Source organism: Aptenodytes patagonicus, chromosome 1, assembly GCF_965638725.1.
Source record: "Aptenodytes patagonicus chromosome 1, bAptPat1.pri.cur, whole genome shotgun sequence".
Classification (NCBI taxonomy): Eukaryota; Metazoa; Chordata; class Aves; order Sphenisciformes; family Spheniscidae; genus Aptenodytes; species Aptenodytes patagonicus.
The window spans coordinates 57204322-57448114 of record NC_134949.1 but is presented as its reverse complement, the minus strand read 5'-3'; the positions used below and the strand labels follow the sequence as shown (position 1 = coordinate 57448114).

The 243793-nt window shown below is 43.3% G+C and overlaps 5 protein-coding genes and 1 long non-coding RNA gene across 11 annotated transcripts; 2 read left to right on the top strand and 4 right to left on the bottom strand.

Annotated features, from left to right (window-relative positions):
* Positions 1-497: 497 nt before the first annotated feature.
* On the top strand, positions 498-32280 carry SGSM3 (small G protein signaling modulator 3). 3 transcript variants are annotated; one of them, XR_012995235.1, is made up of 23 exons: positions 498-561; positions 10738-10821; positions 12135-12220; positions 13463-13529; positions 14961-15169; positions 15314-15421; positions 16408-16551; positions 16938-17133; positions 17363-17508; positions 18450-18677; positions 19629-19683; positions 23327-23454; positions 23766-23921; positions 24475-24529; positions 24956-25005; positions 26306-26458; positions 26558-26628; positions 26982-27030; positions 27354-27439; positions 27813-27935; positions 29558-29618; positions 30038-32008; positions 32092-32280. XR_012995235.1 is itself a non-coding variant. In XM_076337301.1 (22 exons), the coding sequence occupies exons 2-22, from the start codon at positions 10815-10817 to the stop codon at positions 30119-30121; spliced, it is 2262 nt and encodes a 753-aa protein (XP_076193416.1). In that variant the 5' UTR covers positions 498-561; positions 10738-10814; the 3' UTR covers positions 30122-32280. The 3 variants fall into 3 exon arrangements, 2 of the variants coding, with proteins under 2 accessions (XP_076193416.1, XP_076193425.1); XM_076337301.1 differs by having other exon boundaries at positions 30038-32280; XM_076337310.1 differs by lacking the exon at positions 498-561 and adding an exon at positions 7840-7860 and having other exon boundaries at positions 30038-32280.
* Positions 32281-33616: 1336 nt separating this feature from the next.
* On the bottom strand, positions 33617-114550 carry MRTFA (myocardin related transcription factor A). Of its 2 annotated transcripts, none has more exons than XM_076337289.1 (14): positions 114538-114550; positions 63668-63733; positions 48286-48341; positions 46640-46715; positions 45803-45964; positions 44193-44368; positions 43569-43724; positions 42827-43080; positions 42302-42473; positions 40905-42020; positions 39570-39737; positions 37215-37388; positions 36733-36793; positions 33617-36288 (listed from the first exon to the last, which is right to left on the bottom strand). In XM_076337289.1, the coding sequence occupies exons 2-14, from the start codon at positions 63672-63674 to the stop codon at positions 35789-35791; spliced, it is 3078 nt and encodes a 1025-aa protein (XP_076193404.1). In that variant the 5' UTR covers positions 63675-63733; positions 114538-114550; the 3' UTR covers positions 33617-35788. The 2 variants fall into 2 exon arrangements, with proteins under 2 accessions (XP_076193404.1, XP_076193395.1); XM_076337280.1 differs by lacking the exon at positions 114538-114550 and adding an exon at positions 82803-83319.
* A 217-nt stretch (positions 114551-114767) lies between these two features.
* On the bottom strand, positions 114768-131386 carry LOC143159856 (uncharacterized). Of its 2 annotated transcripts, XR_012995239.1 has the most exons (4): positions 131103-131386; positions 125178-125241; positions 115967-115998; positions 114768-114799 (listed from the first exon to the last, which is right to left on the bottom strand). It is a non-coding gene; the product is annotated as an uncharacterized LOC143159856 (long non-coding RNA). The 2 variants fall into 2 exon arrangements; XR_012995240.1 differs by lacking the exon at positions 115967-115998 and having other exon boundaries at positions 114786-114799.
* A 35313-nt stretch (positions 131387-166699) lies between these two features.
* SLC25A17 (solute carrier family 25 member 17) lies at positions 166700-187913 on the bottom strand. Of its 2 annotated transcripts, XM_076337266.1 has the most exons (10): positions 187765-187829; positions 185223-185433; positions 182602-182662; positions 181463-181529; positions 178314-178465; positions 175762-175878; positions 174923-175068; positions 172871-172966; positions 168560-168642; positions 166700-168115 (listed from the first exon to the last, which is right to left on the bottom strand). In XM_076337266.1, the coding sequence occupies exons 3-10, from the start codon at positions 182654-182656 to the stop codon at positions 167968-167970; spliced, it is 864 nt and encodes a 287-aa protein (XP_076193381.1). In that variant the 5' UTR covers positions 182657-182662; positions 185223-185433; positions 187765-187829; the 3' UTR covers positions 166700-167967. The 2 variants fall into 2 exon arrangements, with proteins under 2 accessions (XP_076193381.1, XP_076193373.1); XM_076337258.1 differs by lacking the exon at positions 185223-185433 and having other exon boundaries at positions 187765-187913.
* Positions 187914-194122: 6209 nt separating this feature from the next.
* ST13 (ST13 Hsp70 interacting protein) lies at positions 194123-220181 on the bottom strand. Its single transcript, XM_076337245.1, has 12 exons — positions 220013-220181; positions 215603-215660; positions 214276-214345; positions 214095-214165; positions 213503-213569; positions 212849-212933; positions 210623-210733; positions 209128-209230; positions 205643-205759; positions 204197-204260; positions 202883-202983; positions 194123-198639 (listed from the first exon to the last, which is right to left on the bottom strand). Exons 1-12 carry the CDS (start codon positions 220120-220122, stop codon positions 198511-198513), a joined length of 1086 nt encoding a protein of 361 aa, XP_076193360.1. The 5' UTR covers positions 220123-220181; the 3' UTR covers positions 194123-198510.
* Positions 220182-220643: 462 nt separating this feature from the next.
* Positions 220644-238672, top strand: XPNPEP3 (X-prolyl aminopeptidase 3). Its single transcript, XM_076337231.1, has 10 exons — positions 220644-220740; positions 222468-222584; positions 225126-225533; positions 227399-227601; positions 228480-228542; positions 229895-230008; positions 232439-232524; positions 233208-233391; positions 234903-235023; positions 235817-238672. Exons 1-10 carry the CDS (start codon positions 220680-220682, stop codon positions 235981-235983), a joined length of 1524 nt encoding a protein of 507 aa, XP_076193346.1. The 5' UTR covers positions 220644-220679; the 3' UTR covers positions 235984-238672.
* The last annotated feature ends 5121 nt before the right edge of the window (positions 238673-243793 follow it).

Below are 243793 nucleotides of genomic sequence, written 5' to 3'. Positions count from 1 at the left end.
GCCTGCGATGGACGCCACCAGTAAAGCCAGTGGGTCTGTGCCCTGCTTGGAGGAGAAATTAATCTAGACCTGAATGATGGAAAAGAACCGAGTAGCTTCTCAGCGTCTTACCAAGCGTGAACAGGTTTGTTTCCTAGTCGCTGGTGGCTTACCTGCTGTAACTGTGAGCACGGTGGACAGGACCGCCGCTGCCTCCTTCGAGGCTGCTACAGAGGCTAGCACCGCCTTCCCCAGCGCTTCCTCCCACCGCCCCAGCTGCACTTCTCACAGCTTCGTGCCACCTCTTCTGCGTTAGGGGGCTCAACGCGTCTCACCGTCGCCGAGAGACCCCTTTCTTTACGCGGTCCCCGTGCTATCTGGGTACCGTGTGGCAGCGGCGGCCCCGGCCCCGCCGCGGCCTACAGCCCCCACAGCGCCCCGCGCCGCCGCCCGGATGCCGCGCATGCGCGCCGCGCCGCCCTCCAGAGCGCCGTGTGGGGCCGCCGGGTCGGGGTCGGGCGCCCGCCCTGTGGGGACAGCGCGGCGGGCGGGCGGGGGTGAGGACGCCGCTGACGGCAGTAGGTGAGTGCCGGCGGGGGCGGCGGGCAGCGCTGGGCCGGGGGGGGTCCTGTCCTCGGGCGGGAGGGCTCGGCGGGCCGCCCCTCGCCCTCCGGGGCTCTCAGCGGACCCGCGACGGTCGGGCTCCCCAGTAATGGTCGCGCCACCTGTGAGGCGCCCCACACACACCCCACCCCTCCCCTACTCCCCTGCGGTGCCCCTCGGGCGGGGGGGGACGGGACGACTACAGTCGCTGGGGCCGCCCTGCTGCTGGGACTGCGTGTGTGGGGGTGCGCGGCCGCGTCTCGGCTCCCCGGCCCCTTCCCGGGCAGGGGCGAGGGGGAGAAACTCCCTCCCCCGCCCCTGGGCAGGCTCCCGCTCACCTGCTGCGCTGACGCAGGGTCTGGGCTCCGGCGGGTGACTCATGCTGTGCACGGCTTCATCGTCAGGCTTTGTTGGGTTGGTTGGGGCACGTTCTCCCCGTGAGGGTGCTCTGCCTGCTCCCCGCTTCCCCAGGCTTTGCTCTCTCCTCCCCCCCCCCGGCTCCCCGGGATATGCCTCTCCCGTAACCTGCCTTGTCTCCTCTCCGCGGCTGTGACTTTCGGGTGGTCTCCTCCGTCCAGCTCTGCCATCCTCATTTGCCCTCCGCGCCTGCGTCTTTTCGGAGGTGCCCCAGAGGAGAGACAGTCTGTCTCCTGTCTGGCTGGGGGGAAGGAACAGTCACGAAACAGAGATGGAAATATGGCAGTATCCTCTAGGCAGCGGGCATAAATAGACGTACTGGAGGCCCTGTAGTTGTCAGCTGTAATAAATCTTAGAAGGAAGTCGAGAGACAAATGTAATTCCTCATACCTGGTGATGTAAATTCAAGGGAATGAAGAACCGCCGTGAGAAGAATTTAAATCTCTTTATAGGCAGTGGCTGTGGGCTCCGGGACAGCTGCTGTCTCTTCGCAGAGCTGGTAAGGGTGGGACAGGAAAATTTGCTTCCCTGTGTCTGCTTTTCTTCCTTCCTAAGTTTTTGAGGGATGTCTGAATTTAGGCAGGTACTTTCCTTCTAAACAAGTAGATTTCACTGTTGGTGTGTGGGGTTTTTATGTGATGTCATAGCTTCCTACTTCATGATTTCTCAGCCTTACTCTGCATGGCTTGCTGTGATGTTTGGGGGGGGAGTGATGGGAATAAAGTAGTAAAAGTGCCTTGAGGAAATGGAGGATCCTTTAATGCTAATAGATGGGAGAGAGAAGTAGTCTTGCTGGAATTAACAGTAGGTGTCCAGTAGTGAGAGGCTGGATCTTAAAATCACTCAAGAAGGAACTACCAGCCTAGCAGGAGCGGGGCACTGCTGTGCTTTTGCCGAGATGTTGATCAGAATACAGGTGCTTGCTGGATAATCTGAATTCTAGAGTAGTTTTTCAGCTGCTACAGAGTCTGTAGTGGTGTCCTGGAAAGAAACAGTCACTGGAACGAAGATCTATTTCATTATGTATTTCTGGATCTGCATGCTGTGTGTGTGGCTTTCCCTGTGCAGAAACAAAGGTTGGATTCCAACCCTGGAGAATTCACAAAGTAAAAGGGAAGGAAGGGTGTGAGAAGAGGCATGATATGTAATTAAAGAGGTCAGAGTGGGGACTGGTTGTATCATGTTAATATAAAGTTACGCTAATTTTGTATTTAACAGATTAAAATGACAGGTGCTATCTTTCTTAATTTCTGTTTAGGATAATGTTTTGATAATGTGTCTTGATAATCTCAGGGAGATGTCGTTAATAGTGACGCTTCCTCAGAAGGACAAAGGGAATCCATGAGGGGCAGCAGAGAGGAGGGGCATATTTCTGGAGGAAGTGCACTGGTCAGGGGATGATAGAGTTAACATCAGCTAATGAGGTGAGGAAAGTACTGCACACCTGCTCAGGACTGAAATGATTCTCCAATTTTGGGGGTCTCTGCTAATGTCATTTAGGTTTTCCTTCTTTGCTGTGCTTTTAACCTGTTGCTTGCTTTCCTGCAAGATGGTATCTTTTGCAAATATCAGTGTTCTAAAGGACCTTGATGATCTTAAAAGATAGGCAATAATCAGAACATTTAGCTTTGAAAAATCAACGTTTCTTACCTGAGGTGGCATGGTAACAGTAGAGATTATTGGTTAAGGGTTCTGTATGAAATGAGCTGCCAGTCTCAGTCCCATTCTTAGTGAATTGGTCTGTGTGTTGCAAAATTGCTTACCATGTTTGGTATTCGGGATGCTTTAACAAAGGAATCGGTGAGTTCGCCCCTTCCAAGTGATACTGCATTTGAGGTTGTAACTGTTTTGGAAATGATTGGGATGATGTCTGTCTTCCTGGCTGTTAATTGCAAACTTTTCACCAAAACACAAGAAGGAAAGAAAACTTTAAAAAAATATATCCTAAGGAGTATTGCAACTTCACCTTCAGTGATAACGGTAAGGCACCTTATATTTTGGTGTATGTGGTCCAGCTCTTCTAGCTAAATCAGTGGTGATCCTAGTTGGTGATCTGTATTGCGCTGGTTATCCTAGATCCTATCCTAGCTCAAATGGATAGGATATAGAGATTTTGCAATTGTCAAGTAGGATGAGGCAGACAAATAGCTTCATTGTATGTCGTGAGTGCAGTGTCCCAAATGTCCCTCAAGAGATGGAGAGGTGTTGGCACTTCAGGTTTGTATCCACAACAACACAAAGTTCATCACACGGTCAAGATTTTAGATACATAAAGCTTACACAGGATAAGTATCTGGGAGTGTTGGGGAAAATCTTATTTGTCAGCTGTGTTACTGTTGACACCAGGTAGGGAAGAGGAGGATGTTGTCCTGCTACATTTGTTTTGTCTCTGGGGAAGTCTCAGCTTTTTTTAAACTAGAGTGCAACAAGTTATATTGGTAACAGAGCAGTTCTGTTTCTGGCTTAAGAAAAAAAAAAAACCAGCAGAAATGAAAACACACTTGTTTTATGAGATAGGATAAAAGAAAATAGCATATTGGTATTAGTATGACTACGAGAACTGTTGTCACTGCCCAGTCAGTGCAGTATTTCTTGGCTGGGAAGTACCTGATGATTCAGAGATGAAAGAAAATGTCCATAACCCGACAGCCCTTTTGTTCTGGAGAAGAAATCTTCCAGACCTCCAGAAACAGGCAATATCAGGGGTTTTGTCTTGTTTTGTTACAAATGTTAATGATCATTGTATATTTTGCTTTTTTTCCTCTGAGTTATCTGTGCTTATAAATTTCTGCAGGAGCTAGATCTAAGTAGTCTAACATGATATGCTAGATAAGAGCTTTGCAAACAGTCCTGAGAGGTGTTTTGGGTATTACTAGCCTCTTCAGAAAGTTGAGTTCTGCAAAGACAGAGCCCTGAAGGAGAAAAATCTTGAGTGCTGTGGGATATACTTAAAAAGCCATTTTCTGGAGCCAAAGGAAGTGAGACCTGCTTAGAGTCCTGCTAGGTGAATCTGACAGTTTTTTGCTAATACTAGAGCAAATAGTAATACAACAGAGCTACAGGAGCGTGACCTGAATCTAGCCTTTCTCGTGCCTCACCAAGAGAATGGCAAACCCTGACAGCTAAAACTTTGCAGATCTGTCAGAGGCTGTATCAAGGAAGAGCCATTCTTCGGGCTGTTGTTCCTTTGTCACTGGGAACAGTAGGATGAGACCAGCTTGAGAATCAAACTTTCACCTGGAGGGTGCCTGCAGGGCTGGCTCTGAAGGTGATGGAGAGAGCCTCGGATGGCACTGCTTGTCACTGCTCAGGGTAGGAGTGTCATATAAAAGATGTCATAATATCTGTCTTTAAATAACTGTCACTAGTGTCTTTGAACCTTTCTTTGATTGGTATAACCCTGCATCTCTAACAGAAATATTTTCTTTCAAACTTCTGTATAGCAAATGAAACCGGACAGTTGCTGTTACCTTCCACAGTCATCTTATAAATAGTTTGCAGACTTGCAGAAGTCCGTGGGCCAGAAGGTAAAAATCACTTCTGGAGAGTTTTGGGGGAAATGAGTTTCTGCAGAGTTCTGCAGAAGTGCCCTGGTCCTGCACCATGCTTATTTGGGTGAAAGTGTCCATTTATTGTGCAGAAATTGACTCTCACAGAAGAGATGTTTGGGGCCCCCTTAGACACTAATCAGAAACCTCTGGATTATATTTGCATAGCGGTGTTTAATGTGGACTCACCTTTATCCTAAGCCTAGAAGACTAGGGTGATTGCAGACCTGCCTTTTGGCACGCGTGGGTTTTCTTCCCTCTGTGTTACAAGCAAGGAGGATTTTGCTGTGCAGTGAGAGTGAACATCTTGCTAGTTTGTATCCTGGCCTTTTTTTCCATCATCATTCAATGCAGATTAAAAAAAAAACAACTGTTGTTCCAGTGCTCAACCTATTATAATCCTCCTGTGTGAGATGGGAGGAGCACTCTATATTCCCATCACATATCCTCTCACCACTCAAATAATGGGACCACCGGGAAAGGGGAAACTCCTCCTCCTCTGATCCCAAGGGTCTTGGCAAACAAGAAGTTCTCCACAGCAGTGCAGTTCATGCTTAGCAGGCACCGAGTGTCTGCTGTGTAAGGATAGACATCCTCTGCTTTCCAGGGCTAAAAGTGTGGTAGCTTGTGTTAGCAACACAGAGAATCGGCAGAGCCATAAGTAAGTTTGGTTCTGGTTTGTTGTTTTTTTTTTTTCATGAGCCTTTGTTATCTCCAGATTTTAGAAGCAAGAGCTTCAGCTTTTTCCTGTATAAAGGATCAGCTGTCTGCTTTGGAGCCAGATAAATAAAAGGCAGTTCTGCTCTGAAAAGAAAATACATGTTGGTATGTAGGATATCTGTGTTCTACGTAAGTAGGTGTTGTGTAGGGGTTTTTTTAGAGGCAAGCTTGACACGTTGGAACTACGATCAGGAAGTCCAGCTGTGGGTCTGTCTGTCCAATGTGTAAGCGGTAGGAACCAGGATTCCGCTTTTTCACATCCTTATTTTCAAAATGGACATGAAATGGATATGAAACTGGAAGTTACTTGTTCTGTTCCTTTTGTATAAACTGGAAATGGCTCAGCACCTTCAGCTCCAGTGGGGCACTCTCTGTCATTACAGCCCACAGACTTGCTGGACACCAGTCAGTGCAGGGAGCAGATCTGTTGCATGGAAGTACCTTTTAGTTACATTTCTGCATGGCATTACATTTCCAATGTGTCCAGGAGTCTACAAGGTGCTTTATGGCAGGAGACACAGAGTTCCAGTTTACTTTTTGTTGTCTCTGTTTTGTGTTGCTCTGATAGTGTCCTGGGGCAACTGGGAGGAGGCACTTTGCCCCTCCACACTCCTGCAGTCAGTGTGTGATCCCAGTTGGTGACTGGGCACCGCTGGAGTCCTGGGTGCTGCCTCTGCAGTCAGTGACATAATGCTGTCAGCAGCTTGCCATCCTTCCTGCCTGCCCACCTGGCTCTGCAAGGCCCTCACCTTTGCTGCTTTCCAGATCTCGTGTCCCCCTTTCTAGGCCTGCCGTAGGCCTTTATCTGTGATGTGCTTCCTCTGCTACGAGAAAGTGGGCGAAGGGCAATTAAAGTCCCCCAACTTTTCATTCCAAGTCACATGGTAGAAAGCAGGCATGAAGGCTGCCACCTCAGCACCTCCCTCCTACATTTGTAGTGTGTTTGTTTAACACCCAAAGCAGTGTGAGGCTGGTCGTGGTCTCTAAGCCTTAAACAGATAGTTCCTGGAATGGCCCAGGTTCACCGATACTGTATTGACTCCTTAACCAGGACCTGGTGTGTGTCGGTGGCTATGTGGGATTCTGTGTCACTTAAAAAGCCACGGTGTCAGGGTGCGAGGGACAGAAATTACTTGCATCTTGTCCACCCCTTGGTCAGGTGTGTGGCTGTGTTTTGTTCACTTACGTACTTGTTTGTGAGGCTGGAGTTTTCTTCTGGCTGTATACGTTCAAATTAAATATTGACTCGTGGGACTAATGGCATTTGCAGCTCCGGGATATGCCTTTGCCTGACCTGAAGGAGAAACCGATGGGGGAAGGGAAGGCGAAGGGCTTCCTGCTGAGAGCTCCCCTTGTGCATTTCATTGGGCAAGTCAGGATTTTAATTAGGAAAACAAAGCTTTCCAGGTGTGAGAGGACAGAAATGAACTGCCTGATTCAGTGCAGGGTCTGACTTTTGTCTGATTTCTGAGAGAGGAAGAGTCAGTCTAAATGTTAAATTGGATGCAATCTACATGGGATTTTAAAAGCTGAGCTGGAAGAGGCTTCTAGAACTACACCTAAGTGCGTGACCTCCGGATGAGTAACTGTGGCTTAGCAATCGCTTTTCTTTCTTCCAAAACATTTTTTTTTTTAATGAAGGAAGAGAATAGAGAGCAGTGGAAACCAGCTGACAGGCCAGAGGTGGCAGTGGGATTTACTGCATGCACTGTTGCTTCATGTTCAAGTTAAGCATAATGGAAAGCAGAGTTTTTCCCCATGCTAGCTTACTGCCAGAGGAAGTGTTGTATACGCTGTTCCTATGACAGTGGATGAAAATCATTCTAGAAAGAATTGTTATGCTTGTTCTGGTCCTTCTGATCATGTTCACTGATGGCTCCTGCATAGTTACTAGTTGTAATGTTTTCAGCATACAAAAACATTGCTTTGTAAAACGTTCGTCTTCTGCAGAGTCTGTCTGCTAGAGGTGTGTTGCTGCTTTGATGGTGCTTTGGTGGATTCTTTTTTTTTTTCTTGTTGCTAAAATCAGCAGGGGAAGAACACTCCTGGGAAGGAGTTTCTGTCCCAAAATAAAGATCCTGCTGAAAGGCTCCTGACAGCGTTATTTCATGCCTAGCACATCCAGGCGCTACCACAGCAGGCTTAAGTGGAGATCACATGGCAAAAGAGGCCAAGCAAGTAAAACATAGGCAGCAGGAGATTGTTATCTGGTGTTTGCAAGAAGCCAGGTAATTGAAATCTCTTATATCACAGCTGTGTGGAAGAGCAAGTGTGTCCAGAGGAGGCTTGATATTGCCAAGTGGAAGTAAATTTGCAAGTCTCCTTTGCAAACATCAATTTCTAAAGGACACCTACACTGGAAAAGAAACTAATTGGATATAATCCTGTGCAGCGTGTATTTGCAACTCCAGCAAAGATGTTGCAGCTGGAGTGCTTCAAAAAGCTGTACCTGATGCTGACTGTGTGCTTCCCTTGCAGCCTTCTTTTTCAGGTACACACACAGTCATTATAGCTGTCTTCTAGCAGGCTGGAATCAATGGTGGTGTGATTTGTTTTAGAGTCTGAACTCAAAAAGTAAAGCTGCAAATAACAGGTACCATTTGCATTTTAGCAAAAAATGCGTTTCTTTCAAAGTGTGAAGACTGCTTTTGTGTGACCAAAATTGCTTTGTATGGGAAACTTAAATTGCCTTTAAACATGGGAGATGCTTCTTAATGCATGGGTGAAAACTGGTTTTAATTTTAGAGTTCTGAGAATTTGGGAGTTGCCATTAATATTTGTTGGATCTGATGTGTGTTTTCCTTTGTTTCCCTTACTGTTGCTCGTTTTCAAAAGTGTGTACTATGCAAATAACAGCCGTTAGCTGTAGCAATTTCATGCGTGCAACTTCACAGGCTTCATGGAAGCCCCTTTTGTTACTTGCTGTCTCCGTGGCTAGGAGAGTTTGAGAGTTGCTTTAGGTTTATATCCCTCAGTCAAAGGAAAGAACTTACTATATCAATCCCATATGCCAGGTATCCTACTCCTCCTGGCTTGCACTGGGTGGTGCCTGGCTGTGCCAGGGAACCTTCCTCCCAGTTCCTGTGATGTGTTACTGGAGGCAGAGTGGGAGTGGGGAGAAAGCAGGGTGATGAAGACCTACAGGGCTGATGTAGTGGCCTCGGCACCTTCTCTTGGAGACACCTGGCTCCATGGGGAGTCCCCAGCGCACTGCCTCCTTGTGCCACAGCAGGAGCCTTCTCTTGGTGTGATTCACGCTCCCCACCCTGCCCTTCGCACACCCTGGTGCCAGCAGCAAGGTGAGCCTCTCGTGCTCTCTCTGGGCCCCGTCCCAGATGGGTGCTTGCAGGAAGGTTTCTATAGGAACCAGGGGCAGGAAAAACCTGCCCACCAAGTTCGGTGCTCTAATGTCAGGGATGGGAGGGCAGGCAGCAGGCAGGGGAGTGATCTCCAGCAAGGCGGAGGCCAGCATGCGATGACGTGGACAAGGAAAGGTGTTCCCCTCTGCTACACCTGTCCTGGGATGAGGAGGGACTTTCGGCTTCAGCACTCTCCTGCCCTGCTTCCCAAGCACCATGGTTAATTCCCTTGTTATGGGGTGTTTTCTCATCTACGTGCCTAACACACTGGCCCGGCTCCTCCGTAGCAGGTTGGTTCAGCAGTGATTGTGCATGCGATGAAGGTTAATAATGACTGAGGGGGATCCCTGCTCAAAAGCTTGAGGCACTGAGCACAGATTCAGAGCACAGGTAACGAGAGGCATGGCAGACATACCATGTGGCTGAAACAGTGACTGCGTTCCTAATAAAAGTCACTGGAAACAGGGTTAACTGGGCTGAGAGAAGGCAGGGGAGAAGGACATACTGCAGGCTCGGGAACAGAGCAGCTGTGGTCGCAGGGCAGTGATAAGCTTGAAAAAAAAGCACCAAAATACATTCACAGTGATGTTGAAAGGGCAGTAAGTATTGTCAGCAGATTTACCTGCTTGGTGTGCATTCTGTGTGCGTTCCCATGTAAAATGAGTGTGCAGGTGCTCATTTTGTAATTCTTGTTATGTCTTCAGCTACTGAGGGAAAAGTTGGTGCTAAGAGAACAAGTGGGGCTAGAGTGATGGGAAGGATAGAAGAGCGTTTACAGAACTCATGAGTAAGTGACTGGCCATTGTGTGGACAATGTTACTTCTCAGAAACAAAAGCTGAACTTTTTCTTGTTTGTTTGTTTGTTTTCTTTTTGCCCTGAGAGTTGGTGTCAGAAGATCAGTGTCTTGTTCATCCATGCCAGCCTTTCTCATGCAGAGAACTGTTTAAATCTGTGAGGAAGAAGCCTTATCATTTGTGTTCTCAGACACAGATGCTTTTTATGCTTTTGCAGTGTTTTACAGCTGCTTATCTTGGAGTGCTATAGCAAGCCACTTCCAGGCTGCAAGTGCTCACTGGAAAGCTCGCGGAGATGCAAAGGCAATATAACCTTGTACTATTGAACACTATAAACAACTTGGACAGGGTCTGCTGGATGGATCCCTGGGGTTCCTTCTTTTAGTGGTTTGCAGTCATAAGTAGCTTTACTGAAAAGAGGAAGCTGGGAAACCCATCCCAGACATGCAAATGTTACTTTCTCCCAGGTTCTTTCCCAAGTAAGTGTGAGTGACTGATATATCCCAGCACTGGCTTTATCTGCTTGGTAGAGGTGGCTCTTGCTGTCTCCCACACACAGTTATAAGATTGATCTTAAAGTCCAAAATATCTCTCTCTGATTACTGAACTATTCCATTGTTGTCCTGGAAAACCCCTATAAAAATCTACTGTGAACTGGTATCAGGAAAGTAAGGAGGGGAGCTATGTGGGCCGTTTCCTCATCTGAGCTCTATCACCAGATTTAATTTAGAGGAGACTGGCTGCTGGCTCATTGCAGAGGTACTTGATTGCATGTTGTCCATATCCTAGTGCAGTTCATCACAGAAAATGCTTGTCAGAAGCTTTCCCAGCTCCCTTCAGAGAGCTGTATTCCACAGCCTAATACACTTGACTCTTGTGATGCTACCTTTAAAATCTCTTTCAGGCTTATTGCATCTAATGATATCCCCTTATACCCTTTTCACCATTCCAGTCCCTTGTCCATGGGCAGTGTATTCAGAGAATGGTGATGTATGGTGTGGTTTTTTAGTATGCATAATTAATATGGGATTCACAACATGTGATGGAAAAGGTGGTGAAAGTTGACTTGATTTTTGACATTTTTTCCATCAGCAGTGCTGTTACTGTCACAAGGAATTTGGTAAATGACAGTGTGCTCTTTTTAGCTGATGGGTAGGTATGAAACCAAGAGTAAATTCCAGTCTCTGGAATTTAATTTTCCTGTGGGGATGTTGTGTGTGAGGGGTCTGTCTGTCTGTCCCCCACCATGTTCTTAGATGCTAATTGAATTCTCTCATCACCTTTTTTTTTTTTCTTCTCTTTTTTTTTAACAACAGGATAGTGACCTCTTACCTCTGAGAACAGCATTTCTGGACCTGCTGACAGCCTCTGCTACTCAGCCTTACCTAGCACAATGTCAGGTGAGCAGACAAAAATGGACAAAGTACCTTCTTGTTTGGTTGCTTGCTCTTTCTTCAGCTGCAACTTAGTAAAATAAAGTTACTGGGTCCAAGAGCCATTCTTTACATTAATGTGCTGTCTGGTCAAATTCGGGGAGAAGAGACCTCCCTGCTCTTTGTGACACAGCTGCCTTTTCACTCAGGGTGAACTCAGTTCCTTCTTTTACCCTGTGCTGAAGCCTGCAGAAGCTGCTTCAGCCATTGAACACAGAGGAAGAAGGAGGTTGAAATGTAGTCTGCCTTCCCCATTTTTCGTAAGATTTGCTCGGTTCTGTTCTCCTCCCAAGACTTGCCCCAAAGTAGGTGGCTTGCTTATGATCTGAGACATTTTTGCTGTAAAATAGTAGCCCTAGGGAAGGCAGAAGGCTGAAGAATTACTTGAGTTCAACTGTGAGCTACTGAGATATAAGCTTTGCTAAAACTAGGTCTCCTCCAGCACATCCATCTTACAGTGGCCCACTCTTCCACCCCATATTTTTGTGTACACCTTCCTTCCCAGTCCAGGTGGTTATTTCAGGGCATGTAACCCTGAGGGAGACTATACTTCGAAGCCAAGTAAACTTTTTTGTCGCTGATGTGCGCAGCAAGGCCTGAGACATACTTACCTGCTTCAATTGCAAAACTTGACATCTGCTATTATTACAAAGGAAGCTGTTCAGTGGGACACTACCCGAGACTGCAAAGGTGTTTACCTTGAACACAAAAGACCATGATGATAGGCATATTTTCATTGCTGCAGCTCTTTATGCATGGTCTGACAACCTTGCAGGGAGGGGCAGAAGTGTCCCAGCCCTTCTGCAGCAAAGGGAGCATCTTGCTGAGCACTCTGATTTCCCATTTTGGTGCGTGGGTGACAAAGTTTCAGGGAACTCTGGAGTGCTGCTGGTGCTGGGGTCAGTGACTCTGTAGGAGGGGTTTACTTCTCCATAATAATTTTTTTTGTAATGGTACCCCTGGCTTGGCACTGACCACACAGCTTTTCCAAGGAGAAGAAAGATCACATGATGCCACGGAACTATTTCCTTTCCCTAAAAGTCTCTTTCTTAGAGGGAACTCCTTTTGGCCTTCCTGCTTCTTTTGCTTGATGATAAGGGACAAAACCATCTGAAATTACTTGCTTCCTTGGTGAAGTGGGAGCTGTCTTAATGTCTAGAGTGGCAGTAGTGACTGCTGAGAGAGTCCTTCTCTTGCTGGAACAGTCTGTATCAAGTGTGCATCTTCCAAGGGAGTCGCTCCAGGTTTTCACTGCTGTATGTTGATCTCTTTCTGTTTAGGCCATCACGCTCCCTCTGCTGGGGGTCCCTTCTCAGCACTCACTCCCAGCATTTGGCCTCAGGAGATCCTGGCAAAATACACAGAGGTATGGTGTGGGGCAGGGAGCGGGTGTTTTCTGGCTCTGCACAGAAGTAAAGGGACCCTGGCAATTTCTGGTGATCTCTGAAAAGCCACAGGGAAAAGGAGGGAGAGGTGCACTCTTCCTCCGGTGGTTTGGTTGTGGATGCTTGTTTGCTACTTAAACTTCATGTTTAACTTGATGGCTGCATCCTGGCTCTTGCAAGAGGATCTTGCAGAGCACAAAGAAACTTGTGTGAATTATTGCCCTGCTGTTTTGCAACTATTGCTCCACTGTAAAAATGTTGACACCCTCAGGGAGTCTGTCACCATCAAGCTACTCTGGATGGCTTGTGCATGGCAGGAAATGCTAGCCTCAAGACTTGTCACCAGGTGGGCAGAGCAGGAAGGAAGGAAGCAGCCATGGAATTTTGTAACTTAGCCGCAGTGTTTGCTGAAGGCAGCTGAGCCCAGTGAAGCAGGTTGAAACTTATTGTGGAGCTATGTTAGAAGCATGCTTCTTGGGCGCTGCCTCAGTGCAATGCTTGTGAGACCCACAGGAAGGGCAGGTGGGCTTGCAGGAAAGGGGAGGTATCTGTAGGCTTGCACTCCTTAAAAAAGCCTGATTGTAACCTCCAGTGCATACTCCCCAATGCCAACCATGAGCACAGATGAGGAAAGTTTGAGATTTGGGTCATGGACCTTAATTTCCTTTGGCCTATAATTTGGGTTTGCTTCACAGGTGCAAATCCCAGTTTTGTGTGCTGTCTTTCAGAGAAATCTGAAAGCAACAGGCAGGAGATGGAGCAATGCAGGGAGCTGAATTTGCAGTGTGTGTGCAGAGGTAACAGACGACTGCTGTGTATTGGAGATGCAGACAGTAGAGACCACTTTTAGCATGCCACACACTTAAGTGTGTGGATTCCTCAGTCCATGAGGAGGGCTGCATGCCCCTCCAGGTGGGAAGTTCTGATCTTGATAAGATGCTGTGCTCAAGCCATGCTGGAAAAAGGATTGCTGGGAAAATCTGCGCAGGTGTGAAGGCAGGGCTTCACAACTTCCATGGAGAAGTCAAAATGGGAATGGCATGCAACACCTCCCCAGCTGGGACTTGTGGTGGGAGGCATTGAAAATAAAAGGGCAAGGAGTCTAGTTGCTCACAGGGCACAGTGCAGACAGTGGTGGGATGGGGCAATATCCACATGTCTCTGTTCAGTTGTTCAGTGCTAAACTGGTGAAAGTGTCTGTTCTCCTTCCTCACATCTCCCAGAAAGAAGAATCCGTCGAGCAGCCAGAGTTCCACTACGATGAATTCGGTTTCCGAGTTGATAAGGAAGGTAAAGCCAGTCCCATCCCTCCCCCTTCCATTGTGTCCTGTGCCCAGCCCTTCCCATGCTTCTGAGTATGGCAAGGTGATTTTGCAACCATTCTGTGCTAGGTCTTGTCTACCCACCTGTTGTCATCTTTCTGTATCTTACCATTGTAATCAAGTGCATTAGACGTGCTGGCCTTATGGGAGTTTGGAGCATAGACTATGCAGCAGAGTCATTTCCATCCCCTTATGCCTGTGCCATGGGTAAGAGAGAGAAAAGTTACGAGGAAGTTACCATTTCCATTAGCAGCTGCATGCTGGGGAAGGGCAACTTTCCCAGTTCACAGTGGGGTCTCTGTCGTGTTCAGTAGCACTGTAAGCACTGATAGCAGGCACAGTGACACGTGCTGTCCGTTGAAAGACTCACGGCCAAGGTGAGTGGCAGCAGTATGTGTTCTGCCCATCCCAGCAGCTTGGCAAAGTGTAAGGCAAATTGTAGGGGCAGAACCCACATCCTAGTTTTTTCTGCAAGATATAGAGGCAGGCAACCAAATAGGAGGAGGTGTGGAGACCTATTGCAGCTGGGCATTGAACTACAACAGCTGGCTGCCTTTGCGAAGAGGAAGAGAGAGGAGTGGAGGACATAGGAATTGCTTTATGTGCTCTGAGAGGACGTTTCCAGGCTCAGGCCATACAGTGCAAGGGCAGAAGTTGTTTGCATGTGTGCCCTGAGGCACGTTGAGTCATAGAGGATCCTCTTTGAAGTAATGACTGGGAGATGAGGACAGGACACAGGGATTTTCTTCAGCTAGAACATTTGATAGACTCGTGCATTATAAAATCAGCAGAAAGATTTGGACTGCACTGTTGGGATGTGTTATAAGATGAAGGACAGAGTGCCTTGCATCAAACCTGTACTTGTGCTAAAGCATCTATTTTAGAAAGCCAGCCTCAAGTTAAGGTGCTCTCTCATTGTGAATTTGGAAGTGTCCTTATTAAAGCTTTTTTGGTGATTAAATATCCCCAAAGTTAACATTTTGCACCTCATTACTTGCATGAGCATATAGCTTCTGCTTGCCACCTCTGAGGCTTGCTATGCTTTTGTCAGCCTGATTTACAGATCCTTACAAAACCCAGCAGGATGACTGCTGCCAGGGTTTTGTTTAATTCCAGCCACACTCTGCTCTAAATCAAGAGTAAGTAGAGACTAGAAGCCTGCAGACAGCTTCTTAGTTCTCAAAGCCCCAGTGCCTTTTGCTTATGACCATAAAATTTGCTGCATGGAGAAGACAGAAACCAAGCTTTGCCTTTCCATGTTCTGGCTGGAAGACGTGAATGTTTTTAATGTGCTTTCTTCAGATGGCCTTCCTACTCCCCACCCTGCCCTATGTTTGTTCCCTCTCCTGTTCCCTCTCTCACTTGTCTCCATTTCATTCTCTGCCCTTTGCTGAGGCAGATGGTGCTGAGCCAAACTCCAGCAAGCTTCTGGGGGTCCCACTGACGGAGGAGCCACAGCAGAGGCTCAAGTGGCAGGCTCATCTGGAATTCACACACAACCATGATGTGGGCGACCTCACTTGGGACAAAATTGAGGTCACCCTACCGCATTCAGACAAGCTGCGCTCCCTGGTGCTAGCCGGCATCCCACACAGCATGAGGCCACAGGTGAGAGTGCTGCCTGTTCTGGGCAGGCCTGGAGTAAGAGACAGTGGAGCAAGTGCACCCTCTTAGCTGAGAGGGTGCCAGATGATGGCTTTCTGTGGCTGTCTTAGTTACTCGTCCTATCTCTGTTCACCCTGCCTCCCGCAGCTGTGGATGCGCCTGTCGGGGGCCTTGCAGAAGAAGAGGAATTCAGAGATGTCATATCGGGATATCGTGAAAAACAGCTCTAACGATGAAACCATTGCTGCCAAACAGGTAGGAGATACTGCCTAATGCTGACTGGGCACAAGGGAGTGGGGAGAAGGGCAAGATTTGCTGCGTGAGGAGGAAGGGGTATCTGCCTAACACCTGCAGCAGGGACAGTTGAGAGGACATATGTGGTTGAATCCTGCTAAAGCTCAATCCTACTGCGCATATTTCTCCTTCGTTTGTTGGAATACCAACTGTGCAGCTCCCCTGCTTCCTAGGACAGCAGGGAAGGGGTTGGACCCATGCTACCTGCAGGCTAGAAAACAGTGCTGCAGTTGCATCCCAGCAAACATCCTGATAGTCACTGAGGGAAGTGAAGGGTGAAAGGCTGACAGATGCACCTCTGTTGAGGTAGTGGCAGCTGCTTCCAGGGACTCTCTTTGTTCCCTCAAATACAAAGTCTCTGAACACCAAGACTGTTACAGGGTGTTTTCCCTCTTCCTCTGACCTCTCCTTTTATGGGAGGAGGCAAAGGCCATGGCAAAAGAAACTGAGCTCTGCACATGTTCACCTCTCACTAAGAAGCTAGGTTCAAAATGGTTGGAAGGAGGAACAGCAGTGCCCAAAGGAGATCTGTGGGCTGTTCACCTGCAAGTCCCCTGTCACAGTTGTGGCCAGGTTGTTGGTTTCTTTCTGGGATAGGTTCGTTGGGAAGCCTTGCTTGAAATCCAAGCAGATGAAATTCCCAATCAGTATGCCTACTATTCTCAGTGGTGAAGCTAGGGGCTGAGTTTAGGCAAGTATTTCTTAGGAGACACCAAGTCACTGTCTGCACTGGCATTTTCCCACGTGTCAGTGAAGGCTGTTAAACTGACCCCAGCTCAGGGTGTCTTCTTGGACAGGGCCATCTTCTTTGGTGCCTAAGGACTTATGCATGAGTGCGGGGAAGCAGCGTTCCTTGTTCCTTGAGGCAAGAGGCCATGGGGAAGTGCAAAAGGCAATTGTTCAGATGCTACTAGCTGACCCTGTCCTTGCTTATGGCTGTCTCGCAGATTGAAAAGGACTTGCTCCGCACGATGCCCAGCAACGCCTGCTTCTCCAACATGAACAGTATCGGGGTGCCACGGCTACGCAGGATACTACGGGGACTTGCCTGGCTCTACCCAGAGATTGGATATTGCCAAGGCACTGGCATGGTAACCTGTTTTCAGAGTGTCTTTATGATAGGGATCGTTTTGTCTGTGGTGTCTATGCTGGGGCAAGTGATTTGAGGCAGTGCTGCCAGACACTATGGCCTCCAGATGAGCTGAAGGGAAATCCCTTCTACATGAAACATTTTTCCTAAGGAAGGGAGAGCAGAGTAGCACCACGTGTACAAAGATGTGGAAGAATTCAGTCCATCTGTTGGGGAGGGACAGGCATTACACTGAGGAGAAATCACTTCAGTGGGAGACTGCAGGAGAGCTGCTGCGGAGGAAGGAAGATGTTGGTCACCTACATACTGGTCCATCTCTCCATGTGAGGAAGTGGGGAAAGAGTTCTACTCCTCTTAGGACATACAGTTCTTCCTTCAAAATCCTAGGTGGCTGCCTCTCTGCTGCTCTTCTTGGAGGAGGAAGATGCCTTCTGGATGATGTGTGCTATCATCGAGGAACTGGTTCCTGCCTCCTACTTCAGCACCACCCTGATGGGCGTGCAGACTGACCAGCGTGTCCTGCGACAGCTCATTGTGCAGTACTTGCCCCGCCTGGACAAGCTGCTCCAGGAGCACGACATCGGTAAAAGCGTACCCTAGAAACCATAGCTTTTCTTGCCAGCGTGACACACAGACAAAAATTATTGTTCTTGTTTCACAAAGGGAGAGCAGCAGGGCTAGGAGCAAACCTCCTGGCCCTGGAGGCAGTGCATGGTCATCTTTGAGCTGGGAGGAGAGCACTTAGAAGAGTCCATCTTCACTGGTTGGCTGACTTCCCTTGTCATATTTCTTTTCTGTGTCTTTATTCACAGAGCTCTCCTTGATCACCTTGCACTGGTTCCTCACCTCTTTCGCTAGTGTTGTCCACATCAAGCTGCTGCTACGTATTTGGGACCTCTTCTTCTACCAGGGCTCTCTGGTGCTGTTCCAGCTCACTTTGGGCATGCTCAGTATGAAGGTAATTCCCACCTCCTCTTCCTCCTTTATAGTACATCGGTGTTTAATTCTGAGTTTTAGGGGCGAGAAGGTTTTGTATCCACTTCCTGTGTGTGGTTTGGGAATGTGCTCAGGAAGACGACTTCCTGCCTTCCTCAGAACTGGGGGCTGTGAATAACTTCCAAGGTACTTCACAGGATTCAGGGATTGCTGTTTCCACTGCCTACCTCATTTGTTCCCTCATAATTAAACCCCATCAGCTGCTCCCCTCTATTCAGTCTAGATCCCAACCTGAGGGTCCATCTTACCTAAACCAAGATACTTCTTGATTTTGCACCATCTCTGAGCAGAGATATAAAGCCGAGGTTGTGGTCATCTGGGAAGCACTGTTGAATGCTCCAAGAGATTAGCATTGTCCTGGCTACATTTGATTTGGCTGACTTACGTTTAACCGCCTGATCTTTTCCTTTTTATGCAAAAAATAACTTGTGGTTCAGCTTGCTGTGTTGAAGGGCAAGGGTGAGCCTGCTGGGAGTAAGGGGAAGGTGGAGCAGAGTTTGACATGGTAGGCGCTCTATAGTGTATGAGACTGAGCAGCTTCCATTCCCTTGTCCCCAGGAAGATCCCTGCTGTGCCCAGTCTTGGCGGTGGATGCAGAATAGCTTCTGTTTTGTCTTTTCCTTGCTGATTTGACTTCATTTCAGTGATGGGTGCTATGATTCAAAAACATGCCAGCTAGAATTTTGGGGGCAGATCTCAGTGCAGTAGAGTAGCAAAAGATGCTGTTCCCGTCCCATAGGTGGCTTGGACTCTTCCTGCTGAAGTTTTTGTGGAATTATCTAGTTGTACCTGCATTGTTTCTGGCCCAGGCTGTACACTGAATGTAAAATTGCATCTAGCAGCCCCAAGAGCATAGCTGTCGTGCTCACTGTTCTGTGTGGCAAAATGACTGCATCGTTGCAGGAGGATGAGCTAATCCAGTCCGAGAACTCTGCCTCAATCTTCAACACACTCTCAGACATCCCAAGTCAGATTGAAGACGCAGATGTGTTGCTGCGGGAGGCCATGCGCGTGGCTGGCTCGCTGACAGATGTGGCAGTGGAGACCCAGCGTCGCAAACACTTGGCCTACCTCATTGCTGACCAAGGGCAGCTGCTCAACTCCAGCACCACTGTCAACAATTTATCCAAAGTGAGTGCACAGAGTCCCATCTGCCTCTGCTGCTCCGTTTTTACCAGTCCCTTACGTGTTCCCTCCCAATTGCTGTTTGTGAGCAAGAGGTCCTCCTGTCTGAGAGGATTTTGACTCCAGGATGACTCTGTCGTCCAGTGGAGGAAAAGGTATTGGGAAGTGAGGGGGAGGTCTGTGCTAATGAAATGCTGGCAGATCTGTCCTGGTTGATAAATCTCCAGGTGAAAGGGATATTGACATTGATTGTAATTATCATTAATGAGAGTTATGATGGAAGGTGATGCATTTTGTTAATGGAAACCAAAAGAAACAGCATATGCTTTTGGCAGAATTTGCTTGGAGCATGCAGAGTAGGAACTGGAGTTAATCCATTAGTAAGAAACTGATACACTAAGCTCTGGAAGGCAGAGTCAGAAAACAGCAGCAGCCTTTGAGAAGCTGAATAAAAAATGCACCTGTGTTTATTCTTGGACTACAGTCTGCAGTTGCGGATGTAGTAGCTCCTACTTGTCAAGCCTGCATGGAAGATATATTCTTGATGCTCGTCTGTGTGCTAATCGCAAGACACTACTGCAATTCTAAAATGTAATAGGCATCCACTTAGAAATTTATATGTAATTACGTGTAGAACTGCTTTTGGCAACAAGTAGAATTGGAACTGAAATTATTCACTCGAATCATGGTTGATTCTTGAACTTCAACTATGATTTCATAATAATTGAGCTATAAACAACCCATTGCACATGGACCAGATCAAGCAGTAGAGCTGATTCATTGCGTTAGAGCTAGAACAACTCCTGTCTAAAATTGCCAGTTCATTTGCCTGCCCCTTCCAGTGGTAGCTGTCAGGAACCCTTGCCCAGAGCTGACCTGTGTGGAAGATTGCTTTATTTTATTTCTGAAATCTGTCCTACTGTGTGCACTTTGTTCTCTCGCTTCCCTCTCCCGCAGATTGTGCGGCGCAGGACTCAGCGCAGGAAATCTGGCATCACCTCTCTGCTTTTCGGTAAGGACAATCCTGTGCCTTTCACGTGGTGTTGATGGATATAGCAGCCTAGGAGGGAGGGGAGTGAGCAAAGCAGGAAAACACTGGGACAGAGGAAGAGGAGAGGAGGAAGCCAGAACTGAAGGATGAGAGGGAAGAAGTGCAGTTTTCTACTTGCTTGCTTTGGTCTGAGCTCAGAAAGTGAATTTTAAGTTAGATGGTTAGTCCTTAAATGGTAACTAACAGTAGGCTGCAGCTCAGCCCAGCTGTAATGTCCTTCTTGCACTGACCAACAGGTCAAACACGTTTTCTGGCAGACCACATGCAGTCCACAGGCTGGATGTTGTACTCTCCTGATGTTACTCTGCTCAGTTCAGGAACATCTCTGAAGATCTGAGACAGGGCAGGATGGTCCAGCACGTCACCCATCAAAATTTATAAATGCAAACATCACTGATGTTCCCCCTTACTTAATCTGAGAGTTCGATGTTGCGAACACTTCTGAATCTTCATTTTCTTTGCTTATGAGCTAAGCCAGCGTATGTCCAGAAATCAGACGACCAGAATAGGTTTTGCATTGGTTTAAAAGTAACTTGCTTCTGTGACTCCATAATAGCCCTTGCTATTGTAAGCTTCACTGTCATCACCTTCCTTGCAACTGGTTAGCTTTCTTGAAATTGCCACATGTCACCACAGAAATTGTTTTTCCGGAGGAAGACAACATACTGAATTTACAGGGTTCAAACAATGTTCCTGTTGTGGTTGAAATGGCCTGAATAAATCTAAAACTGGGTTTTACTGGTCTTTTCAGAGAAGAGCTTTTCTGATGTTCTCCAGGAAGCTGATATATTGTTGCAGGCTTGCTACAAGCACATACAGCATCACATATAAAAGTTATGGTAGAAGACCAATGCAGCTGTAAAGTCAAGCATGCAGAAGTGAAGAAATGCAGGAAAGTTTCTTGTGCAACCTAAACTCAGTCCTCTTGTATGTAATGTTATCATACAGTCAGTACAGACTGAACTGGCAGGGAACTTGGCTGCGAAATGCATCTTTCTTGTGTTTCAGATAGTCTCCTTGACCAAGTTTCAGTAGCTTTATGAAGGTGATAGTGAGTTATACCCACGCACAAAGATAAATTTTAAGTTCAAGCTTCAAAATGTATCAGTGGCAGAACTGAGATGATTGATAGTGTTTTTTCATTTTAGTGGGGTTTCTGTACAGTGACTGTCATATTTTTTACCTTAAATTATTCTTAGTAATTAAAACGTCGGTTAAAATAGAGAAGTTGACATCCTGCAGCAGAAGACCAGGATGGAAAACTTCAGCCCAAGTGAGGGGAAGGAAAGCTTGGATGTGATAAATTCACCTTATACTGGGAACTGTCAATCAACCTTAAGTGTAAAGTCTGCTGCCTGTGATAGTCACTGTGTAGAGCTGGTACATAGCCCTTGTCTGGGTGGGAGCAAGAACTTACCCAGAACTTAATTCTTCTTCCTTAGAGTGAATGCAGATTTAGTAGTCACTTGGCAAGGAGTCATAGAATCACAGGAGCACTGTTTGGAAGGGACCTCTAGATGTCTGTAGGCCAACCTCTCCTGCTCAAAGCCAGACTCTTGCTCATGCTAGGTCAGGGCTTTCTCTAGCTGAGATTCAAGGAGTTGGACCATATTTCTAACGAAGGAATAGAAAGAAGAAACAGTGAAAGGTAGTTTGGCGAAGAACAAGATGTGCGTGTTGCCCTTTTCCTGTTGGATGGGCGTTGTGACAAGGAAATGCAGGAGAGCTAGTCCTCCTCTGCACAACTGTGCAGCTAGTCAGCCTTTGCAGACTCAAAATAGAGCCTCCTCGCATGTGGCCGATCCTGCACTGGTTTCCTGTTTTGGAAATGTACACGCAGGCGTGTCGGGTGCAGTGAGGTGAATCTGGTGGAAACCCCAGTTGCCTTCCTCTGTATCGTGTATATTCTAAGGTGGGAGGGTGTGGAACTTGCTTCCCATATCTCCTGCTTGTGTTTGGGTGGGATTGATCTGAGTGCAGAGGGAGGAGGACGGTATTTCAGCCAGAAGGGACTGAATGATGATAGAAAGAATCGGTGATCTATGTAAATGAGGGCAGCCCACTGAGCTAGTGTGGCTGTGGTTTAGTCGTTTCTTCTTTAGTCACATTCTGTTTTAGCAACATGAATTTTCTGGGAATCCCCGCCGTCTGCGTGATCACCTATCTATTTACAATCTTTGTATCTCTGAATCTGTAGTGAGACTTCTTACATGCTCTATTTCCTACCCCTGGCCACTGAGGAGGAGGTTTTGTTAATTTTCATTGCTTGGACTGGGAGTAAGTATGCCCTACAATTTTTCTAGTCCGGAAGCAAAGTTCAGTTTTCTCTTAAGCTCTGTGTGTCTGATTCTCTAATAATTTTAATTTAGCAAATAGAAAACAATTATAAAAATAATTTTAAATCTAATTTTGTGCTTCTATTTATGTTCTTAAAGTTTTAGTCTTTTTAATTAGGATCACTTGTGATTAAAAGATACTGTTAATCACTTTCCAATAAGCAGAAGCTTCGTGTGTACATAGCTGTTGCAGCAGCTCTATAGCTTGGCCCACACTTTTATTCATATTGGTTTGTATAATGCTGTTAGAAGATAAGCAGAGCACTAATTTGCTAGCCAATTATTTACTTGGGTCTTGCATAAAAGTTGTGTCTGTATAAAAATTGGAGTTCAGTGAAAAATACATTGGTTTAAATGTTGATTTTTGTTAATCAAGCTACCACATCTTCAGTATACTGTAGAGAGAGCAAAAACAGATGTATGAAAATACACTTTGAATTTAAAACAAACTGAATTTTTTTAGAAAAAGAAGCAAATGGTTCATTATTCCCAAACATCATATACCCAATTTTTAAGGCATTCAGATACATTAACTGCCTAAAGAATTCATCCCATTAGGTATCTTTCTGCATAAATTAATAGAGTTAGGCTGTCAGAACTCCTGGGGGAATTAGTGATTAGAAAGATGCTTTGGTAACTTTTACTTTGTACTTATGACCATTTCTATACACCCAAAACCTTTGAAATCTGGCTCTTAGGGAGGTCGAGGTCTTAAGTAGATGGCAGCTTTTCTCTCGTGGCTCTGACTTCTAGGCTGACACAGGAAAGTGGGCTGTCTTGGTTTTTCAAATTTTTTTCAAGACTCAATGAAGAATATGCTCTCAGCCTGTAAGGTATGCAAAAATCAGAAGTAGTTCAACCAAAAGCTGTTTCAGTTTCAACAGAATTTCAGTTGAAGAGAATTTTTGAAAGTTCCCTAGTTTTGTGTCCCACCATTCAGCTGTCTATATACTGCATAGACACTTCTCTAAAGTAGTACGCAGTACCTTGGTATACTGAGTTGTCCAGAGAGATCAAAGATGACATCTTCCAGTTCCATATGTGGTTTGAAATACTAGCTCCTTAAAATTTGAGACAGTCAAATTGGTATTGGTTATTTACATTAATGAATAGATTGGCAGTAAGTACCTGCCTTAGCGTAGGCATTTCTAATGTCAGGCTTTTTTGATTTCTGTAGAATCAATGATTTCTAATATTAACAAAAAAATAAATACCCTATACTTGTTTTCCTTTCCTCGCCTTCCCGCTGGCTGTGTGGGCTCCCCCAGGGGACGACGATCTGGAGGCACTGAAAGCCAAGAACATCAAGCAGACGGAGCTGGTGGCTGACCTGCGTGAGGCCATTCTCCAGGTTGCACGGCACTTCCAGTGTGTGGATCCCAAGAACTGCAGCATTGTGAGTGGGAACAGCTGGATCTTCACTGTTGTCTGCTCCAGGCACGAGTGTTGAGTGTTCAGCACAGGACAGGGCTGTTCAAATGCTCCTGGAGTGTTTGGGCTTGAGGAACAACATGCCAGGTGCAATGAGTGGAGGGTGAGGGTTGCTCCACCCATCCTTGGTGGAGGACGGCTGTGCTGAGAGGTTGTCTGCCTGCTAGGAGAAGAAGGAAAAGGTTTGGGAACAGGGGCATGCAAGCTTTGGCAGATCAGCTAGGAGTCATCTGTTGCTTTTCATTCCTCTTTCTTCTTCGTCCACATGCATGCTAGGATCTGACTCCAGACTACAGCATGGAGAGCCACCAGCGGGATCACGAGAACTATGTGGCCTGTTCCCGCAACCGACGACGACGAGCCAAGGCACTACTGGACTTTGAGCGCCATGATGACGATGAGCTGGGCTTCCGCAAGAATGACATCATTACGGTGTGTCAGCCTATGAGACAGGGACCAGGGCAAGACCATGCAGACCCAACTTGTTGGGAACGCTGCACTGCCTCTTCTGCAGGGAAAGAAGGGAGGAGATCAGCTCAGAGCCCAGTTAGGAGTTCAAGGGAAGCACCTGGTGTTTCTGGGGGCTGCCTGGGGATGAGGCAGTATGTTCCTGTGAGTGTCGTCTTGTGGGTCATTCTCAATGCAATCACAAAGTCCCTTTCCTGGCTGCCATACAGCTGAGAAAAAGATTGATTTGGTCCACCCTGGGTCCTGGTTTAACACTGCGCACTAAGCTGTGGTAAGACTGTAAAAGCATCCATTTGCGTTTTAGCTGTGGGCATCCCATCTGAAATTGGGGAAAACAGGCATAGCATTGTGTTTGCAGTAGCTTTTTGCCCTTGAAGGCCCTGAGCCGCATGAGAAGAGAACATTGGCAAAACAGTTGAAGAAAGCAGTTCCTCATTGTGCACACACAGCCAGGCAGCTGTAGCCCTCCTGGCACTGAACTCTCTTCAACCAGTGTTTTCCACTCCCTGTTTTTCAGATCATTTCCCAGAAGGATGAGCACTGTTGGGTGGGAGAGCTGAATGGACTGAGAGGTGAGAGCAGGATGGGTTGCACTGGGGAGAGTGGGGCTGGATGCGAAGCATCCATTCATCCACAGCATTTGCAGCAAAGGCTGTGCCAGTTACCCAGAGCATCTGCCAGGGACGAGGGAAAGGTTAAAGCAGGGTATGAGCGCGGTGGTGCAGCTACCTGGTTACTTCTTGCAAACAGCAAGTTTAGGCTCCATCCTCCTGGCGCAGGGTGGTTGGGTGCATGCAATGCACTGCTTGTGGGCAGTGTCCTGTAATTGGCTTCCTCTTGCAGTTGCCTTAATTCTTGTGATTTTGAGGCTGCTCGCTTCCTTCTTTGGGGTTGGACACTATGAACTCTGATTTATTCTCAGCTTCCACTGGGCTCTGGTCTTGTCTGTGTTAGAGGTTTCTCAGTGTCAGACTCAATTCTTTGTCCATTCTTTATAGGTTGGTTTCCTGCAAAATTTGTGGAGATTTTGGATGAGCGGAGCAAAGAGGTAATTAAAAAAACAAAATGCAACAAAAACAAAAAAAACCCAACATAAAAAAAAAGTCATGTCATAGCTGAAAAAACATAGTTGAAAAGAGCCATATATTTCCCTTCTTGAGTTTGTTTGCTGTCTCTGGCTATTGAGCACTTAGTGATGTGATCAGGCAGCTTATCTTCCTAAGCCTGTTTGCTCAACTTCCTGATGCTGACCAAGTGGAGAATGAGGGCCCCAGAGGGCAGCTGAGTGTGATGCCTGGGCTTGCAAGGCCCCTGGAGATGAGCTTTGGGAAAGCTGAGAAAGCAGCAGGCAGGTACGCAGGAGGATCTTGTGGAGAGTGTTTCTGCCTGCTCCCTGCTGCCTGTGCTCTCTTCCTCCTTTGAGGCTGTGCCTGTGGATCCTGCTCATGCTTTGCAGTCACCACAGTGGATTCTCCCTGAGCAGCTGTGCCCGAGGGGGCACTCTGTCTCAGTTCCTCTCGCAACCGGCAGTGGTGAGATGCCACCTATTTAGAGCAGATAGCTCAATATGGCCCCAAGGCTGGGGTAAGAGATAGGAGACAAATGTCATCAGCTGTTGGCCTAGGAAATTTGCAGGGGAAGTGGAGAAGGCACTGTTCTCCCTCTCTTCCTCAGCATTTGGAGTGTGAGGAAGTGCTCAAAGGCTGACCTGAGACCCCAAGAGAAGCCCTTAGAGAGATGTCACTATTGACATCTCACTTGCTTCCTCACCCCCTTGTCGGGGCTGGTTCCTTAGATGCAGGTCACCTCTCTGTGTATAAACACACCCTGTACTGCTGAGCAGTTCTCCCAACTGTGGAAATAGAGAGGATCCCACTCATCCTAATTTTGGAATACCCTTCATGCTAACAGTGTGTCAGGGTGATACCTCAGAGTGGTGTACCAGCTGACCTGGGAATTCCCATCTACCCCCATTTGCCTTGACTTTTAGCAGCTTACAGAGTCCCAGAGACCCTCAGTGCAAGTCCTTCTCCTTACCTTAGCTCAGACAGCATCACACCAAACTGCAGCAGTTCCTACATGCTGAACACTGCCAGGATGGTGCTGGGGTCACCTGTGTGGTCTCCTGGGCAGCACCTAGGCACAAAGGTCCTGGTGTCCCAGCAAATCCCAGGGGAGTAGCACTGAACATGGTGCCTTATGCAAGAGCATAAGGGGTTAAGGGAGGCGGGGCTGGTGGGCACCTGGGAGCGGAAGAGGTGTGTGCAGAGAAGCTGTAGGTGAGTGGACCACCACCGTGCTCTGTCCCCTTGCCAGTATGCTGAGAGCTGGCTCTTCGTGTTCCTCAGTACTCCATCGCTGGAGATGACTCAGTCACAGAAGGCGTGACAGACTTGGTGCGAGGGACGCTGTGTCCAGCCTTGAAGTCTATATTTGAACATGGATTGAAGAAGCCATCTCTGCTGGGGGGGCCCTGCCATCCCTGGCTGTTCATTGAAGAGGTGAGATGTCTCAGTTCCCTTCGTGGGGCAGTGTTGCCAGAGGGCTGGGGTGAGGGAGCTGTAGGGCAGAGTGTACTGACTGTCCCTCTGCCTTACTAGGCTGCAAGCCGGGAAGTGGAACGGGACTTTGACTCTGTGTATTCTCGCCTTGTGCTCTGCAAGACTTACAGGTAAGGCCACTTTATTGACATGAAGCGGCTGGGTCTGTGCCCTGCTCCTGCATGCTCATCAAACTGCTGCTGCTCTCCACCTTGGGAAGGGTCGTGGTCTGCCCCATCCTCCTGTCAGTGTGGTGTCAGCAGGCCGCTGTGCCCATGCTGACTTGGGGCTGGCAGTGGCTTTTGCCCCCTTCCTCGCGCTCCTGTGTTTGCTTCTGGGGCTGTATCTTGCTCTCTCATGGCTGCAGAATCACCTGTGGGCTCAGCAGTAGCAAGGGAGCTGTTTGGGGTATGGAGGGGGAAAGGCCTGCTTGTGCCCGGGGTGGCTCCGGAGCTAGCTAGCTCTCTGCTGTGGTCTTTTGCAGGCTTGATGAAGATGGCAAAGTCCTCACTCCAGAGGAGCTGCTTTACCGGGTGAGTGCTGCCCCCAGCCCAGCCAGAGCCCAGCTCCTAATGTGGGGAAGTTTCCCATGGAGGCTGCTGAAGGGTGATACCCTTCTCTAGGGAGATGCTCCCAGACCTTCCCTGATGGGAAGCAGTAGAGACACCATGTGCCTGGGCAAAAGCAGAAAGTGAAGCCATCAGGAAGGCTCGGCCCCTCTGGTGCTAGCAGGTGGTGCTGGGTAAGGGTGGGGAGCTCTGGGGAGGGGAGCATATGGCTGTGTTGCTGAAATGGCTGCCCAGCCCAGCCTAAGGCTAAGGTGAGAAGGCAGTAACCACATCTTCCCCCCCCGCAGGCAGTTCAGGCTGTGAACATGACGCACGATGCTGCACATGCACAGATGGACGTGAAGCTTCGTTCTCTCATCTGTGTTGGACTCAAGTGAGTCATCTGGTCCTGATACCCCTGGGTGGAGAGGGGGGGTGCAAGGAGCTTGGGAGGGGGCAGAGCAGGCTCAAGGGCAGCAGTTGTTTCAATCTACCTTAGGCCACAGGGTCTTTTTCTCCCTCTCACTGCAGCCACTGAGTGGGACCTGCTTCTTTCTTGTTCATAATGCTGGCCTGGCTCCTGGCTGGAAGAAGTAGGTCTCATTGCATGGAGTGGCTCACACAAGTTTACTGGGTTATCCTGTTCCCACTGGGGACAGGACTGTGGGCTGGGGTCAAGGCTTGGGCTGAAAATAGACTATCCCAAAGGGATGGGGCTTCTTTCCCTGGCTTCAGCCAAGTAACATGCCTCCACCCCATCGCTGCAGTGAGCAGGTGCTACATTTGTGGCTAGAGGTGCTGTGCTCAAGCCTGCAGACTGTGGAGAAGTGGTTCCATCCCTGGTCGTTCCTGCGCAGTCCCGGCTGGGTGCAGATCAAATGTGAGCTGAGGTGAGTCTGTCCCCATTGGCCTTGCCCAGGTCTGGAATGGATTTTCTCCTCCCCTGCAGGAGGGTAGCCCTCACTATGGCTGGTTTTGGACCCTCTCCAGTGAGTAGCAGCGTGGGCTGCCCAAACATCCCCGCTGCAGAGATTTCCTTCTGTGTGCTGAGGCAGCAGCAACTGTCTAGACAGTTTAAAGCGATGCACTGTGCCCGCCTGATCAAGAGCAGAGCTTGGCTCCTGGGGAGCTGTCATGACAAGCAGGCAGCCTCTGCCTGCCAGCAACCTCCTGCTGTGCCCTGCATGTACTCTGATGGTGCCTTTTCCAAACCCTGCTCTCCAGGTCCTCTGCCAGCCACCATGAGTCCAAGCAGGGAACAGGGAATGTGCCAGGGAGACAGTCTGGCTGTCACTGGCTGGGAAGGAGTCACTCACCGGCTGACTCCTGGTTAAGCAAGGGAGCGTTGTCAGGGGCTGAACGCAGCTAAGTTTGCACAAAGCACATCGCTTGGAGCCCAGGGCACACATCCACACTGCTTGCTCCTGGCCCTCCTGCACTCTGCAAAGCCACATCCAGTCCCAGGGAGCCGCAGAGCAAACCCCCCTGCTACCACCACCACTCCAGCCCTGCTGCTGCTGCTGCCACCGTCCTGCGGGAACTGGCTTTTGTCTGCACCACCCGGTTGCCTCTGGCCCCGGTGGGAGTATCTGTAGCCAGAAACAGGCCTGTGTGTACACACCTCAGGGTGCCCTGTTCTCCTTGTGCTGCTGCTGAATGGGAGGAAGGGAGTCCCCTCCACCTCTGTGCTGCGATGTCCCGTGGCTGCTTTCTCGCAGCATGGGGGCAGCGCTAGTTCAGCACAGCTGAAGGACCAAGTGGGACTGGTTCATGGCTGGGCCCAGGTTTGTGTGGAGCAGGAGCGGAGGCTTATGCCATATTTCTCCCAGCCAGCTTCCTGTGGAGGGCCTCAGCTCCCTCACTGCTGCAGGAATTGGAGGACACCCCCACACAAGGAGTTTCCCCTGAGCCTGAAGGACTGATGAGCTTGTTGCCAGGAGGGTCTGAGCTGTGCAATCCTGTCCTAGGGACAGGGTTGAGGCTATGCCTGCAGCCTCTGCTTAGAGCCGGGTCCAGTGAGGGAGCTCCACGTGCCATCCCCATGCAGCACTTGTGCATGGGGGTCAGGACACTTCTCTTACTCCAGGGAGGGGGGGGTGCAGAGGTGCTACTGGCAGGAGCCTGCCTTCTGGAGAGGAACCTGCAACCCTGCTGACTGCCAGCTGCGTTCAGTCAGCCACATGTGTCTGCCGCCTAGCAGAGGCTGGGGCTGTCTGTGCTTCCCTGTGCTGCTGTGTCAGGCTCTGTAGGGGTTGCACTTGAGTCACATCTTCAAGCTTCTCTTTCCAGCCTGCGCCTGGCAGGATGTGAAGCCCAAAGAGGAGGGGGAAACAGGGGATGAATGGCTGGTGCCGCCCTTTCAACACCAACAAACAAGAAATTTCATCCTTGTAAGCTTAGTGGCGTGCCAGGGCAATTGTGTGCCTGGGGGCAGCAGCTGCGGGCACAGGCTGGGAGTGTGATCTGGGTGGGGGGGTGTTGTGTGTGTTACCATCGCTCTCTTCCATTGCAGAGTCCTCTGCAAATTTGCCTTCAGCCTCTCTCAGGACTGGGAGCTGCCGATAAAGAGGGAGGTGAGTAGGTGGCATCTCTCATTCTCTCTCTCAGCCGCGGGCTTCGCTTACCGACTCCCTCTCCCAGCTTTGTGCTCCAGCCCATCCTCTGCCTCCTCTTGAGCCGGTGCCAGAGGCTGTGGGTGGGGCCGCTTTCCCTGCCAGGGCAGGCTGTGGACAGGAGCTGTGTGGCAATGCTGGCAGGGGGTGCTGCCTGCCCCTGCCCAGCTGGGGCAGGGGGAAATGGCAGGCCCCTCCCTTCCCCGGTGCTCTCCAAACCGCAGGGCCTCTCCCTGTTTCAGCTGCGCGGAGGTGGGAAGTGCAGAAGGCTGCTCTGTCTGGGTGCTGGAGACCTCGGCGTGCTTGGGCTCTGCCTGCAGACACAACCTCCCCTTTTCCGAGTGCGGTGCACTGACCCGGGTCTCTGTGTCGTCCTGCAGGAGAAGGAGAAGAAGCCACTGAAGGAAGGGGTGCAGGACATGCTTGTGAAGCACCATCTCTTCAGCTGGGACATAGATGGGTGACCCCCACCCCACCCCATCCTGGGGAACCTTGTCAATGGCGCACACTCCTCTCCCCCACCCCCATCATGTCTCACCCCCTGCCCTCCCCCACCCCACCCACTTGTATCTGTGACAAAATCCCCCTCGGGGGGGCTGCCAGGCCACCTGGGACAGATGGCAGCAGCGCTGAGAGGCCGAGCTGCAGACCCGAGGGAGGTGATGGTCGAGGGTGATGCTGCAAAGGGACAAGTGTGTTCTGGCCACAAAAACAAGTGCCCCCTCCCAGCCTTACCCATCTCTGCCACCCCATCTTCTGCTTGCCTCAGCCCTGCCTCCCCCCCAGTGCCTGGGGGAGCAGCCTGGCCCAGAGCCCCTTGTGCACTGCCCAGTGGGCCAGCAGCTGCATGAGTGTGTGAGCATGGCTGCTGCTGTAGCTGGGGGGAAGAGGCAGTCCTTGCAGGGGGGTGGCTTTGATCCGTGAGAGCTGGTGCCGTTGGCAGGTGGCACCTGCAAGTGGAATTGGGCTGGTGAGAGACTCATCGCTGTATGGGAACAGGGATAGCACATCCCCCCCCACCAGCCAAGGGCTTGCCTCCGTCGGGGAGAGGGATGGCAAACCCTGAAGCACTTGGACAAGTTCCTCTGACCTGGAGCTGGGGCTGAAAAGGGGGAACCGGCATCAGCCTCATCCCACCTCCCTGGCACTGGTGTGTGGGGTGTTGACAAGAGGTGCCTGACTGCATCGGCCTGTCACGACTGTAACAGCCTTAGGGGATGGGCCTTGTCTCCTCTGGGAGCAGACAAAACACACCTCTCTCCTAAATAAGAGTGTTTCATGCTGTCATTTTAGTCTGTAGATGATTTTTACTGTTAACCAAAAAGCTGTAAATTAACTCCAGGAACGTGTATATTTTGGCACCGTTGTAGCTCAGGATGAGGTTCAGGTTGGAGCTGGCTCAGGGAGACTAACTGGTCCTCCTCGCCCTGCGGTGGCAGCGGGGACGCAGGTCAGGAGTGGAGAATTGCTGCTTTGTGGTGGTGGCTCCAGATACGGAGTCTGTGACTTTCTACTGAAAGCGCTTGTCTGTGAGCACAAACTACTCATGAAATGACACTAGATTCTTACTTTCCTTTATTCGGTGGGTTTGTAAATAAACTGCATCTTGGGAGAGTGCTGGGCTTTGGCTTTGTTTTTTGACAGGGCCAGGACTATATTTAATTCTTAATTTCTGCCAATTGATAATTATGACCCCATTTCTGCGCTGGCTCCTGCTAGCGTCAAGCTGAGGTCTCTGCTCAACCTGCGCCAGCACCGTGGGGGGTCCTCACACTGACCTTGCCTCAGACCAGCCCACAGGCCCAGGTTGCGGCCGGGGCAGGAGCAGTTGTGCTGCCAGCAGTGGCAGCCCTGCCTTGCCTCTCTGCCGCCAGCCCTCCCTGAGGCACAGCTCCGCAGCAGAGCCCCAGCAGGCCCTGACAAGCAAGAAATACTTGAAATGAAGGGATGTAGGGACCCTGCAAGGGGAAGGCCCTTAGCAAAGGGAGAGGGGCTGGCAGAAAACAGGGCTGGGTGGTGCTGGACAACAGTGTTGTCTGCACATTAACAAGCTTCTCCAGAAAAAAACAGGTGGAGTCCCTTCTGCAAAGGGGGACAGTAACAGGGCACGGACTCCGGGAGAACTGTGTTCAGAAGCCACGCTCATGGGAGGGTGAAGGTTGTGGCGTATTTACTGATGTGAAAATTGGTGTTTTCAGTCAAAGTAATTCCAGTTTGGCATCTGGCTGAGGAAGGCTGCAGTATCGCCTCACCACCCTAACAGCTGGGGTCCAGACCAGCCTACTGGGCTGTGGGAGGCTGTAAAAGCTGCCCGTGCCTCTCCTACCATAAGACCTACTTCTGGTTGCAGGGTAGGTAATTTCCATATCACAGAGGGAATCTCCCTTCAGCTGAGAAGGCACGAGGCACCACTACGCAGGCTTTTTTTTTTCAGGTTTGAGAAAGACCCAGAGGGATCACCCACCCTTAGCTGGAAAAGGCAGAGTGGCCCCAAGCCCTCCCACCAGCATAGCAGAGACGTTTTTGAGCACGTGGCTGTTTGGAATTTTTTTAATAAAATGGATTTTTTCAAATATTTGTAACTGAAAAAATAATTCAATTTAAAGATCCATTCTCTCCCCTGTTAACTTGTCACTTTTTTATCCTTTTCCAGTTGAATACTTGCTCTGGATCCGATGCCCCAACACCATCCGTCTCAGATGGTGCTGATCACCCCTCGCCGTTTGCTGCATAGTGGAAGGGAGAGTGCGTGCTAGTCAAATACACATTACAAACAAGTAGTGGTTACAGCAGAAAGATTCAGTATTACATTCAAGGTAGAGGCAGAACATCAGACTTTGTTTTTCCCAAGGGTGCAAAAATGTATGTCCAGGGGAATACCTCTTCTGACAAAGAACTATTGAACTATTATTCAAACAAATAATAGTGAGAAAGCAGAGAACTGGGCTGGCCTGCTCTGGGCACTGCTTGGGGAAAAGATGTTCTAGTATTTCCTGGGATGAGGCACCATCTTCCCCTCTGCCCCCAGGCACAGGGTTATCGCTCGCTCTCCTGGCAGAAGCCCCTTGTGCAGAGGGGCTCTGGCACGTTAGCTGGGTTCCTCAGGAGGTAAGGTTCATGGTTCTGTATCGTCTGGGGGCTCTTAAGCCCATCAGCCAATTTCAAGTATGTTGGGCAAAGTTGGGTAATTAAATTCCTACAAAGTATCACAAATGATGGTGGACGGGTAAAGGTGAAAGGGGGCAGCTGTGAGCTCGGCCTTTTACCAGCAACCCTGGGGAAGGCCTAAATCAGTAATGGGCATTGGCATCTCTCTGCCAACAAAGTGCCTGGCCCAGCGTGAGGAACCATGGCTGGGTCAGGCCAGGACTGCACGTGGAGTGCTCCCACCTTCTTCTAGGAGCTCACTGCACTTTGATAATTTCATTCTTTATTTACTGGTTGCAGCTTTGTAATTATTTGTACAAAAGAAATCACACAGCTGGTTTTTGTGGGGGCTACTGCTCATTGTGGGCTAAAAGAAGCTGATTTTGCTTAAGTAAGTTTATCAAATAGGCAGCCTCACGTTTTCCCCTTAGCATTTGAAAGGTCATCCCACCCCCCGCATACTTTCCTCCTAAGAAACCACTTGCCTCCTGTGCCCACCTGGTCCCACAGCTGGGCAGCTGCCCTGGGTGGAGCTGGTGGGAGCTCTGTAAGGCGATTGCTAATGCACTCACTGCTCCCAGCAAGCACCAGGGATGCACCAGGAGAGAAACGAGGGAGGGCTCAGCAGCGTTACGGGGGGTGTCCACCAGTCCCAGTTACTCTGATTTTTAGGACATGACACCGTAGCTTGGGCAACAGAAAGCAGGCAGGGCGGGGGGGAAGGGGGTATCCTCTCACTCCAACCCGGACACTGAGGGAGGCAGATAAGAGGCTCTGACTTGCTTACAATGGGGGGGGGGGGGGGGGGGGGGGGGGGGGGGGGAAGAGGGGAGAGAAGAGGGCAGAAAGGAAGGAAGCTGCCAGCAGGCTCCCCCTGCAAATGATTAAGAGTGGCTCCCCATGCAGTTAACAAGCAAATAGGGCTCAGGAAAGCAGGAGTTTCTCCCAGCTGTAAAACAGGCATGACTCCGCCTGGCTGCCAGTTTAGTGGCTGACAGAGAGCATGTCATGCAGGGCTGGCATTCACCTGCCCCGCCATGGAGCAGAGGTACCCACACCCCTGCAGCAAGGCCTCCCCCTGAGAGAGAAGAGCGTCAGGTACCAAAGGGGCAGGGGAGCAGCATGTGCCCATCCGCACCTACCCCTCCCCAGCAGGCAGCCCTGCAGCCACGCGCGGGGGGGAAAAGGTGGGGAGAGCATCCTCAAGGAGATACTGAAAGGATGACAGTTTATCCTTCCACTGCCTGAGCAGGGTCAGCACCTTAGTCCGTACGATTTCAAAAGCCACTGCCTCCCGCGCCTCCCTCAGCCCTAGCAGCCCAGACCCAGCTCAGGGCCAAAGCAGGGACAGCTGTGCGGCAAGGCCACCGCATGGGGCACAGCTAGGCTACGTCTCACCTGGTAAATACAGCCATGAGTTACTACTAACAAACACAGAAACTTAAAAGTGACAGGAGTAACAGCACGAGCGCGCCACAGGCCTGGGTTTCCAATGCAAAAGCCTGCACGAGGAATAGCATCGTCATGGCTCAGGGGGCTTGGGGTACTCATCTGCCCACTCATCAGTCAGCAGCTACCCCAAGGCACCAGCCCGGGCCCCTACCTGGCAGAAGCTGGCTGGACACAGGGCGGCAGCTAACAGCAAGCACCCATTTGCTATTGCCCCGTGGGCCTGGAGGGAAGGAAGAGCAGAGGTCAGCTGCCCATTGCTTGCTTTCAGGCTCCCACTTCTCCCCAGAAAGGGGCCCTCACAGTTGCACTACTGAGCTAGGGCCTGTGTTGTGCCATGCAACACCTGGTTTGCAGTGCCACTTCCCCTTCCTTGCCCGTTGGGTCCAACATCCTCAGCTGCTTCTTTCCACTGGGGCACCTGGCTACAGGGAGGCAACAGCACAGCTGAAGGCAGGAAACAGATTGCACATGGCCCCTAATGATATGTTGCTCATTGCTAGCTGTGCCCCTCACACACTCCCCAGGATACATGGCCGCTTTCTTGTCCCTAACTCCCCCCCACAGGCTGACTGCCTTGCTCACCTGGGGATGTCACAAGTGCTGTGGAAGGCGGGGTGTGCCTGAAGGCTAGACTCCAGGCACAGCCAGAGGTCTGGGGCAGCGAAGAACAGATTTAACATGTAAGGACCTGGATTTTAGCACCTTAAAAAAATCTGTTTTGCAGCCCAAAGCAAGTGAAGCAAGCAGGCAGGCCTCTGCCAAGCTCAGCAATATTTGGGAAAACAGCTTGGACATTACCAGGTTGGTGGGGAACCCTCGTTCCCTTTGGCTACACTTGGAAAAGGTGCCTGTTCTGCCCAGCTCCTCACAGCCCTGCAGCAGACCAGACCCTCCCCTGACAGATGGCAGGTGGTGCAGAGGGCAGCCCTTCCGGGCTCCCAGCCAGCACTCCCGCCTTTGCATCCTGCTCCAGAGGTAGAATCCCCTTCTGCAACCGTTAAACCGACCGTGCCAGGGCGGCACAACTCCCTTTATTTGCCAGCCCCAGCAAGGCACAGGGTGCTGCTTCTGGAAACAGCCTCGGGCCCAGTCATGCTATGTCCTGCTGCAAGGCGTGAGGGAACTTGTGCCTGGCAGCACTGTGCCCCATGCACTGCCATCGCTGCTCGCTCCTGCCTGGAGGAAGAGGGGCTGCCGGCTCTGTTCTCACCCGAGCTGGGTCAGGCTGCGCTGAGGGGGCAGGAGGCCACCAGCCCCAGAGCTCCTGCAAGCCTCTTCTTCCCCCCAGCAGCCATTCTCCCTGCCCCGGCCTGGCCCGCTGCCCAGGCAGCAGCGACTCGAGCAGTGGGTCTGCCTTTGCCACCACTGCTGGCTTTGTGCAGGAAGGACACTGTTGGGGGAGGACTACAAATACTAGGAGCTTGTTTCTTTTTTTTTTTTTTTTTTTTTTTTTTTTTTTTGGTTGACTGGCCTCTTCCCCCTGCATGCCTGTGCCCTCCCACTCCCATTCCCTTCAGTCTCTGCTCACAGAGTTACAAGCAAGAATCCCAGTGCAGCTGCAGATCGTGTCCATCAAGGAAGTCTGTGGAAAAGAGGCTGGGAGCCGCAGTGCTAAGGGGAGCCAGGCTCATGACAGACCCCCCCGGCAGCTCCAGCCAGTCCATGCTGTCCAAGTTAGCCTCAGCCAGATCCAGGGCTATGCCCCCGGACGGCTCGTGAGCAAAGTGCAATTCCGAGGTGTCCATAGGTGAAGGCGGGTGGTCCAGGATGGCCGAGCTGCTCAGCATCTCACTGTGGAGGTCATCAATCAGGGACAGGGGCTCCGGCCCATCGTGGCCTGCCGTCAGCAGCGGGAGGCCAGTGCTGCTCTCCAGGAAGTCCTCCAGCCGGCCCACGGGCACCGGCTGCCCCAAGGACACTGGCACCGCCAGCTCTGAGGAATGGTGGCTGCTGGGCGGTGAGGAGCAGGCTGGGGCCACGGGTGGTTCTTTCCCAGCTGGGGACGACTGATCCTTGAAGTCAGCAGAAATCTCTGTACAGGAAACAAATGGGAAGACCAGGGTGAGGAAAAGCTTGGCTCAACACCAGAAGGATCCCTCCCACCCACCAGGGCAACAGGGACTCCCCAGACTGAGCCATCACTGACCACCAACTGGGATAAGGAAGCTCATCCTGTGCCCGCACTTGGCTTGCTATGGGGAGTTTTCAGCCCACCTCCGGGGAATTCAAGCTCTGTCCAGTATCACAGAAGAGGTGTGCCCAGATCTGATGCAGCAGAGCCACCAAGAAGCTTTGTATCATACTAATGCCTGACTGACATCTCCCTTAGTGCCTTTAATGACTACTGCCTACGCTAAAGGTGCTGGCAGGGAGCAGGAGCAAAGACCTGGGCCATGACAGACTCTCCCCTCCGTGCTCTTACTATCCCCAGGCTCAAACCTAAAGACTATGGGAAACGCTGGCTTTGTCTCCTTACCACCACTTTCGATGAGAATGTCAAACAGGTCATCCATCTGCTGGCTGGAACAGCCGTTCTCCTGGGGAGAGCAAGCACAGGATTAGCTTCCTACTCACCAGGGGAGCTTCCACCTCCAACACCACCCTTGGCTGCTGGCTCTCCTCCCTCGCCCCAGGGATGGGGCTGTTATCTAGCAAGAATGAGCACACAGAGGCATGGCACCAGCATCCTCCGTAACCCCAGGCTGTTACTGGATGGGAAGGTACAGTCAGCAACTGCTGTACTAACACTCACCAAGCGGTGAGTGGCTTGGGATTTCTACCCGTGGTTTAGGGTCTGCCCCAAACCCTCCAGAAGGAATTCAGCTAGAAAGGCGCAGTTATAAAGGGACATTGTGTCTCCATTCTCTGTTACTGGCCCAGATCAGGAATCTAAGCAGATTTACAGTGGCAACTTTTCACCTGCTCTCCAAGGAAACCAGGGAGAAGAATTGCTCTCACCTGGGCCTTTGGCTGTTGCTTCATGGCCTCTTCATAGCCTGGTGGCTCTTTCATTGGGACTGAGGGAACAGGGAGAGGAGGTGGAGGAGTTCCAAAAAGCGACGTGTGCTGTTGCTGCTCCAGGTCCATCTGGGATGGGGAAGGGGCAGCAGGAGAGCCGGGCTGTGATGAGGACTGTTTAGAACAAAGGCAGGAGGAGTGATCAGGGGAAAGCCCGCATCAACTCCTGTCTCACAGCCGCTTTGAGAGACCATCATCCCCTCTCTTGGCGAGTGCTGCACAGAGGTCTGCACTGCTCTGCTCCCAGCAGCCTGGCTTCTTCCGTGTACTCTGTGCACTATGCCCTGGCTGCAGGGGAGGAAGACAGATTTCCCCTCCAACTCACAGCTGGAAATCTTTTGCTGATTTTTCTAACGCTAAAGCAACCACGCCACAAACCGCCACCAGGCTGCTCCTGGATGGGGAGAGCCTCATCTGTCCAAGTGGGGGCTTCCTCTAACACTTTGGAGAGAGAGCGAGGGCGCTTCCTTTGCTGTGTTCAGCCTACCCTGTGCAATATATCCAGGACCTATCTTTTACCCATCTCCCTCTGGAGTGCCTGCTTTGGGGACACAATCAAGCTTCACTAGCAGCAAGTTTCACAGCCTGATGGTGGGCGGAGAGCACCAGAGCACTCAGCAGCACCAGAGACCTCCAAAGGAAACCCCAAGTGTTGCAGGAAGTGGTGCTCATGACTCAGCTTTACCAGATGAATCAGCACACAACTGCCCATAAGAAAGGCTAAAACATGGATCAGGTCTTTGCCTCTACAGCAGTTATGCGTGATTCACGCTAAAGCTTGCTCCCCTGGAGCAGTGATCCCCGGGCAGTAGCTGAATGCCAGTTCCAACACTTGTACGTGTTGATGTTCTTCCCCATCCTGTTCTCCCTGGAAAGCTGTTCGTCTGTTCTGTGACCTGCAGGTAGAGGAGTGACCCCAGGTCCCCGCCAGCAGAGCTGCTCTGGGGTCCACTTTCTTCCTTAGAGGGGCTGGAAGCTGGCATTGTGGCACAGGCCACTGGGATGTGCTGGGAGGGTACACGTTGGGTGGGCTGGCTTTGCCAGGACCACCAATTTTCAGGGACCATTTCTGGAAACCGTTGGGGAAGAAGGGCTGCAGGTTTGGAGGTGCTGAGAAAGACAATATGGTGTGAGGCAGCTGCCCCGTGACCACCTGCAGACCTGGGTTCTGACCCTACAGGGAGGCAAAAGGATTAGGAAAGTCACTACAGCTGCCTCCACAGCACACGAGCTACAGGAGTCTGAGGGAAAAGGTGCCTTCATTTACCTTCTGCATTTTCTCAAAGGTCTCAAAGCAAATGAAGGCACCGACCCTTTGCAAAGTGGATATCCCACTCTGAAAACACTAGAAATGACTCCTGTCTTCATATCCTTTCCAGCATCTGACTCAGCAGTGATCCTCCAAGCTCTAAAAACTCTTCATAACCTTTCTGTATCTTATCTTAATTACATGTTAGAGAGAGAGCTAAGTCATCCCTGATGTGGGCTAGAAAGGGAGGAGATGCACAGCAGAGCCTCTTTACAGCCATCACCTGGAGAAGGGGTAAAGCCAGAGGTGCTTTCTTTCCTGAATCTGCATTGCACTTCACAAAGAGATGATTAACAGGTATGCTTAAGGCACAGGAACGGAAATCACAGCATGTTCATCAGTACCAGAGAGTAAAAGGTCAGATCCTTTTGCCCCTCTCAGAGCTCGTACGCCACCTTCAGTTGCAGACATACTGCCCACACCATCCTCTCTCCATGCAGTAGCCACCTTTTCAGTTCAGCAGCACTCCTTCAAGAATCAGGGACACCACTGTGAACCAAGGCTGCCCACTCTGGCCTCTCATCGTTTTTAATTGATAGGCAATGCTTGTTTAAAACACCAGCTGGCATTCTGCTCAGATGCGGAACCAAAGGGCAGAAGCTAGTAAACTGTCAGGGTTTAGCCCAGAGCTCTTTGCTCTAAAGCCTCCACATCACTTCCAAGTGTGCCCATAGGGGAAGACCTCATGGACACTTAGTGCTCCTGAAACTTCATGCCCGATGGGCTCTCCATCACAGCTAGTTCAGCAGGAGGCAGGGGAATGGAGAGGCTATGCCAGGCACCCCTTCTGCTGCCACATTCAAGCTGAAAACCAAACACTCCGTGCAGCTGCAAGCTGTGGCAGAAGCTGCTATGAGATCTCACTTGCTGTGATGATGGTCTCTGACCAGGATTGTGCATGCGTGTGTCCCCTTCCCACCGCTGCCACAAACCCCAGCAGCAGGCAAAGAAAAACAAGGAAGAAAAGTGACCAGGCAGCAAGCTACCTTTCTGACAGATTGGTTTAGTCCTCTGGACTGCTGCTGCTGCTGCTTCTGCTGCTTCTGTTGCTGCGTGGGCTGCTGCTTCTGCTGCTGCGTGGGCTGCTGAGGGGTGCTTGTAGGTAGCTGACACTGCGGTTGGCTGGAAGTTTTAGCGGGTGATGATTGTACTCTCTGAAAAGAAAAGGGTATCCATGAGAAGCTATTCCCGACACAACATGGAGCAAGGCTTGTGTTTTTTAAAGGATTTATGAAGTTTGTTTTTCCCCACTCTTCATTCTTTAGGAAATTCAGTCAATTGTTCTGTTTCACCAAGCAGAGAAATCAGATTGGGGTGGGATTCAGAGTCCTAAAAGAGGAGGTAGTACCACTCTAAATCCCTGGGCTACCCATGACATCCTTCAAGGGCTGGCAGACCTGACACAGGACCTGTGCCCTTCTGGAGCAGCGGCTGGAGTTTAGGTGAGATACCCTGGGGTATCAAGGGTGACGCCGGACAGTGATATTTAGACAGCTGATTCGCATCTCACCGGCTACACAGCAAATGCAGCCTGCTCAGTGCCTGCCCCTGATGGTAGACACTGACACTTGCTCTGCAGAAGGTGCAAGAAATGTGGCAGCAGAGAATGAAAATCTTCTCTGACGCCACAGAAGATGCTGGGCTTTGACTTATGCCATAAAACCTGGGCATATTTATACCTTCCCGGAAGAAACACTCGGAACGCTTCTGTTAAGTGCTGATCTCATACCAACAGGGGAATGGTAGATCATCTCTGATGAAAGACTCTGTTAACGCTGAAATACTGACACGCATTAAAACAAAGAGCAGTCAAAAAGCAAGAAGTCTGCTCCCAGGGTCTGATTTCAGCTCTTGGTAGGCAAGGTGACCTATCTATCAGTCCAACTACAATCTCTCTAATAAAGGACAAGAGGTGAAATACACCCTGCTTTTTTTAATGTCACAGGCATGGTTGTTCTTTCAAAAAGAAGTGAAATGTGGCAGCAAACCCTTGTCCTCCAAGCCCGAGATCCTGCCTGACAAAAGGCAGAACCATGTGTTTGGAAGAATGCTGAACAGCCTATGATGCACATAGTTAATCGTGCATTGCTGTACACAGTTCATCATTGTCAAATTCCAGTCTTTTTGCTGAAGATCTGCTTACACTGCTCTGTTTTACAAAGCCATGAACTACCAGCCATCGTAGCAAGCAACTCAGCCATTTTAGTATTTACTGCATTGAATTTCCACATCATCCTATGGTAACCTGAACCATAGGAGCGGGAAGAGGGAGAGAGGAACCCAACTGCCTGCAGCCAGGATGTGTTCTAACCCTTGCCTACCTGCAAGGCCGGGCAGCTACTCCCTGCCTTTCCGTGGGGCGAGAGGCCCTGCCTCTCGACGCTCTGCTTGGTCACGGTGAGGACGATGTGGGTCCCTGTGGAGTCGGTGATGAGGGTAGGGGGAGGGGTGCCCTTGATGAGGTCGCTCAGGGCGCTCCCTTGCTGGCCAAGGAAAAGCCGCGGGCTGTGGGACTGGCATGGTGGCTCTGCTTCCGCGGCTGGCACCTCCTGCTTCACCATCACGGCTTTCTTTGGCACTGGACTTGGATTCGAAGTGTCCATTTGGCTAGCGGTTGGTGCAGGGCTGAATTGGTCTGTTTGGCCACTGGACTGCTTTGCAGACTGGCAACTCAGGAAACCATTTTCACTCTTGACCTGTGTGCCAAATGCTACTGGGTTGGAGGCAAGGGCTGTCCCTTCTCCCGCAGCCGCTGGGGCCGGTAGTGACTGCTGAGAGCGCTTCTCCTGCTCTAGCTGTAGTCTAAGCATCTCAACCAGCTGCTGCTTCTGCTTCAGCATGCGGGTGAGTTCCTCGATCTGCTTGTCCTTCTCCTGCAGCATCTGGTCTTTGTCCCTAACTTCTGCATCTCTGCTGTTACCAGTGCTGCACCGCTCCGACCTGGCTGCCGCGTTTACGCTGCAGGAGGCAGACTTGGAGCTTTCTTCCTTCACCAGGAACTGCACTGGAGATGCCTGCAAGGTGAGCTGGGTCAGGGGTGAAGTCACCATCTCTCCAAAGGTGTCTCCAGTGGCCGAGTTCTCGTCCCCTGTGCTCATTTGCGAGCGCTCAGAAGGAGTTGGAGAAACAGGAGGAGTCGAGCCTGTGCTGCCAAACTTCATCATGCCGCCACCAGTGACTGTGGCCACAACTACTTCTGCTGGTGCAATGCCAGTAGTGACCAGGGCTGGCCCTGTGCTCAGCCTGGCAGCTGGGAAGGCTACCACCACTTCGGCAGCTTTTGGGAGGATGGCTGCTGTGCTGGGCTTGGGAGTGGGGGTTGTTTGGCCGGCTGCACCGTTCTGCTCTTGGTAAGCTCTGAGGCGCTCAATCAGGTCTGTCTTTGTGCCCGAGACAGGCAAGGCCCTCAACTTCAGCTCTTGCTTCAGCTCTGCTACCTGATATGGTGAAAAAAAGAAGGCAACGTTAAGAGAACATACATACACTCTAACCAGAACAACTATTAACAGCTACCAGAGCCATGGGGCAAAGGACTAAACTGACCCTCCTGCAGGCCAACAAACCTGCACCTCAGGTACAGACTGCAGGGTAGCAATACCAGCTGACTAACTCCTGTCAGTCCACCTCAGCCCTGCTCTGGGGCAGCAACATTGTTCAGTACTGCCCTCTCCACTGACAATGGCAAAAAAAGGGCTGTGCAGCTTCACAGCACATTTACCTTCATCTCATCTAGGTTGGCAGGGAGAGGGCCAGGCTTGCCCACTGCAGCATTACTGTTTTGTCGCATCAGCCCACTGGAACCAGAGGATACTGAAGATGCGCTGCTGACTGTGGCAGAGAGATTGCGTACAGCAGGGGCACTGGCACCACTCTGCTGCTCTCCTGGAGGCCTGCAGGGAAAGAAAAAACACAGGCATCAAAACCAAGGTGGAAAGGCACCAGAGGCCCTTAGTGTCAACAATCATATGTTCAGAAACATCTGGGTCACTAGTGCCACCCTAGACATTAAAGCACACCAGTGCCTTTGACTATATCCATGCCCCTTACCCGACCAACCAACTCACTTCAGCTGCTTTTGTCTGATTCATCTGACACCAGCCCTTTTTGCAGCCCGCTGTTACTTAACGAGATTGAGTGCATTACACCCAACCGCCACACATCACACCCAGAACACAATGTCTCCGATAACAGTACTGGGGAAACAAGTGCTTCCTAAGAGAGAGCTGCCATTTAGGACCCATACTTTGGTGGAGCTGGCAGGATGGTCTGATAGTTGTAGTGCTGCTGCTGCTGCTGGTTGAGGATCTGAAGCTGGAGAAAGAGCTGCTGCTGCTGCAGTATTTTGGCATAGGATGAATCCATGGGAGGAGCTCCCTTGTCCTGCTTTTGGTCCGGGGGAATATACTGATGATATTTAAGCTTCTTGACTTTCGGCTTCAACTCCTTGGCTTTTTTACTGCGCTGAGACTTCTCACTAGCAGACTTGGGCTGGCTTTGCTATTTAGAAGAAAAGGAGGAAGCAAATAAGAATGGAAACACTGAAATAACATAACACCCCATGTAAACCAGAATGCACACTGGGATTTTCATTTCAAAATTCTCCAGATTTGACCTCAGGGTCTTTCCATGCTTCTCTAATAATTACAGCACCCACAGCAGCTTACACTGCACCATAACGCAGGTCATCTTTCCCAGCACACCAGATCACTTGCTCATCCAGTGCAGACTCACTGACTCTAATTGTGGATAATGCTGATTGTTTCAAAACATTTTGCATTCAGGACCCATTTTACAGAAGGTGAATAATGGAACAGAAAAACCTATTAAATATGTTACAACTAGTGTCAGAGGAAGACGCTAGTGAGAAATAAGCTTTCCTTCCTTTGCGTCTGTTAACACAGTACTTCCAACTCAAAATCTTCTTCAGAGTAACCATCTTATCTTCCTTCAGACTACAACAATGAAGAAATCAGCCAAAATAGTACCTTAATGAGTGTTGGTGGGGGCTTGGCAGCAGTAAGAGCCACTCCATTGGTAAGACTAGGAGGCAGAAGAGGTGGAGGTGGCAGAGGCGGGGGTGGCTGTTCAGGTAGGAAAAGTGTTTCACTGGAGTCTGCGCTAATCTGCAATTGGGATGTACCCTGCAGGGACAGAAAAAGGCATAATGAATACACATATGAGGAGGGAAACAGTTTAAGAGAGTGCAGGAAGTGTCCGCTTACAGGGAAGCAGCACAGATTTCAAGTCATTAATTAGACTCCTTTAACCCACTGCTTCAGTTGTCCCTGAGAAGCAGCACAACTTCTTAGGGCATCAAAGGAATCAAAATCCCACACCTGTATCTCCTAGCTTTGCCTGCCAGAATCAGTTGCCCACCAACACAGGCTATATCAAGTAATGATTGCTCTGCTTCCCCACACGGCACCACTACAGGGTCTTCTGAATAACCAGAGGACTTCACCAACACCACACAGAGCTAAGACCCCTTGTGAAATCTCACAGACTATACCTTTTAAGGATCCCTCGGTCTCACTTTTTAGGATCCTCTGCCACAAATCAGCAGCATCTGTGACGCTCCAGGGCACTGTAGTAGGCCACTGCATTCTCACCTGAGCTAGTGATGTGCCAGTGGTGCTAGGGAGAGGCTCACAAATCCGGGAGTCCATCGGCGATGGGACAGACCCCTGGGACTCATGGCTGGCTGGCTGTTCTGGTGAGAGGGCATCACTGCTGTCCTCATCAAAGGAGGAATTGTCTGCAACCTTTGGGTAGTTCACCTGTCCAACTACAAACACAAACATCAACTGTGGTCTTTAAAGTGGAGTAAGAAATTATTTCACTTGACACTAGATGTTTCACTAAGATAATGAAGGCATGGAGAGAGTTGTGTCTGAGTTGTGCTTAAAGCACCAACCAAAAATGAGAGAACAGAGCCCAAACTGGATCAGTTTTAAGTGTCTACATTCATCTCTGCTATCAGTAAAATGATGCAGATTGGGGTGAACCATTTCCCTTGCTTCTTAGCCAGAAAAGATCAGGAAGTATAACAAGAGGTACTTAACTCTGCACAAACCCAGATCTGTGCAATGGCTTATTTGATTATCATTTGGCACCAAGAAAGAAGAAGGTTAGACAGTGTAAGGTTGAGTCATAGTTTCTTTGGTGTTCATCCTATGTGGTGGAAGGTAGAATCCCTCTTCAAAAGAGAATCCAAAATTGTCCTCTAGTCTTATAAGCAGCAAGGGCTATGGATTAAGTGGTGGCCCTGACTGCTATTAGCATTTCTGTCTATCTACATGTCCAGTAGATAAATTCACTTGAGTGTACATTTGTAATGCACTAATGTTTTTTAGATTACATTATCTCAAATTAATCCTGGTAAGCAGGAAAATACTATCATTTGCACCTAACGTAAAAGCAACAGAAATCCAGAGAGATGTCAAAGTCGGAAGGAAGCCACATCCAGTTCACCAGTTCACTTTTTCTCTTCCTCAACCACTTATTGTGCAACAGTGAAGGCAGGCTCTCCCACAACACTGTCCTTTTCCTTTTTCATTAAAAGTATTCCATCTTGCTCACAGTTGTGTCCCATTTGTCTTTAAAGTAGCTGTGCGTGTTTGAAGGGATGAATAACCACAGACGCACACAGACTGCTCAGTCTGGGGAGATGGGAAAGAGCACTGCTGAGACAGTGGGAAGGCTATTCCTCAGCATTCCTTTCAGCCCTTGGAATGGCACTGGCATGATTTACATCTGTTCTGGTTTATTTTTAAAGGGGTTGAATCCTCTGAAGTTTTTAAGTTCACAGACAGCTTTTGTTTCATCACACCTGTTTATATTCTGTCTCCTCTCCCTGATCCAAGTCAGTGGGTTCTCCCTGACCAAGGTTGCTGACATGTTATACCGAGAGAGGGATTTTTAAGGAGAGAATCTAGAGAATGCAATCTTCAACAGTCTTTCAAGTCTCCAGGGTATGCAATTGCTTTCACGTTATTCTGGGATGTCCATACTCCCTATAATTTAATGTATCTGTAGCACTATCTGGGTCAGGGGGAGTTCTGCTTTTCAGAATCCGTGGGGCTGAAAGGCTGTGATTCTGAGACAGGAAAACAAGACCAACCATGGGATTGCACTCCCTTAGACACAGGCAGGTGAACTGACAGGAAATCACAGCCACCTATGGGAAATGCCCTCAACACAGATCCTCCTCTGGCCTTACCTATAATGGCTTCCTTCAGGCTTGATTCCACAGGTAAGATGTTCTTCTCCACCAGCTCCATGGGACCTGGCCTCTGCGCTATCTTCTCATTGAGGTCGTCTGCCAGCCTGGCTCTCTTTAGCTTCAGCTGCTTAGCCTGCAAGGAGGGTTCAGCTGAGGTCTCTGTTCAGGGGAAAGTAAATAAAATGGCATCAATCCAGCAATGGCCCACCTATGCAGTTCAGCAGTATTTTACTTCTATTCAGAAAGGTAACTGTAGATAACAGTAGATAACTGTACAGAAAAATAATTGCACATAACAATAGATAGCTACGCACTATAAAGATATTATCAGTATTATATATATTTAAGTTATAAAGATAACTACTACCCTTGTGATTCCAGAATAGGACAAATTCACTGTTCTCAAACTGATGTCACCCAATTCTCGTTCATCTTTTCCCTTTCAGTTGTGTCCAAAGATGTGGTACTCAGCAGTAGCATAGTACTCCCTCTCTGAAAGTGAGGTGCTTACTAATTAGATCAAATCTGCCTCACTTCCTCTTGGATATTTTACAGTGTATTCCCTTAGTAGAAGAGCAATCCACAGTCATCCCATTTCATTGTTGCCTAGCTACACAAAACTGCACAATCTTGAGTTCACATAACACATTCTTCTGAGAATCTCCATGCAAGCAGAGTTGAATCCCTCCCAAGGAATCATGCAACAGGCATGATTTTCTGCCCGCTCCCAACTGAAAGAAAGATTTGGGGGTCAGAGGCAAAATAGAAAGCTGTTAAATAAGTAATTATGATGCAGTTTATTGTTGATGTTTTCCTGTTTAGCACATGCCATACCTTCCAGAATGTGCATCCTAACCAGCTCTGATCTCTCTGGCCGGGACCTGATTTTCCGTTTCAGATAGTCCTCTGTCTGCAGCAAAAATAGACAAGCAAGAACCAATTTCAGTTGATCAGATACAGGAGTGAGGTAACCTTGGACAGCACAAACAAAAGAAACAACCATCTTTAGTTGTTACTGAGGTCTAAATAAACACAGAACAGAGAAGGGGCATATCTTCTGTCTCAGAGCACCCAGAGAATGAGTTTATTCTAAAGATGACCTTCTACTGTACATCGCCTCAGTATAAGAGTGCACTGCTGCCCCACAGAACAGAAACTGGAAAGGACTTCCTCAAGAGCTGAAGCCCTCTTTTCTCCTTTTATGCAACACCACTAACTTGTGTCAGAGTGAAATTCAAGACATTTCTTTTTACATTAAAGATAGATGCACTAGTTCCATTGTTCACAGCAAATACTTTCATATACTGCTGGCATTCAGGGCTGACTTGTGGTTTGGGCATACTCTTTTATTTGTTTAAAGATATGTTATTTGTTAAGCTAAAGACCCCATGCACTCCCTTGGCAGGCAGAATCTAAATGCTATGACAAGACTAATTTAATTTCCAGAACTGCTTTTAGCTCTGTCTTTGGAGAATGCACTACAGAGCAATGTACAGAGATGACCTTGTCCGGGCTGAGCACGTTACCCTTTACACAGCCAGATGGGAACCCGGGAGCAGTGGGTAACAGACTGGTAAGTACTGGCCATCAGAACGGGCCTTCAGAACAAAAAACTATTGAAGTCAATCAGAAAACTGCACCATACTTGCTCAATTGCCCACACCAAAATATTAACTTAATAAGAAGGTTTTAGAAAAAAAAGAGGAGGAAGAAGCAAAAGCCTTTGGGACACTGGTCTTAATGCAAAGCCCACTGTTCCAATCCTTCCACAGAGCTTAAAGTGCTAACACCCCCTTACAGGTTTTAATCACAGCTGTTATTTTTTTACTTATGTTGCTTTCACTTTTAAAACAAAACTTAGCCCAGCAGTCATAACAGGTTTTATTCCCCTGTAGGCTAATCAGAAAAAAAATATCCCCAGAGGCCTTTGGAGGAACAGAAATCATCAAGAAACCCCCCAGTTAGCAAAGGTGCCACATGAAGTGTGATGCCTGGCTTCCTCTTTCTATAGAGCCAGAAGTCTGTGTGATTTCAGTGTTACAAGATTTTGGAGGGGATCCTCTCCATTAAATTTTCAGTTTCTAATATCCTAGATAAACAAGTGCACGTGCAGGTAACAGAAACCATACACTTTCCTCAAAGGTGGAACTGAGCTCCACACGATAGGAGCATTTAAGGGCAAAACAGACACCATAAAAATAAAAACGTAAAGTATATGGACAGTGAGGAAGAAGAATATCAGTCACTTCCAAAAGAAGACTCCAGGGGAAATCCAGGCACCATATAGTTCACTGAGGGTTAACCACCACCACATACAAGGTAAAGAACACCCCATCCAATACATCTTTGCATAGTGCTGTATTACATCCAGAATATGAACAATTTCCTTCTGCATCTCATTAACAGCTACAGGATGTCCAAAACATAAGACATACTACTCCTGACTTCCCCAAAACTTTAAAAAGCATATTGCATCTTACCCTGGCCCGCTCCAAACTCCTTCTTTGTTCATGAAATGCAGCTGGACTTTTCAGAGCTGTTGAGAGAAAAACATTTAGAGAATGAATTAGAATGATGGAAGTTCTCTCACTGCACGTCCCTTCAGGCCAACTAAGTTAACAAATACACCGCAGCAACTGCCTCCTGCATCTTTCAACACACTGGACCAGATCTCCAGCTGGTATAAAGTGATGTGAATTGACATACTCCATTTGACAGCACAAGAGCTACAGGAGCTGACCTGGACTTTTTGTGGGCTACTAAAGAAGGTAACATGTGCTACACTTCTAGTTGAACTAACTAGTTGTGAACAGTTGGACACTGTTCACAAAGTTGGGTCCAAGAACATGAGTCAAAAACAGCCCCCCAACAAATGCCTTTTACAACATGGAGTAAAACACCCAGGACCCTTAAGTAAGGGAATGGCACTGAGACATTGAAGAGGTACATGAAATGGTTGGGAGGATGGGGGAGGATCCTAATGAACTGTAAATCCTCTTTACTACCTTTTAATGTCAAAGGAAACTGCAAGTTTTTCCTTAATCTGCACCTGTGTTTAGTGTACATACAAGGGCTGGTTACAAATTCTGCAGGTCCACAGGACATATATGTATGAGAAACTATCATGAAAACAGGAACACTTGGACAGGAAAGTACATCTGTCTGTTGACAGAAAACCAAGACTTGAGGAATTAACAGCAGCTCTCCATATAACAGACCTCCTCGCCCCCTCGGGCCCAGTATAAAACCAGAGCCAAAATGGATCATGTTTTAGGAAATTGATCCTCTGCTGTCCAGGACCGTACTAACCCTGGAGGAATCTCTCACTCCGCCTGGCTCCTCTGGAGCACACAAAGCTCACGTCCCACAGTAAAACCAGAGAAAGAGGGTGACATTAGTTCTAACTCAGCAACGGTAAGTGTCACTAGCTCCTCACGGTTTTCCCAAATCTTCAAGCAGCTTGTTTTTTAAAACAATCACATTGTGGCTTGTATTCAGAATGAGCTGAAGGGAACATAGTAATTTCTTTTCATATTTCTGAAATACTCATATTTAAAACTGCCCGGTGAAGTTTCTAAATCACCATCAAGCTAAACAGCAAAGTTTAAAAACTTCAGCTTTAAAGGTAAGTTGCAAGTCTTTTGAAGACAGAAATCTAAACTTGTACAGTTAACTCCAAAGTATTACTTCTAGGTCTTATGAAATATAGTTTACTCTTTCACTTAAGACCAATGATTAAATATTTCTCAAATGTAATTTCATAATGAAATCTCAAAAGGCTATTAAAAAATAAAAGTCCCTGAGTAAATGCAATGCAAGAAACTACTTCTAATGCATGTGTAGACTTCTCAACTCTTTCCTACAGAATAAAATGGAGTAGCCAAAGACGCAGTATTAAGACAGACACATGTTCTGCAAAATATAGACAGAGCCCCTCTAGGTTCACACCAATGGGGTAAAAAGTAGAATTTAGTCCATATGCCAGGAATCCTGGGCATCATAGATGGGATTCAGACTACAGAACTGAATGAAGACTAATTTGTAGAATAAATTAACAGTAACTGAGAACTAACCATAGCAAATGAGTATACAGACCCTTACAATGAATGGGCAAACAGTTCCCGTTCAGATTAAAGATAGTTTCATACAATCTGGTTATGGAGAGAAATCACCAGAGAAAGTTATGCAAGCTGTGAAATGGGAGTGCACTGATTGCACTTTGGGATAAACCAAAGTAAGGGTAGAGATATGGTTTTGCAATAACTGCAAAAATAATACAAAAAACTTCACTGGCTAGCTGACACATCAACTCCTGGGCAGTCTGACCACCACACTTCAATGAAGAGCAAGCAACAAATAATATTGGGAAATACTCTTTTCAAGCCGCATGAACTGTTTGTGAATATGCACGTGCTTGAACTTAAACATGCATTTCTTTCATTGTATGCATATCACAGAAAAGTGAAATAAAAGTTCAGGTACACTTGGGCAAAGATACCATGCAATATATAAATCGGTATAAAAATCTACCCTGGAGACAAGCGAAGCAGGCCTCATCTTGAGTCTTCAAAAGCTCTCTCCACTGGAATGTGCAGGCATGGCAGTAATTCTTTACTCTCCCCTTCCTGCCTACCTCTGCCATCAGTAAGAGGCAGCACATGAACTTTAAGTGACATTTCCCTGACCATAGCAAATGGTCAGGAAAGTCAACCGCAGGATTTCAGCTGATTTCACAGGTAGTCCAAGAAAACTCTTGCATACAGAAGAACAAAGCGAGAAGAAAAAAATCCCCAAGTAAAAAAAAAGAAAAACCCTCCCCCAAATCACATACACATTAAATAGTAAGTAATGCAAAACTGCTACGGGAAGAATCTTGTAAAGAACAATTTCAGTCTCTCATGACTAGTCCTCTGGAAACGAGCACTGGGTTGTAACTCTCTGGGCTGGCAACATGACAGAGGATTTCATATTCGACCTCTGAAAATGTCAAGAGGGCACCAATCCTTCACTGCTTCCCTCAGCAATCTAGGATGGGGCTGACATGTCAGAAGAGGGTGTCTATTGTAAAATCATATTCTATTTGAAGTTAACTAAGCCTTGCACATTTTTCTGGCTTTGAAATGACTACATAGCCCAGAGCTGTGGAGCAACTCTGTTAACTTTACTATAGCAAATGGAAAAAAAGAAAAATCCTGTGAAGAACTCTGAAGCAGTAAGGCGCTGGATAAGCTCTACAGGAGACCCATAATGCAGACATGCCCCTCTTCCAGTTCCCACCACTGCCCTTCCTGGCCACTTGGCACTGATCCCTGCGAAACTATTCCTGCCCTCTGTACCCTGCTGGCTTGCTCACCCGAGTGCTGCTTTATCCATTCCACTCAAAATTACCCATATTGACAAAGCTCTACTGTTCTCAGCCATATCAGCTATTCAGGCTTATTCTGACGGTGTACACAAATGAGCGGCTTAGCTGGCGGAGTAGAAGCAGTGGTAACCACGTAGGCATGGGCCAGCACTTCTATCACTGACATAGGATTCATGTCGACAGCCCTTGGTACCTGAAGCAGCAGATATAACCGCAGAAAATAAGTATGAAGAAACTCCAACCACCTAATCCTTTCTGACTGCTCAGGCTGGATAAAATACACTAAACTATTCCTTACTGTAGTTTGTCTAACCTGTTCTTGAAGATCTCTCATGAAAAAATGCAATATGATTGCAGAGAAATTATCCCAGTGCATAGATGTCCTTGCTATTTAAAAACCTTTCTGAATGTCTAACTTACATTTCCCTTCCTACAATTTATACTCATTATTCCTTGCCTTACCTGCAATCATTACAGAGAACAATTTATTATCTTCCTCTTTGCATCTATCCCTATGTATTTGAAAACTTTGGTCTTCCTACAGTCTTCTGCTATATAAAATGACCAAAGCCAGTTGTTTCAACCTTCCCTTATAGATAACATTTCCCAGACCTTTGCTTGTTTACTCTCTTTTTGGACTCCTTCCATTTGATCTGCATTGTTCTTGAAGTATAGTGTCCAAAATTGGATACATATTCCAGCCTAGGCTTTATCAGCTTTTATAGAGCTAAATTATTATTAAATAACACTTCTTAGTTATATGTCCCAGCTGGTTTGCCTTTTTTGTGTACATAAAATGCATAACATGTTCACTTGTGCTTGGCTCACAAACCATGAAAGGTCTCCAACCCTCTTCTGCAGAACTGCTATCTAGCCGCCATCCTCAATTCATGCCACTGACTAGACGTACCAAAATGTAGAAACTCTGCATTTTTCTTTGGTTTTGTCCCGTATTTCTCAGCTTCTCCAAACGTTCTGAGTCCCAGTCCTGTCCTCCTCCCAGCCAACTAACCTGCAAGCTTATAAATATGCACACTATTCCCTTGTTTACATCAAATTACTGAAAATACCAAATAGTATCAGACATGGACCTCCTCCCTCCCCACTCAAAAACCCTGCTCAGCACATCCTCCCAGTCTGACACCAAGCCTTTATCCCAATATTGTTCTCTCACCAGTTGCACATGCAGCTTCGAGTTGTCCCAGCTTGCCTACAAAAATGTCAGGCAAGCCTGTGTCAAGCACCTTACTAAACCCAAGAACTGCAAAAAGACATTTAAAATCCTGACTTCCTAGGGAGGCAGTTCAACAAATGTTTAGTCTGATGGTAGGTCCAGCTTAAGTAATGACCTCTTCTTCCCCCTCCCCCATGTCCCGCTTGTTTCTTCCTCACCATTGATGGTCCAATTGTACTCATGCCACACAGGGAGCTCTACTAGGGAACTGTCACCATAAAGTTACTCCAGCACCTCCCCATGGCACTCGTCCCTCCGCCAAAAGAGATATTAGTTAACTCAGTTCAAATCCTTGATCTGTCTAACTGCGTGACCAGCTTCACTAGCTTTGCTAGCAAAACTTTGGGTGAGCCCCTGATGAGAATAGAGTGCTGCCAGAGAAAAAAAAAAAATTTTTTTCAAGCTGTTGAGAGTTTTTGTTTTCCACTGTATGCAGAAAAAAATTCCTTGATACTTCTTGCTACTGGGATATTTGAAAATGCAGAAGTAACTTCTGCAGTGCCCAATTTCAGTTAGGTATACCTTTTGCCTGCCTTTCTGATTTTGTTTCTACATATGTGCGTGGTATTTTCATCCTCAATAAACTGCAGTTACACTTTCTGCCCTCGTTCTTGTGCCTAGGCCTGGGACAAAGCATGCTAGCCCTCAGTTATGCTGACAAAACTGTTTGTGGACTCAGATCACAGTTGTTTTGAAAGAGTTATTTTAACCTGGACTGGTATGCTGGTTTACAGCACGGCTCCACAAATAACAGTGTCAGCAAAACTGAGCAAAAACTGCCCTGCCAGACAAAGTCAGAAACAAGAGGTTGGGTTTAAAGCCAGTGCTGCAGCAGGAGCCCCCCACGCTGCTGAACCACAGCCCCCATGTCTGCAGACTACCCCATCCACCTTAGGAAAACAGCCCAATGTTACAAATGGCCGAACAAGCACTAAAAATGGTTTAGTGAAAGACTAGAAAGGATAATAGTATCACCAACAGGGTTTGGGACAGCACAGTCCAGCAGGTGCCCCTCACTGAGTTGTAAATACTTTTGTCCCACTCAGACAACCACCTGGCAATTTGCAACATCTACTGTTATAAGGATGAGCTCAATACTGCTCACCTTTAGATGACTGACAGCAGGACATGATTTTCCTACCACAGATGGGTTGGCTAGCAAGGATCTCATTAAATTCCTACCACATACTTTTTAGTCTCTCTGCTACTTATTGCGGGGCATTTTGATGCTTCATCACTAGAATTCCTGAAGCTTTAGTATCTTTGTGGTCACACCCTTAGCTACCATGAGATATCTCCCTGGAGATCAATGATGCAACTGCTTTGTGCCTCCACCCTGCTTCAGAAATGTGTGCAGCTATACATTGCAACTGCTGTCCTTCCATCTGACCTCCCGGAGTTAAGCAGCAGCACAGAGGACCATCTATGATGACACACACCTTTCCATACAAAGCACAGAGATGGAAGTTGCTAATCTTTGTTTCAAAACAATGTACTAATTCCTATGAAACAGCGTCCAAAACTGCAATGCATGAATTCAGTGTTCCCTCAGTCCAAGACACATTTTGAAGATAGCAATGCATGAATTCAGGGAGATATTGCTGCAAAGCATCAAACTCGTGCTGCTATGAACAGACTGAATCAAGGCCCAGGAATCAACCCCAAATCTCCAATATAACAGGAGAGACAAAAAGCTGGGCAAAATGCTTCAAACATTTTCTGTTCAGGGTTTACCCCGCAGTGTACAAAAGCAAATTTTAGCCTTGCAAAGCTTTCAAAGATAGTCATATGCAGATCTTCAAGTTCCTGTTATCTAGTGTGAGAAGTAAGTGGAATCAGAACCAAATTCAGTCACTCTAAGAACAAAACATAGCAGGGGAAGGGGACTGACCCAACTGCTGAGAAAAAGGTCAAAATATTTGTACACCCTGCGCTTGCTTATGCAGCCAACAGAAGACACCAAGGTTTGCAAGGAATTAAATAAAGGGAAGACAGAAAGAAAGACAGGCAGAGGAAAAGACAGAAAAGACAGGAAGACAGACAGAAAGAAAGAAAAAGAAAGACAGAAAGACAGAAAGAAAGAAAAAGAAAAAAAGAAACAAACAAAAGAAAGAAAAAAGCAAGAAAAAAGAAAGAAAAGAAAGAAAAGAAAGAAAAGAAAGAAAGAAAGAAAAGAAAGAAATAAAAGAAAGAAAAGAAAGAAAGGAAAGAAAGAAAAGAAAGAAAAGAAAGAAAGAAAAGAAAGGAAGGCAGGCAAAAGGGTCTTCACAGGCCCTCATAGCTCAACTGTCTAGAGGGGAGAGAGGCTGCAAAACCTTCTGCAATTGGTAAGATCACTACTGGAGGCTATCAGATGTGTAAGCTGACAGAGGAGAGACAGCACACGAGCTTTCCTTGGCCACAGTATCTAGCTCATCATAGACAACAAGGTGATATTTAAACTGCAAACCAGTTGGTCAGACATTATGCAATGTTTGTAGAAAGGCTACTGACTCAAGTATTCTGCTCTTCAGTTAGATAGGTTCCTGAGGGAAAGGTAAAATCTTCCTTTACTATGACAAAGAGAAGCTCGTGTCATGTCCAAACCCAACCTCAGACATGGTGACTTAATTCAGAACGGCAGAAGGCCTTCTGCTGCAGCTATTCACCTCTGCTCTCAACCAAATTCTAGTTTCTCTCTCTTGTTTACAAGTGCTGCAAACAGGCTCGATGACTTCCTCTGTCAGTTCAGGGTGGGGCTCCCACCCCACAGCATTCGGTGTGTAGCATTTGGCAAGAGACACAAAACTTGTACCATAGATCAAGGCAGTTGGCACTTTCTTCCCCCCTTCATCTTCACCCCACTTCCAAAAAGCATTTCTCATAGCATGGAAGAAAAAAGTATTCAAAAACTGGGTCACATGCACAGAAGGAGCTGTCATCTTGCTAGTGGGGCAGTATCAAAGAGCAGCACGCTGTAGAAATATGAAAAGGGGGTGGGGAATACACAGGTGATAGAAAAGAGATCTCCATCAGCACCCTCTTCTCCTTATGCAGCTCCAGGGAGTTTCACATCCAGTACACAAACCTGATCACACTTGAGAATTCTTGCTGATTTCATACCCTTGGCATTGGTAAGAGCCCTTGGATTAAGGCTAAGATCTGCGTATCAAGTTAAGGATAAGAAAAGAAGCCACAACTGGTAAATTGTGATTACTCAAACCCCCAAATAGGTAAACTCAGAAAATTCAAAATTAAGATTGACCTAAAAAACCCAATCCAAATATTTTTATGAAGGTGAGAAACACATCTCTGGCACCCAAACAAATGCAGCTTTGCCCTTCAGTGACACCCTTCAAGCACAATGTCATTGTTATTAAAGAATTAAGAGTGTTTCTAGTCTCGAACTGAAGAAAGGCTGGAGAAAGGTTCTTTCCCACATTGTTAGTGTTGCCAGCACTGCCAAAGCATGACATTACCATTATAGTGCTACGGCTTTACAGAGCCTTCCCTATTATCAAGCTATTCCAATCAATAGAGATATGGCACAGAAGACAACAGCCAAATAAAGGCCATGTTAGCTAGATTGTTTGGTGAGGCTCAGGCTGTTGTGGAAGCCAGAGCTGAAGAAGTCCTACCTCCCTGACACCCTACCTCATAGAGCCACCCCTTCTCCTGCATCGACACTCATGAGCCTGCACAGCATACCGGCTCATGGAGCTGTTGCTCCCCAAAAAAGCCACATTCCAGCTCCCTGAACTGGGCTTGCCCTGGTCGCACGAGCATCCGTACAGGTGGGACTATGGTACCCTGCTTCAGATCAGCTCAGCTCACCACGGAGCCACGCGCCAGCTAAGCTGCTTCCAACGCCTGAACCAAGCACCTTTCCAGAGCCCATGTCCACAACTCGGCAAAATTGTCAGTAACTTTATTACAGCGGTATCTCCTCTACGATACAGCTGAAGTTTAAGACTTTCATTAGTTTTAACTGTGTGAAAAGCCTGAAGTGTAGGTTTGTCACAGCAAACATGCGAAATTATTGACAGAAAGGGCTAAGATTTTTCAAGGCCCAACACTGAGTTATTTTAAACTCTTAACAGATAATGTGTAATTTCTCAGGAAGTTCACCCTCTTTAGGAGCAAAATGGAAATTATCACCCATGGTAACAGTTATCAGATCTATGGGTGACTATGGCTACAGCTTTGTGTCAAAGAACATTTACAGCAAATACAGATAGTATAACCCGCTCCGTGCATCCCCATTAACTCTTGGCATTCAAAAGACATTACCTAAATCTTGAACTGAAAAATAAAAAAGATAAAAGAAAGCTTCATTACAATTAGGATTATGCCACCTCCAAACTGAAGAGGAAACAGGAGATAAGGAACTTCTAGTGAGAACCCTTTGATCCATGCATTCCTAGACCAGACTTCATGCCTTCTTTTTGGATGGATAATCGCCCTTTGCAAACTCTTCTGACACCTTTACAGTATGCCCAGACTAGGGGAGGTGTGGGGCCATGAGAAGAAAAAGGAAAGACCATTCCCAGCCAACTAGTAAGAATGAACCCAAGACAACTGTGGGAACATGAAGGGGAAAAAGCTGTTATTACATACCAGATTTTACTCCCCTGAATTATTATGTTTCTCTTGCAGCCGGCAGAGTTAAATCTTTTATCATTGCAAGGATCAAGGACTAAATGCAGCCTATCAAACCCCTGAGAACGGCCTTTTCTTTCTACTTCAGAAAGGGCAAACAGCACATTTCCATTACTAACAAAATGAACTTTCCTACTCCAACCATGTCTCATTAATCACAGATGATATAAACACATGGAAAACAAACACAGAAAGCTATCTAAAAATATAAACAAACCAGGTGCAGTTATTAGGCCCCTGACAATGAGGCTCCCATCTTAAATGCACGGACTCCTTCTCCACACAAAGCCTCAAGGCTTTGAAATTGTGCTTCAAGAGAAGAGATCAAAGTCAAAGAACAAGCAAATAATTCCTGGGAGACAAGTTACAGGTAGGTGAGCAAATTAAAATAAAACCAGTTACAGATCTCTGTGCTACATGCCACAGAAACACAGCTGCAAGTGCCCTCTACAGCTTCTGTTTTACGATAACTGCTTAGTGTTCCAGCCTTACTCTCAGAGCATGACATCGAGTATATCAAAAGTCTCACTGCAGCCTCTATTTTTGAGGTCCCATTCTGTACACAATGAACCAGGAAACAGCAAGGTTTCAGAGGTTAAATGGAGTATTAAAAAAAAGTTATTATTTTTAGATCTTAAAGACTTGACAGGTTTGGACATTTTATTAAACAAGTCTGGGACTAATGATAATTACAGTCCATATGTTTGTTTTTAACTTCTTATCCTAAATGAAAGTACAGTTTCAGCTTGTTTTGTGGAAAAAAGGTATGAAAGTGAAGCAGTCACCAATGGGCAGAATAGCAGACACTATATGGCAGGGAAGTAAAAATTTGTATTTTTGCTTTGTTACTATAAATATATTCCAAAAACTATAGGGAACGTCACTACAAAGACCTGATATGTAAAGCAGCAAGAGAATGACAGGAACACGTTACGCAGCAGAGATAGGTAAAGCAGGAGGAGCTCTTTCGGGGTCTTAAAGCAGTTGGTTTATCTGCAGTTCAAATATAACACACAACAATCTCGAAATGTCAACTGCGTAGCCACACTGCAACACTTCCCAATCAGTAAAACTCCACATATGCATAGCAGTTCATCTTCTATCCTAGCCTTTTTGTAGAAGATAAAATATTGTTGAGGCATTAGGAATTGCACCTGAAGTCATCAGCATGACTGCAGAACAATTCCTGCCATGAAAAATACTGCACGTGTAGATAACTCTGTATGTTCCAACAGCTTACTGCCTCTCCTTTCTTTGACATACATCAAAAGATGCTATTTCACAATTAACAGTTAAACAATTAAAAAAGCTAGGGTTTTTGTTTTCTTTTGTTTCTGACAATGTTTAATATGCTCTGCTGTAGGTATTGTTTGTGACAGGAACCAGAAGGTGACTATATCGTCAAAGGACAGGTGTCTCCTTCAACTACCGCCCCATATACTGTATTGACAAGTTTCAGGTTTAAAACTGGCAGCTTAATAAGAAAACATGAACGTGAATAAAATATTAAATATAGAGCTATGCAATAAAGTTGGAAGTGCATTATTTTCATCAACCAAATTACTTTTTTAAAATTGAGAAGTGGATAGACTACCAGGTAAAGGCTAAAGCAGCAATATCATTTTTAGTGACCCTACACAAACACAAGTGTGGATGTATGGCCAAATTTGGGGGTTGAGGTGTTAAAGTCTAGAGATGTGGTTTAACTTTAGAAACTCACAGGTGGCAAGCATTTTGCTTCCTGAAATCACTACCTCAGAGACCCTTAATTTCTTGTGATGGTAGCTGTGCTGGATGCAGACCAGTCACAAGCTTTGCCTAGATGATGATCACACTGATATGCCAAAGCATAACCTGTGTTCTGTATCCTCAAATCACTAAGTGTCCCCAGTAAACAGCAATTCCTTTAGAATTAATTCTAAGCAATGTCTCACAGCCCCCCCCCCCCCAGCAAATACTGTATTTTCGCTTTATAACAAATATTAAATTTTCTCCATTAACCTTATGGCTAAAAAAAAAATGCAGTTAGTGATATGAAAGGCCTAATGAGATTATAATCATTAGACTGCCTGCTGTATTACAATCATTCCTAATCGTGTGACATGTTGCAATTGAACTATGGCACACTCCCCCTGTGTAGTCCAGAGATAAAATACACTCTCTTCAGGAGAGTCTGAAACCCAGCAGCACAAGATTCACAAATCTTGTATTCCAAAATACACTCTAGCAACTAAAAGGCTGCATGTCCAAACAGAAAACTGCATCAGACTGTTGGTAACGCAGACCTATAGCATGGAAACACCTCAGCACCCGTAAAAACAGTCACATCAGAAAACCAGCACAAACTCCATCCTGTTTGGATTCTACATACATTTATGCATTCTGCATATATCGCATCGTGGAAAGCAAATATACAGTCAGAGTAGTTGGATGTGGGCACAAAAACTGGCAAACATCCAATAAATGAAGCTCCTGGAAATTCTCTGCCTGTACTGCAGCCACCCTCCTTCTAGTTTTCAGTCCAGACGATGCCCTTTTCAAAGGCTGCCTGTGTCATCTTTCGGATATTCACAAAGCAGTGCTATAGAGCAACACAAGGCACATTCCCAGAAATGATCTTCTACTTCTGTTTCGCCTGCTTAGGTGAATCTGATGGTCACAACAACAGCTTTCCTGCAGGATTCTGCCACATGACAACCTTGCATGCTTGCCTGTATTTTGTGTTTGCAGCCAGAAGCCAAAGATCCCATTGGATAAAACAATGGACATGTGAAGCTTTAAACCTTGCAGAACAGAAAAAGCACAACATATTTTGCAAAGCAGAGTATTGCTACATTTGCCAAATGTCTTTCCCCTAAAAATTTTTGCTGTTTTAGTTGAAGATACTTTCCACATGTCTTTCTACTCAGATGCAGGTTAGCTACTGTTTTAAACATTGTTTTCAAGGGTGGAAAACTGTGTGTTTAATACTCCCCCGAAGAACCTTACAATAGCTGTAACCTTTAAATTCAATGCTGTAAAAACTGACAGCATCTGACTGTTCTTCTACAGCATGACAGAGTTCAAAGAGTTGAGCACAGACAGCAGTTTTTGTTTTTGAGGACAAGAAGATGAAAATCACCTCTGCATAGTTACAAAAAAATACAAATAGCAAAAAAGCTTGTCTATTTGCACTATCAGAAAATAGGCCAAAACCTGAAAAAATATGAAAACTCAGCTCTCCTTGTTTCTAGATACAGTCCTTCTAGCTCAAATCACACGTATGTCAGATGCAGATGAAGACTTGCTTCCCACCTCTTTTCTATGGGCAATTGAGAATTTTAGTCTTCAACTAATGAATCCTGCTACTAGTAAAAGGTTACACAAAGTGACAACAGAAAAGCAAGAAGAATTAATGAAGCATAAAACCCAATTATTTTGAATCCTTTGTCACTGCTTATAAATGCTTTATTTCTTACTACAATACACTAATCTTTTAGTGAAGCATAGCCCTACTGTAGGTGGCTGGTGGGTTGGAAAGGTTATTCAAGCGAGATTAAGTGTACTTGGTAAAAAAATGTTGAAACATTTGCCTTTCCTCTCTACCATATAAACAAAATTCCACATGGGAACAAAGAAAGCAATTCCCAGCTCTGTTCTGAGCAAGCAAAGGAGGAGTGGTGTGACTCTCCCTCTCACTTTAACGGGACACCAAAGCATCTTCTCCCACTCCTCAGGTTTACAGAGTCCAAAAACCTTGTGTTGATGGAAGCCTGAAATACAATTTCTCATTTAGGGCACCAAGCTGAATCTAAACACCACGTAAGACTTACTTTGGTACCTTTGGTTTTTCTGACTGCAATGTGAGTTTGCACACTAGATAGCCTTTAATGTAAAACAAAAACTTTTACTTCTCCCATACTTGTTTCACTGGTTTTTGCATGCCTGTTTGGCTACAAGATCCACAAACTGATCTGTATTAAAGGCAAATATAAATGAACATGTTGGATAGCATAGTAAGACCAAATCTACACAGAATAACAGTTGATGCTGAGGAACTGACATCCACACTCTGTAAGTGAAGATGAAACAGAAGGTGGTGTGCCAGACAAGCTGTAGTGGACTGAATGCATATTAGCTGTAGGTAGAATATTTTCCAGTTTACTTTCATCCCAATTTAATCCAACTCTCAAACTTCATTTCATGGTGCAAAGCAAGGTACAGTAGGCAGACGCAATCAGAAGCTTCACTTCAAAAGCACCTTCCTTACACAAGCTATAATGCTAATGTAGATTCAACCACAACTACCACAATTCTTTCAAGAGTGTTAAGGCTCTCCAGATGGAAAATAAAGGCTAGAAACCAACCAGCATTTCACATGGAAAGAGCGCTCCAGCTCATTTCATTCAGCACCAAACCATTCTCTGGATTCCCACTTTTCTATTTTTGTTAAATCATCATAAAGGGCTGTGTGAGGCTTGGTTCCTGACTAACAAACTCAGGAGGGAGGCATGGGGCCCAGTGTAGCCATGTTTAGTAGCAGATGATAGAGGAACAAGATTAAGCACCTAAATGTTTTCCCAGACAGGGGGTACAGGGCAGAGAGATTAAAGAATACAGGATACCTGGCAGAGAGATGAGAGAATACAGGATACCTAACACATTCCCAGTAGTAAGTAAAAATGTCTATTCTGAACTGCTGAAAGTAGAAGCAAAGCTGTCATGGCTCTGAGATGCCTTCAGGAGGAACATGGCCCCTAGTCATACTCTACTTCTCAGGTTAAAAATGGGACTTTTGCGTTAAGTATCACAATTTATCTCACATCTGATCTTCTCATTAAAAATGGCCCAGGCAAATAATGTTTTAAACATTTCCCTATGTGTGGTTATTTCCAGTTGGCAGGTATGGGTAAATGATACCATGACTTGGAACTAATTTCAAATCATGTTTAGAATAGATCTGCTAAAGTGGTTTTTCTCCATTGCAGAAAGGACCTTTTCATGTGTCACCAGTATTTTCACAATGATATTTCACTGAGCATTCTTCTTTGGTCTGTCACAGAACTCACATGTAAGAGACATAAATGAAGCAACGAAGGGCACAAGTCTGCAAAGACTAGTTATTTAGGTTGTATTTTAAGCAAATTTAAGACTGACTAATTACTCTGGGTGCCTTACTTGAATTACTTGCAAGGGCCTCATTTTCAAAGGGCCCATAAAACAGACCCCTCTTAGGAATCACAAGTTTGGCCAGCCACACTTCGAAGAAAGCCAGTACTGAACGTAACTTAATACAGTATTTGCATACATATCCACTTAAAGCAGGAGACCACAAAGAAGTCAGGAACATTTTCTTCTGGGAAGCATTAGTAAAAGGACACAGCCACTGGGACACTAGTCTTTCATCCAAAAGCAAGTAAGTGTATTCTGTAAAAGCACGTATATGAGTTTCCTAGGTAAAAATAAGACAGGCATGATGTACTATATCCAGACAGGACAGTCTTTCCTTTTTGGTTTGGTAATAGAATTTTAAGTAGGGGTCCCAGAAACATCTTGCACATGTCACTACCTTCCAGACAGCCACTTCAGCTGACAGGTTCTCTTCATTCAGAGAGAGAGCTGACAGCCTAACCTTACACCTTTAGCAAAGTCTAAGTCACATCACTGTGTCATATTACAATGTGCACCCCAGAAATAGAAGGAATGAGAAACTCCTCATTACTACACTGTCTTCAAATAAGGTTTGTGAAATGGGGGAGGGGGAAAGTTTTTGAAAGAAGAAAACATAGCTGATCTATTGCCTTTTACTAAAACTGTTAAGTGAAACTGAGACAACCTCAAAAATAAAACACTTGCTCTTTGGTCTTGCTTCAAGTTGTTACCTGTAAGTCATCTAGTTCAGAGGTACTGAAGCATGACAAAACTATTTGTCAGATATCTTTTTGCATGTTGGGGGGAAGAAGGGGGATAAAACAAAAAAATACCTTCTCCAACACTAACCTGACAGTCAATTTATTAAAGCTTGGCATTAGGGTATATCCTATGTGTCCACCCAGACAAGTAAAAGTTCCCTGGCTCTGCAGATTTTGTCTTCCCCTGCAGGAAGGAGACTGGCTGATGCCCGTAGGGCTCCTTCTAGCTATGTTTTCTAGCTACAAACATAAAACACGGCCCCTTGGTGGTTAAGATCTTGTAAGCGCTGCCTGTTTTCACTTGGTTTATGGAATATGTACATACAAAGTTACAACTGCCTCAGAGGTCTGGGGAGCTGACAAACAAGAACAGAAACTGCAGAGGCAGGAAGCCTGTTAAAAGAGTGATTACCAGCATGTGTGAAGTATATAGGGGACTTCTAACATAGCATGTTCTCCAGAAGACTCTTCTCTACTGTGATCAAATATAAACATTGTTTTGGAGTACAGTTACACTTGGAGCCATTACTCTCTTCCTCAGTATCAGAGGTGGCCCATACCTAGAGTACCAATACTTCAGAAGGACCAAGTTGGGTGGGACAGGGTGGGGCCCTTATGTATGATGTTTTTCATCTAGAAACAGAGAATCTGATCTTTCAAATCATATGTGAAACCATTCTCCACTCAAAAACATGCATAAAAACACCAAGACAAAGAGTTTAAGTGATACTTACGCGGCATGATCCCTTGGCTCACCAGCTCCTCCCGTGTGCGTCGCTGCTGGAGCTTCAACTGCAGCACTGCACGACAGCAGAGAGAGGGAAGAGAAGGAAACCCATCAGTGTGAGAAACAACTGAAGAGACATTTTCAAGTGCATCTTGTTTTCTTCTTCGGATGCCAAGGCGCTAGCGAGCAGCAGAACAAAAAGACCCCCTCCCACCCTGCTCCCCTGCACCACTGCAATTGCAGAAGTGGCCTTCAGCAGTCAGGTTTCCGTATTCTGCTGCGGGCAACAGGGAGAGGAAGTTGCGCAGGGTCTTGGCAGGGTGATAAAAATCCGCAAAACCAAGCTTGTTTCTCAATTCTTTCTAGAGCACCAACTTCTTTCTAAACCATTAATATTAAAAAAAAAAAGAAAGAGAAACACCAGCTGACAGTCCTCCAATAAACACAGAGTGACACCCCAGCTGCTAATGACTCCTGAAAACTCTAATTACCATGTGTAGATTAAATTGATATGACAAAATTATTGGTCATTACTCTAAATTACAAGGCTGATTTCCTTCCTCAACTCAGAAATTCACCTTCAGAAACATCTCATGAAAGTGAAATATCATGGATATATCTAGAAGTGTCCTTGTTCCACAGCAAAAGGAATCCCTTATCACTAGAATTTTTCCTATTTATTTTAAAGTAATAGAACACATGCACTGCCTGTATGAAATGCAATTATGACTCTGGAATAGTCATAATTTCAACATTTAGATTATAACAGCAGTTTCCCTTTAAACTACACAATCAAAGCAATATTCTAGAGATTGTTCTTACAACCAGTAAAAGACAGCTTTCATACGAAAGGGACCTTACAAAACTGAATAAAAAAATCACATGCACATGTGCACGCACATGTGTGTGCACACATCAATTTAGGACAACCTGAGTGAACATCAATAGATACCGAATCCTGTCTGCAATCAAGCCCAAGCTCCTAAGTATACTCAACAGAAAATATTATAGAATGAACGGCATGGCATCTTCCCTGTTTTCATTTCAATTTCTCTGTCAAGCTTATGTCCGTTGTATAGTCCACATAAAAGAAGTCCACACAAACATAGTGGAACCACCAGACAGCAAAAGTGTGCAATCTCATTAGAACCCTTATGCTTCCTTTCTCAAGGACTTTTCTTGTCCAATACGTTCATTTCATACATTATATCCAAATTATACTGTACAGTCCCTAAAGTAGGGATCAAAAAATTCAAGGAGAAGATACCACTTCATCTACTTACACACATTATCACATTTTACCTGTTTCTTTCAACCTCTTGTCTGCAGTTTGCATTTGACTAAGATACATCTTCCAATAAGGGTTCTGGTCTTCCTATGAAGTTAACAAGAGATCCATCTCTTCCTTGGTTGTTTGCACAGCAGCTAATCACCCTCACTTAAATGCACACTTAAATTTTCGGTTGGATTTGTCTAGCTTCCAATTCCCTTGGCTCTTGATGTACCTTTCTTTGAAAGGTTTATGACAGTGAGAATGTATTTCCTACCTGTGGAGGTACTTCTGTACACAGTGTGCAACCAAGTTACCTCTCTTCTCTTTCTTAAGCCAAACTAGGATTTCTTAATATATGCACCCTGGGCAGGAAACTACTTCCTTTAGTACGGGAAAGGGAGAGAGGGAGGAAGGGTGTACAGAGCACCATGCGAATTCTGTGTGGGATCAGCCAAGAGCCAGAGCAAGGAGGAGGGAAGACAGAGGGGAAGGAACAGACCCTTCGTTTGGCCGTGAAACAGAAGTGGTAGTCCCAGACTCTTCCTCCCACCCAGCATGCGATTGCACTCCTACTTCTGTACTAGCATGAGGGCTAATACAGTCTCACAGCTGGCCTCTTCACAGAGCTTTTCATTTGCTGGATTCGTTTTGAGGTGATCAAAACCCAAATCAGGTGATGACACATCTACACGAGCACTTGATCTAACAGCTTGCTGTGATGGAGTCAAATCTCTCTCTCCCCGCATCATCTCTCGTGTTCCCCTGATTGGTGGCTGGACTCACTGACAGGACAGAGACCACAGCCCAACCAAAACAGGGAATAGTTTTTTGTCTCATTAGTGAGTTGAAGAGGACAACTGTATAGCCAGGTATTTGCTAACACTAACATAAGGTGGGAGTGAGACTTCATCCTTCCAGCAGCAGTATGCCACTAAGTGATTTCAGCCCTATTAGGTAACGGCACATTAAATCTCTTGCTGTGTGGCATTATTTCCACTAGTGAGCCATTTCAGGGACTCATTTCCATACCCTAAATTAGCACATGTCACTAAATGTATACAGGCAAGGCACAGACCTATAGCATCAGGTCTATCTCCACAGCTTTAAGTGCAGATAATCTCATTATTACTCATGTCTTCCCACTTACACAGCTAGCAATATATGTTAGCTCTTTTTGCCACTTTGCTATTTACTTGCTAGGACCATCTACTTTCCCTCCCATTTCCGACTATACCTACTATTTACCTTTCACCTCCCAGACTCAGGGATTTTCAGCGAAAAACTTCCCCACACAGGTGTGGCTGGCATTTTTTGCTCCTTGGTGCATAACTCTGCCCTCACCTCTATTTATGCACATTTTGCCCAACTGTCTCAGTTTGCCTAAATGATCTAAACCATTTTTTTAATGTCATTATTTATGCCTCCACTAATCGTTGTTCCGTCCACAGCGTTACCATCTTGCGTTTGTTTCCAGACCGCACCGGGCTGATCCCAACTCGAAATGCTTTTCTGCTTTCTTTGATTACAGTCAGTTCTTAAGCCACTTAAGCAGTACTTCATTAAATTCAAAGATACTTTTTAAAACCAAAATATAACACACTACTAGTTAAAGACCTTATGAAAGTCTATTACACCGAGAAAAAAACACTAGCAACCAAATTTCACATATCCAAACAACAAAATCACATTTGAACAGACCTGTTTTCACAAATTGAAAAGCTCACTAGCGTGATTATACTACTATTATTATACCATCTAAATTCTTTATCAAATTTTCCACAGTTTTTTCCTGGAACTGTTACCAGATTGGCCACTCTTTACTCACTCACCCTTTTTCAGTAGTGATGCAAAATGTTACTGGTCTTTCACTCTACTGAAGTCTCCCTGCTGTTCCCAGGTTTATTAGAAATCAGTCTCAGCCAGACAGATAGAGACTTCATCAAATGATGTAAAATTCCCTTCCTGACTTCAGCTTCCCTTATGAATTTTCTAAATATATCTTATTTCTATACGTTACCATCTACTACCCTTTTTCTCTACCCATTATATGCACCTTTTATTTTTAAACACTATGTCCCTTCACAGCAAGAAACTAGCAACTGTCAAGAGGACTAAACTGGAGAATAGGAAAAAGGTCATTTTCAGGATACTTTTAATAGGCACTAAGTAATTCCTGGGATTTATGAATGTATATACATACATATTAAGCACAAATTATAATCAGCACATAATGCACTTTTTTTCCAATACAGCTTATTTTTGCAGCAGGGAGGAGGGCAAAAAGGATTACTTCAGTTCACTCCTGAATTCATTTTGGCTTCAATAAGTACTTGGAGTTCCCAACACCATTTCATATATTTAGGAGATCACCTGTTTACGTGTGCAAGTGTGTGAATCCTATATATAGATTAACAGATGTCCCAAGAGCCAATCCAAGGCTGTTGTACATGGAGCACAGCCAAAGATCTAGAATGACCAGAGAAATTAAAAGTTACTCAAAGACAGACCGGAGTGTAAGTCTTTCAGTCACAAACCAACAATCTTCTGTTTCCTTTATTCCTCTACTTAACCTTTAAATTAATTTTCAAATTAGGAATAAATCAGGTCATATAAAGGAGAGAGATCTCTGCTGGCTAGAAAATAAGTTCCAAACTGGTACCCTTCTACCCACCTCGTTCATTCAACTTGTGTCATAGTCTGTGCAACATTTTGTGGGCTTTGTATGCTTGCCTGATTTTCCCACCCGAAAATGGGCATAATTTATTTATTTCACAAGTATGAAAAATTCTGAAATATAGTTAAAGTTTGAACGAGTATCTCTAATGAACTGTTCCAAGAATTAGTAAAACATTCCAGAGAAGTCTGGGAGCTGGTAAAGAGGACTGCTGTCAGCAGTTTAAGAGGAGGGATAGAGAAGAAATGGGTGTGTGTGGGGGTGTGTGTGTGTACACTAAGAGACAAATAACATTGCGATACAGCTACCATCAACAGAGTTAGACTGTTAGTGAAATACAGCAAGTCATGATTATTTTTTGTTCGTCTTACCACAGAACTGCCTTAACAGGGAACCCACAGGCATATTCCAAGACCAGAGCTTACTCCTGCCTACTCGTGGCTGGTGGCAGCTCAGAGCAGTACATGCTTAATATACAGAGGCTGCACCCATATGGACACTTTCAGAACACTTACAACTCTAGTCATAGTACAGGGGTGCATTAGTAGTAAGCAGTAGCAAGAACAAATATTTATGATGAGCTAAAGTGTTTTTTGCAGCTCATCATCTAAGTCTGCAACAGCACGCCTGCCCTTACACATATGTACCTGAAAGCCCTTCTATTTCTAAACCACACTTCGTGTTTAACAGTTTGACTAGAACTACAACAGAAACTAGACTGCAGACTCTGCATCTCAGCATCTCAATAGAAAAAAAAATAATCTCATCTTCGAGACTATGTCACATACCAGGACAGGTTTATGACAACAAATTAAAAAAATATTCTGCATTTCCTGTTTTTTGAGAACTAGTGAAGAGAAGCACACAGCTCTGAACTGCAGCTTGTGGTAAGGCCCTGTGCATGTTATGTTGAATACCAACTTACTGCCAAAGGGACTCTATGTTCACATTTCTACAAAACCTTTTCTTCTAAAAAATCCCAAGTGATACTCAAGGTCACCCAACCAAGGCAATGATTAAGCACAGCCATATGGTGGATTACAAGAGACAGCACGAACAGTAGCACTGAACAGGAAGGGAGGAAGGCTGCTATAGCTAAATGAAACCCTATAGAGGGGCTGAGGGAGGCAGAACTCCCTGGAATTCGGGCTAGGATACCTGTGCAAAAAGGGAGCATGCAAGACATAAACCACCTATTAAGTAGATAGGCTGTATACTCACAGACGTGATTTATTGATTCTGTAAATTCAGTTTGCCTGATAGAAAAATTCATCCTTGCAACCTAATCAATAAGCCATGTGATTAGAAAGAGAAACTACTGAAGAACAAGTGAAATTAGTTTAACTTCATTATCTAAGCTGAGGAAAATGCAAGCGTAAGTAAAAGCAGTAAAAAGCAAACTATGCACTTTAATGCTTATAAGGGTTCACGGTCATTTATTCGTACACTGTTCAGCACCTCTGCACACCCCATTTGAAATCCCTGTGCTACAGCATCCACTTAACTCGCAAGAAAGCATTAATACAGCACGAGCTGGGATAGAGACCTGCCACTTATTTCATCAACACCTCTACCTTTCACTAGCGACGAATATTTTTTAGGAGAACTTTCACTGGCCTAGCACTGAGTAGGTCTGACTGGGTTTACTTTGTGAGGGTCAGAGACCACAGCCTAAGGAAACATGGCACTAGGCCACCATTTGCAGCCCACACTATTTTTCAATTTTTCAGTACAATGTGTACACCACCGTTAGATTAAACCAACAGCTTATATGCAACCAACCTAATTATAATATGCAACCATAAAAGACGACTTTGACAACATGGGATATTTGCTGAACAAAATCATCACAGCTGTTTGATGCAGAACTAGGGCCTCTGACTTAAATATCACAGTGCCACGTAACTACTGCTTTGAAGGGTGAAGCCACCTTTCCACTTACTACTCAGCCAGCAGCAGCTGTTCTAATTACATTGAGAATTTTTTTCCTAGTTTCTGATTAGTCACATTTGACCAGTAGCCAATACCAAATTCAGCTTTGGAATATGCAGCACATCAGCTATTGTTTTCAGTGGAGGTTATATCCTACATTTATGACTGAATTCAGTCCCTTGGAGATGTGGTGAGAAAACCTTTCCCTCACACCGAAAATGGTCTCTGAGCATTTTTCAGTTGTGCCTGCTTACAAAACAAATGTTTACTCGCATTAGCCCTTTCATGCTTCGACGGGAAGCCAGATTAGATTCTGGTTCGTACACCAGCAAGAGCAGCATCTGCTAAGCTCCAGTTGCAACACCTTTCTCTACAGAAGCAGCAAAGGGCAGTTAGTATTACCAAAATTTTTGTAGCGTCCACAAGAAGCTATAAGAAAAATTCAGCTATGATAGTTTGTGATCAATGAGTGAGTATACAGTGGTCAAAATTAATTTTGAAAATAACTCAAATTGCTGAGGTGGACGACTAATTTTTTTTTTTTCCCCCAGAGCTGTATTTTTCTGGCGCTGTCAACAACACCCCCCACATTGCACAGAATGTGCTAGAATGGGGGTTACCAACAAAGATAAGCCAACTTTTCGGGCCTTTTTTAAAGGCAATTTTCTGAGCCTAACAGCATTTTAATCCACTAACTGCTGATGGGGAATACACGCTGGCTTTGCATTTAAGCAGACTGTGCAGTTAACAGAGAAGCATTTAAGTGAAGCAGACTGTAAATGACACCCAAACTGCAGGGATTATATGACAGTTTGCCACCCTGGGAAGGGGATGCCAAAAATTCATGCCCCTCTGTGGGGTGAAGGAGGAGCAGCAGGTATACTGTTGATCCTCACAATTTGCAAGCATTCACTGTTGTTGGGAATAGCAGCCATACGGTTCTATCCATCTCAGTGCATTTTAAAGAATAGCTTGGAGCAAGCCTGGGCAAAGGGACAGTTAAGCAGAAGTTTATTTCTTTACTATTTGAGACTATCTCACATTCCACTACCTCTTTTCTCTACTGTAGCAACAACGGCTGCTATTAAAATGCAGGCAGTTTCCTCATCTCTTCCTTAGCAACCATACTACAGAGAAAATGGAGTTTGGGAGGGTTAAAGAATAGAAAAAGAATTTGTTTTGGTCTCTTAAACTGTTACAAGAACCTTTCACACTAGCAGCAAAAGCCACTTATTTATATTCATGCTGTGGTCTTCTCTTTGTGAGGAGTAGGATTGGGATCACTCTCCCTACACCCAAAGAGGAGGTATGTGAAGCAGATCCTGAACAGGAAACAAAACCAGGATCAGGAGCGGTTCCCTATTGTAGGCGATATGAATGATGAAAGTGGATTTCTTAGCAGCACTGCAGAAATCAGCATGTTCTGCCGCAATATGCTCAGATGGGCAGGTGTCTCATATCAGTTTGGGGAACACTGATAAACTCCTTACCAAGCTGTGCTTGTCCAACAGAGACGATTGTAGGACAAAGCCAAACAGGAGGTTCAACCAAGAAAGCCATACAGCTGCATCAAAGGCAGATCTAGCATAGAGGACTTGAAACCTTTTTCATGACCACCTTTTCTTTCTCATCCTCATAGTAAGCTTTTGAGAGCATTAAAAATTTGTACAGGTGAGAACAGGAGTACAATTCTGCCTGATGCAGACCTAAAACCTCTATCAAAAGATTCTTAAAAACCAGAACAGATCCTTCACCTCCAAAGCAAGAACTTTCAAAATATTTCACAGTAGATGTGCTAGTAATAATCCAAGGATGTAATGTGAGTCACATAACGCCAGGGTGGTTGTTTTCCATCCGGCACTTCCAAAAGCCTTCAGGCTCTCAAATGCCCAGAAGCTTTTAAAAGCAGCTGGAAAGTACAGAAAAAGGAGCGACTGGTCATTTAAGAACACAAAAAGAGGAGGAAGTGAGAAAATTAACTGACTCTCACCCTCAGGACAAGAAGGGCTTGTTTCTTGATAAAATCACACTCTTCAAAGCTTCTACAGCTCAAAATGTTCTTGGGTCATATAAAATCAATCATTGACATGACATGCAGCTTACACATGCCTGCTGAGATATTAGATGCATTGTCTATATGACCATGTTCCAGAAGACTAGTTTTGGCTACTAGAAACAAAAAACCAGGTACAGGGTAATAGCCCCTTTTTGTTGGAAGGATGCTGTTGGAAGAGAAATATGAAATAGGAATAATTTTTAAAAATGTTTTCAAAGGATGATGAAATACTTGCATGTATGATCTTTTAATGAGTCAATGTTATGAGGGATTAAATAGCTCTCTTAGTGGAGACAGACAAATATGGATTCTTTGATATGGTTAATTTAGCAGAATCAAAGATCCCAACCTACAGAAGAAACTGGTCCCCGAAGAATATGGAATCAGAATCAAATACACAATCAAAAGCAAAAGGATCTATTTCCACCCTCACATACTACCACAAGGTAGCTGGCTCACACTGTGAGCACAGAACAACAAGCTACCTCAGCAGGTCATTTTTGAGGCTTCATATCAAATTTGATACAATGTGGAAATCAAAGTACTGTTAATTAAAAACTGTATTTAGAAGATAAAGCCACCGTTTACAGCAATTTTAGTTTTGTTAGGACATAGCATTACAAAACAAACAAAAGCAGTAGCATGGTCCAAGTATCACGATATAATATGATCTAACCTCCAGACAGGACAGAATAGTTACTCCTGTCGGTGGTTCTCAAAGGCTCAAGTCAGCATTGGTGTTCTGGGGTGGTAAAATGTGCAGATACAAAAGGAAGAACCAGTTCATAGTCTAGAAGTTTACAATCTCGGTCCTCAATATTGCACACAATTGAATGTGTTTATTTTGTGGGTGCTACTCATGTATATGACACTAAATATATGCCAACTTGATTATTGCTATGAAAGTTATGCTGAATTTTATAGGGTTCTTTTTATGTTTATTTAAAATAAAGACTAGCAGTTGCTGTGCATTTTACAGCATTTGCCTTTACATTCTTCCTTCATTATTTAAGTCCTGCCATTTCCATTAAACATGTAAAATTTTGGGGGGGGTTAATGCCATTTTAATCATTGCTACTTTTTAATGCAATGCCAGCTTTGTCTTCTTTAATCCTAAAATTTTAAAATCAGATAAATGTATTGCTATTAGTACATAAGTCTTTATATTGAATGCATAGAAGCCCACTCTTAGAATAAAATCTTGGTACTCGAATAGTCCATTTCAGCACTCACTGAAACTGTTAAAATAGAATAGGACTTTCAGAAATTAACCTGAAATACATGTAACCTCCTATATTTAGTAAGATATGCAACATGTAAAACTGTGCAACAAGCTTGTCAACAGGAAAAGTTGGTTTGCTTTCTGTGCAGGGTACGGATTCTTATAAAATCATTTCGTCCCAGTAATACTGGTTAGGTGAAAACTAAGCATGTGAATAACTAGGCACATATCTATAGCTATGGAATCTGGCTACCATGCATGATTCAACAAGATGACCTGTAACAAAATACTTAGGTGGAAAGGTCTACCTAAAATTGACACACCAGTATCGTAAGACGGTAAATATCATCTGTAATCAGTGCTTGTTGATGCCATCTATATATCCATTGTTACTATCTATAGCTGGAAGAGAAGCCTTAAGGGGGGAAAAACAGAGAGAATTTCCCAACTCCCCATGTAAACTTGAGTCACAGTCTATACTGATTTATGTTTCCATGAAACAATGAACAAGGAGGAACTAACATTGCCCTTAACCACCTTGCAAAGAAGACCCTAGAAAGAAATTCTCCCAGATAATTTAATATGACATGGCAGATGGGGACAAATGAAGGAAAAAGAAGGAATGAGTAGATATATCCTAACAATCAGATCTATAGCTGTCTACTAATGTGACAGTACAAAAGGCAAGCTACACAAGGGAAAAACAAGTTTGAACCTTTTTCATTTTTTTTCTTATAAAGATAGGGGTATTTCTGCCTATAAAAAGAGCGAGCTCCAACCTTTTTATTTTCCTTAAAGATGAGACATGAGAGTTGTTTATATTTTTTTCTGAAAAATTATACAGAAGAAGAAACATGTTTGGAGATATATCAGAATCTGAACAATTTTTCATTTTATTTAAAACTCTGGGTTCAAGGGATAATATGGTTTTTTGTGTTTCTATTAAGCAGGAAAAAATCAAGTCTTGAGACAGTGCCAAGACACATCCATAAAACACAATTGATTAGACACATTTATAACACTAAAATTTATGAGGAAATCCTTCCATGCCTCTTTCAGCAACAAGAGACAAGGTCTAATATTTTTCCTTCATAGCTCACCTCCCATACTGCAATTTCTGCTACAGCACAGTGCTCCAGTGTACTAACAGCCTCTCGGATCAAGGCCAAAAACTTCCTCAAACATTTCTCAGAGACTGTGGTGTTGGCCCAATGATTCAGCCTTCCTTCTGCCACAGGGCACCCTCTACAGATAGAAGTTAAAAGCTCCCTTCACAGAAATCATCTAATGGTCAAGATACCACAGAACTTCTGTGGCAACAGCTGGCATACAGCTCATATGTTGAGGTGTTTTTGGGTTTTCCACTTAAACGTGGAATAATTCTGTATTTCCAAGACCATTTCAGATTCTTAACCACCTAAAGATGTTTGGTTTACTGAAACCAAATGAAAATGAGAGCAAATGTGTTTTTCCGCAAGTGGTAGAAAAAAGGACGTAGAAGTAGAACCATAGAATCATAGTTTGGGTTGGAAGGGACCTCTAAAGGTCACCTAGTCCCTGTCCATAGGCAGGGACATCTTCAACTAGATCAGGCTGCTCAGAGCCCCATCCAACCTGACCTTGAATGTTTCCAGGGATGGGGCATCCACCACCTCTCTGGGCAACCTGTTCCAGTGCTTCACCACCCTCAGCATAAAAAATGTCTTCCTTATATCTAGTCTAAATCTACCCCCCCTTTAGTTTAAAGCCATTCCCCCTTGTCCTGTCGCAACAGGCCCTGCTAAAAAGTCTGCCGCCATCTTTCTTATAAGCCCCCTTTAAGTACTGATAGGCTGCAATAAGGTCTCCCAGAAGCCACCTCTTCTCTAGGCTGAACAACCCCAACTCTCTCAGCCTTTCTCCATAGGAGAGGTGTTCCATCCCCCTGATCATTTTTGTGACCCTCCTCTGGACCTGCTCCAACAGGCCCATGTCTGTCTTATGCTGAGGGCTCCAGAGCTGGAGGCAGTACTCCAGGTGGGGTCTCACCAGAGCAGAGTAGAGGGGCAGAATCACCTCCCTCAACCTGCTGGCCACACTGCTTTTGATGCAGCCCAGGATATGATTGGCCTTCTGGGCTGCGAGCGCACATTGCTGGCTCATGTCCAGCTTTTCGTCCACCAGTACCCCCAAGTCCTTTCCCCAAGTATGCAAATTTAAATACAAAACCAGCAGTTCTTTAGAAGAAGTAACTAACCAGTTATATAGGAAACTCAGAAAGCTGGCCCTTATAATTTTAAATTAGCTGGCTTGAGCATCTCCCAGCTTCAGTTGGTTGATTGTGCTGACAGTTATTTCATGGGACATGGAACAAAAGTGGTTTTGCCCAACATGCATATTACATGCAAAATAAAGACTCAGAGCATTCCCTATCTGGTTAGCATTCCTGCCACCAGCTTTTGTCCATGCCCCAGCATCCTCTCTTAGCAAGAATTTCAGGTGGATGCTACAAGGAATTACCATATTTCTTCAATTCATGGTAGTGAGAAACATCTTTGCTGTTTTCTCAAAGACTGCAAAGAACACATGCCACAAGTATGGCATTTGATGTTCAAATAAAGATCCCAGCCTTTGTACTGCAACAGTCTGACACCTTCTGTACAGTTAAGTACAAGTTCTATTACAATTCTGTTTCTACTTGTAAAAAAGTTACAAGATTCAGCTATGCCCATCATATCCCTCTGTATTACAAGTCAGTTCCTTCACAGCAGCCCAGTATGGAAGTTGATCCCCAGAATTTGAATTACACATAAAAAGCACACCAAATTCCCTCACACTCTTTAAACTGTGATCATACAATGTCTATCTACTATGTTTTACTTCCTTTCTCTTTCAATATTTACTTTCTTTCAAAACTCTGGACTACAGATCTCCAGGACCAACTTTCTCGGGTTTTTCCATAAGGGAAGATCCACAGCATTGAAAACAAATCCAGCTATGAGGCTTAATGTGGTTCTTAAGAGCTATAAATATCTAAATAATATAATTCTGTGTAACAGGTCAATCAGCAAACTAAAAAAACCCAGCAGTCCAGAATGGCCTGCATGACCACTGACTTCAGACTGGTAGACAAATTCTGCAGATGTTTAAAACGTTACTGTTGGCTCAGTCCTCTAATGAAGGGCACAGAGGAGACTGCTGGCAGCAGCAGGTACTCCAACACTCATTACACACTGTGGAAGATTCTCTCCAACTGCTAATAGAGGTGGGCTTTCGCTAATACACTAAACAAAAGCAAGTGAAGGGCAGACACATTTCCTTTCTGTTGCTCCCTCCAGCAAAGAGGCAGGGGAGATAGCTACGTGGTGACAGTGTTTGCAACCTCTAGTTGTTAGTTAGATTCACGGTCACGTGTCAGTCCTGAAGACACAATCCTCATTCTAAACTGCCTGCAGTCAATGTGACAGCTATTATTAGCAGCAGTAAAACAGTCTCTCAGTGAGGCACAAAGGTACTACTAGTTTAGCATCTACTTCTAAAACATTGTCTTCCACTTCTGAAAAGAGAGAATTTGACATCGGAGCATGGAAAAGGGTGTGAGCTGCAAGCAGGCTTAGAAGGACTTTCACACCTAAGTATAACACAGAAAGAGGCATGAAAGCTTAGGAAAGTGAAAGTGAAGAAAAAGAGCATCAAAAGAGCATCACAAAGAGCATTCACCAAAATAAGAAAGAATACCCCACAACTATTGGCAGGGACAGGTTACATGCTGCTTGTAATACTGACCAAATTATGCAAAGGGAGCTTGTACATTCTGGCTTCCAGCACTGCTGTGAAATTTGCAGAGATGAGTAACCAAAGAACATAGCTACTGCCACATTGAATTCCTACAAAAAACACAGCTATAGTCTTCCATGCATTTAATACTAGAGAAACAAGTAGCAGCATGAAGTTGGGGAAACTCCACGCAGAGAAAGTCAAAAGTGGATCTCTTCCTTCTGTCGCCCAGAGGGCATCACTCAGTCTCCCCCCCACAATCCAGCTGGGCAGCGTAATGTTTGTGCCCTGACAAGTGTTTCAGTGAGGAAGGTTACCAAAAAGATGTTAAATGTGTCAGCTGGTAGGGTGCAGCAGAGACGTTACGGGAAATACCCTCAGAATGGTGACAGGCCCTCAGACTCCAGTCTGTGCTTCGGCTCCATGAGCTGCCTTTGGGGATGGAGACCACAAAATGAGGTCTTTATAAGCATGGCTGCAACAGATGATCCCTGTCCCTACCATGGAGAAAAATCCATTATGGACACTTCTATTGAAAACTTTCAAATAACTGGTTTTTTACAAAAGATTTTCCTTACAGCTGCTTACTTCTGAAAGGCTGTATTAAAATGAGATTGTCTAGAAAGCCTGGATTTCACCAATTTTCACTGTTAATTTTGGAAAGAATACATGTCCCAAAGCAATATATCCTATTCCTTATTATTGACCTTCTTACACATTTCTTGTTAGCTTCATCAGGCATAGTCTAACTTTAGATGGCAGAACTGCAGACTAGAAAGTTCAAATCTTTGTTTTCTTGGAAGAATGCTTACTATATTATATACACAATAAACTTTGACAGTAGGTCACCTGCACAGCTTTTCTACCCATCTCATTGAACGCCAGGAAAAATCCTGAAAACACTGATGAGCAAAAAACATTTTGTAGTTCTTATTAGTAATCACCATATTGCAATGTACTTCAGCTACTGCAGGTCTGCTCTTAGTTTGGAGAGGTATCAGGTTAGTAAATTTTACATACCACCAGGGAAAAACATTGTATCTACTTCTACTAGGCCAAGTAAAAGAACGAAAACCATGAGTTCTGCTCCATGTTAATGCCATTCAGCAGATCATGCATCCACTTACAGGCCTCCTGCAAGAAAAACGAACACAATTTGCCCCATAGGCTCACTGCGTGTTTTTGTTTGATAAACCTAAGCTATGTCAGGAGCCATAGCCCATTTTCTACCATAGGCTGCAGAGGTTCTTGCCAAGAAATGTGCTGCTTTAACATTTTGGATCGAAATTTATTGATGCAGCAGGTGACAAGATCAGTAATTCAATGCTCAGAAAAGACTGGATAGATGGGAGTTGGGGCACAGAAGGAAAGATCTAAGCAGGCACTTATTTTTGGTATAGATATTCGTTAAGTTGTTGATCAATGACTTGCAGGTGTGACAGAATGCTGGAAAATCTGAGGTGACTAGTGACAGATCTTCTAGGTGATAAAAATACTGAGGTAAGATTTACACAGGCAGCCTGATGTGGATCCAAAAACGCGAGCAGAAACCACAACTGTCACTGACCCTTATCTTCTTTAGGCAGGAGAGTCACAGTGACATCTGTCTGGCAAGGACTCTAAACAAGCATGTTAACTGCAGAAGTTGTTTCTGGATGCAAAACAGGCAATCTGAGCTTAAGTATCATAGTTCTGTTTTCAAAAAAGCATCTGCTTTTCAACAGCTCCCGGGAAGTCTAAGTATCAGTCATTTGCTGTTTAAAAGTATAAATACAGATATTTTCTTCAAAAAATAAACAGCAGATAATTATGAAATAATGAATAATTCGAAAGCCACACAAGTTTTTTCAAGCTTTATTAACATGTTTCCCAGTTGCTGGGATTATCAATACCCCAGCACCACTGCCGTTGAACATGAAGCTCAGTTTAACTGTGAAGAAAATTCAGTTGATCGGGCAGGAAAGTACTTACTGCAAATTTTACTTGGTATCATTACTAGTTCAAAGCATTGCCTGCATAAATGCTACTGACAGCTGCACTCATTGCACCACACCCAGTTTCTATTCTTTTTGTTTTCTACATGTGTTGAGTCCTTACATCTCCTTGCTCTTGCAGGTTTAAGTCTACAACTCTTTCCTTTTAGTATTACTTTGTGCTAAAGAAAGTATTATAGTAGCTGTTTTTTGACAAATGAAGTAGATCACAGTGTGGTAAACAATCTAGCCTCTGTTCCTCTCCTCCTCCTATTCCCAGCATGAAAATAGCTAGGGCTAAAGCAACAGCTGGGGATCATTACACTGACAGGAATAGTTCAGCAAACTCCAAGAGGGGAAAACATGTCATATCCAAAAAAACCAAAAACACATTAGGGCAGCAGGACTGAAAAAATACATGAATTCAACTCCAGGGATAATGCTAGGACTCTCCATCCACTGACTTACAAAAACCCTGGTCATTCAGTGTTAATCCTTTCCCTAAGCTTCCCACTAGTGTTATAAAGTTAACAAATACTCTGAAACACCTCTAAGTCTTCACAGTCAAATGGAGGCACACTGGGAATTAAGCAAAAATAAATTTAAATTGCCATCTTACTGCCAACTTTGAGCCACCTCACATTAATGTATCATTATCTTACCTTCACTGCACCTCTTACCTTTTAAGCATAATCACAGTCACCGTGCTACACATTTGCAAAGAGTGGTTGCAGCACGAGGCTACAAGGAGTCTAACTACATAGGTTTGGTGTGCCTCTGGATTTGCCGTAAGAAATGACAGCAGGTTAGCTCCCCATAGGTTCAACACATTTTCTATGTTCTTCTGTGTCAGAGCACTATTTGCATAAACAACTCTGAATTGTGGGACATATCTGGCCATAATTCAGAGATGCGCCTGTTGCATTTTGTGACTGGTTTCTGATGTTCCTTACCCATGCATTTGCATGAGGCATCACTTTGACATCTCCCACAGCATCTTCAGGTCCACTCTGAACTAGGAAGACGCAGATCAACCTTTACAGAAAAAGGTCACCCTGCATTCCTGTGAGATGCCTCAGACGCAGGGGCTTCCCTCTTGCTGGGGATCTCCTTGGTGTCAGAGCTTCCAAGTCTACACGTGCAGGTTCTTCTGCCCTCTACTGGATGAGGTATGGCCACCGACCAGCTTTACCTTCAGGTGCCTGGGAGGCGTTACGACAATAAGGTCTAGATCACTCGTGAAGAAAGCCATATGTTAACAAGCACTTGCATGACTCCTGATCTCTTCAAAGTACTGAACAGATATTAATAGTTTAATCAAAGGCTAAGCTAACTCAAATTACCTCACATTTGCTGTGGACCAAGAATGTGCACAGAGTTACCGCAGATCAGATGGCATGCAGGAACTTGTTCATGTGTCTGGGCCCTGAGACACAAATCTTGGAAAAAGACAGGTGAGTTTCACTGTCAGCCCCCAAGTCACACTGAACATTTTTGAAGGGAAGACTCGCCAAAAAAAGTACTTTGTTTAAGAACAACGAATGAAAGACGTCATACAGAGGTGGAAAAGTTGGAATTTACTTTTGGAAGTACTTAATTCTAAGCTAGACTCACATGAATGCTAATCGTTTTTTGAGTAGCTTTCTACTACTTTTCTTTTAGAAATTTTCTAAAGCTTGCAATTCCCTCTTCATCTCTTTCATGAGGGACTACCATACTGTTGTGTTAACTGGTCTAGGAACAGCAAACTGGGCTCTGGTATTTGAAAACTAAATCATTCCAAGGCATTCTTGAATAGAAAACATGTTTATGGATTCCTCAATTCTAGGAATTTTACAAATAACTGCCCCAACACATACTTTGAAAAATATAAGCATATGTTCTTTGACTTCCCCATGTCAAATCCATTTCTGTGTGGAAAGGATCAGCAGTTCCCAATCTTCAATGTCAAGTCCCAATTCAAAAAAATAAATAAATTAGATTTAGGAGACCATCTGTTTTCCAGAGGCAAGGAAACAAGATGAAGTCTATTCCAGATAGCCACTTCTTATGACATTCATTAAGAGAATAGGTATGAGCATTGTCAGCATAACAGACACCCCTTATTTGCCTGTCTTTATAAAGACGAGAAAGCAGACTGGCACCCATTCACCCGTGTGTGGTAAAGAGTGAGGAAGAGAAGTGCGTGAATAATCTGTCCTGGGCGATAACAGAACTAAGCTGTCCCATCTTTAGGGGGATGAAAACTACAGTGCAACAGTCGTTATACTTTCAGCTCAATGCTAATTCTGGACTTCCAGAGCTTCCATAAGGGTTTACACGTGAGTGCATCTGCTTCTCCACTGCCTGTAAGATTTGGCTCTGCAAAATACAGTGCATGCTACAGCATAAATACAACAGGCATCCCGAGACTGCAGGAGACGTGAATGGAGCAGCAGCAAAGCTAAAGGGTTATTCTTTTCTCTTCTGACATCAAAGAAGCTGGCAGCATCTATTTCTCTTCCCTACCCTTCCTGTTTGGTAGCTGGTAGAAAGTAGCTTTCCTCATCACATATGATATTAGAGCATCATGAATTAGACATGGGTAGGCTGATGATATTGCTAGACTTTGCAGAGTCAACACAGCTTTTTCAATAATCAGATTTATACAAGAATTCAGTGACCTTAATTCACTTCAACTTGAGACAGCAGCAAACATTTTTATATTGATTAAAGTACTACAGAATTGCATTTTCCTCATTCTACATGTTATCCCACTGTAGAGCTTGTGGTATTTAGTGACTGGATGAAAGATGTATCCTGGCACATCCAAATGCAGAGTGCTCACCTTCTGTGAAAATCAATGCCTTGCAAATACAAGACAGCTGCAAGTTCTGGCTTTTTTTAATTTGGTTTGGTTTTTTTTCTCCGAAGATTGATGTGCTGCAGTTCTTTGCCTCCAGAGCAGAAAAAGTAATCTGGGAATACTGCCTATACTAATGACTCCCAAACTTCAATTTGAGGACTGTGACTTCAGTTTTCTTTTCCATATTTGTTTGACAAAGAGTATTCCAATGAAAACAAGCAACAAAAATAGTAATATTTTAAAAATCTAATAACAAGCTAACTCTTGATATCTGTTAAAGAGGCTTGGTAAGGGCAGTGACAATAGGGGGTAGAAACTTAACAGTTTTGTTTGGCAGACTCAGCAGGCCTAGAGCTGCATATGAGAGAAAAATCCTCTAAATGCAACTGCTAAAGTCGTCTTCCACACACTGGCCATCTTTCCGCAACAAACATGGCCTTATTCTATCTGGCTTTTTGTCCTCAACTCCTTACCACCCAATCCAAAATGTCACTGAAAGTCATTTTCCGCTCCTCTCAGATCACATTACTCGCTCTCAAAATCAGTCATCACCTTATTTCTGAGGCCACTGTGCTCAAGATCTTTGTTCACTCCTGCGAGTGCCTATTAAAATTTCACCTGTAGCTAGATGGATTGAGTATTTCTGATAAAACATAAATCTTGTTATGTCTGGCATTGGCATTTTGTTATGTTCTGCCATTCTTCCCTGTAATCTTTTCCAGGTTTCTGTTTGTTGCTATTTATTATGCTGCGCACTATGAAACACTGCTTGTTTTCACCTTCTCAATCTTTTCTCAATCCCTCCAGATCTTCTTCTTTCCTCGTAGATATCACTCCCTGAAATTTGACTTCTATCTGTCTACATAATCTTTCAGAATTGTCAAACCCCCATAAAAAATCAGATCTATTTGCAGGAGAATACCACTATCTAAAACAGAATCACATTTAGATATAGACACCCCACTCCTTCCACACTCTCCAAACAGCAACACACTGAAACTTAAAACATGATACTCTATCTCCTTCAAAGCAGAGTTGCCACTCCAGAACAAGCCTTTACACCTTTAATAAAACAGCCTTAAAACATTGCTCACAAGAGCCCTATAGACATAGAGGAGAGGAAGAAATTTAAACTCTGAAATTAAAACTTCCAAACACAATTGAAATTGTCCCAAGGTCCAGGCACTGCAAGTCACTACATAGAGAGCTCTAACCTCGTCCTGTGACATGCTTATGAGTGCCCTCAGGGGCAACAGGTCACAGGAGTCAGTGGGAAACCCAAAATCTGGACTACTGCCCAGAAAAGAAAACGCAGGCAGATTCAATATGCAAGAGGAAAAAAAAGGAAAAAAAACCCAACCCACAAACCAATTACACAGTGCCTACAACAAAGAAAGCAGAGCCTGCTAACCTTCTCGTAAGCTGTGGTATGAATCCTGATATGTGCTTGAACAGCTCTTCCCTTGCTTTGACACAGTCTCTGCAAGCGGCACAATCCCGACATAGGCAGGCTGGAGTGTCTTGGCTTTATCCAACATATTAGAGGAAATCCCTGGACCTGAAGGCAGATTCTTTAACACAGGAGGCGTCCCAGGCTAGTGGAAGGGGTGCTTAATCCTCACAAGAGACCCAACCACAATCCCTGTCTACCAGGTTTCGGTCGCTGCACCAAGCGGGAGAGTGGAAAAAAAAAAATTAGTTTACTGCTAGATTCCAAGGCTGTGCTTGCATAGGAACAGATAGGTACTCCAGGCACAGCCAAATCCTGACAGCCAACATCTAAAGATTAAAATCAGCAAGGCTCTTGGCAAAACTTTTCTTCCTACTACCTCAAAGCTCAGACAGAAACTTCACTGTTTCAGCAAGCAGCTATAAGCATTCAGGATCCCAGTATGCAGAGCGGTGCTTATCAACAGATGCGTGGACTTCTTCGTGGGGCCACTTGCAGTAACAGCCAACCTCATTCACCCAAAATAGTGAACAGTTGGTTTCTCTACTCACACTACAGACACCTGCCAGACAGGCAATGTCATGCGATTGAGCACTACCCTCTCTCCCCCTGCACCTCCCGACTGTAAGCACGCCATGCACACAGCTAGGAGAACACCACCACTCTGAGTGCAGAAGCCATGCTGCCTTTTGTCCCTTCATGTTTAAACTATTAGAAATGGAATTTTAGTTGTGGAGAAAGCTAAACTGATAATCCGGGAAAGAGTTCTTATATGCATTTGCTCTGAGACCACATATAAGTAACAGCAGGCTACTTCCATACAAGCACACATCCTCGCCTCTTCTTCCCTTAAATCCTTTCTCCCAACCTAGCAGAAACACCTACCTGAAGATAATCAGCAGCCCCCAATCAATAACCCTCTACTGCAAGCACTAAAACTTGAGAATCTGTGCTTTTATGGAGGCAGTCATCTCACCTGGAGCTTATTTAATGTGCATCATGAACAGATGCCATATGATTGACAAACTTTGGTTATACGTACCACCCAGTATGGTACTGGAATTGGAAGTGGCCAGGGAAAAGCACACTCCATCCGAGCAACATCCAGGAGGTACTCTCACCAGGACAGCTGGTGGCTTTTGTTGGTTTTTAATCTCGCTAAGCATGCATCATAAAAGGTGTAACAAAGTCGGGGGGGGGGAGGAAAAAAAAAAAAGAAAAGAAAAAAAAAGAAAAAAAAGAAAAAAGAAAAAAAAGAAAAAAAAAGAGAAAAAAAAAGAGTTGTCCAATGAATACACATACCTGAAAAAAGTATTCTGGTATCTTTCCAGAAAAAAAAAGACTAATAGTAATCGGTGTCATCCTACAAGCCTGAAGCAAAGATAGCCACACGGACATTACAAAAATAAGAAGGTAAATACTCTAAACACTATTGGAACAGTCTCCATTTCATATTCTGCACCCCCCACTCCCCCGGCCCCCAATCAAGACAAAAATTTCTCATCTCCAAATAGTTTGAGAGGCATCCAAGCCATTTTATAAAGCAAGGCTGGAATAACAACCACAGGGGAAAAAAGTCTCTAATAATGAAGCTAATATCTAAGAAAAGTGGTGTTCAACCAAATTTAAAAAGCATGACTAACTCTGCCATAAGCTGCACTAGAGGAAGAAAACAATCTAACATATTTTTAAGTTAAAAACTAAAAACTAATATACAGAATTTTACATGTTTACTAAATAATGATGCTAGATGGCAACAGTGACATTTCTGAGTACCTTCAACAGTACTCTTCTTACTTTGAAATGTTCAACCTTTACTCAGAAAAGAATCCAAACTCCAAAGTTCCTGTGGATAAAAAAATAGCTTTGGTGATAACATACAGCTCCGTAACCACGTTATTCCTAAATTACCAATGTATACTCAACACAAACTCTCATCTTAAATTTAGGATTTGTAAAAGTCAGGTAAAGGTTCAGTTTCACAATGAACTTTGGCCAATAATAGTTGAGCCTGCTTTTGTGTGAGCATTAGCAGTCATGACGCTGCAGAGGGCTGCCTCGGGAAGCTGACCTGGCAGACCACAAGAGTGCTAAAGCCAGGACGAAGGAGGGGAGAAAGAAACACACTGTCCAGATCTCCCCTTTCAGCAGCAACACACAACTGCACATTGAATCAGGCCTGACACTCTGTGCAGACAGGTCCCATAACTACTGTAATAATTAAAGAACAACTATCCTGTGCCAGACTGAGTCCTACTTCTTCTGGCAAGCAATACACCATCTGGATGGTGGAAATTACAAGATTCAGCTACAGAGGTCAAAGACTGCTATTACTTTGCCAACCAGGGCCTCTGAGCTCACAGCTCACTACAGTGTACAAGGCCTGGGAAATGTGAGCCGGTTGCTCTATCCAGCTGACTCACCAATACCCTGGTATTGCCAAAACAGCCCTAAGATGTCACCTGAGTTCTGATGAAGAAAACTTTAAGAACTGAAAGAAGAGAGGCACCAAACAGATAATAATACATGAAATACAATGCCAGTTTTGGCAATCTGATGATATAACCAATCCTCTGCTGTTGTAATTGACAACTCCAATTTGATGAAGATTTGATCCTCTCAATGAATTATTGCAGAGCTGCAGATATGTATACAGACATACCTTTCTTCCTATGTAGAAAACAGCTTGGAAAGAAAAACACCTGATTGGCTCAATGGTAGGTAGATAAATCTTCCCTTCGCTGAGCAAGATATTCTAAAATTTTGTCCTACAGCATCAAATTTCTCCTATGGAGTTATTTAATGTTCTGAAAGAAGGAGAAATTATCCAAAACAGAAAAAGATGGGCCATAACACTCCAAAAAGGACTTGGATAATGCCCTACATGCTGTAAGAAGACAAACTCTGAGGAGCCCAGGTTGGAGGATATCTTCAACACACAAGCAAGCACTTGTGGGGTACCTCCTTGCAAAATATGGATTCTGATAGATGAATAAAGACCAAGAGCAACCTGTCTTGTATGAAACACTGACACTACTGCCAAATGTTGATGAGCATCAAAAAGTTGAACGAAAGTTTAATTTGTTTTATTGGATCCTGATATACTGGTAAGAGATCTGAAAGTCTGATCAATGATCACATGGACAGAAATGTCAATGCACTGCAAGAACAAGTAAGGCCTGATGAGTAACTTTGACAGTTACTTTGGAAATCAGCAAGATAGAAGGGAAGGTCCGTTTCACGGCAGAGGTAGGATTTCCAACAACAGTTTCAGTTGCTTAACCACTCCAGAAAAGTACGATCAACCCACACCAATGCATGTCCAACATTGCGTCTTGCACAACCTTTACCCTGGAATTGGCAGGAGTGCTGTTGGCAGAAAGATCACCTTTATCAACAGGACCTAGGTATTTGCCACAGATTTCTGATTTGGAAAACATCAGGCCCAATTTTCATGATCTGTCCATGAGACATCTATTGAGCCTTACATCCTTTGACTTTCAAGTATGAAATGAGATACAAACTGTGGGCATATATTCTTCCTCAAGATGCTGCATTACTATTTATACCCTCACACAGAAATAAAAAGTAACATCAGGTGCACATATGGCTTGCACAGATACTGCTGCTAGTTCTGAGGCCTGGTGGGCACAGAATGCAATACTTGTATTTGAATGCCAGTTATCATTACTTACTCACTATTTTGAACAAATTCATTAACTTTCTTTTATTTTTATATCCTCAAAAGCCAAAACAGCATATAAGCAGTAGCTTTTTCAAATTCCCTTTCTGTGCTAGAAGAGCAATATGGAAGAGTGAACCACCCTCAAGTTAAATGCTAACCCTGCCGTAGATATTTGACCTTTAAATTCCAGGAGTACACAAAATTTTGCCTGTGCAAAGTTAGCATCAGATCTGCAAGGTGCTACAGCTTAAAGCTTGCTACCACCAAAAGGATCTCTCCCAGTTCACCTTCTCCTGTCCTTCTCCCAGCCACACATGCTCTTAGCTTCCTTAAAACCAGTTCCAACATTCATCTGGTATCTTAATAACCCTATTCAACCTACTAAACAGCATTACCAACAGGTGGGATGAGCACCAGAGCTTGTGGCTGGTGAACACAGCTGGGAAGAGAGAGAGAGAGACTAGGTCAGTCTTGACATAGGCTAAACTTTGGATCAGCTTAACTGTAACACAAAACTGCATCATTAGTTTTATCCCCAAAAATGAATGTATTCTTTAAATTAAAATTAATGAGCAGATAGAAAATTTGCTGACAACCTACTCATACCAACTTAAAATGTGCTTTTTTTCCTCCTTTCACCTCCAGTCCTCCCTGCAGCAGGTTCTCCGTCTTCCTTCCCCCATTAATAATGTTCTCAGATGACACAATGCCTGCAAGGATCTGCATGCACACAATTTAGTGATGAAATCCAAACAATATACTGCTAAAAACTGGCAAATAGCTGCAATATATGAACACTCAGGCAACGTGAGAAAGACCTTAGTCAAGGTCTAAGCCAGAAGAACCCTTAGAAAGAAGCAATAGCCCACTATATTTGAAGATCTGTCTCTGATATTTCTAGCAAGCAGACAAAAGCTGGAAAAATAATAGAATGCTGCACCTACATCACTGTAAAGCTTTGGTGTTTATGACTCTATTAATTTTATACTTCAAAATAAATACAGACTTCACACTGACACGTGCGTTGCTTACTTTTTCTCAGCTAAGGATCACATTTATGTAATGTGAGTTTGCTTTGGATGTTCCCAGGATCCTGCCTCCCACCAACAGTGACCTTCAGGAAGAAGTAGAAACATCAAGCTGCGAGCACTGTACATTTTTGCTTCTCCAGCTCTCAGGAACAGCCTGAAGTTTACATACTCCGATCTTTTCAACTAGCTGGTGACAGCTAGTGCTGCCAGTCAGCATTCAGAAAACTCCTACACATGACAGGTAGCCAAAGGTAAACCACCGTGCAGATGTAAAAAAAGGCAACAGCAGCAGGCATGCCTGGGAACCTGGACCTTTGCCGTAGCTTTTGAGCGGCTTTTCAGTCCCCCAACCCACTCTGGGATATACCACCACCCCCACTTTTGGCAAGTTGGCTGTCATTGAGCTGTAAATACTGTGAGTTGAAAGCTTAAAAATAGCTGCTGCACAGGCTGGAAAACCTATCAGATGATGTCAAGGCGCGTTTTGAGCCCTCCCCTCCCCCCCACCACTTCCTTTCCTATGTCACTTTCTCATTACCTCACTGTCTCTAATTCTGAAAGTGCTTCTATCTGCATCTTTCAGCTGCCAAAGTGAACTTTACACAGCAGCTAGAGCCAAATCAGCCCCCAGCACATATATAAACTCTGCCACCCACCCCATTCCCTGGGATTCAGCCAAGATGTCAGTTTGCCTTTCCCTGAAAACACACACATGAAATCCGCGATCCCTATCTGCAAAACACAGGAGCGAGAAGAATCAGTTCAGCCCAAGGAATGCAACGCTGATCTGCATTTGATTAACTCAGTAGATAAGCAGTTTCCAACCAGCAAGGCAAGTCAACATTGTAAGTGAGGTGTGGAGAGACAGCAGCAGCGATGCCCCATCCCCCTCTCCCTAACACCGAGTCACTCAGCCCTGCCTCTCTCCCAGGCTCTGCAGACCTGAGGAGGAAGGAGAGGCAGAAGAAGGAAGCCGAAACCTTTGCTTCTCCCACCTCTGCCCTCCCCAAACCAAGAACTCACTTGGTCAGTGTTGCTGACCAAAGGTCATCTGCAAAGAGACTGTGGCAATATTACTACAAGGGCAGAAAACAGGGGAAGGAGAGAAAGGATGGGATCCAGAGATGTTGGTTCACTTAGGGTCCATGCTCTCCTCTTTCCTCCCTCGCTCCCTCCAGGATCTGTTGTACTGAGGATGCCAGGGGTGACGAAGAGAAGAAAACGGTTCAGAAGTCTACCCTACTCTAAATCATATCAAAACAAAAGCATTAGGCAGCACATGCTGCTAATATTACTAAATGGAAGTGTTGCACACGCTCAGAATGTATCATCCACACACCCAAAGAAAGCAGTGCAACTTTAAAGACAAGTCAGTTAAAGCATCTTTTTGTTTTTGAGTTTGATTTTCTTTTGAAAACAACTGGCAACAGCTCTGTTAATGCTGTCCTCCAGAAAGGTGCACATACACTCCTTGACTACAAAATGGTGTTGCCTACGTAGAGATTTCTATCCAAGAGAAGAAATGCACTAGTAGGTGGATTTCTCTGGCTAATGTAGTGGAAGGACTCTGTCCACAACAGAAAACTTCAGAGTAGAGGGAAGGAGGAAAGCAGAGGGATTGAGAGAAAGAAGTTTTACAGCTAGTTCCCAAAGAACTGCAGTCCACTGTGCATATGAGCCTAACAAAAACAAGCAAGTAAATTAAAAACACATATCCAAACACATTTTATTTGTTATTTATAGCATTTTGGTTGATAAATTCTGCTTAGATGCAAACACTGTCACATACCTCTTTATAGTTCAAAGTTACTAGTCCTTCTTCAAGTTACCACCCCCTGCTGAGCCCCCAGAACTGGTTGTATGAATGCTCTCACTCTGTTCCAGTGCAAAGTTAGAAAGATTAACTCAAATTACCTTTGCTAAGCCAACGAGCTTCACAGTGAGAGCTCACACATCAAGTACGGCATCTCAAACGTGGGGCAGGTATCTCCAGCGGAGGAGCTTAACTGAGAGCTGCTCCAGCTGGAATTGCAACAGAACTCCCATATATTCCTTTAGATCAGCTATTATCCATCTTGCTCTAAAATAATTGCTTAAGACCAAAGGAAGTAAGAGTAATAGTTCCCTGCTCTTACCTAAGAGCAATAGTTTACCTCTTATAAGAGAGTCAAAGGTTTCAAGCCAGAGACAGTCACCCAAGATTCAACAAAGTTAAAATTGTTATCAGCCTTCCCACCTACAGTTATGTCTGCTTTTTCACTCACATGCACCCCAAATAACTTAACCTCTCCAGGGGTAGGCAGATATGCTCACACACATGCAGATGTGCATTTCCCCACTACCACCACTGCACACAGGCGGGAACATTCAGAAGTTGCAGGAAGACTGACATGTGAGTAAGTATATACTGTGCCCCATGAAGAACACGGAGCACAAGAGACCAGACTTTTCAAAACATTTCCTCTTGCAGACATTCCAGGCTTTAATTTAAACCACTATGAACAAGTGAAAACAGAAAAACCCAAAACATTTGGGTTTGCTCTCAAGAGCAGGGAAAAAAGAGGAAGTTCTGGCTGCCAGACAGGAGAGGTAGTGAGCAGGACAGAGCAGAAAAGGAGGCAATTTGAATTTGTCTTAAAACAGCAATTTCTTTTTAGGAGGGAATAACTGGGAAAGGACAGGAGAAAGATACCCTTCCCCTCATGTTAAGGCATGTCTAAGCGTTTGAGAAGTTATATCACTAATTCCCGTGGTTGTTGAGCAGAAGATATCCCGCACTTCTCCTTCCCACATCCTTTCAGCTTCTGGCAACAAAAGGTTTCTTCTCTATCAAACCCTCCTGCTGCACAAAGGGGCTACCTGCAAACACTCAGAAAATGCAGTCTCTTTTTAAACTACCTAAGCGAGAGAGGAAACAGCCAGGCTGCACTCAATGTTCATGCACTACTTGTGAAAGGATTAGCAAACCCTTCATTTGTTTTGCAGTTTATACTAGCAGAATAGCTACTAGGTAAACTCTTGCTACAGGATTGTGACTTTTGCCCAGAAAGCTACTGTTCCTTCTCCAAACACATCAGTTACATGGGGAAGAACAACATTGTTGAGGCTCAATATGACAATTATTTTTTGTTAATCTGATACAGAATTGCAATCCCAGAATCTAGATTTTTATTAAAATGTCTATTTACCTTTTATGGTTGCAGAAGACTGCTTCCCAACTTGAAACAACTATGCACTAATGGAGGCAAAATTCTAAAAAGACCATAAACCATCCCATTCATTTAATATGTTACTAGCCAATGTTAATAGTTTTAGATGTGGGTTTTTTCCAACTGTTAACTTTTTCTCCAAAAATGGTTCAAGTGCTTTGTCACAGACATGTAGTAGTGGAGGCTCAGATGATGTAAAGTAGGAGAGGAGGTTTTATGATACTGCTAAGCCAATTCAGTGGTTAGCTGCCACTGAAAGTGGTGGTCCCCTTTTCCATTGTCACGGATGCTAATCTCACCCCACAGTAAAAAATAGCTATTGTCAGGATTTTTTGAGACAGGAAATAATTTTGTCCTTAGAATGTAAAATTCAGTTCTTGCATTGCCAAAGATCTATAAATCACCTCCAATGTCAAATGCTCAAACTCCTCCTTTAGTGCTGAAACTCTCAGCTATCCCCTGGATAGATGCCAATCTCAAGCTTTCATGGTGGCTTCGACAACTGAATTTATGTTTCCAATATAAAAATGTATAGCACATTCGAGTTTTAATCTTTAGCTACAACATAAAATAAGCCTGAGACAATGTCAAGGTGTGCAACCATTTAATTTCATGGAATGGACTGCACTGATACAGAAGGAAAGGGCTTCCAGGATCTAGTAAGGACTTATCCCCCCTCCACATGTGCAGACATTTCAGACTTTAACTGCAACATAAAGCATGAATCTCAAGAGAGAGACAAAGTGAGACTGGATCTGGGATAGTTTTTACCTGCATGACACTAAATTATTCAGCTTTTGATTAGCAGGAAAAATATCCTGGTTATGCTACAGTGGAAGGAGTTATTTAATGCCTGCATGGCATTCACTTGCCTATCACTTCAGGAAGATGCAGTTTTGACGGTGCTACCATTCCTTCTCCACAGACTACATTTTTAAGTAAATCGTATTCTGCACTAACCAAAATTTTTTTTTCCTTGAAGCTGTTCAAGGCTGTAACAGAAGACGGACTCTTGGTATGAAATGTACCACTTCTCCCAGTTCATACATCATTTGTACCTCTCCCCAATGATTTGGTCACAATACTCAACAGGTACCAGACCAAAACATAGTATTTTCCTCAAACAACCTGAATTGACCTAAAATATTCATGCGGTTCACGATAAATCCCATTTTCCAAGTATTTGAAAAGAACCATTTCTGGATGGAAAATAAACTCACCAAAAACCAGGCTCAAGCAAGAAACAGTAATTTTGCACAGACAGAGCCATAAAGACAAGAGCTCCCTTCAGTGAAAACCAGGGTGAGCTACCTTGCTTTTACTGCTTGGTACCTCAGTGTAAGTTCACATGTACAGGGAGTTGCCACAAAACATAACACTGCCACTTTACATCCTAAAGTTAGCCTGCATGTATCCATGTTCCAAACCTTGGCCCCAAAGACCTTTCGACATATGCGAGACTGCAATTTTTTAAGTGCTCATGATACTACCATCACTGACAAAAGTTCAAGGCAGAAAAGATTTTAGAGAGGTAGGGAAAGTACAATAAAATACTGCACATGGTTTGATCTGACCTATGTGGTTACCCAAAAGAAGGGGGGGGGGGGAGCAAAGACACAGGCCTCCTTTGCAAGGAGCATGATTACTTTTAAAACAAGTTTTATCGCATAACCAAGAGTTCTGGTAATCCCGGCCATGAAAGCAAAGAGAAAAGGCAAGTAACCGGGAGGGTGTATCATCTTCTGTTGCCCCAGAAAAACCTGCCAAATCTTATGAGTTTTAATCCCCAACTGGCTTAAAAGCATTGAAAGACACGTAGCCTAAGTGCTTATAACTGTAAAGATAACTGTGCTTGGAACATTACATTCTGATTCAGGCCTCAGCTTTCTGTTCCGCTTCCATCCTCCTAAATCTGTGAGCTCACCTGAAACAATATGCAGAGAAGCCTCTTCGGTCACTATCTTTCATCAGCTGTCTGGCATCCCTTTAAGATCTTCTTTTGTTGCTTTGGTATGAGTTACCAGAACTCATCAGTCAGAACCTCACATTTATGGATTCTAAACAATTCAATTCTATTAAAAACCCTTTGGTTTGATAAACTGGGTTAAAACAAGTAGAGAGATTTACATGTAACACAGCATCTGTGTGTCAGAACTGGAATTAGAAATCCTAGCATCCTTCCTTGGCTACCAAATCTATTTTATGAATCCAGACACAAGAGAGGGACAATTAAAGTGGGACTGCATAAAAGCAAACAGGTTGATGATGTAATTGAATAGACAAATATGCAACTGAAAGAGATATGGTTTTTATATGCCTGCCAGTTCTTATGATCTGACAGGACTTGGCTGCTCACTCCCAATACATTTAACAGCTGGCTTAACAGAAGTCACTTACAAACAAACGCTTTAGAACAAAAACAATTTTAACAGTATAGACATTGCCATATGCTTACTTTTGGCAACTCTGCTATAATAAGTCCAGAATTTACTGTAAACTCACAATTCTCTCCTATCAGAAAATATTTTTGCCTGAGCAAGACAGCTATTGGGCAAAACTGTCTTTAGGTTTGAGCTACAATGTGGAGAGACAGACATGGTAGAAGAGGGGAGAGCAGTGGATATTGTCTACCCTGACTTAGTGAGGCTTTTGACACTGTCTCCCATAAGATCCTCATAGAGAAGCTGATGGAAGTATGGGCTGGGTGAGGAGACAGTGAGATGGATTGAAAACTGGCTGAATGGGTGGGCCCAGAAGATGTACCAGCACATGCTGGGGGCCAAGTGGCTGGAAAGCACCTTGGCGGAAAAGGGCCTGCGGCCTTGGTGGACACCAAGTTGAACATGAGCCAGCAGTGTGCCCTTGGGACAAAGAAGGCTAATGGTATCCCCGGCTGCATTAGGAGGAATGTTCCCAGCAGATCGGGGAAGTGATCCTTCCCCTCTACTCAGCACTGGTGAGGCCACACATTTGGCCTCAAATGTGTATAAATACCTGAAGGGAGGGTACAAAGAAGACAGAGCCAGGCTCTTCTCAGTGGTGCCTAGGGACAGGACTGGAGGCAATGGGCACAAACTGAAACACCGGAGGTTCCTTCTGAACATCAGGAAACACTTGTTTTACTGTGAGGGTGACTGATCACTGGCACAATTTGCCCAAGGAGGTTGTGGAATCTCCATCCTTGGAGATATTCAAAAGCTGTCTGGACATGGTCCTAGGCAACTGGCTCTAGGTGGCCCTGAGTGAGCAGGAGTGTTGGACAAGATGACCTCCAGAGGTCCCTTCCAACCTCAAACATTCTGTGATAGATGTGTAACCACCCTTTTTCCAGCAGCTTGCTTGTCCATTCATAGATATGTAACAACCTCAGAGTAAAAACAAAAAAAAAATTTCTAACATGACAAACCTCATACTGGGGAAATGCACATATTTTTAATATTCTCCAGTGATATGTACTCTGGACCCTAAAAATTATCCACTTCTTATTTCATACATTTCTTAATTATTTGAGTCTATCACACACTGTATATTCTTCCTTGCTGTCTGATCTTTTCTCTCTCCTGGACTTACTGCCCAACCACTGCCACTCTTTACCAGTTCCATGATCTAGTGTTCAGCAGTTTTCTCATCCTACTGATGACTTCAGAGTTGAAATTGGTTCTCTTCTAGCTTATTCAGTTTCACTATTCAGTACAGACAGTTTAACTGGTGTTACCCAAGCCAGATGAAATAATCTATTATCTTGCTCCACTTCTCATCAGTCCTTCTTTTTGATGGCTGTAGATTTCATAAGAAAGTTCAGTGAGTTAATGCAGTTCACTGATCCAGCAGAAAACTTTTTTTTTTAATGACTTTGTTTTCAGAAGTGAATTAGACTGCTCACAAAAAAGTCCAATCATCAAATTTACATCCAAGCTAGCTGGGGCTAAGCAGCAGGTGCACTGAGCTGCTAATGATGAAAAACAGAGGAGCAAAACAAAGTACAGCCCCTTCCCCTCCCTTCCATTGGTCATGACAAATCATTGGGACAGTTCAAACCATTTCCTGTTATTTCACCCTTGAGTCAAGCTTCTTCATTTTAGTTTCAATCTCTTTACCATAAAGAGGTTGGGCCCCGAGAGACAGAGCTGCCACGCTTCTGTTTGGAATATCCTGAAGATAAACATACAAGCACATGCTGTGTAGATTGCCAGAGCATGTACAACAAATCCAACACTCTGTGGACACTCCAGGATTACTCTCTGTACTACAAGCATACTATATACTTAATTTGCAAAAGCACAACATTTTCAAGATATGTCAGATTTATGATGATTATGCTGCAGAAATGTCTGGGATTTCTGAATGTCTTCTGCCCTCTCAGTTAATGGGTTGTAGTTCCAGCAGGGCAGCCAGACATCTGGAAATTCTGCACAAGTCTTAGAAGAACCCCCATGGTCCAGATGGGGGGGGTGGGGGAAGTGGACAGTCTGGGAAAATCAGACATATAGTAGTCATACCAAAGTTTACAGGGAGAGGCAGTATCTATTCCAGCTCAAACCTCTGGAAATAAGAGCTCCCACCAAAATTTAGGCCCCTAGCCCTCCACAACCAACTCCTGCTTCAAGGTTAAGTCTGAAAACTCCCGTTCCACAATGCTTTTTCAGGATATGCTTCTGCTATCAGCATCTTGAAACCATCGTGTTATATGAATAAAATTATGCACAGCCAGCCTCCTTACACAAATTAGAGAGAACTACTTAAGCATTTGACAATGCCAGAATTATGATCTTAGGACAGCCTTTCCCCACACAGTCCTCCCACACTTTTCCGTCTTCTGCCCCCAACTCTTCTCTCCTCCCCTAAACCAGTCACTCACCATTCCTCACTAAAGAACTAATTTTTCCCTCTTGCTCACTGTCCAAATTATTAGCTACTCAAAACTCTAAATCAAGCTCTGCAATCTCCTGTCCTAATTAAATCAAAGGAAAGAGTAGTTTGCATAAATAACATTTTCAAGATCTAGTTTTAGCTTCTAGATTTTGCAGCAAAGTTTCCAGTCCCGCTTCAGGGCCAGAAGGTTAAACATTTCTCAGTGACGCAGGCTCCCTTAGCGAGAGAGTGACGAGGAAGTGGTCCAAAAAACCTCATTCTTCCCAGGCACTAAATCAACAACCACAGCAAACAGTGAGTGCCTCTCTCCGAGGAAAACTGGGAGGAGTGGAGCAGTCTCTTATTATAAGCAGTCACTTAGTTTGCCACCATAATGCAAAAGCCCAGAACAAGGAGGAGAAGAAAACAAAGCATAACAAAAGAAAAACCAGAAATGAGATTGTGTGTAGTACATTTAAAGTTATATGGAAATAAAAATAAAATAAATTTTAAAAAAAACCTAAACTTAAATTTCTGTAGAATACTGCATTTCTGTTTAAAATCGCTACTCTTTTCTGGTCCACTTAGGTTGCCGGTAATTTTCTAGCTTAAATTTAAAGATGCTTTCACCTTTAAATGGGCTGAAATTTTCCTGCCCGAGAGACCACTTTTCATACACTACACTGTTCCAGACACTCACATGTTAGTGTCTAGATTTTCAAGATAAGATTAGCAATAGAGGTTTCTCCATAAGAAGCCTACTAATCTGGATCTTGTTCTTGCTTAGTTTGAGGTAACATGATGTCAGAAAAGGCACACTGCAAAGTTTTTTCGGTCTATTTCAGCTTTTAGTGAAAGAACATTGAAGGCTCTAAGCCTTGGGAGTGTTTTGCAATAAGTCAAGCTCAAGGTACTTTCTGAAGAGCTTAACCAAAAGTTTTGGGAGTTGTAATTTTTAACTGGAGGTACTTCAGTGTCAGATAGCAACTTTAATAAAATCAAAACTACTCAATTTATTTTTAAAAGGCATATATTTAGTTTGAGTTGACATCAGTGAACGCAAAATCCAAATCTCAAATATTGAAAGACATAGACAAGGAAAACCAGCTTCAATCAGAGTATCTCCAGCAGGAAAAAAAAAAAAAAAAAAAAGGGAAAAAAACCCCTCTTATCAAGGTCACTTATTACGGGCTGATCAAGCCAGCTTGTGCTTCACTGGAAGCTGCAACTTCTTTATTTGGGATACACTCGTTTCCGAGAAAAAACAATCAGGGCAAAGAAAATGGAAAAGACTACAAAGAACCATAAATACATTTCTCAACCTACTTCTCACACTGGATAATTAAATAGGTTCGTAACCTGTTGGGATTCCAATGCTGTGCATAATGCCTATAATGCCTATCATTAACTTACTTAGAGGATCTGATTTAAAATAAGCATCACGATAGAAAGATACAAAAAAAAGTATTCAGCAGGTCACATTAGCAGACACTACTTTAGCACTTGGCTACTTAAGGATATTGTAAGTGGATGCAGCTTCTTCTAGTGAAAATATTTCACCTGCATTAAGGTTTGCATCAGTTTAACTACAAAAAGCTATTTGGACTAAAAGACACTGACACACATGTTCATTTAATATTGAAAACTAGAAGATTTTTAACCAAAGAGAAATTCTAGGACAGCTTTCCAGTATGAGTTGCTGGCAAGTGAGAAATCTAACACTTTTTAAAATGGTGCTCAATAAAATTATGAAGGGGAGTATATGACCTGATTACTTGCAACAGCAGGGGAGTGGGCTCTGTAACCCTGAAGGGTAATTCCAGTTCTGTTTCTTCATGACTCCTTACCTATTTAAACTACTGCTAAGTTATACAACATTCTTAAACCACACTAAGGTTAATCACAAAAGGGAGCTGTGCCAATGTAATTGAAGTACTTTCCTATATTGATTCTGTTAGGAAAATTCTCTTGACAAAGAAATTGAGGGGAGAGGGGGGCAGTATTTCTTCCATTAAGATAAAGATTCTAGTTTCACCTCCATAAAGCAGGGCTCATGTTTCTGTAGTCACAAATGAAAAAAAAGTTCAGACCGCCTCAAGATAACCAGCTGAGGTTTCTCCATTTGAAGAAACAATTTGAAACAAGTGTCAGTCTCTTCCTGGAAGAGCCCTAAGGTCAGAACAGCAGAGGGTGCTGTAAGTCTGAACTGAGGTGCATCAGCTCAGCAACAAGGAGCATCCAGATATGACAGGAAGCTATAGGTTACCTCAGGTTTTGGGGTTTGTTTTTCTGTGGGTTTTTTTGTTTGGATTTTATTTGGGTTTGGGTTTCTTTTTTTTTGTGCAGGAGTCATTTGAAACTGGTAAAAGCAGATGGCAAACAGTTAAATATTAAAATTTATCTATGTCAGTTTCCACATAACATCAAACAACAATATCAGAGACATTCCCAAAACCTCAACAGTTACCTATAAGCCCCACCACTGATCTATACAGCACTGGGCATACATTAGAGACTGATTCATATTGCAGCTTAGATATAAAAAAAATTCATATTTTAATGCCGATAATCAAGATGTAGACTGGACATGAATCCCATTATTACAAAAAAAATAATCCTGATTCTAAACCCTAATATAAATTTCTGCTGTCACACATGAATGGAAACTTGAGCACTTTGTTAAACATTAGTCATCTCTTAATCTGGCAAACACTGGATAGCAAAGCATAACCAGGTAACTGGAAGACAGAACGGATGTGTGTCTGCACTGTATCCCTTTAGGCAAAGCATGCGTGGTGTAATCATCATACCAGTTTAGAGAGACTCAGCATAACACACGTTCAGATATTAACCCAGAACCTAAATTAGTGGCAGGCCACAAAGATGACTATGATCAGTCTGAGCCACAAAGATAAGAATGATCAGTCTGAGCCTATTTAAATAATCATTAAGTAATTTTTATAGAATCATGCCTAAAGACCCCAAATAAGAAGCTGATTTAAACAACTCTTTTTTTACTTCATTTTGCTCATGCACTTGAACTATGTTCCTAAACAAAGATTGATTCATATTCATCATGTAAATGAACAGGTAACTTACAGAATATGATGACAGCAATTAAATAGGGCCCATTATACATAATGCATTAATTTCACAGCAAGGAAGACTCTGCTTTGATTAAAGTTACAGCATATAAAACCTGACATAAGTTTACATGCATTTTAAACTTTCATTTAGTTTTTAATAGCAATTGGTGAATGATACAAAAAAATGCAGTATGATGATGACAATCTTAGTATGCAGACTGGAAACTGGTTAAAATGCGCGCGCACCCCCCACCCCCCCCTTAAAGTTATTTCTCAATAGTTACATTTTAAAGTAAGCTGGAGCCATAAGAAAGGTTAGGAAACAAAGCAGTCGGTGAATAATTGCTTTGTGTCTACCACGTCTTTGCTGTTTTAGAACAAATGCAGCCCATGTATGCCCTTGCAAGTTCATCTTAGTTCACAGAATGGATAAAGACAAAAAGCTACCTGGACGGTTTTTCCCTACTCCCTCTTTCTCAGCCTGTAGTGTAACACTCGCTGCATAAAATGAACGAAGACAGTATTTTCAAAGCAGATAGAGAAAAAATTGCTATCTTTTAAAAGGTAACTTAACACTTCAACAAATACTTACTCCAGGTTTTAATAGATTTCCAGCAGTTTCTTGTTTAAATTTAAAGTTGTCAGTACAAATAGGTACTGCTCAACTAAGTGATTCTAATGAGTAGTCTTTATTGTAGGCTGTAATTCTTGACAAAAAAAAGAATAAAGCATCCTTTACATATTTAGTTTCCGTACAATCCTTTAACTCGTTTGGCTAACACAACAACACAGTGATTTGATTACTCAATAGTTAATCACAGGGATAAAAGGCAGCAAAAGGTTATGTTCAAATCTTTCATGAATGGAATAACTCAGTAATGTGCAGCTTACAGTTGTGTACTCTTCACTCCATGTCTTATAACAGCCAACTCAACTTCATGAAGTTAGTAGCCCTGGCATAAAAATTTCCATATTTAAAGCTGACTTCAGGAACATCCCATTTGCTGCTTCGGAAAGAATTCCCACTGCATGATGATGATGATGAAGCTCACATAACTTTGTTCAGTCTTCGGATCACATGCAGGATTCTGGTTAAAAGCCAGCGAAGAGTCATTTTATCACTACTCAGAATATACACATCTCAGGGAACTGTACCAGCAACCAGGGAAATCTTTACACTCCCCAGGAACTTGCTACCTAGATACAAAAGGTTACATCTCCAAATGCCATAGATTCCAACCTGAAATCAAAAGTTCTATTTTTAAAGTGGTGATGATGCAAACTATAAAGCTAGGAATGTTTTCCCCTCACCTCCACTCTTCATCCAAAACCAAAATCCTGACTGTCTTGATTCAAGAACTCATTGCAATCTCGAAATTCCAAGTTGGGGTGTGTGTGTGTAAGAAAAAAGAAGAAGAAAAAAATTGGTATTTTAAGTTCTACTATTCAAACAAAATGAAATGCCAAAAACCAGAGGGAAAAACCCTCACAACTAGAAAAACTTCTTACTAGGAAATTAAAACAACAGTAAAGGAAAAAATCCTACTGACAGGTGCTTGAAAAAGACAAGATGACGTTAGAAGGTGTTTTAGTGCATGAATGAAAGGTTATTCTTATGAGTACCAAAAGCCAGCACCAAATTTAAACTTTATTTAAAACAAGAAAAAGAGAAAACCAACCACAAAAACTGCAGCTCTGATATCTGTCACTCCTGAAAGAGCTGAAGAGGGGGACACCTCCCTTCTATGAACACAGACATGCTGTCCCCTTTCTTCCCATTAAAAGTAGTTTAGCAGCTGACATCCCTAAAGCACTTCAAATTAAATCCTTTAAAAGGGCAAGAGAAAGAGCCTAGGAGCTGTGTTTTGAAAGAAAGAATGAATAGGATCAGCATCTGTTTGTCCTAAATTGAGTTTAATATATCCCTAATCTGCTAAAGTAGCTCAAAAATGCAACTTTTCCCCTGAAAATGAGTGAAGCTTTACATTTGATTCAAGATGGCACTAATTTTCAGCTGAAACGATTGTTCCTTTTCAGAACCAGTTGGATACAAAGCAAATCAGACCAGAGAAGTCAAGTTTTATCCACTATAGAGAACTGAATTATTTCTATGCTCATTTACAGTGCTGACTTCGAAACAACACTTCTTTTGTTCTCTAAATTTGCATGGAAAAAACCCTCTTGTTCATCTAAACTGCACTTGTAACAGTTTAGAACAACCTGCTTCTGGTTTGCATACCTGGCTTGATCTCTAATAGATTCTAAGATTTTTTTCAGCAGGTCAATGGAACAACATATCAAAACCCAAAGATGCTATCCAATAGATCACTCTGTGTTGAAAGGATCTTCATTTTTTTCAGTTTACTCACAGAAAGAAATTAAGATTACACAGAGACAATTACTAATGTGCAACATGTACCAAGACAGTGCAAACCACAGTGTAGTGTACAGAAACAAACCAATGCTACCCAGAACAGTAAATGAAGAAGGTTTTAAGTAGAGCAAAATTTAGGGGAAATGGAATTTGTTAAAACCGCCATTTGGCCAAGTGCTAATGTCCATTAATTCTGGCAATGCACTGTTAGACTCTAAGTGACCCTAAGTGGCCATAACTCTTATCCATCCATGCAAAACGTCTGCAAAAAATGATCTGAAATTTAGGGTTTATCTATCTGGCTGATTGCACTTCTGTATGTGTACTGCATACACATTTCTGCCCAGCCACCTGCTAGAAGTCATAAAAAGAAACTTGTGAACAATAATAACTAAAATAAAAAAGAAAGTGAAATTATCTTTGAAAGTTTGTATTTGCCATTTAAGCACAAAATTTGCATATAGAGGCCAGCAGCACACCCAAGGCTCCTGAGATTTCCCTACATTGCATGAGTGCCTCATATGGCTGTTCAAAAACAGTTTTAAGTGTTACTGGATCGTAGACTGTGTCAAAAAAAGTATTATTCTAGCACTCTTCCCTGTTCATAAAAAGAAAAAAATAATATTAATGACTCATTCTTTCAGTGGGTCAAACAGTCTGTTATAGAACAAAGCCAGGTCATATCAAACTATTCAGTCCATATCTTGACCGAACAGTGATCAACAGCAAAAGAATTTGCAAGATCTCCGTATGGGATAATTAGGTAGTGACATGAATAACACAAAGGCTTCGGGGAACAAAAAAAGAGGCTACATAGGGAGATTAGGTTGAAGTAGATAACGGGAAGGAAACAGCAAGCTTTTGGAATCAGCAAATAAATATAAAGAAAACAAATGAGTCAGATGCCGAGAGAGTCAAGGCAGCAAAAAGGACCAACTGACTCTTGAAGAAAAACGCTAATGAGGGAGGTCCCACTGCTAAGAGCTTGGTATAGACCGACCTGCGCATCAGCTTCATTTTCAACAGAATGAAAACATGCAAACTGGCACAGGGCTGTTTCCAAAACTGTATTCTTGAATATGAATGTAGAATTTTGCCTCACTATGTATTACCGCTTTTTGAATGACTGGGTCAGTAATACCATAGTTCTTCAAACAAGTTCAGTAGTCCAATGAGATGTCAAATACAGCAGTTAAGTTTCCGCTCTTATTTTCACAATTTTTTCTGGGTCTACTGCCTTTCTGAAATGTCTTTTCAGCCTGATTTTCACTTTTACTTTTTCTTCCTCAGCTGTCATCACTTGTATTGATTTTTTACTCTTCCCTTTTTCAGTTTGACAGGTGTGTATAATTTTTTCTGGTTAATACAACGTGCACCTCACTACTCATATTATTCCTGCTTCAATTATATTTTGTTCTGAAGAAACAGTCCCTCCCTGCTTAAGCTATTCTGCTCCTAGAATAGTAAAGTTGTATTCTCCCCCTCAGTTCTTTCTCTAAGATATTAAGAATGTTTTCTCATCTTTAGTATCAAAGGTGTTGCTTTTTATGTGCCCAACAACATGGAATACAAACAACATTTCCTATGTCAACTACAGCTTCAGATACTGTTAATACTTCTTGAATGGACTCCAATTAGTACCCAAGCATTAAATAAGCACAGTCTTATGACCTGCATGCTTTAAGCACGTTTGGTCTATTGAGTGCAAGCTGTGTAAGGTCTATCAGGATAATTTATTTACCCAGCTTAGGCCATGATTCTCCTACTTCTTCAATGGCTGTTCAGAAACCTTGATGAGTTGACTGGGACAACTGTTTCCAGCTTCCATCTTTCCAGTAGGGCTTCTGGAGATGAACATCAGGACAAAGAATCATAGAATAGTTTGGGTTCGAAGGGACCTCTAAAGGTCACCTAGTCCAACCCCCCCCGCTGTGGGCAGGGACATCTTCAACTCGATCAGGTTGCTCAGAGCCCTGTCCAACCTGACCTTGAATGTTTCCGGGGATGGGGCATCCACCACCTCTCTGGGCAACCTGTTCCAGTGCTTCACCACCCTCAGCATAAAAAATGTCTTCCTTATATCTAGTCTAAATCTACCCCCCCTTTAGTTTAAAGCATTCCCCCTTGTCCTGTCGCAACAGGCCCTGCTAAAAAGTCTGCCACCATCTTTCTTATAAGCCCCCTTTAAGTACTGATAGGCTGCAATAAGGTCTCCCAGAAGCCACCTCTTCTCTAGGCTGAACAACCCCAACTCTCTCAGCCTTTCTCCATAGGAGAGGTGTTCCATCCCCCTCATCATTTTTGTGACCCTCCTCTGGACCTGCTCCAACAGGCCCGTGTCTTTCTTATGCTGAGGGCTCCAGAGCTGGACGCAGTACTCCAGGTGGAGTACTCAGCAGAGCAGAGTAGAGGGGCAGAATCACCTCCCTCGACCTGCTGGCCACACTTCTTTTGATGCAGCCCGATTGGCCTTCTGGGCTGCGAGCACACATTGCTGGCTCATGTCCAGCTTTTCGTCCACCAGTACCCCCACGTCCTTCTCAGCAGGGCTGCTCTCAATCCCTTGGTCCCCCAGCCTGTATTGATACCGGGGGTTGCCCCGACCCAGCTGCAGGACCTTGCACTTGGCCTTGTTAAACCTCATGAGGTTCACACAGACCCACTTCTCGAGCTTGTCCAGGTCCCTCTGGATGGCATCCCGTCCCTCAGGCATGTCGACCGCACCACTCAGCTCGGTGTCATCTGCAAACTTGCTGAGGGTGCACTTGATCCCACTGTCTATGTCACTGATGAAGATATTAAACAGTACCGGTCCCAATACAGACCCCTGCAGGACGCCACTCGTCACCAATCTCCATCTGGACATTGAGCCGTTGACCACTACACTCTGGATGTGACCATCTAATCAATTCCTCACCCACTGGACAGTCCACCCATCAAATCCATACCTCTCCAGTTTAGAGAGAAGGATGTTGTGGGGGACCATGTCAAAGGCCTTACAGAGGTCCAGACAGACAACATCTGTAGCCCTTCCTGTGTCCACTGACGTAGTCACTCCATCAAGAAGCCTTGAGAAGTTAAGCCTTTCCTCGTCAGATGATTCCTAGCTCTCAACAGAAAGGAGATCCAATTTCAGCCTCTAAAAAGTCTCAAGTAGTTTGCCCAATAGACAACTTAATTACCTCACTAAGCCAAATAACAGTAGCAATCAACAGCAGCTGAAGTCACTAAATATTAATTTTTTTTGAGAAAAAAAATGTTGAACAATTTGGTCTCAGCATCGAGTAGCCATTTTCCTTATCTAGAAGCTTGTAATACACTTCCATTATTCAAGACTGATCTTTAAAACTTACTATGCACATGGTTCCATCCTGTTGTCATACCTAGTTTCCCCACCAATCTTGTGAATCCATTTACGTAAATATCTGCCTGCTTCTTGCTTCATATTTTTCCAGCAGTGGTTGATCCAGGAGAAAAGAGAGCTGCCACTGATGGAAGAGGCGCAATAAATCTGTATCCCTCATTAGGTATGCTAAGCTTGCCAGGAAATCGCCTCAACATTGCAGAATGCCACTGCATAATCTAGGACTAGGGTTAGCTGACTTAAGCAAAAGCTACATACAAGTACTCTTTAGTGGGAGAATCTCTCACACTAAGAATTAAATGCAAGCCTCAGGAGTTTTCGTAATTCGGAAGAAACGAGAAACGCAGCCACAAATAAAGTTTTGAAAAAAGTAATACTAATACGAAGGCTGTTTCCCTAATTTTAACAAGTCTTACTTTATTCTGTGAGTTTCCCCAGAATATCATGCACAAATTCAGTTACAAGAACCCTGAAATGTAAATTCCATGGCTCTTCCTTGTCTGCAAAAAAAATTAACATAATTAGAAAACCTATTACAAACAAAGCACATTGAGGTAAACATCTTTTTCAGGCCTTTACATAACAACTGTCATATCAAGGAAAAAAAATAATTTCTTTACAGCAAAGACAGATTAGATACTGTCTTGCCATACATATCCTGTTCAATACTAAACACCTTGCTGATGTCTAAATCCTACCTGCAAAATTCACAGACTGCAAGACTATGACTAGAGGAATGATGTATTGTGTCCAGACAACCTTCTGAATTGAGACAAAAACTATGTATTCCATATAAGAGGTAGCCCTGCCATAACACCTCTCTTGCCTTTCCTGTCTACCACAGGAGGTAGAAAAAACATACTTTGGTTCTCTAAACAACAAAGAATACAACCATATGTCAGAACTATAAAATAAAGGTCATACGGGATCTTTATAGACATACACAATCTTCGCAGACATTTTACAAAACACAAGACTAAGTTAGGGAAATCGGCACCACAAATTCAGAAAAAAACAGCAATTTCTAAAAAAAAAAAAAACAACACAAAAAACCACACCAAAACAACACTATATTATTGTTTTACTTCTCTCTTTCCAAGTCACTACTTGAGGAAAAGAAAAAGCATTTAACTTTGAGAAACAAGTCTGTCTTGACACTTTTGGCATTACGTATGTGCTGCTTTTCAGGCAACGCTCTACAAGAGATTAAGAGTACACAAATGCAAACCCAAACTCCTAGGCTACTCCTCGTTTGTGGTCAGATCTTACCAAGGTTACAGTCAGTCTCTGTTCCCATCCATAGAACAAAGGACATTCATATCTATACATATTTGTTAAGTTTCATGACTACAGAATGTTCTAAAGCCTCAGATAAAAATGCTCTACAGAAGTACACCATACTGTCATTAACAGATAATTCTCACTCTAGCGTGTATTACACGTCAGAAATGCAACTCTGTACATATCTAAAAGGTAAGCACAGTATGACAAAAAGACCATAGTATTTAGGACAAAATTGTATAAACACAATTCCATTTTCATTCTCAAGGAAACAGTCTTTCAAGATACAAAACAAGTATTAGGAAGTTTCAAAGCAGAAGTGTTTTTCCCAAAATACGCCATTTAAAATCTCTCCAAAGTATCAAGAATATGCTTCATCGAAAAATAATTAACAATAAAACCGCATAAATCAGCCAAAAGCTAAACAGAGGAAATTTATTTCGAACAAGTCCTAGATTTGACTGGGATTTTCTAATCTTCATGAGGCACTTAAATTTAACACTGGGGACCAACAAATGAAGAACAGAAAGATAAAATTATCTCTGATGAAGCTCTAAAGTGATCAGTATTTAACATCCAACTAGTAACCATCTGCAACCCGCACATGAAGTTACCACAGTGCTCTAATTTGTCTTTACTCGAAGTCACATAGCCTCCTGGCACTCCCTATATAGTTCAGCGACCATGATTCACTAGCAAAATTTACCCATGACATATGTTTGGGGTGATACCTGATTGGAGTGTTGTCATCTGCATTTCTGGTTCCAGCAGTGTCATGTTGATCCTTTTCTCAACAGTTACAATCCCTTAAAGACCTCTCTTTATATATAGATAGATATAGATAGAAATATGTTAAAAAAAAATCCAAGAGGACCTCTCAACTTTAATCTCGTTCAAAATTTGAAAAAAATTCTCATCTTTATATGATGAAAACTGTGCCTACTGAGAAAACTCAGTCTTTCAACATGCAGTTCTCTGCTTATTCACTACAGGCAAGTTGGAACAGCCCAGCATCAAATTACTGCTAGGAGAAAAATGAATACTCAAGGGGGAACGCAAGATGTATAGTTTGCAGAAGTAAGGTCCGCCCCTTGATGCTCTGTAAGTAAAAGGGAGGGAGGAGGAAGGGGTCAGAGACACTAGAACTGGCAGTTTTTTCCCCTTTTAAGAGAGAAGGATGACGTCTTGGGTAGACTTTCAATCCCCTAAGGGGCTCTGCTGATGAGGCAGTTTCATTCCAAGGACAAGGAGACCCAGTGTTAACATAAACATGCAGACATCCTCAGCTTTGAAACAACATGGCCAAAACCATATACATCCTGCTGATAGATCAGTCACTTTTCTTCAATCTTTACCACTCCTTTTTCTTAATAATTGCACTATTCCCCTATCCCTATCAACTCCCCTTGCTGACCACTAAACCTGAGCTACTGTAACAAAGGACTGGAACTTCTTCCAAATACATGGTAGCATCTGTTTCTTAAAAACAAGCAAACAAAACGCCCTTTCTCCTTCAGACTTTTCCCATTGTGGATCACACCCGCCATCCAACCTGTCTAGAAGCTAAAAAAAAAAATTAAGCCATGTTTCCCAAATCCAGATGATTAGTTTCAAATTATTTGGGATAGTGGACAAAACTTTTATAGTCAAATATTTCTTGAGTAAAAGATAAAAATAAAATTAAGTCTTTCCTCACTAGATGATTCTAGCTCCCAACAGAAAGGAAATTCAATTTCAGTCTCTAAAGAGTCTCAAGTAATTTGCCCAACAGATAATCTAATTATCTTAACAAACTAATTCCAATGCTGCTGTCCCCAGAGCAGCTTTCCCTTATTCCCCATCTTTCCCCAAGGCTCATTGTCATTTCTCATTAGGTCATCTAAGTAAGTAACTGCATATATTTGCACCAACCCCCAAAATATATTGAGCTCTGCATCAAAGATACACACCAATTTTTAGATTTAATATCCCTCTGCAGCAAGTCAGAATCCCTCTCCTGCCACAACAGTATTCATGAAGATGAGTAACTGGGTGTGCAAAACTGCTTTTGCACTGTTTTCTGACCCCTCCAATCTTAAATAACTTCAGGGCTTCTCTAGCACTCAGATGCAAGAACTCCCCAACAGCTGCTCAACAGCTGCGAGAAGAGCATTGCAGGTTTTAGCAACATATCTTCCTTCCCCCACACAAACACATCTGGGGCTTCAAAGGAGGCAGCAGAAACTCATTTGGCAGCTTTAAACAATACAGGAAAATCCCTTACAGTGATGATATTTTAGTATTTATCTGCTTTCCGTACTCCCTACATCAGTAGTGTGTTATAAAAGGACAAGAATTGGCTCATTTGGGCTTCTCTCACATTCACATGCCACCTATGCAGTCCTAGATTTGCAGTCAGACTAGGCAGAAATTGCAGGCCTAAATGTTCATTCTTGCTGTGCAATCCTTATGGAAAGGAACTGCAGTAGTGCACTGTATCCCGAGAATTTAGAGACACCAGTGACAGAAATAAGTCACTTTAACATCTACCCTGAATATCCATATTCATCATAAATAAAGGAAACCATCAATTTTCAGCAGAATGTATGCTTATTTTTGTGGTGTAAGGGGAAGCAGTATGAGCAAAGTGGAAAGGAAATCTTTCCTACAGTGTCCAGGAACATCACTTAACTGAAGTACGTACATGTGCACTGTCAGTGACCTTGAACAGACAGATGAAATTTAAAGCATTAACCCAGATGTTGCTTATTTGACCAGCAAGGAAGATGAAGATTGCACTACCGAATGTCTTCCAACAGAAATTCCGTCATTATACTTTGTGGTAATGTATTGATTGTGGCAGAGGGAGAGTTACAGCCTGCAGAAGTGGCTGATAGTATCCCAATATAAATGAATTACAGAAAACTTGAAATTTTCATGAGGAAAGCCACACATTACAGAAGCAGGCTATCACCCAAAGCTAGGATTCAGTTTGCTAAGTACTAGCAGCAATTGACTATTGTGAAATGGTGCAATCTTTCTTGCATGAAGCAGCCACTCACTGTTTAAGTAGAACAGACTGAGAATCCTGCTGAATGGCATCCTCCCTTTAAAGAACCAGACTTCCTTTCCCCGTTACTACCCTTAATATTTAAAACAGCAAAACCAGCCACAGAAGTCCTTACTCACATAGACAAAACAGCTGCCCAGATCTGGGCCTGACTTGTTTAGCAAGCAGTTTAAAATAATGAAAAGGAATGTTTTTTAAATAGCTATCAAATTATATGTCTAATGTTCATCCACCAGCCCTGAACCTTGAAACCTCAAAGACAAACTGAAATAAGAGAGAAACTGGAAAGGAGAAGCAGGAGGGAGAGGAATATTACAAACCAGGGATTGGAGAAGGGCATTATAATCTTGTTAACTTGATCAGGAACAAACAAAAACTGTGTTGAGAGCTAACTTGTTAAAGCCACCACATTAAAAGCTGCCTTTGGCATCACTCCTTGCAGCTCAACTATTCCCCCATCACTATTTAAAAGTTTGTTTTAAATATTTCAAGAGATTACCACTTATCAGCTGTTTAGTAGCTCCCCATCAGTAACAGGCCAGTCATTTCTATCATGCTCTGAATCTCATAGCTCTATCAGAAACTTTCAGACAGCATGCTAAATTTATAGTCTCCTGGGACATAAAGTCTCTTAACACAAATCTATCCAAGATAGATTGGTTGTTTTTATTCTAACAACCATTCCCCTTACTCACACAGAAGAGAAAACAGCAAGCCTCACTGGAATGTGTATGAAGGACAGATCAGAGAAAGCTATATATTTCCTGTCTTGATCCTTTTGTTACAATACAGACAATCTTCTTCACATGTAAGTTCTGGATGAGGCAGTAACGCCCACTTGGTAATTAAATGTAAGTTTGAGTCACACTATTCCAGAAGTTGGATATACACTAGAACAAAAACAGCCCCAAAAAACTGAGGAAATAATTTCAGAATAATCCTGTCTCTTTAAAACCTTTTCTCGGGAATAAAATCCCACCCTTGTTGATAAGCAACTTCTTAAATGAGTTCACAAGTCACAATATTCACTTTTTTAAAGAACAGTTTATGACATGATTTTAAGAAAACACTAACAATGTTTTTAAAGTCACGGTAGCAAGAAGACAGCTATAAAATCTGCAAAATCACCGTAATAAGTTATAATTGAAATAAATCCTGAATCTGACTGCATTCTATGCACAATCTAATGACAACCCAGGATGGGAAAGAAGGGGAGGGAGACAGGAACATATAACCTAATAAAAGAATTATAGGAGCAATCACCTACACAATTTTTTAAAATAAAACCAGGTGCCTTAATAAACATTTAAAATGTTAGTCCTGTCTTTTAACTGTAAATGGCATATAGGCACTAAATTAGCTCCTTAGAACCATTTAAAAAGTTCAGCTCTGTAATTTGTAAGTGAGCATAATCACCAACAGCTTATGTGGCAACAATTAATCCCATGCTTTGTACAGCACTCAGTCTTTACAGTAACAGGAGTACCTTCTGATACCTAAAGCACATGCCTGTTGTGAGTCATACCGAAATTCCACACATTCCAACTAGTCTCTTTCCCTCCAGCACATATGGTACTTTGTAGAAGGCAAGCATCCCAGATCAAGCAAACCCCAAAAATTGACAAGCTGGTACAAGCTTTGTCCAAACCTGCAATCATAAAATGCAACAGTTCATTCGAAAGAATGTTACCTCATCTTAAACAAGCCTACAGTGAGGAGAAACCAGAACTGTCATAGGCTTCTAACACAATGTTTTTCATGACCTCTGGACAAAGATAACTACAAATTCACCTGGGAAAATGGGTCAAGAGAGAGGGTCAATAAGCTAGTGGAGCAATTATCATAATTTCAAATTAAAATTAAATAGAAGGACAATTTTGATCGGAAATGATCAAATTGCATAAGATTTGTATATTCATCATCTGTTTTTTCTCTTTTTTGTAACCACGTTCATCAGGGCCTTGCTCTAACCCTGCCCTAAGGCTTGGGAAAAGTTATCTTGGCATCTTAGTACAGGCGACTGAGAAAAATCAAGATACACTTAAGAGTTTCAGATGACTCTGTAATTACCTTTTTTTTTTGGCTTGTGTGGCAATGAATGAGTCAGTCACAGGTAATCTCTCATAGTTAAAGAAAGTTGAGGCCTTGATGAACATGGGTAAAAAAGGAGAAGGAATGTGAATTTTGGCTAGAAAATTCACTGTGAAGCACAAAGACAAATTAAATAACTACACTTTAAATGTTCCATTAAGCTTGATGTCTGAATAGAACCTAATAATTGTGTCAAAACATTTTACTAACACCTTACCACATAAGGTTTCCTTCCACTGAAGTGACAAGAAATTGTTTCCTATCTATCTGTTATGTTCCAATACTTCAGACATATCCTTAATTGCTTTTATTGCATTTTAATTTAGTGTAACTTAATAACAACTATTCAGTCCAGATGTTTTAAGGTCTTTACACCCATTTATCTAGGTGTACCTATCCTTGTAGGTACACACACCTACAAGGATAATGTGTAGCTGTGATAAGAGAGAAGAATATGAAGACGAGTCTGGGTCTGAAACAAAACAAAACCAACAAGAAAACCCCCAGAAACTGTCTCTTGCTGATCTTCAGTTCTCTAAGAGCAGAGAAAAAAAAAAAGAATCCGCTGTCCTAGCACATATGACAGCATGTGCATACAGGACTGCACACCCAGTTCTCCCATGGCTTACATAATTCCATGATGCTTCACATGCCAAAGAAATTTCTATTTTAACTCAGCTATAGTTTATGTTCCAGAACCACAGCCTGAAGTAACAAATTCAGTACAAATCCATGTAATATTTTTCTACAAACATCTACAGATAAGCAAAGTCTTCTGTAAGCAAATGTTACACAAAGGGTTAACCTGTTAGAAGCGCTCAGCATAAGTAGTTAGTTCAGCTGTGAGTCAGCAATGCCTGTCTAGAACTGCAAACAGGAGACCCTTTGACACAGATAGGCAGCTTCCAGCAAGTCTCTTATTTACCATCTCCTCCCCTCCCACTGCAACTCAGCTTGAATCTTCCTCATACCTTGAATTTGGCAAGTTGTCACAGAAGCAGTTTCACTGCACAAGATATGCTTCTACAACCACTTTGGATTGCTCAAATGTTTAAGCAGATTGACATCTCAACTGACATATCATCATCTCTAAAGGATTTTTTTTAACATGTTTGAAGCGAAAGGCACAACACCACAGATACAACATATTTAAAAAAAGGAGCTTTAACAAGCTCAACAGCTTTCAACAGCTGTGCAACCTCTACCCCAAGATAACTGAAAAGTTCCCATTTGAGGGAACAAGTTTATTAATTCAAAATGCATCAGCTATGTTTCTCAACAGCTCACTAAGCCAAGTCTCCTTTTATGCTATGACAGTTTGCAGATAAGCATATTTCAACAGCGCTTTTCTGTCCCACAATACTTTAATGAATGTACACACAAACAACACATAACAACATACTGCAGTCTAGGAGAAAAGAGCATTGTATACCTCTGAAGATAAGAAACATTCAGGTAGTTTAGATCAGGGACTTTGGACTTTATGCCTTGTCTGAAAAGCTGCACCTCCAGCAGTAAAATTTCCACTATTGTGCTGAGTCCTGATAAAGAATCAGATCTGAAGAGACCCACCTAATGAGTCATTTCCGGGAATATCCTAATTTTCTTTGGCAAAAGGTGTGGGCAGAGGTGTTCCTTTTCAAATACTTTTTAAACCCAACTCTATTTTACCTGTTCCAGTCAAGCAGATTTGAAGCCCACAATGATACAGCTTCAAGGTCGAGTCCATAAAAATAACATTATTCTGATAGAGGACAACCATCTATTTCTGTAAAATATTCCCAAGATACAGATTTTTAAACCTATCCAACAACTGAGTCATATAAAGACTCTCATTTCTTTAACAGAATAGCCTTTCCTCTGACCATAACAAATGCTGTGGTGTCCTGCTTGTATCCATTCAAAGCGTTGCTACAAGTTTCATTTTCCTAAAAAGGTACTCTTATCCTTTCCCAACATTAGCATCCCTTTCCCTGTGGCATCAAGAATAAACTGCTTCTTCCCAATTCAGGACCCTTAATCATGCCTTATTCACTAAGAAAAGACAAAACCTGTGTCCAGTAAATTCACAATGTCACCTTCAGGTGGCCAGCTGTCAGGTTTTGGGAACAAAGGCTCATATGCTTTTCCCATGCTGCCTTCAAGCCCTCTACCACCTTCAAAACTACCTCAGTTAAATTTCATTTGAAATTTCTCCTTGCCTTCATAACTGTAAAATGCCCAAGTCTGCCACTAGTTGAGATGTGTTGAGATCACAGTCTATCATGCTGACTAATATTCCAATTTCTTCTCTTTTATTTACCACCACCACCTTTATCTCATACTCGGGAGGACTGCAAACATTAAGGATTAGAAGCTTTTTGTTCTGTTTTTGCAGTTTCTAACTTCTCCATTTTTAAGGCCTGTAAACATGACTGTAATCACATGATGGTATAATGTATATGAATGAGGAAACTTTTTATTCTCTTAAAAAACAATATTTTGGGTTGAAGTTAATTAATTCTTCCAACAAGCAAAACATTGATACACTGTTCAGAGAGGGGCATGCTCAGTTTCTGGAAGTAAAGAATCAGGCATGTCACGTGAGGTATCCCTCCAATCCAAATTACTGTCCTATAGTTCACATATTCTAAATCACTTTACCATAAGCATTACGTTCTGGCTATAAAACCATTCCAAAGCTCCCCAGCATTTCCAATATGCTGTGCCATGCAACTTTATGTGATGCATATAATGCAACATATAATGCCAAACACTATAAGGCACCCAGGACTCAGCTGTGCTCATATCTGTAGTATCTTGCAGATAAAGTTGATAGCAAGAATTTAGACTCTAGCAAGACCTTCATAATGCCAAGAGCCACCAACATATGCCCCAGAGAGTGGAGTAAAGGGAGATCACCAAGAGGAATTCACAAACAAAAGCCACCAGTGATCAAATGGTTTCATCAGTCAGTCACAGGATGGGGCTGAACGTGCAACGGCTTTCATGGCAGCCTGGTGATCCTGAGCTTCAGACGGTTCACATTCTTCCAAACCCAGGAATTTTGGTCACCAAGTGATCCTGTATTTTGCCACTTCACTGCCACTCACCAAACAGTCAGAGGGATTCATACCATAGTTGCCCATAAGCTACCCCACAGCTCAAGAAACATAGGCAGGTCATTCTCACTCTAGGATTAGAGGGCCTACTGAGATATTTCATTTTTAACTCTAGGTCTTGTTCCTCCTTCTAACAAGTCTGAGAGAACTTTTCAGACATTTGCAGTGAGAAAGTTACTCACCCTTGGTAAGTGCAGACCAAGGTGGCAAAGAAAAATCTACAGATGGCTATAGTCTGAAGATGAGCTAATACTTCCTTTGACTGACTGTCTCAGCTTTGCACAACTTTTAGTCACCACAAAGCACATGGAAGTTGTTTCTGGTATTCACCTAAAACAATAATCATTTAACACTGGAGCTATCTGGAACTTCCATAGCCAGTAACATCAATCCTTCCCATCAAACAATGTAAATCAGTTTTGTCAACTCTAGATTATTAGTTCCTCATGCAAATAAAACATTGTAAGAAGTAATAAGCAGCAGCCCTGTCATCAGAACACACACCATGACAACACCACAGTACTTCCTTGGTGAGGACATACTGCATGAGACATGAGTGCACTGTATCACTTACCATTCTTCCTTTCACTGAGTGGAGGAAGGTTGGGGTTTCGGCCATGATGGAGGTTGATGGTCAGCTCGGGCTGCAAGGAGAGCTCCTGCAGCTCATTGGCAACAGCTTCGCTCTGAGGGCTGGGGGCCGCCGAAAGTGACACCAGCACCGGCTCATCATCATTTTCGCCAGCCCCTCCTCCGTCCAGCCCATTTCCAGCAATGACGGAAGGGGGCAGGCACACCACACCGGAGAAATCCACTTTGGCTTTCGTGATGGCAACCTGCAAGACAAACCAAAAAAAAAAAAAGTAAATCTCACATGAGAGTCTTAACCCACGTGTCCAGTTCATCGTGGCGTCTCCATATTCTAGAAAAACATGTTCTTTAGCACAGTGTTTCATAGAATCATAGAATAGTTTGGGTTGGAAGGGACCTCTAAAGGTTGTCATCTAGTCCAACCCCCCTGCCGTGGGCAGGGACATCTTCAACTAAATCAGGTTGCTCAGAGCCCCGTCCAACCTGACCTTGAATGTTTCCAGGGATGGAGCATCCACCACCTCTCTGGGCAACCTATTCCAGCTGGTGTTATCATCATCAATTCAAATCCAACTAGTGATCGAAACTTACTAGACTCGGCAGTTTATAAACTTGCATAAACCTCCAACAGCATCACCGCAGAAACTACTGATGAAACTACAGATTATTATCATTTTCTTAAAAAGTATGAGAATATTCTCAACTTTTGGTACTTCAGGAACCCAATCCTGAGAAGACACAGATTGAGTTGTTCCACTGAATTCAGTTCTAGATAGGCTGACCTCTTGACTACTCTCCTTTTATACCAACAATGATGTTTTAACAGGACAACTGTCAATTTGAAATCCAGTCAGGTGAAGTAATCCTTCATAATAAACCTGGAAGGACAGCTGAGTACAACAAATGAGGATTTTCAAATAAAATCATTTGCATTTCAAAAAAGAATTCTCTTGCCCCATTCACTATCAGTGAAAATGAATGCAAGAAAAATATTCCACATAAAGTTAACAAAAAAGCTTTCCTGTGTAAAACCTCAGCTGCAGTAACTGAAATGTGCAATATATAAAGGGCTTTAATGAAATGAGCAATTTTTTATATGTTTCATTATATTTCCATAATTCTTTAAATAAGTATTTAAAAGCCACCACTCTGTTAAAATTCTTTTATGTTCAGTAATTTAGACAGAAACAAACCAGCTGGAAGTCTCCAGTGAAATGGTTACTGTGTCAACATTTAAGCAGTAACGGACATAAAACAAGGGCAAACATATTTGGTTTTGATTAATGAAGATGGAAGTCTCCTGCTTCTTAGTATTCTGCTGTTTCAACCAGTCTAAACTCACAAGACTACCACTACATAACTCTGCTGCACTGTAGTCATTTACCAAACAAAAGGTATTTCCAGAGGCTAACCTTCAGCTTCAAAAAGATGCAGGTAAAGCAAGCTGCAAAGAAGCAAAGTAAAAACCATCAGGATAATCCTCTAGAAATCAATCAGAAAGCATAAACTTGGAACAACATTTTTAACAATACAGTTTTTTATTAAGTATTCCCCACTTAATACTCATAATTAACCTGAACAAGTGTGACAACATTCAACACATTAATAGCTGATAAAGTAGCTCAAATAGTCATCTTCCCCACTTCCATTTCAGTTTCGTACTTCAGTTGATTAGTAATGTTTGCTCTGTAATACCCAGAACAAAGTTATAAGTGATAGTACATTTGTTTCAAAAATTTGTTCAATGTATATTCAAGGCAACAATAAGAATTACTGGCAATGAATACATGCTGTTTCATCCATGCTGTCATACTTTCATTCCCAGGACCCTATGTCATGATCTGAAAAGAAGCAAGGAAAAGAAGGGTGGAGGAAAAAAAGAAAACAACAAAAACCACCAACCAAAGCTGGTGCTTGTTATAACAAAACAAATGAGACTGAGCCAAACCTTACTGCCATATGAGTATTTGCTTTTACTTCAGTTACAATTTGGCTAGAAAGTGCCTACCCCCTCCTTGACATATTTCCTGTACAAAGTGAACATCGCTCATATCCACTTGAGAGCAAATTGTAACGGTAATCTGCAAAGAGAAAACATTGGGATTGTGCCCTTCTTCTCTTTACAATGTGTACAGAAAGCTTGGAAACACAGACCCTTAAACCACAGACTTAGAAGAATGCTATAACAATCCTTGCAAAGGCTGGAAAGAGTTAAATCATGACCAATATAACTGGCCTCAGGCCCTGTCCCTGTAGCATGGGAGGCCTGTGAAAAGGGGCTAAAAGGAAGAGTAATTGCTCAGTTAGGAGGCTGGCTGGTTAGGACTGCTGTCACCCTTAGAGGAGCCAAAGCCAATGTGCTTTATCAAAGGAGATGTACTGGAGACATTACACTTTGCCTAGTACCACATGATGGTTAGGTCAGACCATGTGGGAGGACAAGTGCAGACAGGCCTGAATCCACAAACAGGTGAGACACATATCTAACACCCACCCAGCAAGGATCTGGAATGGCAGAAGACTCAACCTTCCCCCCTCAATCCATCCTAGTAAAGAAAAAGAGTTCCTTCCTCTTCCCACAAGGGGAAAAAAAACTTGACGTGTCTCAGAAAGTCAGATCTGCTTCAACTAGGAAAACGGCAAACATACTTAGGAAATTATGACATGCTGAATTTTCTTTTAAACAGGAGTTTGTAACCTGAAATCACATTTCAAACACCATTTTAACAACAGTGTTGTAAAACAGAATCTGTTTTCCTAATCTAGGTATGTTCACATTAGCCAGTCCACTGAAACTATATCCTTTATGTAAAAGCACAGTACCAAGCTACAGTAAAAGCAGTCTAGCCTAGACAGCCACAACGTAGAGCAGAGCAGGAGATCAGTGCTCGCACACCAGTTTGCTACGTAACCCTGAGCAACACCATGTCAAGTGGTGTTGGGATTATAAACCAGAGTTTCTCCAGTAAATTGTCCAATGGAACTTCAGCACAGGGGCTGGATTATCACTAAAGTTGTACCTGGATCTGCAGGTTTCCTAACTCATGCAGAAGACGACACAGATGGAAGGTATCTTCTTAATCCTAGTTGGCATGTCATTCAATGTTTGTCCCACATCAAAAGTAACACAGCTTAAGCAAACCTTGCCTTGCCTGCCACCATGTCCTGCATTGTGCCAGCAGTGCTGCTTGTATAGCCACACTGCGAACCATATCAGAAAGCTGATTCAGCAGAAATGCAATTTTTCCTAGGCCATTTTCAGCTGGATCGATTCCTCCATACAAGCCACAGTTGAACCAGCACAGTACAGGGGAACACTGCCACAAAATGCAAAAAATCACAGTCTGACTCTGTGCATCTCAAACAGCCTGGACAACAATTCTATTACTCAAATAGGGTTGCAGCTCAAATGAAAATAAACTGGGAGAACCATTAAATGCATTAGGGAATCCTGCCTTCTCCTTCCTCCACATCCCCTCCCATTTCAGGCCAGCACAAGAATCTGCAGTGACACAAGATAAACCAATGAGAAAACTGACCCAGGTGTAAAAGCTAGTCTTCTGGTTCGCACTCCAGCTAAATCAGGACTCTGGTGCAGTTTGCCGTGCAGCCACACCAACGCTTGTGCCAGCACAGCACAGGGGGGAGAACCTGCTTACACCATTAGTACACCCAAACATCTAGCCACTACCTAAGGGAAAGAGAACTTTTTTTAGAGCAATGCCAGGTCTTAGTAAGCAACATATCCCCACTTCAAAAAAAAAAAAAAAAAAATGCATCCAGTTCACAAGACTACAGTAAAAGCTGTAATTGGGTGAGTTTGAATTTATTGGTTTCAATTAAAAGTCTGATGAGGACATAGAGGGATTTGGAAGATGCTTTGAGGATTTATAATCATCCATGCTGCGTTATTTAGAAGTCCTGTGAAAGGCAAGGAATCCTTTTCTATAACCAACCGTAAGGCTGTTTTTAGACTTCCCAGACAGTTATACCACTCTATAACTGTCATTGTAGAATGATCAATCAGTTAGTTACACACATTAATATTTAGAAGCTAATTAAAATTTTAAAATGTTTGTTTTCCTGTCATTTCTGAACAGACTAGAAACTTTCCCATAAAGAAATGTGCCATACCATGATCTTTAAGTGAGTCATCCAGAAGCTGATGGGCAGTCTTAAGAGCAAGTATTTCTTATCCTCAACAAGGGTTTCAGGGTGAGTGCCCTCAAGGATTTGTATCTGTTGCCTAACCAGACAAAAGCTTTCTATCATGGCATTTTTCTACTTTTGGGCCAGCTGCTTCCGGGACAAGACTGGCTGTGATCCCACAGATGTTCTACAGCAGCAACACCAGCTTAAGCCATCCTCAAGTTCTCCACTGTCCAGCTGCTCATTTCTGTCCTTACATTGCCCCTTCTTCAACTGGGGAATCAATTTAGCTGAAAACCAGCCATCTTTTCTGGGTATTGAGCAAAATCAGTTCCCCAATCTAGTCCATTGCCAACTACACACACAGCTGTGTCACCATAATGCAGGGACAACAGCGAGCTCTCAGGAGCCAGGAGTGCTCAAATTACGTTGCTATAAAGCTCAAAACTCCTTTATCAACAATACAAGCATGGACCACAGCACTCAGGAGAAGATGCAGCTGCTCAAAAGAAACATTACACGCTACTCCAAAATATATAAATAATCTTTCTCCCTTTCTGACTTCTGGAGGCATCTAACAAACTTCAATTTCAAATAGACAAACATGGCAGAATCAATTCTGTGCAAGTGATAAGATTAAGAACCATAGCCAGTAAGAATTTTTGGAAAAAGATGATCTTTATCAAACCTGCAAACTACAAAGACTAAATTGCTCTGCAACTTCTACATGGTAGCTTTTTAAGTGCATCCTCTTGCCATCCCAACACCATATCACAGTAAACACACAGTAAACCTGATTAGCTTACTCCTTGGTGAAAAAAGTATTCTACTTTGCATTTACCATATGAAAAAATTACTTATAGAAACTTCTTGTAAAGCTGCTCGTCCAGAATCACTGAAGGATAGCTCAAAGCCCAAAAGGTGAAAGGGAAACAAAACAGGCAGACACATGCAGTACTGAAACCTGTCTGACCCACAGTAAGCTAGTTCACAGCGCTAAGTGAAAAGAAAACTGGGAGCGGGAGAAGGGATTAGGATTAGTTTCCTGCCATTTTAGCTCCATTAATCATCCCATCATAAGGCCAGACAAGCACCAATGTTGGCACAAGGAAGCAACAAAGGCATGCATCCAAGACCGCCCCTTTTGGCAACAGCTAGCTTAGATCAACTTAGCTGTATCATAAGACCACATCCTCTGCTTAGACACTAAACTGGCATTGCCAACAAAAGGAACAGTCCAGCCTGCTCATTCCTCACCTCCTGTGGGCCAGCACAGGCTGAACCAGATCAAGGAACTGATCTGTGTCAAATTTGACCTGGCCACACACACACGAACTACTAGTTTTACTCTGCATCACTTCCTGATCTGGCTTGCCACCCAGCCACACAAACACTTGGGCTAGCATGAGGGAGAATGAGGCAGCTGGAAATAAAAAAGAAATCAGGATGGCTACTTTTGGTAGCAGTATCATCTTAAGGTGTTGTTATACAGTTTAATCTACCCAACATTCATGTTGGACATGAACACATGCACTAGGTCTTCATGCATAAGACTCTCGATTTTGGCAATATTCACATACTTATGGCATAATCAAGATCTTGACAGTCAGTATTTAAATGAACCAAAGAACAGTACCACCTTCCCTAACGTGAAACCTCAATAACCAGAGTAAAACATATGAAACAAAAGGAATTTAAAAATAAGTAAGTAAAAATCAGAGAGACATTAAAAAAAAAGAGCACAATTCCCAAATCCAGCAAGGACACCTCTATAAACAGCTTTCCCTTGTTTGCGTTTTGGGGCTGAGTTGCCAGGGTAATAGCAATTTCCTACCAATTTAAGAATTGCTAAGCAACCTCCAGCACCTAACAGCAACAGCATGTGTGTGCAGCTGGGCTATTTTGAGAAGACAGTTTTGTTTTTTTTTTATTTCAAACTTAAGAGCAGCCTTCTGTTAAATGATTATGCCAGCTGAGATCATCCAGCCAAAGAAGCAATCTCGGGGCAAAGTGGCTTTAAGTGGACAAACCTTTGAAATGAGTGAGAAGAGAGGAAGAGAATGTGATTGATATGCCCAAAGGCAACTATACCCCCCAGGTCATCACAAATCAAAAGAATAACCCAGGAGAAATGAAGTTTGCAGCAGACGGAAGCCAAAGCATCGCATTAGCTTGAGAAGCTATAACAATCAGAGTGAGAAATATTCCTTTTAGCTTTAGATATCAAAGAAAAGTCACCAACAGGAAGACCTCCAAGGTTGTATTAAAAAAAATTATTTAGTTTCCTGTCAGTCAGCTTAACCCAGGCACACACCTGTTGACAGAATTACTTCTCCAGTTAATGGAGAGTTAAACTGATGACACTGTCCATAAAGTACATACAATACAGTAAGCAGCAACGCAAGCATCACAAAGACAATGTAATAGCTTGTTCTTGAGGAACCACCTTAAGTTAAGAAATCAAACTATGCAGACAACTAGAGACACCTTCTTAGGTTATGGAATTTTATTTTAACACACATATTACACATATTTGTCTTCTGCAAAATGAACCAGTCATCAACTTCCTTCACTTTCACAGTAAGGGGGGGGGGGGGGGGGGGGGGGGGGAAGGCAAAAGCAGTCAAAAAGTAACCAAATTCGTTCTGGATTAGAACCAGTGATTTGAAGGTGTAAACTGTCCATCTTACCACGATCACAAGCCTCACAAGCCACTACCCTACGAAGGCCCTATTAAAAATGCAAAGATTGCAACACATGTGAACAAAGATGCTGGCAAAACATGGATGAGCACAACTTTCTATCTAAGCTAAAGAATCTGAATCTGTATGTATACTGTGCCAGCAGCATTACAGTAAGAGAGGACATCTTTGAATCACCACCAGAAGTCTCTCCACTACCGCCTCCAGCAAATCTGTCAGTACAAGAGTCAAAAAACATGCTTGGGCCAGCAAGAAAATGGCAAGAAATGTTATCAGACAAAAGGCATGAACAGCTGTATAGAGATGTTAGGACTTAAGGGGGAAAAGATGCAAAGAACACATCTAGTGCAAAGCAATTAACTGCATAATTTCTGCTATAGACAAACAAAGCCTCGCACGTGATTTTAACGACCACTCATCAAGAACCATATTTCTCAAGCTCTAAGTATTTCCTTCATAAGACACCAGCATTTGTTTTGCTCAGTCCAGCAGTGACAGAAAGTCTTTAAGAGGTCTTGAAAAATCATCATCAAACATCCATTTCTTAAAACCACAAATGGCAGGCTAAGAAATGTAGTCTGGCATTCCAGATGTTTTTTAAGAAATACTTTTCATGATTCAATATGTATTTGGAGGAACTTTGTGGCTTTCAAGCTCATGGAACGCTGGGTACACAGAAGAACTGATAATACCAGAGCTAGTTTTGAGAATCACAATGATATTTATAATAAATAATCCTTGCTCAAAAAGAATTAACTCCCCACCAATTTCTGAAGATCTTATTTAAGCTCAAAGCGTGAATGAGGAAGACATCCTTCTAATTTCAGAGGACATTGAGCCTTAAACTGGTGAAGCAGTTTATAGACACAATTCTATCATACCTCTCAGTGTGTTGAATTAACCTTCTAGTTTGTGAGAGTAAAAATGATAGCTACTGAAGAAATAACAATTTCTGCTGAAGTTCAAAGAACAAAAGAGAGCAAAAAAGATGTGATGTTCAGGTCTCGTGTCAATGGGTACTTGTATATTTTAGGCCTTGGTCATGATATAGCTCAATGTCATAATTAAAAGAGGAATCCAGCCTTCTGCTATCGAGCTATTGGTTCCTGCTGCTTCCTTTTTGTCTGATCTAACGAGTGTGCACCCACGGGGTGACTCAGGTCAGCTGAACCAGCAGACGATTAACTCTGCAAAAGATTAGAAACCATTTTCTACAGGGTCAGTCAGCTAGCTGGACGTGCCCTGTGGCTGCACAATCACTAGCTCTGATGCAAAGGAAGAAGCAGGATTGCACAGCTGCATAGAGGTTTGACCAGCCTTTGCAACAGCAGCTCACTGAAAGATCAACTTAACTGTAATGTCAAAGAGCACACTTAAACATCTAGCAGCTGTGCCAACTTAAGCAGTCTGCTACACATTCCCACTCTCATGCCTTCCTCATTGTGAAACTAGCATAAATCTTAAGGAGACAACATGTACTGGACCAGAGGAAAAAATAATCTAGAAAAAACCACTTCTTTCCAGGAGGATCTGTTCCCCAGAGTGGCTCACCGTGGCCACAAAAACAGCTATGCCAGCAAAACAGAGGGAGCTGTGAAAGGGAGCAAGCTGTTTAAGCCTGCACTGGTGCCAAAGAAATGCATGATGAACTACAGTGTGTTTAGAACAGGATTGCCTGTTTTCCACCACCTTCTGACTGACTTCCTTGCAATTGCTCTCTGATGCATTTTTTAAAATTTCCTTCATGTCGGAGGCAAAGCATTCCTCCCCGCCCCATAGGGCCAAGCAGATGAAGCAATGGATTCAGCCGGCAGCAAAGGCATGTGGCAACGGACACCAACAACCAATGGAAGCAGGGAGGCTGCAGCAAACTAGAAAAGGGAATGCTGACGATTTGCAGCCAGATGTGAGCTTTGACTTGGAAATTCATGGCAGGAAAACTGAGGGGCTGAGAAAGTATGAAGGAACTCATGTTGAATGTGGATTTAGGGCAGATTGGGACAAGAAAGTCATTGGACAAGAGGAGAGAGGAAATAAGACCTCAAAGAAACAATATGCTTTCAAACACAGAAGATTTGAACTTTGGGACAAGAACTGGATGACCTAGGTCATAACAAAGTAGTGACTTGGGCAAGGAAAGAAAGGAAGGAAAGATAGCTCAGGGAACCAATCTAGACTAAAATAAAAGAAAATAAATTTTAAAAAGGAAAAAAAGGAAATAAAGCAAAGGTAAAATAGTTAGATTTCAGTCAGTTCAGCTCCTGGCATAAGCATTCATGTCAGCACAAAGCAGCAGGCAAAACTGCAGAACTTAAGAGTCTTAAGGAGTTTATGGCAAGGTTTTTTGGCAACTTACTTTTGTGTGTCTGAGGAAGTAGTTTTACATTTTATCTAATTCAGTCTGATCATGGGCTGTGACTAAGAGTATAGGTCCATATTGTATCGCCTCACCTCAGTTTGAAATTCTCACCTTCTCTCCTTCAAATCCAGTGGCTTTGCAGCCACAAGAGCAAGTCAATTTAGCTTGCTGTTCTGATGGAAAGCTACACCTTGAAACAAGCTTGTTTTTCCATTGTGCTAGCAATCTGAGCCCTGCAACCACAGGTTCATTAGATCCCATCAAAAAAAACAAACAAAAAAACAGAGGAGCAGTGCCCACTGAAAAGTGACAGCTTTCAGTTACCTCATGTTAGGTACAGTGTGAAACCAAAGCCTGAAACAGTCTGCAAGAAGTTTTCTGACCCCAGTCACATTCTTTAGTCATGACAGTATGAAACCGTCTACAGAAATTAAATCAATCTGAATTGACTTTGCCTCTCCTCCCTGTCAATGGACAGTGGGTGTGGAATCCAAATTTCTTTGAATTTATTAGCATCTCCTAATGCAGCTACCCAGCATGACATTCATTTAAGTGGAAAGTCCAGCAATTGAGACTGAGTTACCAGATCTTCTGTTCCCTTTTTCCCCTACGAGAGCTGACTTTCCACCCTTGGATTTCCCCACTACTGAAAAATAGGTAAGAATTTTCTTCAGTGATTCATAGAGAAGCATATATCAGTATTACTGTCTTGTCTAAGCTAACCAGTTTATTGAAAAGAAGTAGTAAGTACTCAAGAGGTGCTCCCTAACATGTAAATCTAATGAATGTGGGTAAAGAACATGAGGGAGGGGTGGGGGAATTGGTACTGCCGCTGTTCTTCACCAATTCAAAGGATACCAAATTCAACCTTCACTACTTCTTTCTTTGAAGCAACAATATTAAGAGCCAGCACATGAAGGACATCTAAACCGAGACTTTTGTTCTGGTGCTAGAATAGATTAAAACATTTTCTATTCTTTACTACAAGACTCAGCCTGAGACCACAGATAATGTCTGAATGTATCATCCTCTCTTCTGAGTGCTACTGTATCATGCTAAGCACAGTTACAGTTTTGCAGACATTACAATTTTACTGTATAGATACAATTGTTTGCCTTTATATACTTGAATAAATCAGCAAAGCAAGCCAAGTATCAGTAACACTGAAAAAACTTGTGACAAGCCTGACTAATTGCTAGGCAGCAGTGAAAAAGGGACAAGTGTGCCATTAATACTCTTAGACTATAAAATCCTTGCTGGACAGCTGTCACACCTGGTGCTAGTACAAATTCAAAATATTCCACCTCTAACACACCACTGTCCCTCATGTTTAGTGACCACAAGCAATTTTCAATTCAGCACATAAGAATAAAAGGTGCAGACCAAAGACAGCAAAGAGAACACAATACATACCTTACTCACAGTTCCCACGGACAAATCCAGCTCACTTCCATGCCAGCAGCTCTCTCCCCAGTCACTGAAAGGGAAAACAGGACACAAATATTCAGAGATCTTAAAAAAAAAAAAAACCAAACACAGCCCATTTTCTCCTTTAAGAGTAAGGAGCGAAGTTCTTCATCTAGGATTCTTTTTTCCTATAATCTTTAATTCATTTGGCATACACAACAGAAGTTGGATTGAAATACCATAAAGACTGCCACACTTGTATACGCATACCCATGCTACTTGCAGAGCAGAACTTTTACTTTAAGACTATTGGTTTGTCAGTTCTGAAGAATGCATTGTTTGAGATTTACTAAGCCAGAATATTCACCAAATCATACACTCAATCTTCCCGTCCTTGTACCGAAATCATTCTTAAACATTGGATAGTAGAAGTTGGAGACTGTTATGACTAGTTTATTACACCATGTTATCCATCCAAACAAAAACAGGGAAAGGTAAAAAAAAAAGTACATTTCAGAGATTTGTCATGACTGCAATGGGAAACCCATTTTGGAGGAGGGGGAAAGAGGGAACCATCCTGCACACCTTAAAAACTCACAAATGTACTGAAGTAACACACCACTTTGGTCATACAGTTTTAACAGGCACGCACAGCAGTATTTGGCTAGAAAATAATTACTGTGGAGGCTCTGGAAGACTATTGTCTCAAACAGCAATAAAAAGGGTCGGAAGTTGATTTGTAGTTGCCATACTTTCACTCCTACTTCCTTAGCCACCTTAAAAAAAATACAAATCATCATACGAAGTTTTTAACACAAAGTTTCAATTCCATTTCCTCCTCTGAGCTTTTCAGACTTTAGGGCTTCCCAGACACCAGAAGCACAGAACTGCAGCTGAGATGCCATGATATTCTGTCAAGAAGAGAAAATAAAAGAAACCCAGGCACCTCCCCAAATAAAAACTTCAGACTGGATGGACCTCAGACACAAGCATTAACATAGCTGGAGTGAAAAAGAAAAAAAAAAAAAAAAGAAAAAATAAAATGAGCTCTCTACTGCTTTAACATCAGAAGGAATAAGACCAACTAGGCTGATTAGTCTCTTCTGAAGAAAGAATGACCACAGCTAGAAGCTTGGATAATCAGCATATTGCAAAATTTGAGAGAGTTCCCTGATCTCCAACAAATAAAAGAAAGAAGCTGTTTAGAAGCAGCTACAGGTAATGAATTGCACATCTACTTGGTCAACTCTCCTCCAATTAACAATTTGCAAGAGAAGGGATTTACAATACTGATACAAATAAAAAAAGTAAGGACACTACTACTTTAGAAGCTTCCCTTACAATCCCTTTCAGAGAATGTTTCAATTTTTCTTTGAATGAAATGTGTCAGCACACATTAATCATGGCTCTACCACAGAATCAAAAAGTCATTCTGCCACCTCTTACAGTATTTGTCATCAAGTCAATGTTTAGAATTACTTACAACCACTTAAACAATTTAATGTGAGAACCCATAACAAGTAATTATTTTTTCTTTAAAGCAGCAGCGAAACTGATACAGCTGTAATTAAAATATGATAATGATGCAAGACTACAAAACCAAGTATATACTTACAATGTACTTTTTACAGAATTGCGGATCCTAGATTTCCTAAAAGGCAAGGCAAAAAGGCCTCAAGAAGTCAAGGAAAGTCTTCCACAAAGACAGTAAACAATTAATCACTGTTAAGAGTTCGATATTCCAACCTGATGAACAAAGTGCCTTATTATATAATCTGGTAAAATAATTTTTCTGACAGCATTAAGCACATAACATCAAAATTTAGGTATGGAATGTTTGCTTGTGATGATGTTTTGTTTTTTTTTAAATCACAAATTATAAGTGAGTGAAATTTATCCATATATTAAATCTTTACTCCAGTGCAAGTTTTTGGCATTGTTTGGTTTTGAGTGGGATTTTTTTTTTATTTGGGGTTTGGGATGTTTTGGGGTTTTTTTTTGAGACATAGGTACGCCTGAAACCGCTTTTCACACATGAAATGCATCTCTAACTTCTCCACGCTTTCATTTGAAGATTTCTGCTGGCCAATCCCTAATTTCCAGTAATCTTGGTTCACTGGATATTCTCTTCCAATCTGGGATTGCAACAGCACTGATAAAGTTGGACAATCATCATGCTGCTGCATTTCATTTCCAGCACTTAAGATCCATGTTCTCCTGAATCTCATTTGAGTCAAGACAGCTCCAACAGTGAGCCTTTTCTTGGTCTGCCTGTCCCACCACCTGGTACAGGGCATCTACTAGTCTTTTACAGAAGTGGAACCCCATATCCAGTCAAAAAATCTTTGTATTTTCTTCAGCATGTTTTTCTCTGGAAAACTTCAGATTGCTGAATATTCCAGGTCTGAAGAATATACCGGGCTATCCCTAATCAGCTGGCAGGGTGATGCAGAAGGGAGAAGAATTTCTCTGTACACCCCCAGTTCTACATGCCTTCCAAGGCACTCATTACCAGCAACTGGCCAACACAAGACACCAGGCTGGATAGACATCTCACCTGGCACAATACGGAAGACCTTGAAGTCTTACCTCTTAAGGTATGCATGAAGATTAAAAAAAAAAAAAAAAATATATATATATAAAAAAAATACACACATACACTCAGTGATTTTTGGCATCTTTGCAAAAACTTAGCACTATCCTTCAGAAAAAAACGTGTGTGTTTGTGGACATGCAAACACACACTCAGAAAACAGGACAACTTATTTCAAGAACTTCCTTGCCTCAGTTTGTTTACCTCTTCTGAGTTTCCAGCACTTCCATTTGCCTTCTCAGGTATCCAGAGATCCTTGTTCTCCCACAAATAACTCATCCTGCAGGACAGCATATATTTATCTTTCTCCGTCTACTAAGAACTAAAGTTTTATTCCAGATACTCTGGCCAATAAAAGGCCAACTTTAAACTTTCAGTCCTATTTGTCAAGGAAGTTCCTGCTCAGTCTTAGCAGATGGTTAAAGTATTGCATCCTGTGATTTACTGCTTAGTCATCTGAACCTCAAGTAGGAGATAAACTGGCTTGCAATGGGCACGGACAGTCATCAACTTTTTTTCTAATATGTGTGCCATTAAGCTAAGAGATGCTGCAGGTATAAGGTCTTTATCATTATTCTTATACAGTCACCCCACGGAATTTCAATCCAGCTTTAAGACGGAACAACAGAAAACACAGACACACCCCGCCTTCAAAATAACAAGTCAGACTTCACAAAAATTTAGCAGAACAGCCTTACAACTGTAATGAAAGACAAGCTCTTTACTTCTCCTTCTATACTGCAGCAAACAAGCAAAGATTAATCTGATAACTGAAACATTTTCTGGCAAAATTCCACAGTTAAACTGCTTTTGTTATTCTTTGCTTATAGCACAATCAAAACATTCCTCCAACCCTCCTTTTTCCTCTCACTATACAGTCAATGCAGGCAAAACTCCACTGTCCCAGATTTTCTGAAGAAAAAATAGTGTCATCTCTAAGAAATGCAGAAGTCTCATCTTGCTGATAAACTTCTCCATCCAATGGAAATGTTTATATGTCAGTGTTTACATGTTCAAGCCAAATGGCTGCTATTCCAGTGATTACAATGGCTTATTGCCTTCACTGGTGACTAGGAGTTTGAGCACGTCTGAACAACACAGAAACTCACTGACATGATTCGCAAGTCTGATCTGAACATGGCAACGCAGAATTCACATCCTATCTTTCTAACAGCCATACTACCTCTCAGATGGAAGCTCTGAAAAGATTCAGTCTCCAGGTGATCTGTTGCTGTAAAGCATGCCTGACAGGACACATGAAAGCGAATTTAGAGACATAGTTATATTAGGCCTAACATTAACTTGGCCCTACCAATTACTTGGAGAAACCTCTCACCCAGGTTTGGGTCCATCTTACACAATGGAATAGAAGTTACAATGCAGACTGTAATCGCATTCTGTTGGGAAACTTCTTATATTGCTATAAAAATCAGAAGAGAGGGCAAAAATAATAATTTAAAAATAAATAAATAAATCATCCAAGAAGAGTCTTTCAATGCTTTTCCAAAAGTTTCTTCCTGAAGGAGGAAAAGTTTCCCTGTAAGTGAATCCTGTCTCATCTTTGCTCAGAGCTGTACCTTCACACATATAAACAGTTGCAGAAAGAATGAGTTCATCATAACATGGGTATGGCTGTGTGTAAAGGATGATCTCATTAGAGTAAGTGTAAATAGGGTGTCAACTGTATGGATCAATCGTGCAGTGGAGACATATCCTCAGTGTCTCTACTAAACCACAGAAAGGGTAGAACTCAAGGAACGACAGTATACACACACACCCTCCCTAGTGTGGCTAGAACTTGTCATAATTGCCATATATTACAGGAAGCATTAATTTGAGGTTGAAACAATCTGTGATGTAGACTCCCGTCCCAAAATAAAATTAATTTCACAAAACTACACGTTATCATTTCAGTCTCCTGTTCCCCTAACATGAAGGTACTCTGAAGATGATGCGTAGTCAGCGCATTTATTTGCCTCACTGGAAGATGGCAAAATAGGGAATTTTCTGCATTGCTTTATGCCAGAGGCTCTTGCACTGTGGTATATACACACTTCAATATGCACCCATGGCAAGCAGAGACGACAGCAGCAGCAGCTCCTGACCACGTCCAGGGGAAAATTTTTATTTCAGTGAATTAGGAACTTCCACAGAGGCAGCCCCCAATTGATCAGCTGTTAACAAATAACATCCTGGCACATGCAGCAGCAGCTACCACGCTGCTTCTGCTCTGCTCCGCAAAAAACCCTGCTTTTCTGGATCAGCAGGGCCAAAACAAGCTGAAAGAGGGAGCACAAGTTAATTAAGAAGGATAAGTAGAAGTAGTCAACATGCTAGTTTGTGGTAGGAGAGCAAAAGCAGATGGATGGCATGAGGTTAAGGTGCAAAAGAAAATCCCCAATTAAAAGCTCAGCCTTTAGCTTTCAAGATTTAAAAAGACTTGTGACTGTGTGTTAAATCTCACCTTCTTACAGAGATGTTATCAATATGGCTGTGTGCCTAAATCCAAAATATTTCTTCACACAAGAATAATGATGCTGCACACACACAAGAAAATGGGGGAGGGAAGGGGAAAGGAATGCTGCACAAACCAAATTCATTACTTCAATTTCTGAAATATAAACCAATCTAATTTAAACAATCACAGTACCTTGCTCAGTGACAAACTCTCAAATTTATCTGTGTGGAAAATAAGTGTCTCATATCAGAAATAGAAAAAGGATCAAAGAAAGTGAGCTACCGTTACTGGCATTGTTTCTTAACGTCTGAAAACATAGTAGCAGACTGATGGCAGACTCCTGTGTAAACTGCATGCACCATTTGCCCTCCACAAGGACAACCTGCATTTAAAAATCTCAAGGCATTGACTGACCACTATGGCATACCTAAGCCTGGTAATGTAAACTGTCCTCACCCCAATGCCATTCATTTCCCTTGAAGAAGCCACTTAACAGTGTTTGCACTCCATAAAGCACTCAAAGGAGGGAAGGTAAAATATACACATTAACCACCCACATTATGTCCCCGAAGGACTGAACAGAGTATTTGACAAAGGAATGAGTTTCTGAATTCACAGAAACTCATCCATTTCATCTATTTGACACAAACGCATAAAAAAAGAATCATAGGAACAGTTTTAAACTCTGGTTCCAAAAAGTTCCCTTTAGCTGTAGCTCTTACTAACCCACTTCTGTGCTCCCTCCCCTCTACTCTAGCTATTCATTCCTTCGGCCCTCCCCCACCTTTTATTTTGGGGGCTGAGGGGGAGAGGAATAGAACATGCACAGATTAAAAATCAGGTCTCTAACCTGGCTCAGCATGCAGCCCCCCAGACATACCATCACTACTGAGGTGACAGCACATGGTGGGTAGGGAAAAAAAGAAAAAAAAAAAAAGAAAAAAAAGAGGCAGATGGGAATATGAGCTGTTTAGGACAGCCCCACCACTAAAAGAAATGTCTGTGTAACCACATCCTCTGTTTTCAGTCTCAGTTCAGCAATGTGTCCAGCAGGAAATAATTAGATTTGGCTTTCCCAGAGTAGGTGTTTGACGGTTTCAGACCACTGAACAGTTGCTTTTTCTGCTTCCTCTTCAACAGTTTCTCAGGAAAAGACATCGACCTTCAGGACACAGCTGATTAAAAAAAAAAAAATCTTTAAAGGAAGAGCATTGTGTAACTACAGTAAGTTTTAATAATTGTTACCTCTTTTTACACAGAGGAAATCAACTGTACTCTTCAAAAGGGATCTTAATCATAATACTGAGTTATCAGTAAGTAAACAGACATTGAGACAGTCCGATTATATCATCTACAACACAGGAAGGACAGCTGAGTATAGACAGTAAAGACAGAAGACTCTTGGAATTGCTATAAATTATGCTTTCGAGGTAAAAAGCATATATGGAGACACCTCGCACATTCCAAATGAGTGTAACAATTAATCTTGTGATAATGTTTTGGCAGATCCTAAGAATCTGCTTTCTGCTCTAACATCCAAACCCTTTTTGCTCTGATCCTCCCCTGTATATAGTACAGCTGCCCTTTCCCCCCACCAAATACCACACAGTAATGTAATCACGGCTCAACAGTGAAGGAAATCCATTAGGGCTTTTTATTATTATTATTAAATTAAGGGGTATTTTGATTGCTTGAATGTACATTTCACCTGGAGGTTCAAGGATGAAGGGTCTGTGAAAAACGTTGCTGCTTTACCATGCCAGCAGAAGCCAAAGTTACAAAAAACAGTCACAAGCAAGCACTCCTCCCCAAACCCAGGAGTTTCCTATTATTTCATATTCAAGGGGAGGAAAATTTAAAGACTGCTTTTGCAAAACCCCCATATTCTCTTAGCCCTATGTCAAAATGTCTTCTGTACTCTCTTTGCATTTTATTTCATGATCTGCTTGTTGCCTGAAGATTTGGGGGTCCTCTCCCACGATGTTAGAGTGGATGGCCTTAATTAAATAGAAATTAAAGCTGCTTCTGCAACTGTTGGAACCAGCAAACATAGCACTACTTACATTTTGTACAGAACAATATGATGCCCAAGAAGCTATAACTAGCAATATTTCACTCTTTTCCTGAAATCACATTTGGTATCTAAATTATAAGTGAGGAAGGACTGAAAAGGGCTCAGTAAGTTAATATCTGGTAATTAAGAAGGGCAAATTCGCCTACTTGTGAAAAGCTTATAGCATTTGCTTTCAGCCCTGAGTCTCTTTCTCCTTTCAGCAGAAAGCACGAATCTCAAGAACAGAAAAGGAGTTCACAGTCAGCTTCAGAACATACACTTATTTTAAAATCTATTATTAGATTCTATTTAATCACAACTATTAGATCACTTATTTAATCACTGCAGCAAACTGGAACAAATGGGTGTCCCTCTCATTTCATGTTCAGAAATGATTGACGTATTTTTGGCAATACTTACGAAGACCTAAAGGCATTACACTTCTAGCACTTCTACAGTATGGATTTTAACAGTGTCTTTACAAAAGCCTACTGATGGGTTTTGTGCAAGCAGCAAGATATACTTTGAAATCGGTGCTGAAAGTTTGTTTGTATATTTACCTGAAAGTAAAACCAACACACAATTAGAAAACACACTTTCAATAAGTCAGCTATGCCATGGCTAACTAGCCCTGATATCGAACACAAATTTAAAATAAAGACAGAATTGCATACTGAATTGTCTCAATGCTCATGCTGGAAGTGTTGGGACAGACACATTCAGCCCAGAATAGCTACATTTTATATTTTCCAAATATTCAGAGCTGTGTCTTCAAATTCTACCAAGAAATAAAAAGCACTTTTTTGTTTCCACGATCCAGCAAAGAAGCTACAGACTTAAACAGAAACGTTTTTAATGCCTTCAAAATGTATTTTCTATTGATGGTAGACTAAGATGCAGTTTCACAGCAGAGACCCTGATATTGTCTGGACAAACACGATACAAGAAAGGAAGTGATATAAGCAGCAGCAAACCTGAAACCCCTTATTCAGCCCACTCAAGGTTCATCTTGTAAAACAGAACCGCACAGAACCATGTTAGCACACGGTTTACATGATGCAGTATAAGGGTACACAGATGCAGATCATAAAGGTCTCAGGAGGGTATTTCCACTTACACACAAGGCAAATGGTCGGAGTTTTCATCCTGGATCGGGAAATATGTGACATTACAGTCCTCTCTGATACAAGATTTTACAGTCACAGAGAGGGAGATCTAGTCCCCACTGGACAGACGTCTGGGACACACGTGTGTTACCTTAAATGTACGGTAACATCTAGCCATAGCATGGAGAGGCGTCTTTTCAGTAGGGAAAATTAACCCCGCTGAATACAATCCGGTGTGTGCACGGAGCGGTGGGGACGGCAGGAGGTTGCTGCTGCACAAACCCTTGTAAACTACTGTCACCACTACCAGGCCTGTAAAATCGGTAAGAGAGTACCGAAAAGAAACACCGCCGACCTACTAAACGCGAGGCGCTCGGGACAAGAGAGGGGAAACGGTGAGCCGAGCCCCTCTCAGGGGGAGAAGGCGGGGAGAGGCCGGAGGGGGGCAAAAGCGAGCCAGGGGCCGAGGGGAAACAGGCGCGGGGGCTGCGGAGGGGGGGGGAAGCCGGCCCACGGCTGGAGGGAGCGGCCGTGCCCCGGCGAGGGAAGGCCCCTCGGGGCGGGCTGGGGCCCCGCGGAGCGGAGCTGTCCAGCCGCGCCGGGCACCCTCCTCGCCCCCACGACCGTCGGTGGAGGGAACGGGGGGGGGACGGGGGGGGCCGGCATCAGGGGGCAGGCGCTGACCCCTCCCCGCCGTACCAACGGCCGCCGCTGAGGAGAGGTCTGGGCGGCGGCGCGGGACCCGCGCCGGGGCGGGTCCCCGCGGGCGGGCCCGCGCCCACCCCACCCCCCTTTCTTTGCCCCCAACGGCAGAGGTCGCCTCGCAGCTCCCGGCCGAGCTGGAGCTCCGTACTCACCTGGTCACGGCTCCATCTCGCTCCGACCCCGCCCGTCCCTGGCGGAGCCGCCGCCGCCCGCCGAGAACGCGCCGCCCCCGACCGTGCGACCCGGCCTCGCCACCGCCGACCGGCGCCTCGCAACCGCGGAAGCGCCCACCCCGCGCCTCCCTGCCTCGGCGACACGCGCCGGGTCCCGCCAATCAGAGCGGAGAGGCGCGGGTGAGGGCCACCGGGGCTCGCCAATGGGCCGCGAGCACCTGGGGAAGCTAACGGGCCCGAGGCAGGGCGAGGGGGCGGGGGCGGGGCGGGCACCGCGTGCCTGACGGGGCGGACAGCCAATCGGAAGGTAGGGATGATGTCATCGGTGGAGGGGGGGGCGGGGCGGGACGTCCCCTGGGAAGGCGGGGGCGGGGAGGGGCGGGTCTTCGCCCGTAAAGGGACAGCGATGCCCTCGTGGCCTTCGTGGGGCGGGGGGCGGGTCGGGTCTGTCGCGGGGCAGGCAGACGTTTAACTTTTACTGGGTTTATGGGTTTTTTTGTTTTAAAGGGGGATATTTTCCAAAAGGCGCTGTGGGAACAGCGCAGTGAAGGCCTGGCTGGTGCCGGCGGGTGAGCGGGGCCCCCCAGGCCCTGAGATGGCACCATGGGGCCAGGCGAGGCCCACCAGGTCGGCCCTGAGGCGAGGGCAGCGCCGTGCAAGCCTGGCCCCCCGGCTTCACCCTGCCTCCCCCAGCCCCGGGACGTGCCTTCCCAACGCCATCCATCCCCAATCCTTGGGGTGGGCCCGGGTGGGCGGCCGGCCGTGGGGGAGCGGGAGGTCCCTGCCAGAGGTGGCGGGGAGAGGTCAGGCGCCATGTTGCCATCGCTGCCTGACCTGTGGCTGAATTGGAGGTTTCAGCTGATTTGGAGGTTTCAGCTGCCCCTCCGGTGGCTGAAACCTCCAAATGTCCGGCTGGGGGGTGCGCTTCTCTTGGAGAAGCGTGTTGTTTCTTGATGTAATATGAAGTCGGGAAAAGAAATTGCAAATGGATGAAATGTCCACAATGAAAACTTTGGTTAACTGAGGTGGGATTGTTGAGAAAATAAAGGAATGATGCCATACCTAAAGGGCAGAACAGAGGATTGTAGTTAGACTATTATAATACCATTATAAATGGTTGGTGAATGTCTACCTGCAACGTTGTTCTTGCCCCTGCTTATTGTATCTTAAGAGGCTGTTACGGACATGAATCACGACAGAGGCTGTAACAATGCTCAGTGAAGGATTGGCTCACACTGCAAAGATGAAAAAATTAGGATCACCTTTCAAAACAAGAGGGTACGTGAGGAAGTTATAAAATAATAAATGGTATAAAGAAGGCAAGATTGGCCTTTCCTTACCCTCTCGTGTAGTCAAAGAACTAGAGGACATGATATAACTGCAAAGCAATGTATGTGAAGTAGTTAGGAAAAAATGTTTGTGCCGTGTACAATTAACCTATGAAATTCATTATAAGAAGCTTGATGATACAAGAAGAACCAAACAGTTAGCCAGTTACTGCCAGCCAGCCACTATCTCGCCCTAGTTTCTAATCCCGACATTTACAACTCTTTGCTTTTCATTCCCAGGGATCCAGTTCAGCTTTGGCTATGCACATAAATCTTGATGTAACGTAATTCTTCTCCATGCTTTTTGACAGGTTTAGCCCTCCAGAGGTAGTTTAGGGAAAGAGTAAAGTCAAAAACATGAAACGTTCCCATGGATGATGGTAATTCTGGGAGTTTTAGGTTTAATGACAAGTCAGGAATATTTACCTTCATTTTCTCCCATGTTTTCTAAGAATAGCTCTTCAGGGATCTGAGAGAAATGCTCCAAGTGGATGAGAAAGCATGGATGTCTTTCTGTTTTACATTGCTGGTTTTAGCAAGAATGGTGCATGGCTTGTTCTTGAAATCATTCGCTTAGGAGACTTGTTAATAGATTTGTTTACAGTGTGGGGGGGAAGATGATGTGTCCAAGGGCATACCACGAAATGATGGCAAAGCTCACAGCTGTGTCCATATTTTCAATTCATAAACCAGAGTCCTACTCACCAGGCTATATCTTCCTTCAAACAGATGAACATTTAAGAGATGGAAGCCTTTCCCTTCATTTCTGTGCTTAGGTTTTGTTGGTTTGGTAACATCTCTACTGATTTACATACTCTACATATTACTGATTGTTTTCAGTACCTACTACTACATTTTTCTAAAGTTCCAAAGATATTTACAGACCTTGATAAAGATACAGTAGGGAAAAATAGAAAGCAAGAAATCTGCTTGCCCATAAAAGCTCTCTGTCTTCACCAGGAATAATGAAAAGTGAAGAATATGTATTACATGCAAGCTATATTTTTTGTTTTAGTTTTGAAGGCCTCCTTGTTATTTTCCGTAGGTTTCAGTTTCCTTAAGATTTATAATGAATGAACTAAATTCACATTTTTATTATTTAAAGATAAAGTTCTTAAAATGGCTCAATGCTAAGCTTAACCTTAAAGGCTGGATGGCCTTCAGCCATCTAAGGATGACTCTGCTTAAAACCATAAGCTATTAAAGAAACCTTAATGACCCAACAACTCAGAACATGCTTAATAATGTTTATTGTCTTGGCATTAGGCTGATGGACAAATCGTCTCCTGATGGAGAAAGAACATGGTTGGCACAGCTAACTACTCCAGCTTAATTTTTTTGAAAGTAATGAATTCTGCTAACTTGGCTTCTGACTAGTTATATGCACCTTAGCAGCTCAGCAAGATCCCAAGTTTTCCCCTGGTCTGCATGGGCCACAGCAGCAGATGCTCACGTGTGTGTGTGCACACAAGAGAGAACGTGCAGGGGCTTTCCAGGGCCCTGGGGAAACTCCTCCGAGAGGCACTTGGCCAAGCAGGGGTGATTGCCAGCTCTGGGCTCAGCCAGGGCCCATATGCTGGCTGCCATGGCCAGGCTCCTGCAAGACACTGACCTGGGCTGCAAGGGAGGCCACCTCTGTGGCGCCACTCCCCCAGCAGCTCTGGCGAGCACTTGCACGTAGATGGTTTCTGCTGGGCCATAATTGCCTGCATTGAGGCTGGATGAGCTCTTCCACCAGACCAAGCACTGTCAGTCACTTGATCGGCTTGGCTTCTGCGTATGGCCTCAAGCCAGAGCCTACACTTCCCTCTCAGGCTGCAGGCCAGAAGTTGATGAGGAAGGTGTGCCTGACAGGGATGGGCAGGGAAAGGAATAGGAGGGTGCAGAAGCGGGTACTGGAGTTCAGGCATGTGTATTTGAATACACAGGAGGAGTAGTGGGCTGTAGATGCTAAAGACTGGGCTCCTAATGGAGCATGGTGTGCAGACATCCTTCTGCAAATGGTCCAGCTCTGAGCAGGTAGCTGCTGTAACCACCCAGGGTGGTACCACAGTCATGCTATGTTAGGAGCCCCTGTGGGAGCTTTAAAGGCAGTGGTTGAGTTTGGGGTTGTGTTGTAAAACTAGGAGGAGATGGTATGTTCACAGCCTTGTTTAATCAAGTCCTGACAAGCAAGAATAAGAGACGACCGGAGGAAGAGCCTGACCTGATTCCCTGCCTTCAGAGAGGCCAGTCACTTGCACTTTTTTAATTGAATCGTGTTCTTTACATGGTTTCATTCTTCTTTTCCATGTCCTGCACATCAGTGGCTGGTTGCTGTCCTATAATCCCCATAGTACAAGTGCCTCTTGAGAAAGGAGTTGGGAGAGGACGTAAACATCTTACAGAGGTAGGTCAATGGCTGTGCTCAAAGCATTAGAGACAACCGGTTTTCCTATCTTACTAAGGATTTTCTGTTTTGAAGTGGGTCGACAGTTTCAGTTTGGTAAACACCAACATATTTCTATTAATGTAAGCTTTGCTGGGCAAGCAATCTACCTTCGCACCTGTCCTTTTCAAGAAAAGAGGATTTTGCGTGCTCAGCTGCTCAAAGAAAGAGTAACATACAGGAAAAGGAAAGCAAAAGCAACTGAGATCTTTTAAAACGTATGTCCTTTTGGCAAACACCAAGCACAAGAATTTCCGATAAATTGTTTGGGGAAGTGGTAAGTGCATGTAAAAAGAGTGTGGATTAGTATCAGAGTTCAGGCTTAATAATTACAGTGTCATCTGTCAAAGAATACATAAATTATTAACTTAAGGCTGTGGCTTCCAAGTTGCGATCCACATGGGTAGAAAAGTGTTTATCATAGTAAACAACACAGTTTAGAAACTCATTGGTTTCTAAAGTGCAGTGATAAAGATACGTTGTGGCTTACGAGAAAAGTTGAAGGTTGGCCATCTTTTGGTCTGAAAGGACTGGAACAGACACCAGCTCATTTCTGGAGTTATTGTAGTATTTTACTGCTTCCCATAGATGGAGCCAAGCTCACATCGTCCAGCTGCATGTGACTCACCAGCAAGGAATGCAGCTTCCCCAAAATCACAGAGGAGAACTACAGTAGGAGAGTTTGTCATGTGTCCCCAAGCCCCATTTCCTGCCCGTTCCCCTAGGCTGACTCCCTAATACTGTTTCACTGGCTCCCAGGTCTGTTCCCACAGTGCAGCGGCAACAGGCAATGACACGCGAAAGCGCTAATCCGACACTGACCTTCCCATACATCTTGAGGGGAAATGCTTTTCAGATGTTACAAATATTACCTTTCTAACCACACATTATATCACAGCTTTGGCTATTGGTCTATTCTTCTGCATATTGAATGGATAAGGCATTAGAAAGGGTCTTAGGAAACATGTTTTGGATGCTTCTCCCTTCCACTGCTGCACTGTGATCCTGGGCAAAATTCTGATCTGTCCAGGTCTTGTGACTCTGGACTTCCACTACAAAATGTTTGGGATCTACAGATGCAGTGCAATGACTTGTAATAGAAAGTAGGAGCCTTGGAGAACAGAGAGGAGAACTCTACAGTCTCTGCCACCTCTGAAGTGATAGCTAAATTACAGCGATTGGATCAAAAAACTGTGTAAGAAGACAGACACAACTATCAGCCAAACAAGGATAAGAGCATTACAGGGTAAGGAGCAAGCTTTTCCAGCCTTCGGGAGTAAGAAATCATAGCTACCCTCCTGACAGCAACTCAAAGTTCTTTGCTCACTTCAAGAGCCAAGGAAGCCATCTCTGTATCTGTGTTCAGAACAGTGCAAAGCCGTTCATGTTCCAGTAAGGGGCAAGAGTAAATATTTCCACACTGATTTTACTTACCTGGCAACAGGTTTCATTACGTTGGACTTGAAAGTGTTGTGGAAACATCTGAGGCAACTTACTGTATAGACAGAGTACCCTTTTGCTAGGCTTTTATTTTTAAGCAAGACAGCAAAGCCGATAATTTTCTCAAAAGGCCGTTATGTTTAGCGGGCCAGTCTTGTTATCCTGCTATTTAGTGTTCAGGCTGAATCACAAAAGACGAATTGAAACACGGAGACTATGTGTCAGTAATATCCCAGTGATACAAACGTGTGACTACCTAGAGAAGAGGTCTGCGTCCGTTTTTATGTCCCTGTGATTTTATAGTTTTTACAGTTGCATTTGCAGCAGTCGCTATAGTTTATCCCTTTCGCAGAGGCATGTGGCGTGCAGCAAGAGCTTGTGACAATCAAACAGTTGAGGAAGCTGGGAAGGGTTTTCTGGTGCCAGACCAGTCTTTTGGATGGAGCCTCCTCTTCCAGCGGCTTGCTGTGAAGAAGAAAGAGGTGCTGGAGCCCACTCTGGTTTAGCACATCCTCATCAGGACTGTGTTGTTTCTCAGCTGCCGTTCTGACTCTGAAGTCTGCTCTTGAAGGAGTTATGTTCTCCAGCTTTCTTTCATTGCTAGAGAAGGTGCAGCTGGAGGATTTGGAAAGAGGCGATTTGATCCCCACACAACCCCTGGGCTCCCCAGAGAGGTGAGTAATCAGCATGGGGAGAGGAAGTGTGTGACACTCACATCTTTACTTTGTTTAGATGTTTCCTGTGAAGCAAGTGAGTACAAGAGGATCTTTGGACTTCTCTTTGCAAAGCCTGGGTCTGATTTCAGCTGCGATGTCATCCCGAAAGAGCTGACTCATCCAGCAGGGCTGCAGCTCCAAGGAACACATGCAGAAGCTGGAAAAGTTCAAAGCTATTTTCAGAGCTCGGGGGAGTTGCACCGTGGGGTCCCACTCTCTGGAAGAGGTGCTAGACAGAGAGCGTGCTGTCCAAGAGCGTCGGAGAGGCTCAGTAAAAACTGGACACTGCCATGACCCTGCAGGCTTCAAAGCAAGCAGACCACAAAGGCAGAAATTAGTAGAGGAAAATAATCGCCATCCAACACTGGGAAAGTGTTTCTTTGGTGTTTTGATCTTGCCAGTCACCTTCACATAGCTTAGCTGCATTAAATAGTTCCTGGAGCAGGAATTTGGCAGTGCCCTGACGAAGATGGTCCACAGGGAAATTGAGTGGCACAACGGCAGAGCGCACTGATATTCACCAACCTGACTGCAGGCTCCTCTTTTGCCTCAGTTTACCTTTATCTGTTTACCTCAAACCAACTACCATGCCTGGCATTTCCAAACCTCTCCCTAGTCTGGGTAGGGCTTGTTAACATAACATTCAGCCTTCCAGCCTTAATAACAAGATTTACAATTGTGGTAATAAACATTTTAAAATGTGATTTAAAATATATATTAAAAGCAGTGGAGGGGAAAGCTCTGGAGGGAAATTAGATTATTCTGATTTATGTCTAAGAAAAGAGGGGTCAAATGAAAGGAAAAAAAGAACAAGTGCTTAATGGTCTCTGGGGAACACAGCAGCAGCCTCTCTCAGAAAGGCCTGATGTTCCTACAAAATAACCAATCCAGGAATGAGCGTCCCAGAAAAAAAAAGAGGCACAAACAAAGGAAGTAGGAATGAAATTCAAGTGGAGCTGCTTTCCACTAGGGGAAAGTGCCCGTGCTGCAGCACAACATTGAAACTGAGCAGATTAATTTGCTCCCAAAGAAAGATATCCTTGTGTGGCAGAGTTGCCCGGCAGTCACCAAAGACTCTTCAGCTGCTGGCAACGTAGCAAGAGTGATGGGCTCCTGGCCAAGGCTCTCCTGATGGAGCCCACGTAAAACAGAGAAGCGCCTGTGGGTGGTTTGTTAGCACTGGGGACTGCTCAGCATCTTGGATGCTGACACTCTGCAACTCCTTCTGCTCGCAGGGAGCCATTTGTCAGAGCCAGAGTTAAACCTCTGGTTAAAGGGCCCGATGATAATGCGCGCTCTGCAGAGCTGCTTTCTCCAGAAATGTGCGTGGTGCCAGTATGTAATGTCAGGAGGCAGCTTTGCCTGAAATATCTGGGGGATCTCGTTTCAAAAACTGCATACTGGAGAAATGGGGTAGGTTGGGAACTGAAGGACAGATATGATTAAAGGGAGGGAGGGAGGGAGGGAGGAAGGGAGGGAGAGACTGCTATGCTGAAGCCTCCTGTGATTATTTAGTTTACAGGGAGACATTCAGAAAAGGGAGCATAATAGAAAAGCAGAAAATACTGAAGACTATAAAGGTGCTCTGTTGGGTGCTGCTTGCTCCTATACTGAATGAGGACTCAGTGAACCTGAAAGGTGATGCATGTTAAAATGGGTAACAGGAGATGTGTTTGTTACAGAATAATGTTATGTGTGTACAGGAAATGTATTTACTACAGAATAATGTTATTTGTGAAAGTTTCACAGACCATCATTGAGAACAAGAGTCAACTTAAGTCTTAAATAGGATTAGAGGGGAGAAAAAAAAGGATAATTAGACGTTGTTACTTTTATTCTCTCTTTCATGTTTGAGGGATAAAATCCCACTAGCTTCAGGGCATAGAGCAACCTCAGAAAGCCCATGACTAGAAATAACTTCTTTTGTGGGCAAATTACCCTATTATTCTCTTGAACTTTTCTGGGAGTAATCTTCTGCTGGTTTCTGTCATAGATAGGATAGTAGCCTGCGGGGGTTTTTATTTCAGTATGTTTGTTACTGCTGGGGTGTGTTAGTAAAGGTACAAGCTGGAATTTCAAAGACTGCTTCCAGGCCACTTTCATTGGCAGAAAAACAGTGTGACAGACGTAGATAGAGGTATACTGACTGACACGTTTTTTCCACCACTTGATTCTACCCAAACATAAGGAAAAAAAATTAAATCTGTATTTTGTGACTGTGTTTCTTTTTTCACAGCAACCCAGTCTTCAGAGCATCTTTTAGGTTAATATTGTCCAACCTTGTCTCTTGGGCATCATCTATCTCCTGGATGTTGTCTGCATCTCTATTGCCGTTTCTGCTGTAGTGAAGAAATCCAACATCGTCTGGTGCCACCATGTTCCAGACGTCTTCAATCTTTCCATAGTGGTTCATCTTTGGGATCTGTCAACGTATGGGCAGTGGGGTCTGGCATATTGGGAGACCCCATGTTCACTCCCCCTGCTATGGATGTCAGCGGTTCCTCAGCACCCCTATTCTCACTGCTGTGTCCATAGACTGATACTTAGCCACTGTTCACCAATCTTCTCCCTAAGATGTTGGAAGTCTCCTCTCGCTGACTTGATCATTTGCCTCCTGTGAGCACGTCCTCATCAGCATTACCCTGGTTTGGCTCCGTGGCAGGTTTATCCTGGCCCTCATGGTGCCAGAGGTTCTGGCATTCACTGTCCCTACTCTGGCTGTGTCCTGTAGTGACCTTCACTCCTCACGTGGTGCTGCCTGCATGCAGATACTCTGAAAGATTAAGTCTCTTCTGCCCCAGCTGTCCAGCAATGTGCCCAGCTGAGGGTGAAGTGAGCCACACAAATTGCGATTGCTGTATGTCTGGTCTTCTCTATCTGCTGGGCACAGTATCACTTGCTGCCGTGGATACATACAACCTCTGATCCTCATCTGCGCTTGCACCTGAAACGTGCCCATCATCCTGGGCTGTGCACTGAGCTGGCTTGTCCCCCCATGTACTTGGTGGGTTGCAAAAGCTGTCACTGGATCTCTCTGTCTGGTCAGTGGCCCAGGAGTGGCAGGGACTGACCGCACTTTTGCCAGGAGGCAGATAGCAAGCCAAAGATTGGAAGTATTCGACTAAAGGGGATGTTGAGTATTGCATACAGGTGCCTCGAGTCCAGAAAGACTTTAGAAGGGTGTTTAATTTTCCCTGGTGAATCCATGCTTTAAAATGTTCAAACAAATCAGATGTATAATTTGGTCGAATGACAACTCTAGAAGAGAATGTGATCATAATTCACAAAACATTCAAAGATATAAATGTCAGGGAAGGAGGAGTGGTTATGGTGGTACTAGTGTGATAGCCAGGAGAACTCAAGTAAATTTGAGAAAAGGAAAATTTTGGCTCAGTAGAAGGAACAAAAATATAAACTAAATAAAGTAACCTAAAATAAGTAACTGTACAAAGCCTAAGAAACCAAACAAAACTTTTCCTCCAAGTAGTTATTTTGAAAGAGGAAAAGTACCAGATACTACCTTGAGTTCTCTGCGAGCTTCAATCTTGTTATGAGTTTTAATATGGGAGCCACTCAAAAAATTATGGTGATGGTGGCTGCCTAAAATGGAAAGAGCCAACAATAATCTCTGCTTGATTTGAATAATCCCCAAAAGGGAGAGGCTGAAACCCCTCAGAAGCAGTAAATTAAAATTGAACAGAAACCTGGCACGTACAGTAAATGACGCATATAGTGAATGGCACAATCTTCTGTTGAGCATTGCGCATAGAGGACAGATACATCATGATTTTCCGTGTCTAAAATAAAAAGCCTATAAAAAGTACTTCTTCCAGTTATGGAGACAAATAAATTTGACAAGAGTGATTTGTCTTCTTATACAGAATTTATCCATTTTTTTCTCTTTTTTTTTGTTTCCTCCTTTCCCTGGTGAGCTTTAAGTGCAGAGAAAAAAAAGTGTCTGATCCGGGTAAGAGTTCGGTGCAGGCAAGGGGTCTGAAACTGAGAAAATATTGCTACTTTTCACATCGGCACTGCTCTCTCTTTACTGGAGTGTCCCTGGGGTTTAGAGGATGTGATAAAGTATTTTCAGTCCAAGTGGAGGAAATGTTAAAACTTCAGACAAGAACAGAAATAGTCTTTAAATTTATGGACTGTATTAGAAAATTGTAGCAGTTGCTAAACCAAATGTTTAAAGACAGAAATTTAAAGTCAGGTTAATGGTCAAAAACAGAGATCAAAGTTGAGCTTCCCAGGCAGACTTTCTCTATTTTCCGATGAAAGTTGTTTAAAATGAAGGCCAGAAATATCTGTATACTGATGGCTGCGCTTTGGTGGATGAGTGTGTAAAACAAGGCTGGTCACTGGATCAGCGGGACAGATGCTGCAAAGGAGAGCATCCTCTTCAGCGTTATGAAGCATTGACTCCTGCGTGAGCGGGGAGGCAAAGAGCTGCTGCGCCATGTTCGCAGTACATTAACTGCTGGTATTTTCAGTACATACCAAACCCCAGATCAAATAACTCCGCTGTTAGATCATGCTAAAGTGCTCTGCTGCTTATTTCTCCCTGTCACATACAAGTTACCGGGCTGCAGAGGCACCGGTGAAAGTGGTACATGGAAGTTTTAAACTATATAAACTTTGGGTCTTAAAACAAACAAATGTGCAACCAATGAGCACTCCTTGCTCCGTTGTTTATGCTTTGATGAAGGAGGCCTGAGGTTCCTGCCGGAAAGCGGGATGACAATTTTAAAAGGGCACAGCACAGTGCCAGGCGGCAGGGCCAGGCCGTGCAGAGCCATCGCTCTGCTCCTTCCCACTCCCCCGGTTTCTGTGTTGACGGCATCTGGCTCAGCGCTCGCCTCTCTGCGGGACTTCGGGGCTGGGGCAGGACAGTGGTTGCAGGCAGGGAGGAGGCGGGCGATAGGAACACACTGCCATCATGGCACTCTCCGTTCCCTTCTGTTCGTGTTTTTGAGCTTTTGGGCATTTTGCTTCAAGGGCAGCGCTCTCAGGATGTTTGCATTCACGTGTATTTGCAGATGTAACCGTCTGCCAAGTGATGTGCCTTTTTTTTATCTGGGAAAATCCTCGGTGCATTTTACAAGATGGACGTATGGGGCCCAGGAGCTACCAGCACACACTAGCATCTGCAATCTTTCTTCAGACAAAGCCCGCAGGCCCGGCGCTCGCCATCCCATCCGAGAGAGCAAAATCGGCGCTCAAAGCGGTGCCTGGGCGTTGTTTGCAGGAGAGGCTCCCCGGCTGGCCCCAGGCCGGAGCCCGCAGCCCTGTCCCAGCCCTCGGCAGCAGCGGAGATGTGCCGTGCCGGCAGTGCACTGCTCTTTCTCTGCTCCGCACAGCAGCCCCGGGGTGACAGCGCTGCTGATACGCTGGAGGAGGCTCTGGACTGCTTCAGCCGACACAGGGTGGGGAGATGAACTGCAGTGCCTCGTCAATTGGCAAAGCACACGGAGGCGGGTTTAAATCATCTCTCTTGTTTTGCCACCAAGTCCTGCACAGTCCTCTCCCTCCCAAGCCCCATCCTTCCCTCTGTTCGGATCCTGTTTATTATCCTCTGCTCCTCAAATTTCTGCCACTGATTTTTTTCTACACCTCCTGATTTTTGTTTTAACCCCTCTATCCCCTCTACTAGCACACACCCAGCTCCTACACTTGAACACAAATACTGGGAGCCCTGAACATGCCAGGGACAGTCTCTCTCAATATTATTAATATAACACCATGTCATAATTATAATAATGTATAAAACAGGTAAAAAAATGCCAGTAACGTAACAGTATCCTACACCTGGGAGGAGCAATCCCCAGGAAAGTTTTGCTCCATCCAAGGATGGAGCACATGCTCTGGGGACATCGCCTGCCCGTGCTGAGGGAGATGTAGGAACCAAGACAGCAGTGCTCTGTGTTTTTATTTAAAGGCTTATAATCTCAACAGGCATGGAGCAGAGGGTAGTAGGTGGACCAGCCTCACATCTGAAGTCCCTGCTTCAGGGCGGGGCTGTGTTAGAAGATCTTTATGGAAGAGGATGTGGTTTTCTTTTTACACTAACAAAGCTTGTTTCCCTGAGTCAGGTCCGAAGGAATGGCTGAGTTGTTTTAGCTGAGATTTTCCTGAGACAACACAGGCCACGAACAGATATCCAACATAGAAACTTTCTGCCCATACCACTGGTCAATGTTATCAGCAACTTTAAACAAGACTCGATAAGAGAAAGGGTCAGGTAAACTCATCTATTAGTATTCCTCCCTGTGCCTCTCATAATGAGATCTAGTTCATTTTGCTGGGTCAGCAGTTTTATAGCTAGGTGAGACACTGGAGGAGCCACATGTACCTTCAGAAAGCTGTAATGTTTAGCTATCTTTTTTGTTTTGTGGCAGAGGCAGCAATGTAAAAGGACAGAGGATATCCAGCAGGATGGCTTGTGGAGTGGAGGAAGAACACCTACATCCTCTCTGAGCACCCACCTCTCTTATTGCTGCTCGTGATGGGTCTGTAACACTGCTGAATCAACAATGGGATTTATGCTTGCCACTGAAAATGTGACCATGGAAGTAGCTGGACAAAGCCTAGGTCAGAATCGACAGGAACAAACATGGCTGCGTGTCTTTTCTTGCAGTTCGGACATTCATATCCTGAGAAAATCGGGCACTGTCCAAAACAGGCAAAGTGTTCTTGTATTTGCCAGCTCAAGAGCTGTTTCATTAGTGATATCAAGAGGGAAAACACAGATGTCAGCGAGGTCAGGCTGTCTCGGTCCATGCTTATTTGTGTTTTGGATTTGCTGTGAGCGGGGCTCCATGACCTGCTGGACTCATGCTGGAGCATGAGCTCCAGCACCTTGCTCTGCAGGGGGATGTCCCCAGCAGCAGAGCCGCCTGAAGGGGTGTGGGGGAAGGACTTGGCAACGGGGGTCCTCAGGGGAAAAAGATCCAGGTCTGTGGCTTTATTTCTATAGCCTGAGCAGTAGATCTCTGGACAGAAGTCTGAGACCATCATCTCCTGATTCAAGGTCCTCACTAGCAATGCCGATGCTCATGGAGTCATTGCTTCCCCCTTACATCTCCAACCGTTCCTTCCTTCAGCTGCATCTCAGCACACCGCCACCTCTGCAGCACCAGCATGATGAGTTATAGAGCCAAGTGTTGAAGCCCATGAGGGAACTGATCCGGGCTAAAAAACCGATATGGTAGGGGGAGAAGAGGGCTAGATCTCTTTAAACGGGTGTTGCCACAAAAAGCTCTTCAGGAAAATGCAGCCCCTGGGGTTCAGATGGCCAGCCATGAGCGTGACCAGTCCTGCCTGGATGCGTGAGCACGGGGCTCCCCTGGTCCTGCCTGCCTTTCCCCAACAGAGCAGGTGGGCACCAGGCACCATACACTCTGTGGCCGTACTGGCACTTCCAGACATCCTGAAGCCTGCTCAGGGTTGGAAACCCCAAATGCCCACAGGCTGTCAGGATGACTGTTTGAGGTGGGAAAAGCAAATGTGCCAAAGGAAACCTGTCTGCGTGGTTGCCCTGCTTTGTTCCACTGACTGGGTCTGTTCCTGTGTTCAGAGATAATCTTCACATGGAAAAAAAGAAGGGGGGTGCCTTTCTGCCCCCACTTTTTTCACTACCCAATGATAAACAAAAGTGGTTGGGAAAGTGCCCTTCCTCACCTTCAAATTTTTTGTCTGTGTCAGAAATTCAGGTCTTAGCAAGCTGGTTCCCTTGAAAGCTTCTGGTGATAAAGAAGGAGCAGTTGTGTGAGCCGCCATCTGCAGCAACGTTCAGCGGAAATCTGAGGGAGGGGAAATGAGTTCATCGAGACCACCTGAAGCTCTGTGTGCCACTGTGGGGACTGATGAGCAGCGGGCAGAAAGAAGCGGTGAAAGGTAAAGTTTCCAAGAGCAATAGGGAAACAGTCATTGCACAGGATTTCACTGGTAAATTCGCTTTGCAAATACAAAAACTCCCAGAAGTGGACGGCACAGGCAGTGTTACGCCCTAATAAAACCTCTCCCTCAAATCACAGCCACGGACCCCAATTCTACTTGCAGTTCAGCTTCCTCTTACATGGCTTTTGGGCTTCCCACCGCTGCCATAGCTGACGGCTACCCCCGCTTCAGAGCCTCCTGCAGCCCGAGCTCTGCTTACTCAGTTGGTGAAATAGGTTGTTGCATGTGGTTGTCATTTTGAAGTTCACCACTCGCTTCAACTACAGCTCTGAAAGAGCTGCCCACACGTGGATGTGGGCTGAACCCCAGGCAGATATTGCTGCTAAATAGCCAGTGATAGAGCTCAGTTAAAAAGCAGGGGGTGTAGTAAAAGCATGAGTGCAAGCTTTCATGGTGAAAAGGAACAGTAAATTGAGCCTTAAGCACAACATGACTCTCTTACACTTAATTTAACACTCATTCTGACAGCTCCTGGTGATGCAGACCTTTTATCTGCTGGCTGCAGCCTCTCCCGCAGCTGTGGCTCAGCCGGCCCTTGCCTACATGCCTTGTTTGAGCGGGAACCTCTCCAAGAGGCCCTAATAATGTTCAGTCCCCATGGCCCCAGCCGTTTCTGACTTCTCTAGGCATGATTGCATCAAGCAAAGCCAGGAAGAGCTGGTCCCAGTCACTTGTTGTTCGGGAAGGGAAGAAGCACTGCTTCAGGACTAAGCTCACTTGTGGTCAGGAAAACACCTCCAGGCTGTTGTTGTCTGTCCTCCCTGTCCCATGTCCCCTGTCCTTGCATTTGAGGACCTGCATATTTTATTACATTAGCGCCACTCGAGGAATTGCATTTGCTAGTCCATTTCTATTGGATGGGGGCAGGGGAAAACAAAGCTGCGAAGGCTTGACAGTGCTGCCGTCCATCGGTCTGCAGGTAGGAAGTTTGGTCGGTGATGAAAATACTAGCGTTTCCTTCGTAAACTGCCTTTCCACTTGGTGTTATGGTCCCCTGGCCTCTCCCTCTTGGCAGGAGAGCTCTGCCACTGAAAGCAGCCACCCTGCTGATCACCCTTGTGCCACCCATGGCAACGTTGCCGTCTGATCCCATGGAGAACCAGTCTGAGTACGTAGAATTTAGAAAAATATAAAATAAAATTAAGCAGAGCTTTTTGTCACATCTTCTCCCTGCACTGGCTTGTTAAAGACTTCAGTGAGGATTATACCAGGGTGAGGGTGGCCCCACTTGCTCCCATCCTTGCATCGCCCCTGCCCTGGCCCTGCCCAGCTGCCGGCCGGGTGACACAAAGCACTCTAGCAGGGGACGCCGGATGCAAAATAAACCAGGTGAAATCTGGGAGGCAGGATGTCATGAGCTGTGACTACGCAAATGCTTGGGACAGCTCGAAGTGGGGAATGAACAACCGGGGAAAGGGGGGTGACTCTGAGCTCACCTCCCCAAGACCTGCCAAAGAAGTTCCCTGGGATGCCTGTGGGATTTCTCGTGTGCTGCAGGACAAATGTTGCTGCCTGCAGCCCCAGGTCGGAGATATGAGATCTTGTGTGCCCTTTTTTCCCCGAAACACTGTGAGTTAGTGTTATAAAAAATACAACTTCTCTCCAACCCCTTGCCTGCATCCCTCTGCAGGCTGAAGCCATTCATCTCAGCCTGAAGTTTCTCCAGGGGGGAAACGAATGCGATTGCAATGGTTTGGCCACCGTGCCCTGCTTCCTCCAGCCATCAATGTCCCCTCGTACAGCTAAATGACTGCCAGTGAGGAGAGCTCCTGCAGATGGTGCAGCTCCCTCATGGCATCGCCCACACCAGCACTTGGTGTGCACTGTGATGCACACAGCTGGGATGTGTAAGAGCTGGCGGGGCTAAGGCCCCTCCAAAAGGAGCAGGCCAAAATTTGGTTGCCTGCAAAGCCAGCAAACACCCCCACTGGCCGAGGCTCTGGCTGCAGCAGCCAGTGCCTTCCCTGGAGCCAGCAAGAGGCCAGAGGGTCCCCAAGGTGCCAGCCCTACATCACGCTGCGGACCGGGCAAAGCTCATGGTCTGTCAGGGAGACAAAGGGGCTTTACTGGAAAAATTGAGATGCACAAGGACTCAGAGGGAGAAGAGGACTCCAGAGGGCTGGTTGGAAGTGGCATTCATGGGGCTGGCTGGCTGATGGCAGTGGCTGCAGATACACAGAGCTTTCCAGGTTTAAGAGGTCAAGGAAAAACTGCCGAAAGACGGGGAGTGTTAAGAGGAAGGATGGCCACTGACTGTGCAAAGTCCTGTCTGAAGAGCATAGAAAGGTGAATTTATGAGTAGAGGGAACTGAGGCAATGGTCTGCAGCCACCCTGTGCCGCCCGACTCCCACCTTCACCCCGAGCAGGTGCCCAGAGGTGGTTTTGGTCCTGACTCGGCCACTTTGCTCCAAGCAGGAAACTAAGAAATGTGTTGATTTCTTTCTCAAGAGGAAAATAAAACAAAAACAGAGCAAAAGCCTCCACTTGGGATTACAGGAATGAAAGATGGGCAACGGGAAATACTATTTCCAGTGCTGGGAAATGCAGTTGTCATGTCAACCAGCTGCTGTCGGCGGTCCTGCATGGCGTGATAAATAGGATCGGGCTTGGCGGGGAAGCCTGCTGGCCTGCGCCAGCCAAATCCTTATGGGAAGAGAAGAGAGCTTGAGGACAAGCTTGTCCACACCCAGATGTGGGTGGCTTTGGAGAGCACCAGCTACCGGTGTCTCCAGCGGTACCTGGTGACACCGGCCCCAGTGGAGCACCGCAGCTAGCAGCGTGCTGCAGGGTGGATGCTGTGAGTGCCAGGTGCCACCAGCACCCCAAACCTGCCCTCACAGTTTGCCCTTGAGGGCAGCAAGAGATTTCAAGGGAAAAGCCTTCATTGTGACCTTCTCCTTTCACACATCGCAAAGCCGACATCCTGTTCAGCTCAGTCTGAGATACCATCAGGGAGCAAAAAAAGGAAGCAAAAGAGCTGAAATAGGTGAGTGTCCCAAAAACCCTGGGTGTGCGCTTGTAGGGTCTGCGCCAGGAGTTTCACTTCACCTGACGCAGATGAAGAAAAGCCACCGAGAAACCACACAGGCCCCTTCAACAGCATCTGCACCGGCTATGTGCCCACTGGAGCCACTACCTCATTGACCTCTGCCAGTGACTGAGGGCTGAAACCCCAGTGGGCAGCTTTGCTCAAAAATAAACATCGTAAACACATTGGCTGTGACATATTTGTAGCCCAGAGAATATACAGATGGGGGCTCCCCTGCTACAGTGCCAGCAGCTGTGCTGGGTAACGTGCTGATTTCTGTATCCCAGCGAAGCTGGGGTGCTGATTCCCCTCCTTTGAAGAAGCCAAAACTGCACTTTCTGTTGCAAAACTAACCTTAAATAGTAACACCCTTGCAGCAGCCTCACATGCTGTCCTAGGGGAGACCTTACATGCTTGTTTTGAAAAAGCAGTGTTTTCAGACAGGTGAACAACCACCTTTCCCTTCAGTTTTAAATAGATTTCCATAATAAAATAATGAGTTTCTCCCTATTTTGGGGGCTAGTTGGATCTGCTCATGCATTGGACATGAAGGACTATTCGATGCATTGAAAGCAAATACACCAAGCAGAGTGGCTTGAGAGCAGAAACGGCAACTTAGCCCCTTTCTAATGGCTGGTGACAGTATCTAATGCTGTGGTGACAGTGTGCTTTTAAAATACAGAGGACAATTATTGTGTCCTTCTGCCCATATAAAATACAGAGGACTATTGCTGTGCCCTTTTGCCCACACCTATGTTTGCGAGCCTTGCAACCCAGCCCTTCCCAGGAGGCAGGGGAAGGGCAAAGCCTGCAGCAGTTATTTACTTTGCTTCACTGGCCTGTATTTTTATCCTCTGCTGTACAGCTTGCATTTTGTTTTCATACTGCTGTAAGAATCAATGCAAATTAATTATGTTTAAAAGGGACAGGAATATTGCTCTCAGATGTACTAGATCTTGGCCCTCCCCGCAAACTCTAATTTCCACAGATTAAGTTGTTTAGAAAACTGTGGATGTAATTAATAAAAGCCAAAGGGCGTTTTAAGCAGGAGTATTTAAGCAAAGAACAAAAGGGAAATTCTGTGGGAAATAAGCTTCACTTTTATTGTTAAAAAGATGATTTAAACTATTCAACTTCATCGGTGATGTCACGGCTAAAATTACCAATAAATAAAATTAAAAAGCCTGACAAACTCACTCTGCTATTGTCTAGCTGCTCCAAGGAGCTTTTTGCTGTGCCGTGGCTGCTGCCCCGGTACAGCAGAAGAGAAGAGAAACTGCTTTTGGCCAGCAGCTCCCCTCCGGTGACCTGGCCCATAGCTGCTGCCAGAGGAGCGGGGGCCTGGCCGAGGGGGCAGGTGGGGATGCTGAGGAGCAGCAGCTTGGCTCCCAGAGCTCCTTGGCCACCCCAGCCCCACATTTGAGCAGGCAGGATTTCATCCCCACATCTCCAGGTTTTGCACCGGCCGCCTCTGTGATGGTTGCACCAGCAGCTCCCGAGCTGTTTGGGTCGACATCCCTTTTCTGTGGTCTCAGGAATGGAGGTGAGAAACCTCATCCCACTCTCATGGATGTCCCCACGCATCCCCTGTCCCCTCCCAGTGTCTGGGGAATGACAAATGGGGCAATATGCACAGCTCTCTCATAAGCTGCGGACAGGAGAGAGAAGGGAAGGAGCTTGTGGGACGCGGCTTCAGCGCCCACCATGGTGCCCCCAGGATGCACCTGGTACAGGATTGTCAGAAGGAGAGAAAAACCCAGGGTTTTTGGGAAACTCTCAACCACCCACGGAGAAATCAAGGTGACGGTACTCCCTTCCCGTAGGGTCCCCCCAAGCGGGAATGGATCCCAACAGGGGGGCAGGCACAACCAGCACTGCAAGGCACGGGGCAAGGTCAGCAGCCCCTTCAGCCACAGCATAACCCCTGCATCCAAGCCATGGCTTGGTCCCAACCTCCACATTGTCGCCAGCATGGGGCTGGGACTGCAGTCAGAGCCTGCGCGCGGCTCCCCGTTCCCAAATCCCCCAGCACTGCTGAAGGCCTCTCCTGAACATCTCTTGCTGATTGAATTTGCCTTTGCTGAAGTACCGACAGCTCCCAGCAGCTGCTGTGGGGCCGGGAGATGACAGGAGCTGTGAGCTGCCACCAAAAAGATGGGCTTTCTGTTGCCGATAAGTGTGTATCGTTGGGCAAGTTAATCCAAGAAGAGGGAAAAGGGGAAAACCAGCAGGAGAAAAGATCAGCGTGTTTCCTTGCCAGCACTAGCAGGTCCTGCTAAACCTGCAGCCTGAGCTCCTGTCAGGAAGAGCTGAACTGGCACAAAATTAACTGAGGGAGAGAAAACGAGAGAGGGAGTGAGAAAACAGAGGCGAGATGAACGGGAAAAGCAGGACAGCAGCAATCCCTGCCACCGGTCCCCACAGCACCTCCTCCAAAGGGCTTCGTAGGCTCTCACCCACCCGCCCTCACACATGTACTCACAATGAAAAGTGATATGTTGTACAAAAACGTGACAGTTTCCTTCTTTCCCATCACTACCTCTTGGCACGGTGCCTCCCTCACCAGCAGCTTTTGTGCACACAGGGTGTCTGACACCTGCTAAAACAGAGCCGGCCATTTCTCTAAGCGCATCCCTCTCACTGGTTGCAGGGCTGCTGGCATGCTGAGGGGATGAAGCTGCCGGTTGCCCAAGAGATGAACATTTCAGCACAAAGCAGAATTAGTGGGAGGGTGGGTTGGGATGGAGGCAGGAGGAAGCAAAGCCGTATGGGCGTGAAATGCCATGAGCACCAAATGATGGCTAGGATGGGTGAAGAAGGGCTTTCGTTATTAAGAACAGCTAAAAGAGAGGGGGGCACCTGTCCCTTAACTTCAGAGCCCAGAAGAAGGAGCCCATCTGTTTGCACCCGTAACCCATCTGCGCTTGCTGAGGCCGCTGGTGGACGTGCACGTCCACGGTGTCAGATTCCAAACTTGAAAATAACTGGTGCCCCTCGGGTCAGCTGTCACCTCCGGAAGGGCCAGCAAACTCACCCAGGGCACTGAGGGAGCAGCCAGCCAGCGAGAAATGCCACGGGCGAGGGGCAGGAGGCTGTCGAGCACAGAGGAGCAGGGAATTGGTGGCAATCGAGCAGGCATGAGGTGGGCGGAAAGTCCACCGGGAGCAAGGGCAGGAAGGGAAGGATGCTCACACAGGATCCTTCCCCATCACAGCTTCCTAACAGCTCCCGGGATCCACCTACACCTGCTCCTCCACAAACATCACCGGAGTTGTGTAGGCACGGCATGGGCCGTGGCCTGGCATGGGGTCCCGGCCACCCTGCACCATACGGTCAGGATGTCGTGGACAGTGGCGGGGGGAACCTTGGGCAGACCGTGCCCCCATACCCATACAGCAGGTTTTCTGTTTCAGCCAAGTTTGCCTCGGCACGAGTGCACAGGGACATTGCATTCCCAGACGTGTGAAGGATCAGACAAGCTGGTTTTGGCCTGTGAAGTGTCACGTGGCTTCGGGCCTGTTCTCTTTAGGTTTTGCCACGTTACGTTGCTGCAGTTTTCAAGCACAGCAGAGCCAGCAATGCTGGGGGTCCCTCCAAGCGTGAAGGGACAGCTGCCTTAATGGTCTTCATGAGAAACGGCCTTTGGTGGAAACCTCGGAGCCCCTCTTGGTCCCAAATGACTCAAATATACCGCTTTTCAGGGTGGATCGCAAAGCTGCTGTAGGAGGAAGGGATGCTAACGGACCAGGTGCAGGGGAAGGAAAAGCACAGAGGGCTTTTGCCAAAGGGTTTATATTGTTTTGCCAGTTGCATTTTACCAGCAGATACTTTGCAATACCTTTATGTGGGCGTCCGGGCGTGTGAAAGTCCCTCGAGCCACACATTGTGCAAAGGGAGCAAGTGATGATGATGATGCCAAGGTCAGCCTCCACAGGGCCTCCGGCGTGAGAGGCAGGAGCCGGCAGCAGCGCGCGTGGGGGTACGAGCAGGGGGCAGAAATGGCAGCAGGTTTTCACACGGATTAGCTGCCCGCTCACATTACAGGCAACCGGTAGCACCACTTACCTCTTCTACCCAGCCCTTCTCTGCCGGGATGTTCCCACCTGCAGCACAGCTGGGATGAAACGCAAGGCTGCGGGTTCAGCCTGGCACCATCCTTACCTGTGCGGGAAGGGGTGTTGCTGCCGATTTTTTGTTGGTGGCGTTAGAAATCAGTCTCCAGAAAGGCTGCTTTGGTTGCCTTTCACTTATTTTATTTTTCCCACATATTTGCATGTTTCCAGGGAGAAGATTTGGGGTTATTTTTTCATTTTGGGGCTGTTTGGTCTTTCTTTTTTTACACTTGGACAAAGAAAGTATGGGTTGTGAAAAGAAAGGGCCTAGAAAAGGCAGAGGTATCACCTCCTTCTGGCAGTGGGAGACTCCCTGGCTCACCCTGCCACGAGGCCATCAGCTCCTCGTGGACATGTCCGCCTGTGAAAGCTGACAGGAATTAAAGAATAATGTGGCTTTACCAGAACGGCACACGTGGGCTCGCCTGTTCCTGCAATTACATGGTCAGGAAATTAATTTTGATCAACTGCTCCTGAATACCTTCCCGTGCAAACAAAACCTGGCAGGATTTCTTTCCTTCTAAAGGCCCTGAAGTACTTTACGAAACCACCACGAAGCACAGGGACTTTCACATAAGGGAGAACTGGATTCCTCGCCCTTCCCGGCCGGGAACACCTGGGACTGCTCCATCCGGACGTGCTTCGGCTTGCGGGGATGTAGCGACAGCACCTCCCACCCCGCCTGTGCCAGCTCCATCCACCCCACACTGCTGGGCCAGCGTGCTGGCACCTGCCTCAGGCTTCAATCTGCTTTAACGAACAACCGATCTACACAAGGATTAATCTTGTAAATGTTTGGAGAAGCGGTCTAGATTGTGAAGGGGGGTGGAAATCATATGTATGTGACCGGCCAGGGAAACTATAAGAATAATCTTGTATTTAAAGATATTTAAACTACCCAGCATGAATTTTGTATCAGTGATCTACACATACTGTTTAATATGAGGCAGGTGGCTGCTGTCTGATTTCAACCCAGAGACCTGCCTGAGAATTGATCCAGAACAAGAGGTACTTGCTTTGAAAAAATCAACCCCGATCCCACAACTTTTCTCAATCCACATCACAAATTGGAGCCATCCAGTATTTTTCACCGAACAGCCCAAATTTCACAAGACCAGCTCTGACTCCAGACGAGAGTCCCAAGCTCTTTTGTGTGTTCCAGAAGAAGCCAGATTTATTTTCCATTTGTTTTCTGATGCACGTATGAAGTTTTAGAAGTCGACCACTGACCCCGTGCTAAGAGTTTTTGAGACATTTCTGGCTGTAGCCCACCTTTGGGGTAAGGCTTGCCTGACGGCGGTGGAAAGAGGCAGGAGAGGCGATGGTCCCTCACCCTTCAGGACAGGGAGCTGCTCAACGCCCGTCTGCAGGCAAACCGCCCCACTCTACGACAGACTCCCCAAGTCGCCTGCCCCAGCTCAGTAGCAAGCCTGGGAGGAAGGGAAAATGGATTCAGTAAGTCGGACATGAAACATCAGTAGCGAGTGCAGGGAGGGGGCATATGAAAACTGTTCATCAGCTGCTCATGCGACTGCGCAGAAACCAGCCTGAACGCATTCGCTGGCTGCGCTCGGCAGGGTCTTTCGTTTCCTATCCTGGATCGCGTGCTCTCGCCTTGGGCAAAGCAGCAGGGGACACTCCGCTGCTGGGCACTCCTGGCCAAAGTCACCCGCTTGGCTTATGAAAGATCCATCTGCAATGCTGCGACTCCCTTGAGTGCTGTGATAGTCCAGATAAGGACAACCACAAGAAAAATGCGTAAGTATTTTTAGTTCCTATCCTATTTTTTTTGCTGGGTCCACTATGAAAAACGATGAGGGGAAAGATTACTCATTCTCTGTAAAATTACTAATTCTCTCCTGAGGAGAATTAGTTCAGCCAGTTGACTCCCCCTCACCCCAACCTCGCATCCTAAGACTGAAAAGCAGAGAGAAGAATTACACCCCTATTTTGCACAAATAACTCCAACCATTGAGAAGGAAACTATTTTTCCACTATGTGTATCTCGTCTCCTTTTCTGCCTAGTGCCAATCCTAGCAAAGTGACACACGAAACTAAACCGGGAGCTTCACATTTGCTTTCCATTGGAAAGCATTTAAAGCTTAAGGTTTCCACCTATGACAAAAAGGGGTTTGTATGGTGAGGGTAGAAAGAGGAAGGGGGCCCCTTCTTCCTTTTGTGTTTGCATCTTTTAAAATGAACAACACTAGAGAGCAGAACTGTAAAATAATGGCTCGATAGAGACTGTGCTCATTCCTGCCAGATCTTTTCTCAATAAAAGAGCTAGTAAGAAGATCCCTGATGTCTTCTGCATAACCAGCAAGCCAAACTCACCTTTCCCGGTGAGTTCAAACTGTACTTGCTTTTCTTGCATTTTTTACCTATATTCCATAGTAGTGATGACTGCAACGATGGATGGAAAATAGAAACTCACCATAGGAGGCAGCATCACACAAGGGACAATCAGTAGGAGACCAGGAGGAAGGCAGCTTTCATAGCCCCTGTAATTTTTAGCTTCTCTTACCAGACTCCTTGCAAGACAGGGCAGGAATAAATCATTACCAGTTGTAATGGTGCTGGTACAGTGTAGACTCCTGTCCAGAAAGAGCTGATTGCATCGAACAACTCAGCCTGGCTCATCAAAGCAGCCATCACAGGGGGAATTCCTGGGCTTATGACATCTCTAGGCAGAGCTGTGAGGTTCAGGAGATCTCCTAAAGGTCCCCCACCGGCTGAGAGGGCTCAGCACACTCCCCCAGCCACAAGTTGTATCGTGGCCAAGAGAAGAAAGATGTTAAACTGCCATCCCAGGTTATTCAAAGCCTCTCCTGGTGGTAAAGCCAAGCTTTTCTAAGCACCTCCACCTGTGGTTAGAAAAAACAGGAACCGCGTTGGGTTCACATCTCTGACTACGTGCTCGGTGGACAAGGTGACTTTCTGCAGCTGCATCTAGATTAGAGCAAAGCATTGTAAGTGAGCATCAAGCTGTAATTCCTGCTCTGTCTTACCAATAGTACCACCAGGGTAGACAGGGTTATGAAAGCATACCTGCTTTGTAAGCTGTCAGAGACGGACTTCGTTTGCTGTAACCTGCCCTGAACTTGATTTGGCCATGTCTCTGCAAGTTGACGGTATTCTGTCAGCAGTGATTGTTCCAAAAGTCTGTGTTGAACCAGCTTACTTTTCAAGCTTAAAAGCAGGTCACCTTCACATGGCATTTGCATTGACCCCAAAGCAATGAACAAGGAGATTATTTTTATAAAGCCCTCTCCTGCTAGGGAGCATGGTCAGATGTCATCCCCATTTTACCAATCATGAGACAGACAAAAGAACCACATTTTGCTGTAAAATCAAGCGCGCGTTCCCTCTTCTACATAGCATGAGACACCTGGGAAAGGTTTATGACATGGTCTGAACCGAACTAAGATGGCTGGAGGATCACAGAGCCCATGCTGTTGAGCTTAGTAGCCCCCATACCATCTTGAGGAGCTACTCAAGGTCTCTTCACATGGACCAAACTGCCCTGTGCTCAGTTTTGTATCATACGGTAGAGCCAGTTGAATGTTGGGCAATGCATGCACCACTTACCACATGGCCCAGCTTGCACGCAGACGCTGGTCATTTAATGGGACCCATCATCCTCACACCACGGGCCACAGCTTCACTTCTGGTTATATACTGGCCAAGGAGCTTGGGAGTTCCTCAGCAGAGAGGGCTGCGGGGAGGAAACAGCAGAGACCAATTCCTCCAGCCTATGCCTGAGAGATGTCTGGGAAAGAGAGGGGCAGGGAGGAAGCCCCAGGCAGGAGAAGTTGCTCTGGTGGGCCACAGCCAGCCCTTTGGACACGGCAGGTGCCTCTGCTCTTGAGGGCAGCTGGCTGAGCCCTGTCTGGGGAGGCTCTGCCGTGCACCCCTGCCAAGGGCGGTCAGATGTCTTTCTGTGTGGCATCAGAAAGCTGAGCTTCATGCTCAGACATCATATCATACATCACATTAGCCGCTCAAGCAGCTAGGAAGGGACAGTCAAGATTCATTAATGTGGTTTTAACGTTAATTACGTTTGTAGAGCAGTGCTGCAAAGAAACCTTTTGACAAGCATGTCTGTCCTTGGCTGATGTGCCGCGGCAGGATGACGCTACTTCATTTTTCCCTTCCTTTGCTTACCAGAACCGCACACCTCTTTCCACCAACAGAAAACGACAGAGCATTAAGAGCTGTCAGGACAGAATAAAGGAGCTCACGGTCATTGTGCTGTCTGCTTAACTGATGATTTTGACTTTTCCTCCCCATTTCTTCCAGCACATAGAATACTAAATAACTGCCCTGTGGCAACTAACCTAAATCCCTCTAGCTTCTGGAAAGCAACTGGGCTGAACTGGAGAGGTGGCTGCCTGGGACAGCTGTTGCAAAGAGTCAGTTTTCTTAACACAAAGCTTCGAAGTCTTCATTTGTTGCCTCAAACGAAGGAAGTCCACGACTACAACCACCCTACAAACCGCATAGGCTTTTACAACTGAAAAAGCATATTTCCAGAGCTATCAGGCCATGTTCTTTCATTCACCTCTGACTTTATAATGCAACTACAAAGAAAACTCCTCAGAAAAAAAAAAAAAGAGTACATTTAGGCAGGATGAGAGCTGTGATGAAGTCATAGATGGGCAGAGGAAAGATGGCTCAGGCTCAGTTCATCAGAAGGGACTCAAATGTACAAACCAGAAAGCAGAGACTGAAACCATGACTGTTGGTGGCACTGTGAAATTATATGGTGATATCTTTAAGTCAAGTGCTAGTAAGAAACCTGCCCAAAATGCAAACAATCATACATAACAACAACATCTACTTTTGCCAGCCCAAGTAATTCACTCTGCCTCACAAAATCATACCAAATCTGCAAAATAAAGATTATGGTCTTTATTATATAGGCTATATATAATGGCCTAGCAGGTTTTGGTGGTGGTGGCAGCAATATAAAAATATCATCCCACCACATCCCTTGGGTGTCCTGAATTCAGACATAACCTTTTGCCACAATCACTTTACAAATGCTTCCCTCTTGCAACTTAATTTTTCCATTCCATGTAACTCCATGGATTTCACTCTCACCTCTGAAATGTCTTGCACTGAAACACACCACTTGGCTACTTCTTTTTCTTCCCACCACAGTGTCCCTTGCTTGATTCAACATATATTTACCCAACTAGGGCATTTTTTCCCAGCAGCATTCAATGCAATAGGCAGCACATTCAATTCATTAATGTTCTGACATGGCATCAAACAAAACTTTTGCCATATTAAAACAAAGGCCTTAAGTTCATCTAGGATTTTAATTCACTATAATGCTATAATGACACCAAGGAAGAAATTTAACCCCACCAGTTTGTACGAGCAGCATATGATGCAGACAGCATAGTCCGAAAGCGAGCATCCCCCCCAGCAAGGGGATGCAGCTTTCCTATGCAGAACGGCATTGACCCTACCCTCATTTCCAGCTCCTGGTGTGCCCCTCCTCCAGGCTAAGGTTTAAAATTTTCAGACTGTAATTTGATTTCTTTTGGATCACGTAAAAGTCCCTCTGCTTCGGTTCCTGCCCTGCCTGGTCCCTGGCAGCGAGAGCAGAGCGGGGAAGCGGGGCTTGCCTGCCACCTGCCGGTGTCCGGCCTCCTTCCTCCGCCGGGCACACACCAAAAAACACCAAAAATACAGAAAAAAAAACAGAAAACACCCAAAATACAAATAATACAGGCACTGCACTCCGGCTCCCCAGATCGAGCCCCCTCTAACTCAACAAGAATAAAACAGACTCCTCAAGGAGAAGAGGTGCGTGATCAGGTTGCTGAGCTTAAGGGTGCTGAGCTTCACAAACTAATATCATTTTAGACTCGGCTATGAAAGCTCGTGGGATGCTACGGGAGCAGTTAACATCTTGCAGACGGGAGCTACAAGATCTCTAGAGTCAGTTTTCATTTTTAAAAGGTCAGTCAAACATACACCTTCTCAAAGGTGAGGCCAACATGCCACTCCGTTACAAAGAGACTTCCATGAATGTTTCTCTTTCAGTTTTAGATAAAGATTATATGTATTTTCTCCAGAGGAAAGCAATGAGGAAATAAGAATTATTACTTCTTTCTCCACTTCTTTGTCCTCTTCCCTGCTTATGAGGAAAGGAGAAAATTTTCCCACTTTATCCTCTAACACTAAATACAATATTTCAGTTTTCTTGGAACATTCTGTTTTATTCTTGATAAATACTTTAAGAGTTTTGAAAGCAGCACATGAAGTCTCCAACTTAAATCTTTTGAAATGTTATAGAAAGAGTAAAAATGCAACAGGGAGATAAAAGGCTGTCTTCTCTTGTGAAAAAATTATAAAAACCTCATACATTGCCTGCAGTAATCTGGGGAATCTCAAAACTATAAAACTGTGGTGTCGAAGTATTTTTTCATTCATGGCCACGAGTCAAGCCTAGGAGAAATAATTCAGAAGCATTTATTTTGTATGCAATGGGAGACTCCAAGGCTTAGGACTGCATGGACACGTGCACAAGGAAAGATGATGAGAAAAATCCATCAAATTAGTTTTCTCACATCAGCATTCACGAAAGGCAGCGCGCTTCATAAAACCTTCACATCAGCAAGTCACCACGGCTCTTCAAGGACATTAAAAGAACGACAAACTTCCTAGGAACAACAGGACAGGGGAGATATTTTTGTTCAAAACAGCAACTCTAGGCCTCTCCATGTGCCATCACTCAGCTAAGATAAGGGGACATTTAGCGGGGCCCCATCACGTCTCTAATCCACCCAGACATGCTGAAATCTTCTGTCCATCATGGATTAAGATCAGAAAAACCAAGCCAAGAAACGTAAAGTGACAATTTTCATTAAGAAAGCCACAGCAAAGCCTGCCAAAGCCTGGTCAGCATTTGTCTCTAATTCCAAATAAATCCTATTGGAAAAAAAAACAACCCATGTCCTCCATATCTGGATGTAAGCGTGCAGAAGAGATTAGCCGTTACTAAGAATAAGACCAACGTGCGGTGTGACGACAGCTGGATAACAAGCCCTAACGATCGCAATTCTCCCAGTGTGAACTGAGCACTGGGTGAAGTCAGAAAAATGTGTTTTCCTATGGATAAACCGGGGCTGATCCCACCACGCCAAGGCTGGCAGGGTTTGATCCCAGGCCCCTTCTGCATAGATGCCCCCGAGCCCAGCGTACGTGTGTCCAGCTGGCGTTCGGCATTACAGATAAAGCTACAAATACAACATTGTGAAGAGGATTTCCCTGTTGTTAAAATCTGCTCCTCTGAGGTGGTTCCCAATGTGACCAGTGACCGTGTGCCTTTTAAGTCGTTTCCAACTCAGTTACAACCTAGTGTATCAGCGTGGTTGTGGGACCTCCTAAATGCCTTAATGCAATTTGGGCAGCAAAAATCCAAGTGAAAATCCCAGCGATCTGGATACACCTATCACTTCCTTCAGCTGATTTGAAAAAAATCACAGCAAACACCACTGCAAATTAAAAGCACTAAGTAGCAGGGTATTCTGCAAGAAAAAACCCTATCCAGTCCATTCCAGCTCCAAATTAATTTACATCCAATTTTTCAGCCAGCGATTGCAAAAATGAAGACTCTCGCCACTGATACGGCTAAGGGTATGATGTGAACTGCCTAGTTCATGACTGCTGAGATAGCACCCCCGTGAGCCAGGCCCACTGCGCAAGTGCTACGTCAGGATCTGTTAACATGCTGGAGATACACATCTGGGAACCTCTCACAGATAGTTTTTGCCCTTGTTACCACTTGCACATCTCCATCACCGCTAGCTATGGGGGTAGACTCTTGTCTTGCTGAGCTTTCTGATCTGAACCACCACCAAATTCAGCTCTTCCCTCTCCTCCAGCTGCAATGACTGCACTGGTACCTCCCCGACTGCAGAGGACGCAGAAATAAACCTATCTTTGCACAAGCTTCTGCCCCTTACCTTAAAGTGGCTGCACTGTCCTCCCAGCTGTCTTGACAGATTCACTACGTTGCTACGAACAGCAGAGAAAACTCGTTAGCCAAATAGAAAGGTGGATATATCTCTTTTAAATTACTATTTTCCAGAAGGTTCTGGACTCTGTTTCTTTCAAACACAAACCAAAGGAAGAATAGAGAAGTGAAACTAATTCTGTACCAGGGAACTTCTTGCACAGTGCAGCGCCAGTTCAAAACGAGCTCTTTTGCTGCTGTTTATCAAATCCTGAAACTAACCTTACTCTTTTATCTAGTGCTATCAAAACCTGTAAGCTATAAATATTAAGTAAATTACATCCTGATGTTACACACTGGTGAAGTTATACACTGGGTCTACAGTGGGTCTGCATGAGCAGCCCTGTGCAGACCATGCTGTCGTGCGCAGCTTTATTTGTGCAAGAGATAGACCTGACCATAGTACAGAGAGTACCATGAAAACTTGCTTTGATGAGGTCTCTGTAGGCTACGCCATGGGAGCATGCCCTAAAAGCGAGAGGTTTCTGCTGCAAGAGACAGCAACTGCAAGAAGCAGAGAGACATCTGTTATGCAAAGAGCATCTTCTCCCCCCGGTGTGAAGCAGCCTTTGCAGACGCAGAATTCAGCCTTTTAGATTAGGTGATTAAACAACTGTAAGAAAACAACTGGTTTAGATATCCTGCCTCCCTATCTAACACTGTGCTTTAAATCATATTGATAAAAAAAAAAAAAAAGACATAAAACCCAACCACAGGTGTAAGCACTGCTGGCCTCCTAAAAAGCTCCTGCTCTCCCATGGCTCTGTACTCTCCTGCCCCATGTGCATCAGTTGAGAAATGTTTTTCATAAGTGATGGAAAAATAATTCCATCGCTGGCAGTAATTGCGTTTTTCAACAGACCCCTGTGCTGGAATATGTCTGTCTTGAAGGTGTAAACCTGTTTTTATCTGAATGGACTGCGTTTGCCTGCCTTTACTACAAAAGGCCAGCAAGGAGCAGGGTCAGCACTCCTTTTCCTTCCTAAGCAGATAAGATGCGTAATGGAAGGATTAATCTGTACGAGAAGCTTTGCAGTGCAGCACACTCTATTCCTCTTGGACAGACTAGAGGTAAATCTTGTTTTTCCCTCCCACGCAGGGTATGTGCCAGCTTTCAGGTTTTAAGAATTTTCTTTGGTGCAGCCAGCAAAGGCAAACCGTAGGATGGAGTGACTCTCTTCAGCAAAGTACAACCAGCTCTGCAACAGATATTGCTATTTAGTAACATTCAGCAATTCAACATTATTTAAGACAAAGAGTGTATTTTATACCCTATCAGCTCTCAACCTCTAACCTGAGGCTTAGTAAATAACATTAAAAGAAGCTAAAATGTTAAATACTGTCCTACTGTTATTTACACAGGCAAACAATCTATGTAACGATGAGAGGCATGGTCTAGAATACAAATAGGAGCAGAATTCATCCCAAACATCACAGATACCTGAGGAGCCACTTGCTTCACAATCTCTAAGGTGCCTTAGGGGTCTCCTAGCTTCAGTCAAAGTGTGGGACAGGCAAGAGAAAGAACAGGACAGGATTAAATTTAAATCTCCTAAACTGAGCCAAGGACAGAATTATCCATGATGAAACTTGGCTAAGACAGACGATCCTCTCTGCTGCTGTCCTTCATAATCATCTCTTCTTTCTTCCCTCAAAAATAGTATTTAAAAAAAAAAAAAAAGGGAGGAGGCCTGTTTTTCACTTCAAGATGAAAATATTTTGTCAGATTCTCTAGAAGTGAATTGACACAATTTTTTGGCTGGAACATGCAGTTACACAGTGGCCACACAGCAGAAGTGCACCACACCAGCAACAGCAATCCCAGAACTGAGGCTTTCATTGCAAATACTTGTGCGTAGAGCTTCTTGTGCCACACCACCTCATACTCTGTCTCCATGTCCATCTCCAGCTCCAAATGCCAAAACCATGTCCATTAGGAGTCACTTTTGTCTAAAAGAACACTTGTATGTTTGGTGGTGTTTGTCATGGAAACGTGTAATTAGTTCTCCTACAACTATTTTTTTTCCAGTGAAGCAACTCAACTACAGAGCCAGATTAGCTGAATTTTGTCTTTGTAACACCACCTGAAGCTATACACTTCCTTGTGAGGGGGACACCAGAAAATGTATTTTAAAATATAGTAAAATTAGTATATTTTGCTTCTGGACAGTATTTATCTACCATGGGTGACTTACAACTTTAGTACCAAGATTAGAAATATTGTCTTTCATAGTTTGCTTGGATAAATTATGCTTTTTTAATCTCAAAGATACTCACAGATGCCTTTGAGGACTGAAATAATTTTAGCAATTCTAACAGAAATGTCATCATCAGTTCAAACTACACCTGCGAAAACTTAGGCAGAGGTACCACCTGTAACATGAACATTTGCCTGCTGATTGAACAAATGACTGAACAATTCCTCAACCATCTCGAATTTGGCTCAGTCACATGAGATTAAGTAGCCTTTCAGTGAATTCAGTCTAATGTCTAAATCAACACTGCAGAACGCAGGAGCAAAAAAAAAAAAAAAAAAGTTTTAAATACCATGGGTCTATCACTAAAAGGAGGCTGGAGATGCTCCCAGCTTCAATCCCTTTTGTCTTCATCCCTTTATGAAACCGTTTCATTGTAACAACTGGTCAGCAGAGCCAAGTAGAGAGTTTAGCGCAAAATGTCTATTCCAGATTTAACAGTAACACAGACACAGCAGAGACCAGCACTCCTCTCTCTACACAGTTGTTCTGTATTCGGCTTTTTTTGCAGAAAGGAGATACTTTTTTATTCCTTTGAAACCACTGGCTGGTAGGAAAGTATTTTTCAGCTAGATAGAAAGCAAACGTCTACTTTCTTCTTGCGGGTACGGCAACCAGAAAAATCTTTCTGTATTTGCAGGAATTGCTCCTTCATGCTGCAGACCAGAAAAATCTGAGAGACGCTGAACTAAAGCTTCTAGCAGCCACACAGATTGCAGCCAAAGTGGCATCAGAACCACTCTGCGTTTGCGTAAAGCCAACAGCCTCTCAGCTTCCCGCAATGATTCTGACAGCTGGAATTTCAAAGTGAGGTAGCTCATTAAGAGCCATACTACTGATTCTGAATTTCTTATTAAAAACACCAAAAAGACAGCACACTATCTTTCCACAGGACAACTCAATTCAGTCTGCAGAGTATTTTCACTGAAATTCTCAGAATTGTGATTGTTTCTTTTCCACTGGTGAGGACTACAGAGTCTTTCATAAGTTTCATGTCATCTATCAAAGTATAATTACAGCTCATTGTGCTTTCGTTCTTACTTGTCATATATAAACCCCATGTGGACTGAAAAGCATCCAGCATCGAATGAAGAGCATTTTTCTTGTATACAGATACTCCCAATACTCTTAAAAGAAGCAGTCAGTGTAAAGGTTTTTATTCTTGTTCAAAAGACATCATTATCTGCAGAACGGCATTCCAATTTCATACTTTCGTACTTTCTATGTACTTTCATACATAGAATTGACTCAATTGAGACCCAAAAAAAGAGTGCCATTTAGCAATTCAGTAACATATTTCCTGCAGCACTTAATTCTTCTAGACATTCTTGCTGTTAAACTACCATGGAATTTCTCAATACTTCAAATATAAAACTGTTCTTCAGAACAATCCTACTGCAAACTTAATGATGGACACAGCACGATTTATTTGGATTTTATGCCCTAGGGCTATTCAACAAAACTATGCAAAAAACCATACACACTTACATTAAGTGGGACAACAGTTATGACCCTTTATGCTTTACAGGCAGGAAAGTGTCTGGGAAGATCAGTGGAAAAATAATTAAAGCACATTTTTGAGAGGGCATACCACTTCAGAAGCACAGGGTAGTGCTCCCTGTCTGTATGAGGACATGGCATGAATTCACATATTCTCACAAGGAACTGGATTACAGAACGTCGTCATGTACTTCTGTGTAGCAAGCCCATTTTCTTGAAGCAGCTTGAGCTGCTCAGCTTGAAAAAGCAAAAGGTTATGTTCCTCCTACCTAGCCAGTATCCGCATTCAAAATTTTCAAAATTCAAAATAGGTGGATTCAAGAAGGCAGCGTGCCTACTCACTGGTAACGTACATTCTAGCAAGTTCAGAAATCTCACCACCAGATATTTGGGACAATATCCTATCATTCTGTGTCACAAACATGCCTGAAGTTAAAAGAAAACTATGTCAAAGATCTTGTTCTTTATGAATTATTTTAATGAACCAAATATGAAGTGACATAAACCCAGGTCAAGGACAGTAACTTGAAGCCAGCCCCACCAGCTGGTGACAGAAGGTAAAGATAGAAGAAGAGCTGAGGACGATTTGAGGGAACACAAGAAAGCATAGTGAGAAATACTCATTCTTGCCAAGAATGTCAATCAAATCATATAGTAGTTAAAATTTCACGTCAAGTGCTTAAATAAGGTCTCTGCTGTGTTTAACACTGAGTCCACAGGAGAGTAGGGAATGGGCTATCCCTGAATTCATGGCAACAGGTCCTACAGAGTGTATTCTGAATTTCTCCAAACAATGGAGATGGCTAAAAAGAAAGAGGAAGAGAGAGTGAGGACCCTTTGTTACCCAGCCTGGTCTCAGACATGGAACGTGTTTTCTAGACCCCATAATCTTTGGCATAGGTTCCTTGTTCAACGTCTGCGCGAATGCTTTAATCCCATGACTGTGAAGGTTGCAGCAGTCAGTTTCTCATACACTAGAAACATAAGAGCAGCAGTAAGGACTGTCTGCAGGAGCTTTGCTTCAAGGCCTTTGTAAAGTCCCATCAATCCAAAACGCCTAAGGAGGAAAAACAAAAAAGAAAATAAGTGTGAATAGCCTTCTATAAGTAAATCAAAGAAGAATTAGTATCACAAGTAAAGTTAATGACACTGTAAGAATCTTAAATTCATTCTTGATCTTTTGAGTGCCAGCTATGTTTAATAATATTTTAAAGAGAAAATTCTGCAGAAAGTCAAGTCTTTTGGGCAAGAAGCTTGCTTCTTTTCAAGATGAGAGGTGAACGAATTGGTATCCATAGATATCCCTGATACCACTTACTGTACAGATATTTAGGAGAATTTGGTTTTGTATACTTATTCCGCAGCATACTACAAAAACCAGGTTGACTCAAATGGCAAGTTTAAGGGGGGCAAAAAGAAACAAAAGTCAGATCCAGCAATGTTTTCAACATATTAGTAATACTCAAGTCTTCTATATGTTAGAAAAAACCAGAAAGCTCACCTCACTCTCTGTTGAAGAAGGTAAAGAACATTTCTAAGGCTGCCTAGCGTTCGGTTCTCTGGGTTCAACCTGTGGCGTCCAAACTGAAAAAAAGGAAGAGCATTTTGTTGTACTATTTCCCCATGGTGCTAGGCAGAGAACCCAACACATGCTTAAGATCTGGAGAGTCTATCTTAAACCTCTTTTAACATTTTCCAGGTTATACTAGCCATCAGTGAAGAACTGAGGCCAAAGCTCACACTATTGAACTTCATACAGCAAGCATTAAAGTGGTATGTGCTACAATAATTTGTTTTGGTTTTAAGATGAATTCTAAGAAAGTGTTACACATGGCCACATTTGTTCTCTTTCAGTTGCTCTGGAGGAAACAGTTTTCAAGATCTCAAAAGCATAATCTGCAGAGTCTTAGTAGGGATATGACATTCAAAGCAAGTTCTTTCTGGCTTTCTCAGCTTTCATTTAACGAAGATTCAAAGCCTCATACATCTGCAAACCATTATTACATTGAGATTGCATAGCTGAACCCAAAATTTATCTGCCCAGCAATGGTCTTTGAGCAAAACATTTACATGTGAACTGCTGTGGAAGAATCCAAAATTGTTTGATCCACCTACCTGGCCTAAATAATAGTTCTCTTACTCACTGCATTTGCTTATTCACAAACTGTTTTTCAGTAGACATGATTGCTGCTGCTGTAATTTTATGCCTAAGAGTTAAACTAGCAATTTCAGCAACTCCTTTTCTAGCATTCATCGATACTCTTATCTGATACAGGTCGATAGTACTGTCAGCAAGCTGCAACTATGAATTATTAATATACAAGGGTCGTCACACTTGTATTTATAACATAGCCAAATAGCTTTTGAAGCCTGTATCATGCTTCTGTGCTAAGAAAAGTGAACTTGAGCAGCTGCCTGTGGGTGAGTTCTCACAGAAATCACTCAGGCAACTGCTACTTCTTAGGCATAAGAAATTACCATTGACAGTAGGTAGAGTATGCAAGCAGATTTAAGCAGTTCGGAAATTATAAGAAAATGCCAGGATGACACAGGTCCCTTTGGTGTATGTCTTAAGAACTCGGATGGAAACAGCAGAAATAGAACCGCTATTGGAAACGTCCCTTTATTAGCCAAATACGTGCTCACAATCCATGATCTTCTCATCAGCAACTAACTCATTTGATATTCATAAAACAATGTTAAGGGTTATTGTCAAAGACTCAGACACACCCCAAAAAAAATGCTAACTAGGTTCCAAGTTACAATGCCAGTCACTGCCCAGATTACTCATAGGCTTCCAAACTACCTCAGGATTAGGTGCTTCCTTCTCCTTTCTTCTCCACCACCAGACTATTTTTGTACCACAAACAAAGGTTCATCAAGGGGGAAAAAAGTTCATTTCTCCCTAAGATGTCAATACTTCACTGATCACTACAGAAGATTTCCCAAAGGGACTAGCATTCCCTACACTAGAGAAAATAGGCTTGAATTTTAAAGAGAACTTTTTCACCAACAATCACTAAGAACGTTAACAGTATTGCTATTTCTCCAGAAGCAAATTTAATTTATCTACTGTTTACCAACACATAGGCCAAAGAACAGTTTTACTGCATAATGAGTAACACCAGTGCCATGTATTTTTAATGACTGAAAAGGAGATAGACATACCAAATGGCAAGGCTGGAAGCTGCTTACCACCATCAATTACACAGGGTCGGACTAGATGACCTTTAGATGTCCCTTCCAACCCAATCTATTCTATGATTCTATGATTATATGGAAGCAAGAAGAGCACTTTGCCAAAAAGTTGAAAGCAAAGGTGTACAGACTTCATTACAAAGAACCCTAATAACTTTCAAACAATAGTAAGTTTCTAAAGGGTTAAGGCTGAAAAGAAAGGAGTCCTGTACTTCTAATTTGATGATAGAACTTAACTATGATGTGTAAGTTTTTATGAATTCTATTGAGCTTGTATTAGCTTGTGTGTAAATCTGCTAAAGTTGTTTCCAAAAACCCCACAACTACACAAAGTTTACTTCATGCAGAATGCTATTTCTGAAAATACCAAACCTTTATTCATAACTTTTTTTTTAACATCATTAGTGTGAGTGACAAAAAACTTCAAATATAACAATGCTAGCTTTAGATTAGAAAACACATCACGAAGTATTACAAGTTTGAACTGGACAGCACAGGTATCACAGATCCATGTTTCTGCTGTTCTCGCCAGAAGTGTTCAGGGTTTCTGGCTATTACTTCTTTCATAGAGCAAGAAGAAAGAAGTCACCCCTAGTGACTGCAGAACTAGACAGGGTCCTTGTATTCCCCATCATCACAGGGAAAGGATGGACTAGCATGGAGAAGTAGCATATAGGCCGCTTTATTTCACAGTGGGCCGCTGTGAGAAGAATCCTACCACCACCAGGACACCGATGGTTAGCTGTGCTCTAGCAGAAAGGCAACTTATCACTGCTCAGGCAAGCCAGCAGTGAACTAGCTGACTTCAGCTGAGGTGAGCAGTAAGCAGCAGCTGGTTAGTACATCAAGCTGGCAGCACAACTTACCAGAGCTGCCCTTTTTTTTTTTTTAAAAAAGAACAACACTGTCACCAAGAGACAGAAGAATTTTGTTCAAAAAGCCAAAAAGGAGACAGACGAAACATGAAGTAATAGTCACAAGATTGTAACCATTTCTATAGCAGCCACGGAAAGGAACAAGGGTTGAAGCTCTTACATTGATGTGGCCCCATGAAAACTGCACTGCTGTGCGATGCTAAAGCTAAAATAGAGCACTCCAACTTTCCTTCCAGGTCTCCTTCACACCGGCAGAAAACGCAATACAAATTAAAAACAGACTGATGTTGCAACTTATCCAAACAAAGCTAGATTTGCTTAAATGTTTTTCTGTATCTGTCACTTCAGTAACAGAAGTCTGTGTTACTAGTTTAACTCCTGAGACATGTCCAGGCTGTTAAAACAGGATAAGACACAATGAAGGCACTAGCTCAGCTGATCATCAGAATTTAGAAAAACTTCAGAAAAAATGACTGCTGACAAAACTACAATGTGACTGACACATCTACAATGTGGATGCCATTTTGTGCATTATCAGGGTGAAGTAGAAAGCTGTGCAGGCACACAAGTTCTACCTAGCATCTTTTCAGCGTAGCAGCAACCACACAGTAAATATATTCAAGTCCTGTTAGTTTGAAATAGACCATCCAAACTATCTTTTTACAGGCTATCAAAAATCAAAATACATTTAGTCCACTCTAGAGAGAAGAAAAACTAAAATAATTACAAAATTTGCATGAAAATAACTTTTTCCAATTAACAAGAAAAATCCCCTGTTAGACAAGTCTGAAAAGTGATACCCTTAGCATGGAAGGCTCACATTCAATAATTCAACTAATTCTGCAAATTTAGACAAGTTTTAGAACATATATAATGGCTTTACCATACACGCAAGTTAGGGCTTCTCCTTACTTTGGAAAATAGCATTATATTTCATGTGGAAACATTTATTAATATTTCACTGTTAGAAAAATCATCAAGAAACAACTTACAAAAATAGATTAAAAAGCATAGAAATTAAACTACAATATGCTTGCTTATGTACGGTCAGGTCTCTTCCCCCCCCCAGCTTTGCCTCGTTTCAATATTACAACAATATTGGTACATACTGAAGGTAGCAGCATTATCCAGCATACATACAAATTGCAAGTGAGAATAAATATAAGTGTTTCTATTACCACCACAATTAGCGTACAAGGCCAGGGAAGTGATTAAAGATATTATTTATGAGGGAGCTCATCCTTTCCTGATGAATTACGTTCTGGCTACTGACAAGGTCAGGTCATCATCCGAAAAAAACCCAAAAAACCCAAACCTATGAATAGAACTTTTTTTGGATTACCCGAGGTCATCTGGAAATAAACTGGGTTTAGAGGATTTAATTTTAACTTCCCACTTGACACATTTTCTATTTACATTCAAAGAAGTAAATGTACGTTTTTGTAGTGCCTAAAAGCAGTATGGTGCATCAGCTTCTGTGAGACACTGTACTGATGCATTATGTTGTCAATCCTACCAGCTACTTGAAACAAATGTGCACCAGTAATACCAAGTTCTATCAGAATCTGTCAGTACAGGATCAAAGAAAAGAGGCATCCCTACCAGTGACCTGCATTGTGCAAAAGGAGCTCCCAAAATGATGGGTTTATTAACACAAAGAAAAACAAGCCATATGAACAGGGCTTGCATTATACAGAACAAGTCAGAGGCAGTTACCCTGAAATGAAATTATTACTTACCCGCAGAATTGACTGTACTGTCTGCAGAGGATAAGTGAGCGTGGTGGCAACTGCTTTGGCTATTGCACCAATGACAAAAGCATCCAAAGATGTGAGCTGTTCAATAGATAAAGAACATATTACTCCCACATAGCACGAAAACAGCCAGTTACTCGTATGTGTTTGGGGATTCTGTACTGGTACCTGCTACCGGGTTATCTAAGTATCTTTGGCATAAAGACTTCATGAAGCCTCTGGGTCTTCTCATTTTAAAGAGTTAGTTGTAGTTCAACCAACTTACTTTCCCACAACTAACGTTTATTTTTAACTTCTACCTGCTCACAAGCTTTCGTGTTTCTCACTATAACTAGGTTACTAAAACGTAACGGAGATAAAGCCATACAGCTAGATCAATTTAAAGCACTGAGAGTAAACAAAACATAGGGAAGTAGCATTTAAACATACCATCAATCAATAAGCATTTCAGTTTTTGCAACATTTAAACTAACAAGTCACATGGCACTTGTGAAAAGGTGACAGTGAAAGACTCCTTGAACATCACTCTATAATCCTGAGACATAATCACTACGCTATCAGGCAGAATTTTAGTTTTGATGACATAGGCTAAAAATCTCATCCCCTATTAGTGAGGAACACCTGCTGGAAGCCCATCCTCACCTCCAAAGCCCACAATGTTCCACGATGCACCAAATACACTGTTATAGCCTAAGCTGATTACAGTGCATCTCAGTCTAGCAGTGTGAATTAATCACTGAAAATAAATAGGTGCTCATATCAAAACATGCTCCAAATTTGCAAAATATGTTGATTGCAATCAGAAATATGCACACACATGCACATCTTAAAAAAGTCAATCTGATATACTTAAGACAATCAGGAAAAGATCAAATAGGAAGAAAAGTGTTGTCCAAAATAAAAGTGACCATTGCTAGGGGAAAAAAGTATTTTCCCTCTCTACTGATCATGGACAAAACATGCCCTAATTTAAGGTAGAACTAAGTAATTTAAAAGAAACACGAGATATAAATATAGCAATTAGCCAACAGGCAAATAACAATGCAGAGGGAAGCTCAACTCATCACTCAAAAAAAATGTATTATCCATAGTGTAACTGCATAGATCCATCAGGCACAAACAGAGTCCTACAGCTGCAGTATTGACTAAAGATGGTAAAAAACCCAAGCCTCATTTATGATGCAATATCTCATGTAAAAATAATCTCACTATGTCTTGAGGAAAAACAAGATGGCTTTGCAACATATCAATATGATCTAACATTGTAATACAGCCAAATGCATTCTAAAGTCACAAATTAACAGCAAAGCACTGCAGCTTAAACATATAGTATATTATGACATGATCCTAAAATGTAACACAAATGATTTTCAATTTGCTAGAACATAAAAGGAACATGAGTTCAGGCGAGATGCTATATCTGATATAGAGAAAAAAGAAAGAAGGAGGAAAAAGAAGGGGATTATAAAGCAGGCACAGAAAAATGATTCTACCTCTATTTAGAGAATCGGGGAGGTATGGTTGCAATGCTATGTTCAGTTCTAGTGTCCATCCTTGGAAAAAGGATATTGAAAAATTGAGGCCTTCAGGAAAAAAGTGTTATTAAAATGACAGGGTCCAGAACAAACCTGTGATACTTCAAAGGATCAATATACTTGATTTACTGGAGAAAAGGTCAAGAGGTAACTTCAAAACAGTCTGTACGTACATACTTATAAAACAGATATATTAGAATTGAAATCTCTACTTTAAATCAAGACCTGTGAACAAATCCAAACAAGTGTGAACAAGAGATGCAGTTTTATTTTTACAGGAAGAGGAATTCATCACAGGAATATCTTCCCTAGGGACACGAAAAGACTCACATCTCACTTCACGACGATGGATCTTTTTTAGAAGATATACTAACTAAAAAAACCCCTCAAAAATACAAGAACCAAACCAAACCTACATTTCTGAATTTGCTCAAGTAACACATGTCAAAGAACCTGTTTTATAACAGAGCATGTCCATCACCTGGCCTCAAAACATACTCACTTGCAGCTGCTTTTTCAAAAGCTTCCGTTTAAAGCCTTCATAAAACATGAACTGTATGGCAGGATTGAAGACCAGCAGCAAGGAGGGAAAAGTACCATTCCATAAAGCTAAGACTCCTTCATCCCGTATTATCTGATGAAAGGCATCTGAGAAGAAAGGTGGAAAAAAAAATCATTAAAATTTTGAATACAAAATTCTGACTGTAGAAGATAAGAAAAGTTACACTTCAAGCCTAATATTTAAAGTGTGTAAAAATCCACTGCAGTCTTTCATGCGACTTTTTAAATCTTCCATTCTAATCTGGAAGTTAACAGAAAAATAGTGACAAAAGAGGTTCTTGCTCACATCACCATTGACATAAACAAAGCTTATCATCTGCCCAGACACTCCACTTTTTAGTACAAGCTCAGCATCAAGGTCTTCTAAGCCTTCTTCAAAACGATATTTATTTACTTATTTATTTTTAAAAGGAAGACAGCCTGAACATGTGGGTGATTAAGAGATTAAGGTGAGTGAAATTTAATTTGCAGATTATCTGTCCAAACTCAGACTCTCAGCTACCACCTCACTGGGCTCACTACTACTCCAGGATTTGTATAAGATACCTGCCTTTGCAAAAGGTATTTTAGTTACAGGTGTGCATACTACAAGCTCTTAATTACCATCAGAAATGGCCAAGTCCAGTTTCCCCGTAAAACTAGTAACTGCAAAGTGATAGGGAAGCATAGAGATTCCAGGGTGAAACTGGTTACCTGAATAAAAGGCTTCAAACTTCAGAGTCCTTGATACATTTCATTTAATGAACTTCTCTTTCGTTGAAGACAACAATAGGTGCTTACCTATTATGCCTTTATAATTGGTTGGTACAATGTCTTCATTTCTAAATTTTGCTCCCTGCAGCTTCAGACGTGTATTCACTACCCAAAGAGGAGTGGTCAATAGGACATTCACTACACCTAATGCAAAACAGCACAAAGAAAATCAGCCAGAACCAGAAGATTTCAATGTTTTCTTATCCCCTTTTACCCCAATTCACACATTACTGAAATTACTAGGGGGGATAATTAACACAGCATAACAGCAAAAGTAAACTGGTAATTTGCAATAAGCTACTTCAGCTATCCCCCCCCAGCTCCACCATGAATTAGCTGTCAGCAGGTTGCATGCAGCAGGAGGACATTTCTGCTACTCCTCCCCAAAACTAAAAACAAAAAAAACCCCAAATAAACAAAAACAACCCCCACCACCAAACAACAAAACACACCAAATATGAACATGTTGAAGGAATCTTAACTGAACTTGTTACTTTGCTGCATACTAAACCACACTGGAGCACAAGATACTCTACTTTTTCATGCCCTACTTCACTCCATGATGACTTACTGCCTGCCTACTTTCAGAAAGAAACGCAGAGTGATAAGGTTAGAAGGATTATTTTATGAGGAGACATTAAAACAGATAAATGCATGCAGCTTGATTACCAGAACAGAGCTCCTACACTGCCAAAAGAATGAGAATATCTAGTTTCTAGAGTCACTAAGTACACTTAAGGTGGAAAACACAGGACTCTGCAAACATTTTAAGTGAGACTTAGAAATGGCAAGAGATTACACGCAGTAACAAACCCCAACAGTAAAGTTTGAAAGTTGAGTATCAGAAGGTAGGATGGGGGAGGAGAAATGGGCAAACACACACAAGGCTGCAACAAAGAGGTATGGCAAAGTACAGTTCTAAACTACCAGGGAGAAGGATTAAGTGACATTACTTCTGCAATCACCTGGTATAGGTCTTTCCTGTTCAGTAATGACCAAGGCAGTTACTTTGAAGTAACTATGTAAAAACAAGCTTCTGATCTTTCTTATTAATACTTCTGCATCACAGAATTTAGCAATTAGCAATTGCTTCTACACTAGTTGCTTTGGTAGGAGTCTGAGTGACAGACTGAATTATTCCATTATATCGAGATGGACACAGTATATCACTATCAAGAACAGTAAATCTGAAAAAGATGAAACTTTACTACCTACACTGTGCCTGTTTGTTCTTTTTCTTTAAGAGGGTTCAGAAAAGCAGAATATAAACGTAACTATCTTTCAGTATCCTTCATAAGGACTACAATCGGCTCTCAAAAAAGTTTTGAGCAAAATCAAGCACTAGAAAAGGCAAGCCACATTAATCTCACTTAACCAAAGTCAATGTGATTACATTATGGAGTAACATGTTAGAGTACAATATACTTGTAATTTTTTACCCAGACTCAGTTAAAGGAGAAGTCATAAAACTTTATTTTCCAGACTGGAAAGGTAATTTTTTTTAGTATATTTTTCCAATCTGTATTTGCTACCAGTAGGAGGAATGAGAGATGGGTAGGGACAATTAGTAAACACCTCAAGTGGAATTTTTCAATTTACACCAGGTATTATTCCATTATAAGGATAAAAACTATGAACACTGAAGAAGTCATTTAACTGACAAGCTGTTACTCTAATTCCTGTAGCCTTTGCTCCAGAATGTAATTATAAGAAAGTTTCCCCCAGCGATAAAGCCAACTTAAAAACCTTTCCTTTCTTTCCCCCAACTATTCAGCCATTCATTGTGCCTACACGCTGAAAGCACAAGAAACTAGCAAAAAAGTAAAAAAACACCACTAGCCCCCACTACCCCCCAGATAATCACAGGCCTTTTTTTTTTTTTTTGCACGTTTTTTGAAATCAGCTTGTTTCAGTGTGGTTGCATGAGCAATTGTTCCTGCAGAATCGTACAGGCAAACACAGGCACACAGTGGTAATTTTTCACATTGGATTTGCTAGAAAAGCCATTAGTGTCATCCATCCCTTCAAAGAAGCCACCGTAGCATCCACATGAGAGGAAGGGATAAAAAAAAGAACATAAAGTTCCCACTGTACTTGCATGTATCTAGGAACTTACTGTCACTTTCAGATGACGACCCAAAAAGAAGTCTGAAAACTGGCACCCAAATCCTTACGTTAAAAGCTTTTTCTTATCCTAATCAAAAATATTCCAGAATTGGCATGTATCTTTCCCTCTGGAAAAAACCTATCACCTCTCCCTGCCACTTGTCTTCAACATCTAAAAGATAATGCTTAGATACCATGGTAAACAACACACCAGACACAAATAAAATACTAGACTGCAACAGCATTGTGCTGTGTGCCAGAATTCACAACAGGAACAGTTTATGCACCAACTTATGTATGAGGTGGGGAGGACACAGCAGAGCAATCAAACAGGGCTGTACAACAAAGCAGGTCTGCATACAGTGGGAGGCATAAGCACTCGGTGTGACCTCCAGCAGACTTCATAAAGAAAAACATTAGATAGACTATACTAAAACCACATTTTTGATGAAATTGAGATTTTTAAGTATTACCTGCAACAACCCCAAGAACCAAGTCTTTTCCAGTGGTTGAATGCTGACCTTTGACCCAGAGAGCTTTAAGACTATTAAATGTATAAAAATAAACAAAATTGGAGCAGCAAAGGCTGGAGATAACAGGGAACCATCCTCGATATGGTGCCAACCTAATGGAGAGGAAAAAGTCATGGTAAGGATCAGCGAAGTATTTATGTGATCTGGTTAATTTTACATGCTGACCGAGGGTCCCAGAGGTACAATACTGTATACTACATACAATACTAACTAGATATGTCTTTATCATTAATGGTAACAAATCATACCATACTAAACTCCTGACTGTACCATAAAAAAATTAAGCACTTATATTTATAAATTATAGTAATCAGGAATAATTCCATTGAAAAGGAGCTGTAAAGGTACAATATATTTACAGTAAGAAGCTTGAGGCTCACTCACTCCAAAAGTGAGTATTACCATCGTATTCGCTCTCTACCAACAGCCAGCAATGAACTACAAACATCCAGGGGATGAATATGTTTGAAGTATACATGTTAACATACAGACTGATAGAGTCAGTTCAAACCATTTACTAAAACGTACCAAGGCACGAGGAGAATTCTCATCTTTGTTGAAAAATGGAGTTGTCAGTCCAATAGAAAAGATAACACCCCAGTAGAGAGATGCTCACATCTCCAAGGAAACAAAGCAATGCTTAACATAGCTGGGAAAAAAATTAAGACAACTACTGCTTCAATAAAAAATAAAAAAAAACTAGAGTAAGGAAGAAAAAGTGTATGTCTGGATTCTTACATAAAATTTAAAGACGGAAGACTAGCTACTGAAATTAATATACTCCACCAAGGAGAGTTTTCCAAAGGATGCAACCTGGGGCATGAGATATGCAGGCGGGAGGAATTTCTAATAAATGCCTTGCAGTAAAGTCTACAGCAAATCAGTCAGGTAAGTGAGAAAAAGATTAATCTAGTTAAATTTAAATAGGTAATATCACAGACGAAAAACTGAATATTCCCTTATAATTCACAGCTATCTTATTTTTCAGATGTGAATAATTGTCATTGGTTTTGTATCATCTAAATCTATCTTGATTTAAGAATGATTTCGTAACAACTGACTAACAAGGCTTCCTTCTCTGACAGGCCTGATGAGCCTGTAAAACAGGGACACCTCAACAACTGCCCTACATCCCCAGCATATTCTACAATACATGCAAAAAAAGCTAATGATATGCACCTTCACTGAAGCTGCACAGGACAGGTAGAGAACTGGTATCATGTTAAGAGCATAAGAAATCTCCTCAATGACCAGCAGTAATCACAGAGGCTCTTTAGTATTCATTAAAATATTGGGAATACACAGAATATAAGGATCCTCAAGAAGGAGACCATAAAAGATGCAAGGCTGGTAAATGCAGCATCTGACTGTTCTTACGATGTAAATGCTAGTTTTTCATCTCTGATGCATCAAGTGCTTCTCCCTCCCATGTAGCTGGGAATACACCACATTATTAGCACTGTTTCTGAAGTTACAGGCTTAGCTAACCATACAGTGACAATTACAAATTAACTGACTATACTGTTATTCACAAGCAGACTTAAAACAATTTTTGCATCGTGCTGCCCAATAAAAAAAGGGAGAAACACGCTCTGGGGACCGTGTTGTCTAACTGGGAGCATTAAATTGGTTTTGCTTGATTTATTAAGAATTTCTGATGATGATTTTCAAAGGAAACAGCTTACAGTACAAAACATGAAACTATGACAAAAAACATGAGTTTATTTTAATGACTTAAGTTGTCAGTGCTAGCATCCGTAATTCACATACAAATCCTTTTGCACACAAATAAAACCTAAGTTTGTGTTCCAAACTGCAACCTTGAGAAGAACTCAGTGTACACCAGTTAACACCTTTCATATCATCTAGAAAAGGATGAAAGTGCAGGGAAGAAAGCAAATGTGTTTGATAAACTTCTACAGAAAGTCCATTAGCTAAACCTATTTGCTTTATGTTACATCTAGATGAGAAAAGCAGTCTCACAAAAGCATAATATGAGACAAGACTCTAAAAACTAATATGAACAAGATATTTATGGTCTCACATCACAGATTTTGGATTTGTTGTGGGGTTTTGGTTTTTCTTTATTCCAGACACATCTCTACAACTAGAATCATTGCTTAGCCAGGCCTTGCCAATACCTTTGGAAGAAACAATGTTTACCTCTTGCCAGAATTACTGATTTTTTCTGTTTCACAGGAAAAGTAGGATGACCACTTTTGCAGTCTCTCCATTTCAGTTAACCTCGATTTTTTTTTTTTAACTTTTTCTTTCTTTTTTGTTTTAATTCACATTTACTTGACACCCTCATGGTAATGTGGGAACATGAACAAAAGAGATCACCAACTGACTGAGAAGTATGCGTGCATACAGCTGCCAACTGCTCAAGTTCAAAGGTGACAAAATATTATTGGCCAAGCTAAACTTTTGTTAGCTTTAATGTCCTGGAAGCTTTGGTCTACATAAGAGTTCCAGGGATTCATTTAGGAAAATACTTGTAACAAGGACACGCATACAACTGTTTTTCCCAGCCAGCTCAGCTCAGACTATGTGGCAAATGAAGTACAGCATCGCTGAAAGTTAACTGCTTTTAGATAGATCTTCAATCTCATCAGCATAAAAAGTCACTTGTTGTTTACTTCCACATGCTTAGGAGGAGGAAAAAACTTCCAATTGGGAAACATGTCTCAATTCTCCTCTTGAAAGTGGCTCAGCTGCGCAAGAGTTTTGTTTGGGTTATGAGAAATGGACACACCCAAGAATCCAGGCAGACAAAGCTTGTTTATCAGGTACATGAAGGTATGTTTCCATACAAACCTGCACTTCTGAGGAGGCACAGCTACCTCCCTAATGGAGGCACAGTTACATCACTAAACAGCTCGATTGCATAAGGTGCTCAAGAAAGTTAATTCGAATTAGCTAAAGGTGAACACATAGATTATGTAAGGCATATCACACTTATATGAAGACATTTTAATCCAAAGTAAAAACCTGTCCACACGGGCTAACTATTCCACTTTAACAGCAAATTCAAATCAGTTTTAGAGCTTGCCTACATGAAGACAAGAGGAAAATTAGTATCTACTCACAGGCCTTCTTCTTTGATTATTTCCAATAGGACTGCTGGTGTTGTCTTAGACTTCCGCTTCTCATCAACTGGAAAACAGAAGAATCAAACTTTTAGATTATTCTGATTTTTAGCACTCATTTTCAACTCTTCACCCTTCCTATTCTGAACATACCCTAGAAGAGCATGTTTCTTCCTCCTCGTAAAGGATAGACATTCCCTATTTCTGCAGCAATTCCAGAAAGCATCTCCTTATTTGCATTTGCTAGGTAAGGCTACTTCCTTTTTTTATTCTTCCCCAGACTAGCAGGTTCTGTTGGGCTCCAGAATAACTGCAGTTACCAATTCCTAACCTGACAGTTGTGACATGAACTGAAGGTAGGTTCACCTTAGGTTAGAGACTAGAACTGGGCCTGCCTAACAGCTCTCAAAATTGTACCTTGGACTCCAGACTAGCACCCCTAGCAGAGCAATATCTTACAGTTAATCTGCAAACAGCTAAGCCTCAGCAAAACAGTCTTTTCCTGCACTGAAAGCTCCTCAACAGCAATATGGTGCTAATTTCTCAACCACATATTTCTGACGACCTAGCTGATGATCTCCCTCTAGTTTTTAATAACACTTTAGCCACAGTGCTAAAATGCTTGGTGATTCTGTGAATTTTGATTGGGAGATAGAGCATTAGAACAACAAACTTTACATCCAGATTGCATTATTGTAAATATCGGACATTCCTACTCCCAGTTCTAACCCTGACTTTTCCCTTTAAACCTTTCTCAGGAATAACTCTAGACTAATTTTTCATGATACTGCCCCTGCGTTCTGAAGTGTTCTCAGCAGCCAAAAGCAACAACACACAAATGTAATCCTGTGTAATCTCACATCTTTATTTTTCTTTTTGGTCTTAAATAACCATTTAAAAGCCATGTCTGGCCACACATTACACAGCCTTTTCAGCTAATTAAAAGGTTGCCCAATACTTTCAAAAGGGAGAATTACCTTCAGCTGGAAAAACGGTGTTAGCAATTAAATTGTGTTAGTGTTACACAAGTAAGATTCCTGTTCATGCAAGATAGTTCCCCCTACAACCACCCTCACAAATGCCCAAGCCAAGATGAACAGAAACACCATTGTACAAAGAAACTAGAGTTTGACACTTACCCTGAAGTCTAAGCCTAGCTGTATCCAAAGGAAAAAATACAGTCATTGCAGTCATACTGCCCTGAAAAACAAAATAAACTGGCTATATAGTATATCAGTTGCTTGTACAGATGCCTGCCAGACTCTGTAGCCCTTCACTTCTCACCCAGAAACCAGTGTACGGAATAAGTTTAAAAAGGGGATAAACTCCATACGTAACAATGTCTTTTTGAAGTGTTTTTTGGTCCCATACTTACAAAATAAGATTTTTCTCTTGTATTAGATCAAGCTAAAATTAAAGCCATTAGAAGCTTTTTGCCCAAAGAGAAAGTTTTTGAAGTCTGAGAACTGATAAAGTAGGTATCAAGAGACAGACATACTGCACTTTCTCTACCTCCCATTAGCCTCAGTACCCAATTTCTGGTTTAAAAAAAAAAAGGAAGAATACGACACAAGCAACCATTGTGTTACAATAACCTTGTTTTGACTTAAGAAAAAAAACCCAAAAAACTTTTGTTCATTAAAAACTGATAGTACAAGTTTTTCAGGACTTAATCTTGCATTGTACTAAATTCCAATTTAGGCAATAAAGATCTGCCTACCAAGACACCCCCTGTGGCATGAATTACATATGATGAATTAAATCTTGACCTAGATGTCACCAGATTAACTTCTTGTGAATCAATCCCTCTCCACTTCCTGTGTGATCCAACCATTAAAGCCTCTAAATGGAAAAGCCAGCAGCCACTCTACAACAAACAGGCTTAAATACTGTATTTGCAAATGCCCTTATCAAGCAGCTGTTCCCTCTCTCTCCACCACCATTCAGCTTCTTCATTCTTTAGTACTCTAGCATTAATATTGCACAGCTTTTGGAAGAGATATCTGACTCAAAAAGACCCTGGCTTGGTGTAAACCTGTTAACACTCTATGGTAGTATTAATCATATCAAGTGGCTGCTAAAGCTGTGGCACTCTTGCATTAGTAGCCATGCAAACCATTTAAATGGTGGGAAGGTCTGGGATTCCACAAGTCACACAAGCACTGTGTTTAAAGCACGCTACCAGTCTGACTCGAACTTTTCTAGAGCTATGTTATGCCACACATTTAAGTGAGCTTTGCCTCTGGAAACACTCCAGCTCCTGATCAGGCTGCTTGGACCTCTCTCTACAACCAGCAACAGAGGATTATTTTTCAGGTGGTGTTTCCTCACTAAGACAACTCTTGGTTGAAGTCTTAACAAGACTTAAGTTTCTCCAGTTTTCATTACACCAGGTAGCAGGTGAAAGGAAACACTTGGCCATAATTACCTGGTTATTTTAACCCATTTAGTTTGGGCTCTAGCCAAAAGGGTTGGTTCTGCTCTCCCACCTACTTGTCCGGTGTCTGCTCATTCTCAGTACCTACTGTGTACGCAGCTGGACAGCAAGTAGGATTAATGAGCCCATCTGACTGAAAATTTACAAAAAATGAATTTCAGTTAGAAGGCTAGTACCAGCACAAAAAGAAGTGCCAGAAAGAGCCAAAATATACCTCCTAATGACAGCTGCATTACAGCAACTCTGAAGCCAACCTCAAAACACAGTTACACATACTTATGCACAAAACAGCCACAAGACTGCACAATCACTACAAGTTCCAGCCTTCCCCTGCTCAATTTATCCTGCTTCCATCCTCCTGAAGTGAGATTTATCCTGAATCCTCCTCTCAATGCAATCCACCATACAGCAACACAAACACTTGCACTCAAAATCAGAAAACAGAAATGGGGAAATAGTTGGGGTAGTGGCACACAGGACAAAGGGGTGGACTCAAGGTACAGAATAGAATAGAGTATTTCAGTTGGAAGGGACCTACAACTATCATCTAGTCTAACTGCCTGACCACAAGTTAAAGCACCACCTCTCTAAGGAAGCCTGTTCCAGTATTGGACCACCCTCTCAGTAAAGAAATGCTTCCTAATGTGAAGTCTGAACCTCCTCTGATGCAGCTTTGAACCATTCCCACACGATGAGCCTTACAGGCTTCTTAAAACTGGCTTAAAACATATATGAAGCTATAGCTCAACAAAATGTCATGAGATAACTCGGCTGATCTAACAGATTACTGCCAATAAAAGATAATTTGTACCCTCCTCCCTTCTTTTGCTAAACTGAGGGAAATAAACTCAGAAAAACAGTTACTTTTCTCCCAGGTTTATAAATGGAACAACTCAACTACATGGCGAGAAGACTGCCAGAAGAATCATATGGAGGAGACAGGATCTCATGGCTAGAAGTAAGGGAAAGAAAAGGGATGAGCAGGACCAGCCCTTTCCCCAGCAACAAAAACTCTTGAGACGGGCTCAGGTCGTCTGAATTGCACTTGAGATCAGTAGGGAAAGTAACTCATATTTTACTGATTGCAGGTACACACGATAAAGCGTATGACCTTGTACTGTTGAAAGGGTGAGGCTTCACTGTCTGCCTTCCCACCACCTCCCTGTCGGTGCTGGATCTCGGCAGTTTGCCAAGTCAAGTTATGGTATCGCTGAATGATCACTAGGACAGGTACAAACAGGCTTAAGCAATCCCAGCTCTTGGTCAACTGTATTTGCATCCCTGCTTCCTCCGTTCTGGTGGCATAACTTTTTGGGTACCTACACGATGATGCAGACGAAGGAACTAATCTGGCTGAAAAATAACTCTTTCCGCTGGGCTACTTCTTCAGTCAGATCAGTTCCCTGATCAGCCGCAGCACCACATGACCAACTGTGCAGTACCCAAGAGGTGACGGTAAGTGGCCAGAACAAATGGCCTGAGGTGACTGCTGCCAAGAAGAGGAGTGCAGAACCACAGCCTCAAGTTTGGTTTTCTAAAAGATAATAATAATAAAAAATTTAAAATATAAAAAAAATTAAAAGTTACATTGTCAGCCAACATTCAGAGTCAAACAAAGCAGCTTGACTAGTGCCATAATATTCCTATAAAATTCTCATTCCTACAGCATTTGTAACAGGAAGGTTACTTTGTGCAGAGCTAAAGAATACTTAAGTAATTCAATTAAAGTTCACAGGAAATCAAGCACTGATTTTTTTTGCTGCTCACAAAACTATTAATTTGTCTCAGGTTTGACTAGGTAGCCTAGAAGATATATGAACTTTCACCATATTAGAACAGAAACAAAAATTATCATGTTGTGATCTGTCGTGTTCTTCTGACTCATTACCTCAGCACAGTCCTGTGGGTTGCTTTTTCTCTTTTTTTTTTCTAAGTTCTTGCATCACAACCGCACATCAGCGTGCTTTATAATAATTTAAACAAATGGTGAGACAATATCAGAACAGTTAGTACCCATGTCAAAGATCTTGCCAAAATTTACAAATTACAGCAGCAAACAGAAATCTCTAAATTGATAAGTACATCTTTACTATAACAAAAAAATATCAAGGTTTCCAGCATAAGGCAATTAAAAAAAAGCCACCTCATTTTAGGACAAAATTTTTGCTCCAGAGCTTTAAATTGTATACGAATATTAGTGACAGCAAGTGGAAGTCACAAGGGTACAGAAGTCCAATAGCTCCAAAAAGTTCTGTCTTCCTTCACAGCAACATCACTGCAGCGGAGATATAAGCATCTTTAAATACAACAGGGAATTTCTATTAACTTAATTAACACCACCAAGGGACTTAAGATACCATTTTATCATGCGTTTTAAGTTTATGGCTGGATTTGTAAGTTTGGTTCATACCACAAACTTTGTTCAGGAGCACAGCCCGATTATAGTGATCTGTATACGAGACTGAGAAGCTAACAGTGAGGGCTAGAAAGTATTACAAACTTCTGTACACCAGCAAAAGGAGAGCAAGCAGTATTTCAATAATGAGATCATTTGAGAGAGTTCCATTTCTTGAAAGAGGAAACAAAATCCCCATTGCCTGTAATGTGTAAATAAGCAGACTTAAAACACTTTTAGAGGTGACATAATCCCACATTTATTTATGATAAAGACAAAACAACCTTTAGAGTCTTCTTTTTTGCTTTCTCTGGCAGGCCAATTTAGCATCAGCCTTTATTGTTCAATAACATTTAGTGACTTTCATCCTATGTAAGACACTGTGAGTTATTTTAAGGACTCAAATTAGAACAGGAAGTTTTGCCAGAAGAGTAGATCAGCAATTGCTAAAATATGTATTTAGGTGTTCTTGCCAGTCTGGAATAACCCAAGAGTAGAGCTGCATCAGCTTGCTTGAAATCCATCAATACGTCTGGTCCAACATGCTACATTGTGCTAAAATTCTTGATCTGCTAGAAGTACAAGGCTGATTTGCTATTTGCAGAGCTAGCACTCATTCATTCAAGGGCTGGGCATACTAGGAAATCTACAGAAACTAAACACTACTTTTGTGAAAAATTTAGTTCAACAACCTATACAAACCTCCTCTAGCTGCACTGCACTTGTTTCATATTTTGATTAACACCTCACCCTTCACAACTTGTAAGTATTTATACAACAAATGCAGAACGCAGATGCTTAGTACAACTCTTATTTTATGCAGCTGAAGTGTTGTCCTCTACCTTAACTTCTGGGGCAGCTCACATTTTCATAGTTAATTTGATGCCCGACTTCAGATGCTTACATGCTCACTTTCTAAGGGAGAACACCTGCAGCCCCATTCGGGTTCACAGGAGGCTCCAGCTGCTCAGGAGAGCCAGCCTCAAGGTTTATCAAATCCCCCATCCAAACTAGCGAAGAGCAAAACTTTGCAAGCATGCTCGCACGGGACGGGTGGCGGAGCTGAGACTTGGCGTCAGGCTGTCCCTCACCCCACATCCTCTTCTTGTGACCGAGAAGGGTTTGGGCACGGCCACGCACGGGTCACGCCTCAGCACCCCAGCCAGGTTACCCCAGCCCTGCTGGGCCTGCCCGCCCGCACCGCCCTGGGCTCCCCATCTCCGCACCCCACCGCGGCCACCCCCTCAGGCGCGGCCACCCCCTCAGGCGCGGCCTCTCAGTCAAACAAAGGCTTAAAGCGGCCCGCGACCTCCTCAGCGCCCTCCACCAGGCCGGCACGGCCGCTCCGCCCGCCCGACCCCTCCGCCCCGTCACCAACGGCCGCGGGCACCGCCGAGGAGACGCCCCCTCCCCCCACCCGGCGCCGCCCAGCAACGGCTCCGCGGCGCTAGCCCCGACCCGCTCGCTCACCACAGCCCCGGACACGGCGTGCACCAGGCTCTCGTAAGAGGCGATGGAAGACATCGCCGCGGCTCTCGCGGGCTCCGCCGCCGGCCGGCCCAGCTGCACCGCAGCACCGGCGAGACCCAAGCTACCGACGGCCGCCCCCACTCCGGCCATGGCGCCCGCCCTCCCGTCACATGGCGCCTCGCCCCGCCCCCCCGCCGCTCAGCGGCCCCTCCCTGCGGCGGGCCCGGCGCATGCGCGCTGACGCGCCTCGACCGCCAGGTAGGGTCTGGGGCTCGCGGCCGCGCTGAGGGGAGGCCCGGCGGCGGCTGCAGGGCCGGAGCCCTGTGTGGGAGTGGGGCCAGGGTGGTCACGCAGGCCGCCTGTGAACAGCCACGAGAATGGGCGCAGGGACAGCTCGGGAAAGCGTCGCGCGGCGAATTTTAGCACCTAGTTGTAAAAGAGCAAGCCGGGGGGGGGGGGGGGAACGCGTTAAAGGAAAGCCGGGGCACTAAAAAGCAGTTAGGCTGGAAGAACAGATCTGAAGTGCTTTTTATATATCTAGTTTTGTACGTCAGGTTTTTTCTCTACACCAGGTAAGCCTTGCCTCACAGAAACTTAGAATAATTGCTGTGGCTTTAATAGGGTAGATACTGGGAAACGCTGAAGAAATCCATTGTTCCTTCCTGTGAAAGTACAATCACCTTTTCTTTCCACCACCAGCTTGCCCTTCCCAAACATTTAACATAAGTATTTAATTACGAAGAGATGATAATATTTAACATAACATTCTGTTTCTACTTTTTCTAACTTCAGCCCCTTTCCTTGTACCTAAAGTCTAGTATCTTTTAAAATAACACTTTTTCAAGCCGATCATTTCTTATGCTGTGGGGACCGATGAAGCTTGTTACTTTTCCCAACTATTTTGTTTGCTCCTTTTCCTGGTCCATAAGCCCTTTCTTACTCCTCCTCTGCCTTCGCGGCCAAGAGGCTGCCCAGCGCCTGCAGCCGTACGTAGCACACCATTACAAACAGAGCATCTCCAGGCTTGTCGCTCACTTTGCTGGCTGGGGATGGAATAAGAAGTGCTACAAAGACGGGACTAGACACGGGTAGCTGGCCAAAGGACAGGGTAGCCATGGTTCGCAGCAGTTAATTAGGGCACACAGTGACAAGACTATCAAATAGGCAATTTGGAAAATGTCAAGAATCCTATAGCCTCCTCTTAACCTTTTATGTAGAAGAGGTTCTGCAGGGTAGGAAGGAGCTGAGGAAATGAAATGTTGGGCATGCCACAATTTGTAAAATCACTTGGGATGGTATGTGTGTCTGTTCCTGTCCTGGGTTTTTTCCCCATTCTCATGTCATATACTGGTTTCCAGAGAGCTTCAAGGTTTTGTCTGTTAACAGTCCTTCCCCTCTTCTTAGCTTCACCTATACTTAAAAAAAACCATAATTAAAAATAAGAATGAAAATTCTCCTTAGCTTTGTATCATGTTACTCCTAGGCTCTTTTTTTTCTGTTACTCCATCTTTCGTTCTCCCTTTCTGAAGAGAAAAAAATAACTTCATAACTTGTTCTGAAGTTGAGTTTGCAGTTCTTAGTTCTTCGACCACAACTCTCCAGCTGCCTGTTGCTTGAGCTGCAAGAGCTCCTAGCGCTTACACCTGTGGTAGGAATCACCGTACCATCCATTGTCTAAACAAGGACAGGGCAGTTAGCACATGACACACTTCCTAAGAGTTTCACTACCACGCAGCCGGATAAGCCATTTCCTTTTGGGAAGACATTCCTTCATCAGGTGGGCTAATAACAGACCACTCATCTTTATTTACTGTTCTGTGAGGAAAATCCCATGATCTTTTGGAGGGAGGGGGGCTATAAGGAACGCAGGCTACTCTGCCTAAGGCAAGCATTTCAGTTTGAGAAAAACATTCTTCCAGTGCAGTGCTCCAACATCCCTGTGCGCCAACGTTAGATGCTGACACCAGCAACCTAAGAGGCCACAACTGTCAACTGTTTTATGCAAGGCTGATACCACAAGTAGTCCCAATAATTTTTTTTTTTTTTTAAATAAGATCCCCTGTGACAGATGCACCCACTGTGACTGAGTGGACAGTAATTTGGTTCAGACATCACCAACAAGTAGGCCTGACTGAAATCAGCCCTGCTGTGCAAACCTTGAGAACTGTGCTAGGCCGTATCTTCTCAGAAACTAAGGAGTTTAGGCCATGTCTTATCAGGTGCTAACAGTACCGGCCTGAGCTGGGATTAGACAAAACTAAAACTGCTACAGCTGCACAACTGCACATACACCAAAATGGGGTTTGACTATGAGTCAATCACTTTACTATAAATATCTGTAGCCCCCATAAGCCCATTATGCTCTCCTGTACGGCAGTGGGCTGCTCGGCGATGATCTCCCCCTTGAGCAGGGACGCCTCTCAAGGTTTCTCCTTGAGGTTGAGAGACTCCTTACCCGGCATCTAATATCTATAACGAGGTAAGCGACATTTTACGTTAGGCCTAAAAGTATATTGTATGCTAGCAGCATTTTTATATATATCCAGCTATAGCTTAATTATTGGAAGTGTAGTAAGTAGTAGAGTGTTTGACCGCTGTCTAAATTATTGTTTAAATCATAATTTAAATCATTGTCAAATCACTGTTTAATTACCATTCATTTATTGCTTAATAACCATTCAATTACCATTTAATTTTCATTCAACCATCAATTATCATTTGACCATCATTTGATCATTAATAAAACCCTTTTAGTTAACCCCACAAAGATGACTTCTCTTAATAATTCACCTGTGACACCCCCCTACATGCAAAAGACTCAAACGTTAATGTAGAATTAAGGTGTACACTCTTCACTGGCTATCTCCTGTCACGAAAGCAGCCAGGAGCAGCTTAGGTTTTACAAAACCAGGGAACAATTACACCAAGTGACTTTGCACAATCAGGTACACGTACTTTTGGAAGACACGCCTCAAGCAGGACACAAACAGGTTACTGCTGTTCTTTGTGATTCTGTCCCTCTTGTACAGAGGGAAGCTTTCACTAAGAGTCAGTTTGTACTACAGATTGGATTTCCATTGTAAATGTGCGCCCGAATCATTCTATACTACTATTCTATTTAGCAACATTTTTAATACAACACTATGCCCTGTATATATTGCAAACCAGAATATTAACAGGTAATGCAACAATTGCAATATTGCAAAACCAACTTACTTTACTGTTGGAACATATAGACCTAGTGAAGCTGTCCAAGAAAAACAATGGAAATGCTACAGATTAAGTTAAACAAGATGTGTCAGTGTGTTCTGTAGGGAAAAAAATGGAACCTACCTATGAAATGTTTCATGAAGACATGGTCTTAGGTCTTCACACGCCGCAAATTCAACAGGTTTCCAGGCAAACACGTAGTATGTGCAAGCGGAGCTTACTGAAGGACAGAAGGCCCAAGTTGTCTCCTTTTTCTCAAATTTGTCAATTCTACTAGAAAGCCAAGAGGTAGTGAACCAAATTAAGCAACTACAAATACACATTCTCTGTACATGAACTGCATCTTAGTAATTTCTTGTTTGCATAATTTTAATTCTGCAGATTCCTGTACAAGGAGGTAACAGATTTGAGAAACTTTATCCTGGACAGATTTTCTTTGGCCGGCCCACAGCTTTGTTTCTAATTCATGACAAAGAATGAGGACACTGTTAATGACTGCAGAGGTCAAATATACTGCCTCTGCACTGTGTCTTACCTTAGCAAATAAAGGATGAACTCTGAACTTAAACCAATTTTACCCTACTACGCTCCGTGTTCTAACATTACTTTACAAAAAACAAATTTAGAAATGCATGTCTCCTTTTTTTGCTTAGAAATTCAATTCATTAGAGAGTAAAAACACATTAAGGCAGATTTAATTACTATTTTCAAAAGGACTTTCTGAATCTGTTGCAAAACTTATATTTCAGAAAAGGTTGATAAACTGGATCATACTCCCAGCACATCATGGATTAAAGCAACTAGAGATTAACAAATGAGACTGCATGTACTGACAATTTGAATTCATTAAATAGCACAATGTTTGATCACACAAACTTCCAAGATCAGGCTTAAGTATAAGACCATGGAAAGACCCGCCTATTCCAGAAGCAAGCATTGTAATCACAAACATCTTAAAAAGCCCATTTCTTAAGTACATGTGTGTGTGCATTTTGCCTGAACAGATTTTGACTGAGCCTCTGGAACGCTGCTGAGTTTTCCCTATGCACTTCATCTAGGCTCAGGGACATCAGAGAAGTTGAAATGCTTTTCAGTTTAAATTACTTGCACTTGCCATTATTAAATTTAATCTCCTATCATGCTACTTGTTCAACAGCCTTACTAGTTTGGACCAAATGTTCCTTAGCCACCTTTAGTTTTACACAGACTAAGTAACTGTCAAACACAAATTTTTGTGCCTTGGTGTTTGTTTTTTTTCCCAGGCACTTGATAAATGTCTAACATCTGTTCTAATTGCACATTTTTGTGGTCTTCTGTTTTTTTCCGAAAAGGCTAGTAATTCATTCCAGTTTTGATTTTTATTTCTTTTGGTTTGAAAAGTTTTCACACAAGACACTAAAGAAAAAATATCATGGATTACAAAATGGCTTCTGAAAATCTATTTTTCTCAAGCACTTTTCCTTATTGTTCGGTCACACACAAAAAAGCTAGAGCAAATCTTCTTTTAGAACAGTTGTGTTCATTTTTCCTTATGAACTGTTTGCAATAAGCCATTTTTTTAGATCCTTTTTTTAAAATCTGAAATAAGAAAGCACAGGTGGCACTTGGTGCTTTCTTTTCCAGATGAAAACTAGACACTAGTGGCTGAGCTTCAGCATGAATTTTCTCTAATGAGAGGCAGTGCAGTTGGCAGCAGCTCAGCCACTTTGTTCTCAGTATTAGACCTTGATATATTAGGGACGGGATGCCATCCAGAGGGACCCGGACAAGCTGGAGAAGTGGGCCTGTGAGAACCTCGTGAGGTTCAACAAGGCCAAGTGCAAGGTCCTGCAGCTGGGTCGGGGCAGCCCCCGGTATCAATACAGGCTGGGGGATGAAGGGATTGAGAGCAGCCCTGCCGAGAAGGACGTGGGGGTACTGGTGGACGAAAAGCTGGACATGAGCCAGCAATGTGCGCTCACAGCCCAGAAGGCCAATCATATCCTGGGCTGCATCAAAAGAAGCGTGGCCAGCAGGTCGAGGGAGGTGATTCTGCCCCTCTACTCTGCTCTGGTGAGACCCCACCTGGAGTACTGCCTCCAGCTCTGGAGCCCTCAGCGTAAGAAAGACACGGGCCTGTTGGAGCGGGTCCAGAGGAGGGTCACAAAAATGATGAGGGGGATGGAACACCTCTCCTATGGAGAAAGGCTGAGAGAGTTGGGGTTGTTCAGCCTAGAGAAGAGGTGGCTTCTGGGAGACCTTATTGCAGCCTATCGGTACTTAAAGGGGGCTTATAAGAAAGATGGCTTATAAAAAAGATTTAGCAGGCCCTGTTGCGACAGGACAAGGGGGAATGGCTTTAACCTAAAGGGGGGTAGATTTAGACTAGATATAAGGAAGACATTTTTTACGCTGAGGGTGGTGAAGCACTGGAACAGGTTGCCCAGAGAGGTGGTGGATGCCCCATCCCTGGAAACATTCAAGGTCAGGTTGGACGGGGCTCTGAGCAACCTGATCGAGTTGAAGATGTCCCTGCCCACGGCGGGGGGGGGTTGGACTAGGTGACCTTTAGAGGTCCCTTCCAACCCAAACTATTCTATGATTCTGTATTTTTCCAGCTAATTCTGATGACTTCCTAGTAACTTGTACCTTCAGCCTGTTTTGAAAGCTAATTCTATTAAACACTGCACTGGTTGTTAGGTGACTGCTCTGATTTTCTGCTATACTTTTCTTTCTGAAATGCAAGATGCAAACTAACTCATTTCTAGAAACCCTTACCCTCCAAAGTCAGAACATTAGAATTAGAAAACTAAAGGTTTCAATAATGGAATTTCCTTTACTGTTAACTGATTTAGACCTCACCTCCTTGTTACTTACTTTATAGTTCACAAATAAGTACCTTTTCTTTCTGAATACCTTTGTTCTATACAAATCATGCTTACCATCTGACTGCTTCAGCTGCTGTACTTCAGGAAGAAATTCCAAGATAAACTGCTACCCCCAATCCTGTAATCTTTCACGTTTAATTTATTTACAGCTAGTAGCAACTTGTATTCCTTGTAGCCACTGAAATGTCTGTACATTAAAAAAAATCCTGATTTTAGTAAATGTGTGCAGCAACAAAGGTGCCAAAGTTCATTGCCCACTTTACAAAAAGAGTCGTAACACATTCTGCAAATACATCTATTTATTGACAGATCTCAAGCTTGTCTGAGACCATCCATCTAGAATATACATTTCAAAAGCGTATTTGTACATCAAAGACAGGTACAGTAATAACACTTCGTTAGCAAGATTACAAGTTAACATCTTGATTTGGTTAGTCATCAAGATTCAGATTTACAGGAAAGTCCTAGGTATTTACATTCAGTAGGACCTCCAGTCAGTGGGGGTGAAGGAAGGTTTGTCTCACATGAAGTTCCTGTTTGTGAGGACCACACCAGGAGAATGTGACTTACGTAAGCTGATTCACAATGTGATCAACTATTTGTAGCCCAAAGTCACCTGAATCTTTTTGCTCCATAGCACAGATCCACCAGCCACCACCTGACCTGCTTTATTTCTTTGTCACAGTAAAACTGTTCCTGCTTCCCCTGTATTTGCATTTGCTTATATCATACTACTGACCTCCTATGACTTGTCCTGTAGCACTCAATGCAGTGGTCTCTGCATCCAGTTGGAAGTGACCATTTTTACTCCATTTCAGCTCTTTGGTAATCCAGAATTACTTTTCCACAATGCTGTCCTCACTCCATCATGTATGAAGTAAGGTTGAGGCCCACCTCTGCAAAGCTCTGATTAAGGTTCATGAGACACCTTTCTCTAGACATCAGAAGAAAATACTGCTACCGTTTTCCTAGTGAATCACCCTCCTGCTCAAGGACGCCCATCCGCTTCTGTACCGATACCAGCCACTATCAGACTACCCTGCAGCCAATGAAAGGAAACAACCCTCTAGCCTCTACCACTATTCCAACAACCCGCTTGCCCTACAACCCTGAAAGCACTGCAGCATCCCTCAGCCTGCATGCCCTGTGGGATTTCAAAGGGGGTCCAAACACCCAGTCAGGAGTATGCCACGATCCACAGGAAGGTATATGCCAAAGCTGACCTGGCTCCAACTCACCCTGGCTAGGTCCACATCCTCCCATCCCTTTGGGTGAAGGATTCTGCTCAGACAGCAGTTGCTACAGGCTCCCATAACAATATTGTTCGCTCTTACATCTCACAGAAGAGCAATTACAGGCATATAGTAGAGTGTGGCTTTTATGAGCTTTATGCAAAGGCCCTGAAGGTAACAAACAACAAAAACAAAGCGGCACTTAAAGACAGATATTTTAAACTACAGATACTACTGCTGGCCACTTGCAACAATCTGTTTCTACGACATAGTTTTACCTTTACGTGGCTTTTTAATACTGATTTTTTGACCCGTTCTGCCTCTGGCCTATCACTGCTCTACCCAGTCTTGTCCCACCTGCCTTCATCCGACTTTGAGACAGTCTGGCTCCTGTCCATCTGATCATTGCCTTCCAACAAAGACAAACCAAGCCGCTTTGACAAATGGCTTTTATTCACAGGCCAACACTGAAGCGAGAGAAATTTAAAAAAAATTTCTGGTAAATCATGAGACGGGCACCAAGCCTTGCATTCTCCACATTACTATGCAATGGGGCTCACTGTGAAGTAGTACAGACTGGAGGTGGCATCTGACCCGACATTCCTATTTTCCCTTGGGGCAGCAGTTGAACCACAGAGGACAGGCAAGTCACTCAGACTCACACACACAATGTAATAGGACTATGACCTACTCAGCTGCACGTATATCATCATATTCTCTGGCAGACCAGGTCATCTAATCTGTGGCACTGGATTGGCCAAACAGCGCAGTACATGACTTGCTTCAAATAGCAGAAATACACACCTGAACCTGGGCCAGCACCTCCGACGCCACACTGTGCTAGCTGAACCATTCATACACGCTGGCAGCTCAAGTGTTTTTAGAGTCAAATTGTCAGCTGATTACTGCCACTGTACTTACAAGAACCACCCCTGCTCTGTGCTGCAATGGAAGCAAATAACCTGAAGGAGCTGCCAGTAAATACTGGAACAAGCACTGAACAAAATAATAACTTCCTCATGTAGCTACTTATATCCCACATTTGGAACTTACCATCTTTGCTCATCTCCTGGGCAGTTAACTTTCTGCACTTGCACTTCTGTTCAAACCAGTTTAGCTGCTTAGATGTCCACATGCAAACTTTGGGAACTGAGATGAGATCCAGACCATCTCCTCAATTAACTTACAAGATAACATTAAAAACAAAAAACCCCACACACCAAGGGAGTCATGGGTTGTGCATTCCCAAAGGATCACGAGAATTCAGCTAGATTGCTAATGCTAACACCAAAATTAGGGAGAATGTTTTTCTCAAGTCAACCAGCTCTGAATAAGGGCAACTGATGTGTAAGCAAGCAGGCAGGACACAGATATGACCATTTCTACTAGCTAACAGTAACTTACTACTTTTGACTAGTCATGGGTAGACAGACACAAACAGCTAAGATGGAGTAGCAGAAAACTGTAGGGAATAAATTCAAGATGTTCTAATTCATGCACAGCACATATGCACCAGCCTGAATGAAGAAGTCGAGTTTCAGCCTATACTGAGGGGTGACCTACTTCAAGTATCTCCTCTTGGGAACAGGAGATCAAGAGTATGACCAAAAGCCGGGTACACAGCAACACTCAATCATAACTTGAGTTCATTTGGTCATGAAGACAAGCCCTTAAGCATTTAGTTCCAATTTAAATCACAAGTTATATATACAGGTTAATTGAACCACTTCCACATTTAATTTAAACAAAATAGGTTTTATCAGAAAGTTACACAAACCCCAAAAGCTTTATTTTTCAAAACCATACTTTATTTTTAAAGGCTAAGAGAAGTATTCAGAACTATATTTCTTAAGCAAAAAGATTCACATTTCATTCTGCAGGGTCATTAGTTTGAGAAAAAGCATTTGGGGATTTATTTTTTGCAACTGTTGTTGAGTACCTACACCAATCCAGATTTATTTAAAAATGGTAACATCAGTTATGGCTTAAGATACAGAATTACAAAAGAGTAACACAAATGTTGAGACTCAAGTGGTGAACAGGTAACTATGGTTGCTTTTCCACAGAAAGATAATGTTTTAGCTAAGACAAACAGAAGCAACAACTGGCTTTATTGGTAGACAAATCAACTGAACGTCATCAGCACAGACACTGCTTCAAGGATACCCATGCTGTTAATCCACAAGTGTTAGAAGAATGTTCTGTCTGCTCCAATTACTTCACCTTTTCCTCTGTATCACAAGCCTCAAAAACATGGAAGTATGAAACCACGACAACAGCTTTTTGTTTTGTTTTTGGTGGGGTTTTTTTGTTGGTTTTTTTTTTAAAGAAAAGGATACAAGAAAAGATGGAAGACTACAGTATGCGGTGAAGGAATAGTCATCACCTCTAAAGAGACAGCAGGACTTTGGCCAAGAAATTTTAATCAGTAAGCATGTAAGGACTCAAACCGACTCAGAACCCAGAGCTGCAATTTTGTTGGGTATTCTCCCCTTCACTGATTTGTAACTCTGCATTTACATGTTCTGGATGGCTTGCATTCATTGGGACAGAGGTAGCGATGGGAACAAGATTCCTTCCCTAAAGTTTCCAAATAGATGAAACCTGGTAAGCATGGCCCCAAGGAAGGGCGAGTGCAACCAGCTGAGGACCTGCCAACTGGGAAAGGACAAGAGCACAAGCACAGACAGTAAGCTGCTCTCCCATACCCAGACTGATAAATAAAATGTTACATAAAGGTGCTGGACAAGAATTGAGCAAGTAACAAAACCTCTGTGGCCTCTGCAATATGTACTTCATGCCAGGTTGTGCAAAGGATAGGACTGTACCTTTGCTGCACAGTTGTGGTGATCAAAATATTACATTATTTGCAGTACTGCCAGAAGTTCCAGTGTGTAACTAGCTAGCATGGTTATACTGATAATTTTAATAGCTATATAAAGTCAGTCACCCATTTAAAAAAAAACATAAGGACTTGTATTTGCAGATAATTCCTTTATCCAGTTAATTCTTCAGACTTGTCCCACCTTTTCTATTTGAGACTAGGCCAACTTTTCTGTCCTAAGGGGATTAAGACAGACTTCAACTGTTAAAGTTCCTTCCTCTTTGCTCACTGAGAGTAATTAAAAAAAAAAAAAAAAATCCAAAATAACACAACAGCAGGTCATTCAAAGGAAACTGTCTGTAGTACTTACAATAAAAGGTTGCAACTCTTGGACAAGGAGGGATGGTTTAAACTAGGTCATCTGAATATAATTTGAGTGCTATAAACCAATCATCAAATAAAGTCAACGCTTGGGGCTAGAAAGCAGTTCTCCTTAGAACACCCCGTTTCTCCTCTTAAGAAGATCAGAGGTACAATGGTTTGTTTTATTGCAACACTGGTTAGCCAAATCCAATCCTTCCCATTCAGATACGATTTTTAAGAACCAGGGATATTATGGTTTACTGCCAAATTTGGCAGACAATTTACTGATGAGATTCATGACCTTCGGATTGTTCTGGTACTTGGACATATTTGCTGGGTTCTGGGCAACATCTTGGAATGCAGCCATAACTTCTGGATCCTGCAGGGCAAAAAGCAAAAAAATTAGGGCATTTATAAAACAAGTCTGCAAAAGTTAATGGTTATGTGGTTCCAACATGAATCTAGTCTTGCTCAGCTTTTCACATGACAAGACTAGATTAGAGTTTTGGGCAAGAGGTCTCTAAAGAGAACCCAATGATATAGTGCATGCTGCTAACGCTGCATCAGTAAACACCAGAGTCATTACTGAACTTGTTATAGTAATAGCGCAACGTGTGAGAAGGAGGATAAGATAAAGAGTTCTTTTTCCCCAAAACAGGAGCCATCAAACACAGCCACACCTACTGGATTATTTCTATTCAGGCATCTTCAAATGCACTTTGAAGGAGGCAGGAGCTCTACGTGCGTAGCACACGATAGGATAACCCTCCTCCAAGCAATAGCTGTTACTCATCCCTTTCACCTCTGTTCCTTCTAGCAGCAGAAACTTTAATCTGCTAGACTGTGAGCAGATGATGTGGCAGCGTTTGGCTTTTAAAAATGCATCTAATTCTCAGTCCTCTGAGAAATCACAACTGGAAGAGAACCTTGTATCTCTCATCACACTACTGTGTTGCAGTTAATAAATACATTCACATATACATTAAAGTCAGTGGTCAAAAGAATACCAACTTCATCTTCTGTATTTAGTATGAGAAGCATTAATACTTTTTTCTGTACTTCTAGTACACCTTTGGCCTCCACTAAACTAGAATTGTTTTACTCATTTTACATGTGCATGTTTTGAACAGTGCCCTTTAATAAATCTGTATAGACTGATTTTATATCTCAGCCATTATAAGCAACTTCTGCAAAGATTCAAGTTTTCTTTAATCCAGCTAAAGTGCAAGCAGTTTATTATGTCCAATACAAATCATCTGCATCAGCTGTTCTTTCTAGCACGTTTAAGTAGTTTCATTGAAAGATACAACCTTCCCTAAACTTCAAGCCCATTGCTACCGCAGATGTATTCTTTGGAAACCGTCAAAAACCAACTGGTGTTCTCGGAGCTGTCTGTGCTACTACACCACCACCCTGTATCTATTCTAGCATCAGAGACAAAAGCTGTTTAACAAGTCTGATCCAAAATTGCATTTGGTAGGTGTGGACTCCACTGAAGTAACCCACATGGTTCAGTCATGTTTTATACATGTTGGGAACCAAGAGTCAAGTCTTATCTTTTGTTAGAAGGATTTACAAGTGTTTTGTCTCCCTCACAAATGGAAATCTGCAAAGTCTATGAAAAATAGGATGCTGAAGTTCAGAAAACAGACACTAGATATATTTTCTCCACTTTACAGGATTCCTATGCAAATAAAAAAAGATGACTTTCACAACCTCAAGCTTCTTGAATTTCTGATTTCAAAATAGGCCACGTGACTATAAAGATCGTGTTGTGTTGTTAAATCCGTGTTTTCATCTGTATATGAATACAGAACAAAAAGCTGAGTAAGCTTAGTCACTGGTTTGTGTCAAAGCACACCTAAATGAATGTTAAATATCCAAATCTTATGCTACGTGTTTTATGGTCCTATAAATTCACAGCAAGTAAATTATTATAAACTGGAAGCCCTCAACCTTAGACTGTGTTTATAAAAATCTTTAACACATCCAAGGTTTCGCATTGGTGAGCAATATTATCAGAATAAAGTTTAAGACTGAAGATAACATTTCCATAGGGAAATATTTAGTACATAAGGTGGAATGGAAACCATTGTGTAAACAGTATTAGTGAAACATTCAGTTTTCTAATGCTCTAGTCTTTAGTTGCAGATGGATGAAAAATACTTCTAAGGAAAAAGTTATCACTATTTTTTTTCCAACTTACACATTTTGGTGGAAGTCTGGGTCTAACATATGACTACATGTCAAATAAGGAATCCATAGGTTCATCTTACACATCACTCCTTTTAAAAAGAACTTATATTTGACCCATGACAGCTCTCCAAAACACAGATGTCATGTTGTGTCCGGAGAAAGCAATTGCACATGCAAGTTAGGAAGTACTGTAGAACCCTCCAGATAGCCAAAATAGTAAAATAAGAGAAACACACACACAAAAATTTCAGCCAAGTCTTCTGGAGACTAAAAAGCTTAGGGGCAAATGAGCTAAAATAACATGTATAGAAGTCATTGCAAAAGGTCACAACTACTACCGCTAAGAAGCTATGAAAAGAAATGCAACAGAAGTTTTGCCCCTTTGAGTCTTTTATGTGTAAAAGACTAGTATCAGCCACAATTTAAAAAAAAAAAAAAAGAAAAAAGAAAAAGAAAGAAAGAAAGAAAGAAAAAAGGAAATATCCTGAAGACAATAATGGAACCAGAAATCTTCATCAAGAAAGAAGTTTTTGTACTAGTTTGCAGAGATTCTTATCTTTATGCCAATGACAAGCAATAACTTCCATAAACATGTCCATAGGCAGCCATATCTGGTTCTTTGGCTGCTTCTACAGATGACAAGCTGAAGTTGACAGCATAACCAGTTTAATCTAGCTCATGTTTGGGCACACACAGTTCTAAGGTTTACCAAGACATTAACAGACTCAGGCATATTTCAATGTTAGCTCATGAAGAATAGTCTCAAAGATGATGAGATGCTAGTCACTAAGTCGAAAGAGACTAAGAAGGTCTTTACTCTCAGAATACTCCAGTTTCAGCAGTAACTCTTCACTATGAAAAGCCTCTACATACTGTCAGTTAAAATAGTATCTTAAGATTAATGATTTGGGAGAGACTTGTGCGATTCAGTATCTTCAGACTTTTTTTTGTAACACCTCAGATAACCTATGTAATAGCTGCCAGCTACCATTATCCCTCAACATATTCCAGAGCTGCACTGAGCAGAAGCCAAGCAGTAGAAACTACTGTCTTTTAAGACCAGAGTTTACACTGCCAATTCAGAGAGGACCAGAACATAGTCAGTCAGACATTTTAGGAAAAGAAGGCAGTGCAGACATAGGGGAAATGCTGAATAAATCATATCTAGATGTAAAGTTTGTACAAAGAGGTCAGCAAGAGACTCAAGGCTTTGCTGACAGGTTCTACATGTTAAAGCCTGCCTTCATTATCAGAAAACACTGTCAACACACACTCTTGCAACAGAGTCCTACACTATGTTGGGGTATGTATAATCAGCATGCAATGGAGTCTTCTTAAAGGCATGTGGCAAGCGCTTAATATTTAGCTGCACCTCAAAGCTGTGTTTTCAGCAACTCTAATTTCAAACTCCTGTATTACAGCATAAATTAGCCAGGTAATGAATACAACTATGAATGCAAGTAATGGGGTTTTTTTGGATGGTTTGGATGCAAGTCAACATTGCTGACTGTGGCAGCCTAAGTAAAAGTGTGTTTCCAACTGCCAGAAACCATTAAGGGAACCCTTGAACTTTTGCATGGAAAGTGATGCCTTTTTTGTGATTTCAGGGCATACCAAATAAGGGTCCCTTATGATGCTTTTATTTAGATGGGGATCATAGCTGTTCAATGAGCTGAGAATAACACGTAACTCTAGTTTAACCACAGCAGTCCAGAAAAAGTAACACAACACTTTTGTACTTGATCATATTAGTATGCAAATATAACTATATAGCTCAGATTTTTCCTAGCCCACCTGCCCCTAAAACTGATGTTGTCAGATAAGTTCTATTTAATCTGCTGGAATATTTTTCTTGTGTAAAAGTAGTCATGACATTGAGCAATTAATCAAGCCCACTGGGGAAGTAAGCTTTCTGAACATGAATTTAGAAAATGCCAGATGCAGAACTATTCTGATACTACTTTGCCTTTAGCAAAAACCAAACACTTAATCCCCTAAATAGAAAGGCAATTCTCATCTCAATATTATTGTAATATATTGTGTTGCAACAATACTAACAATCATTTTTTGTTTGTGCATAATTATCTTGCCACAGTGTGTGCACATTCAAAAAGGAGCAATTAAATTATACCACGTGGAAAACAACCATTCAGGAGACTCAAGAGATGAAGAACTCTATATAGCACATAGTTTTGCCTATCATAGGCGAGTATGGGGCAGGGGGGGCACCTTTAATTAAGCTCCCCATCAGTTTGAAAAATAGCTAACATTGATTCCAGACAGCCTGGTGCCACACACACAAGGAGAGAATTTCACAACAGAAATAAGCAAGCATCCCATTGCTATCCAGAAGATGACATCTTAGCTCATGGGTGCTGTTCTTCCCTCAGTCAGAACATTTAGCTTTGATTTTAACAAATACTCACCTGCATGGCCGCAAGGACTTCTGGATCACTGAGAATCTCATTGAGACCTGGCATACCTGCCATTCCTGGCATACCTCCAGGCATAGCCCCAGGAAATCCACCTGCAAACCCAAGACAAGAAGAATGCATGATGACAAACATTTAATTCATCTATACAGGAGGCTCACTGAGAGAGACCAAGACATACTTCCTTTGCCACACCTCTAAAGCCATGTCTTCCATAAGGCTACAGCTGCTCCTCTGAATGGAAAGCAGGGTCTTTGCCTTCTCTTTGTGCGAAGACATACATCTTATTTCATCCATGTTTTTAACCCAATTGAATAGGAGGCTTGTAATGAGTGTCAGATCCTAGCACCTTGTACACAGATGCAGTTACTTTTCTGGTGAACTTAAATCAGGCAGGTTTCAAGCCCAGGAACACAAGGAGTTTGAATGCTTGGGGTGAACAATTCAGGGCAAAAGCAGATCAGTAGTAGTATGTCCCAGGCACATTCTACATTTGGCGGGAACTTCAGGACTGAAGAAATTGTACCACCAAAGAAAAAAAAAAAATCCCTGAAGCAAAATGCTTGAGCTTCCGTTTTTGAATCCTTAATCAGCAGCTACTCCAGTTGTGCTGAGCAGGGTAGATATGGTCTCTCTTTGGTTCCCCTGACAAGCTGATCCAGTTGGAGCATGCACACAGCCTACCTCAGCCACGTCTCAATCTTCAAGAGCATTAGTACTTACTCTTGTTTCTCCCCAATTTATTGTACCCAAAAATAACATGGAAAGCCTGATTTTCGTGGAACTGTTCAAGGATAGCTTTTCTATAAGGTAAACTGCACAACCCCCTTTGAGAAACTATTCTGTTCAACAATAGCTTGCAATCAGCACAGATTTCCCCAATATTCAATCCAAATTTTCAACTTTAGAACTATTGTTCTTAAGCAGAATGGGTCCAAGGCACCCTGGGTAATTTAAAAAACATTTTATACTAGTTTTTCAGCACATATTATTAAGCAAACACTGCACCTTTGTTGTTTTCTCAGACCTAAATCCTTTCATTCCGTTACCCATCATTACTGATTTCTGTCTTCCCTCTACTTGCTACCCAGCATCAATCCTCTTTAAAAGAAAGAATCCCATCCCTCTTCCCGCTATTGCTCAAAGAGTTATTTGTAGACAAGTTCTAAACTTCATCAAGTATTTTCCTCTCTGTCTTGAGAACAAATGCTATAAAAACTGTGGTTATAATACTCCACACGGAAACATATAAACATATAAAACTCCAGTCACCTCTACCTCAAGTATTGGTGCTTAAAAATAAAATACCTGGGAAGCCGCCTGGGAAACCACCAAACTGAGCTCCTCCTGCCTGTCGTCTTGCTTCTTCCTCCTGCAGATGAAAGCACATCATTCCACACAAAGCAATGGAACTACAGCCTGTTTCCTACTGCTCAACTCGTTTTAGGAGAAAAAAAATAGCTGAGACTGTTTCAGCCAGGTGGGCTATCGCAATAAACAAACAAAGCACTTCACTACTTCTTGCCGATGGTTTTGTACGTAGTGATGTCTACTCTTATTTTAGTATGTTTTTGTGGGTAAGTTATGCAGAGTATGTTTTTACTGAATACCATAAATCATAGAATAGAGGTTGGAAGGGACCTCAATGATCATCTGGTCCAACCCTTCTTGGCAAAAAGCACAGTCTAGACAAGATGGCCCAGCACCCTGTTCACCTGAATCTTAGAAGTGTCCAATGTTGTGGAATCCACCACTTCCCTGGGGAGATTATTCCAATGGCTGATTGTTCTCATTGTGAAAAATTTTCCTCGTGTCCAATCGGAATCTCCCCAGGAGTAACTTGTACCCATTACTCCTCATCTTTTCCATGTGACTCCTTGTAAAAAGGGAGTCTCCATCTTCTTTGTAGCCACCCTTTAAAGACTGGAACATGGTGATAAGGTCTCCCCTAAGCCTTCTTTTCTCAAGGCTGAACAAACCCAGTTTGCTCAGCCTTTCCTCATATGGCAGGCTTCCCAGTCCTTTGATCATCTTTGTGGCCCTTCTCTGGACCCTCTCCAGCCTGTCCACACCATTTTTGTATAGCAGGGACCAAAACTGAACGCAGTAGTAGTCCAGGTGTGGCCTGACGAGTGCTGAGTAGAGTGGAATAATGACTTCTTTATCTCTGCTGGTGATGCAACCCAGCATCCTGTTGGCTCTCTTTGCCACAGCAGCACACTGTTCACTCATACTAAGCTTGTTGTCCACCAGGACCCCCAGGTCCCTTTCCACAGTGGAAATATGAACTGTATGATTTGTTTTAGCTCCTCAATTTACATTTTTAGAACTAACTCCCACCCCCAACATATTAAAATATATCAGTAAAGCATAAGGAAAAAGCAAGCAAACTGTGCCAGGAAGTGAGGAAGAGAAGCAAAGTAGCAAATTTGAATTTAAAACCTCCCACTTTGGGAGACGTAAGGACTTTAAGTGAAAACTATTCTGGTACAGTCATACAACAAGTGACTTCTAGAAATACAGGATGAGTAGAGATTCCTGAGCCTATTTTTCTCATAAGCAATAAAAGCAGATGCAGTACAATGCCCTCTTCTCAAGATTTATTATTGGACAAGTAACCAAGACAGAAATCAACTCTCTAAAATTTAATTCTAAGACTTAAAATTAAAGTAATTCTTCTCTGCAATTCCTTTTAAGCAAAATAACTATGATGCTCTCCAAACTATTAAGAAATATTGAAGTCTAAGTATTCACCCTTTGTGCTCTCTCATGCTCCTCCCGTGCCTTCTTCACTCTCTCCATTCTTTCTTTGATTTCCTTTTCTTCACGCTTCCGCTCATATTTTCGGCGATGTTCTGCAATTTTCTGAGCCTGTTACAATAGAATACCAAGATTTCATACACACTTCTAGCATACCACAAAATATATTTCAATACAAAATAGATGTAAGCGTAACCATCTCCTTTTACCAGTTCTTAAAAACAAGATTTGACTTCACATCCTAAAAGCCCCTTTGTTTTAGGAGCCATTTGCTACTTCCTCTCTATGGCAATCAGTTATTCATGTCTAATAGGCCCTAATTGGATTCACCAGAACGTGCACTCTAGTATACTGATTTGCTATAGAGCTCTGGGACTTGCACCATAGTTAGAACTTAAACACATTATCATTCCATGTCCCTTCATGCTTTTATGCTGAAATATTAATTTCTCCAGGGCTAAAACCAGCAACTGCCCCACAAAAGGGAATTTGCACTGGCACAACAATAGGAAGTGTAATTCCCTCTGCACACAGACACATTTTAGCTAGTGTTATTGCTGTTCCAGGTGCCTTTGCAGCATATACAGCTAGACATAAGCAGACCAAAGAATACCTGAACCAAACCAAGAAAGGGCTGGTGGGGAGAAAGTTTGCTTCCTATTATTAGTTTAGTGTTTTCCTCAAGTCCATCAAATCTACAGCCCCAGCAGAGGAGAGTATTTAGCAATGAACTGCCCAAGGCCCCTCACTCAGGGCTCACTTTAACAACAGGACTGTAGCACCACTTTCCTGAAACCAGAATGTATCCTTATACAACACTGCAAAAAATGGTTCATAATTTCACAAATTGTGTAGGATGGTTACCCTCTAACACTTCTGTAACTAAAAAACATAGCAAAATCAAGGTTCAAGAACAGAGATACTAACTACTACTACAATGCACCCTTTTCTATTTTTCAGACTACCCTTTAAACAAAGAAATGATTTTACAAGTAGTGAAGTTTCAATACAACTTATTTTAGCTAGGAGATATTTGTTCCATACCACATCATTCTTGAAGTACACCTGCCAGAGAAAGCACACTGCAGGCAACAGGACTGACTAATATTGAATGCAGTACGAGTTATGAGAACCTGATGTTATGGCCATTAAATAGTTCACTAAGAGAGAGGTAAGTTGTGGTGGTTTTTTTTTTTTTAACAAAACATAAGAGTTTCCAAAGTTTTAAGTTTCACTGTTTCTAAGTATTTCTCTAAATGAACTAAGCATTTTTAGAATTAACAGACTTTCAGGTGAAAGTGCTACAAATTAAAAAGTGCTAGAAAAGCTTGAAGTGAATAAATTAGGTGCACATATCATCTTCACTTATTAAAGATAAAAAAATCACCCATGAAAAATCATACATTTTTCCTTGAGCTACATATACAAATTCGCCCACAGTTGGCAAGTACACCTCAGTGTATTACAGGCATACTCTGCTGTTTCTGTGCATGGGCGGATTAACTGGGAAATAAAAAGTTCCCCCTCAGCCAAGCATTAAGTGTACCTCTTATAAAAAAGGTTGAGATCTAAGACCTAATTAGATTTACCACAGATCAATAGTCTCCAACACAGAAGACTAATAGATTATAAGATGGTTTCAATCGCTGTTTTGCTGGAGACAGTATCTTTTACAAAGGTGTGGTAGTAAAACTGAAAGCTGAAGTCATTAGACACAGGAATGTTTATGCATGTGGTGGGTTAACCTTGGCTGGCTGACAGATGCACTCACTAAGCCGCTCTCTCACTCCCCCTCCTCAACAGGACAGGGAGAGAAAATAAGATGGAGAAGCTCCTGGGTTGCGATAAAGACAGGGAGATCACTCATCCACTACCATCATGGGCAAAACAGACTCAACATGGGGAAGATTAATTTAATTTATTGCCAATTAAAAATAGAGTACGATGATACAAAACAAAGACAAAACTAAAACCACCTTCCCCCCACTCCCCTTCTTCCCAAAGCTCAACTTCACTCCTTCGTTTCCCACTCTTCCACCTCGTCCCCCAACCCCGAGCAGCACAGCGGGATGGGGGCTGTGGTCAGTTCTTAACACTGCACCTCTGCCACTCCCTCCTCCTCACACTTTTTTCCTGCTCCAGTGTGCCCGCCCCGGGATACAGTCCTTCACAGACTGCTCCAGTGTGGGTCCTTCCCATGGGCTGCAGTTCTTTAAGAACTGCTCCAGTGTGAGTCCTCTCCTCAGGGTACGGTCCTGAAGTAACAGACTGTTCCAGCACGTGTCCTCCATGGGCTGCAGCTCCTGCTAGAAAACCAGCTTCTACGTGGGCTCCTCTCCATGGGCCGCAGTTTCTGCCAGGAGCCTGCTCCAGTGTGGACTCTCCATGGGCTGCAGCTTCCTGCAGGGCATATCCCACTTGCTCTGGTGTGGGGTCCTTCATGGGCTGCAGGGTGGTTATCTGCTCCACCGTGGACCTCCATGGGTTCAAGGGGGACAATCTGCTTAACCATGGTCTTCTCCGTGGGCTGCAGAGGAATCTCTGCTCCTGTGCTTGGCACACTTCCTCCCCTTCTTCACTGATCTTGGTGTCTGCAGGGTTGCTTCTCTCATTTTTTTTTCTTTACTCCCCTCTCTCTCACAGCTGTTGTGCTGTGGTTTTTAACCCTTTCTTAAATATGTTATCACAGAAGCACCACCAGTGTCGCTGACTGGCTCAGTTTTGGCCAGCAGTGGGTCTGTTTTGGAGCCAGCTGGAACTGGCTCCATCTGACACAGGGGCAGCCGCATGTCTCTTCTTACAAGAGGCCAGCCCTGCAGTCTCCACCTCCCCCCAGCTTTGCCACGTAAACCCAATACAATGCAACAGCTGCAATCTGTGGTCTATCAACCACTTTAAAAGAATATGCAAAACAGATGAAAAAGAAAGCCTGCTATCAACAGTCTTACACAAAAGTTCTTCCTTAGAAGAATGCTGGGGTCAATCACTTGAGAAAAGCTTAAAACCAGTTTTCCAGAGATTATGCTGCCCTCATGGGGTAGACTAATGAAAGTACAAATCACAACAAAGAATGCTTCTTTTGTAAAACTTGTTTAGGATGAAGCTTTGATCAATTCAGAAACATTTTGGAAAAAAAAATCCATTATCACAGTGTTCTCTTGCTCTTCTGAATGTTTTTAGTCTAGATTCTAAAATGCCTGGCGAACTTCAACTACTTCAGATTCTTCTGTTAAGATTTTAAAAAGGAACATATTATTTCATAGTTCGGCTACATGCCCAGCCCCAGGGACTCACTTTCTCTACACACAGCCATAAACAGCTGTGATTGAAGACACAAAAGTATTTATAAACTCAGTTCCAAGTGTAAGATGACACACCTACACTTCCACATTCCCATAAGACAATGCATATTGGAAGAATTTGAAGGCAAAAATGTCACTCAAACAGAGGAGGGACTTCCATTATGCCTCCCCACTTACTCTTGGTTGCACCTCCTTCAGCATGGCACTAGCATCTTCATCATAATCCAGTTTACAAGCTAATGCAAGATCATGAGCAGCCTCCTCCCAGTGACCCAGAAGTCTGGAATTCAGAAGACACCAACATTCAGACAGGAAAAGCAAACTGAACTCTTGTAGTTCTTCAGAATATTTACAACCATGCGGCATTCAGTATTTTTACCTGCAGCTATATGGACTTACAGAAGTTTAAAGTTTAATAATCATGGTGCTTTCTGTAACCTGCACACTACAATGCCATTAGAGGATACTTGCTTGCTTCATGCCCTTACAATAATTTTTCCTTGAAGTAAAAATGAGGAAAAAAAACCCTCAATCAGCTAGTGTCAGTTTGCTATAAACAAGAAGAGTCTAACAGGGAGAAGATACCCTACCTAAACATGTGAAGCACACTAATAAAAATACTCTGCACCACTAGGCACATGTTCAAGTGTAAAACTACACATTCAGTGCTCTGTACAAGTCTACGCCACTACTACATCAAGCTTAAGCGGACCCTCTTTACACAGCACTCAAATGTCCTAGCTAACTGGATGCACCATGTCTTAGTTGAAGAGGTCATACAAGTTACTGCGCGCATTTCTTAACTATTCATTTATATAAACAAATAATCAAAAATTTAAGCAAATGGTGGTATTCCTAAGGGGTCAGAGCACTTCTGCTTACAGACAGAGGTGTTAATCCAAACTATGCTCCAGTCTTCTCCCTCTTAGGATCCATGCCATTTATTAAAACTCTAGACATTAACAAACTACTCTCTGAACACTGTTTAAAATGCCTTTCACAAGTTCTATTAGCATTTACTCTTTCCACTTTTATATGGACTGTAAGAAGTGTCACGTTATTTTTTTTTTGGCTGATTTACTGTCATAAAAAAAAAAAGTTTAACTACAGTTGAGGGGGTACGCACACTGGCCTAATGCCATTTTAAATAATTACACTGTTTGCTTAATACCACTCTTCAATAGCAACAAATGGTTCCCTTAATAACTAGGCAGTTTAATTTACTATGTAAAAGAGCTCTAGGATGTAATGGAATAAGGGCAGCAGAGAAATGTTTAAGAATTATAGGTTAGTAAATAAAAACTGAACTAAGTGAAAACAAAAGACCTCCAAACAAATAAAACCCAGTCCTAGAACTCATAATCTTTAGCAAATGATTAGAAAATGCTATTCGGAACATCAGTAAGCCATTAGAAGATGTATTTAAAAAAAAAAAGGAGAGAGAAAAAAAGACAGTGCCAGAAGGACTACTCATAAATTAATATCAGTAAATCACCATCATCCTTTCTTTCCTGTAAGCCATACACTCAGCACAATGGTTTCTTGACTCACAACTACTGCTCTCAGGTACAAGACAGACAGTTCAGAGACATAGAGAAGGAGAGAATGCATAAACAAAACTGTTCCCCCCAAGTAAGTAAAGAGAATATCAAGTACAGGTGCAGTTCATTACCTATGTGCTTTTCCCCTCCATTTGTAGGTCTGTGCCGAGTCAGGATTAATCTTGATGGCTCTGTCACAATCTCTAATGGCAGCATTTGGCTTCTGTAGTTTCACAAAAACACTGTGGGAACAAGAACATTTATTGTACATATTGAAATACCAAGTTACTAACTTAAGCTGGAAATAATTTTGGATGACTAATAGGCAAGCTAGTGAGGTAATACATTTTAAGAGCTGAGTTCAAAAAGATTTCGTAGTGATAATGCAGTCACTGGAATTTAGTCCCCCCCATTCCCCCCACCATTGTAGGTGAATCATTAGCAAGAAGCGAAAGCATTCATTGTTCAGACTGAAGCTTTGCCAGCAAGAATAACTTCAGTGCACAAGGAAAGGATACATAAATGCAAAGGAAAGTTCAATTCCATGGTGTTTGGAGTCTATAGCCTATAGTCTATAGCAACTAGACCATAGTCTATAGCAACTAGCAATTTGAACAAAACAACAATAATATTATACATGCCATATTGCATAGTCTTTAGAACAGTAAGACAAAGAAAGCACCAGTTATCATACAGGCTACAAGGATCAACAGCTAGAATGATCAGGAACTACAAAAGGAGATAGGAGACGAGTCATCAAAATTAAAAGAGGCAAAACAGAACACAAACCCAGAAAGTAGCCCAAATCCTTTGTCAGTTAAGTGAAATAACTGCAAATTTTATAATACACAAGCATATCACATTAACTAGTAGAGCAGCACGTTTAGGAGGTTCAGCATTTCAAATCAAAAATCTCTGAAGGAAACACTAAAAAAACCCAAAACATCCCTGAATTGACAAAAGTATTTGATATTCAAGATACTCCAAGTCAGAACTTCGGCCTTTTTACATCTACTTGAAAAAAATTTATCAGCAATTACAGTGCCTGTAAGTAACCTCATCATTAAGGCTAGTTATAAAGTAAGCACAAAGTCACACATTCTCTTCTAGAAACAAACAGGTGGACAATGTGTCAGGAAACTGTCCCGAAGCTACCTCTCACTGGCTGCTGGCTGCACAAAACCCCTAGTCTCACAAACACACAATCCCCCCAGAACCAAAACGCAAGTCCACCAGAGAGAGGTGGATTACTCACAGCGCTTGATCAGCACTGCTGTTACACTGTATGTTTTACAATATCCTAATACATTGTTTGCTTATTTCTACAATAGACCAAATTGAGGTAACTTTTAAACTTCTCCTTACGCTCGTATTTTTCATTGCTAATCCCAGTCCTGAGAAGATACGGCACTATAAGAGGTTTTAAAAATACTACTATGATGGCAACAACAACAGCAGTGCATTAAGGTACAAAAGTGGTGTCACATGCAAAAACTTTGATATGGAAAGGAAAAAAGAGGAAGGCATGTACCAGTTAAGATGTACTGGAATGGAACAGTTAAAGGACACTAATTAATCACAGGAAAGTCATCAGAAGTTGAACATTTCTGTGAATTATACCTTGCTATGGAAAAGATCCACTAAACTATCAAATCATCCATAGTTAGTGGGTTTTTTGTGTATAAGGAGAAAAAAAAAATCCATGAGAACTTGTACTTCTGCAACCCACACTTGCCCAGCCTTCCTCAAGAATTAGGAAGAGAAAAATGTTTGTGCATTATGAAGTTAGGGCTACCACACATCAAATCTGACAATGTTCCCAATGCATTATCTGCAGTCTGGTAGATGTAATTAGCAGTAAGGTGGGTATTGAATGGGTTCAGAAATAGGTATGTCCTGTTCAAATGTAGGATCGTTGTCTAGAAACGAGTCTACTTCACAGTGAAAGAATTCATTTCGCAGGTGCAACACGGAGAGAATTCACATGATCCACAATTAACTTTGTATCTAAACAGGACATGGTTTCAATCATTATCTTAATCCTAGAAGAAACTTCAGCTTTTGCAAGTGTGTGCCATCCAGCATTATTCTAACTCAACATACCAAAAGGCTTATTACCACAATGCATTTTGGAACATCATTCTGTTACTTACTCAATATATTATCAAGATTCTTTAGATGGCTGCTTCAGCAAATCTGGTTAATCATATATAAGAGAAAATGCATGAAGTGTACTTTTCTCTTTCCCTCATGTGGTTTAAGTTTACATAGATCCTCAAGTTGCCATTATATTTATGTTCCTTAAGGAAAATAACAGAACAGGCAGAAACATAAATCATTAGTTTATAATGATTCACCTTGCCCTCTTGGCGTACAAGATGGCCAAACAAGGATTCAGCTTGATAGCATCTGTGAACAAGTCGACAGCCTTCTGAAGTTCACCTGAGTACCAATAAAGTTTCAATCATTATGCAATGAAATTACATCCAAATTGCCAAACCTGCCTTACAGGTTTTTATGTCCCTAGGCACTTCTTAAACGGAACATTATCAACAAAGGAAAATCAGTTGCTCCCTCTTGCTACGTTACTGAAGTACAAACTTGAAAATTAATGTTGGAGGGGAGGAGAGACTTTTCCCAGTTAAATTTGTACATTTAACTTTGTGTGCAATCAAATAGGAAGTCACCTCTTCATTACCTAGCTTTTCACTGCATTAAGACAAATTGCTAGAGACACTAATCATAATATGTACGGAAGCACTATAACGAACACTTTGTAATTAAGATGCTTCAGTACCTCACTCCCCCCTGCCCTGCCCAAAACTATAGCTACATTGGGAAGACAGCACTTGAAGAAGTTTTCATGTTGTAGATAGTTTTGGGTATACAACAGGAAGTGAGTTTTCTCTTCCTTGAAAGCATTCAAAATGTTCCAAGATATTTACTTCCTTTTTTTAAAAGGAGAACCGAACCTAATGTCCTTGAATATGTACTAAAAAACAATTTATCACCTTCACTTAGAGCATTTATCGCTTCAATCTTCTTCTCATTAGCTTGATCCATCATCTCTTCAGTTACCTAAGAAAATAAAGAAAATGAAAAAAACCACACAAACCCCAAAAGCTGTAGAGTCCAGGACAGAATTACCATGCTAAGACAGTGCCAAAGAAGGGAGCTCCAGTTTTCTGATTCCAGAATCTTGCTTTTAATTTGCATTGAAATCATAGTTCAAAAAAATTAACTTTTTGCTTTCCGCTTGGAGACATTAGCCACCATTATTTTTAGCTAGAAAACGCTCAAAAGAGAAGTTGAATAATGGCAGATTTCTATGTATCTAGTTTTCACAGGTGTTGTGATAATTTTTTTTGGTGTTTTGTGACCTGATTTTCCTCACTGAACTTTTTGATGGACTCTGACCTTGAATAAGAAAAGACTGTGGTTTTAAGCCAGTAAGGTTTCTATTTAGGAGAAAAAGACCCAAAGCAACAGCTGGCTACCTAGCTAATATAGTACTCATGCCCCCTCAGCTGCTATCTTTGACTAAACTCAAAACCTCTCCCCTACCTTTCCTACTGCCAGAGACATTGAAAATGGTGTGCTTACCTCCACATTTTCATCTCCCATTTCTTGAGGGTCATCACTGTCTGGTTCAATCACTCCCTCATTGTCAATTTCTGGGGGAAAAAACAAAAAGCAAGATTAAGCTCCATCTACAAACAGAGAAAGGATTTCCAGAAGCATGTTCAAATTGGTAAAACATGATAAAGTCATCTATTTTCCACACCTAAGTCACTCTCTTCACTTTCTGGTTCAGGTGATTTAACTGGCTCCTCTGGCTGTTCCTCTGCTTTGCCCTGAAAGAGAAATGTATTTGTAAGCATACATTATTTCTGACTGATATTCTATTCCCACTCTAATAAATAACAATGCATCAGAAAATCCAAAATTAATCTTCAGAGCATCAGATTGCTCTACAGCTAAATTGTTTAATTTTTAAGATACAAATCTCCTTTTTCCTCCTCTCAGAATAAGTCTATCATGCATGCAAATAATTCAGACCCCAAATTTTGATGCATGAACTTCTATTATTGGTAAACCCTGTCCTTCAAATTGTGTAATTCAATAATAAAACCAAATAATCCAGATAATACCCAATTCAGAACCAGTTTTGCAACTAACCAACCCTTCCCATCTTCCTGCCTTCCCTCACACATTCCCTGGATCAAAAATTCTCTCAATCTAATACTAGTAAGCTAAGGACCTTTAGCAGTGAACAATAAGCTGGTGTCAACGATCAAAATATTGTTTCCATTTGCCAAGGTCAGAGATCTTTGCCACTTATACATACTTAGAATGTTTTTTCAAATGTTTTCCTATCAACTTCTAACTACATTACTAATTTCCTCTGAATCCCATAACTTAGCATGTCCTGCTTTATCACAGACACAAGCTGCTTGTTTTCACATTCAGTGTCACAGACTATACTCACTACATATACACAATCCCTCCATACAGTTCTAACTAGCCAGTAATTCCAGCATCCACTGTCTTGTTAAATCCAAAAAAAAGAATTCTACTTTATTCCAAAAGAACGTCAAGCTTGGGAAAATCCTGCTATAAATATCTACAAGCCAAATTTATTATCCCCCTTACAACAAATGAACAAAACCCAACAAAAAACTCTTCTGCAATACTGCCTTAAAAAGTTGATAGTTCAACTGTTCAATTCATTATCTATCATGCTCACTAATATTTCTTCTCATGCAAAGATTGTAATTTAATCCACTAATGACTACAGAAGAGGTGCATAAACAGACAGTGAGAACATAAAAAAAAAGACTTTGGCATTTGAATTGCACAGAACATCAGGCATTCAGGATTAGGGAAACGGAGCACAACACCACTTGAAACAAACTAGGAAGCCATCTGTAACAAGTCATCTACATCATGCAATAGGCAGGCTTCAGACCAAACTGTCGCACTCGCTCACCCTAGCATATTCACCCACCCTATTTGAGTGAAAATTGACAGCATTTTTTTCCCTTCTCCTGCTCAGTAATTTTGCAGATAGTCCAAATGTTAGTTTCAATGATGAATTCTTCATATCTCACCTTACTTGTCTCCTCTCTGGAGGTGTTGGGTGGAGCAGGCGGTATTGTGCCTCCCATGCTTTTCAGCAAAATAAAGAAGAGAAAAAACAAAACAGTAAGATTATCAAAATAGTGACATGTATTTTATTGATTCAAATCCTGCTGATAATCTCAGCTCTTTGTTGTGACACAAAACACGATGATCCAATTCACTGTAAAACCAGCAAATAAAAAGCACACATCCACCACGCTTTTCTCAGTGTAACATAATGCACACTATGTCTGTTGGCTCTTTCACCTAGAACTCCACTGTGACTTGTACTCCTACGCATCCCACATCACCCACCCACCCTTTGTCACAGGGAAAAGCTGCCTCCTTGGCTGAAATGGTTTTTCTCCTTAAAATGTAACTTACGTTTTAAGTCAAAACTAAATATTATTATTACAGATATTACTAAAATTAGAATTATTTTTGGAACAGAGGTCAAATGAGTTAAGAGAACCCTAATGGCCTGAAATGCTTATGCAATTAAAAAATTGCTGCCTGGAAAACAATTTCATTTCTCTTATGTATTGCAATATTCATGCCTTTCCTTAGCTGTAAGTTAAGGAGCATTCTCTGTATAGACAGCATTCTTTCAATATAGAATAAACTTCTATGTTATATTAACTTTGGTTAGCAGCCAGAAATAAGCATAGGCTGAATTCTCCAGCTGTTTCATATAACATCTAATCATACCTAATGGCAGGCTGCCACAAGGTCTACCATTCCCATCCATCCTCTGCCCCACATTCCCCCGTACTGATAGTTTTCAATTGCTCTGGCCATACACACTCCAAAGAGGAAAAAAACATTTCTATCAACTCAACAGGCTCAACCAACTCCTTGGGACCCCACACAACTGGTTAGACGTGATGCAGGGGAGAGGAGAAGGAAGTGGGCAACAGGCAGGAGGAACTGGAAGGGTGCAGGACTATCTGCTTTCAGGAATTAGTGCAACATAAAACTATATCCTAAGGATGAGATCCTACAGCTTCTTAAGTCAGGCTGCTGCAGTCCCGCTCTCCCCTCTTTCCTCCCTCCTGTCACCAGCACCATCTCACAGTCAGGCCCCAAGCTGGCTGAAAACAAACCTGGATGGGGGGGATAGGATGGGGACAGGGACGAATTGGGGGAAGAGAGGGTAGAAGAGGGAAGAGGAGGTGGCAGGATTGACAGGTCCTGGCACAAGGCCCTGCAGCAAAAGGCAAGCAAACAGCACTACGCTACCTCTAGTTCACAAGGATAAACCGTCAAGAAAAAAAACCCACAAGTTACAAAAAACCGCATCTTCTGAAGCTATTGCAAAAATCTACACGTGTCCCTGGAATGTTGACATTACTTAACCTAAGTTATACTGCAAGGACTAAACAACTGCAGTCTGATAAATCAATATAGAGCTAGGCAAAAAACACAGTACATGTAGTAACTGTTCCTCCTAAATTTTTACCCTTGTAGGCTGACAATAGGGCATATCATTCTCTACCAGTCTGTAGAAATCGAAGAGTTTTCCCTAGGACTATAGGGACTGCCTAGCGGAGCCTTGGAACCTCACTTCTGCTAGGAAACTACAAATTCTGAAGCATTTTAGTAGCGCTAATAGCTAATATCCAGGGTAACACAATCTTCACAAGTTAAGAAGATTTTTTTACTAATCTAACATCTAATGCTTGTTGGCAACACTTTTTTCTTTTCTTTTTTTTTTTTAAACAGTAAGACTCTTTCAAAGCCTGGCTTACTAGAAAAAGACTGAGAACCCTCTAATTCAAAAAGGTCAATGAGATTCCCAGCTTCCAATCATGTATTTAAGAACAGCTCAAGGTAAAAAAACGCAGGAATCAAATTCTTGAGCAATTCCAAATTATTGATCTCAAGATCAGCTGGTTTTAAGTCTGACAGCTTGAATCATCTCAAGGCTGAAACAACTCGGTCAGTCTCCTCTGCCTTCTTCACATCCCCCCTGAAAACTATCCAAGCTTAGAACAGTCTATGAGATATGTTTAACCAATATATATACACATTTTAAAATATGCTATTTCATGAACTACCAAGGCTAAACAGTTTCACTCCTAGTCCTTGAAAATGTTTTTGCTACCCAGTTATCCTCTATTGAATCTAGAGTTACAATCCCAGAACAATTCAAAACCAAGTTACTCTAAAATCATCCCTTAAAATACTATTTTATTACAATGATTGAATGCACAGCAAGGATATGCAAAGTTTGCAGTGTATTTAACCTCAGCGGTATACAGATATGAGACACCTGTAGGAAAAGGCAGGTACTGAGCTGTATAAATAGTGCACACACACACAAAAAGATTTTAAAATTAAACCTTTGTGCTAAAATAGAGTTGTGCAATACCAGTAACAACTCTTGGGAGCTGTCAGGACTCCATTGCAACAATGACTCCATACTTCCACTCATCACAATGATGAGAAGTGCTGCTTTTATGACTTGTTGGAAGAACTGCAACTGCTATTTCTGCATCCACTTTCGTCACTGACAGCAAAATTATCTTTAGAGAGAAACTGGATTACCAAGAATTCAAAAGGGTCAAAATCTATCTGAAAAAAACAACAACAAAAAAGGCAAAAAGCTCTGTTCATCAATTAGGGATTCTGTGCTTTACTTTTAAGGACTGCTATAGTTTTTTTGCTCAAATGCAGATTTTTGAAACATGTTCCCTTTAATGACTCATTTCATAACAATTCAAGTCAAAATATTTGTATTTTTATGCAATTATGAAGAAGCAGGCATGACTAAAAGGGATGTCAAAACACTTTCCAAACATAATCAATACACTAGTGTATGCTTTCTATACAGAGAGCATCTAGATAGAAATTAAATACAGCAGCTAGACAGAATAAAGGTTAGAAGATAACAAGTGCATGAAAACAGGTAAGACTTAAGGTTTCTGATGCAATATTAACAGCTAGTCAGAAATAAAGCATCCCATTCTGGCTTTACACACCTTCAGAATTACGCCACCAAAGAATGGAAGTAACCTAGGGTGAGGCACTGAAGTCTTTTACACAGTAGCAAAAGGAACCAAAGACCCGCAGCAGGATAAAATAGACATGCATCTCCTTCCTAGGCATACGTGCAGCTACTATCAGTACTGCAAAACCAAGTGAAGTTAAATAGGAGTGGTTTTACAACCACGCTAATATTCAGATGCATAAAAAAGCTTAAACATCACTGTAAAAAACCCCAAATAAACAGTTCATTGTAGCCATTTTCATTATATGCCATACTGTGAAATACCTATACTTATATATATATATATCTGCACACAAAGCCCCACTAGTTTTTCAACTAATTACAACTAGGTACAAGTACAGCAGAAAGTACAATTAAAATACTTTCAATTAAAATTTAAAGCAAATTTTCTAAAACAAATCCCAGTTTGTCACTAGACGGAATCTTTTAACTTCCTCTTTCATAAAAGGTGCATCTGCAAGGATTTTCCTCACTTCTCAAGAGTCCTTTAGAGTAGCGAGGGTTGTAGGTACGAAAGCCAAGCAGAGGTACCCCAGCTGAATACAGGGGTTCTGTGGGTTCTCTGCCAGCAGCAAAGGACCTCAGCCCTTCCAACCTGGTGTTTCCGGGCACTGAGGGTGGAACCCAAGGATGGTTGTATATTGAGAAGCATCTGCTGTGACAGGCCACAGGTGCACAGGCTATGTGCAGTGTAAATAGCACACATTTGAAGTGCCTCACAGGGGAGCAAGATTTCAACTACTCGATACATGAAACTTCAAGGGGCAAACCACCTTTTTGGCCAGGAACTATTCCACGTGTTAAACTGTCAGGTATTTTATGCTTTTGGGTACCAGGATGTAAATCAACGCCGCTCACCTCCCCGTAAACTCGGCTCCTTTTAAGACAAGCTAGCCAACTCTGCTGCATAATGCGAGAATTAGCTCGGTAAGTATTACTCTGGGGCTTCCCAGCCTGGAAGCTGAGACACTGAGATGGCCGGGGGGCAGGCTTTTGCAACGGGAATAGCCAGAGTTTAAAAAAAAACAAAAACAAAAACCACAAAACAAAACAAAAAATAACAAGTCTTTCTAACGCTCGAGTTGTAATCCCGGCGCGCCCTGCGGCGGGAAGGGAAGGGAAGGGAGGGAAGGCGGCAGCGCACCGGAGCCGCTCCCCGGCGAAGACCCGCCAAACAGGACCGGGCTGGACCCGCGGCGGCGACAGCCCGCGCGCCCCCGGCCCCCTTCCCGGCCACGCGGCGGAGCCGCGCGCCGACACGTGCCGCTCCCCCCCCCCCGCCCCCCGCTGCCGAGACACGCCCCCCCGCCCCCCGCGCGCGAGACCACCCCTCCCCCCCGCCTCCCCTCACGGCCACTTCAGCGGCGGCGCGGCGCGGCCCGTGACCGACCTCTCCACCCACTCGCGGAGGAAGGCCAGCTCCTCGGTGTGCAGCAGGCCCGGGTTCTGCTTGCAGAGCCTGACGAAGGCCCGCAGCTCGCTCAGCTTGCGCGAGTCCATGGCGGAACGGCGGGGAGACGGCGGCAGCCGAGGCTCGCTCGCTTCCCTGCCCAACCGCCGCGCGGCGCCGTGGAAGCTTCCAGCCCGCCCCGCCCACCCCGAGGCCCCGCCCCCGCCCGCCGGGCCCCGCCCACCTTGAGGCCTGGCCCCGCCCCGCCGCCGCGCAGCGGCGGGAACGTTCTAGAAGCGGAGGTGGCCGCCGAGCGGCCGACTCCTGCCAGCTGCGGCATCTCTCCCCCTTCGGCGTTGTCGTTCGCCCCCCTTCCCCCCCCGCTGTCGGGAGTTCCGCCGTGGCCTGGCTTTCTCCTCGCGTCTCCCCTATCGGCGAGACAGGCGGCCTCCGCGGGCGCCTAAGCCGGTGTGGTGCGGCTCGTTGGCGGCGGGGAGGGGCGGGTGGCGGCGGGTGCCCGCGCTCGTTGATGGTGTCAGCGCGCGGCGCCGCGGCAGGGGAAGGCCCCGCCATGCGCGGGCCGGGCCGGCGCGGGGGGGCCTGGGCCTGGCGGGCGGCGGGGGTGCGGGCGGGCGGCCGAGGCCCGCGCTAGCCGTGTCTCTCGGACATGTCGCGCCTTCCGGTCCAGAGGCTTGTCGCGGCGGCGAGGGGCTGGCGCGGCTTCTCAGGTCAGAGACTCCCTTCTTCCCCCGCACGCCTTACTTCACCTCACCGGTACAGCCCGGCTCGGTGCCGCTGGGCCCTGCCCGCCCCTGTCCAGCCCCCCGCCCGTGGCTGCCTCCGTCCCCGGGGCTGCGGTAACTGACTGCCCGGGGCACGCTAAGCGATATCGCCGCTTAGAGCCCTTCCTTCCCTCGGCGCCGCGGCGGCCCTGAGGGCCGGGCGGGCTGCGAGGCCGCCCTCGCGTCCGTTTCGCTGTGGGCGCGAGGGGCACGGGAAAGCAGCTCTCTTCGGCAGCGGAGTCGTAGCCCCAGTTACGGTTGAATCCGAGGGAAGAACGGTTTATTATTTGAAAAATAAAGCAACGATGTGGAAAGCTCCTTGCTGTCTTCAAAATACGCTTTATTTAGTGCCTGTTGTGTTCTCTTGTCTCGTTGCAAGGTATCCTGTTTGTCCTCTGCGTAGGTGGAAACAGTGAAAACCCTCTCTTTTTAGGCTGCACAAAAAGCTGTAATTCTATTTCACTGCCTGGATCTCCAGCCTGTTACTCCAGTCAATAATCACATAGTGAATGCTTTATGTTATGATTATCAGTTGTCATGCATAAGTAATCTTCAATTGGTAGCTAATCATACTGGCTCCCACAGAAAATCCACAGTCTATATGTCCTGCTATAAGTCTCTTGAGTCTCAGCTCCCTGAAAGGCAGGCAGCTGTTCTGCTTGTGTTATACTTGCTTATGCTAGTGAAAAATTGATTATGATTTGTTCTAAGAATCCAGTGCCATGCCTTGGCAGCATGAATTGATTTTGTAGTAGGCACATGGTAAGTGACGTAAAAGAGAGCCAGTTTCCAAAACATCAGCTGGTAGATGTTAGGAAACTGATTACCATCTCCTTCCATGTGTCTGATGGTTTGTATCTAGGCAGAAGCAATTCTTCAGCTGCAAAAGGCTGTGACTGAGAATTCCAAAGTTGGTAAAGTTTGTGACAATGATGTTTAATTTTAGCTATTGTCCTATCGTGCACACCCTGAGCTCCCAAATGCACACTTGTAATTCTCTTTAAAACTTGTCTGCTTTGGCTGTGTGTGGATTTGGAAGTGGGATACATAAATGTATGCTTCTTAGGAACTGTTTTCAGTTTGGCTAATGCTACTGTCAAGTAAGTTAAATACATAAACAGGGACTCTTGAGTATCTTTCATACAGAAAAAAACCACATTGCTATATAAACTTGTGTTATTTGATGGTTTCTTTGTGGCATTATTAGTAAAAAAAGAACTGGAAAGGCCTTGAAAACTGTGTAATTGTTCCAGATGAGTGGTATTTTTTGAAGACATAGTCAAGAAAAGACGATATATAGGTGGTGTGCTTCAAGCCCTGCAGTGTTTGAGGGAAGCAAGGGAGGGAGAATGCTGAGTGCGTCATGAACACCAAGTGTAGAAATTGGGATGTGCAAACCGACATGGCTTTGTGGGTTTTCTTGCTGGATTGTCCGGTTTAGCATACGTTAATTTCTTTCAATCTGTTTTGTGAATATTTGATCATTAGTTGAGTTGTGTGCACGTTGTTTCATAAACTATTACGGTACACAACAAATTGAAAAGTTAAGGAGGGATGTTTATGTCATATAAGGTGAATGAATGCTACTAAGAGGCAGATGACTGGAGTATAATTCTGCAGTTTTCTAACTGGAAGGGTCTTTTACCTTGACATGGTGCATTTTTTTCCTCTAGTTTGCAAGTCATGTGCTCTCCGAAGATTTTCCATCCAGCCTGCCCAGCAGAAGAAGATTCCAAACCGGTATTTGGGCCAGCCCAGCCCCTTCACACACCCACACCTTCTCAAACCAGGTTAGGTACAGGCCCTGTATGAGCCAATCATTGGTATTCTTTCTTGTCTGTATTTTGCTGAGATGTCTAGGACAGAGTATTGATTTGCTGCATCATACGGGTGTCTGATTTCAGCTGTTTATGATTACCTTCATTAGGCAGTAATTATATTTAGTAGTTCATTTCCTTGTCTGAGATGATACTGATTCCAAAAATAGGCATCACATGTTAGCTTTTTACCGTTTTCTCATGGGGTGCTTGGTGTCACTGACTTCAGTACTGGAGACCTTTCATGGCAGTGGCATCTTGGGAGCTCATTGTCCTGCAAATACAATACAATTTATATTAAGGGAGAGTCCTTTGTGCAAGCTGAACTGCTAGAATGCTTCATATCTAATGTCTTGCGGGTCACAAAATAAAGGTGTCATTCAGAAAAGGAGATCAGGGAGAGATTTATTGAGAGATGGACACTACTTGTCTAAAAAAGCATGCCCCCTTCAGAAGAGTATTCAAGCTGTGAGGAAAAGAAGAAAAAGAGACTTGTGGCTATAAAGTTAGAAGGTAGTGATGAAAGAGAAGCTGAAGTTGTGCAGTTTTATGAGATTAATGAAAATGAACATGTAGGTATGAGATGACCATGATTAAATCTAAAAAAAATGGGAAGTAAAAATATGTTCAAGAATATGTCCAGGAAAACATTCTGGTTCTGTGTTCTTTTTCCATAGATAGGTGTACAGAAAGAACAGATGAATATATAAACGTGCACTTACATATTTAACTGTAGAAAAATTTGGGTCAGAAGGGACCTCAGGACGTTACTGGGTCCACCCTCTGCTCAAAGCTGAGCTAACTTCAATATTAGATCAGGTTGCTCAGGGCACTGATTAACAGTTCACAGTAAATGAGGTTGACGCTTTAAAAGTAGTCACAGCTGAAACACTGGAGATTAGTTCTAGCTGCCCATAGTAATTTTCCATTTAATAAAGGAGTGGTGTTTTCCTTCAAATAATACAAGATTGTTTTATTGCAATTATTGTTTTAAAAAGCAAATGTCTTTAAGGCAAAGAGAATTTCCAGGCCTTGCAGTCAGAAGACAAATGGGATTCCCCTGTTCCACCCTACTGCAGCTTCTGAACTTCACTGGACTGTTTGTGATAGTTAGAAAGCAGACTGGAATGCAGCGGAGCATAGGAAATTTGCAGTGTAATATTGCGGAAATGGGGGGTCAGATTGCATTAAAACAGTTTCTGTGTTCCCTGTCATTTCTAGATCTACAGAGTAAAACAAATTTGGTGGTTTTGTTTTTTTCTTTAAAAAAAACAAACAATACTTTTACACCAAATAGGTGTTGGGGATGTATGGTGTTGAAAAGGTGTAAAGTTTAATGCAAATACAACATATGTGATTTTCTTAAACTCTCTTTTGTCAAGGAAAAACATTCTGAATAGAACTTCCCCCTCCTACCCCACCCATGCAAGAACCCACTTACCGTACAAGTCAAATTTCAATTTTTATTCTAGAATTGTCACTGTGTAATACATTGAAGAGGAAGAAAAGATTATGAAAGTAGAAAGTTAACAGTATGAAAATGCAATCTATGTTAAAATAGGGTATTAGCCAAAGTACTGATTAAGGCTCGTGTATTAATTTAAATCATAGTTAAGGAGTCTCACAATTTTAAAAATACGTACTTAAGCTGTTGTTGGTTGTTCTTTCAACTTCAGTCTGGTTTTGGTGAGTATCTTGATCACAGTACTTCGTATCCTTCGTGACCGGAGCAGTTTAAAACATACTTTTGTCTAAGAGATAATTTGTTTAGTTAGAGTCATTAGGAATATAGTATTTAACTTTGGAAAAATCTGATTGTTAATTATTGAGAAAAGCTACATCTGCCCTGGAGAAGATTCCTTCTCTTAATCGGAGTCTGCCACCAGCCTGCAGTTCATGGTTTCTTCCTGCCTGGAATCTTGTGACTGGTTAGACTCTGCAACCTCTGTGTTTCTGCCTGATCTCCCAGTATCTGTAACACTCAATCCACCCCTTATGGCTTAGAACTAGTTACTTTATGAGTTGACTTAGTGTGTATTTGAATAGACATTCTAGCTTTATCTGAGGAAATTAATGCTCAGCCTTAGGAGGTAATCTTCTGTTCAATGTCCAGATGCTATAAAACCCTTCAGCTTTCAGCAGCCAAAGTCCAGTTTGCCTTGCCCCTTCCTCTTTTTTTACATGTCTTTCTGAAAACATCCATCTGTTTTGGATGTTTGTCTAAATCTACCAGGTTTTGTGATTTCTGCTTTTGCATAGAAATACATAACAGAAAATCCGATTTGTTAAAATAAATTTCTGTCTTTGCATGATGGAGGAGCAGATTGAGTGAGGATGTGCTGTAGGAACGGAAGCTGAAGAGTTGCGTGAGAGAGCAATGGAAAGGCTAATGAGGGACCACAATGAAGCCATGCATTTGAAAAGCATGAGGGAGTAAGCAGGAATCAGGCATGTGACTAGTAAAATATTGTGAGTGCCTTGAATTTCTCGATCTCATTTGTTTTGTATTCGTAGGAGAGGTAACCCCGGGATTGTCACAGGTGGAATATGCTCTTCGCCGACACAAGCTGATGGCATTGATCCAGAAAGAAGCCCATGGCTGGGAAGGATTGGACCACACAGTGATTCTGCTATCCAACCCCACGTACTACATGAGCAATGACATCCCCTACATTTTCCACCAGGACACTAACTTCCTGTACCTCTGTGGGTTCCAGGAGCCTGACAGCATCCTGGTGCTGCAGAGCATTCCTGGCAAAGCGCTGCCCTACCACAAATCCATACTTTTTGTGCCCCGGAGAGATCCAAGCCGAGAGCTGTGGGATGGGCCCCGATCAGGCACAGATGGAGCAGTTGCTCTCACAGGAGTAGATGAAGCTTACACCATTGAGGAGTTCAGGCACTTGGTGGCCAAACTGAAAGGTAACAAAAAATGGAGGGGGAATGAGGTGAGATGTGGTTTGCAGGGTCTGAATGGTGTGGGTTTGGAAGGTGGTCTGTGACCCCAATTCAAGACTATCATGAACTTGGGGACATGCCGGGGGTATGACAGTGTGACAAAAGCAGTTGGAAGTTCTTGTTAGCTTCCTGAGGGTCACCAGTGGAAATGTAGTTTTGAAAATAATAGTTTTTCCTCCCCTCTGAATTTCTTGTGTACCCATGTGAATGCCAGTGCACATCTGTGAAACGTAAGGAACAGGATGAGCAAGAGAGCATTGCAAACTGTGTTACTGTTTTAGTCATATCTTTTTGCTGACAGAGCCAGAACCAGATGAATTTTAGGAAACTTGAAGGTATTTTATTCATAATAGACTTGGAAAATGATCTACACAGGGAGGTTGTTAGTCCACTCACCTTTTTTAGCTAGGTGTTGACTTACTCTTGAAATACGAACATTGCTGTCCTTTAGACGTGTTCTTCTGCAGCTAACATCACCATGTAGCCTCAATACTTATAATCCAGGGTGAACTTAAATGCATTATAAAATGAAGCTGAAGGCTTATGACAGTATAAAAAGGGCAAGCGCTTGGGGGATTACGCAAATAAATAGAGTGAATTCTGGAGTCTTAAATACCATCTCGGATTCTAGTTATTTTGTTTACAAAAAGGATATATTGAAAATAGAAAAGTCACAGAAAGGGCAACGAGGATGATCAAAAGTATAGAGTGCATGTGAGAGACGTGCTGGAGAAACCTGCTCAGTTTGAAAAAGAGAAAACAGAAGGTAAGGTATGAGAGATGTGTATGGTTATGGAAAGCACAGAGAGGATGAGTAGGAATGATTAGTTGCTATTTTTCATAATTTACAAACAAAGGGAACGCTGAATGAAATGATCACATGGCAGGTTTTGACACCTTTTAAGTTTTAAGTTGTAGATCATTCATGGAAGGTTTGGAATGTCAAAAGTATAAATGGATTCAAAAGTTTTTAGTTCCTTGGGGGAGAGGTCCATGAAAAGCAGTTAATCACTGTTATGAAGATGCAGCCTTGAAATGAAGAAACCATAAGTGCGGAGGATGTGCTAAGGGAAATACTCTTTCATAAATGCCTAGTTTCTTAGAGACTTTTTGTAAGCAATGCTAGCATTGCTAGCATTTTGTAGCTGCTAACGGCTACTGTCACCAAAGAAGGAAGGCCTAGGTGGACATTAGCTGTGACTCAGCATGGCTTTTCTACTCATCCCCATTTAAAATGCTCCTGTGGGGAGAATGTGGGTGCTAACTCTGATGTTCTAAATAAATTTCAACATAGGTAAATATGTTTGTCCTCAGTAAGTTCATCTTCTCTCAATGGCTGAAATAAGCAGTTGTTCCCCAAAGATATTCTGAAGCGTAGTTGATAATGACCCTGATTCCGTGTGGTGGGTAAAAGATAAATTGCCTTACAGCATCAGGGGGGACAGGCTAAATGAGAGAACAATTCAGAACATGCACCACTGCAGTGCAATGACTACGTAGCTTACACAAGTGCAACTTTGATATGCAAACTCTGAATGGATCTGTGCAAGATGCATATATTCGGTGATGATCGTAAAACCCGATATTTGCATAGAAGTGGGCATTTGTCAAATATACATGCTATGAATTGGTAATCTTCCAGATTTTGAAGACATTGCTAGTATCCTGTGCAGTGAAAGTGTCTATATGGTCTGTAAATGCAGATTCAGAGGAAATTAATTTCTCAAATATAGCAACAGGTCTAGTTTAGGAGGAGTGAGTTTGTTCAGTATGGGGAGGACATTTCTACATTTATTTTCATCTGTGTCAGCTTTTGTTTTGTATTCCAGGTGAATCAAACATTGTTTGGTATGACTTGACGAAACCAGTGCATACAGAGCTGCACTCTGACTATATGCAGTCCCTGGCTGAGATAAAAGCTCGGAACAAAAACCACATCCAGGGCATCCGACATCTAGTGCAAAAGCTTCGGCTGATCAAATCTCCTGCAGAGATTGAAAGGATGAAGATAGCTGGACGGGTGACAGCAGAGGTATGGGGTCGTGCGCTCTCCAGATGAACCAGTGCATTCCTTTAAAGAAGAAAGGGGAGAGGGCTGTCGATGGGGTGACATGGGTTGGAAGGGTAGCTTTGGTCTAATCTGTTACTGAACTGCTGCATCTCAACCATCAGCTGGGCTCAGCTCCCTCCACATGACAAGGGGAAACAGGAAGACTGCTTGGACTACCATCTTCTCTCAATTAGTGTAACTCCAGCGAAGTCAAGCCAGCAGCTGTTAGACTTTGTTTAAAAGCAATATCTATTCAGGAACAGGGGTAGCCTCTTCACTCTCTTCCCAGCTTCCCTTCTCCTTCCCCACGCCATTTTCTTTTCCATTTATCCTGTTGATTTTGCAGAAACAGGATTTTTGTGAACACATTGCCTGTGTATGTCTCTGTATTCCCCCTTCTCCCTCAAATACCTTTTGAACTCATTGGCCAATTTTAAACAAATCTGACAGATACCTCAAATGCAATTATGTTTTTGTAAATGTTATTAAAATAGATAGCCAAATAGAAAAGAGAGGCACAGCTTATCCTTCTCTGAAGGAAAAGCTGCATAAGGCACTCCTATTATACGTGAGGGAATCCATAGGTGAGACAACTCATAAAATGCCAACCCATGGGATCAGCTTCAATCATCTAATCCTTTTTCAAAAACTAGAGTAAATCAGCCCCTAAATACAGTTTCACGGGGAACAGAGCTTAATTGGTTCTAGTCTTCACAGCACTCTGCATTTTCAGTTGCCTCTGGTTCCTGTGTTCTAGGCCAGCTGATTTTAGGCCTTCCTCAAAAGACAGCAGGTAAAAAAAAAGAACTTCCCTCAAGTTCAGGCTCATTTGCTAACTGAAAGGCCCTTCTTTTTCATAGGCTTTCACAGAAACAATGTTTGCCAGCAAATCCCCAGTGGATGAAGCCTTTCTGTATGCAAAGGTGAGTACTTTGTGGTTGGAGGTGAGATAGAAGGGATGGATGTTCTTTATCCTTCCAGGAAACTAGAAATGTCAGATCTCTCTATAATGTGTCTCCCACTGTAGCACATTGCTCCTTCACCCAACTCTTGCGGTTCCTAGGACGTGCGGAAAAGTCAGTGTGAGGAATTCTTCAGCTGTACTTCCCATACCCTTATTGAAGGAACGTAGTGGTTGTCTAAGTTTATCTGCTATTGATGTCTTTTTCTATTGTATTTAAATACAAAACCTGCTAAACAATCAGATATATAGTTATAATCTTACTCTATAATACAGTTCTATTGTACAGAATTTAAGTAGTTACAACACATATTTGTAAAGCCTGCTTCTCTTGACTCTAGCCTCTTACTACCTCAGATTACCACAGCTATCTTGAAGCAGTGTAGATGCCTCTCAGGACTAATTGGCCTGCACATTTGGTAAGGAATTTTGTAAGGAATTACAGTGAGATGCCTGTTTGAGAAACATCAGCAGGATTTGACCCTCTGTTATGACATAGATGGGCCTGTGCTGACATGGCACTGACTTGTAAAGAAAATTATTTTAATTAAAGTGTATTTTACAGATCAATTTTTCACTCCAGATTAGGATCATAAAACTTACTTTACTACATGTAGGCATCCTGGAGTGTTCTGTCCCATGTGGTTTTGGTAATTATAGGAAAGACACATTATGAATATATTGAGGATAAAGAGAGTCTTTATAGATGTAAGTTTATTCATTTCCATGCTTTCATCAACTTCATCACTCAAGAAAGGTAAAGATCTTGAGGCTTACTGTGCCTTTTTTCTTTTTTTCTCCTCTCTGACATCAAGGTAGTGCATGCTTTCAAACCTTCTTAGTTCAACAGAGTCATGAAAATAGATACTGCTGTAAATATGCTGGTACTTTGTAATTTTAAAAGACAACAACAAAACATGGCTGTTGTCATGCTGATATTTAGGATCTTTGAAAATTCGCAGTGTCATATGACAACTAAGAGCATTACTTTATATAAGAACAAATCCTCACCTGGATTTATGACAACGTAATGAATGTTTGATGCAGTATTGAACAGCTTGCACCAGAAAGAGCTTCCATGAGACCAGATGCAGGCTTAAAACACTCTCTTGAAAAGTGGGTAGTTCTGTATTTTTTTTTCTCCAGTGTTCTTGGAAAACCTTCAAGGCTGCTTTCATTTAGTGAACTCACTTTCCAGTTTCACTTTGTGTTGTATGAATTAACAGTTGTAGGATGTGAATTATAACAGCCCCAGGGCAGTTAATCACCTGAATCAGCAGTAACGGTCTCCTCCTCTCTGAATTGGTATTCCAGTTTGAATTCGAGTGCCGGGCTCGTGGTGCTGACATCTTGGCATACCCCCCCGTTGTTGCTGGTGGCAACAGATCAAACACTTTGCACTATGTGAAGAACAATCAGCTCATCAAGGTAAACCATATGCTGTCCAGTAACTTAAAATGCAGTGCTGTGACACACTGTCCCCATATGTGTCCCCTAGCTGCTCTTTGTTTTGACTGAACAGATCAAAAAACTTATATATTTATTTTCAAGTGAGCGGGGAAAAGGAATCCTGCCCTGGTTAGTTTTACTGTCAGTGACAGATTAACTTCACTCCATTTAGTTTCTTTCTCTCCTCTTTGCACTTGCTGCAGCATTTTCTGAACAGTGGAAGGACTTGCAAACAAGCTTGCAAATAACTTCATTTAACGAGCATGTCTACTCCCACACCGTGTGCAGCAGTGTGCAGTGCTGGGTGGGTTGCTAACCTCACAAAAGAGAGGGACCACTGCAGCAGGCAGAGTGAAGGCACTGCGGGGGGTCTTCTGCTGTCACTTGCATTGCTTGGCCTTGCTTTGCAACATAAGGTACAATAGCGCATTCCTGCTCTGGCGAAGCTGAAAAGCGTTTTGGACTCTGTGTAGGCCTGCACAGCAGGGAAGGGGAACAAGGAGGGAAAGGATCAGCGTTAAATGTTGAGAGGTGGATTAGATGGCTGTAGGTAAATTAATGTGTCTTGTCTTATTTTGAAGATTCACATTATTGATTGAACCCTCTCGAGCTTTCCTGACAATACACCTTTAGATTCAGATAAGTATTTTCAGGAGCAGTATTCCCCCACTGCTCTACTCACGATTCACTCTTCAGAGGAGCATATTTTTCCTCTGTCTTAATGCAGGATGAAACTTTCCCACTAACATTGTCTTTTCTTGAAGCTGGCATGCTAGCAGACCTTGAAATGATCTGCAGAGACAGACGTACAAAAGATATGACAGGCTGCTTTTGGCAGAAAGAAGCCTCCTTTGTTATACTGTCATCCAAGGTCAGGCGTGCTCATGAAACTCCAGTTGCTTCTGTTAAAGTTGTTCAGTTAAATGACTGTCACTTGTTTTTTTCAAAACTGTTAAGTAGGAGGTTAAACCCATAAACTTGACTCTTTCTTTTCCTTTGTGTGCTACTTCCTATAGATCTTGTTGCCAAATAGGCTAACAAAGTGTCTAATTTGGAAGGTATCTGAATGCTGCTTACGGCCTCGTGTGGACTTCATTCAGTCTGCCACTTAGTGGACTCAGCTTTAAAGAAAGAGGACAAGATGCATGACATAAGGCACTTACTCGGACAATCAAACCACGGGCTGAATTCCCTTAGCCAATAAATTGTTACTTAGCTTGTTTAATTACTTGGAAGAGGGGAGGTGCTATAATTTAATATTTTACTTAAAGAATTGAACCAGCTATTCTGAAAAAGTTAAAAATACCATGTAGATGGGTAGTTAATGGCCTGTCTATTCAGTGGGATAGTGAGATCTGCTCACTGCTAGTTTACTGTGTAAGTATTTGTGGCACTTAACTGTACACAACGATAGTAGCTAGCACTGGAAGTAGTGCTAGCAGTGAAATTCTGCTTCTTATTTTTTCCCTTAACGTGCTAGAATTATTCCTTGTCATGCCACATCATGGCTGCTGGCACAGTCTCAGATCTGTGGAGTGAATCTCTATAAAAGGCCTTGGATTACACGTAGTGTAAATCCATGGAGAATTTAATCCAAACTTTTTACAGATGTCACTGCTCTGTTTGTTGTTAGCCCCTTTAAGGAGGGAAAGCGAGGCAGGGATTTTGTTCCTGGCCCTTTGTCTTTTTTGCATGGCTTTTTGGAAGATGTGCAGTCAGTGATTTAATTGACATGGAACGGTTTTGCTGAAGTGAATTGGAGGTTCACATCTCCAAAAGTTTTTTCTTCATCACCAGATAGATTCAGAAGCATATCTTAGAGCAGTCAAGAAAGTCCCAGAAGAGAACAGGGAAGATGGTATAAGCTATTCAGTAGTGCATTTACAGTAGTGATACGCTGTCAGAGAAGTGATTTTGCTGGGTCCTCCTACCTTGTGACAAGGTTAAATCTTTAGCTGTTAGTGATCTTGTGGGTAGCTCAGAAATCTGTTTTTGTGGCAAAACCCTTCTGTCTCAGTCACTAGCAGAGAACTTATAGTGAAAGGAGTCACTGGTGTAATTTGCTGGAGTAAGCGATCCGGGTGTGAATGGGACTGATGTCTCAGAGCGCAGAATAGTTCAAGGAAAATGTCTTTTTTTTTTTTTTTTTACTCCAAAGTGTTTGAAAATCAGCGTGTTAAGAGTTCAGGTTGTATATAAGCATAACAGAGACTACCTTGCAGAGAAACAATCCGACTGGAATAGCTGTTCATAAACAGTAGCACCTGTGGTGTTGTTCTGCAAAAGGAATTCACATCTTTGCAGCTGCTTTGCCAAAATAAGTACATAATCTCCTTCCTGCTCTCAGAAAAATCAATTCAGTTAATAGCCGGACTGACCCACAGGACATTTTTTCCTGTTATTCTCCAGGATGGTGAACTGGTCTTGCTAGATGGTGGATGTGAGTCTTCCTGCTACGTAAGTGACATCACACGTACCTGGCCTGTCAATGGAAGGTATGCTGCGATAAGGCTGTTTTGAAGAACTTTGAGAAGCTCTTAAATAATTGATGGATTGAGTGTATGTGTGTTTAATCTCTGTGTGAGTAGTTTTAACGTGTCCCATTCTGTGATTCTTCAGAGTAATCGAATTATATAAACTAATCTTTCAGCATGAGAAGCAGTATTCCCCACTGCCTCATTAATTACTGCATTAATATGTGTGATTACTGCTATTTTCAGCTATTACAGCACGCTTAAAGTGCAGAGAGGGCTTTTGTGCATTCAGCTGTGGCTGACTCTGGTTGTGTGTAAGAAAACAGGAGTTTACTTGACCTGTACATGGCTCTGTCAGTTGTGAATTTGCTGGTGCGGTGTCCCTGCAGTTGTGTGTTTAATTCCTGTATGTTTTGGCTCAAGTGCATTCTTTTTCCTGCAGTAGCTTTGCCTTGCTTTGCTTTGGGGTTAGGTTGTCAGCTGAGAAACCCTGCCAGAAGCAGGGGTTTGAAACACTTCAATACACCCAGTGTATTGAAGGGCATGTTGCAGTGATGCTGTCTGGCATTTCATATAAGGAGCAGTTGCTTTCCTTTCTGACTTTCCCTGCTCCAACATTGAACTGAATCTGTCCCCAAAATAGGTTCTGGGTGGAGGTTTAATTGTGAGAAATGTCCTTTGTTCCTTTTCTCAATGGTTTTCAGGTTCACCAAACCCCAAGCAGAACTATACCAGGCTGTCCTGGATATCCAGAAGTCCTGCCTGAGCCTCTGCTCCCCAGGCATGAGTCTAGAAAATATCTACAGCCTCATGCTGAGCCTTATTGGACAGAAACTGAAAGAGTTGGGGATCCTAAAGAGTAGCATCACTGAGAGCCCCTTCTTCAAGGTACTTGAAGTTTTTTTACTCCAGCTTCCCCCCACTAGGCCTGACTGTTTTCTCCTTGGGTTATGCTAGTGGCTTTAGTTTGGCTCAGGAATGTGCTTTTGAGATTAATCTTCTAATTGTCCCCACTCACCGTGCTTTAATTCATGTTGTGGGCTGGTCTCAATACAGGACTGGATTTCTCTCAGACAAGGCTAAACTTGAAGATGTGTTTCAACCATTCAGCGCACAATTTGGTCTGAAGTAACCCCCCAGTCTTACAGGCACATAGTGTGAATATGTGTTCCTCAACGCTTGCTGTTTCACCCTGCAGATCCATTCCCATTGGTCTGCACTACTTGTTAGTGTAGATGCAGCTTTAGAGTACAGACAGTCTGAAGGGACTTACAGAGACATTGGCACTAACAGAAAATTCTGGGTCCAGGGCTGGCTGCAGGCAATTAGTCATAGTTTTGTGATCTGTTTAACATAGCATAAATCTGCAGTGCCACCAAAAGGTGCAGCCCATTCTTCTCAGTCATTCCACCTGCTGCCTCTTCTGCACCATTTTGTGTTGGTATTGGGATTCACAGAGCTACCTGGTGAACAAGACTGGGAAACTGGTCTGCCTTGGAGCTGAACCTGCAGATAAAATAGGATTGGTTTGCAGTTAGAGAAGTTTATCCAGTCCCACTCACTGCAAACCTGCATGATTGCTGATGCCAATACAAGAAAGATGGCAAAACCAGGTGATGGAACTACCCCTTTGGCAGCAGGACAGATTTCTGCCAGATTTAATTGTCCTACAGTGTCAGTGCAATAACAGCACAAGTTCTTGCCTGTGAATGGAGGCTATCATGCCGGTTTCTGTCGGCAGGCGGCAGCACAGCCAGATGAGACCAGCGTCTGTCTGCAGCTCACTCCCCAGTGAATGTGAGGAGCGTGGGGCAGAAGAGGAATTAGCTCTTTGATTCCTGCTGTCAAGGAGCTCCTCTCTGGAATGAGGGGGATTAGGGGATTAAGATGGTGTGGGGGGAGGCAGTGTCAGCGCCCTGTAGAGGTGGATTAAAATCCTGCTGTAGCTGCTGAGTGAAATCGGCACAGCATCCACTCTGTCGTGCATAGGAGACCTCTTTGCCGCATCACGTAGCAGCTGTATCAGCTGCTGTCGGTTGTCAGGGTCTGCTGATGGGAGCAACGCAGGGCTTGGATGTTTAAGGGATGGAAAGGGTTGGGGCAGGAAAGCTCACTGAGCCGAAAACTGAAGTCTTGCCTGAGATGCTGGGCTTGGGCTGTTCTTTTCAGAGGGGGAAAGGCAGTCTGCAATATGCCTATAATAGGCACTTAGTACTGGTGGGTTTTGAGGGCCATCCAGTTCTGGTAAATGGAAGACAGTCCCTGGTGACCTAGTCATGGCAGTAAGATTGCTAGTTAAGCACATAACTATTCTGTCTCTTCTCCCCATCTTTTGTACTGGAACAAGAGGTTGGGCTGTGTTTAACTGCCTCCATGACACTTGTTTTGTCTTCTGCTAGGCTGTTCGAAAGTACTGCCCACATCATGTGGGCCATTACCTGGGCATGGATGTTCATGATACCCCAGATATATCCCGATCGCTCCCGCTCCAGCCAGGCATGGTGATAACCATTGAACCAGGTAAAGATACACAGTCAGTGGTGGACAAAAACATGCAACACTGAGGATAACAGTATTGCTTTCAGTAATTAGTTGGTCCCTCAGACCAAAGCATTCAGGTCCTTTCTGGTGAAATTGAAAATGGTTACAGTATTGGAAAACATTAAGTTATTCCCCTCCCAAAGTCATTACAGTATTAGAAAACCCTATTTCCCTCCCAAACACAGCCAAGGTAACAAATCGTGTGAGTAAACTCTCAGACAGTGATCGAGTGCAGTGCAGAGAAGCAGGGTCAATTCACTTGTGCTGTGTTCTGTGTTATTGTGACTAAAGTACTACCAGTCACTGGTAGCATAAGTCTCAAGCATTGCAGTCTGCAATTACAGGCATTCACAACTTAGCTTTGCAAATTAGGCATTTCACGATGAATCTTTCTTTCTGCTTGTCACTCGATTTGGAGCTGTCAGCTGGAAACTGATATTTAATGTTTTGCTCTTCTCTCTCTCCGTTCAGAACACTGTTAAAATCATCATTGTGAACATAGCATTGAGAGCAAGAAGTGCAGAAAGGCCAGCTGTAATTGTGGAAGTTTTTATTAACATGTTAGTGTCTGTAAGCACTGAGGGACACTTTCCTTTCTTTGCCCACCAACTGCCATGAGTGAGGGGAAAGAGAGTAGCTTTCCTTATTAAAAATTTTCAGGATCAAACTCATGTTATGTTGCTGAAAATCCAACCCTGCTCTCGTGGTGCAGTAAGGGAAAGGTGGTTGTTATGGAGAGTGTTGTGTGTTTTAATTCCCTTCCTTCTTTCAGGCATTTATATCCCTGAGGATGATGTGAGTGCCCCGGAGAGGTTTCGTGGCATTGGTGTGCGCATTGAGGATGATGTTGTGATAACAGAGGATGCACCTCTCATCTTGTCTGCTGACTGTCCCAAGGAGATCTACCACATCGAGCAGATCTGTGGCTGCAGCTCATGATGCCCCTTCTCTGCCTCTTTCATCCTCCTCAGGAGACGCAGCCCTCCAGGAATGCAGATCCCTGTAGCTGGCTATAGTTGTCAAGGGATGGAGGGTGTGGACAGTTGATGGCCGTTTCCAGGACTGGGGCTGGGAAGTGGAATGGAAAAAGCTTGGGTACTGAGGGATGAAAAAGCAAAGCAACCTTTTCTGTGTGCATTTTCCTTCTGATTTGATTAGTGCTGATGTTGAGCTTGTTGCAGGACATGGGGGTGGGTTCATCTCCCTGCTTTGTGGATCCATCTCTTCTGGTGCCCTTGGAGGGATGAATTTTGTCAGTGCCACCAGCAGGGCTTCTGCCTGGTCCCTCTCCAGATGCATAGGTATGACTGCTGAGACCAGGGCCTCGTTTTTTCCCCTTTAGCAGTAGTTTCACAACAGTCAGATTTTAAAAATGAAGCTTTGATAAATGGTGTTTTGGGGGAATAAAGCGTGTCAGACAGCTTTCGTTTTTATAGAGCCCTGGGAGAAGAGGTTTTGGTAGTCAGGAAGATGGGTTTGGTTGGGAGGTAGTTTTATCTGAAGCCTGTGGAGAATGCTTTTAGTATTCTAAGGATAAGGATGTGTTTGGGCCTTGTTCAGGCACATGCAAAATAGGCCAACAGCAGGAAAAAGCATCTCATCTGGTCTTTCAGCTTATTGGAGCGTTTGGTAATTTCCGAAAGGACAGATAGGGCTCAGGAGGTTGGATATACCCAATCTTGCTGTCTTCCACATTCCCTTCTTTTTGTCCCAAATGTCCATTCCAGTCTCCTGTTCTGAGCCCACCTCTATCCTGGGAAGCAGGGCTATGTTGGCTGTGCTGGATTCCACTGGTGAGCTGCTGGTTGTCATCTAGATGTGAGGTGTCTGATTCTGGGACAGTCCCAGCACCTTTCTGGTTTGTGCTGTAAGTGCCAGCAACTTCAGCAGTGTATTTTTGACGAGTCTGCCCTATGGCGAGTCTCAAGTCTTTATACGGCTTTTATATGAAATTTAAAGTAATTCTTTTAAAAAATTCTGAGGGCAAGATCACAGCTGCCTTTTGCGTTTTGCCAAGTGCAGTCAGTAACTAATGCTCTGTGATTATATTTTTAAGGCAGCTGCAAATGTGATTAGGGGCTAGGATGAATGAGGAGTAAAGAGAAGAGTTGTCTTCCCTCAACATCAGCCTACCACCCAGGCCATTGTATGCAGTAGTAAATACACCTACTAGAGGCAAACGTGGTGCCTCTGTATTTACTGAAAATATTTTGACAATCAGCTATTTAACATGTCTGAAAAATGCCTCTCGTCAGTGCATCTCCTTTTATTTATGCTTGCTGTTGCATCACATCATCTTACTTCCTTTCTGGTGGTAGCTTTCAGTTTTTTTCGTCTGTTATTTTCAATTTTCTTTTTTTTTCTCTTCTCTTCCTATATTGTCTATTTTTGACCCATTATAATGTCACTGCTTCCTAATCCATTTTGCTTTCTAATCAATGTCACTGCCTCTTCCCCGGTTTGCCCTAATTCCCCACAGTGAACGTGGTCAGAAGCATGTGGGGAAGGTAGTCAGGGTTCCTGAGTTCGACTTCTGGTTCTGTTGCTGTGTAACCGCTAGCGAAATCTGCTCGTTTTCTCTCTTTTTTCTTTTCTGTGTTTCATTTCATTTAGTGAAAGCCAAACGGACGATGTCTTGTGTCTCTCACTGCTTTTAATGGGATCTGGGTGCGGGCACTGGGGTTTGAATTTGGCACTTGAAAGGCAGCCAAGACATGCCGTAATTTTATTTTTTCAACATGACGAAAAGTAAATGCTTTTACAGGCTTTAGTGTATCGAGTTTCACCTAGTTAAGAGAATCTGCTAATCTTTGATGGAAGCCTTTGTTAGATGCTCATGCGTTACAGTGATACGTACAGTGTAAACTGTTAGAAGGAAGGCTTGCTAAGTGTGGACACAGAACCAATGAATACTTCAGATGTTGTTCTGATCTGTAACACGTTTGTTGTTCCAATTACACCTGTTAGAGCCATGTCAACTGGGACAAATCTTGGATTTTGTAAACTATGTAAGCAGCTTAAAATAACATTAACCTGAGAGCTACATGTGTGTGCTGGTCTGCACATCTGCCTGTGTACCTAACAGAGTTAATAATTGTACTTACTGTAAATAAGCCTTTGAAATACATATATAAAGTTATTTTTAAAATAAAACAATGTGTAGAAAGTCATTTCTCGGGCCATCAAGTTGCATGGCTGTTCAATAAATATAAGCACCTCCAGAAAGAGCATTATTTTTCAGCAAGATTTATAAATTATCTGTAACCTATCTTGGACTTGAAATAACAGTGTCAAATGCAGGCACGCACTAATTGCTACTCATCTCAGGAAAATCCTGCAACTTGCAAACACCGATAGATTTTAGGAATGTTGCGGATGAATGTTTCTGTCAGTAAAGAAGTGTTTGTGACTCTGCTGAGTGGAGAGTAATGGATCTGCTAGGGCTGCTGTTCTCCATCATGCTCAGTGTGTCTGATTTAGACTGTGCATTGCTCCATATTCTGTAATTCTTCCACAGTGTTCAGCCATTTCTTCGGCATAAACTGCTGCTAATGTTTTGAATCTGTTGTTCCATGTAAAGAAGAGTGCATTTTGCAGAATGTATTAAATTTGAGTCTTGCAACCTAAATTTTTGAAGGCTTTTTCTCACTTGTTGCAGGGGTGGATAATCAGAGTGTTGTCTGGGACCTACACACATGCTGCAGTGTCCCTTGAATACAACCAAATCCATGAACATTTTACATGGCCTTCATCGAGAAACTCTAAAGAATCCCTTCTCTGGCTGCACATACCCGTGGCCTACCTCCCCAGTCGCCAGTCCTATACTGCCAGATTTACGGTCTGTCTCTGCCACAGAAGAGATTCCTCGTTCCAACCACTTGGGTGCAGGAGCAGCTCTGGGTGGCAGCACAAGTTGCCAGCTGCTTGATGAGGGCGATGGTGGGATCACTGGAAGCGAAAGAGAAATTGAGGTATATCCAAGTTCACCTGGGGAGAGGTTTTATTGCAACTATGGCACAGGTCGTAAGGGCATCAGAGTACAAGAGAAAATGAGAGCCAGCCATCCCTATGGAGAAGCTGCTTTGCTTTCAGAGGAGCCCCGGGAAGCTTTTCTTGGCTATTCCATTTCACCTTCTACCAGGGGCCCGCTTTGCCTTGCAGAGAACTAGTTAGTAGTAAAGTCCTGTTGTTAAAGTACAGTCTGAGCAGAGGTGCCAATTTGCAGATATGCTTCTGTCATCAAAGTGGAAAGAAATTTGGCATTTAACACAATTTGGCATTCTATCTCTGTTTTCTGTGAAAAATACAATATGTCCTTCCTAAAATTGCATTCATTATTTTGCAAAGGAACCTGATGGTGTAGGAAGAAGCAAACTGAGGGAGTAAAGAGAATGGAGATGGAGGGTTTTGGGAATGTACAATGCAACAGAGAAGATTCAGAAGGGTGTGATTTGGAGCTGTGGGGATGTGTGCAGGTGGATGTGAGAGCAAGGAGAGAACAACAGGGCATAAAACGGCTATTCGGTATGAGTGGCGCAACAGCTCCAGGAAACTGGTTATGCTAACCAGGAGACCCTGATTGATTTGTCCTACTCAGGAGGGGGGAACAAAGGAGTCAGATTGTATTGATGAACTTGGTCTTAACAGTTAGTTTAATTATTTAAAATTATTTAAAAATCAATAGAATTATCATATGAGAAAGTTTTCTGTAGTTTCATGTTATTGATCATGTGTCATATTTTAAATAATGTGAAGGGGAAAAAGTATGTTTGCAGGCAAAATCTTCCTTATGATGGAGAGAGCAAGGCTGAGGTTACATGCTCTTATGCTACCCAAATTACTGCTATGGAAATTTAGTAATTACTCCCAGGAGAATTACCATAAAGCAAAAAGAGTTAGGGTTAAACTTAGGAAAAAATCTATACGAGATAAATGACAAAAGTGCTTTAATTAGGATGAGATGCTTAATACTTTGTGTAATTGGATAATGAAAGTCTGCACTGCAATGAACTGGCATTTTTTTATTTCTTTTACACTGAGTTGTCTAGAAGTCTGTATAGGCATCTCTTCATTAGTATGCAGATCTAAACTGCATTTAAGTTTATGATTTTCTGAGATCATTACAGCATCTCTGTTATATGTGCTCCCTACATGCATGCTCAGCCTCTACTTGATTAAAAATCATCATTTGAACACTTTCAAAACGCTGGCTCTAGGAGTGGGTCTGACATAAAATTCATTACATTTCAGAGGTGTAACAATAAGTTACATTTTAAAGCAGAATTTATCATCAAAATGGATACTGAGACATGGTGGGCTCAATGGTGCTCAATTTCTCCCCTCAGCTCCTTTCACCTTCTTGGAGTTTGTCTTGCTGTCTTAACTGGCTGCCAGCTCCGAGCCTTCCTCGCTAGCAGCAAGCGGAGCAATGAACTCCTATCTTCTGGGACAAGTTATGCCTCAGCCCACCTGGTTGTTTCTCTGAAGCACCACCTGATATCTGGCTAACCAAAACCAGACTCTTCAGAAGGTGGGAAGAAAAGAACAAGGAAGAATTTCCAGGTTCTCCATGCGTGTTACCTTCTCTTGCTGACTCATACCACGTATGCCTTTTTAACTACCGTGACAGAGTTATCCATTAACAATGGCAAAGAAAAAAAATAATTCCTGTCTGGGTAAGCCTTATGACCAGATCTTTGAGCAAAGAAAAAGTAAACGAGAAAGCTGGTTGTAGACCCAGGAATGAGAATGGCTACTGTAGGGTTCAAAATGTTCCTTCCCTTGAGGTGTTGGGGAAACAAGTAGCACTGCAGGAGTGATGTGCAGTCTCGGTTTGGGAGCTTCTTGCGAATGCTGGTCTCAGACATGCTGTGATGGGCCAGAACTGACAGTGGTTGAAGCTCTGTGTTGGTTTTCTCCTCTCAAGACCGTGAAATGCCTGTGGCCTTTTAAAGGAATCTTTTATTCACGATTCAGGCAGGAATATCATGGCAGCAGAGGTTGGGAACACTCAGCCTGTGGTTCAATCATCAACTGGAAGTTGGCAGTCCAGCAGAAAAGAGTTGAAATGCAGTTCTTTCCAGAGAAATAGGCTCACTGTGCTTTTTTGTCAGTAAACTGGGCCAATATGAACAATACTGTGTAAAGCGGAGAGAGGCTTAGCTCGCTTTTATTCGTAGGCAGGAATATTCTGCCTCTATGTCCACTTTTGAGAGACTAATGCAAAATGGGATTGGCCAATGATCCAAATTAAGATTAAGCAGTCTGACTCTTGTACCAGGAAATAGTTAGCAGATGTCAAGTAATTTCTTATCATGTGAATCTTTCACTCAAAAAGGTAGTGCTTTAAGTTTGGGGATAATATGCTTTGTTTTTCCAGTCTAACGCGCTCACAGAGTGCAACATACAACATCAGTTTTGCCTATGGGAGCTACAAGTAATACTTCTGTAATTAATAGTATTGCATCTCAGTTGTGGACATGTTAGCTGGCATTGTAGTCATTCAGAGAAATCACAGCTGTTAGTGGTACAGAAGGGGTGGGGGTTTAAGCTTTCTCAGAGCAGGTCTCTTACCAGGCTACAAAAACAGGCAACTGCTACTGCCTACGAACACCCTTTCTTACCTCCTTTTGGCAGACCGATCATTTCTGTTTAGTGGCCTGGGTGAAGTTTGTCATTTGTGTTGGCATTTCCGTGCTGTTGTCCTAATGTGCCATCAGGATCCCGTTTTGATCTAGTAACTGCTTAACATTTTTAACGTTTCCCCTTGGATAGACAAGGTTTGATATGGCATCAGGGATTAGGAGAATTCCCATCATGGGATTGAAACTGATGTGGAACTGGCCTGGCTGGCTCCTCGCACACTGTGCATACACTCCCTCAGCCCAGTTGCACGTGTCTTCTCATTCTCAGAGGGGCAGAGAGACACGGCTCTACTTACAACTCAGGAATCGCCAGTCCTCGCATCCCCATGCAGCTGCCCCTGTCACGGAGGCCTTAAATCTCCGACTGTCCTTCTAACTGTTCCCCCTCCAGACTTGTGGAGGTACCAGTCTGCAGCCGAAACAGCCGTAGCCTCCGGTGTGCTCATTGCACTGACCTGTTACTTGTTGTCAGATTCCATAAGGTACCGCTGAGGTTCCTGTGATGCGTTGCAGATATCTGGTATGTATATTGCTTTCTAATTTATGCTTTACCCTGTTCTTTTTTTCCAGGGGATGAGCTTTTTAACAGCCACATGGATGTTACTGTGGTGACTGTAACCAAGCAAAAACACACAGTTCGTATTGAGATAGTTGTACATTTGTGGACCTGGGTATAATTAAGAGATTTTTCAAAGCGCGCTGTGTTTTTTGCCCTTCCCTGCAGAAGAGAAAGGTTTCTAATGAACTTTCAGTGACACAGTATAAAGTGGAAATGTGTGATTCATCTTCAAAAGCATGTGTGTATTAGTGTGTATATATACAAACACACATATATTATGCAAACAAATGCTGTGACTTCTAGCTAGTTAGAGATTTAGAAGATATTTTCTCCAAGCATAATTAAGATTGTTTAGATATTTGACTTCATTTCTTTATGCTTTATTTGGATTTCTTGTTAAATTTAATTTTACCTTAGAATTTCCAGGGTTTATAATTCTTGGGGTTTGAATAATTGCATTATCTCTGTAATATATTTTACTGTAAATCACTGCCATGTAGCCTTGACGTTGCCTCCATCTTCAGGGTTTTGTTCAGTTTTATAATGTAATTTCCCTGCAGTGTGAGGCTTTTGAGGAGACAGCATTCTGTCTCACCTGAGGAGTGCCTTTCCAAAAAAGGTGAGAATGTGCTATCTGAAAGATGTGATTATTACTCTTGAAATTCAAAACTGTAAACTATGTGAGTTTTGAAGCCAAATGTATCATTCTAATTTAGTTTCTTAGAGAAATTAAATAGAACAAGTGTAGCAATTAATGAAAAGGAGGATTGTAGTGCAAACCTAAATTCCTAGTATACTGATAACTGCAAATTAATCTCAGCAATTAGATATGAGAGCTATTTTCCTCCAGTGTGTAACTCTCTGAAATTTTAGTGAATGTTAATAATAAATTAGAAGACTGATAAGCTGTTTCTCTAAGCTCATTTAAGACATGAAATGCATCAAATGCTGCATTTCTTAAGGACTCCATTTTTAATGAGTCACAAGCTAACAGAGGACTGAGTTGAAAATCCTCTAGAATATTGCCTATCTTCGGTTAATAGAGTCACTGAATGAAAGGGTAGGAGGCACCCTTTGATCAAGTAGTTTGAGCACCTTCCTATTACAGCCATTGCATTTTACCTCCTCAATTTAGTGCTGAGCCTGGTAGCTCATGTGTGACAGCAGCAGATCCCTCGGTAAGGCATCAAGCCTTGATCTGAAGGCTGGAGGAGGGAGAAGGATGAGATGGAGGATTGTTTCTTTCAGTCATTTGCTCCAGCTGTTAACCACCCCATCATTAAAAATCTATGCACCTTTTCCTTTTTTTGCCTGCCCACCACCCCTCCCAACAGGCATTATAGGGAGGATAAGGAGCAACTTTATATGTTTAATGAAGAGCTTGGATACCTGCTCTGGGTTCAGTTTAGCCTTGACCATGGAACTGTGACTGCACTTCTATGAAAACGCCTACAACTCTGAACTTCATGTCCTCCTTCAGTCGCATTTCTCAGAGTCCCCAGGGCTGCACAACTGGGCTGTTCACAGTTTAGCAAGGAAAGCAAAC

Excerpts from the sequence above, each read along its gene's own strand:
- MRTFA (XM_076337280.1), bottom strand. The coding sequence starts at position 82,929 with ATGTTGGATAAAGCCAAGACACTCCAGCCTGCCTATGTCGGGATTGTG. Across the intron at positions 46,716-48,285 it reads GGAGTTTGGAGCGGGCCAGG|ACAGAGGACTATCTGAAACG; the intron begins GTAAGATGCAAT and ends TTTTTGCTGCAG. Across the intron at positions 45,965-46,639 it reads TAGGATGCACATTCTGGAAG|AGACCTCAGCTGAACCCTCC; the intron begins GTATGGCATGTG and ends TCCCCTGAACAG.
- XPNPEP3 (XM_076337231.1), top strand. The coding sequence starts at position 220,680 with ATGTCGCGCCTTCCGGTCCAGAGGCTTGTCGCGGCGGCGAGGGGCTGG. Across the intron at positions 227,602-228,479 it reads CTGGACGGGTGACAGCAGAG|GCTTTCACAGAAACAATGTT; the intron begins GTATGGGGTCGT and ends TCTTTTTCATAG. Across the intron at positions 235,024-235,816 it reads GGTGATAACCATTGAACCAG|GCATTTATATCCCTGAGGAT; the intron begins GTAAAGATACAC and ends TCCTTCTTTCAG.
- SGSM3 (XM_076337301.1), top strand. Across the intron at positions 16,552-16,937 it reads ATTGCCAAGGCACTGGCATG|GTGGCTGCCTCTCTGCTGCT; the intron begins GTAACCTGTTTT and ends TCAAAATCCTAG. Across the intron at positions 26,459-26,557 it reads CCTGGCTGTTCATTGAAGAG|GCTGCAAGCCGGGAAGTGGA; the intron begins GTGAGATGTCTC and ends CTGCCTTACTAG.
- SLC25A17 (XM_076337258.1), bottom strand. The coding sequence starts at position 187,818 with ATGTCTTCCATCGCCTCTTACGAGAGCCTGGTGCACGCCGTGTCCGGG. Across the intron at positions 175,069-175,761 it reads CAATTATAAAGGCATAATAG|ATGCCTTTCATCAGATAATA; the intron begins GTAAGCACCTAT and ends CTTTCTTCTCAG. Across the intron at positions 172,967-174,922 it reads TTTTGAAAAAGCAGCTGCAA|CTCACATCTTTGGATGCTTT; the intron begins GTGAGTATGTTT and ends TCTATTGAACAG.
- ST13 (XM_076337245.1), bottom strand. The coding sequence starts at position 220,122 with ATGGACTCGCGCAAGCTGAGCGAGCTGCGGGCCTTCGTCAGGCTCTGC. Across the intron at positions 209,231-210,622 it reads TGGAGGGGAAAAGCACATAG|ACTTCTGGGTCACTGGGAGG; the intron begins GTAATGAACTGC and ends TCTGAATTCCAG. Across the intron at positions 202,984-204,196 it reads TTTCCCAGGCGGCTTCCCAG|GTGGATTTCCTGGGGCTATG; the intron begins GTATTTTATTTT and ends TTGGGTTTGCAG.